The sequence below is a fragment of the Pleuronectes platessa genome, chromosome 7 (genome assembly GCF_947347685.1).
Source record: "Pleuronectes platessa chromosome 7, fPlePla1.1, whole genome shotgun sequence".
Taxonomy (NCBI): domain Eukaryota; kingdom Metazoa; phylum Chordata; class Actinopteri; order Pleuronectiformes; family Pleuronectidae; genus Pleuronectes; species Pleuronectes platessa.
The window spans coordinates 18,224,639-18,508,934 of NC_070632.1; the positions used below are offsets into that span (position 1 = coordinate 18,224,639).

The following is a 284,296-nucleotide window of genomic DNA, read 5'->3' on the forward strand; positions in this document are numbered from 1 at the left end:
CCCAGGGCAGGCAGTGGGCCAATGGCTCACAAGGGTGGGGTCCTAGCAGAGAACTGAACATCTCATCGTTACGGCTATGAATAGATGTCTCCTGTCTTTGTTGCCTTTGTCTCTCTCATGGGAACATTTGTAAAACAAATTGCCCCTCTGGGATAATAAAGATATCCTTCACCTTCACCTTTACATCTGCAGCTGCCTGTTCTTCCACACTTAGTCCCTCTGTAGTCGGATGCTCTTCTTGACTGGTCTCTTGTGTGGCACCTTCGACATCCTCTTTCAGCCATTCTATGGCCTTGGTCAATGTAGCACCAGAGGAGAATGTTTCTTTTTTTGAGGACCTAAGAGACATGCTAACACTACAGTTTTGGTTTCTTCTAGTTTTGAGAAACGTTTGATCAGGCCTTCCCTTATAACTTGCCTGAGCGTTCTGATACCTTGTGTCGAGGAGCCTTCATCACCTTAAAGTAGCATCTTCAGCACAGTCAGAAACAGTCAATGATGCCAGACGCTGATGAATTGTTATGGCTCACCTCTAGGGTCACCAAAGTGGACACAATGTCCCACTGATAAGCAGTAGGACATGTAAATTACCTACTGCTCCTCCTTTCTCACCAGAGTAGATGTTAAGGGCATGCTTTTGCTCAGGAACTCTTTGCGACACATGGAGCTTCGAGTTCCACCCCGTTGGGAAGGCCTGGATTACGAAGTGTTCTGGTAGGCCAAGGTCTTTCGGAATGGCCCCCAAACAATGCTTGGCAAGATTCAAGTGGGGGAAACGGGTTGCACAAGTATCGCAATAATATCTGTGACGGATCTTTGACTTGACAGACCATCATTCCCCACAAGTTGCAATATGTGTGTTCCTCGAGCCTCATCCTCTTCACCATGTTGGCTCCCCTGTCTCGAAGCACAAGTGCTACACAGTCTTTGCTTATTTTTCGATCCTCCAGCCCACTCAGGAATGTCTGTCTGATGTATTCCCCAGTGTTGGATCAATGCATCACCCTTATGTGTAAAACAATCTGCTTTCTGGTCCATTCATTGTCAATGAAGTGACATGTTAGGCTCATAAGCGACTCTGTTGAACCAGACCAGTAGTCTGCAGTAAAGGAGAGTCAGTAGCCAGCATTTTCTGGTTGAATAAGGGCTTTTATTATATTTCTTACAGCTTTTCGTTGCGGTAATATTTCTCACTCGTAAGTGCATATCGTGGTGAGGCGCTAGAAGCCAACATTAGAAAGACTTGTGAATGGTTGGTTGTCAGAGACTATGATCTCTGTTATTACTTTGTCCATTCGATTATATCGGTCATCAGAATTTGGGGGTGAAGTATTTGAGTCCACAAAATAGTTTGGGAGTTTCAGGGTTAAACAGTGTTGCAGCCAAATCCAATACAATTGAAATAAATGGGGTCCACTTCTTCTAACATAAAAAGACAACACAAAAAAAACATAAAATGCCTCCACACTGCTCCTGAGGTGTCATCCAAGTTTCGACTAAAACGGCATAATTTCCACCATGTGTTTTAGCCTAAATGTCCAGTGTTATCCTCCTCATAGTTGCTGCAGCAGTAACTCGCTGATCTCGTCTCACGGTTCAGGCCCTGTTCCCTCACTTCGGCATTTCAGCCACCAAGTCATACGAGCCCTTTATAGGGCTGGTGAGCCTGTATAGCTTGAGAGTGTTCTCCTTAGCGCACGCATTGTTAGTGTGTGCGCTAATACATATTTTTGAAAATAATAATCATAATTAGAATACAATAACAGAATTTAATTAATGGATATTTATTTTACTATTTTTATTAATTTGAGAGAACATTTATTTTGTTATTTAACTTTTGTAAAATTTACATTTTTTTAGGTAAGAGAGACTCAGCACTAGCAAGTTTAATGCTTTCTATTCGTTGTTCCACTGTACAAAAAAAGTACCGAACCATGACCTCAAAACCAAGATATGTACCAAACCGTGATTTGTGTGTACCGTTACACCCCTAGTATGTGTGCATGTCTTTTGAGTTTAATTTGGTCCATGCCCCATTACCTCACACGAAGGAGGCGGGATTTATGACTTATACTACAGTCAGCCACCAGGTGGAGATTGATACACTTTGGCTTCACTTTAAGGGAGTTGCCAGGTCATCCATCTTTATAAATAGAGAATGCTTAAAAACAGGAGAACTCTGTGTATTCTTCACTGAGCCTCATTAACCAAGCGGTCATGTGATCCACTGTTAATATGAAATACTGATTAACGCCGCTGTAAACTGCCTCTTTAAAATTAGAGAAAACATTATTTTTGGGTGGTACAGGGAATCCCCCCTTTCCCTTGATCGACAGAAAGCCAGTGACCTGTGAAGTGAACACATCACAGCTACACAGCCACTTCACTCCCACCATTAACACTGAACTTTAAAGGTCTACAACAGCTCTTTTCCCCTGTAATCCATCTGCACCACCAAGCTTAACTCTCCTGTGTAATATAAACATTTTCAGCATGCCTCAGTATTTCCAAAGCCACGCACACCCGCCATACCCCATCTGAGAGAAAGGGAATCTAGGTATGAACCAGTGCGGCTTTATTTACAACTCTTACAAAACAAACTTTTAAGAGCCAAATCACATTTGCTCATGCAGTGAAGTGGCAATGAAAGCCTGGCCTTATGTTACAGGGTTGCGAGACCGTGGGCAGCACAAAACAAACAGCTCTGCCTTCCTTCCTTTGCTTTACAAGGGGATGCAGATTGGACAAATATGTTGGCTGTTGTGAGCAAATCCGCTTCATGGTTTTAGACTGTTGGAAAACCACAGTCCGACAGAAAACAAGCCGCCTAGCCAGAGCCCATGTTTGAATTACACTCAGTGTTGATTTATCTCCTGCCCAGACTATGTAATCGCATGTCTAATGGACTCACTGTTCATTAGTGAATTAACACTTTTGAACATTTACATCATCAAGGCCAGGCACATGTTTCCAGTTTGTGAAAAATAAAGTTATTTTAGACTTTTTGCTCAGAGGGTGGGGACATTTTTCTCTGTTTGAACCATTCTGAAAAATATAGAGTTACATAAGAACTTTTACCAACCTAAAGGTCAACACAAAAACCACAACAATCTGTCAACTATGACTTACAACTGTTTAAAGGGAACATTACCGATAACTTTACAGGACTAATGTGTAGCTTTTACACTCTGGTCTGTGCCATTCCAAACTAATTACTTAACATTATGAAACACTACTGCATTTTGTCACCTCAATGGGCAGAACATGATGCATGACCATTATGTTGAGTGCATTTATCGTATATGTTTGTGAGCCTGCCTCATAAAACCTCAGTTTGTGCAGTGTTACAATTCAACAAATCTATACAAAGCTATACATTTGCTATGTATGCACTGTTTGTGTGAAAGAGACTGTATTTTTATTTTGAAAACTGTTTTATTTGATGTAGGCCTCATCGACAATACTACACACAAACATACAACAACTAGAACATGTATTTCACACAACCTTTGTTTAAAAAAATATCTCCCTCCAAACAAAAACATAAAAACGATGACAATTGCTCAAACAAGCATGCCAGGCCAGTAGGTGGCGTTAAGTCTACATTAAAGATCCGTCAAATACTAGAGAGTAACGCATTTGTCCAGGTCATTGGACGAGGCAGACGTCTGTGATCATGTGGTGCAGTAATAATAAAGCTAGCCGCAAACTTGTAGTTGGACCAAGCAGGGCTAACCAAATATAGAGAAACCGGTATATAGCCACCATTGTGTATCCATGAATGTCGTCCTCCCTCATGTAGACATTTTTTACTGCTGCTATCATTTATTGTGTCTGAGAGAATAAAATATTTAGATGACCAAGCTCATGGAATTTTAAATGTCTGCCTGTCTGCCTGTCTGTCTGTCTGCCTGCCTGTCTGTCTGTCTGTCTGGGTTTGGGCAAAATCTTCAGTAACAAAAGATGTGAGCCTCAGTAAAACAACATGATGTCACTGCTCACCACAGCTGCCTGTTTTAGCTTTAAAAACCAACTGGAAAGCATTTTCAGCTAAATAACAAATACCATCTTTGAGGATTGCAGATTTAACAGTTGGTTTTATTATGATAGTTTGGCTAAACAAGACCACATACTGAACCCAATCAACTAATAAGAACTCATCAAACATGACATATCACTTCATTATTTAGCACCAGCACAGACTCACAATGAAGTGTCTCCTTTTGAAATTTGCTTTGCTACAGCCATAACATTTTATTTGTGTATCCAATTAGCCACTGTACTGACCCACTTTCATTTCTCATTTTTTCCTATGGGTTGTTCTGGATGATGATTCATCCAAACGGCGCCACAGCAAACTTTCAAATCTTCAATATGGCTGTGTTCAGCAATTATTTTTACTATTGGCCAATTTGTCCAAAACCCCCAAAGATTAATTTTACTGTTAAAGCAAACCAGCCAATCCTCACATCTGAACAAAAAAACATTTTGGCTGACAGATTATTTAAATGTCAGTTAGTTTAACAATTTCAACTCCGATCGTACACGGGGAAACTAAAATATTCAACCATTAATAATTGTAGTTTTTATTTTCAGTCCATCAACACATGTTGTACTTCAGACCACCACAAGTTTGAGCCTTCCTATCCTCTGGTTGGCCTCGATATGCTTTCATGGACGCAGAGGTTTAGAAAGTGTACAGTGCTCTCCAGTTTTCTGGGAGAAGCAGAAAATTGAGAGGTGAAAACTGAGGCCGACGAACGGCGTGCCAGTCACTGTGCCCTGGTGAGCACGAGGCGGGTGGCCTCGCACAGCGCAGGATAAAGCTGTCCAGAGGCTGCCTTCAGCATCCACGTCCGTCTGCCAAGCGCTGCTAGCATGTCCCAGGGCAGGCTGGGAGAACAAGACCGCTCAGCAAGGCCTCTGCAGTGAGTGCACTCCATTTAAAATAACCTATGGATAAATAAATACATGGCCTAAGTTCACTGTACAGTAATTGGTCAGGAAACCAACAGAGACAAGCTAATTTACAGTAAATGGATCAGCTTTGAGTCCGTGAAATGCACTTGGCTCACACCATGCATTATAACGATTTGGAAATTTCAAGTGCAGCTTTTTTTTCAGTGTTTGAAAAGGCACTGAAATGTCTCATAGATATTTTTTCACTGGGAAAACAACAACTAACAAGTATTTGTGTCATGGCACAAGTAAATAGAAAATGACCTTAAATAAAGAAACAAAACAGTGAGTGATTATAGATGATGCAAGACTCTCAAATTGAGACTCAACAAAAACAAGGGAAATGTGACAAATTCTGAAATTACTCTAGTTTCTGTATAATAACTTTTTTTTTACTTTTCTTGGACATGCAGACACACGTCCACACACAGTCTCACTCTCTTACACACACACACACACACACACACACACACACAAACACACACACAGTGGTTAGTCTGGCCAACCGTGTTGACCCACTGGCTTAGCTGTGGTTGCACGCTGGACGCAAAGCACTCATTAATGATTTGAGCCCGCTCTTCACTTGTGCAAACAAACAGACGCGGGCCGTCATTACCGTAACACCATGTGTGTGTGGTCTTCTCAATCAGGCCTTTATTGATTCTTCAATTTTCGCTCGGGCTGAGGCAATGCAAAACAGCACGATTTGTCAAGGGAGTTAAAGACGTGCAGCACGCAGACTTGTGGCATGTTTCAAAACGCTTAACACGCTGCCGGACACATTTTTCATCAGCCTCAAATACTGCACGGTAGTTGCTGTAGCGGGCAGGAGTCTGTTCCACAGGCAATGCCACGGCATCACCACAAGCCACAAAACATAAAACACTACAGAGGGTTTTATGTCGCATGTAAAATGCACATCATTACCAAGAGCGCTTACGCTGTCCACCAGCTCCACTTTCTGCCCTCAGACAGAGCTATCTTTACATGGGGGAGTCTCACTGTGCGCTCTGCCCTGTGTGATGCTTGGCAGCCACGCAGAAGTTTATGGTAATGCTTTGGGTGATAGGTCAGGGGCAGGAGGGTGGCGACTATCGGTGGTGGCTGTGTGGGGTTTCAGACCCTTTCCAGCTGGCTTGGGGTCTGCTTCTTGAGGTCAGGTGGTAGAGAAGGGGGCATCAGACGAGGGGCAGCTTGTGGTTTGGGTTAGGGGGGGGCAAATACAGAGCAAGAAGGGGCCCTAACCCCCCCCCTCCCTTCCACAGAGCCCAGAGCACAGGGCCACTGCAGAAAGGTTGGCCAGAGTCAGACACCCTACCATCAACATCTGCCCACAGAAAAACGCTAATGTGGTGGGCCAAAGACTCACACTTCGGAGTTGTTTTTCTATTTTTTCTTCAATCATCAAACACAGTTGAATCACAAGATGAACAACATTTCAGGTTCTCACTAGAAACAAGCTTGAACACTGAGTTTAGTAACTCACCATTTCAGATGAGAGCAGAGCTGTGCCAGGATGGAATCATTTCATCTTAGAAATACATTTTACAGGCAAAATGTCCAGTGGCAGATATTTCCTGTCTGAGAAATAATGATTTAAAGTACCTGTGCTCTAGACCGAGTCTGGACAACATGCTTTTGTCCTGGTTGGACCTCCCGACTCACTGTCTCCAATAGCTTGACATTTATGGTTAACATAAAAAAAAAGTAGTTGAAAATCAGCCCCAGAGCACAACCTGAGGAGGATTATCATATATCAAGCAGCAGAAACAGACAAATCTTGCAGCTACCTTCAGATCATATAAATGCATGACGAAGGAGGCCATGTTTGGCTAACCTTGAACAGGAATTAGGTAATGTTCAGGATGTACGCCTCTTAAAGTACAGATCAGTGACCCTTCTCTGACATCCTGACTAAACTTCTCATTGTGTATTTTGGCTCAAAACCTAAAAGTCTGAATTAACTGTTGGAAACATCCATTTACAACCTATAGAATTGTACGTAATACAATGGATGCTCCATATAAAATGTATGTTTTAAGTATTAGAAACACATTTTATCAGTTGGATCCATGTTGTGCATCGATGGATCATGACATAACATAAACTACATTTTAGAGGAGCTTATTTTGTTCAAACAATCTGCAGTTCTGATTAATTTATCGCTTGAGAGCAGTGCAGAAGAAATCTGCACAAATCATCATAATTTTGTTAGATCTCCATTTGTAGCACTGTGTAGCCTCAACACAAAAAGTAGTGATTGCAGTGATTTCATATACAGCACAGATAGCTGATTAACATATACAGAGTTATTTATAAATCCCTTTTAAGATAGTCAGACGGAGATTTTACAGTAACTCAACCGCAGTTCTCAGTAAATTGTTCGTGTTTACATTTAAATTTGACAAAGAGCTCTCTGGGTCATTGTGGAGGGCGCAGGTTTTGTAGAAAAGTGACATGATTAAGGCTCCAATAAACCACCGATTGAAAAGAGAACAGAGTGCATCAATTTTAACGTTCACCCGCCTCAGTAGCTGAGCTGTTGGAAATAGCTGACCAAGAAGAGGGTACAGAGGAATAAAGCACATTCCTGGGATGACAGTTATGATTGGTAGGTGTGGATGATTAGCAGGAAACTCTTCCAACTGCCCACAACATGACATTATAAAGCATGCCTCACATGAACTAATTCAAATAGCCCCTACAATAACTCACCGTTAAAAAACCATTAAGAGGGGAAAGTAATTCTGCTAAACCCATTTTTCAAGTGAGGTTTTCCAGGATAACAAACCCAAAGTTCTCACGTGGACAAACTGTGAGCAATCAAAGCCCCGAATGCATCATAAAGAGAATATTATCAAATACACTGTGAAACCTCTGATTCTGTTCTTTACAACTGGATATATACGGTTACATATGACATCTGAATGTCATGTTAAACTGAAACTGCACTGAATTTTTCGAAACATGTACTGGATGTTTTTAGAGCACATGCCTTCACTTTTGTGCCATGTTCAAATTTCACTTAAAGCTGGAACAGTGCTAAGAGTTAAAGGGGAGTGGTGCCGTGACACAGTGATAAAATAATAATGGAGGATACTTACAGCTTAACACCGTCTCACTGGCACAGACAGAATTGTAATGTACTTGCCAAGCACACAGTGACTGTGAGTGTTACTCCACAACAAAAGGAACTGTTGCTGCGACTAGAGAGGGTTTATGACATAATTGGGTGGGCCAATATAGTGAATAGGGTACATCACATCCCAAAATAGATGCTGAATTAAAACGTGGAATGAGGGTGTTTCTCTGGATGCAGAGTGTGTATGAGCTGGCTGCTCAGAAAAGGCGGGTACAAATTCTTTGAAACTGGGGTGGGTGGGTGTATGATGTGTACTGTATGTGTGAACGTGAAGTAGGTGCAGTGTGAAAGGGATGAAAAACGCACAGGAATACTGTTCTGTGTTGAGAGTGCAATTTAGCATGAATCAAAAGCAGCTTTCCTGGCTCCTGTTCCATATGCTGCCGTCTGCCAGGAAATGGGATTTTTTTTTTTCTTCATATTTTTTTGCAGGTAAAGTCTTCACAGAATGGAATCAGATGAGGTATTTTTTTCCTACCGAATGTTAAAGTGTTGGAAGTTTGGGGCAGACACGTTGGAAACAGAAGAAAGCTGAGTTTTTGAGACAGCAGGGGGGTCTGCCATATATTTGTCCCAACCCCAAACCCCCTTCTGGACCCCTTGCAGTATTGAATCATGACTGCTTGTAAAAAACTGAGCCCTCTCTTAAGTAATTTACCACCAACTGCTCTGCAGTCTCGCCTGAAGTGATTCTACTACTCATCACAGCTCACACAAATAATTTATGAGCTTTATTCATGAGGAGAAATGCAAGTAATTCCATCCTGTAAAACAGAGCGAGAAGGTACAGTAACCACAGAAGTGACTCAGGTCTTTGAATGGCCTGTATTCATCTTGATCAGCACACAAGTTTATAATAAATCCCTAAAATAGACAAAGACACAGTGTTTTCATATTACAGTGGAAACGTTTATCTATTTCAATGTTTACCTAAGATGTTCACCATTTTAGGCTTGCTAGCATGTTAACATTTTACAGCACTAAACCCTTGGTACAAAATTTATTAATACAAATAAAAAAAAAAGAAGCCTTTTCCCCCTTAGATACAGGCTGAGACAGTAGATGTCAATCATCTTTCCCACAGTTAAGTTGATTGTACTGAAATAAATTCAGAACGAGATCTCGACTGTCAGTTCTAGTTGGTCTTGTTAGGAGGTTTGTTACAGCGTGCTAATATTTGTATCTAAGAACTGCAACATATGGAATCATTACAAACTAGGCATGCCAGCAAAGCATTTTCTAAAAAACAAATTATGTTTTAAGGGTTAGGGTTAGGGTTAAGTGTGACGTAAGCAGCTTTAAATGAACATTAAACTAATTAGACATAGAGAGGTTTAGTCCTCTTAATCCAATTAACCATAATAAGACCTACCTAAACATATTCAATACCTACTGCAATATGTTTTTTAATAAAATTAAGATATTTAAGACTTTTTGACGTTAAGATCCATGCGGAAAACCTATGCTAGTTTGTTCAGAGACATAATAAATACACAAATGTGCTAACTTCATTAACACATGTTCTTCTATTGTTTTCCAAAAGAGGGGTCATGACTCAGAAATGAATCACAGGAACTTTACACTGGGTTGAGAACAAGCTGCTTCCGAACCTAAACAGACTAAAACCACAGACTCCCGCAAAACCTGAGCACACATACACGACTACCCATTTTCATATTAATTGTTATTTTTCATTCAAGTCCAATTATAATTTAGGCAGAGATCCCTTTGAACCAACTCATTCATCTCACTCTGAGAGCTGTGGAAAGACCTGGCCAACTGTGTGAGTCAAGATCCCAGAGTTCCTCAGGTGGAACAACATGCAGAGTTTATGGGCTTCACTTATAAGTTCAAACGTTGGCATAGACTTAGACATCAGCTTCACAGCATGTTAGTGGTGTTATTGTGTGCACGTTGATGTTAGCACTTTACTCAAAGCACTGCTGTGTCCAGGTTCCGCCTCTTTTGTTAGTCATGAACAAATGTCTGTCACAAATCCACCCCAGCTCAGTTTCTTGTCTCATACAACTGTATACTATACAATATGACAACAAACTAAGTATTTTATTTCTATGTTGATCAAGTTCAACTAAATTAAAATCATATTTCCTATTTTAGCAATACAATAACAATGTAAAGTGCAGGGCGAAGTGCCAGATTAAATTCACAATTAAAATGTAAATAATTTGTTTTCCTTCTATGGGATATATGCAAAACTACTAGTGAGCTAATTCAGCTAATTCTGTAACCATGCTCAACTGTAAAGCTTTACAGGAACAAAAATTCAGCCATCCCTTTGTTGCGTATACCACTACACTTGTATTCTGTCCATCAATGTGATACTAAAAATACATTCACTTGTAGTTCCAGAGCCACCTCTTACATTAGACCACGACCCTAAGCACATGTGCTACATTCAAAGGTGAATTCTTGAAATGCCCCATTCATAGGATTTAGTGGTATCTAGTGGTGAGGTTGCAGATTGCAACCAACCCAATACCCTTCCTCTCGCCCCTTTACTTTCCACGCCTGTAAGACTTTGACTTTGTCCGTTGTGCACTACTGCAGAAACATGGTGGGGCGACATGGTGGATGAGGCCCCTCCTCATATGAAGGGGTCATTCTAAACTACCCAAAACACAACAATACTTAGTTTCAGGTGATTACACAAATTAAAACATAACTTTTAATTCTATTTTATTTCTGCCGATAGATCCCGTTAAATTCTACATAGTGGCCCTTATTGTATATTGGGCTCAGTGCCTGAACATACAGTGAACCCGGGATTGTGTACGGCTGCCTCAATGCAAAGCTCTCCACTTTCCTTATTAGCCGAATATCAGAGATACCTCAGAGCCCACTGTAACCATTCAGTGGTTAGCTGGTTTGCTGAGGCAGAGTGGAGGTGAACTGAAAGGTCCGCAGTGAGAGGCTGTGGGTTAGGTTTCTCTGAGGTTATGGTCATTCTCCCCTGGGAAAGTGGTTGGCCTGGCTGTTTACTTTGGAGTAACCCTGCCCCTCCCCTCATACTGTAAACTCTCTGCTTGGTAACCAATGATTACCTCCATTGGTGCACACCTGTCATTTCTGACCTCCAAATGAGTTATTCATACACTTCAAGTCGACACTGCTGCAATTTGAAATAGATTAAAAATCCCAGAATTTCCAAGCCCATGGTAAATATGCTCTTTGTTATAGGTTGGAATGGATGCTGTGTGGGCGCCACCTTCTTGTCACAGCAGGTGTATGTTGAGGGGTTGTGGGGAGAGAGGCGAGGGTTGGGAGTTCTGGGAGGGTGTTGGGACTGGAGTTAATGGGTACAAGCGAAGGTAGTGCCTGCATCTTCACCCAAAGAGGAGTTTGGCTTTCTCTCAGTGCCTCTCTCACACAGCCTCGCTCACAGTGCTGGACTGAACGAGCCCGTGAGACTACCGCCGAGGACTGAGGGGAGCTGAGAGCAGCTCTGCAGCTCATGTGCTGCTGGTTTCTATCTTTATCCCTCTTATAATTGGGACGCTGAGGAGAAATAAATAGCTCAACACACACTGTTGGGAGGCAAATGAATGGAGCACGCTGACGGGGGGGTTTCCCCAGGCTGTTTTCACACCAATGGATCTGGACACAAGTTTTGAACTGGCCAAATTGCATTTGGCCGAGTATTTTTTTTGAATGGTTGGTAAATTAATTTTTGTAACAAGATCATCTCTAAAGAGCGTGCCGACTGAGCTTCTAGTGGATTTTCACTGTACCAATTTACATCATGTAAGTCCAACTTTCTTCTTAACTGTTTATGCCACCTGGGAGATTTTACCTACTCAGGATCTGTTATTTTTACTCAAGCAACATAAACTAATAAATGACTAAAGAATTTAGTATCAATTCATAAACCAAAGTTTAGATTAATTCAATTTGCTTTATTAAAAAAAAGTGACTAATATAATGTTACTTTTCTTCTTCAGATCTTTGGCTTAAGGATGTGTTCTATAGTCCTGCTTCATCAGTGGAGTCTGGCTGTGTTCTTGCTGTTCTCCCCAGTGACTCTTGATGGGAGACCAGTTGATGCACTTAGTATCAGAACGTGAGTTATTTTTTAACATTGATTTAAAAAAGCATAAACAAATAAATGAATGGTTTGCAATATTGGATTTTAAAAATTAAGAAATATTTAGAAGCTAGTTAAGTATATATAAAAAAATAGTCTTGTTTCCTGATTTACAAATCAAATCAACAGATCTGAATAGATTGAGTTGGATACAGGAGTTTTTTTTGCTGTTTCAGCTCTGGCTTGTTCAAGGGTCTTAAGCTCAGACTCGTGATGGCTCTCAGAAACTTGTTTATGCTGCCACCTACTGTACTGTGAGCTTTAATGGACCCTAACTGCTCCACACATAAACTCAACTCCACAGTCTGGCATGATAGGACAACCATGGAAAAAAATCTAAAATAGTCAAATCGAGAAATTACAAATTTGATTGTATCTCAGATGATCTTAGAGGATTTAGAAATTACAGAACAGAGATCACAGCAGATTTGTAACAAACTACGAAAAAAAAAAATCTATGAATTTTAAGTCATTTATGATGCTCATGATGACTTTCTTTGTTTTAAGGAGGAGATCGGTGAGTCACGCCCAGCTGATGCATGACAAGGGCCGATCCTTGCAGGAGTTCAAGCGTCGCATGTGGCTGCAGGAGCTGCTGGAGGAGGTGCATACGGCCGATGAGCAAGCACCACCTGTGCAAAGTAGAACTCCAATTCAAACCTTCAGTGGGAATGCTCTACACCAAAAGCCCCCAGGGGCCACCAAAAACCTGCCTGACAGATTCAGGCTGGACAAAGAGGGCACAAACTTGCCCCAGGAGACCAACAAGGAACTGGCTTATAAGGACCAGCCACTAAAAGGGGCCACAAAGCGGAAAAAGAAGGTGAGGTTAGGCCGGCGCAGGGAGAATGACAAGAGGCGGAGGCGGGCACGGTCTACCACAATCACAACAAAGGAACCATGAAGGATGCAGTAACTTGGTTCAGAGACTCCTAATAGCCTTTATATGGTACTGCACTAAGATACTGACACTACTCCAGCTGGACTGAGGTCTGACAGACTGGAACCACAGCGGACTCAGTCACAGTCATATAAGAAGCCCGGGGCTGTGCTTGTATGATAATATTTGCTATCTGTGTACCATTTTAAAGCAATCTCATCCCATACATCCTGGAGTTTCATCGTAACATCTTCTTAGGTCCGTATTTATTTGGATAATTTTCACGCCTCTTTAGCCCTGACTAAATTCAAAACAAAGCACACAGTATGTTATAATCTCTCAACAGTGTGCACAGGTAGAGCATAGAAGGAAGTATTTATTGCCTGAATATAATGTTTCTTCAAACATCTGGATGGTGAGTGGTTTACTTTAGTTCGGCTCCGTTGACTATCATGGACTTACAGTTACAAACTGTTCATTTCATACATCTGTTTTAACTGTGCTGACATAATTTATTTCACTTTGAAAGTGTGTATTTATTTGTGAATGTATCATGGTGCTGCTGACGAAATTCCATAATGCACTTTAGTTATATCCTGTAAATGTTCTTTTGTGGTTGCGTTTTATTTAGATGTTTCTGTTTTGATGGACGTGCTTTCCTCTCCCTCCTTAAATCCCTCATGGACTTGTAACTTATTGGATGCTTCATCAGACTCATTCTCATCATTCTGCATCATAGGTTATATTTTTATAGAATAAGCCCCAGTCAGGGACCGTCAGATCCATTTTATGTTCTTCACTTGCACTGAGAACATACTGTACATGTTTCCAGTTATTCAAACATTAAAAATGTAGCCATTAGAAATATTTTTGATTCATGGTGTCTTTGTTCACCAGTCCTTGGCCTATCTGGTAAAGAGGATCAATCATTGATGGGGCAGCTGGTGGTCGATCTCCAGATTATATCCTGAATTGCTCCCAATGAGTGTCGGTAAAAAGCATCTGTCAAATGAATGTGATGCACTTTATCATTTATGACAAGTACAAAACTTATTGTCCCTTGAGCGCATATTTTAAGCACTAGTGGTCTCAGTTGTTACTTGCCCTCCTTCATCGAAAATTTTATGAATCAATTGATAATTGAAGGTTTACTTCGTGCAAAATTACAAACTGCAAAGCAATAAATCAACAATTTGCTTTAGAGCAATAACAGGTTGATGTTATGACCATGGGCCCGACACATTTATCTTTCACTGCGTCTTTAAACAAGTCAACTTCCGTTTGGTTTTTGTGCAACAGTCTAGTATATTTTATCATGAACTTTAACCTTATTTGTATGGGTTGCAAAAATTATGTTTTTGTTGACTTTTCGGCAAAAGCAGAACACAGTGCAGCTGTTAATGTCCCACTTGAGAACATGTGGCATTTTTAACAGCTGCCGACATGATGGCACAGAAACTGGTAATGGAGGGGTTAGCGAATGCATCAGCGTCTCCTATATCCTGTGCTAAGAGCAGCAGTGTACACCATAGGCCATTAGCTGACATAATCATAAATGCTGTGGAAAGCCTGATAAAGCTGCCGCCAGGAGCCTGCGGCTCACACCGAAGAAATCAATCCAACAATGAACAGACACATTAATATCTTCAGAGCAGGGGAGGAACACAGGATGAATCAATGGACGGTATCTTTTTTCTGTGGAGCGTGACCAACTTTTATTTACTTTGACTCATTTGGCAGATGCTTTTATCCAAAGTGACAAACAACTGAGGGACAACACTAAAGCTTCAGTACAGTGGAAACACTGAAGTAAGAACTAATTCTGAATCTGTTCAATAAGGCAAAATGCAGGAGATCAGGTAAAGAAGGAATATTGGGGTGTTAGGAGAGGAGGTGCTCTCAAGAGAGATGAGCTCAAGCAGGTCAGGTTGCCCCTATGATGAATAGCAGGCTGCCAGGCCCAAAAATATTTTTGAATATCAACACAAAACAATAATGCAAATGAAATAATGATGCAATGGTTTAGCAACCATACTTACTGTGTTCATGATGAGCCATTTTTGCAAAGGTCATAGCTTACACAGCTTATTTTTATGCAATTAACTATTTCTGTGATTGTTTTATTAAAAGCAAGGTTTCAGCACCTCCTTTTTTCCGCTGTCTGTTTCTCACGATTCTGTCTTTTTATGTGGTGAGTACCACCGGGCCTGAAAAAAATCCTAGGGGAAGTACTGATTTTTTCCTTCCACAACTGGGGAACCACAAACAAGAACAGTCTGGACTGTGATTTCCTTGTGTGTGTGGATGGTGAAAGGATGTTTCTTAGAGGAACGCAGTGGTTGAGAAGGAGCATTACACCTGTATGACTGAGGTCAAGTACATGGGTGCAGACCCAGAAGCCAGTCTGTATAGGCAAGGATGAGCAACTTGAATTTGATTTGGGTGGCCATGGGTAGCCAGGGAAGTGAAAGTGCATGCAAAGGATTTCCCTGTGCAGGAAAGGAGGCCAATCAGTTGTCAATGTAAGTGAAGGATAGGGATGTTGATTTCAAAAAGTATTTCCACTCCAGGGGAAGGAGAGTTTTACAATGACTCAAGAACTAAACATCCATACACATCCTCAGACAATAATCCCAAAACAGGCAGGTGATGCACGTCACAGTTGTCTCAGCAGCAGGTGAGAAGCCATTTACTCTTTAAACCTAGTCAACCAGAATCAATTGGACGCGAGTGGTGTTTGCCTTTCCTCCCTCTACATTCAGTAATCACACTTTGTAATGAGCCCTGAGAGGCTGCCACCTCTGCCTGCTTCAGTCCAGTTGGACACCAGTAAAGAGGACACTCCTGTTTACATTATGAGGATAGTCCCTTCACAAACATGAGCTAGAGGACGATGCTTTGACGAAAGACAGTGGTGAGTTTCTCAAAATAATAGAAGTGCTGCCATTTTATATTGCTATTAATTTGTTTCTAATGTTAAATCAATATAGCTAAAAAAAAATGAAAGTTGAGCCAGAATAATAATCAAAAGACATTTTGTTCATAAGCATATTGTTATGTAATGTTTGACTTGCACAGAATTGAATGATATTGTGTAATTCTCCTGTTTTACTAGGAGTAATGGTCATTTTCATTATTGACTTATTAAGTGTTTTTCATTTTTGTAAATTTGTAAAACTAAAAAACCTTATGATCCCAAGATGAAGCCCACAACCTAAGGACAAAGCTGCAACCAGTAAACGTGAGGATTTTTGGTTGGAAATATGACAATAGCAAACCAATGATTGTATTTGGTCCATGTTTCGATTAAGATTGATTTCCCAAATTTTTTTTTAGGTTTTATTATGAGGCGCTGTGTTGCATGTTTTAAATATCACCTGGCAATGTAATACAGTGGTGTCCCGAATGTTTTTGCAGTTTCATTCGGGTAACATCTGTTCAGGGACTAGATGAAAAGCCTCTTGGTTAACACAAGTTCAGCTAACAACAAGTGCACTGTCCCTGTTAAATAAATCAACAAACAAATACTGACAATGAAAACTAATACATTTTTCTCCCTCAAAAGGGTGAAGCTGCAGATAAAATGGCTATCCCTAACACCTATGGACTGATCTTTGCCTGTACCTGTGGAGTGATCCTGGGCATTGGGCTCTGTGCCAACCTGCTGGTCTTTTCCCTGTTCGCTAAGTACAACACTCTGCGCAAGAACCGCCTTGACATCCTCCTCCTCAGCATGACTCTGGCCGACTTCCTCACCCTCCTACTCATCCCCTTCACCCTGCACTCTGCTGTCAGCCACTCCTGGCCTATGGGCGACACCTCCTGCAAGGTCTACCAGTTCCTGCTCGCTTTTAGCCTGGCGGCCAGCACCTATTCACTGTGTGCCGTCTCCATGACCCGGGCCATGATCATCACCAACCCATACCAGCCACCCAACATGGACCTGGTCATTCTCATGTTTGTCCTCGTCTGGGCCCTCAGCTTCTTCATCAGCCTGCCACTGCGAATGTTTGCCACCAAAGAGAGCTGGAGCCCAGGCCTGGCAAACTTCTCCTTCTGCCTTCCAACCATTCATGAGCACCATTACCAAGTGGTCCTAAGCCAGTTTGTACTTTTCTACTTTGTTCCGATGCTGGTCATTGCCTTCAACTATGTCCGCCTGGGTCTCTTCCTCCACAAGAGCCCTGTAATGTCAGTGTCCAGTGCCAGGAACACCCGCAGAGCCTCCGTCCTGGTGTTCCTGGCCGCTGCCACCTTCTCAGTGTGCTGGTTGCCTGGTTACGTGCTGGAGCTGTGTGTATACATGGGACTGTATCGTCATGGACAGGCTTGGGAGATGTTCTACTTTATTTGTACTTTGCTCCAATACCTGCACCCCTGTGTCAACCCTGTGCTCTATGTGCTGCTTTCTAAGCGCTACCGCCACAGGAGGGCAGCCTGGCTCTTCAGTTGTAACAAGAACAGAGTGCAGCCGCAGGTCATCAGCATCACCACAGACAGTTTTTAAATTCGGCTCATTTGCTTGTACATCACTAGGAACACCTTTTCCTTTATTGAAGACTAACTTGGTTGTTTTTATAGACCTTTATGAAGACATTGACTATCCTCTGCAAAATTTAGCAGGAATTATCAAATGCTAGAAATATATGTATGTAAGTTCACTGTAATGCAAACCTGGACAAATATTATGACTATTTAATTAATGCTGAGGTTTTCTGTCTTTTGAAAAATAATAATAAAATAAATATCCATTAGGTTTTCAGCATGTAGAAAATGAACTATACTTATACTGTACTGTTACAGTAACAGGGGTTTATAAAGGGCTGGAATGACTTGCTGGCTAACATGTGGGTGAGATGGAACTCTATTTAAACACTGAATAGAGCCGTGTTTCGTCCATCACACCTGCTCATATGACAAATAAACTATCACAGGGCAGTCATACTTCCAAGATGCATCAAATCATTCAGCATGTTTTGTAACTTTGGCAGAGAGTGGCCATTAAATATGAGCAACACAGCATGATGCGCTAGTATGACACCACATAACTAGCAATGAAAAACCGCCGGTTTATGCCGTTTAAGTAAGCCGTCAAAGGGGACGACTCAGTAACTGACACTGAGTGACATTACAAGGGTTTGAGCTCTAACAGTGTGATTATTATTGTTTCTATGAAAATTCAGGGTATTCATGCCAAGTTAATTATTTATTATTCAAATTGCTGAGTATCAATTGAAGAAAAGGTACTGAATGGGTCAGATTTGTTCTGATTATAAGTCTGCCAGGAGTGAATGCCATACAGCAACTAAATGTACATGTAAAGATATTGTGAAGACCAATCAGATGAATTCTGATTACAATGCATATTTAACACTGTGAGAGTCAAAACTGTAATTTACGAAAATATAAGGGTTGTGCTGTGTCGGCTCTCTACAGCTGTTATCGAATTTTATTACATTTTAGTTGTTATTATTTATAGGTGCATTTGGTTCAACACTTTCTCTGTTTTGTATTATTTAGTAATTAATAAATGAATCATGGATAAAATCCAAGAATTTAAAAAAAAAGTTGTTTGTGATACTCAAATCGTGATCGGATAATAACAGCAAATATTCACAATATTGATCCTTTTTGCTAGAAAAAACACATGAAAAAGCATCTAAGTATTAGTAGTCATTGCTGTTCTTTCATTCAGCTAATTAATTTGTCAACTATTTATTCAAACTTTATCCAGTATGACGTAATATCATCCAATAACCTATTGACTACTGGGTTGATCATATGCTCTTTATCGAGTAAAAGGAAAATCTGAGAAATGACAAACAGTGTTTTCGTGACAACTACTCCTTTAAAAATTGGCTTAATCCCCATGAGCTGGTGGCTATCCATTGGGGGGGGGGGAATCATTACAGTAACACAAACACACAACAGCACACACACCAGATAAACCCAGACCTGTAGGTGTAAAGTTGGCAGAGGCGAGGTGTAATTGGGGAGCTGTGTAGCAGGTGTGAAGTCAGAAAGCGGAGGGATACAGAAAGGGAATAACAATGTTGGCTGAGTTCTGGCAGCCACTGCAGTAATAGGAGACCAGCCCCCCCCCCCCCCCCCCCTCCCTCCCTCTGTAGCCCCCTGACTTTTGGCCTTCTCCTTAGCGAACAGCAAGGGCAGCTGGCCGGACTCGTACAGAGCGGTCGCAGCCCATCAGCATGTTGGATATAGTGAAGCAATAAAGCATGCTCTCCTCTGGCTCCTCTATCTCACTGAATGAAAACTTCAGAGTGAGGAGATCAATCTGCGACCTCTGAACAAAGCAAGTGACGCAAACGAAAAAACTAGAAAAAAAATTTTAGTCTCATAAATACTGTGAATTAATTGTTTTCTCAGACACCTCAAATAAGTTGCTCCAATGTTCATTAGGCACCTTTTACCAACAAAATATTGGTAGAATTTTGAAACCTCAACACACTCATTCACTGTATCTATTGGCACATTACAGTGCTTCTACATTACCACTAGGGGCCACTAACCGCTGAAAGAAACTGGTGTTTGTGGGCAGACCAATGCTTGTCGATCACCATGACAATATGTGCTGACAAAACAAGACTCTTGACTTGTTTATTTACCGATATGTGGCAGGTTACAGCCCTTTGATTTTCCACTGTCCAATCACAGCTCTTTTATTTTGAACCTTGCTCTCATGTGCTTCTCTCTTCCTGCTTTTCATAGAAAAGCAATCAAGCAGGGCTCTATTATCTTCTGAGAGTTTGATAACGTACAATTTGTGTTAGCGTAGGAGAAACGGATATTTAAGTAAGTTTCACTTTTAACTCAAGCTATAATCAAATAATACTAAATCAATAATCACATAGTACTTTGTTAGGTGATGTGCAACTCCACCGTCACCTTTATGTTCTTGCTGCTATTACATTTTTGACAAGAATCACTGTCACTGAACTTATGTGTGACTTCTGAGACACTTCTATAACTTCTGTGGAACACACCAGGGAATTTTAAGGTGATGGTTTAGCAGCATTTTCTACTTAATCTATCTTCATCAATGCCAAATACTTTGTGCATGTCACAACAACAAAAGTTTCTTAAGTCAGAATGTTCCTCAAGGGAGTTGTATCAAAATTATCTTTAAGTAAGTGTTTGCCAACGATAATGCTGAGTCAGGAAACCCAGCAGATGACACAGAATAAAAATTACTTGAATGTTGAGAACATATACACCGTAGCTCCTGTCAGAATGTAATTCAATTACCCTGTGGCCTATCTCTATGCAGCCACTACATGAAGCAACCTTTTCACAAGGATCGAAAATAATCAAGATGATTAGGATGGCAGCCATCGTACTTAATTAGATATTATACTTGATCAGCAAAACTGTACAATCTGTTTACGTCCCGATATTGGACTTTCTCAATAAAGAAAGTAAACGTTTGAGCATTATAGATCTATATACATTATAAGTGCAAGTTTTTGCCAGTTCTCCTGACATAGTGACTCAAAACATTGTACTCCACTGATTAATAATTTATGTCATTTTTCGAAATTCGAAATATATTCTCAGATTTCAGCCTCCATTATGTGCTGCTTTTGGGTAATAGACTGTCGATTAAATTAATTTGAAAGAATAAGATATAAATGTAGCCTTTTTAAAAACATTGTTTCGACTAAACAACTGATGATTCATCTGCAGACTATTTCCTTGATCAAAAAATCAGTCTATAGAAAGGTTAAATGTAATCTAGATTAATCATTTGCTGCATCCATATTATTATTAAAAATACATATTAGCAGTGGTGCAACAAAGTAAAAGGCAAGGCAGATCTGTTTGTATGGCACAGGGTAATTCACAGAACAAGCAAACTCAAGCAAGCAGTGGTGACTCCAGTCCGCTAGATAAAACAAAGAGTGAGAAGAAGAAGTATTGCACAAAGATCATACGTCTGATTTATTCATCTGCTCCATGACGTTATGATCTTAATCTTAATCGTGCTCAGATGAAAATGAAATGCACAAACAGGTCAAATCCTGACCTGTATATTGCACTGCTGCCACGTGATTGGTTGAATATGCAATTGCAGGAATAAACAGTTGCATGTGTGTTCCTAATAAAGTGATTGGTACGTGTATGCTCACTTCAAAACACAAATATGACGATTATGGTATTTACAAATACAGCACTGCATACTAAGTTTTTGTTATAAGGTCAATTATTAAAGCTGAATACTTATTAGCATTGGGAGATTGTCTCATCTACCTGTATCTGAAGACCGCTGTCCCAGTCATGATGGAGAGGTGTTCACAAAACATTTCAGCCACAAACAACTGCACTGACATCACCCAGCTCTCTTTCTTTCAATATCTTTCAGTGGTCGGCGCTAAAGGCTAAAGCTAATCATTGCTGTTGGCTTAACACGTTAGCTTAACACGTTAGCTTATCACTGTTAGCTCAACACCGTTAGTAATGTTTAATCAGAGGAAAGCTAGGAAACTCTTACTAATTGGCTGCTACCTTACGTTCAGTAGTTCCATTGACGTGAGACGACGTTAACGTAACCTTCTCAGAATCGAAAGAGATGAGTTTGATGATTTAAAGACACAAATCAACATCACCTGGTCGTAGACGGTGACCTCCAGTGTTGCCTGGTTTGACTCTCGTACTTTTTCTTCAGAGACGCTTGACACTAAATATGTTTTATTGGTTCACCCAATCACAGCAGCAAAATGAAAATGCTGAAACTTTGTCGGGTCCCAAACTACATCATCTGTTAAAATACTAACAAAAAAAATAAACACAAAGATTTTTTATTACATTAAGACCGTAAGGGTTCAAAAAATAGGCTGACCTATCAAAAAAACAGGGGGTAACTTGATTGAATTATTAACAATTTGATTTGTACGGAAATTGTTAACTGTCAATTGTTAACTATTGAAGCTCCATGCGTTGTTAGCATGTAGGTTAGCCAAAACTTTACATCATCATAATTTAACTAATAGCTACAACTCTAGCCTCTTCTAGCATGACACGTGGAGCTCCTCTTTTGGTTCTTAATTATTCCAGTAGACATATGGCTTAAGCCTTCAAGTTCATACAAGCTTGCTACAAGACCAAACACAAAATAGCAAAGGACAAATGGACCCAGAGTTCTTAGAAACAAATGTAGAGATAGAAAAATTAGATGACGAGCCATGTGAATCAAGTGGGATAATAATTTTGGCCTGTATCTGCTGAGTTAGCCATTAGCCATGTCAACAAAAAGCCAATGGCAGAACATGAAAGTGCTATTAAATTGGAGGTTCGTGTACTTGGGTATTTTCATATTGTACCACTTTATACTTCCGCTCAACTGCAATTCAAACCAATTGCAATTACATTGAGGTGTTTTCATTGTAATTAACAAAAATAAAAAAACTTTCATTAAAGAATCTCTATAAGACCAAGATACAGTATAGGCTGACTCAATTTTGTCCACATTCTTGACAAACTCAAGTTAAGCAATGCACATAGCTGACAGAAAATAGTTGTGGCTACACACTGTAAGATCAGAGGTCTCCTACCATGAGCTAATCATTCCATGTGCCATATAGGCAAGTGTTGAAGGAGCGTTGCCTGTTTATTTATAGGAGTCTCTGAGGTTCCACGGCAGAGGGTTGCTCTTGAGCTGGATTAAATTACAGCTATGGTGAAAGCTGAAAATACAGCTTCTATACAGACACAAACATGAGTATAAATTCTTAATACAGATCTATGGACCTACTTTAATGGGCTATATTCACCGCAGTTGAAGCACATGACCTGTCCAAAAGGAATATAGGCTGAAAATGAAATATTAAACACATTAAAGCTTCATCTCAAATATTCCCCAAAACTTTTTATTTGTTTTTTTTTGTCTGATTGCTGAAATGTAGGGGGCATATAGGAGATAACCGTTGCATGGAAATAGGTTGAAGGATGAAGAAATGTATGAAATTCATGATGGCAACAGCATCCTCCATATATAGATCAAGTCAGTATGTGTTGTCGTCATCTTAAAACCAGTTTAGCAGCAAGGTCGATTAGGAATCCACATATCGTCGGTGCTCAAAAACAAACTGTCTTGTTAGAATTTAAGTAGGCTACAGTATAACAGAATTCCCCAGCAGCAGCAGCCGTTGAGAATAAATAAATAGAAAAAACACAGGAAAGAAAATTGGCGTCCGTGGTTTGCATTGGCCTTGTTTGTGAGGACATGGATGTAGACAGAGATGTATTTATAAGTAGGCTCAAGGTAAAAGTATATATCAAGGAGCCCAGGCATCGAGAAACGCTATCAGACATGTGGCAACAATTTGCTGTCCAGATGGTCGGCACCAGCCACGGCCTGACCTAATATCACGGTTCAGCAGTCTGTTTACGTTGTAGAGCTCCCTGCAACATGTGGAGACATGGCAGGTGACAGAAAAAAAAACGTTGGAGTTAACACTGAGTAAACTTAGCTTAAAGAACAAGTGAGGCCTTGTAAAAGCTAGTGTCAATATGACTCTTACTATAAAGAAAATAATCAGAAAGTGGAAAACCTGCACATATTCAAATGATTTTTGAAATTGTTTTTACAGTCAGAATGTTTTTTTGTAATTTGGCTGTAAAGTCTTAAACTTCTTGCCAAGAATAAAAAAACAGTCATGATGAGTGAAGCATAGACCTGCAAGAACTAGTGTCAGCAGATATTGTATCAATTATCGTTTCTAAGATTCTCTGGCTGAACTTGTGTTTGGTAGGTGGGTTGTTGAACAGGGATTTTTTCAGTCCAGCAAAATCCAAATGTTTATATATATATATACATGACATTGAGCTGGTGACCAGATTGTGAGTTGAACTCTTCTTAGACATCAAGGTGCTTATAAATAGTGGGTGGTTACTTTGACATAGCAGCAAAACCTAGCCTAGTAAAGAGACACTCAAATGAGAGGCAAGTAAAATCAAAACTACCTTTCTTTGTTAACACCATTACAGACGTGTAATAGAAATCAATTGACTTGTAACTTTGTTAAAATTGCAAGGGTTTCCATCTCTTACAGTAACTACTGAAATGGGTGCAAATCTCAGTGTGGAGAGTAAACATTAGCCTGATACAGGTCAACAGAAACCCAGTCAGTCTGGTGGCGGCTGTTCAACCAAATGCCAACACAGTCCATGACAGAACAAGCACAGTGCTCAGTATTTGACCAGTTAAAGCAGAAACTAAGCGGGAACGAAACCTGAGTGGAAGAGATACATCTCTTAACACCTGTTGTTATACACAATTTAGTGTTCGGTCCCATAAAAGATTTGATGTTGCCTATTTGCGTTCATCTTTAAATGTAGTGCCCCCTGGTGGCAGCAGCAGACCACTATCTTTGGAAGCTAGGTTGTCTACCAGCCAACTACCAGCTAACATTCCTGCCATTTTTGTGGGCGTGGCTGGGCCTGGTGAAGATGAGAGGGCCGCATTTTTTAGACGTTTTGCACATGTGCATCGTGGACAATCCTGTGATTTGAACTGCTGATTCGCTGTAGCTAGGTATAGACACGTGTGCTTCTCAAACTGCACTTGACTACGAAGATCAGTTGATATTGCACTTGTTTTTACACAGGGGGTTGGTTCTCCGGTTCTGCATGCCAATCTGTAAAAGTCATCCGCACCTCACTGAATCACATGAACAAAGTTATCGACAAAATGAAACTTTGAGACCTTTGAAGTCATCCTTGATTAATAACCCACGTGTGGTTCTTCTGTGAACTGATCCTCCTGCAACTGCCCCCGGCCTGGATGGCGGACGACGCAGTCTATTAAAAAAGGGAAAGGCTTGATCAAGGGGTGAAATGATAATCCGAGGGGGATGTGGGATGGGAGGTAATTCCAAGGAACCCGGCCCTCCGGATCAGAGGTGTCCAGTTTCATCTCTTGCTGCATGCCCTGTTACCTATCAGCAAGAGCATGAACTTCAAGTTGAGGTGACGGCGGGCTAATATTGGTGGCTATCAAAACCCAGGAAGTGTCTGCTTTCAAGAGTGGAAGCCCTGGGTTCAGCCACCTCTGGGTGAGGAGGCCGTGTGCAGAGCGGGCAACGGGGGGGGGGGGGTTGGACGGCTAATCACAGCTTAGAATCCATTAGGACAAAACTTTCACACTATTAATTAGTTGCAGCTGCACACACTCCTCACTGAGACTGCTAGGTAAACTGTGATCCACACAGAGAGGAAGACTTTGTCACTGTTTCACTGACTCAGCATCATCGTCACAGCGAAAGCAAAGATCTTCAGGATTGACCATTTGAGATCTAGGTGATCAGTTAAGCTGTACTCTACCAAAGGTGATACAAGTTAAGCCCATTGCAAACATATTTGTATTATTAAATTGATCAGTTAACTAAAAAAGCTGCACTACAGAAAATACACATATACACAGCCCTGGCAGGTTTACGTTTCAACTCAAAGATGTACGTGTCAAGGTAAAAAGAAATTAAACAAATATAAAGACTCATTAAAAAAAAAATTGTTGATGTAGGCTACACTTTTATCAGACACAGTTGCTATCAGTTGAATCACGAACATAGTTTTAAAACTGTCAAATATGCATATTGTTATCAGTAAATTCAGTATGAGCCATGTTATAGTGTCAAGATTAAAACCAGATAAATGTAGTTTAATGTGAAGGTTTTTCAGATGTCTAGATTACCTAGTACCTGTTATTTATTGTTACTTAATCATAATCATTACCTGCAGCCCTGGTATAGACACTTTACCGAAAATCAGGAGAGAAATTGGTATTCAATAAACTAATCCTGTCTGTTCTTGGCTAATCGATTAAACTGAACTGAATTCCTGACAAATTTAAGCATAAACACATTGATGTACAGACCATGTACTGTCATTAGAATAAAGCTAATACATATTATTATACCAGTCTCAATTATTTATTTTTCCACCTCTGTCCTTTGCTTTTGGTAAAATGTTATTAGAATTTACTGCAAGTGATTCTTCTTCATCTTGAAACGTTATGTGAAGCATCTTGAATCAGAGGCGTGCCGGATTTAGCTTCACCTCAATAGACTCATTCCAGAGTCTGAGACGCTGTCATCACCGCAGTGCACCTCAGACTGGGTCAGTTACCCCCCTATTTCATTTCGAGCAGAGTAGTTGGCACTGGAACGATGTGATCTGAAGGAGCTGTTGACTAGTGTTGCTGACCTTTAAAAGAAACTGTCTCAATGTATAACACACTCTCACACAAACATGATACGCACATGTGGTCATTCACCAATTACACTAATAACAATGCCTGATACAGACTTGCAGTAATACACACACTCACACCAACACACACACACACACACTTTGTAAATACTTGGCCTGGGGATCTGGAGGAGGTGAAAGCCAAAGGGAGTCACCGACACAAGTTGGTGGTGTGGTTACCTCACGTTGTAATGGGTTGGGAAGGAACCTCATCCTGTCTATATTTAGACAAAGATGAGCTCGAGAGGATGAAGTGCACTTAATCGTTAATAGAATTCGGAATTATTAGAATATATTTTTAAAAAAAAATTGTATTAATATTTTGAGTTATTAACCAGTCAACTCATACAATCTAAACAAATAAAGTTATTGTCATCACGGATGTCAAAACATTGGGATAATTGTTTATTATTAGACTATTAGTCAATCTAACTAATTATTCAATTGATATAATGGCAATGAATAATTCAGTCAAATCATAGGGTCAACGCATTCTTCTATAAAAACAATTATAATAAACTTGGCTGGTTCTAAAGATACAAGGTTTATGTGTTTACGTATATCGAGGAACTGTGATAACAGTTTATTATTAGAACAATTGGCATGTTATAAATAATAATTGATAAAAAAATAACATTGATTTCATCATGCTATTGTGACAGAGATCGTCTGACTAAGGGGAGTGTCTATTGTTACAATATCGCAAAAAAATAACAATAATAATGATAATTATAATAATACATTTTAAGTATATAGAGCTATTAACAATACTCAAAGACACTACATACGTAAAAACAGAGTAATCACGTTGACGCAAATATCTCAAAATACAAAAATAACATCATTAATCACACATTAAACAGTTCTGAAGATTAAACCAAGATTAAAGCAGATATTAAATCAATGTCAGTTGACAGGACAGATTTTTTCTCGTTCTGAAGAATGACCAGAAAGCAGATGTTTTCCTCACCGTGAGTGGACGCACAGTGTCTCGTTACCATGGGGGTCTCCTGCATTCATAGGTCGAGCCATTAATAACGATGGGAGGTTCCTCGCTGTCAGCATTCATGCACCCTGCAAGCTTTTATGGCATGTGCCTCCCAGGCTACGTCTCAGTACATGCGGTCACTGTTTAAGTGAGCATGCACTGTACATGTCAAGAGAAATGGATGGACGGTGGAAACGTACCCGTGGCAGCAGGGTATACAAAGTAGTAAATATTGCAATTCTGTTATCAAATGATCAAATGAGATGACGTGAATATTGTGCATAAGTAATGATGCTGTAAATACAAAGATGGGATTGAAATACTGCTGAATTTAAGATAATAATAATATAATGACTAGAGGTGCCAGAGGGAGGCCATTGTAGAGCATGACATCTTATATTCCTCTCTTTCACTTTGACTGATGTATGAGAGTCACATGTCCATTCCTCAGCTTGTTTGTTATTGTTTGTTTCCTTGGATACAGTCGAGGCCTGACACCTTGGCTTGACCCAGACATTCATTTGCTGAACGCTATATGCTAACAAATTAACAGCAGGCGGCACCGTGTCCTGACACAGACATTTGACTCTGGAATCCAACCCTTTGTTCAGTGATTGAAGGACCATATAAAATGTGCTCCTTTGGGAAGCAGTACTTTTTAAACCTGCTTCCAAAAACAATTTCCCTCTGCCTGGAAGTTAGTGACGGCAGCTTGTACTCACCAATGATCACCCTCGTCTGTGTAATAATGCAACCTGTACTGGTTTAAGTCACACTGCTTAGCCCCCTCGTGCTATTATTGTTGTTCTCCTGTGTCTACAACTGACGCGACAGACGTAAGTGACAGCCTACAGCTTTATGAAGGCAATGAAGGTGGAAAACACTGACCTATAAAAAGATCACAATGCTGCGGCGCACATTTAACTTGACCGTGCACACTGGGGCCACATCTTTCACACATCTTAGCATTGAATCATATAGAGAAGAAAAATAATTAAACTCTAACGTGACTAATAGTTGACACTTTCAAATTTGCCTTAGCAGAAGAGTCTGAAAAAGACTAATAAGACTAGATGTACCTGCAGCTGTTTGTTTTTTTACACCTCTCTGACCCCAAGGCCAGGTCACTTGTCTTATGGGGGTCCATGTGTTCCAGGTTGTACAATTGATCCCTTTAAGTGCGATGACCAGTGAATGTTATTTTGGCTGGGGCTTCGTGAAGACACTATCCTCTCTGGCTACTCAATTGTCAGTCAAACCAGCAGTTTCCACTGGCCAGGTCCAGAAGGGACCCTGGTCACAGGCTGCTCTGATCCTCAGAGCACTCAAATCATTTCATCGTATTTATTTAAGATTCATTTAATACTTAGGAAAATAACCAAAATATATGCTTATATAATAAATGTTTATCATGTTCTCTTGTACTGTTTCTAAATCTGTGGGCTGTGACCCAAAGTAGACGCTGTGTCCTGGAGGTTCCCCTTGTGACAGGAATAGCCCCATGATTTCATGAATGAGGGACCTGCGGGGTGAGACTCTTCATTTCGGAGCAGACTCTGGATCTGAAAACCTATTTGAACTCTCGCTGAACAAAACAAGGATTGAGGACTTTTTAAAAGCGAATTATATTTAAAGTATTAATAACTTGCAGTTGGATTTTCAAACAACACACTTGTAAGGCGACATGTTCACTTGGAAAACACTGCAGTGCTTCATCGAAGTGAGTGAGTGTGAGAGGGACAGCAGCAGCAGCAAGTGTCATCTGGTCTTCCAACTTGGGGAGGGCTTTGGAGTTTAAAATGGTGTGAATATGATAGCCATCTCCAGCCATCGGTATTGCTTATGCGAGCGGAGATCTGTCTGCACCACTGAAAGTTGACAGTTCAGAGGCACTAATCTGACTAAAGGACGGTGTAAATCAACAACGGAGCAGCGACTTTGGATTATCGACAGACTCGGTGGAGCGAAAGCGACCTGAATCTGGGGCGGCTGCATGAGAAAGAGAGCCGGGAGGACGCACGGGCTAAAGGGCAAGTGGGAGACACCGAGGAGGTGAGTGACGGGTTTACCCGCGGAGGGGTAAAAAGATGACTGTGGTGTCCCAGGAGAACCACGACGACACTGTGGTTATTACTCCTCTGTTGCAAGATGCTGCCGACTTGGAGCCGGCGGAGCAGGAGTGCAGCGAGAGGGTGGTCATCAACATCTCCGGTCTGCGCTTTGAGACGCAGCTGAAGACCCTCTCCCGCTTCCCGGCCACGCTCCTGGGAGACCCGCGCAAAAGGATGCGCTTCTTCGACCCGCTGAGAAACGAGTACTTCTTTGACAGGAACAGGCCGAGCTTTGACGCCATCCTCTATTATTACCAGTCGGGTGGGCGGCTGCGGAGGCCAGTGAGTGTGCCCGTGGACATTTTCATGGAGGAAATCAAGTTTTATGAACTCGAGGATGAGGCCATGGACTCGTTCCGAGAGGACGAGGGCTTGGCGAGGGAGGAGGACCAGACGCTGCCCAACAACGAGTACCAGCGCCAGTTTTGGCTCCTCTTCGAGTATCCAGAGAGTTCAGGACCTGCACGGATAATTGCCATCGTGTCAGTTATGGTTATTTTGATATCCATTGTTATATTCTGCTTGGAGACACTACCCGAGTTCAGAGACGTCCCTCCGCAGCCGGACAACAGCAACACGGCGAATGGAAGCGCACAAGGTAACGCGCCCAGCCCATTCACAGACCCGTTTTTCGTGATTGAGACACTTTGCATCGTGTGGTTCTCTTTTGAATTCACCATGAGGTTCCTTTCGTGTCCCAGCAAAGCAGCTTTCTTTAAAAACCTCATGAACCTCATCGATGTGGTGGCCATAGCTCCGTACTTCATCACCCTGGGCCTGGATCTCGCAGAGCATCAGGGCAGCAGTCAGCAGGCTGCGTCTCTGGCCATACTAAGGGTCATCCGTCTGGTGCGCGTCTTCAGGATTTTTAAACTCTCCCGGCACTCCAAGGGCCTCCAGATCCTCGGTCAGACGCTCCACGCCAGCCTCAGGGAGCTGGGGCTGCTCATATTCTTCCTTCTCATCGGCGTGGTCTTATTCTCCAGTTCTGTTTATTTCGCAGAAGCAGAAGACCCCGATTCTGAGTTTACAAGTATACCTGATGCGTTCTGGTGGGCTGTGGTGACAATGACCACGGTTGGTTATGGAGACATGTGTCCCTCCACCATTGGGGGGAAATTCGTTGGATCTTTGTGCGCAATCGCTGGAGTACTCACTATAGCTTTACCGGTCCCAGTTATAGTATCCAATTTCAATTATTTCTACCACAGAGAAAACGAGGAGGAGGACAACGTTCAGTTCGTGCACGTGACCTGTGGGCAACAGCAACAGCCCTCATTTGTTGAGTGTGATTCAAACAAAAGTATCCAGTCGCTCTCCAAAACTGAGTCCTTTCAGGAGAGCGACGACCTGGACTCTATGACACATCCAACGATAAACCAACTCGAGACATACACCGGGAAACTGACAGTTGTATAAAGAAGATTTATTTTTTTCCGGTGACCCGCAGTTAATGCTTCTCCACGACGGACGCTCCTGGTGCTTTTACGCATGCTGTCTACAGTGGTCTCCAAACGTGGAGCCTCAGAAATTCGTTTTTACAAATACCTTCATGAGGAATCCACGTTATCTTAATTCATCGTATGAGAAAATCATTCCTCCACTTTTCACATATTTCTCATATTGGAGCGACTAGTGGAAACATGCAGAGGGAAGCAGTGGACTTAAATATTATACTCGGGAAACCTCAAATAAAAACATGTGGGAACCCATAAGGCATGCAATAAAACACATGGATTATCTAAATTGGGCCAAGCAGCAGTCAAATTTAGCCATCACACTCCTCCATACTTGACAGGGCAGGTGTTTTTTTATGTGTTTACCCATAAATAAATGTCAATATGAACTACAATTTATTCGCATATTGTTGAGAAAATAGCGTTACCTATTTTCTAATGATCCCAAAGCATTGAGAAGAGTAGGAGAGGGCAGACCAGGCGTGCGCATAAGTGCCAATGACGCACGAGGCATCCAACCCTCCACACTGCAGCGCATGGCGAACTAAGACACATTTCCATTAACTGTGTGTCGGGGTTAGGCCGTGTGCACTGTGAGTAGGTGGCTGCTGCCATGTGCATGAGCACACTGGCACTTGATCAACTCTCTTGTCCTGCTGAGTTCAAGCCTCCGATGTGTTCGTGCCCAGTGTGTCCTTGTACATAAACACTAGTAGCTTCTTCTGTTACGCAGCATGGTGTCCCAGCATAACTGGAACGATGACAACGAAACACCGCTTCGATTTTACTTCGATTTAGGCTTCTTAAATTAGGTTGTTTACCTCTTTGTCAACTTGCAGATTGTTGCCTTAAACGAGGCTCTAACACTCAGGATACTGCGCTCAGGTTTATGGTCTGTTTTTCGTAATGAAGACACCAATGACCCATAATAAAAATACACATATCTCGTTATCACATGATAGATTTCTTCTAAATATAACAAGTCTCACATGTCTAAAAATACTACGTCATCTGCAGCCCTTTTTTTTTTTCTTGGAGCTTGTAATGTGCTGCCAGTGGTCAGAATGAATGAGCTCTGAGCGCCACTCTGTGGATGAAACACATCCTTGCAGACAGCTCAGGAAGCTCACAATGCAAAATTAAGACATAAACTGGAATACCTTTGCTCTGTTAGAGCTTGCCTGCTCGGGAATTTGGCTTAAGCCTCCCGAGGCCATGCTCTTTGAATAAGTATGTATTCGGATGCCTGTGATGGTGACCTAGGCTCAGATACCTGACTGCTTTCTCTCACCTCCCAATGTCAACATGGTGAGTTTGTTTTCTGCTTACTTCCAGGAGGCAAGAGACGATTAAGTGAAGCTTGCTGTTCGCTTAAAATACAAGTGGGGCATTCTCCTCTCCTCCGAAACACTGGATCATTTTCTCATGGATTATTCTTGCATTGCCGGTGATGTAGCCTACAGAGACCTCACGGTGGAAACCCTTGGGAAAAGTTTAGTCTGCCGCAGTGGACATTTTGTGTATCAGCCATAGAAAAAAACGACATTCTTTTGTGTAGGCTTTATAAATGACCACTCTCTTTTTGTAGCTGTATAAAAGGCCTTGTGTACTTAATGTTGTTTTGTAAAACTTCTGAACTTCCTCTTTTCTTATGCAGCTTACAATGCAAAGTTGGAGCCGCAACCTGCTTCTGTGTTGTTACAATCATTCAGCTTACACTGCAGCTCGCTGTACACAACAAAAGCCTTATAGTGCAATGTCTGCATGATGCACATGCATTGTGAATTTTGAATGTAATAAAATATTTATTTTTCTAATTTAAACATGTATGTGAACTTAACTTAATTATTTTTATAAATAAATTATGGAACAGAGAACACACCCCTCGTTATTTTTTCATGATCCCAATGAAATGGATAAGACTCAGAGATACAGCAAGTCAGTTAAAATGCATGCACAATGATCTGTTCAACACACTGATCTATATCGCTGTTGGTGCTCGGGGGTGGCAGAGGCAAGGTTGTCTTGCCACTAAAACAATTAAGTTAATAAAATGTCATTGTGAGGAACGGAAGAGGCACATTTGAACAAATAAGACAGAGGTCTGATAACCTGATTTTGATCTGGAATGTATTTTTAGAAAGTCAGACAACGTTAGTTCTGAGTTAGTTCAGCTAACTGTCCCAAGGCCATGATAAACCAAACAGTACCGTGATTTTATTTTTACTGTTATAATGTGAGTGTGTTCTCGAGTTTTACTGAATCTTGGTTTCCTGAGGTGACCCGATCATCTGCGCTGTCCGTGGTGCTGAAAGTGATCCGGCCTCTGCAGAGGACAGTCTACTAAATTCCAACTCACAGCATTAAGACAGGTGACAGGTTCTAATGTTGTTGTTTATATCCATGGCCTGTTTTGAGAAAGTACATTCTAAACCACCATTTATGTTATTTAAACTTATTTTCACTCATTTCCTATAGCTTCAGGGCTTGAAGGCAAAAACATACAGATCAGTATTTGTAAAATTCCTTGCAATCGTTCCAAATGTGTCTTCTGGGGCCAAATGTAGCAGGTTAATGGCTGAGAGGATGTGATAACTTAGTCAGCATTATGAAGTGAAAATATCTTAGATATGAGCACAGACCTACACAGACAAGCTGACACAATGTGGAAAATTAAAACAAAAATGCAATGCCTTTATTGTTATTGCATGGTGTACAATTAAGTATCCCAGTAGTACTAATGGTATTACACAAATCACAGACAAGTATAGACACATTCTAGTCCGACAAATAGATACAAAGAAGACAATGAATTCATAGTATGAAATGTATATAACACATATGAGTATGTTTGCTCAGTTATATTGCACATTATATGATTGCACATGATAATATTGCACGGTTAGGATTTTACTGCACTTGGTTAAGTTCTCTAGGCACTTGGGCACGAGCTTGTTACCCCTTGATTTACTGCTCATTAGTACATACAAAATACTGAATGACTGTAGCGCACAGCGGTCCATGACACATCCAACGACCATTCAGGAGCGATATGATGACAAGGTGTTGATTTCTTCCCTTACTGATCGACAATAGACTGGTCTGTGATTGGCAGATGGTCTCAGATGCTGCCCAGTGTATGATTCAGAGCTCCAGTCCCTCTTTGCGGTCCATTGCGCCAGAGCTGGCACTGCGCGGGCGCTCTTGTTTTTGTGGTGTGTGTGTGGAGAAGTTGAGTCGGCGTGCTTTAGTAGAGCCGGTCTGCATTGCGTCGAAACCCTCCAACTCCTCCTCCTCCTCCTCCTGCTGCTGCCCTCCCCTCTCCTCCTCTCCTCTCCTCTGCTCTCCCCTCCTCTATTTTCCCCTCTCCTCCCCTGCACTTGCATGTAAAATGCACATCACAACATGCTTGACATTGTGGAGAAAACATTTGGACCTCGCCGCTGCTGCACTTGACTCGTCTCTCCGCTCTCCGTTTTTTTTTTTTGGGGGGGGGGGGGGATGCGTAAAATTCCTCTCTCCGAGAAACACACTCCAGCCCGTCATCGCGTCCATACTCGCAGGAGGCAGCAGATTTCTGCTGATGCAGTGATGTCTGGAAATGTCAAGGGCTCGCTTGTTGCCCCATAATGTATCTCTCCCCCCCTGAACTGCTGCGCAAGATTTTCTCCTGCGGTACAGCCTCTACTGTAAAGCTGCTCACACCACCGTGCCGCCAAGCGAGCAACTTTACGGACGCTGCTGCAGCTTTGCAACCCTTCTCTTCTCGCTGCATTTCCATCTCAGGCTTTCCTCATTATAGACTTGATTTCGCACAAGGCGTCCAGACCTATGAGGGCACTTTGACGGGACACGGGATGGTGATGATGACCACAGTGGGGCTCTAGGCTTTTCTCCTCGGAAGGTGCAATGTAAAGTTGCCACATGATACCCACTGGTGTCCTGCTGTTGGATGATATTACCCGAGGATGAGACGCATTCAAGACCTTCCAAGAACAACCCACGGTGAGAACTGCTGACTTACACAATGTAGCCATCATGTATTCTTTGAATTGACAGCCGCTGTTAATGTAAAGATGATTTACTACTATTCTAATGTTCTCCCTTTCTCTTAAGGTGAGATGTGAGTATTTTACCCTGCATTAGGCCTAAAGGCTTTGCGCATATAGAAAAATCAGTTGCTATAATGTCAGTATATTATGCGTCAGAGTGGAGAGAGTGGCATAGGATAACTCACTGCTATGCTCCTTTAAAATACAAACACATATGACAAACTTAAGTAAAAATCTATACAGAAATGTCATAGGAATGTAGTAGAGAATGCCAAAGCCATTAAGTAAAGGAATTTAAAGATCATGTGTAAAAAACAATATAGATCAAAACATTCGTGAACTCCCAAATTAAAAGATTGTAAATACCTATAATGTAGAAATATGACAAATTGATCCCCGGAAAAATATATTTTACATACAGTATCGGGGGGGGGGGGGGGGGGGGGGGGGTTGCACTAAATGTGGGCTGATAGAAGTAAACGGATAAATAAATAAACTGCAGAAAATGCTGAGCCAGCAAATATATTGGCAGTTTCATCCCATTATTTCCTCCCTCTCCCTCTGTCTCTCCCTCCCTCTCCCTCCCTCTCTCTCTCTCTCTCTCTCTCTCTCTCTCTCTCTCTCTCTCGCTCTCTCTCTCTCTCTCTCTCTCTCTCTCTCTCTCTCTCTCTCTGGGTGACAGAGGCAGCAGTAACAACAGCAGCAGATGCACTGGAGAGCAGCAACGGTCAAGTCAGCGAGAACCGCAGTGGAGCCGCACTGAGGCAGAGCAGCCAACCAACCCCCTTGTACCTGGGGACGTCTCCAACAATTTAAGGGGTGTGGGAAGCTGAGGAGTGGAAAATTTCCCCCCGAACCTGAATGCCTGCTCAGTCAGACTAACCGAAAACCCAACACAACTGCTCCTCCTCTTCCTCGTCTTCACCTCCTCCTCCTACAAAAATGACCGTTGTAGCAGGAGATAACATGGACGAGACCTCGGCTGTCCCTGGTCACCCTCAGGACACCTATCCCCCAGACCATCATGACCATGAATGCTGCGAGAGGGTGGTGATCAACATAGCGGGTCTCCGGTTTGAGACACAGTTGAAAACTCTCTCCCAGTTTCCAGAATCGTTGCTAGGCAACCCCAAAAAGCGGATGCGGTACTTTGACCCTCTGAGAAATGAGTACTTCTTTGACAGAAACCGCCCCAGCTTTGATGCCATCCTCTACTACTACCAGTCAGGGGGTCGGCTGAGAAGACCAGTGAACGTCCCTTTGGATATGTTCTCAGAGGAAATCAAGTTTTATGAGCTGGGAGTGGACGCGATGGAGAGGTTTCGTGAGGATGAGGGTTTCATCAGGGAGGAAGTGCGGCCTTTGCCTGAGAGGGAGTTCCAGCGTCAGATGTGGCTCCTCTTTGAGCATCCAGAAAGCTCGGGTCCCGCCAGAGGGATCGCCATTGTGTCTGTGATGGTGATCCTGATTTCAATAGTCATATTTTGTTTAGAGACTTTACCACAGCTGAAAGAGGATGTAACAATTCGAATAGTGGGGAACACTACTATTTATATCAAGCCAAATATCCTTACTGACCCCTTCTTTATCATTGAGACACTCTGCATAATCTGGTTCTCCTTTGAGTTGATAGTACGCTTTCTGGCGTGCCCAAGTAAACCGGCCTTCTTCAAGAACATGATGAACATGATCGACATTGTGGCTATCATCCCTTACTTCATCACACTTGGCACTGAGCTGGCCGAGGATCCCGACAACGAGGGGATGGGGGAGCAGGCAACCTCTCTGGCCATACTCAGGGTGATTCGTCTGGTCAGGGTGTTCAGAATCTTCAAGCTGTCACGACACTCCAAAGGACTTCAGATTTTGGGGCAGACCCTCAAGGCCAGCATGCGAGAGCTGGGATTGCTGATCTTCTTTCTGTTCATTGGAGTCATCTTGTTCTCCAGCGCTGTCTTCTTTGCAGAGGCTGATGAGGAAGTAACCCAATTTGGCAGCATCCCAGATGCATTTTGGTGGGCCGTTGTGTCTATGACAACTGTGGGCTATGGGGACATGGTCCCGGTTACTATAGGAGGCAAGATTGTAGGATCTCTTTGCGCCATCGCTGGAGTGTTGACAATCGCACTCCCAGTGCCTGTCATTGTGTCCAACTTCAACTACTTCTACCACAGGGAGACAGAAGGAGAGGAGCAGGCCCAGCTGCTCAATGTCAGCAATCCCAACCTCCCCTCCGAAACCAATTCCAGCCGCCGCAGTTCATCCACTGTCAGCAAGTCGGAGTACATGGAGATTGATGGAGACATAAACAATAGCATCGACAACTTTAGGGAGGCAAATCTCAGAACTGGCAATTGCACTATAGCCAACCAAAACTGTGTAAATAAAAGCAAGCTGCTTACAGATGTTTAGACACTAGTTAGAAACTTTGGGATCTCTATTGGACTGTGGAGTAGACCATCAGTTAGGAATGCTTCATTTACCTCCTCAAAGCGCTCTATGGCATTAGGCCTACAACTATGCTCAGCTAAATAGAAAGTAAACAGAAAAAACAAACTGTTAGAATGTATGACAGGTAGTTAGAATAATTAATTCTTCTGATCCTACAAATATATAGGGTTATCAAAAAGAAACCATTGATTACTGCGCATATAAACGGCTCCCTGGAGGATGCAGAGCACACACTGTCTTATCAGACGACAGCGTGACAATTCAAATCTTATGCATGGAGTACAGATAACATTACAGCAAGTTGCACAATGCACCAGAAACGTCTGCAGAGACATGCAAGCATCTGCAGTCAAGTGGTAAGCGCCAAGAAGTTAGGTGACCCCCCCTTTCCTCTTCACACACGCCCCCTTCCCTCCTCTCTTCCTACACTGGATCTACTATTCAGCAAAGCACCTTATAGGAGGAAGACTGATCTCTTCTTGTTTGGATGTAAACAGATGGTGATCTACTCGCTTCACGGACATCCGCAATGCTGCTGTTTTCCAGCAGTGGCTGTAAATGTGATATCACCAAGTGATTCAATGTCATGCCCTTTAGATGCAACACAGCACAATGATAAAGTGAGCTTCACACAAGCATGATTAGAGACTTTCCATTTTGATATCGGCATGTATGTGACATATCTCACGTAATGGAAAGGATGTTCTTTTGGATACCTGCCTCCATCCACCTCCCCTTCTCATCTGTTTTCATACCGAGTGCACTGGATGAGTTTTTCCTTTGAAATGCTACTCATTTAGAAGTATAGAAACTGAATGTTAAATCTTAAGGGAACGGTACATAAAATGAGATCATAGCATGACAAAATTTACCTGCATTATGGTCTATTGACTAAGGTACTTTTGTATCCTGGTATATTTAATGCATGACATGAGTATACAGCTTGTTGCAATTCAGGCACTCTGCAGTGCCCTATTGTCAGGGAAACTACGGAAATCAAATTCTGGATGTTTCTGAATTGCGATCGAATATATTCGAACCTACCCTGAGGATGCAGAGTTTCTAATTTTAAAAGTAGACAAAGAAACGGAATAAATATTATCAAAAATGCATATAATCATAAATAAGCACCAATTACAGTATTACATCAATAGTGCAGTGCATGGACCTTCTACGAAGAAGAAAATTATTAGTCATGCTTCCATCTCCATTTCAAATTTTAGTGCATTTTTGTTAGGAATCCACTCAAAAAAGATCATCAACACATTCAACTTCATATCATTGAGAATTCTTCTGACATTAGTTGCTAGTGCCTTTATCCCTTTTACCAACAGGACCAGTGAAAGTGCCTCTGTGTACAATGGTATTTGTGAGGTTGAGCGGAGCTGGTTCACCTTGTGTTTAAGTGTGGAAACACTGTTGGTTAGGATGTTAATGATGCCAGAGAAGCAAGGTGGAATTAGATGCTGATTGTGGTCAAAATAGTAACAAATAGATGATCCATGGCTGTCATGCACAACCCAGTTTTCATGCACTTAATTATGCCCTTAAGCAGCAATGTATTGTACTCTGCATGTTTACCAATTCAAGTCAAAAGGGAATATCCATCGGTTTTCAGCATCTTTTATTCATGTCTGTTGTTTTTTTTTTGTTTGTGCATCATGCATCCTTTCAGGGTCTCTACCTCAGCGAGGTCATTGCAAACTTGCTGCAGAGCTGCAAGCTTCAATGCAGGGCTTCCTATACCATAATGCAAAATGGAACCTTAAGTGTAAACAGCAGTCATGCAATATTGAATGTGAGAGTCCCAAAGCATAGCCTTTTTACACAAGCACTTAGGACAAATAGTGTACCCGAATCCTGCTCCTTTTGTTCACTTAAAGCTGCGCACAATCAGAACATTCATCTTTAGAGAGTTAAGCGAGGTTGCCTGTTTTATATGTTGCTTTCTTTGAAACAGTGGCGTATAAAGTCACTGTGTTATGTTTCAACACGTGTGGGAGAGAGAGCAGATGGAAGTTTGATGTAGTTTTTAAATCTGTCATAGTGCAATCCAAAGCGCAGCCCGACTTTTTGCAGTCATTTCGTTCTGTTGCCTAAGTCTTTTTTAATTTGCTAGCTAGATTTATTTTCCTTGTCACCGTGCTTGCTCACACGTACTGCGTTGTTTCTCAGCACATTGTCCCAAACAGGCTGACTTCAGATATAGACGGGGACAAATTGTAACAACTACTTGAAAATCTCCAGCTACTGTACGTCAATCTACACTCAGTATTAAGACAAATTCATTCTAATGACGGTAAGATTTTGTACTGTACGCCCTTTTTGTTTTAGATTTAGCAATCTCCTGATAAGGTCCTGTGAAAAACTAAGCTCTGCTGCAGTGCTACTTGAATGTCATAGTCGTTTCTGTTGGTGCAATGGCTATCTTTTGTGGGGCTACTGCAGGACCACCATCGTTGTCCTGTCACCATCACATATTATCTGAAGCTTTCATTAATTGTTTTCGACAAGACTCTGTGATTCTTGTTCCTGACGGTTTTTGTTATTGGTGGTTGGTTAGTATAGGGAACTGTTTATTATTTGATTTGAAACTGATCTTTGTACTGTACGGCTGAATGGTGTCTGCCTCAGGCGAGGTAACACTTTAAGAGCCTTGCTCAATGTCAGTATCTTTTCACAGGAGCAAAAAAAGACACATCTCTGTCAGGGATCTTCAGCTTGTGTAGAGTTTCTCATACAGAAGGACGCCAATAACACCCAATACCATATATTTGATACTATATATATCTGTGTCTGCATAGATATACATATATATAGGGTGATTCAAGATAATTATAGTCGACTCATAAATGCAGCTATCAGGAAATTGTTGGCCTTGGTCATCTCGGATGACTGATGCTGGAAAGTAGGTGATGTGTGTAACATGTCCTGCATGCCACAGCTCACATGAGGGGAAGAAAATAAATATGACACCCCTCACATTTTCAGCACTGTTGCTTTTCCCGCTGTGAGGGCATGTACGGATGGTGCTATGCATTAAATTACCCCAAAAAAGAAACATGCATTCTTTAACAGCAATAGATTAAGAGAAAAACCAATTTCTTAGACGCTTTTTTGTAAAAAATATAAAATAAATATATATGTAATGAAAAACAAATCTATTTTGAATGTCAGACGAACTGTGATCACTTGACAGATACTCACAACAGGGCTGTTTATGTACCAAGCCTCTTGCTCTCTGTTCTGTGATTTTTGTAAGTTCAACGGGGTTAAGAAGTGGAGAAGGCCGACTTTTTGTTAGAAGAATCACGGGGAAAAAAAAAATCTAAATAAAAGCTTCTATAATAGTGGCAGTCCCCATGAACCCCGCAAGTCACACTCCAGTTGTTGTTATAGGAACAAAGGGCGAACCTTGTAACGCAGTCCCAAAGGAACGGCCCATAATGCACTTAGAGAGGATCTATTATCAGTTCACTGGACTGATCGGCCGCACGAGTGAACGTCAGAGAAGGTGCCTAAATGGTTTTTACATATTCATTTCTTTGAAGTTACTGTCAGATGTTACGCTTCTGCAAAGAAACAAAAGCGAGACGATCCAAGAAAAAATGACATTCATTTAAACTGAGAAAAAACGAGAACAAAATGCAATTTAGCTACAATAAGATAGAGAAAAGTAATCACTATATACTGCAATTATGTATGAAAAACAACTTTAATGTGTGTTTTTATTTTCCTTTTTTTTTTTTGGTGGCACTGTAACATGACTGATTTAGGAAGAACATGCCATACACTGGAATATATCAAAGATAGTTTGTTCCACTGGCAAGCCATGATAATGAAACTACTGTATTATGATCAATTGTTATACAATAAATGATATGGACTATAAGTGTACTAAAAAAAACAAATGGTTTTTCTTTTTGGTTTCTAGATAAAAAAAAGTAGAGGATTCATTCAAACACCATGTTCCCATTGTTTCCAGCCTCTTGATTGAACCTACTGCTTCAAAGTATCTCTACAGGAACCTACTGATCACAAAAAACTGCATGGTCGACGGAAGACTGCATGAGCTTTTCAAACTGTGGATCAACTATAAAACAGTTGCATCATTTCAAAACAAAAAAAAAAGAAAAGAAACCCTTGCTTTCATCTGCACCAAGGCTTTGTGTGAAAGGCCCTGTTCGGGAGTTGTGTGTCGTGAAACGTGTCCTCCGCAGGATTTCTTAAAAAGCACCTTAGCACCGACCTCATCACCAAGACGACGCTGGGCATCCGAGCCGTGCCCAGCGTGTGCCGATGTTCAGGCTGCGCTCGCTTAGGCTCTGAATGTGAGCGAGGACATCAAGGGCTGTAGTTTCTCAAACTCCATCTCTCTTCTACGACTGAAGCGCTCGCTCCAGTGACATTTCGCCCCCCCCCCCCCATTCCTATCTCAGTCTAGACTGTAGTGATACGGTGTTGTGAGAAACATGCCTGTCATGTCCAAACAGGGCCTGTGCCACACACCCTTGTCTGTACCACATCGGTTTTTTGAAGGCATTTCTTGTTTGCTGAAGGTCGTGACGCTGGACTGCCCCTCTGCCTGCTGAGGAGGCACTGGACAGGATCAAGTGTCGGGATTGTTGTTGTTGTTGTGTACCTCTCTCGTCAAAGGTGACTTTCAGTGAGAAGATCTGGTCTGTGTTCAATGTGCGACGGCTGAGTTTGTCTTTTTCTGTCGAGAACGCACATTTAAATCGCTGGTAGGGACGGGTTTTTTTGGAGAAAAACTTGCAAAGGGACTGTTGAACTCTTCTTCTTTTCATGCACACGAAAACCAAACTCTGATTGTGTTACCTGATCCAATCACCATTGTCATGTTGTGTTTACTGAGGATTATGCTACAATGTGTTCAGTTTGTCTGATGATGACAAAGGCATGGTCTGTGATCTATGCAAGGGTTATTTTTTTTTTCTTATATCACTTATGATTTCATCTTACATTAACTTCAATAAATTTTTAAGGATCTGCTGGTGTACGCTCATTTTGGTTGGGGGGGTGGGGGGACTTAAACCATCCACTGTGCACTAAGTCGTCCGAGGGGTTTCTGCGGGCACTAACAGGAGAAATATGCTGCAGTGTGCAGTGTTACAGAACTTGAAGTCTCAATCTAAATGTGTCTACCTCTGTACTACCCTCTCGCTTAAGCCATTAGCAGTGATTCACAGGGCTAAGGTAATGGTTCCACACTAATCCCTAGTCCCAGGAGAGCCCCGCTTACCTCTGTCATTCCCTACGAGTTGTTACACACCTCAGAGGCATGAAGAAAACCCATCACTCCCTTTTGTTCCTTCCTGTATTCTCACGCACACACATTCATGAAACCGTTAGTGTGATTCGGAGATGTTGTGCGCTTGCTGAGTGCCAAGTTATCTTTATAATTTATTTAAAGATTAATGTGTAACCAAAGTAACAAGGTGAAGATATTCAGTTTTACCATCGCAAACGACAAAATTACCAAGAGTAGCAGCGAAACGTCCCATTTGAGATGTAAACAAATTGGGAATGTGTGGTATTTTTTTACTTGAAGAGAGAAAGTCAGAACATCATATAAAAATTATTATTTGTCAACTAATTTTCTGTTGCAAAACTAAAACTGTAAAAGTACATGTCTCTTCATTAGATTACTTAACACGCACACCCACACACACAGACACACAGACACAGAGATTCAAAGATCCAACCATAGCTGTAAAATAACCGTCCGCATGCCAGTGCGAGTGCAGTGGGCTATATCTCGTAAACCAACACCACTTACGATTATAATTTATTTATAAATTAGTGTGCTGACTTTTACTATCAAATATGAATAAGAAAGTATTGTAAATCTTTGTTCATTTAAATATTCAAATCCTTTTTTGAAAAATTATTATTGGGCAAATTCTTTTCTGTTGCTAATATAAAATTATAAAAGTGTCTCTCTGAGATATTCCGGGAAACAGTTACCAGACACCAATTTCTGTGCACAAGCCTACAAATGATGAACCCCCACAAAAACAGGTTTCTGTTCTTCATGCCTTCTCATTGCATCCATTCCCTCCAGCTCCTTCGAAAGACATAAGTCAGATTGTGATATTGAAAAAATTTTGGACACACAAACATGGAAGTAGCATAATTTAAACTGGATATTTATTGTTTGGGTTATTTTCGTTCTATTTTTCAGCATAAAAAAGGAAATACAGGCCTATAGTAATCACCATTTGTGTAAAAAAACATTTGCACAAAGTTAAAATGTTTTATGAAGATAGCGGATGTGGCTGTTGAACATTCGTCCTCTACCCAGAAGATCGGCAGTTTGATCCCGGTCTTCCCCATCTGCATGCCGAAGTGTCAGAGACAAAAGTGCTGCCCATAGATGCTCTGTATGAATCTGTGAATGGCAATAAACTGGACTGTAAAGCGCTTTGAGGGGTCATCAAGACTAGAAAAGCTGCTATGAAAATACAGACCATTCACCATAGAATCCGGACACTTCATGCTTTCAAACAATGCATAATTAGTGACGGTCGAGTGAAGACTGAGTGCAGCAGAGACCCAAACACACCTAAAGTAGAGCAACACTGGCCAAGGTGTTCCACCGGTGGGATGGTGTATTTTAAAAGATTAAGTTTAGTTTTCGTCGGTCATATAATTAAATCACACTCTTCAACAAATGTTTTTTGAGAGTGTGACTCTAAATGCATTTTTTTGTCATATAACAAATTGGTCTTTCAGCACAAAATCTGTCGAGCGCAGTGACAAAAAAATCATCCGACAAACACACACACATCCAATCATAGAACAGTGAAAGGAAAATTCGAGCCGTGAAGCTGAAATGAGGGGGCGTCATTTTTGGGGTGTGAAAATGATTCACTCCCACTTCTGTCCTCTGATAGCGCGTGAAGCCGAACATTTCACAGCAGACGGATCCTGGCGAATGCTGCAGCTCGTCTGTCCCTCTGTGTCTGTGTCCACCACAGACACTCTGTGTGTCTGTGTCTGCAGCTGGGGTCTGTGTTTGCTGGACGGTGACCTTAACACCAACCAGTCCCTTCTTCCTTGTCCTCTGCATTGCCCTCAGGAAATGCAGCACTCCTCACTCTGCATGCAGCAGCAGCAGTAAGGGTGGGGTGAGCTGGCGCAGGTCCCACTCTTCTTGCACACACACTCGCTCTCTCTCTCTCTTTCTCCCTGTGTCTGTGCCTGTCTCTCACCCGCTCCCTCACCTTGAGTGCTGTGAAGCTCCACTGGACTACAGCAGCAGAGCGTCGTACAGCAGAGGGGCTCAGCTGGAGGAGAGACTGTTCCTGCTTTAATCCAATTCCTCTCCCTGTTGTCACAACTTATCTTACACTTATGCCCCCAAACACACACACACACACACACACATGTACACACACACACGCACACAACACACACACACACACACACACACACACACACACACACACACACACACACACACACACACACACACACACACACACACACACACACACACACACAGAGCTGTCAAATTATAAATCTAAATGCCTGTGTTGCACATAAACTATAACCAATACCACATCACCTACCACAGCATTTATTGTGTAGCCAATAGCATACCTGTGAAGCCTCTCCCTTTATGGACTTTAAAATACCCAAAACTTTGGCACATTTAAATTGCAGGTTGTTATGTTTTTGTCTCAACAGAAGAAAGCAGCTCAATCGCCATAAATTACAGCTACAAGCAGCAAAGGGCTGCACAAACACAAGGGTTTTAATAACAAACACAAACAATTATGCAAACAAATTGTAACGCAAGCACCACAACCATAATGAGTTGATAATTGATCTCTCTTAAAAGACGTAATCCATTCTAAGTTCTGCATAAAGATGTCCACGCGTCACGCAGAGCCGAACAAGACAATTGTACAAATGAAGAGAAACACATTTAATTAAATCATCAAAACCTCACGTATCTAACTTGTCAAATCCCACTAAAATCAGTTTGGGTGCCCAAATCTTCGTCAGCCACAAGCGCATTGAGTCCTCCTGAAAACATTCTTCTTTCAAAATTTGTCACAAATATATTATTACTATTTTATAGTCTGTGGTTATCTGTCCAATAGGCTGAACAATCTTCAAAAACAGCTGGACACTGGTTTTGTTTTCATCCAATAGTGAGACTGAGTGAAAACAGGCTACAATATCCATTGGAGGTTTATTAGAGGGTTAACATGGAGTATATTTATAAATTATTTTCTGTTTTGGCAAGTATCATGACCAGACCTGCAACTATTGACAGAGTTGGCTGCATTAGGCGAAGAATACAAATAATAAGCAAAGAATAGAACAGGGATATGTAATCAACAACTAAAGTACAGATTATTACCAGAGTGACCATGAAGAAGGTTGAGTCTTCAATCAATCAATGAATAACATTTTATTTGAATAGCCCATATTCACAAATCACAATATGTCTCATAGGGCTTTAACATGGTGAGACATCTTCTGTCCTTAACCCTCGACAAGAGTAAGGAATAAAACTACTAAAACCCTTTTAACAAGGTAAAAATACGTAGACACCTCAGAGAGAGCCACATGTGAGGGATCCCTCTCCCAGGACGGACAGCAGTGCAATAGATGTCAAGTGTACTATATATATCAAGCAGTCCTGCTGCAATCATAGTCTATGGTCAGCAGCCAGCAGGATCATGATCCACCATCAAGATCGGATGCCACTATAGTCCACAGTCATTGTCCACTGCCGCCAATTAGGATCCATCATCAGCTGCCACCTCGGTCATGGTCCACCACCATTATCTGATGCCAACACGATAAAGGATCCGCCATTATTATAACGATCAGCCAGCCCGATACAGAATACGCCAAACTGGATCCACCATTACTTCACACTGTCAGATGGAGGTTTAAAGGTGGTCTCATGTCCACACTTTCGTTCAGATGTCAGCCTCAACATGCAAATGACAAACATGTAATTGAAACTGTGTTTAAGCCACCGTCCTGGTAATCCCTGATCCGCGTGTTGGACTAATTGAGGTGCTGTCGGTCAGCGGTGTAACGGGCCTTCACCGAGCTTAATACCCTCGTCCTCCTCCTCCCTGCACACTCTACACAACACCTAAAGACAAGTCGGCTTGAATGAAAAGTCGACAATCAGCTGTGAGCCAAAGGTTTTTCTGTCAGGGATGTAAGTGTACTGCGGCTGCACGTGCTATCCGTCACACACAAACACACACACACACACACGCACCAACACAGAGAGAGCGAGGATGGTCGATTTGCCTGAGTCAGGCCTCTGGCTCACTTGATATTCCCAGATCGATGTATTTGAAGACAAACAATCATCCCATATCCCTTATACAGAAATGCCATGCTTTTCCTGTTGACATCATCCAAAAACTTCTCCAGGGCCTTTTCATTGTCGCCCGGTCAGCTTTGCCTGCAGAGTATCATATGATTGGCCTGTATCAAATCGCCAGCTGTCCTCTGCTGTCTCACTGTGTAAAACCAAATCGGTGAGATTCCTGTGCACGGCGTGCTAACAGCTTCATGTAGGTTCTGAATGTTAACAATGTGCAATATAGCTCTCACAGCATTATTGGATCCACCAAGCTAAAGGCAAAGCCCTTGGGCCTAACACCACCCCGCCCCCAGGTCCGAGCCCACCAGTTCATCTCTTAGCCCCCGATCCCAAAGGTCCTCTCTCTGGCCCACTTCCTCTTTGCATTATACCTCCATCAGGCCAGGCTGCTGACACACTTGTTTAATAATTAAGGGCATGTCCATAATTTCCTCGTCCTTGTGGAAGTCCACAAATGGTCTCTGTGAAACTCAGGCCAGTTAAATGTACCTCTTTACCTCGGGCCACTGACAGCCCTACACCACTGTAGTGATACGGCAGAGACGATAGGATCCAGAGAAGGTGGCGATGACCTGATTAGAAGGGATGAGTTCATCATGAATGAACCACTCCTCTTTTTATGTACCGGTTTATTTGATTTCCATTGACGTAGACACAGGCTCATCCTGTGGTGTGGTGTCTAACCATCACAACATGTTCAGGGGAAAATGCATGACTCAGCACATTGCATTAAAACAAACATCAATATACATAACAAAGTCTCTTTGTCCACGATCCCTCCGTAAAAAACAATCAATCTGTAAAGTGATCAGTCCATCTATTCATCCATCCGACTGCTTGGAAACTGCGTGCGAACACATTGACGAGTCTGAATTAACAAATTCACTTTGTTGGCAATATTTCCATATTGGTCTGATTTGCAGTTCATGTCCCAAACTGTGATATCAGGTGATTAGGATCTCAGTTTACGTGCTGAGCTCCAGCCAAGTGTGCAGGGTCAGCAGCGGCTTTGTCTGGGCAAGAAAAATTCAAAACGGAATCGGTGCTGTGACCTTCCCACTTCAATTACATCCCAACACAGCGCTCAAGGAGGCCAGCAAACACAAAACCACAAAAAAGGACATCAGCAAGAAGAGTGAGGGACCTGCTGAGACTCGCACAACCTGAGCATCGACTGTCTGCGCTGACTGAAGACTGAACCAGCACTAGAGTTACCAGGGAATTTTCTTCTTCTATTTATTGATGAATGACCCGATCAATTGATCATTTTAGCTTTAGAGTGACGGAGAGTGTTGACATTACCATGTAAATCAGGATCCATCAACAAATGTCTGCCCCATAGAAGGTTAATGAGACCAGGATCAACGTCTCTCGTCCAACGCACTACTCCTTTGTAGTCAAATATGTGAATCAACCTTATATACCTTATAGCAGCATTTTAATATCCAGGTTAAATATTTATTATATTTAATTAAATATGTGTGATTCATGTGCGGCTGTCAAAAAAGTCAAATTAGAGTCAAGGGTCTTTACCCTAAGTTTGCAGGAGAGGACACAAAGACATTGTTGGACATAAAGCAGCGTCCATGTTGCTCTACATACAGACCCCTCGCAGCAGAGCCATTACACACTGTACGATGAGGAAGGAGCATGTCCGTTTTCCTGACCAGGACACATTAACTGGACTGCTGGTGGAATTTACAGTAAAGGCTTGTGTGGCTCAGTTGAGAGTTATGCACACTGCAAAAAATGCCCACCTCATCATGTTCGTCAACATTTGCTGAGTCTCCTCTGAATATGAATTTTTAAAAGCAAGACAACTGATAAAGCGTCAATGAGGGGACATTACTATATACATTTTATGTGTCAGTTAAATTAGGCGCTATTTTCCTCTAAATTAAAGGCCCGGGTGGAATTATTTACCTCAAATTACAGTTGTAGTTATAATGGCAAATCATTATTTATTTCCTTATCAATTATTTAGCTAATTACCTTTTTGAAAAGCAGTTCGGTCTATGAAACTGGTAAAATTCTCACAGCTTAAAGTGCCTTATTTTGTCTGCGCTATTCGAAAACCCAAAGAGATTCAGTTTATATCAACACAAAATTAAGACACATTTCCTTGTTGAAGCTGGAGCCCCAGAATTGTGCCGTTTCGGCAACAACCAATATAGTTGCTAATTATCTTTCCGTCCAATTAACCTGACAAATAATTGCATCCCTCATTGTAAAAGCTCAACATGGGACTACACTTCAAAATGGTAATTTTTTGCAGTGCAAGCAGCTCTACTGGTGAGAGAGCCTGTCAATGGCTGACAAATGGAGAGAGAGAGTGCTTTCTGCTGAGAGCAGTCCCTGCAGGTTTCCCATGCAGCCAGAGGGCCTGGAAATTATACTTACACATGTACATACTGTACAGATCTAAATACACACATACAAACTAACATACATACCTATATACATATCAAATTACTCAAACGCAAAAATATCACTTCCCTAAATATGTCTGAACCTTTTCATCAGGATTCACATATAATTCTCAGGGAAATCAAGGGAAATGGATCCTGGATCCCACAACTAAACTGGATCTGAACCCAAATGTAATGGGTTCTGACCCCTATGTATCCTGACCATAGACTGTATATGTATTCTGACCCATTTTTCTGTGGTCGTCTGTCCAGTAGTTTTTGTATGATGCTGCTAACTAACAGGCAAACGAACGCTGATGAAAACATAACATCCATCGCGGCGGTCAGTAAAATGATGTTTTGCAGGTTATTCGATGTGAAGATGAGAGGAGTCTGTAGAAAATAAAAACAAATATTTTAATATTTTCTATGCTGCATTATTAAGTACAGTGCAGGGAAGTGTCACAGTGGATCTGCTGTTACACAAGGCTGAAAGCTGCCTCGCTTAATCTCAAGTATGTAACAACTACTGAAGTATAAGTGCAATGACAGAACCTACGAGTCCTGGCTCACCTGCGCAGTGTCACTGAAGACCGCACAAAACCACCACAGACGTCACAGCTGCAGTTTGGGGACGGCATTGTGTATATTTTGGCTCATGATCCATCTGTTACTGTCAGCTAGCTCTATAGCAGCAGCCACTGCAGCTATTCTGTGCCCTCTCCACATGCCCTCTCACTGTAGCTGCAGTCCTCAAGAAAAGCAAGATTTCAGCAGTTTAACAGACTGAACCCCTGCAGAGGGCTGGCTCTGTGGAAGAGTGAAAAATCAGGGCTTTTTCTGCCTCGCCCGATGTTACACCTGACTCCAGTTAAACGCAGTTTGTAGACATTTATTTTGCAAATGCTCAGCATTCATCAGTCAGACATTTAGAGACAGGGGTTTGAAGTCACCTAATTTCCCCCAATTTGGACTCTTTCAAATTAAATAAGAACAAATGTGACAGTAACATCCAGGACTTCTCTACCTCTAACCTCCTTTGCTTCAACATCCAGCTTCACTCCTCCTCTATCCCCTTTATGATAATGAGCATAAATATGCTGTTTCAGCAGTGCAGTAAGATCAATAAACTAATCAGTGGCAGCACTGTCTGTCACAAAACGCTTGAAGATCCAGTCCATGCAGCTTTTAGAGCAAACGTTTCCGGCGGAGCAGAAAGAAGAGACAACAAGCGGAGTTATTTTCTGTAGCTTGCAGAAAGGGAACAGATGCTATTCTTGAACGCGTCGGAGGTGCATCATCACAAACATACCTGCACTGTGTTTTCAGTGCAGCGTCTGCGTGAGTGTGTGCTGGTTGAGGAACACTCTACTCCTGCTCCTCCTCCTCCTCCTCCTCCTCCTCTTAGCAGAGCAGAGCCCCCCTCCTCCCCTCCATCTCTGTGTGTTGCTGCTGACTCATTGTCACAGCCCTTGAATCTGCTGCCCACCTGCATTATTCACACACTCACCTTCCTCTTCTGCTGCCTCCTCAGCACCTGGAGCCTGTAAACAGCGGGGTGGTGGTGGTGGTGGGGTGGTAGTAGTTCAGGGGGGGGGGGGGGTTACTTCAAACATCCCCTGGTCTGAGCAGAGGGGCATCTGTTTCAGGACGAGCGCTGAGAGGATCAACAATCCATTAGTCATCTACTAAGATTTTTTATTTTCTAAGCTTTTTTTGAAAAACACAATGAGCTTGCACAGGGAACAATTCTCCAAATGTATTCGTTGATGTGTGGTTTTAATTGATGATACAGAGGTAACAGTAAATAAAGATTATTGGCCTCTCCGATCTATAAAGAACCTACGTCCACCTCCGGAGAAACCCGATATGAAGCATTCACACACAATCTCATTTAATATCTGTTGGTGATGAAAAACATTATTTTAAATAATATTTAAAAAAAATAATTATTAATAATCTGAGTTTTCATCCAAATTAATCACAAATTTCAAAAGAATCCTCAGAAAATCAGCAGAAGAAAACAGTTATTATGTTTCAATCTGCTCGTCACATGAATATTAGAAGTTAATTCATCGAGATGAGCAGCAGGTGACTGTTAAGGGACAGAATTATAAAAAACACTAATCAAAACTCAGAAAAAGGATCCTCACCGGTCCACATTTATTTATTTTATTTTGGTATCGGGATCTGGACCTATGAGTCAGACATTAGGGAAACACACTAACTATCCAATTTTTTTTTGCCACTCAGGTTTTTTAAGTGTGAATTGAAAATAGACTTTCACTGACCATGGCCCTGAAAGCTAACATCACTTTAGCAGAAACCGTTTTATTTCTTACATATTTAAAGTGTTAAGCTATATGAGTAAATGAGATATAGATGGTTTTGAGTGATAATAACTCAGCATTTGCTCATGTTATAACCAGTGGTGATTTGTCTTCCTGGCAGTTGTAAAGTTTGTTGAAATAAATAAATAAAAAGTTAATATATAAGTTATAAGTCATATAGCTGAATGGGGCAGTTTAAAAGCAACTGATTTTTAAATAAAAAATAAAACAAAATGAATGTGAGCTTTAGGAGAAAAAGAAAAGATCCAAATGAGGATTTTCTGCTTTTTTTGCCATTAGCAGAAACAAACTTATACACATCGAGAACCGAATCTTCAGCCGCAATTTGCGCCAAAATGTGAACTCGTTTCCAGAGTCCTAACTCAGCCAAATCAACACACACAGACAGGATATAGACATTTTTCAATTGTGTGTTACTTACGCCCCCCAATGGCGTCGTTGTTTCCAACCTTGTATCGCAAACACAGCCAGAAATCTATTTTGAAATCACACGAAAAAGAAGCTCCTTATAATCACAGAACTTGATTGAAAAAGTTGACTTTTAACTTTTCTTCTGTATCAAATCAATTTAGTGATCATAATCTTAACCTTCATGGCAACAATGCAAAAATCAAACTGCAAGTGATTAATTCGGTTCCAGTTTAGTGCCAGATAGTAAACATTTTAGCGAAACAAGAAAATCAACTTAATGTATAAAGAACTTCCTGTCTTCATGCTGAAAAAATCCGTATAAACAATTTATTTTGGATTAGTTCCCACCCAGAATATTTTTGCAAAGCCATGTTGGTTTTATGGTTGCAAACTCATGTTAATATGTATAATGAAAACTATTATCACCACATTTAGTTATTCATAATGTTATTGAGTCCATGTTTCCACTGATTCTAATTAAATATCGTTATTTCTTCTATATTTATTAATATATAAGTAAGTTACTGTTTTATTTGCAAATTATGTTTACGGGTGTATATCTTTATTTTTAGATTTTCCAGCAGAACCTAAACTTTTAAACACTATAGAATTTGCCCAAAACAAAAAGCCATTATATCTTTGTCTGGTTGTAAAAAATCTTAATGTGTCTCAAATGAGGGCAAAGGTTGGGAAATTAAACCACAAAAAAAAAAAAATTACTTTCTGTTTACACTCCCCAACGCTCACAAAATGATGGGAACTTTACAATATAAGAGAAAAAAAAAACACACTGGAATCAGGGATTTGTGGGCACTAATAAATCCAGAGACACCTGATTCAGGTACAGTATATTTCTGCTGAGACAGTAAAGTATTTGTATCAGTTGTGCTCCTCCTCTTGTCTGTCACTAGTCCTACAGGACAAATAAAGTGCTGCAGGAACCTGCTGCTGCATAAGCTGAAGGGCTGCAAACTCTTGCTGCTGAGATCTGCACGCTTGCTGCTATAAATAAAACATATGATCAAAGCCTCCTTCGGAACTTTATATATATATAATGTGCTTATTAAATACCGTGAAATTTAACAGTGTTATTTAGCAAAAAAAAGATGATGCATCAGAGAAAAGTGTTGTATCCGAGTGTCATTCAGTGTAACCTTGTGTGCTGACCCAAAGTTTGACTGCAGAGCTTCATCAGTAACAGAGTGATCTGCCCCCTAGTGGAAGACTTTGGGAATAGGAAATAGGTGTGATTTACAAGATCAGTCATGAATAATATGGTGGTGACACTTTCATAGTTAAAATCGTGCACATATGAGTCATGGTGATGAGAACACAACATTAGACAAACACCAGCTCTGAGTTTTCAGTTTTATTTAAGGTTCATTTTTCCAGACCTGCAGAGGACAGTTGACCCCCGTAAGCGCCTCGATTTCTTTTTTTTTTTTAAACCTCGCAACATCATGTTAAAACCCATTGTATGACTCTGTGGTTGGTTTCTCCTGGATGAGTTTGTTCATTTTGTGAATACTGTTAAATACAGAACAGCAGGAGGGGGGTGGGGTGGGGAGGGGGTTGGTAAGAGAGAGAAAGAGAGACAGAGCGAACACGGATGAGAGAATTAAGACTTCAAAAAAGAAAAAAGAAAAACGGCGGTGGTCCGAGAGGCCGGTCGCGAATCCTAATGGGTGAGAGCTCCTTAAAATAACCACTACTTCAGTACTCATAATTGTCTTGCTGCATCTTTCTTTATGACACACGCTCACATACAGTTGCTAAAGTCAAATACAATATTGCATAATTTTCAGCAATCGTTAGAGTCCTCCCTTCACTCACTCCTTTCTCTCATCAGTTCATTTTAAGGCCTCGTTTAAGCCCTTGTGGGTCGAACAAGGGTACCTGTTAACCCTTTCACTATCATCGTGGGTCATTTTCCTCATCCGCCTAATCATTGTCTACTCGGTGGCTGTCCATATGAGGGCTAGCTACTGCAGGTACCACACAGTGGCACTGTGAGTAAGAGTCTAGCCCTATTGCTCAGGATGTGTGCCACGATCTCCCAAAGCCCTGGCTCCCTGCGGTTAGGCAGTGCTCTATCCTCTGATACAGAGGTTCAGCAAAAATGTCCCTCCAGCAGAACGGGGCTACTGAGAGCCCTCCACTGAAGGGAATGTGGGCTAAGTGGCCTCTGAGGCAGACCATTTGTGTCCCTACCTAACAGGGAGCCCATGCATAGCCTGTGCCCTCAACTCCCATGTGTCATCTGCATTCACCCTCTTTTCACCAAATCTCAGCTTCTTTTTTTGGGACATTTCATTGGAAAGAAAAAAAACACTCAAAAAAAGCTAAGTGCCGACCCCTTTTTTCTCTCTCTCTCTCGCCTTGTTTTATCCGCTTCTCAGCTGCAAGGTTTAACCGTTTCAGTCTCCTGTAAAAGTGGGGAGGATGAGGGTCTTTGGGGCAAAGCTTCAAAGAGCAGATTCACAGCTTGTTTCATTCCTCAAAACCTAATTGCAACTTTCAACTTTCAAAAAACACAAATGTTGTTCATGCTTACTGTTACGTAATTTTTTTGTTTTTTTAAAAGACCCCACCTCAGCTGATTTGTTTCTTTGCCAGTTTGTAGAGTTTGTGAACTCTTGTGTCACCACTGGTCGCTTTGATGCTCTACTTTTTTCTTGTGCTCTCCGTAAAACGGCAAGCAACTCAATGATTACCCATGTTAAAGCCCAGAACTAGGTCTAAGGATTGGTGATGGTAGCAGACAAAGGGTCTTGATAACGTGTGTGCCACAAACAGAAACAAAAACAAATAGGCATTCGGAGTAGACAATAAAGGAGGGGGGAAGAGAAAAAAAAGAAAGCATGTTTGTTACTTTGTTAATAATTTCTCATACTCTGCAGATTGGTGTGTATTGCATTGGGGGGGAGGGGCAGAACAGGGTACAGGATGAGTGGGTATTAAGTGGTAGTGAGGGAATGGATGGGGTGACTGCTGTAGTCTGTGTTCAGTGGCGGTCCACGGCGGCACTCTGTAGCAGCTCTGTGGCGGGCTGTCCTGGGGGTCTGAAGGCGGTCTGGAAGCCTGGGGGCGGGGAGTGGTACTGGCTGGCGGGGTTGGCTGTGGGTGTGGGCATGTAGGGAGCCCAGCCGCCGGCGGCTCTGTGGTGGAGTGGGAGGTGGGCGTCGAGGAGGCCGCTGTGGTGGGGCTGGGGCGTGGTCACAACTGAACTGGACGGGCCGTCCATCTCTGTGAGTGCCTGCAGGGATTTGAGCCAGTGTGGTGGGTTGTCGTCCTGGAGACAGTCTAAACTGTTGCCTACCGAGGCCGGGATGCCTGTGGGGGGATGGGGGGGAGGAAATACAAAGAGTGTAAGGCTAATACAATTCCTTGAGCAACAACAAATATTCATCAGAAAGTATTGTGATAACTGATTTATCCTTATTCTCAGCAAAAATGATAAAACAGTTTTGTAAATGTGATGACTAAACCAAATAATGAAATATAAAAATTGGGATTATTAAATCATATAATGACCTGCATTGTAGTTTCTACCTGTGATGATAGCAGGATCCATCCAACTACCTGTACCATCCCAGCTCAGGCTGTGCGAGATACCTACTGGCCCTGTCGGCCCACCGATGTGATTAACACTGTTGGAGGATGAGGAGGATGAAGACGAAGAGGAGTTTGGGAGACCCCCGAAATTGATATTGATATTGGGCAGGAGAGCTCTGAGGCCGTCCTGCCACTCTTTTACATTTAAGCCGTCTATAGAGCCGCTGTTTTCTGCAGGAGAGGAAAAAACATGTGTCAGTTTCTCAGGTGTCGGAATCACAGACTAGTGGTTGATGACAGAACTGCGACTGTTTCCTCCGTAAGGTCAATAAAGGTTAGTCAAAACAATAGTAAACAGTATCTTAACGCTGTGAGGAAATGGACATACACTGTGAAATTCAATGACATCATCATGTAATGCATCTACTCAGGATTCTAACATGAAAAGTGACACAGGTGTCCTGTACCTGAAATGGGGATCCCTCCCAGTCCTGTGTTGTGCTGAGGGGGCAGATTCAGGTCCAGGAAATTACTGTGTGAGGCAGCACTGGCTGAGTGGTTCAAGTGTGTGAGGTTATTTCTTGTGGGGATGCCCATCCAGGGGTGTCTGGCAGCTGGCTGCTGTTGACTGGCCTGGCTGTTCTGACTGCCGGGGAAGCTGAACGAGCTGTAGATGGCTCTGTGGTGGAGCTGGGGAAGGCGTGGCAGGCCACTGGGGAAGTGATGGGAGGCGGCGCTTGCGTTGAGGGGTGGCAGGCCGGGACCGTGATTGCTCCCGTGGGGGAGGAGCCCCGGGGACAAGGGACTCTGATCCTGTACCGACAGCTCCTTCTCTATCAGGTCGGCCAAAGCCTTGCGGGTGACGTCGAAGGGATCGAAGCCCAAGTCGTCATCCTGCTGTTTGCTGGACGAGCCGAAGCCAAAGGCTGCCTGCCAGTCTGTGGAAGAAGACACTGGTATTGTGTCTGCGAGGAGAGAAGACAGATACAAGTTGAAGTGAGAAAATTTTACATGACCGACTGCCATTGTGTGGTGCATTTAGAGCTACATCTGTGACTGCTCAAAACATTTTAGAAGACACCAAAAGTGTTACTACAGGCTACTATTCCCTATAAAAAAATTAGGCTAAAATACTTGGATTTCTACACAGTTTGGGCTTAGGTTCAGTATCTCTTGCTCTTATGCTGACTTTGTAATAATATTTAACTATTCAAAGGAGGCCAGAGTTATGACTGTAATCAAAGGGTTGAAGAACAGTAACAATTTTATCTTCAGCACATTATTTTCAGCCTTGTGCACTAAATTGGCAGTTTGTCTGGTAACAGGCTAAATCCCTCAAACTGTCTCTGCAATGTGTTTCGAAAGACCTTTTGAAATCTTTTTCAAGACTAACATATTTAAGAGCACTACCAGGAAGCCAGAGACATCCTTCAGTGAAGACTATTAAATCATAGGTCATTTCCTATTTAAAAAAAAATGTATCGAGTATATGGTGACTATGTCTCTGACTACAGATTGACTGATCTGTAAAGAGGGGGCAGCCCTCTAAGGCAGTCTGCTCGTTTTATTATCAAGAACAATTTACAAAGCCTGCAACAGCAGACAATGCTAAAGTAATAAGACACCACCATTAGTGTCAATATTATGGTGTACAAAGCTTATGGCCACTGTATTATGAAAAAAAAATAGTCAGAATAAATGTTGCTGTGACTTTGTGTCACGGTTTTAAAAGCACAACCATTTCGTTTAATCTCAATTTTACCTGATGTGAAGAGGCTCTGTGGTTCAGGGGTCATGGGCCAGTCAGAGCTGCCGCGGGGGGAGCTGGGGAAGGGGGGCAGGCCGGCAGGGAGTGGGTTAGGGTGTCTGAAGTTGCTGTTGTCTGAGAAGAGCGACTGGGACTCGGCTGCCGCACCCTCGAAGGGTGAACGGGCTGTGAGGTCTGACATACTGATGGGCACCACCAGGCTGGGCTTGGTTAAACCCGGGGGAGGAGAGGGGGAGTCACTGGTGGGCATCTAGAAAAAAAAAAAAAGAGAACAAAAATGCTTGTGAGGTCGTCTGTCTCAGAGCAGAGTTACCGTTATTTAGATGTAACTGAAATAATAATAGTTTAAGTAGTTTTACCGGTTGTAAAGTCTCTCCATTCACCATACCCATTGATTCTGAAGGTTTGTCACTGGGACTAAGGACAGAAAAGACATTTATTTAGATACAATATTTTACATCTCTAGCGTTTTATCTTAAGTTTTGATATCCAAAAGAAGTATCTCTATACAGTTTGACATATCCTCTGTCATGCTTCTCATACAGGGGCCTTTTTTCTTGGTCTGCTCTGATTGGCTGAATGTTTTCTGAGCGACGTAAAGCCAGCCCACACAGAGATAATGAAGAGTAGCCTAGAATAGCTTGGTAAAACTCCCCAAGCAATACGAGCGCTAAATTCCGAAAACGGACAATCAAATCTGGAGTCAAATTAGTTTTGTGGTATTTCAGAAGAAAACCTCTCCTTGTAAACCGAAGGATGGAAAACAATATATGCTTCCTGACATGCGGTGATTGTGCAGTATTTCCCTATATTTGTACTCTCATAGCTTGTTGGCTCCGAAACATTACATATCATTTAGCTGACACCTCCCCATAACAAGAAATGGTTCGTAACAAAACTGAGAAATGAAAATAGTATCTTCTACAATGTGGACCCTGTGAAGATGATAAATCATTTTTTGGAGTATACAGCAGTACTGACGAGGAGTGGTCCGTGTTACCTGTTACTGTCGCAGTTTGAGGAGAAGGGGGACAGGCTCGTACGCTGACCAGGACCCAGGTCTGTATCTAGCCCATCTGAAGTAATAACGTCTTGGTCTAGATAGTCTAGGAGCGGAGGGGACTTGCGGTCCTCTGAAAGCCCATTGGCCAGTTTGTTATGCCCTGACAGCGTTGGCCACCCATCTTTCCCATTGCTATTGTTGGATCTGTTGCAAAGCAGGAGAAATCAAAACAAAGTTAGCCCAATACTACAAGCTACTGTGGAGGTAATAGGACAAGGAACATAGAAGAAATGACAAAACGACCTCTGTGTGGAGTTGGATTTACTCTTCGACTTCTCTGTACCACATGCTGGAGGTTGTAGAAAGCTAGGGTTAATTTTATAGAGGTCTTGGAGGAGTTTTTGCTCGTACTCTTGATGCTTCCCCGCCTAAAAACAAACGACACAACATGAGATGACTGCTTTTTCAACTATTAACGACTCATACAGGACAGAGCGAAGATGTATTATTAAGACTTTTACCTGCATCTCCTCTTTAGTAAAGCTAGCCGCTTCATCCCCCAGCTCATGTAGATACATACAATCAGGTTTGGGACACTGCATACTTTTAAGGAAGTAACTGCAGTACTTTGTTGTGCCTAAAGAAGCCTGGAATACAAAAACAGATACAAGCAGAGTTAAAATGGTACAAGAAAACATGTGAAAAATTATGTGAAAAATTAAGGACTTTTCTGCCAGATTTTTTGTTTAATCCTTATATACACTGCATATCTTTCAAACTGTTCAAAGCCAATTAAGAGCCATACAAAAGCTGGACTGTCAAAATATAAGTTCAACTGATGAGGATTCTTACCTTTAGTGTTCTGCCATCAACAACCACATTGTTCACACACTGTATTGCTCTTAAAGCGTCTTCAGAGCGGATGTAAGTGACATAAGCGCTAGCACTTGGCCCCTGAAAAAACAGAAAAGTAAACAGTGGCTACTTAATAATCCAATAATATAAAAACGTTTTATTTTAAATTATAAAAATGTATATACAAAAAGTACAAAAAAAAAAGATACCTAAAACAATGCTACAAAAATATTAAGCAACTCAAAGTAACATTTCAGCAAATGAGTAAACAACACAGGTTTTCTGTATTCAAATAAATTATATTGATTAACCTCTGATAAAGTTTATAAACCTATCTACTGCGTGTTCATCCAGTCAGTAGGATTTGACCACTCACCTGTGAACCGGCATAAGATGTGCTATTGTTGATGACCACTTTATGGATTTTCCCAAACCTCCCAAAATACTCTGGTCGTTTTAGGACCTGTAGGCACAAGGTGAAGAAATAACAATTAGCAGAGAGCTTTGATAGACTGTGACTTCTCAAATACACAATGTTGAACACAGGATTTAGGCTTCGATGGGGGCTGCACTGAGACCTTTATATGTCCATGAAAATCTCTTCCTATCAAGATCTTTTCAATCTTCACATTGTGGATGATAGTCAAGCTCAAGATGAAGCTACCTTCACAGCCACTACCTTATTCATATCAGAGTTATAATTTACAACACACCAGCAGCACAGGTCTCACTAGCTGGTGAGCGATCACTCTGTACTCACCTCCGGGTCGGCGAGCCGCTGTGAGAGCCCAACCACAAACACCAGATTTCTCTGGACCACTCTGACACTTGCCAGATGTTTGCGGTTTTCTGTCACCTTCTGCTTCTTCTCGTTCTGTTTCTGCTTCTTTTCATTCTTTATCCTTTGGATCTCCTCCTGTGACAGAGGCTTGTACACAGCCGGGTCCTCTGGGTACGGCTACACAGAGAAAACACAAAGAAGTTGTCAGTGTGGTTTGTTTAACAGGCTTTAATTGCCAAACGTTTAATGGTATAAATTCACTTGATGATGAACTGATATTTAAAAGCTATTGTAAAAGGGGGTTGAATAGTTAATTTCCAGCCTGTGTTCACAAAGCACATCCCCTCTGCTGACACTACAGACAGCTCAGTGTCCAGTTGGGATGAATTTCTCTGATTCCATGATCGTTGCAAAGTTTCCTAACCTTTCTGCACGCAGGGCACAGGCCGTTCTCATCTGTGCGGATGCGATGCCAACAGAAGCGGCAGATCTGGTAGCCACAGGTGCAGGGGAAGAAGTTGACATCATCAATTTCCAGCGGCTCCATGCACAGAGGGCACTCCATGGGGTCATCCTTCATTTCAGGGCTGTGGGACATCCTATGGCAACGGCTAGTGTGAGTGTTGAAGTTGTTCACAGAGCACAGGGCTACGGAAAAAGAGAAAGGATGGTTTATTCTGAGAGTTCCCTCTAATAATGTCAGCCGTTTGAATTCTTTCTACTATTAACCCTCCACCAAAAAGGCTGTGTTTTCATGTGCTTTTTGCTTTTTGTTAGTTAGCAGTATTACACAAAAACTACAAGCCCAGTTTCCATGAAACTTAGTGGAAAGAAGAGGTAAGTGTCAAGGAAGAAACAGTTCCCTTTTGGTTTGGATCAAGGGGTGGATTTCACTGTCTTTGACATTGTGTTTTTGACATTTTAACCAATATAATAAGTTATAATTCATGGATGTTGAAAAGAAATCAGGCATATTTAGGAGTATTTATGACTGTGTACAATTAAGAACAGCTTGTTTGGATTTAAGGAGACTGTGGGGCCTTGACCGATATATTTGCTTTTCTGAGTGCTATCGTACTTGAGCCTGTTAACAAGTAAGCAGGATGGTACTGCTTCAACAGCAGAGGAAAAAAATTGGACTAAACAAACACTGGCATATTACTATATAAATATCATCCATGCAGAGTTTTACCCAGTCAGCTGCAGATGAAACATAACACTCAGTTGACAGGTTATTAGTTACATCTAGCTAAACCTACTGCAGTCTAATGAAATATATTTTTAATATAATGACAAATATAGTGTTCAGTCTATAATTTAACTTTTTAAAGAGGTGTTGATCCAACTTTTGGTGGCTGCATTTTGTGGTTGAGCTGAAGTGCGTTGCATTAGTTATATTCTATCTCCTAATTTACACCATCAAGGGTAGATTCAATATTTGAAAAGACTATTGTTATATTTTGGAGATTAAATAATCCACAGAAAAATGATCTGCAGGTAGGGCTGCATTACGTTCTAAATTACCCAATTAATAATTTAGGCAATGAAGTAACAAAAAATAGTGGAAGTTAAAGGCAGCTTTATCCTATGTCTTACTGTGTTCGAACACAAGTAATTAAAAAACCAACACACAAAAAAAGATTGAGTTTAGGAAGTCATTTGGCAAAGAAAAGGATAAAATTGTCATGCTGAGAAGCTGAAACCTGAAAATATTTGGGATCAGAATCATTTGTGATAGCTTTCTCTCAATGTATGGATTAGTCGACTAATCCTTTCAGCTTTATCTGCAACTGCTTTAATGATCAAGACATTATGAATACTCAGACAGAAGTGTAAATCTGAACAAACTCAAACCTCTGCTAGTAAAGTGGAAAAATGAATGTCCATCCCAACACACAGGCTAATAGCAGCACTACCGATAGCTGCTGCGGATGTTGTGGTATCTTTGGTTGTATCTGGTTGACAGTACCTAACACGACACAGTCATCCTGGGCTTTACAGGGGGAATTTAAAAAGGAATCGGGGTTTGTTTACGATTGAAGTGGTTAAATGCTTTCCTATCAGTGTGTACGTGTGACAACACCGCTGCCGTCACTGTGATATAACCCCAGTGGATGATGACAGGGAAATGCCAACATTTCCCTTTTACTGTAGCTGGCAGCTGGTGAATACTCATGTAAACCGGGAGTCACAGCTTCACCTGCGGACACCAGCTGGAAGCTAAAGTCGTGTGTTCAGCCTATATATCCAGATAGAGAGGCTGGTGACTGTAACAGTTCTGTCTCCTGGATCCCACATAATGACAGATGTTATTTGACTAACGATAGGCTAAGCTAACATTGGGCGCAAATTAGGCGAAAGAAGCCGGTCGGGCTAGCATCGGATATCCAGGGTTATTGGATGTGTAACCAGCCAAAACAAAACACACAGATGTGAATGCCATCTGGTTACTGGTGTTGAACATATGAATAAACGCATGACACCAGGTTACTCTTTATCCTACATACTAACTGACAGCTTGAATCCTGCTAGCCGCTAGCGTGCTACATTATCATGAAGACGTACGGCGCGGCCTACACAGGCTAGCGCTGGACTGGAGGAGGGTTACTGACACAGTAAACAACTGACACTGCTCCCACGACATTAACACAGCACGGACGGTGCCCTCACAGTCTCCGGGAAGCTCTCGCGTCAGCGTGTGAAGTCGTGGGAGACCCAGCTCTCCTGTGATTGATGAGGGGGATTGGGTGCTGGCTAGTCCGGCTAGCAGCCTGGCTAGCGTTAGCGTCACTTACCCTGTCCGTATTTAGCTTAGATTCCACTCCGAGGGAGTCACACCAGATTGGGCGGAGACTGCGGCCCAGTGTATGTGAAATGTCCAAATTTCTACGGACGGTCACTTAAGACAACCGTAGACGAGTTGGTCTGCTGTGATTAAAAGGCTGTAAAGATGTTTCTGCCCCTTTTCTTCTCTTGGTATTGTAGAGACAATTTACGCTCAAACCACCATCTTAGCTAGCATTAATGTTGGGAGGAGGGAATGGGGCAAGTATGCTGTGCCACTGAGTCTGCGCAGGAGGACAGGGGCATTGTGGGAGACGGAGTTTTCCGGGAAAAGTTCTCTGCCAACATGTGGAACGGGACTCATGAGATGACGGCAAATCGGCAAAGTGCATTAAAAGTGCAGTTCTTCACAATTAAAGTTTTTTTATTTGAATACTGACATTTTAATACGCATTTTAATATCACACGTTATATTAGTCTGTTTAATACCAGTTTTATGGTCATGCAGATATAAGTATGAATCATGTGTCATGGAAATATTAACCAAGATTATTAAGTTATGATCATCTATATCAAATTGCTGTCATTATTGTATGTATTTTATGTTCAGGAATTGTTTTGTATTTTATCTGGACCCTGAGTCTGAATAATGAAAGACATATCATAACATACTCATGTCCCAACGACTGCTGCTAATGTTTTTTGTATGTATGTATGTATGTATGTATGTATGTTTGTATGTATGTATGTATGTATGTATGTATCCATCCATCCATCTATCTATCTATCTATCATTACCCTCTGAGCCTATATATATGCAGTATAAAATGAATAGATGGATGGAAGTATTATTAAATTAATAAAAACAGACATTCTTATCTAAGTTCTATATAAACATAACATCCAAGGTTTAGAACAATTCTTCTTTTCAGTCAGTTTTCTCAAGAATCACATTTTGAAAGTAAAATTAGCACTAACAGGCTAGACACAAACGCTTACTTCCTCCATCACTGCTGTTCAATATGTAGTTTTCTGCAGTATAAGAAATCAAAACACTAGAGAACCTTATAATGGTTATTCTTATAATTTATTCACAAGGATTTGTAATCATGAGCTCAAGTTAAGGGGTCATCAAAAGAATCAGTAATATCAAATACAATTTGTGTTACGTGTTATCATACATTACATTTATTTACTCAGTGTTTCATTTTGGTTTCATATGAATCCAAGGCTGCAAATCATAAAACACTGAAACATCTGTTTAAACAATCCAAATTCTTCACATGTTTCTCTGTCAATGTCCCAAACTGAAAGTATGTTCAATCTATATGCACCTGTAGCTCGGTTTTGGCCAGTTCTGAGTCTGGACTTTGTTCAGATCTACTGAGTCAAAAGTGAGCGTTGTGTCGATGGGGTGCGGTGATGCCAGGGACAGCCGTGCAGCCAAGAGCCCCATCCGAACACAGATGTCTGTGTCACGCCGCCGGAGGATCCCTGCCATCAGAGCACCAGCAAGACTGAAGAGAGAGCATAGATGAGTGTCTGCTGTTTGAACTGTTACTGGCAGAGAGAATACAGATCATTGGAAATGAAAAGTTTCTGAAACTGTAGCTGCAGAAGAAAAAATAAGGGAAGAGAAAGAAGGTGGAGAAAGGTTTTAGCACCTGTCTCCTGCTCCTGATACATTCACTGTTTCCTCTGCCGTCACGGTCAGCGCCGGGTAATGTACAGCACAAAGCTTCCTGCTCTGAAAGTGTAGCAAAAACTATCCTCACTTTTACTGTTCTGGTAACCTTCTTCATCATCATCATCATCATCATCATCATCATCATCATCAACATCATCATCATCATCATCATCAACATCCACATCAACATCAACATCAACAACATCAACATCAACATCATCAACATCAACATCAACCCCATCGTCACCATCATCATCATCGTCATCATCACCATCCCCATACATTACACTGTCTGTATGGTCAGTCAGTCCTTACCCTCCTCTGTTGTCTTGGCTGCAGGTTGACTGAGTCTGCGTCCTGCTCTCCACACACCAACACGCCATGAGCCCCCAGAGTCACCACCAGACAGTGAAGATGCTCCAGAAGGGGGCGTGAGAGATCCACAGCAACACCAAGCACCTCCTCCAGAGAACTTGGCAGCACTGCCACCCCACAAGACAAAACCACATCCGCAGCCTGTCACACTGTTCGTATTTTTAACAAGTGACCTAACTCTAACAACGGTGGGTCCAAATGTCTACAGTTGAACCATTCAATACTATTTTTCTGCCTCTCTGTCCACTTCTGTTTACCTTCAGGTGTTTGGATACCCAGTGCTTTGTTCATGGTGCACAGCTCCGCCAGGTTTGGAGACGAATAGGACAGAGACTTCCAGGCGTCAGACAGGAAAGGCTTACAAGCCTTTTCTGAATCAGTTGGCTCGTACCAGACTGTGAGACACATCAGTGGTATACATCAAATAAACCTTGTGTTGACAATCTTTTATTATCATTTAGTCACCGTCTTACCAATGCTTACCGTTGATGTTGTGCTTTTTGGCAACACCACAAACATAGTCAATAGTGGAGACAGGGATATTGCCATCAAGACACACAAGAGTGGCTGATAAAAGCTGCTTCTCAAACTGTGACACCTAGAAAATGTAGATAAAAGATAGAATAATTCTAAAACAAGTGTAGTAATCAAATAAGTGATGTTTAATTCTACATTCCTCTAATAACAGAGCTGCTTCACAGCTACACATAAAATACAACAATAATTTTAGGGATTGGTTCAGAGAGTAAAACATTTAAATATAGATTGAAAACTAATGCAGCTAATTATTTTCATGAAAGGTGTTTTGTTTATCTATAAATGTAAACAAAATAATACAAAGAATATTTATATCAAACACATTAAATATGAACCTGTGCAGGTAGGCTCAGATTCAGGATCTCTTCTTTTTCTTTTTTCACTTTCTTTAACATTGTGAGATGGGGCGTTGTTCAACTCTAACCCGACATATTTAGGTAATTCATATTTATGAGTGTGTGCAATTTGGTGCAGATCTGAATAAAAATCCAGATCTAGTGAATTTAATTGATATATGTGCCAATACAACTTACACACTGCTCTGTGATTTGCTGGTGAATGTCCATGTCGCCCAAGCCGAGGCTCAGCTCTCCACTCTCAGTGATGACAGCACAGTAAGTAGCTGTGCTTTGTCCCTCCAGCCTGGCAACACCACTGGTGTTCTTTCAGAAACAAGAAATTAACATTTACATAATTCAGTAAGAAGAATTTTAATCCTGCTTAGTGACAGTCACCTGTTGATGTGCACATACCATATGTTTACAGTAGTTTAATACGGCATCACCGTTTGAGTCAGCTCCAACAGCTGAGATGAACAGAGGCCTGTGGCCTAATCGACTCAGAGAGTCTGGAAGACAAACACCACAGAAGTGAATGTGACAAAATCAGGTTTTAAAGTGTTGATGAAAACGTGCATGAAAATAAGATAAAGATCTCACCAGCGATGTTCCGTCCTACACCACCAAATGACTGACACACACTTCCTGGGTTGGTCTGTCCAAACTGAAAGAGGTAACAAGTGCTCTCAGACTATATTGTTATAAGACCTTTGGATAAATGTGTTGTAAATTAAACTTACGTGAATTGTTTTTGCTTTTCCTTTGGCAATGAAATCTACATTTATTCCTCCAATCACAACCTGTAAAATAAAAGCACTACAGTCTCTGTATTCTGCCAATATATGACTTCTGTGGAAATACTCCAACATGTGTGTTTGTACTCACGATATCTGATTCTGATTGTGATGTGTGTCTTCCAGAATGATGAGTTTTACTTTTGAACTTTCTCTCATTCATGAGTTCTGACAGTGCGCAGGCGATCTGACTTCCAACTCGAGCATTGTTATGAATGAGAGCGATGTCTTGAAACATCCCCGGTTAAGGACGGTGTATTAGAGCACATAGGTCATCAGCAGTAGACACTAAAGTTGACTGTAGTTTAACTCTGCCAGCCTGAGAGAAATCACATTCATCAATCTACCTTAAACGTTTTTTTCTAAGAATTTGACATGATCATGTTTCCTGTGTTCTTTGGTTGATGGTTTCAGATTTTCTCAAGGATACTGGCCTGAAGGGACTTTCCTTTAGTCAGCTCATTGACCTTCTGAAGAATAAATGGGGTCACATCTCTTCCAGTGATTTGTTTATTGCTGAGGGAACAAACAAAAGGTGAGGATTTCCCCATCAAATTCTCCATTGATGTAGAAAATGAGTGCTGAGAGGGCGACAGATTACAAGAGTATAACAGAATTTCTGTACCTGGCCTCTGTCACAGCAGCCTGGACGGCTTCCTCTATCTGCAGGCCAGCGGCTGCATGCTCCTCTGGGATGGGCACCGCTAACAGGACACCGCTTTGAAGACCCAGGGACAGAGTGCTTGCTGAAAGACAAAGAAAACTGACATCCAGACATGTAACAAAAAATGACACAAAACATGACAAACGGATTGTACAATGGGTTTACCAACTGAAACATATTCTGTTTTTAATATGCCTGGACACAAAATCTCTTTAAACTCTAGGACAATCTCCAGGATATAAACTGTTCATATACCAATGAGTTTTGCAGCCTCAGCAGGGTTTTCAGCCTGGCACGAGGAAGTGAATCCACTTTGAGGAGAGAAGAATGCTGGGAAGTTCTTTGACTTCCCATAAGTGGCTACACAGACGCCATGTGTTTCCTGATTAAAGATACACAGCAGAAGGAATAACCCATTTTAGTTTCATTCACACATCTCAAATAATACAACACAAAATATTGCTGATACATATTTGGCTGTATAAAAAGTGTCCACTCAAATAGTATTTAAAAATGATCTCCATATTCTTACAAGGAATTCAAGGGTGCGACCAATGTCCAGAATAGACTTGACCCCAGCAGAGATCACAGCGATGGGAGTTCTGCTCAGCTCTGTCAGATCTGCACTGATGTCCAGACCTAAAGGAACAATCATTTAGTCAGTGGAGGCTAATGGTAAGACTTTATGTAACTATTATGGCTCCTTAAATAAACAGCTTATTCTTCTTAACGTGCCCCAAAAAAAGGAAAGTCAAAGTCACAATCCTGAGTCTTGGTGTCAATACACAGGAAGGTCTTCCTCAGAGTGAACTATCCCCTCACCAGGTGGGCTCGGCCCTCGGCAGCTGAATCTGTTCATGGTCTTAAGCCTGAAACATGCTTCTGCGACTGCGTCTGCGTCTTTTCACGTCGCTGTGGCGCAAGACTCGTTGTCATTCATGCTTCCCCAACCGTTGCGCGTCTTACAAAGCAATTCCGCGCCAGAACACTAGGCGGAGTAATGGTTTTTGTCGAAGACGACCTGAGAGACGCCTTCTTTCTTCTTCATCGATTGTTTATTTACATAGCTACTGCGGCTCCTTGTAGCCTTTTTCAGGCGGACAAATACGCCAGTCGGTGACGGGTTATACAGGTGGACATACTTTCGGATCTCTTCTGCCAAACGCTCTTCTATTTGGTCCATATTCATTCTTCTAAATCTCCCGTTGTTTCTGCCTGTATTATGGGGCATGAAACCGGAAATGCAGCTCCAGAAGGGATGTAGAGCAGACCAATCACAGCCTTGCGGGCTGAGTGAGCTTGCGGAGCTTTGCCGTAAATTTTAGAAAAGCAGGGCAACGCCCGTCAGCACGTAAGGAGGGATACATAAGCACGTAAGGGACCTGGAAGGGCTCTTGCGCTTACGGGCCCGTGAAAACGCAGAAGCATGTTTCAGGCTTAAGTCACCAAATCGGTTCGGTATATGAGGACGTCATTGTTTATTTTGAGAATGACCTCCATGTAAAAGGAGGCGAAAACCATATAGTCTGTCTATCATTAATATTTGTCAATAGTGTGTGTCATCTTACTGTTCTCTCCATCTCTGTGAACTCCTCCGATACCACCTGTGACAAACACAGGGATGCCAGCCCGATGGGCAGCTATCATCGTGGCTGACACTGTCGTTCCTCCAGTGAGCCCCTGAGAAAACACACAAATACATTCAGGACTGACTGCACCACACCACAACGAAATATAAACTCACTTATTTCAAGCGGATGAAACCCTGCAACCAGGTCAGCCATAATGTATATCAGACCGGTATGAATTCCCAGTGGCAACATTATTACGAAACCAGGGGTTCGGATTTTGAATTGAGGACATTTACATGAAAGGGAGATTTTTTGTGTTTCTACTTTAGGTTAAACAATCTGAAAACTTCTTCCGGCACTGTTCTTATCTGAGCTGAATCGCCTCACTTTGCTGGTGACGTATGGCAGATCACGACGGGACACCTTCACGGAGCTCCTGCAGTGCGCGAGGTGGTCCAGCTCCTCTGACGACAGGCCGACGTGCACTTTGCCCTCGATCACTCCAACCGTGGCTGGAGTGGCCCCTTCAGCTCGGACGATGGCCTCCACCTCCTTTGCTGTGCTGTGCGATTACATCAAGAGGGATCATTGTCAGGGATGAAAACAACTCAACAGTAGCTGCTGGTATCAGAGTGTGTTGACGCCTGAAGGTCTTGCAGGTGTACCTCAGGTTGTGTGGATAGGGCATGCCGTGTGTGATAATAGTGCTCTCTAGGGCAACCACTGGTTTGTTTTCTGCCAGCGCCTGTGATACAGATGGATGAACTCTGTAGAGGCTGTCTGAGGGGAGATATTCACAAATTGTCATCCCTATCAGCATCGTTACACTTTGAGCTGTGTGTGCAATATATATTTTTTCAGATATCACAGATAAATGTACCATTTTTGCACCATGTGCTCTGATACGTTGTGATTCCTCTTCTCAGGACGAGTGCAGGGAAGCTCTTCAGCATTCTCCTCATTCTGCTCAGATTTTGAGGGAAACCCTGAAAACACTTCAGTGGGAAAAAGCAGAGTCAGCTGATCAGTCCACTTGATTTGATCAACTGTCTTTCACTGTTACAGCCTGATAATGTCATTATCCCCTCCAGTATTACTCCTATTTGCATAAATACCAAAACATGAGCAGTCAATTTCTATGAGTAAGATGTTCAGATGATTTTGATTGAGACATTTTCTCTCTCATTGTTTGATTAAAAATAAGATAAAAACTGAGCAGATGATGATCATCACCTCTGCAAGTTTTCTTCAAAGCAACCAAAAAATGCAAACGCTAAGACTCTAAGGAGACAATAAGGTTGATTAGGTCAATTTCTTGTAGACTTTTATATATTGAAAAAAAAGTGTGTCCATTCTGTGAACACACATAAAATCTGTTTAGGTAATATGTTTGTTGAAATCAGAACAAAAACAATATTACCTCAATTTCTTGCAGGAACTATCAAACAGGCTCCCGCAAGCTGTATCACACCCCGCAGTGTGTGTGTGTGTGTGTGTGTGTGTTTGTGTGTTTTCTGGCACTGCAAGGCACAAGTCCAAACCAGCTATTGTGAGGATTTTCTTTGCTCCATTAAGTCGGGACAAACTCCCAACACCATCCCCCTCTTGGGGCCACTCTCAAAAACTTACACCCAAAGTCCACAGCCAGTGTCTGTGTAATTATCACATTTTACTCCTATTTCACTGCATCTACACACAGAAGATGGTGGGATGTAATGTATTACACTGTCAATGTTGTGTTTGATGCATAAAGCAAATAAGGTTCATCGTACATATCAAATTTGTTAACACGGCTCATTTAAAAGCTTTAATTTGTAAACAACACCTCATTAATGACACAGAGAAGATCACAGACATCGATTGATACAAACCAACATTACATTTAAACCATCTGACCATCAAAGTGCTGGAAAGAAGCCATCAACATTAACTGAAAAGCTACCCCAAGTTTCCCCCAGCAGAGTTTAGTGCTTACCTTCTCCAATGCAACTAAAATACTGGAAACTTTGCCCAGAGGGTTGAACTTTGACCTGAACACTGTTTACACAGCCCACAAGCATCAACCACAGATCACTGTGCTCTAAACTCCAGTCTGGAATTGTCTCCTGGTGACACTGACATCAGACATCAATGCAACAAGCAGCAAGGTAAAACACACGGTATATCACATGTTTGTTTATAAAAACATGTACATAGATTTAATAAAGTCTGGAAAGAAATTATAAATGTTCCGGTCTTTTTTTCTACCAACAAATTACAGCAAGATTTCACAAAAACTACTGGAAGGACTACCATGAAACTTAGGATGTGGAATGGGTCAGTAAAGAACTCATTATATTTAGCTATGGATCGAGGGATTTTTCCACTGAATAATTAATGTGTAGATGAGAAAAATCTGGCCTATTTACGGGACCTTCTGTAAATTTAAATGGACTATTGAGCCTTGGTATGCACTATTGTGCCTTTCTAGTTTATTTTATGGATGAGCCCATATCTATTCGTACTTAGAGATCCTTTTCTTGACTCTGAATCAGGCCGTAGTTGTCATTAAACTACATAAGTGAAGTGCTACCCTCAGTATTTTCCTGGTAAGTCAAAGCAGTCAAACCGGCTGCTTTTCCTCAACAGTAAGATCTGAACTCAGCTGAGGAGCACATAAACAGCTGCTCGGGTCCTTTGAGTGCCATTCTGTCAGCAGTGAAATCAGTGTCACAGGTGGTTACATGGCTGATTACTTGGGTGGAGTCAGGTACGGAGTGAGATCTGTCAGGCTGCTTGGTCATGTGGGGCTCATCAGCCTGCAGCTCTGAGCTCTCCAGTGATTCTTCCTCAAACCAGTGTGGATGTTCCAGCTGGTGTGCATGGAAAGCCTCTATGGCATCCTGCAGGGCTCTACCCGAGGGGCACTGGTGGTACACGTCCTCTGAAAGCCCTTCGATGTGGTTCATTCTGCCTGGTTCATGCTTCTCAGTGTCCAGGATCCTGAAAAACAGCTCCTCAAACTGTTTCATCAGCTTGTACCTCACTGCGATGTTGAAAGGTGAAGGAACGTCCTCCTCTGAACAAACATTATCGAAATAAGCCACCAAGTATTTTTCATAGGATGCAGATCGGATGAAATGTGGCACCAGGAGGCAGAGGGCTGGAGTCAGCATGTCGCCTGCAGGTGAGTGGACGTCCTCCCTCAGAATAACCTGTTTGTCTCCACACATGGCTCTCCATTTGGCCTGTACCCCTCTTGAGCACAGGAGTAGTATCTTATTTGAGGAGTTTTCGATTTGCTCTCTGTGCCAGTCCAACCACTGAATCCTTCCCAGTGCTCCCAGTCTGGCAGAGTCCAGCAGATCCAGCACCACTTCTGTGCCGCATTTTGCTGCAAGGAAGCCACAGAGCTTGAGAACGATGTTCTTGTACAAGGGGTGGTCGAGGGAGTAGAGGACCAGGACTCGTTTTCTCTCCTGCATTTGAAAACCCTCTGGTTGGTGTCTGGCAGCAGATGAGGATGTGTTCAGGGAACCTGGGACAAGTATGCAGTTAAATAAAGTTTGAATTCAATGATCGCCTAATTTGATTGAATTCAAGTTAAGTTTAAGTATACGAGGACAAACCTTTATGACATGCTCTCCACAGGAAGTAAAAAAAAAAAAGCTCAATGACAAACAGGCCCACCGATGCCTTTATGATGACAGTCCGTTGTGGATAATCTGACCAAAAAACAAGTTTAACAGATGGAGATTAGAAACATCGTTATGTAAATACAAAAAGTTAGTCAAAACATAATGAAACCAGTGATTCCAGTTCTGAGGTCTGGCGCTCATGCAATGGTTTTAAATCACAGGGGCTGGTGAAAATATTTATAGTAGGTAATTAAAAAGTTTTCATACCTAAATTTGCATCTGTTTTCTTATATTTTATGAGTTACCATTTTTTGGGGTTTGAAATAAATATATTTAAATAATTTCAGAAATGCTGCAACAAAGGGTAACAAGTGAACTGTGCTTCATTTTAATGGGTCACAAGCAAAAGGATTGGAGTCACTGATTCGAGTCATTGAGAATGGGTCAAAAGAGGTACTTACAAGGACACTCTTTGATTGTTGTCTCGTGGCGTTGACAGTTGTTTTTGCATCGTATAAAAAAGGGTTGAATCTATGAAACAGCCGAGTAAAGTCACTGAAATGTTGATGTTCTTCCTCTGAAAGTTAGATTACATTGTTAACTAATGAGGATGGGAGATTAAATCAAAACCGAACTCACCGATAACAACATGTCACACTTTGGGAGCTGCCAAAAACCGAACACAAAGGTCACGTTCAGTGATGTTCGGTTCCCCTGTTTGTTTAATGGAATAAGAAAATAAATTCTGGTTTATGGTCGTATAAATTAGGTCTCACACAGTTATTCTGGTCATCACTGGTGAAATGGGAGACATTTGGTGTATTTACCTTTGAGACATTGTGTGAATAATGGAAAGTCTGGCTCTGGATGGAGACTTGGTATCTCTCTGAATACTCTGCTGCCTCAAAACCCAAAACGACAAACAACTTTTTCTTTTCCTCATCCATATACATGGCTTTGGTCATGTGAGGCTTCCATAGACTACCTGAAATAAAATAGGCAAAAGAGTACAATGGATTTCTTCTTGTTTTGCATTAAAACTGGAGAAGTGTAAAAATGAGAAATTTACCATTTTCGACACACATTTGAGCCGTTTGGATTCTGCTATCACCACATCCTGATGATTGAGAAGAAGCTGATTAGAAGGTTTTAAACTTCCTGTCGTACCCCATTAATAAAAAAAAGCAACAAAATCTGTGAACTGGGGAAATAACATAAAAAATCTAAACTATAAGATAAACAAGTATAAAGTGTCCTGTTGCTTTAACTAATAAACAACATGTTGAAAGTGAAACTGAAAATCAAAGCTGCAATTGTTAATTGAATAGATGGCAATCGATTAACTTTTTCTTTATAACTGTGCGAATATGATTTAAATCATGTGACAAATCCCCAAAAATGTATATCTGACAAAAACTAAGAAAATAAAATGTACTTTTGATGAGCGAGACATGAAGGAAACTCACCTGGGATAAAAATTTTCTTTCTGATAGTGAGGTCGCTACTCTTGGGTTCTGGTAAATTAACAACTGACACTGCGTATGTATGTTCAGGCTCGACAACAACTCCGTCCAAGGAAAATTTCCACTGATAGAGAAATGAGAATCATAAATGCTTTATATCATCTGTGTGTATATGTGTATACTGGTTGGCACTGCTACAGCAGAAGTTAAAGATATATGTTGCTTACCCTCATATGGTTTTGATTATTCTGTTCAGTGATGTTGAAAGAAAACTGCACACACACACTCTGATTACTTTTTTCATCCCAAATATTTATCTCTGACCCAGACATGTCTAATACACCTCCTGTGAATAGAAGAGCATATTGTAGAGTAAAGTACTTTTACACAGAGTTGCAGAGTTTAGCATTACTTACCATCTAACTCTAAACTCCATGTCACATTCATACTGGGGACGCTCCCACGTTCGTCAGTCATGACTCCCACATGCTCAGGATTCCAAATTGGGCCGCTGGGAGCTTGAGATACCTTGTGTTTATCTGAACAGTTATCTGGCATTTAGGGAAAAGTGTAAACATTATCAAGTTTCAGATACATTTCACAGACTAATATGCAATGGTGGAAAATTGCCCACAAATATGCAATACTTTTACTTAATCACGACACAAAGGTAAACATTTCTGAAACCTTCTTATTTACTTGAATGTTCCCGATGAGTTCTGCTTATTTCATTTCACTCCTACTCTTCTTTGCTGCACTGCAAAATATTTCAATCTGACGTGATAGTAACTAACTGCTTTACAAATTCTGATTAATAGAACAACATTTATGTAAAAAAGTTAGTCCCACCCTCACCAGCTCATTATGCATAAATTTTCCACCTTACTAGGAATAATACCAAAAACTGTCATATCCAAAAGTGCTTAGAATTGCACAAAATATTTCCATTTTGTTGTTTTAACTATAGGCTACATAACAATTCAAATACTCACTGATTTTACAATTGGCAAGACCCTGAAAAAAATTCGGAAAAACACACACGTTATGATTGGAAATAACCCACTTCAATATCTGTTAATAATGCTCAAAGATACTTTGAATCCTCACCGGTTGTCTGCAGTCCTGATGTGGGTTCAGAATCCGAAGAAAGGACGACGCTGTGAGTCCAGCAGTCAAACAAAAACAGAAAAAAGGAAGATGGCTCATTGTGTTGCTGGTGTTGCTGCACAATGCAGGAGAAAAAGCTTTAGAAACTAAAGAGTAAATACAAAACACTAAGTGACACTTCTGAGGAGATGGTTCGAGAGTCTGGTTGAACAAACACTAAGAAGAAGATGGCACTCTGAGTTTAACCAATGAGATTCGTTTCAGATTTATCAGGTGCTGTCATCTGAAAACACAGGAAGGACGTCCTTATCAGGTGTGGTTTGTAGTTTCCATTCCTATCGACAGAACAGCATTGGTTACTTATATTGCTCTCTGAATGTTTGCTTTTCTTGTTCTTTCTTCTCAAAGAATATAAAGACTTATGCCAACTGATATGTCAAAGCACCAAACATTCACTGGGTGGCAGCAGTGATCACGTTTATAAATAGTATATGTCCTGTTGAAAGAGTGTACCCTGCATTTTGTTAGTCTTTGTTGGACAGTAAACAGTCGAAAATTGACAGGAAATGAGGAGGAAAAAGGGACATGAGCAACTAAGGTGCCAAGGATTCTATTTTATAGGACAAAAATGTGTCTGTGGCTCTGTTTGGAACCTTGAACTCAACTGTATCAGTTTACATAACTCACAGACAGACATGTGGACAGAGAGAGAGAGACACACAGCCAGAGAGACATACAGAAAGACAAAGAGACATGCAGACAGACAGAGAGGTGGATGGACAGACAGACAGACAGACAGAGAGACACAGGCAGACAGACAGACAGACAGACAGACAGACAGACAGACAGATGGATGGTAAGACAGACAGACAGACAGACAGACAGACAGACAGACAGGTGGATGGTTAGACAGACAGACAGACAGACAGACAGACAGACAGACAGACAGACAGACAGACAGACAGACAGACGGATGGTAAGACAGTCAGACAGACAGACAGACAGACAGACAGATAGACAGACAGGTGGATTGTTAGACAGACAGACAGACAGACAGACAGACAGACAGACAGGTGGATGGTTAGACAGACAGACAGAGAGGTGGATGGACAGACGGTCCTGTGCCTCTGACGTCTTACCAGAATAGAAAGTAGCTGTTGTATTTATCCTCTGTATGAGAGTGGGGTCACAGCAGTGATTCAGGAGCCATGACGACACCATGATCCAAATATAAAAATACACTTATGTCCAGTACAACTGTCCTATAGTCTGTGACATGCTGCGTTCAGGGTTTATGTAAATGTTTTATTCAACCCACCAATTTTGTAGTTGAAAACTTGGATAACTGGTATCTGAACCCAAACTGTTTTCTGTGTCATGTTTTAAAAACTTTTCCTCCTCTAGTCCACACATTCAGTCTATAACCCATTGTTTTCAAGTAAGTTTGTTTTTTATTCAGGAGGTCACTAAACTTGTGATTTGTATATTTGGATTAAAAACTCATCAGCCTCAGATTGACCCCTTGGACTTTTTTACTTAAAAAAAATCGGTTTGGTGGTCAGTCAGTCCCTTTGTTCAAAACCCAAAAGTCTTAAAAACTATTGGAAGAATTGCCATAACACTCTCACTGGACCCAAAGGGACTTTGGTGATGCTCGGATCCCCTTTGCATCTTAGCCTGCTCACAAAGTATTTCCGTGCCCAAAAACAACCTTACATGTGAAGCTGCGGCTGATTCCCCGACATAAATAATAATAATACTACTTTATTAAAGGATTTCCAATTCGTCTTCATAAACTGACATCGATTCACTTTTGAACCCGACCTGAAAAGGCACCTTCATAACAGTTTGTCTTTGTCGCTAGAGCCTAAGCCAGCACGGCGCATGACAGGTGTCTGATATCTGCCGAGAGGATTACTGCTGCCTATCAGATCAGGGGTGTTTGAGGTGTGACCCTGTGCACAACAATAACATGGAATAAATGGGTCACGGGTTAAGGGCGAATCAACAAGGGGATTGTGCATTGTGATGCAGCAATTGTCAGGTGTTTGGGGGGGGGGGGGGGGGGACTTCACATCATCCCAACACAAATCGCTCACTAATAACTATAAAGTCTTTTCCTGACCTCGCTCACCACTGCTGCTGCTGCTTCTGCTCTGATTTCTTCTAATACTCAGGGTAAGTTGGATCCTGTAATGAAACTCTTATGTGTCGTAAACAATTCAGATTCATTCTAGATCTTCTAGTCTCTACAACCAAGTGTTAGTCTGGGTCAAATCGAGTCCAGCTTTACAGTGAGTAGTGAACATTGCATATCAGCATGCCCCTGACAAGGCTATACTGTCGCTGGTATTTATATGAGGGGAATCCCTGCTATGTTACTACTTCTCAAAGCAACCTTGTGGCTTTCAGGCTTTCAGGCTTTGACTTCTACAACACCTCAAGCTTCTTGATAGGCGCTTGATCCTCTAAATGAGGATATGTAACCCGAGGCTTGAACTGGCCACCGAAGTATTGGTGTGGCCGCGTGCTTGACCCACGGCTACGGCTGAAAAGCTGGTGTGATAAGTGATGATGGCTCACTCGTATGGACTGGCGTGGAGGGCAAGGTCTGCAGGCTTTGCTTGTTTACCTTGACTTTCGCTCCCTGTCAAGCCGGCTTACCACAAATTGGATATATTGCTGTGTTGTGTCAGAGGCCCTTACAGGCATTAGTTCTGCTGTGACACCTCCATCTGTTTATTAATATGAAATGTCATGGTTCATTTATTATATGTTGTTGATGCAGGTCAAGTGACAAGAGAGGGGAAATAATGACAAAATATATTACACAACTTATGAAGTCATTTTCATTTTGACCCAAACTGGCACTTTTTAGTGTGGACACCACATTAAAACAATGAATAACCTGATTCAAAACACGGAAACGATAATATAAATCTTGAAGGGCTAGGGCTGCTCTAGTTTTCCCAGTCTAACAGTCCCCACAGATTTTATTTTGTCCCTCACTTGGCTGCTACTGCGCTACAGCTTAACTGTCTCTGGCGTCATCAAGGCCACATGATGCGAGGACACACCAAAGCATGAGCGACATGTGTCCAGATATAGCTGCGCAAACAGACCCCTCATCCCCCCTTTAGAACAATAGTAAAGATTAGCTGGTCCTGGACGAATAGAGAGGTGTAGCTGAGAGCCCCTGTGAAGAATTAGCACTTATAAATCTAATAGTTCACTTGTTGGATCCCCATATTCATCACGTGAATTGTTGACAATACTACTTAGACTTTGCTGGATACAGATAAATAATATGAAGATTTTTATCAAGTGAAGTTTGCTTAAATTGTTTAATAAAACATATGTTAAATATGCACACCTTAAAATGATTCTAAAAATAGTGTTTTTGCTCAAAAGGTACCATAAGTTTCAACCATGTCTGAGGGGTGAGTATTAACTTCTTTAAGTTACTGATTTGTGTTCAAATCTACTTCACTTTGCAGATTCCCTACTTTTACTGTGTATTCTCACTGACCTGTTTTAAAAGGTTTTACACTGTTTGTTCTTGATTCCAAAATAATAATTAAAAAATGTTTTTGTTCACTTTTCATATCAAATGATGAGGAAGACCGGTGAGCAAAAACGTTTTCTTTCCTTAATTGATCATCCGTACATATTCAGAGGTTTTAATAATACATATAAAACCTACATTTATAGCTGTGTGTGAATGTGTAAAGTGTGCGTTTCTTTGTCACAGAGAAAGCCAAAGTATTCAGCAACTCGCCGACTGCATTTGAAGGTTAGTCTTGTAGCCCTTGAGCCAATATGTGAACAGCATGCTGCATGTTCACCTCCAACAAGGACATTGTGTTGTGACCCCTGTCCATTTGTTTGTTAGTTTGTATGTTTATTTGTTTGTTTGTGAACCAGATTGCACAAAAACTACTGAACAGATTAGGATGAAACTTTGTGGATAAAGGAATAACTACTTACATTTTTTGTGAATCTGGATCAGGGGGCTTTTGATTGTGAATTTCAATGTTTTCCCAGGAAATTTTCAGGCACATTCAGGGTACTAATATCTATGAGTGAGTCAGTTTGGTGCAGCTTGACTGAATTTCAGGGGATCGATGGACCTTGGCGGAGGTGTGGGGGAATTGAAAACTGTTTTGGTTTTCATCACTAATTGAGACCTTGTTATCCTCCAGTCCAAACTGCTGAAGAAGGCAGCTTCTATGCTGGTGGCCGAAAGTGAAGAGAAAAAACACGAGAAAGAAAGAGTATTGAACGAGTGTTTCCCTCCACTGAAGCTCTCAGGTCTGTCTGTCCAGGAGCTGCAGGTACTGACGCAACAAGTTCAGCTGATATGATCAGTGTTACTTTATTTTTATATTTTATATCTGTATTTTTCATGGTTCTTTTTCTTTTCAGGATCTTTGTAAAGAACTAAATCGTAAGATTGATGTTACAGATGAAGCACGCTATGATATGGAGGCTAAGGCAGCCAGAAGTGGGACTGAGGTACAGTTGGTCACAAATACAAAATAAATACATTTACTGGCCTATCTGGATGATTTAGTGGGATTGTTGGTTCACCAGTGGGCTTGACTTTTGTTGCACAGATCCAGACACTGATTCTCAAGATCAGTGAGCTGAAGGGGGTGAAGCGGCCCAACTTGAAGAGAGTGAAGAAAACGACGGACGACATGCTGGGTGCATTCACAGAAACCTCCAAACTCATGAAGGCGGATTTCAAGGCCAAACTGAAGACAGTGAAGAAAGAAGATGAGAAGGTAAAGTTGTTGGCTGATCAAATCGTCCACAGGGCATAATACACTACGGATTAAAAATATATTGTGTCATCACTTTCCAGAAGGAAGAGGTGACCGACTGGCGTAAAAACGTGGAGGCCATGTCCGGTATGCAGGGCAGGAAGAAGCTGTTCACTGCTGGACAATAAGAAGCTGCTCATGTTAAACAAGACGATGTTAGCAACACATTGATTCTAAAGAAAATCTTCAGTTTCCAATGTTTAAGTGATTTTTTTAAGATAAAAAATGAATTGATTTTTTTGTCTTAATTTAAGAATTAATGTCGACATAAAAAATATTTTCATTTCAGGATGAAACACAACCGGTTAGTTCATGTCAACACAACAAATATTAAACAAATGCACAAATGCACTTGATGTAATGTAAACCTGTATATAAGACTTTACATCCTTTCAGTGTTGAAATTTTGTCTTTTTACAGAAGTACGTTTGAGTTTGTTTTTTGAAGTGCAGTATTCATATTATACAGCTGATGGCGCTGTCCCCCTATGTGTAATACATGATGCTGATTAAACAACCACAATCCCTTGTCTGTTTAATTTCTCTCATTTGTTCAGGTTTAATTTTAATCTAGAGATCCAGTTAGCTATTTCACTAATACGAGAAATTATAGTGGTGTATTAGATTCACAGTCAAACAGAGTCCAGACTGCTCTGACATCCTATAATCTGGTTGTTGAGCAGTGGGAGTAAATTGGTGGTGAACCTGCTGTTGGGGGGCAGGGGGGGGGGGGGGGGGGGGGGGGTCATGTGGAGGTGCAGTGATTTACAGTTCACTTGCTCTCATGACACAGGAGGCAGCATTTTAGTTTGACAGTCACAGTAGAAAATAGGCGACAATCAAGACTGTGACTTGAGTTTTCTTCTTCTTTACATTCATCTTCATTTAAAGTCACTGAGTGTTCCCCCAACAGGATTTCTGAAGAGATTTAAAAAGGTATGTTGATTGATTTGATGATGACAGTGACAATATTTAAGACAGTTTTACCTGTTGTCTGGAAGGAAAAGGACATGCAGAGACAAGGGAAAATCATAAACATGCAAATTTACTGTAAATATACGATTTATTTCACTTATGAACTCATTGTTTGGGAAATTTTTATAAGTCTTGTGCTTATACATGCTGTGTGTGTTTTCCTGCAATAACTAATTCTGATTTTGTTTCTGATCTTGTTGCCTTGAAAACAGATCATTCAAACAACCTGCAGCACACAGAAGGTGTTTCTAATTCAAAGTCTTAATATTGGTGTTTTTGGATGACTCTCATCGAGCTTATCCAGCAAAACGTGATTAAAAAGTTAGTGTAGTAATATAGATATAAATAGTGGTTCACAAAATGAATCACATAATAATTAAAACATAATAAAATATCAGTTCATTTATTATACAGTTGAAAAATTGTAAAAATATATCTTGCTTGTATATATTGCTTCTATTATGAAATCTTTTCAGACCTGGGTCTAAAAACTTTTATACTTTGTTCAGCAGACAAGAGGCATCCAACCATGTCTGAGGGGTAAGTTATATAAATATCTTTTGATTTTTTGAAAATTAACTAATAATTAATAAAATGTATAAAATTGTTGTTTAGTGGTGTCATTACTCAACCTGTATCCTTCTTTCTTTCATTTCCAAATCTCTTCTTCCACAGGCCCGTAAGTATTCTGATTATCTGGGGACTGTATTATTATTATCTTAAAATGATTTATCTTTTAAACCATGTGGGTCTTTTTATGTAACTGTTTTCATCTTCTGCCTCTTATGTAGAAAAAATCAAAGACCTCTGCCTCCCGCATGCTGGCTCTAAAGGTGCTGTCTCTTAATTTTACAATTTACTGCTAAATCATCAACATCATCACACAATCCACATGTCCACAAAATGGGCCAGTAAAACTGTGTGTGTCGTTTCTAATTCTAGACCAAACTGCTGAAGATGGCGATGGTGATGTTGGAGAAGGAGAAGGAGGCGAAAAAGCTGGAGAGAGAAAGTTCTCTGAGCGAGCGAGTCCCTTCTGTCCAGCTGTCTGGTTTGTCCATGCAGGACCTTCAGGTATGTTCAGGTCACTGCACAAGCCCCCTATCTTACATACCACAATGAAACGACATGAGTTAAATGGTTCACACGTAAGGAGCCCTTTAGATGCCATGCATTCAGCATGTTCACATGCAGGAGGTGCATAGGAGAACAGGGGCCTCGATGTCTGCATTTTATATTTTGGGAATTTGGCTGACACAACTACTCAGTCAAACGTTCAAGGCAATAGCAACTCAATAAAATATTACTTGGCATAATAAATACACAGCAAGTATCCAATAATAATTAAGTTAATAATCTAGAAGTAACCTGACACGTGCAGCAGACAGTAACAAAATACTTTCATTAAATTTGATCCTCTCTCTGTCGATAGGCTGTGTGCAAAGACCTGTACCATAAGATTGATGTGGTGGATGACGACCGCTACGACATTGAAGCCAAGGTGGTGAAAAATAGCATGGAGGTACGTGTTCTTTTTTTAATTAAATTTTGGATTGGTTAAAAGACTTTCTGAATCTGTTATGAATACTGTACATGTTTTTAATTTATTTTAAAGGTTAAGTGTACAAGATTTAGTGACATCTAGTAGTGAAGTTGCATGTTGCAACTGAATACCCTCGACCTCCCCTTTCTAACATGAAAGAGAACCTGTGGGAACCCTCAGTTCTCATACAAACTCAAATGGTGTTTAGTTTGTCCAGTTTGGGCTCATGTGCACCTGTGAAAACATCACTAGGATTGTTATATATTCAATTTCTGCCAATAGCTCCCTTTCACCTAAATCTTACACACTGAAGATGTCCTACTTGTTTACCGCAGATTGAGAATCTGTCTCAGAAGATCTTCCAGCTGAAGGGCAAGATGAACCGGCCCACTCTGAAGAGGGTGAAGATCTCAGCCGACGCCATGCTGGGAGCGCTGCTGGGCTCCAAGGTGAAAGAGTCCGTGGACTTCAAGGCCAACCTCAAGACTGTGAAGAAAGAGGAGGAGAAGGTAAGAGTGGCGAATAGCGCCTAGTCATTTAGTTTTTAAACGCTGGTTTTGAAAGTTTTCAAGATGATATGAGAGGAGGCCAAAGGGACACTTCACTTCTCCCCACTATGCTGATGGAGGGCTGGTTGCAGTGTTTGAGTCCACAAAAAACTTTTGGAGTCCTAGAGGTAAACAGCGTTACAGCCAAATCCAATAAAATTGAAGTAACTGGGGACCACATCTTCAATTGTACAGAAAAACACAAAATGTCATCCAAGTGTCCGTAAGCCTAAATATCCTCTGATATCCTCCTCGTGCGTGGATCACAGCAGGCAGAGTGAGAAGTTAATGAGTGAAATTTCCGTTTTGGGGAACTATCCCTTTAAAGCTTAAACTGGTTCTGAATTATGTGCTCTGGTTCTGCTTGTGTTACATTTGAGAAAAAATACAGTATCACTAATACTCGTTAATAACCTTCCTCCACACAGAAAGAGGAGGTGACTGACTGGCGTAAGAACGTTGAGGCCATGTCGGGTATGGAGGGCAGGAAGAAGCTGTTTAATGCAGGACAGTAGATCTGTATGTTTGGATACTTTAAATATGAATGCTCTTTTACAATGGACAGAAATAAGAATGGACAAATGTGAGTGTGCAATATATTTAGGGTTTAAGATTTAATTCAAGATTCAAAGGTGTGTTTCATGCGCTGTCAATTTGTGGGGAATCCCGGTTTATCTCATGATAATAAATACTTCTGATGAAAACACAAAGTTGATGCTGTTCTTTTGTTTCTAAATATCTACCTTCTCATCACCTTTGCCCGAGACTGGGATCACATGTCAGTTGGTAGTAAAAATTCGAGGACCTGGCAGTTGACAACAATGGCAGCTGAGAACAAAGTTGTTAAATCCTCTCTGAAATCAAAAGCAGAGCTGTGAACGTTCCAAAATAAGAGAGGTCGCAGGTTCAGGGCTGCAATAAACTGCTCAGTTAAAACGTCAAGGAGCACGATTACAATCAGCGCACCTCCTCCTAAATATATTCATTACAGACACAATTAGAGACACACAAGACCTTTTCATAATAAAATAATATTTATACAAATATTTCAAGATTTTGCTCTAGTTTTAGTTTCTAAATATTTTGGGTTTGGTACTGCGGCTCTGACAGAACAAGCGATTTGAAGTGGTCACACAATTTAATTTAATGGGACTGTTGGGTCGTGGTGAGGGGGATGTATTCCACTGAGTATATTTTTGTTATGATCATAAACTCTGCAGTATGTTAAAGAGATGCCATTTCCTAGATGCTTCTTTAGCGAAGCCTCTTTGAATACCGTGGACCTCGTAAAGCTTCAGATTGCTATCCCACTTTGGATGAGCATGTTGACTCACTCCACTGCTGCTCTTTCAGTCCTGGTACAAATGTCGTGCCTCCTTCTCCAACCTCCTATATTCATTCTCAAGGAGTAAATATTCCCCATCAATCGCTGGTTAATGCCTCTGCTGCTATTGCACCTGTTTTTTCAGCCCCAGCATCCACCTGCCGGCTCCAGCAGAAAGGTTTTCAATACTTGCTGTAATCAGTGATGATGGTGGAGCCTCTGCACCAAACTCAAATTATTTATGTTGCTGTAATTAACATTTCAAACACGAGTGGACGTAATAAACTGGACACTAGGTTACCTGTCAGCAGACTCTGAAAATAATCATCATGTTATCATCAGCGTGATGAGTTCACACTCACTGCTTTCTTCTAAAGGTGAGCCTATTTACAAACTACCAAAAGATTGTAGGCATACCTGTATGTCCGTGCAGCACCTGAGCCCTTGCGACTTCAACTTCCATACATTCCCACCTGCTAAGCAACATTACGTTGTGCAAATTGGTAAATGATCAGGTGAGATATATATAATGTCGACATCATTTTTAGAGGTGGTTTAAGAAAAACAAAAAACTACTGGTGGCATTATGGGAGGTAGAAGATCCACTATTTTTGGATGTTGATCAACTATGTATAAGAGACAACATGTCTGGATGTCTCAGCCTCTTCTGCATCAGTACTGTCCAGTCTTTTTTCTCATCTTCTGAGAGTTCCCCAACTTTATGGAAGTGCAATGCTAAGTCCTTGTGGTACCACTTTAAAGCTATAGGTTTAAAGCAAAGTTAAGAGTCGTCTCAAGATAATATTCGTGGGTTCTTCACTATTCTCCGTGAGGACCTGTGTCACTGAGTGGCCGAGCATTTGACTCCTTGTTGCAACAGAGGCTAGCTCAGCTTACGGACCTTCAAGCCTTGATCAGCAGCTGTTCTTGTTCCTCTACTCCCCTTAATACAAACCAGCGTAATCCTTGGCTTTGTTCTTAACTTCAAGATGGTCCTGTAACGTGTGAGCAAACTGCAGGAGTCAGTGATCAGGCAAATGCAATGGAATAGTGATATCAGAAATGATGCAAAGAGAAAAAGCTTATTAAATTCTAGCAACAGGAAGATGTCATTTGTTCCATATATGAAGGTGCAGCACGATGAAATGCAGATACTGTAGTTTGAAACCTTTCTTCAGTTCGACACCTTAAAAACTTGGCTCCATCTGGTCAAGACACTGACCCATCCTGAGTGAGGCCAGCCCTTTAAATGCTCCTTGCCACCTCCAACAGCAGGTGCTGTTGAACCCAGGCCAGATGGCCCAAGGTTTAGGCCCATAAATGCACTTTTATGACCCCCTTTCCTGTCTGAATATTGAAGAGATGCCTCGTACACCAGTAAATGTCAGTGTTGGTGCACACATTGTAGCAGTAGCACAGATAGCAAGCGGTCTATTTCCGTGAGCAATCCGCATTTGGCACGGACACTATAAATCTGATTTTTCTCCAAGGCTGCCCCTTCACACACTTTTCTCAAGGAGATTCACTAAGGTACGGAGGTGCTCTTCTGATACTTATGGATTACAGTAGTTTGAGTGAGTATTGGTGATGCGAAATGGATTCTGTGATTAGGAAGTATTCTTTCAACCTGATAAAACCCACTGGTATCTTAGAATCTGTAAAAGCTCTAACGCAGAGTAATGTCTAACAACGAGCTGAAAATCGTCGTCCAACATGCCTGTGGATTATCTGGCCGTTCATCTTTTTTGTCACCTATGCAGAGAAGCTCGTCTGTCGTGTTTACACCAGACACAGAATTTGGCTCTTAGTATTTTTCATACTTAGATTTATCTTGTAAGAATGCGTAATTCATGTAAAATGACATTGCAACCGCAACAAACATTTTATTGTAATTTACCATTACTTAACAACTTAAATTTGAGGAACAGAAAAATGTAGTTCTGTTGGTATCATCTATTGGTTGCATGTCATGTAAAAAATACACACAATTTTATACGGACACAATGTTATCGTACATCCTACAGGACATACGTAACTTTGAAGATCCTCTAAAAGGCAGACAATTAGGGGAGTTAACTATAAATACCGGTGTGCCCCAGCAGTTTTAATGTGTAAATAACTGTTTGGAGTGCATGAAATACTTTGACCAGAGAACATCATCAATCTTCAGTGTTGATTCTCAGTTCAACAGGGTTCTTACTCTATTTGTAATAAAGTGCTCAAGTGTTAATATTTCCTAAGATTTAGCTTCACATATACTGTATATTTTTTTCTTGATTACAATGTCAATGCAACTGCCTTTGTTTTCTGTATTTCAGTGTGAGAGTTTAAGACGATCATGGCTGATGAGTGAGTATGATCGCTTTGTGATGTTTGCAGTGACAGCTTCAAATTATACTGTAAAACAACATATTGACATGTGTTGACGTGTTTTCATGTATTTTCTCCCTCTCGTCAATGCTCCAACAGATCTGTAAGTATCTGTATTTTAAACCCTGTTTTCAGGCCTATGTTTCTCTATAAAAGTCATCTAAATAATCATATTTATTAATTTGATGTCATTCACAACAAACTGTGTATTGAAGATATGAAATGTTCTTTAAATTCTAGAAAAAATCAAAGATCTCCTCCTCTCGACGCCTGGGGTTGAAGGTAAGCTTTTTATATTTGATATATTTTTATGTCTAACTATATATAATATGAAGGATTTGGGACGTTAGGTTATATATCTTGGTATGCCATAGTCAGCACACAAGAGATATTACTTTTTAAGCTTGTATTCAGATGATAACTTGTTTCAATATGAACTTATGGCTGAATTGTATCATAGATATGGTTGAAAATGTCTACATTTATTTGGGCATTTAGTATATTTGTCTTCCTCCAGTAGGTCTAGAGATCAGTTAAATTGTTTTCCACAGATCAGACTGTTGGCAGTTGCAGCTCAGATGCTGCAGGAGGAGACGGAGCAGAGGATGAGGGAGAGAGAAACTGTTCTGGCAGAAAAACTTCCTCCTCTGAATATGGCTGGTCTGTCTTTGCAAGATCTACAGGTAGGAAACTTCATTTTAAAAACGTTTTTTTGTCTATGTGAGTCGTTTTCTCAGTCCACTGTGTTCTTTTATAGGATCTGTGCAAAGACATGTACCAAAAGATTGATGTTGTGGACGAGGAGCGCTATGACATCGGCCTGAAGGTTTCCCAGAATGGCAAGGAGGTGAGACACGTCAACAATGAATGGGAGGATAAAGATCCTTTTGGAAATGTTTTTAACCTTAGTGCGTACAGCGCCCTCTATGTGAGGACAATGTCACTATAGTAAGGATCTAAAAAAGTAGCAAACACTGCCCTCTAGTGGCAACTCTGAGAACACCAAGACACAACAGAATCTTATTCATTTGGCCTGCCCCTCTTCTTCAAATAGAAAAATAAACTAACGTGTTCGTTTCAGAACATTAACAGTCAGCCTGTGACTTAATATATGCATCAAGAGTCACATTATTAAACTTGCACATACAATTATGGGCAAGAATTACGATACTGACATGAATGAAATACAAACCCCCACATAGTTATATTCTATACCAGAGTTAAACCAATTATACATTGGGAAAGGATTGGCTATTAGCGGTTATTAATCAAACATAGAGTTGTAATACCATTGGGTTCACTGCTTCCTAACCAGACGTGAATACATATCTGTAAAAGTAGCAATCACATTTTTCCTTGAACATTTTATTTATTCTTTATCGGTAAATGCTATAATATGCTAATTCATTTTTTTTAAACATCAGTGTTTCCAGAGCTTTTAACTACATCTTTCTTCATATGGGTAAATTCCATTTAATGAGGAAAAGTGAATCCTGAATATCTTGGGTTTTTCTTTTTCAATGTCAGCTCTCAATTGATTAATCACAAGCAGATACGTTGATTTAAGCCAGTTTTATAAATCTACATATGGATGGAGGATAGGTGAACTTATCTTCATCAATAACAACGAGTTTTATATAAAGTCTTTCTATCTCACGACCCTGCGCCTAGATTGATAACATGAACCTGAAGATCATTGAGATCCAGAGTAAGTTCAAGAAACCGACCCTGAAGAGAGTGAAGATCTCGGCTGAGGCCATGCTGAGCGTCCTGCTGGGCTCCAAACACAAAGAGTCCATCGACTTCAAGGCCAACCTGAAAACGGTCAAGAAGGAGGAGGAAAAGGTGAATCTGGCTTTTGCTTTTGATTCTCAAAAACTCAGAGTTGTTTTATTTTCCATTATCTATGATGTGTTTTCTACAGAAAGAGGAGGTGACTGACTGGCGTAAGAACGTGGAGGCCATGTCGGGTATGGAGGGCAGGAAGAAGCTGTTTAATACATCTGGAAACTAAAGAAAAAACAATTTTCCAGTGTTTTAAAAATAATTTCAATAATTCCCAGCATAACCCACCATCTGATGTATATCATGTAGATGTATGAATTGCTATATGAGATTAACAGCCCCAAAAATTAGCAGTTAGTGAATATATAAAAAAAAGGAGCTGTTTAAGCTTCATGTTGTTTCAACTTATAACAATAGATCAAAATAATAAATGTTTTCTGACACATGTTGTTTTCCTCTTGTTTGGTGATGACTTGACTTTAATATACTTCAGTATTAAATAATGTGCAATAGTGTTGCAGTGGTTGTTTGCTGTAGTTCTCCACTTGAGCCTTCAGATGGCAGTATAATTCTTTCGATGTGTTTATTGTGTCAACTAACTACTTAGGATCAGTGAGGATTGTGTCCCTCATTAATTCACATTATCTGATTTATCTGTTTCAATCAATTGCCATTTAGTTTGTCAGGCGTCCAATTTGACAATTTTATACCAAAATTAAATACTAACTTTGTAGTTTATATTAAAGTTGGAGCAGTGAGAGAATTAATCTTCATATTTTGCTTATGTTGTTGATACAAAGTTGGAACCAGCAATGATCCCTCAATAAAAACACATCAACCCAGTCTTGATCTCCTCCATTGTGTCATCTGATAATCAACACGGATTGTGTAAAGACTTTCATTTGATTTCATACACATTACATTGGATTAAAGCTCTGTCTTCACAAAGTTAACATCACAAGTGAACAGTCCCAACGAGACATTTAACACCTCCTACACATGAGATGTGAAGGACGCGGCACAAGAATGGTGAGGACAGAGGGTCTATTTTAGTGAGCCACTCACATGGGCGCTGGAATCTATATATCCACCTTCGTTCTTTCTTCTCGGCTCAGAAAAAGACGCCTGTGAGAATTTGTCCACTGCTGTGTAAGGTAAGAATTCTTATTACAAGATATTTATTCAAAACAAAACTAAGGCTTTTTATTACAACACACTTGATAGGAGCTTTATCAGTAACTGATGATACTCCAAATTCATCAGCAAGAATAAAAGAGCATTTATATTAAAAACAGTTATAATTTCTAACAACTGCATTTAGTTTTTAAATGAAGTGTATGTTGTTCAAAATATCTTACACGTTATGGGGGGGGGGGGGGGGTTCTTACAGTTTTCTGCTGCGTCCCTCTGAGCTCAAGCAGTAGTTATAAACACCAAATGACATTGTAAAATTGATTTTTGTGTTTTACTTTTTTAAACCAGAGCTGTTTACCATTGCTCATATTGTTTTATTTCAATGTACTAATATGGAATCAATATTGTTTTTTATATTAAACTAATCCTGACTGCTTTGGTCTGTGTCTAAATGTTTGATTTATGACTTGTCAGCTGATTCTAACTATTTTTGGCATTGTTTAAAATAGTATTGTTTAAGTCAATGGTTTGACCTTTATGCAATGTCATAACTTCTTTGTAATCACTACTATAATTTAGAGGTTTTCTAATGTAGAACTAATGAAAACTGATTGTCACTTTTTCCCAATTTCACAAAGTAGATGAATATGTGTATATATAAGGTACATCTTAACTCTATTTACATACTTACAAATGTTCTCCTTACTTTCTTTTTTCCATTGACAGATTTAGGAAAGGTAGACTCACTAAATTGCAACCATGTCTGAAGCGTAAGTAGTCTGAGCCAGGTCTCATTAACACTTTCATCAATGTGCAATGTGAAAAGTTTTAGTCACTCTACTTTCTCTCTCTCTCTCTCTCTCCATGAATTATTAACACCATGGTCCTGAATGGGTAGGCCTGTGGTGAGTTGACTTTTTGATGATTAAACACTGTATTTTATTGGCTGTGACACTCAGGTAGTAAACCTGCTACTCCCATCTACGAAATATGTCCACATTTAAATGAATTCTATCTCTCCCTGACTTAGAAAAGCTAATACCTGCCTTTGTCTTTTCCCACCTGGATTATTGTAACGCCCTGTAAACCTTAGTCAAACCTTGGTAACTGCCGCTCATATTTAGCTAAAACAAACTGTAGGTCTCATATCATGCCAATTCTTGATTTTAGGATTCTTTTAATAACTTTTAAACTCAACATTGGCTTCCCCCCACCCCCCCCCTTACATTTGGCAGCTCTTGACTCCCTACAATCCCAGTCGTAACCTGAGATCGTCCAGCCTGCTCTTGTTATCTGCCCATAAAGTCAAGGCAGGCTACTCAAGGTGACCGTGTTTTCTCTGTCGGGGCCCCGAGGCTCTGGAACACCTGCCTGATGAGATTAGGCTCCCCAATTCACTACCGACCTTTTTTTAACATGAGATTTGTAATGCTGGTACTAATGTGTGGTTTTAACTTACTTTCATTACAACCACATTTGATGTAGTTTCTTAAATATGACAGCTTCTGACTCTGAAGCCTATGAGAGTAGGTATTTAGTTTAGTTTAAAAACAGGCATAGGGGTAATGATGTCTGATCTACTGAGTGGGCCACATGGCTGTCATAGCACTGCCATGCAAGCCAGTAGCCAATGGTCAGATTTACCTTCAGCCTCAGCAATCTCCCTCAGGTTCGGCTTTTAACGTTATTGCTATTAAAAGGCTGAAACACCGGATGACGCCAAGCTACAATTGAAGACTATCATTATTACCCCTCTATCATTGCCTCTGCTGAAGCCAGCATGCTAACCACCCAGCCATGGCTGCTCTCCACTCATTCCATCCCTTTACAATAACAAGTCAATGTAGCTTCCAGTCCACCTTGAAGAAGTATCGCTACTCAGAGGATGTGTGGCATTACACCCTCAACAAGAAACCATGTTTGTAAACTTCCATTTAAAACCATTAACTGGTATCAGAGTTAAATGAGATGAACAGAAATTACTGTCATGGAGTTTCTTTTGTCAAATGCCTGTTAATTCAACACCTTCACACTTTCACACATACTAATGCAAGGAGATTTATTAGGTTATCGATTGTGTTTTAAAAAACTGAACTGTACTTTTTTCTCTTTTACAGAAACCAAAGCCCAAACTCTCCGCCTCTCGGAGACTGTTCCTGAAGGTATCCTCATTGCTTCTGTGTGCTAGTCTTGGATAGTGTTGTGATAGAATTGACATGCTTTGAATACTTGAATCCATACATTGTCTCCTTGGCTGAAGTGTAATTGTACACTCTTATGTGCTGTGCACCAGACCAAACTGCTGAAGAAGGCCATGACTATGCTGGAGAGTGACAAGCAATTCAAAAAAGATGAGCGAGAGAGAATCCTCTCAGAGAGAGTCCCGGTCCTCCAGCTGTCAGGCCTGTCTCAACAGGATCTACAGGTAAGAAGCATTTGAATCCACATATGGACAATTCTTTTGTGTTAACTCAGATTAAATCACCTGATTGTCTTAACAGTTTAAATCTGTCACTTCACACATATCCCCTTTTCCCTCTATTCCAAATGGTATCAAGCCACAAGCAATTAGGCTTGGTTTTATTGGCCGAGGTTTTTGAGATAACCACTGAGCTGTTTGCAGTCTCCAAAATACAACTGAGGTCTGCGTAATTTTGTTTATTGGAACAAATATCAATTAAAAACCCCAAACAAGCCATATCTTTTGCCATGAAAAATTAGCTTGAAAAGTCCATAGACCCCCAAATCAATTTTAATTCTGACCCCGAGGTTATAATCTGTGTATTGTACGAATTATGCAGAAAAACGCTGCATGTCTTACATAGATTTATGTTTATGATATATAATATTTTCTCACGCACATGCCGTAGCGGGACTGTGCAAACTTTAAGTCTAATGCACTTAAGGTTTCTGTCCACAGAATATTTGCAAAGAACTACACCAGAAAATTGACGTGGTTGATGAAGAGCGCTATGACATTAATTCAAAAGTGACGAAAAATGGCACAGAGGTAAGTAATATTTGCAAATAAAAATGTTAACTGTATCCTTCTTCACATAGTCTTCAACCTGCAGTGCAGAAGGTTTATTGTACATCATTTTCATCATTTTCATTTTCAGACCAAACAACAAGTTTATTTTTAAACGGAGCATCACAACCTGTTGTTGGACGCTTCCAAAGTTTTTCTTCCCTGAACATTTTTTCTTGATTACTGTAGCTCCTCTCCATTGCTACGGCTGCTCGACTCTTAAGCATTGGCAAACCAATCATTGGTTAAAATGAAGTGGATCATAAGTAGAGCACTAGTGCGGCAATATCACCAGACACTGGATTTAAAACAATGCTGTAATATTAATTTAGATTAACCTGGTGGTGAAAGGCTTCATCAGCACTGTCTCCTTTGGCAAGGGCTTTAATAGCTTTAATCATCTTTCAAATTTAAGGAATACATACTCTATGTTCAATGATAAATTTGTATTTGAAGGCAATGTTGAAAACGGTTTTGTCCTCCGTGTGGGTAAAAGATTCAGGACCTGTCACAGAAGATCTTTGAGCTGAAGGGCAAGATGAAGAGACCAAACCTGAAGAGGGTCCGCGTGTCTGCTGACGCCATGCTGGGAGCGCTGCTGGGCTGCAAGGTCAAGGAGTCGGTGGACTTCAAGGCCAACCTCAAGACTGTGAAGAAGGAGGAGGAGAAGGTAGGAGTCGCTGGCTGTGACCAGTTTACTGCCAGATTTGAAACTGCAAAACATCACGGGTCTATTGACCTCATCCACTTACTATCAATTCTGCTTTGGGTCATTTATTAACACAAGCAATCTAATTAACAGTTAAAAATATATAAAATAATACAGAATCTCCAAAGATAAGAGGATTTCAATTTTTTTATTAAAACTTTAATAAACTGAATCCTCGCCGCTGGTTTGACTTTATACTTGTGGATAGTACAATGACATAACATTCATACTGACTACTACGCTACTCCTGAAGCTAAAGAGAATTATTTCTTAACATTTACAAAAAAAAAGTTGGTGGAGTTATGGAAATAGATTCAGATTGGACCACAAATGAAAATATTCATATTACCATGCATGTATCCTTAACAAATTATTGTGTTTTAATCAGAATTCAGCGATGCAAATGTTTATTGATACTTTTTGTATACACAGAAAGAGGAGGTGACCGACTGGCGTAAGAACGTGGACGCCATGTCTGGTATGGAGGGCAGGAAGAAGCTGTTTAATGCTGGACAGTAGATTTGAAGTGAATATGTTCTGTAGCAGATAGAAGCAGTGAATCATGTGACTATTGTTCACTTTATAATGAAAGTGAAAGTGAAGACCAGTATAACCAGTAGGTTTCATGTTGGTGTTTCAATTGTTTGTAAACATGACAATAGTGAACATATGCATTTAATTGCACTTCTTGAGATTTACATATTGTTTTTTTAACGTTATGATGTAATGTTAACTCTTACATGAAAAAACATATGTGTTTGATGCATTTGAGCAGTTGTGCTTTTGTAGTTCTTAGCAACTTTGTGAGTTCATGAACACAGCACCACTGTTTGCTGTCCATATCTATTATTCCATAAACAGGCAATAATCAGAGGGGATGCAAATGTGTTGCCTCTCCTGAGTCATGTAAACATAGAACTTGGAGAACAACATTTGCATTTGTTCTTGTGTTTTCCGTAAGGACACTTTGCATGTCTGATTAGGGGACAGATTACAGGGACAGCTAATTTTGGCAGTCAACTGTTCATGGAGTCACATCATATGAGAGTTCCATGAAAATGAATGTGCAGTTAATCCGCTGACATTGTGATGACAAGAAGCAAATAATAAAATCATAATGGTTGACATTGCTCCGAGAAGAATGGTCGTGTCTGCCTTTAGATAGAAAACAGTTCTCTTTACTGTACTGTCAAAGTATACTGGTATAACTCACGAAACTTTCATAAATACATCTACTGTCAGAGATTTGAACATTCCTTTTTAGGTCACAAGCAGACACATCCTACCTTTTAGCTTCTCTCATAGTATATCAATATAATGATGTAGATTAAATTAGACTGTGATACACTCATTTTTGGTCAAGGTGAGGGTTAGATAAAATCTCAAGTAGGGCTGTAAATGATTATTATCAATTAGGCTATTGATTTCTTTTCAGTTAATTGCTATAATATTGGCAATATCATATATCACTAACAAAAAGTTAACACAATAAATATCACATTATTACTTCTTTTAAGTTTAAAGACTGATGGGTGAAGGTTGAGGTTTTAAAATCAGTTTTTATGCACAGAGATTGAGAAACACTTAGATTATGTGCTAAACGTTGTATTATGTCGATACATATTGTACCATTGACACATTGCTATTGATAACTATTATAGTGCAATAATGCCAAGGAGGTTATATTTCCACCCCTGTCCATTTGATTGAAAGCAAAATTACGCAAAAGCTTCTCTACAGATTTTGGGTCAGGGGAGAACACTTTAAATCTGGGGTTGTTTCCGGATCAGGTGGCAGATCCAGGAATTGTCTTTCTCTTTCTTTCAACATTTCAACTTTTTACTGATTTCCACTGAATATTTATATAATTTCATAAGAACCGATGTGCCATTCCAGTTAAACAACCACCCTAAAGCTTCCAAAGCCCAAGATTCATCCAAATATAGTTTGATTAGGAATAGAACAAAACTCCCAAATTAATCAATATAGCTTTCATTAACGGCAGAATGCTTTTTTAACATTCAAAACGATGATGCTGAGACCAGAGAATTTTCTGTCACTCAAGACAACTCGTGGATTATCAAAATATTTATAAGTTGCTGTTGATCGACGATTCATTGCAGCTCTAAAATCCAAGGTTAAGGAATGTTAATTAATAAAGTCTCCTAAAGGGCAACTGGCATCAACACATTAACGCTTTTTATCGTGAACACATTTAAAAACGTTTTCTCCCACTTTACTCTGCTGAACATTACGTTGGATTTCAAGTGACAGTTTATCGAACTTGAAATTAAAATATAATCATTGTTTTGATGCAACTCAAAACACTGACAGTTTCAATCTTCCTCACATTGACACGGTGACACGTCTGTATCCAGTTAAACAAACAAACACACACTGTCTCTTATCTAAGAGCAGCAGTGTTCCTCTTACAAACACCATGAAACCGCTGTGAACTGCACAGTGAACAACTGATCTCTCCTCATCCATGACTGACACGGTTCCCGCCCCCTGCTCTCTAACACTACGACCGTTCCTAATATGGGCATGAGATCTGACAAACGTACCGCCCAAATGCTCGAGCCGCCGCTCCGATTGGACGCTTCGATCGTCGATCACTGGCCTCTGCAGGGTGGCTGTGCATGGCCTGGAACTGTCAACACTCACCGCGGCTCCACAGACATTCAAAGCCGGATTTCACATCATCTGAGGGTAAGACGACGTTTTGAATACGTACTCTGGGGATTCTGGGACGAGGGGACCACGTGGCTGCTTGTTTTTTACACGTAGGATGGTTTATAAATAGAATAATCGCAGGACTAACGGTTGTTTAGCAGCACGCCGATCCATTCATTCAGACGCGGTAAAAAGCGGCTCCAGCGAGAAATGGTTTCTGGGATATTTGCTTATTGTGCTTAGCGATGGTAGTTAAGCTGCTGTTGTGCTGTGTCCAGTATATGTACACTCAAGTCTAAGGTGTCTATAAATACCAGACAGTGTTGTGTTTGTGTTTTCAAAATGTGTCAGGATTATTTGAGAATTAAGAATCTGTGCTGAATTCAAAGGCTATGTTACAGATTTTCTGTGTTTGTGATAAACTCTTACTCTGTTTTATAACCAGAGAAAGTCTGGATCATCCGAAATAATTTGACTAATGTATTAACTGATGGGGCTGTAGCTATCTGCCCTTACACGGTCACCTCTAACCTTTTGCTTGCCTCAAGTCCCTGCTCCTGAACTCGGATCAGATACACACCCTGACACTAACTGGGGCCATTACAGTGTGCGCTGCCAACTTCTGTTTCGGTTTGTTTTCACTTCTGCTATCACTGTCCGCGTGGTCTTTATGTTTCGATACTACTGAATGTTTTGCAGGGTCCCGCTCCGGTTCTTCTGATGTCCAAATACAAACTGTTCCTGCTGAGGCATGGAGAGGGGGCCTGGAACAAAGAGAACCGCTTCTGCAGCTGGGTGGACCAGAAGCTGAGCGAGGATGGGGTGAAGGAGGCCCAGGACTGTGGCAAGCTCCTGAAGGAACAGGGCTACAAGTTCGACTTGGTGTTCACCTCCATACTGAGCCGTTCTATCCAAACCGCCTGGCTGGTGCTGGAGGCTATGGGCCAGGAGTGGGTACCTGTCGTCAAGTCTTGGAGACTGAATGAGCGACACTATGGCTCCCTGATTGGCTTGAACCGCGCAGAGATGGCTTTGCAACACGGAGAGGAAAAAGTGAGGTTGTGGAGAAGGGGCTACGACATCACTCCGCCCTCGATCGAGGAATCCCATCCTTACTTCCAGGTAATCTACAACGACCGCAGGTACACCACTTGTGACGTGCCGAAGGAGAGCCTTCCCCGAGCAGAGAGCCTGAAGGAGGTGTTGGACAGGCTGCTGCCATACTGGGACAGCACTGTGGTGCCAGAGATAAGGAGAGGCAGGACTGTGCTGGTTTCTGCTCATGGAAACAGCTGCAGGGCCCTGCTGAAACATCTGGAAGGTATGCAACTGAACGGATCTCTTATACACATTGTTCTCTCAGCTTTTGTTTTTGAACCCTGAATGCATGAACCCCCATTTTACGAGCTCTTTACAAGCTGCTGTTTCTATTCATCACAGTCACTGAATTGGGTTGGACACATTTCAGTTCCAGAAATGGCAGGCTGAACTTGTACAAAAAGGCCAGTGAGTTTATGTTACATTCGGCTGTGGCTATGAAATCCACGCTGACCTTTCCTCACACTCGTAAGCTGCGGGGGCTACAGGGGTCCCAGGCCACTCAGTAACCTAACACATATTGACTCTTACAAAATGATATGCATCACAGGCTCTGCACAGTCTGCAACTGTGCTATTGTGATTTGGCAATTATCTAACTGTCTGGCAGCTTTCCTAAATGTAATGTCATCACATTGCACACATGCATGAATGAAACTGTCAGCAGGCTTGGCTGTAGTTACATCACTCGGCAGGATTTTAGTGTCACTGCCCTTGTTTCCACAGGTATATCAGACGAGGACATTGCCAGCGTCACTCTGCCCACAGGAATACCTGTGCTGCTGGAGCTGGATGAAAACCTCAGGCCTGTGAAACCACGACAGCTCTTAGGAGACCAGACGAAGATTCAGGCAGCCATTAAAAAGGTGGAGGACCAGGGAAAAGCCAGACCATCAACATGAATGCACTAAACTGGCTGTGAGACTGAATATAGCTCTGTTCATGTTTCTACAGAGTCTCTTTGAAATACTCAAAATGTAGACGATACCAACAGCATCATTTTATTGTGGGTACGATGAACAGAACAGGAGTACGTTTTAAACCCCATTAAGACCTGGTATTAATGTCTCAGGTGATCAGATCACAAGTGGAAGCTTTAAATACAAAGTACTTTAGTACAAAGTATTTTAGTATCAGTGTTTCCCATCACTTGATTTATGTGTGACCATCACCACAATATCTCTCGCTCTTTATCTCTACAGACACACACTCACAAACGCATTGACAATGTTCCGTCTGTGTACTCGGATTACCTAAAAAATCCTAATTCGATTTTTTGGTCAGCAAGAATGACGTATGTAATTATGTGATGCATATGGAACCAGGGCCGGGTCTAGACAGGCATGTATGAGGGGGCAGCCACAAATCTTGAGGGGGCATTGTGCCTAACCCTAACCCTAACCCTATTTAGTTTGAGGGGGCACAACATTTATTTGAGGGGGCCAGGCCCCCTCTTGCCCCTGCCTAGACCCGGCCCTGTATGGAACCAGAAAAGTTTTTATCATTTGTGTTCACTCTTCATGCATGTGGAGACACACTCTAATATCAGGTGTGCACTGTAACTAGAGAAATCCATTTGTGATCAGCTCTCTTGAGACATGTGAAAAGCACCAGGTCTGAACGTGGCCATACTGTGAAGTTACTGTATGTGAAATAGTGTCCTGACCTAAAAAACAGGATGTGGGTGATACAGGTCTGACTGGTTCTTCTGGCGCAGGAGGAAGTCCAGAAATGTACTGTAATGTTTCAGCACTGTGTTATCTGTAAGCACTGAGCAAGTGATTGGTTCAAATGTTAATTTTAAGCTAATTTTCCCTATACATGACTGTATAGGGACCCTAAAGTTGTTATTTATTTACTTATTGACTAATGTACAGATTATTAGTAATGTGGTGAAGATTACAATTTTTGAAACAGATCCTGTTCTGTCAGAAGAAAATTACGCTGCGTTGCTCAATGATGCTTTTCTACACTGATAAACTTATAATAGTATAACTTTGCATTTAAAAAATGTGCCTTCGCTATTAATTCGGTTATTTGTGACCTTGTGATTTTATTTGCTCTTAACGAACTTTACCTCATCAAAACTGAAAGGCAAACTGGAGATTGGGGTAACTGTGAGCCACAGAATGCTGTGTCATATAAAATGTCCTACTTAAAATTGTAAGTATGACAGCTGAAGTGGGGAATATATTAGCTTTATTCTGTATAATACATTAAATCTTGAGTTTAAAACAATGGCTGACAAATGTGGTTGTGTGTCATATTTGGAGGATTTTAAATTCGTCTCCCATTACAAAAAAAGGAAAAACCATGAATTTTAAATACCATTATTTTGGATAAATGTAATGGCAGATAAAAAAAAAAAAGCACTATCATGATTTGAATTTCAAATTCTAAAGTATTATCCTACATGTGCGATTATGTGATGTGGGTGAAAGGGTTGCAAAGTCCTTGTGAGTCTGCACATTATCTCTTACAGCACTATCTTGTCCTATTATGTTGATGCGGTGTGTGTGGTGCAGGCTACTGACTTGAATGTTTCATTGTGTCTATTGTTTGTAACTGCACTGTGTATCATTTGTGTTTTCTGTTTGTGTTTTCTCTGCCACTGTTAATGTGTACACTGGTCTGTTAGGTCAACAGAGGAAGGAGGATAAGTTAAGAACATAACTGTTTGATACTAAAGGGTAGAAAAGACTCATATTTTTTATTTGATGTAGGATCATAATTTAATACCTCCCCTCTTGTCTGCACCTTATGTATCATGAGAGAATCATCATGATTGAATAAAGGGAATAAATATTTCCTAAAATGGTATTTTTCATTTCTCTGTTAAAGTCGAGCTTCACCCTGTCAGATAAATCATCGTTTGGCAACAGCACAGTGTCTCAGATGTAACAGTGATATACGGTTAGCCGTAAATTCAGTGATGGAGCAATAGAAACAAATTAGAAAACAAACAACAGTGTTGTTTTGGAAGCACAGATATGTGTGCAATTTGGTTTGTGGTTTCCTCGAGCCCACTGGAAACAATAAACAGCCAAGACTGTTCAGCTACCACGGATGGATGCAGAGGAGTGGTTCTTAGTTTCTAAACAGTTTCTTGTAATTTGTCCAGACCAGAGGGGCTGAGCCAGGGAGAAAAACCTCTAATTGGATGAAATTGTTCTAAAATAGACGCAGCGATCAGCATGATTTTTGCTCCCATCTATGAGGCGACAACAATACATTTGACTGTATGGAATTGAGAAATCACATTTATTAGCTATGTTGTGTTGTGGATGTGCATCATTCGGCCTCTCAGATGTTTGTGTGACTTAATGTCTCGACATGAATGCATTGACTCCAGAGACGGAGAGAAGACAGAAAATGTTTACAGAAATATCTCTTCTAAAGACCTAATTTATCATAATAGAAACTACATCATATTGAAATTATTATAGGAGCTAGTTAATCTCATATACAATTGTGTGTATAAACTGAATGGACAAATGGCATAAATTCCTGCACACACACACACACACACTGGCCAAGTGTGGACATCACTGAGCTGCAGTCGGAGCAGGCGGGGCTGTTCAGGCTGTGTTTATAAACCTCTGGGGGCACGCGCTGCCCTGACTTCGAGCAGGAACAGTCACTTCAGTCTGCAGGCCTGGTAAGTTTTATGATGCTATCCTCTTACAGCTGAAACGGGATGTTGTTATTGTTATTATTTTAGAGTGATGTGGGTGAATTTCAGCAGAATAATGCTGGCACTGTGACCGATGTAGTTTTAGATGATGTCAAGACATAATTTGATGTCACCACAGGGTTTAAGGGTTAAACTAACCAACTGGATTAGATTGTGAAGAGCTCTATATTCAAAAGACTGTAAATAACATGTTGCAATAATTTGGGTTATATCTGTTATAGATATCTCACTCCTTGGAAAAAAATGCCCTTCTATTTAGGCTGATTACACCTATGTGTTTTGAAAAGTTGATATCATCAATACAACTCATTTGATATTTAATGTGAAAAAAATGTATAAAGCAGAGAAAAGTCTGCACAAAGATATTAAAACAGCAGGAAAGTGAATTAAAAATTCTCACCTCTATGCACGTTTGTGCACAGGCTTGAGAAATAGACAAAATGATATGAAATATGAACCTAAACCTTTGTCCGTTTTCTTTGTTTATACTGACAACTTACAAGCAATAATTTCCTTTCTTCTTTCAATTCTCAGTCAAGAGATGCTAGTAAAGTTGAAAAAACAACAATCATATAGTTCAGTAGATTTTTGCAGAGGGATCAGAAGGCTCTGTATCCACGTTGCATTTGTGACATAATATCGGGAAGGCAGGACCTACTCATTTCTATCAGGGTCTGAAAGATAAACGACAAACTTGTCCTTCCCCATTGACAAAGTAATTGCAAGCAGGAAACACGCATCTGCTCTGTCAAACACAGCATTGAATACTGTTATTTGACTAAAGACTAAAGAGTTGACAACGGGCTGTGGAGAAGCTGTTGCTGCCTGTGGACATGCCAAGTCAGTCTCCTATTCCTTAGATGGTATTGGAGATAAAGGCTACAATCACATGTGAGTTGGAGTTCATGACCACCGGCTCATCTCGTCTCTCCGGGTTTGCTGAGTATCCTCGGGATAGTTTACCATAATCCGAGTGAATGCAGCTGTGCAGAGATCCAGTAAAAATGTTTGGGAATGAAGTGTACGAATTTTATGACATAGATTTGACTTCAAAGCTTCTATAAATCTACACAAAGGAGAGTTCACAGATTTAGTCTAATGACATGACGACTTAAGTTCCTCGTAAAGGGCGGCATCAAATCAGCTTGATCCAAACACCGCCGTCTCTGACAGGAGCGAGCAGGGCACGAGCTGCCCTGTGCACACAAACAAAGGCAGATGACTTTTTAAACAGACTTTTAAAGGCAGTCATTAAAAAGAAGTCAAATTTACCAAATGAGAAACCGATACAGGGCTGAATCACAATGCGGAGGCTTTAGTCTGAGCAACAAATGAGTCCTTGTTTCTGAGAGGTGGCGTGATTCGACAGAGAGGAAGGCCGGCTGCTCTGTCAATGCACAGATGGGACGTTTTAAACAGGAGAGGAAATGGTTTTCCAAATGAGCAAATTGCGGGAGAGGTAAGAGGTGAACGTTACTGGCTCTGACATAAATGAAGGCATTCATCAGTAATCAGTCTGCCATCAAATCTACTTAGTAGATGCAAGGTGGAATAACATTCCTCTGGCTCACACCCGGAACGGTTGAGATTCAGGGTTTATTTGTTTAAACGTTCACCTGCTCCTGCACCATCGCTATGACGACGGTGATGATAGTTGGCCTCCCAGCAGCACAGTATGGACAGTGGACTCATGGCGACTACAATGGAAAGCAGTTATTCTTAGATTTGTATAGCAGCAGGTATTTCCTAGAGTAAACCACGCTCTGTGTCTGTGGCCTTGCACTTGGCCAAGCTGGGACACTACAACTAACACTGGCTGTGTGCTTCCTTAAAAGGAGGCCGAGTACACTGTCTCAGCTGATGGGATGCAAAGCAGGGAGTGCACATAGCTGTATCTATTTCCATTGAGTCCCCCTGGTCGAGGAGGAAACTGTTACTTAGCTCTGGATTTGGATTCATTAAACAAATCCAAAGATACCTCAGTTATGTTTCATTTATCACTAAGAGCAGATTTGTCATAATAAAAGACAGATTTCAGCAAGTGAACAACACATTTCCCTTGTTTAAGGTTCATCTGTCAGCGCGTGATGGATTCCTTGGGTCCTTTGCTTACTAAAGCACTGAGGAGAAACGAGGAGCCCGACTGAGTATCCAAATCTTCACTCGACCACTTGATGGTTATCAGCTGCAGATCGACACGCCCTCCTTTTCATACCAAACAAACATTTTAATGAGCTGCAGTAAAGGTCAGCACTACAGCGTGCACGTCCTGGCTGGTAGACTGAAAGGAATTTGCATCCTGGTCAGGGACTTTTTCTTATGTGACCATGTTTGGTCATGTGGAGTAAGCAGCTACGGCTTCTTGATTCATTGCAAACGCCTCTCTGGCGTTTGTTTATCACTGAGTGTGTTGAAGCACGTCCTTTATCTTTTAGCAAGAACCTCCTCTGATTGGGGGTATAGAATGACCTCTATCTTGTATATAGTTTGTATGTTTATTAGTGCAAATTACAGAGAGAGCAACCATGACATCACTTTTAATTCTTTATAAAACACTGACCAGTATAATAAAGCCAAAAGTCAAATATTTATACCGTGAGATGAAAAAAACATTCACTCTGCTTTCACTGTGCAGTGAGTTGAGAACATTTTCTCACAAAAACCTAATAGGTTCCTTCTGGGGTCACGTCCCCAGATGTGACCCCAGACGATGTCATTGAAATCGGTTGAGTATAATTTGTGTAATCCTGCCAACAAACAAACAAACAAACAGATGCAGACGCAAATATAATGTACTCGGCCGATGTACATCCTAACATTTATTGGGCTTACAATTCAATGGTTCTGATCCCAAATCCGAAAAAAGATGTGAAACCATAGGGAAACCCACTTAAAACCTTGCTGAGCAGACTGTGTGACTGGAGCTGTGTGGCTGGTATTTATTCAGGGATCAGCCATGTCTGTGGAGGAGGATGGATGATCATGGTTAAGCATTCAAGTCTTGAGGGCAGATATTACATTGGTGACCCAAATCCATCAAGGACATTATAATTAAAGACTCAAAATATCAAACCACTGCAATTTATCAATCAACGGCTCAAACTCGTCCCAGATATCAGATCCTGGAACCCAACAACCAGGAGGCTGGTGTTGTTAGTTTGTCTGGAAGAACTCATCCATGTGAAAATACCCAAAGCATCTTTACCTTCATGTTTCAGGACTTAACCTTATTTTGCAAGAGCAGGCTGATAAATGATCAACAAGGCAGATGAGATGCTGTTAGAATTTGTTATTAGATTTAACACAATGTGGAAGCTGCTAAGAGTTTAAATGTATTGAGTTTCCTGTGGTCACACTCTGCTTGTGGCCCAAAGGATTGTGGGCAAGTTTTTGCGAAACATTTTGCCTCCACAGAACGAGTGACTGAGTTTTTGGTTTCTGTATTACACCAAAATTCGAAAGGTTCAGAATTTGAAAATAAATGCCACAATACCACTGTCCTGGATGGAGGACAAGTCAAAATCTCTCAAAGGCAGGGCATCATGAACTTAGTGCAGCAGGCAAACAGACTCCAAATGAAACCCCTTTCATCTGCTCATAATGATTTACCAAAGTCTTGTTTCTTACCTTGATTAAAGCCAAACAAAGAAGTGCAATTACATGAGAGTTGCATCTAAAATGAGATTCATATTCATCCCATTTTACACACTGTCAGCTGCCTGCACACAAGTCCTGTCTGTGCCACACACTGACTATATCCCTCACTGTGTCAGATCTCAAATGTAGCTGATTGGAGGGATTATATAACGATATGATGATTATATATAAGTGTTTTCTCTTATAATTGTAGAATGGATTAACGTGTGATGTACCAGACTCATATGAGAGAGATTAACACATGGAAGTTACTTTAGTTACTTGTATGTCACTTGTATTTGTCTGCATAGATTGCATATTTTAAAAGTTTGATTCGTTCTTGGGCTTGTTTGTCTTATTGAGAATTTGAAGAAAAAAGATCAGTGAATATTCTTTACAAACAAATTAAGTCATTCAAACAGAGTTTTAGCATTCTATAAGTAAACAGAACATTTCACTTTCACTTCAAGGTGCATTATTTCTTAAGATGTAGAAATACCCCCATGTTGCTGAATTGTTCCTGCAGCTTTGAAAACATTTTTAACAGATGATCTATGGAGAATTTTAAGGGTCTGCTTTCCCTTATCTAATATAGGGCCACAGCAATTTGCAGTTTTAATTATCATTGACTTTATCATTTCTTTATGAATTGATTGATTAGTTGCATTTTCTAATAAATTTCTGTTTGACTGACATCGTACTTTAGTTTACTTTAGAGATTTGGTAGATTTTTTATATTTGGTAAAATTGCTTATATCACCTTAGATCAGGGGTGTCCAAACTTTTTGTCCCGAGGGCCACATACAGAAAATAATTTGAAGGTCTGGGCCACTCACGCCGCCACGCCCCCCTGCCCTGGAGCGGACTGTTGACAGTGTGCCTCAATCGCGTAGCTTAGGGCGGGGGGCGTGGCGCCACCTAGTGTCAAAACTGAGTAGTACAACATAGTGGGCCATAGTCCATTACATTACAATTAATTTAGCTGACGCTTTTATCCAAAGCGATTTGCAATCAGTGCATTCAAGGGAAGGGGAGAGTGGGGTAATGTGAGACACCCACTGTATCTAGGCAACGGAACACATTTGTGGTCATGTGATCATTATGTTTTCAAGCCCCTCCCATTCCACCCTTGCCATGAAGGAGAAGTTGGTGCTGATGCTGTGGTTAGAATGTTTTTTCACAAAAAATTTCATTTTGCATGTAAAAGTATATTTTCTTGCATCAACTGTTGTGTCAAAACAAATTGATTCAGGTAGAAAAACTTATATCATACATGTTGGTGAACTTCCAACATATAAAACCATGTGGTTGATGCTAGCTGAAGATTAGCCTGAATTGCTAAGAGATGTTTTTTCTAAAATGTTGGCTGTGGGGTAAAGTGAGACATGTAGCACAAGTTAAGTTTAGTCTTAACCATATTTTAGTGTAATATTACATCACATATGTTTTATTTTTAATGCCTTAAACATTGTAGAAAAGCCATCATGCATAGAAACTACACCAGGAAGACAACCTGGGGCCAAACACCCCTCCCAGAGATGGAGAGTGCAGCCGCTGAGGTCATGCAAGGAAAGAAGTCCTTAAGAAAAGCTGGAAGGGATAGAAATATTGATAAGACAACCCTCAAAAGATTCATAAAGAAAAAAGAGGACGGGGAAGTAAAATCAGTAGCCTGGGGTGCAGTAGCTGAGGCAAAGAGAATATTCACAGATGAGATGGAGGAGGAGCTTGCCAAACACTTAAAACATCTAGCTGACCAGTTCCATAGCCTTGCTCCAGTTAAGTGCTGTGAACTGGCATTTGAATACGCAGAGAAAATCAATATCCCTGTCCCTGCCAATGGGACATAGAAACAATGTTCAGGTAAGCTAGGGTGTTTAAGAGATTACATGAATCATAATAATCATAAATGTGCTTAATTGACCTATTACAACGTGTGTTGTTATGGTAGTTTAAAAGTGGAAAAGGTAAGTGGATCACTTTACCCCCTTGATTTCTCTGGTCTGTCCGTAGCCGGGGTAAAGTGAGACACAAGACCACTTTTTTACAAACAATCATATTTTCACTGCCCTTTGTCCTGAAGACATTCTGATCATTTCCATTGCTAGGAAACATCCTGAATTAATAGGAAATATGTAAATTTGACTGATATGATTTTAGCTCGCCTAGAGGGGAGCAAATGTAAAAAATGCCCAAATTACCCCACTCTCCCCTAATCGAGGGTACAAACCCATGAACAACAAGAATCAAAAAAGTACAATTTTTCAAAAATAGAGCAAAACTACATAGTGCTATAAGTAACTGCCATTTCAGTGCTACTAAATTGTTAGTTTAAAAAAAATAAAAATAAAATAATAATTTTTATAATGTTTTTTTTTTTGAGGCGGGCCAATTTAAAATGGATGGCGGGCCGCAGATGGCCCGCGGGCCGTAGTTTGGACACCCCTGCCTTAGATGATAATTTTCAGTTAGTTTTTAGATCATTGTGTAGTTTGCATTAAAGTGACAAAATTGTTATACAGTAACAGTAACATCAGTGAAAAACAGCCATAATAAAGAATGAAAAATTCACAGACCTGAAAAAAGAATAGTTGTAAGAGTGTGAGCTAAGTGGCTAAAAAATCGACTCGTGGTGGCTGCTACAGTAACAGAATGTGCAACTGAAGATGGCGACTCCGAAGCTGACGCCCGATGTTTATGATCACATTATGTCTCCACACGAAAAGGACAAAGACCTAATTTGTTATTGTCTGGCTTCCTTTCCGTCATACCCACCAGTCGAACTTGATTGATTACAAGACAGAGAGAGTTGTACAGACTGATATCCAGCTGCCTGCATGTTTTCTGAATGAAGATGTGAGGTCTGCTGTAAGCTGCCAGACCAAATGTAAATCAGCCATTAAAAACAATTATTTTTTCCTGCCTTTTCGTCTGATGTGTTATTAATACATTGGCAACCTCTCCAGAAAGACGCCATCATCAGGTCAGTAATTACACAGGCCGACTATATACAAACAGCCCATGGCATGTACACAATGCTGGGATGAAAAGAAACACAAAGGAGGACCATGCAATTGATGTAATTATGGGTTTTTAGTGGGAGTCTCTTAACTTTTATGTTGCATGCCAAGCACTAATGTCCTAGAAGACTTATTGTAACCGTCAGTGGACCACTAGAGGAATTCTCAGGCTAAATCCTCAGCTTCAGAGACAAAAGAGTCAAATGTGGGTTCACTGTGATTTAACTTCTTTTGGTGGCACTGGCTCTGGATGTTTCCAAAAGCAAAACAAGTTTATTAAGAACTGTGCTCGTTAATTACTCTCTTAAGGTCTCCCAATAAAACGTTCTAAGTATATTAAAAGGATGAATCAAAAGTCTCCGAACCTTCTTTGTCTGCACCAGGTTTGAATAATACAGCTCAACATTTTAGGAGAAATAACACTCATGTCTAATGTAAGTGTTAAATATAGAAAAGGAGGCATAAGAAGATTAGACTGTTGGGGGGGGGGGGGGCGTTTAAGTTATATTTTAAATATTATTTAATAATTTTAGGGCAAACTGAGACATAAAATGTCAATATGTTACTCAGTGAAGTTTTACTGCCTAGTTCTGTCCAGCCCTTCAGGCTTTTCAGTTTAGTCTGAACCAAAGTGTGGAGTCTCAGACCAAGGTTCAGACGAATGGACAAAGTTTGATCTGACCAAAACAGTCTGGGTTATTTGCAGTGTGAAAACACTTCTATAGATAGTTTGGACTTTCGGGAGCACTTTGCAGGAAGTCGTGACAGGACCGAAAAGTAGAAGGAAAAATGCAGAGTCCAGAAAAAGAGTAGTAACAAAATTAATAAAAGGAACCTGTTCTTCAACTGTAGAATTGAAAGCACGCCAACGTTAGAACCACACCAGTCAAACCAATCAATGTCCAGTATATGTGCAGCTTCTGTAGGTGATGAAGACAAGCCATACCTTTGTTACAAAGAATGCTTTTGGGCGCTCCTGGCATAGCAATGTGAAACCGATACTAACCAGAAAAATTACAAACAATGAACGTTGGTTTGGACTTTCAGTTGTGAAAACGCCTCTAGAAGTTGCTGGGAGGTTTTGCCAGGCTCACTGTTTCCCCTCCAGACTGTATGTTAAGTTTGGGTAATTGCATCCTGGCTCTTGCTCAGTATGTAATGCATAGAAATGACAGTCTTTCAAATCGATATTCTCTCAGAAATGCTTAAATGCAAATGTTGGAACACATACACGACCAGTGTTCACCAGTCCACATGTCACAGTAAATGCTTCCAGCAGCAAAGCAGAATTGTTTCCTTGTCTGGGCTGTTTTACGTGACTCTTGCAAACATCCACATAAATATTCATGAGAAGCATCTGGTCAGTGTTAGTGATGAGGTAAAGAGGTAAAACAAGATTAACCAGTAACTGATGTATAATTGTTAAACTGTTACAGGCACCATTCTGTGTTTTTTTTTTGGTGGCAAGTTAGAAGAAAAAGATAAAATTGTTAAAAGAGGGGGCACCAGAACATAATGTCAACATATAAACGGTGGATTTTTTGCATTTGAACTACCTTATGCAAGCAACATACTTCTAATTTATACAAATCACCTGTCTGATGACTGATGGGGCCACTGCTAGGGGCAACTCTCTAGTGATTATCTGTAAATGTATGTGTAGAAAGCTAATTCCCTCTTGCTTCCAGAGTGATGATTTGTTAAACTTTACAAATGCGGACCTTTGCCAGCCTGGCAGGACCTGGGCCAATAAAAACAGGGCTGGATCTCAAATCTGACGTGTGTGTGTGTGTACGGTATGTGTGTGTGTGTGTGGGTGATTGAGGTGTTTGCCTGCAGGTCGGTCAGTCTGCAGTATAATAGGGTCCATTAGTCATATAGGAACATTTGCAAGGAGAGTGATTGATATCACTTTGCATTATGTGATTGTAAAAAGGAAATAAGTCAGTGAAGGTGTGAGTGTTTCACTTCCATAGATTAGAACTGGAACATTGAATTTTTCGCAGGAATGCTCTTGTAAGAAATGTATGATAATCTTAGGTTTATGTGAAAATGGTGCTGTTGATGGTCTCTGAAAGCAAAATGATCAGTTGTACTCATCCTGATCACATCTGCCTGTGAACAGCAGGGGCCCTCGACATGGTGCCTTGCTGATGCTGCCTCTGTGTTGCAGATCAGATCAGGAGACCAGAGATCAGTAGGTTTCCTGTAACTGCACATAATCCTGGATGTTTCAGTGCCATGCAGTTCAGCCTGCACATACAGGGAGGTGCTTTAAATAATCAAACTGACTTCTGGTACGTTTGCTGTGGTATGGGGGCGGTGTCGCCTAGGTGGTAGATGGGTGGTTCTTCAACAAGAAGGTTGCTGGTTCAAATCCCACTCTTCCCCATCTGCATGCTGAAGTGTCCTTGGCAAGATACTGAACCCCTAAATGGCCCCTCATAAATGTTGAGTGTAATAATTGTAAGTCGCTTTGGACAAAAGCGTCAGCCAAATGACATGTAATGTATAATCAGTTGAAATGGTCCTTTGTCAGACAGAACAAGGACAAATGCAGACGGGCTGTGCTGAGGATCAAACCTCCAACCTTGTGGTTAGTGGACGAGACTTTGTAAGTCACTCTATAAGGAAAGTGAGGATACATCCTGAGGCTGTGGATCAAGATGTAACATCACTTTATGAGACTTACATTAAAATGAGACCTTTGAGTTCAGTCCCTGACCTCCACAGATCATTATAGTATCTGTGTTAGTAACAACCACCTCTAAAACTGTTTTGTCGAGCAGATATATGACTTGCAATAAATCGCTTTGCTGTTTTGTTTAGAGGCACTGTTTAAACGAGCGCGACCTTTTCTAGGAAACCTCTTGTTGGAGATGTAGAGTGGGTGTTAGAGAAAGGCCTCTGTCGGCATGTTCTGGTTGTAAGCCTTTGTGACTGTATATGGTATCAGCCATAGTGAAAACCAAACTGCCTGTGATCCACTGCTCATTGTTGGTGGGCTCCTCTTCCACCCTTAAGATCCAGATGACAAAATAAAGGGACGACACTGAAGTAGCCCTTTTAATAAGAGAGTTACATAAAACTCACGTAATCTCATGCAGGTAAGAATAGATTATAATGCTGTGCTACACTTAGTTTCAACTGGTGGGGACATAAACAGACAGCAGGTGGGTCATATCAGTGTAAGGGGAGATAATCGGCCAAGTGCACGATATAAACGAAAATAAAGTGTGATGTCAGCTTGACTCTGTGAGCTCATGTCACTCGGACTCCCACTGCTTCGAATCTTGAGATAGAAAGACAGATTGATATAGAAGGAGAAAGACGAGAAGTTGGTTTTCTTACGAGGAAGGCCAGAAAACGTATCCACATCCTTTTGTTTCAGCATGTTCTTAGATGTCAAATGATTCAGAGTGTGTGTGTGTGTGTGTGTGTCTCTGTGTGTGTGTGTGTCAGAATTTGATGGAGGGCTTTTTCCTCCATCATCTAGGTCTATAGTCATTACAGTAGATCATCAGACTACTTGATAAATATTAGACTACAATTAATTTATTTCATTTATTTATTTCTTCAAGCATAAAGCTCATTAGTAATTGCACCAATGTTGCATATTTTTTGTTAACGTGCCTGGGGTGTAAGTATTTGCTCTCAAAATTCAAACGAAAGAAAATGAGTTTATTATGTTTATGTTTATTTTTATGTTTATTTATTTATTCATAATGATTTTCGGAGCGTTTGTTGGCTCCTCTGCACTTTGACATGACAGTGTTCGGCACCTGTTGGCGCAGCTGTCTGAGTTTCTTTTAAACTTGATGGTTGATGGCAGCTGATTATTGTGCCAATGTTCCATGAGATGTTTTTATAAAGCTGGGTGATGGCACATGGTGAAATGCTCTGAAGGCTGAAGGTGAATGAACCTGCATATTGTTTGCAAGTCTATGCACTCGACTTCTTCAACACGATATCTTTGAACACTTGAGATAATGCCTCTTGGTCTTTCGGGCGCAGGGAGTTATGCAGTTGGAGTCTCAGCACATGATCTTATGGTCTTATTATATTACATAAGTGGCTCAACTTAGGGAATTGAACCCTACAAGAGCAGGACAAAACACAGATGTATTTTTATTTTATTAGAGGCTACTCGAGAAGTGCATCCATGTTTAAATGATTACTTTGAAAAGCTGCAGCTGAGAGATAGATGAGAAGACAACGCTGCAAAGTTAGCTTAGCTAAGACTGGGAACAGTGGGCCCAGCTTGGCTCTATTCACAGGTAACAACATCTTCCTTGTAGCACCTCAAAGCTAAATAATCAATTCTTGATAAAAAGTACTTATTTTAGACTAAAATTACGAATTCAAACATTGTTTCTGTATCAGTTAAACAAATGAGAGTAGTGTGAGCTATTTCTGTTTCTGTTTCGAGGCTGAGCAATACAGCTAGGCTACGCTACGACAAGCTAAGCTAAAATAAACTAATATAAGCTACATTGAGCTAACCTCAGATAAGCTGAGTTGAGCTAAGCTTAAATAAGCTAAAATAAACTAAGATAGCATCATGGAGCTACTTTGAAATAAGCTATGATATGATAAACTACGATAAGCTAAGATAAGCTAATATAAACTAAGATGAGCTAAACTGAAATAAGATGAGCTAACAAGTTGCCTGCTCTATAGCATCATATTTACTAGACAAACATTAGAGGTTTATCTAACTTTCAGTAAAAAAAGTGATCGAGCCCATTTGATCATTAATGATGAAAACTTTATTTCTAAAAATATAGAGCAAAGTTTATTAAAATCTTGTTAAACTCTTTTTAGTGATGAGAGGTGCACACGATTATGATGTGATATCATGATTATGAACTATGAACAAGAACAAATGTAAGAGAAGAAAGCAGCAGCAAAACACATTTTTCAAATCAAGATGAATGAGAATAATTTAATTAGTTTTCTCTGGACTGTTACAGCTATGTACTGACGTTTGTTAGAATTAGTGTAACATTAAAAAGGAAACTGGTCAAACTGAGCTCAGAGCATCAAGGTGCTGCAGGTCAGCTTGACAAAAACCATCTTCAGAAAGTCATTAACTCCTTGACAATAAATCTCAACCCTCTCTGAAGATAACACCTAATATAAAATGATACATGGTAATGTTGTACTACTGATTCATGACAGGGTGCTTGAAGGCTTTAGTTTATTGAAGTTTGCTGATATACATATGAAATATCTCTGCATCAGCTTATCAGCAACGAGATGGCCTCGAGAAAACAGGAGGGCATCAGGGGAGCCAGTGGAGTTTCAAATAAATAAATAAAAACAGACTAAACAAGATCTACAGCACGTCAGACAGAGCAAAGAAAGCAGGATAAGATAAACTAAGAGAAATTATTTGAACAAGTCAGCAATCAGGGATCAGGGAGGAGAACGGGAGACAGAGTAGGAGTCAGGATGAGGAGGAGGAGGAGGAGGAGGAGGAGGAGGTGGGAGGCTGTGAGAGAACGAGAGGGGAGCACAGAGGCAGGCTTTGCCTTTTCTGGTAGTTAAACGCTACTGAAAGAACAAGCAGGAATTCTCTTAGCTGCAGAGCCCGGGATATAAACCAGACTGTAGAAGTTGATGTAAGAAGGAGGGGACACACTGCTGTCTATGGACTAACTTTCAGCTACTGTTCAGGTATTGTGAACCAACAGACTCTGGAGTTTTTGTGACTTTTTAGACCATTAAACTGTCTTGGGTGTTGCTCCCAGCACTTTTTTACTTTAATTTGTTTACTGCTTCTTTTTTAAAGTAGCATCTTTCCCTGTCGCAGTGGGATTATTGAATATCCCAACAGTTTGAAATGATGTTGATGTATTGAGAGCCGTCCTAAATGGTTGTAGGAACCTACTGTACTCCAAAGGTACGATGCACGGATGGCTTAACGATTGATTAGTAATTAACTATTTTGAAACATCTTCTTGTCTCTCAGCGAGAAAGTGAGGAGAATCTTTTGGGCACCATGGACGATGACTTTGACCGCCGCATGGAGCTGAGGAGGCAGAGGAGAGAGCAGATGCGTGTCGATTCTGAAAAGTAAGTGAACGATCTTAGAACATGTAAACATGTGCAAATGAAACACATGCATGCAGCTAAAAACACCATCATGGACCTTGACACTTTGTCACACAGAGAAACGGTTTGGGGAAAGTGAGTGAAATTCAGGCCAAAAAAAGATGAATTTGAAAATCAACTATTGAAGGACAGGCAAAATACCAAACTTCATCCTCTTCAATCCAAGCCTCAAAGTTTTCAGCAGGGTGTGACTTCAGTAGACCACATCTGCTGTTGCTTCCAGTTATTAGACAGCCGGAGGAAGTCATCAGTGTCGTGTGGAGTAGTTTAATCAAGACAAGCCACTTTTAGAGTTTACATTAATTTTCCCTGCGCTTATGAACTATGCATAATGTGTGTGAGTGATTTTGTGAGTGCCTGTGTGGCTGCACATGGAGCAGGCAAGACTTGGACGGAGCTCAGATGATGACGGGTTAATGATCTCCAGTGATTTCTTCACTAGTTGCAGAGTCACTCGACTGGGCTGCTGTTTGGAATTGTCCCTCACTCTCTGTCATCTCCTCCCCCTCACTTTCTGTTCTCAGATAAATATTACAGCACTGTTATAAAGTAGACTCTAATGTCTGAACTGTGCACTCACGTAAGTAAAGTTGAATTTGATTTTAATCCTTGGATAATTACATTTAAATTGTAAGGGGTTGGGAATAAATCAACAGAAACTCATTGTCTGACTGGTGAATACATATTTTAAAACAAGTAAAAGCCGTTTAAGATGAAAATGAACCAAACGAATACTCTGCTATGAAACCCCTAAAATTGGACATGAGGAGAAAGTCTTAATGCCCCTTGATTTTCTTAATATGTCAACTGTTGAACTGGACACTCAAGCATTGGAGATCTCGTTGCTTGCTGGTGCCATTATCTCTTGAAGCTCAATGAATCCTGGGATAGGTTGGCCCGATAAGGATCCCCCCCGTTGGAGCCATGGTTTCTTGGGGACGAAAGAAGGCATTTGTCGGTCACATTAGAAAGAGCCTCTGAAATCGGACAGCCTTCGTGTGCCACTGTGACTTCATATCAGTCTTCAAATGTAGCCTCCGAAAGGTTCTAGCTCCTGAATTGAGACATAGCTATAGTTTAGGGAAGTCAGACAGTATTGATAGACAACCTATAACATGTCGGGTATTTTGTTTTTTTAATGGGATCTGTTCAAAATCTAAAATACCATTGGTTTGGTCCACCAAGAGATGATAGTGAAATGTTGCCATATCAACACCTCACGCATCATTTTCTTTAAGTTCAGGAGTCGATTGATGTCCTATTGGAGTCTCAGAGAAGGAAATTGTTTACCTCAGACAGCTCTGCCATACCAGCCCAGTCTGCCATACAGCCTGTCGCCAGCCTCCAGATCCTCCGCTACTCTCTGCCTCCCAAGGAAGTGCTGCAGACACTGGAATGTTTTGCCTTCCATTTTTTGGCACGACACAGCCTTCTGTGAATGCGATAGACCCTGTCTGTTGGGTTTTCAGTGGCTTTTATATCATTTAATTTGGTTCCCCTATTGCACAATAAGCCCTCATCATATTTCCCCCTATTTATCATACTTTTACATCCCTCGGGTTGCTCATCTGGAAATGTCCCAGTAAAACTCTTACAGCAGCCTCACAGCAGGTCTCCAGCTTGAGGTGGAGTAATATCTTATTGAATTACTTCCTCAGTGATTACTTGAGGCGACCCACTCTATTCGGAGGAACCTTTGCCCGGGGATTTGTTGGATTTCCGCCTCATTTGGCTTTTTGTTGCTGTTCTAAAGACAGAGAGGATGCTTGTGGTTCTCATCCAACTCTTCCTCTCCCAACATCTGTAAATCATTGTGCAGAGAATTCAAGATGAGCAGAGGGAATGGCCCATGTTCTATCAATGGGCCATTTGAAGCTCTCTCTCTGCCTCATAAAGCCTGGTAATGCTTGGAAAGACCTAGGCTGGCACGCTTCGAAAGTCTCACTGTGAATGTTCTCACAGTTGAGTGAAAGTCAAGCGAGGGATGTGAGAGGATGGAGGGGAAAACAGGAGGGCAACATTTTTGGCAATTGCCTCTCATCTATAATCGGCACATAATAGCCTATATTGTTAGCTTTCTAGAAAAATGTCTTATTCCCTCATCTTTCTCTTTTTCCTCACTTTCTCAATGTTCTGTTTCTTCAATGTGACATTTGTATCTCAGACACACAGAGAGTGTGTGTTTCTTATTATTTCATAGCCTTTTCTCATTCCGTTGTGGTTCCAGTCTCGATTATGTCTCTTGAAATCGTGTGGCTTGTATTAGCGGTTTGCAACCTGGGGGTCGAGATGTCTCAAAGGGTACAGAGAAAAATTTCAAGGGATGCCGGATACTTCTGTTACACAATATGAAGATATGTCTACATTTTTTCCCTTTTCCTTTGGGGACATTGAATATAAGCGGTTTATTCCACTCTTATTGGCCAATTTGCCCTCATCATCTTCTCTCCATTTATTTTGTTTCACATCCTTTGGGTTGCTCATCTGGAGATGTAACAGTAACATTTATGTAAAACGTTTTTGTAACTCCTGAGGGAGCTGTGCTAACATGAAATCTGACCATTTGTCTCACGTAACATCTAGCAGCATCGACTGAGGCTGAAAATGGGAAACTTGTAAAAAAATAGAATGGAAACTGGTTTATACACATGGATGAGAATAGTGGTATTGGAGTCTTTCCATGCAGGTCAACACAGGGTCAAGTGCTCTGAGAAGAAAGTTAATTCCCACTGTCTTCATGGTCACTTTGGTTTACACATTTTTTATCGGGAAATAACAATATCAAGCATCTATTTTAGGGAAAACATTTCCTCCTGAGTAACTATCATGTTATTAATGATTCAAGTTCAGTAACTGGATAATGACTGTTAAGAAAACACAATTTTTCCTCAGTGTGTGTCTTATTATGGAGTGAAAATGTAGAAAACGTGAATGTCTTTCATCGTTTGACCAACACATTAATGTGTATCTGTGTGCTTGATGGTTCAGGCCGGGTAACACCAACGATGATGACGAGGAGGAAGCACGGGAGCAAAGGAGACGTGCGAGGGAGGACAGGAAGAAGATGAGGGAGCCTGAGGAGTCTGATATTTCTGATGCTATCAACAGTAACAGGTACAATGAGGATGAGGGGACCATAACTCTGAAGAGTACTGTTGTGGGACAAAACAGAGGAACTTGGGCATGATAGTCAAGAGACAGACAAATACAGACCTCCGAGTTTAGCCTCTGAATCAAGCAGAGAAGAAGACTTGAGTCTTTTTTTAGTTTAGAGGTGACCAACAGGCAGAGCAGTTTAGTGAGTTAGCGCACAGAATCTGCCTGAGTGTCAAGTTAATGACTCAAACTGAAGCAGAGGAGAGCAGACTAATATTTTTGAGCAGGAGCAGATTTCCCTGTGAGGATGAGTAGTTTGGGAGAGTGAGCTGAGAGGAATGGAAATCATTGTGCACTATTTGAAGATGTAATGCTTCAACAGCAGTGTTATTTTATCGAATTAGTCGGGTACCAACAAAAAACTGAGCTGATACTTATAAGAATACTATAAGAGAATGGGAGTAAGAATTAGGTATTTTAGAGAAAACAATAAATAAATTAAACTCCAAATACTTCAGCAAGTACTAGGGACCAACATGGTACATTACAGGGTAACAAAAGTTTGAGGAAAATACTAGACCACGAATAACCCTTTCCGTACTGTGATTAATAAGGAAATCTAAATACCAGCAAAACATTATGTTATATATTATATAATATAAGAACCAAACTCTACCTGCATTTAGGTTTGGATAATCACTTTGGGTTTCAATATTTGGAACTGCTTCCAGTGGCTGTGCCCTTCTTTGAATGATTTCCACAGCAGAACGATTCTTGACTTTTAATAGTTTAAGAAATATGATGGTTTTGGGGAATTTAGAGATTCAGCTTTAACTGGACTTGAATTTCAGACTCTGCTTCTTTATGAACGTATCAATCTCACGTTTCTACAGTGTTGAAGAGAACGAATCCTCCTCCACACCCACTGACACCATCGATGCTGGAGGTGCAGATGATGACCAGGCTTTGCTGGAGCGCCTCGCCAAGAGGGAGGAGCGCAGGCAGCAGAGAATGAAGGAGGCGATGGAGAGACAGAAGGAGTTTGACCCCACCATCAGCACCCCTGACGGCACAGACGGCCCACTGGAAGAGGTGTCCTCCATTAGCAACCGCAGCAGTCAGCAGCGGACAGAGGAAGAGGAAGAGGAGGAGAAGGAGAAGGAGAAGGAGAAGGAGGACCAGGTGGCAGAGGCAGATATGAACTCCTGGAAGAAAGAGGAGGAGGAGGAAGTAGAGAAGGTAAGGAGGAGTTTCCAGCTTTTTTTCTTAAGAGAATAATGTTCTTAAAGCAAAAAAAGAAATATATATTTTAAAGGTTATTTTTCTCTTGACAGGAATCATCAGCCACAATAAATTATATATTATCTTTTCTTTTCTTCCTATAACTTTATTTCTACTTATCTATGTCAAGAAAATGATAGAAAATAAATAAATCTAAATTTTCCCATAGGAGGAGATTGACGCTGCAACAAATGAAGAGGTAGATCAAGGAAAAGAAGAGGAAGCTGTTCCTGATCTTGACAATGAGCAAGAAGAAAGGAAGAGGAAAGAAGAGGAGGAAAGACAGCAAAAAGAAATGGAAGAAAAGTTAAGAATAGAAGAGAAGGAGAGGCAACAAAGAGAAATGGAGGAAAAGCTGAAGAGAGAGGAAGAAGAGAGGCAGCAAAAGGAGGAGGAGGAGAGGAAGAAGCGGAAAGAGGAGGAACAACAGAAACAAATGGAGGAGAGGCTGAGAGAGGAGGAAGTAGAAAAACTGAAAAAAGAGATGGAGGAAAAAGAAGAGAAGGACAGACAGAAAAGGGAGATGGATGGGAGACAGAAGAAAGAGGAGGAGGAGAAGCAGCAAAAGGAAATAGAAGAGCGGCTGAAAAAGGAAGAGGAAGAAAAACACCAAAAGGAGATGGAAGAAAAGAAGAAGAAGGAAGAGGAAGAAAAGCGGAGGAAAGAAATGGAGCAGAAGAAGATAAAGGAAGAGGAAGAAAACAAGAAGAAAAAGGAGCTGGACGAAAAGAAAAGGAAGGAGGGGGAGGAAAAGCGGAAAAGGGAGGCAGAGGATAAAAAGGAAAAAGAGGAGGAGGATAAATGCAAAAAGAGAGACATGGAGGAAAGAAAGAAGAAAGAGGAGGTATTGAACTCAACCTTTTCTTATATTGTCCACATTTTTTAATCAACAGAATAGGGACATTTTATTCTAAAGCAAATCCTTAACGTTTAGGATTAAAGGGCAGTAGTAGGCCACTTCTGATTCGTCCAGGTTTTTCAGATATTTGATGTTTCCTAGTTTTGTGCTGTGGTCACAAATCAGATTTTTTGTGTCCAGGATGTTACAGCATAACATTTAGTCTAGATCTGCCTTGAATTCATTTTCTCTCCTTTTTTTTATGGGTTTTTGACAAGATATGTTTCTACTGAGCCTTCTTTCCATTATTGTATTAATCGTGTTCTTCTTTCTTCTGGATTAAGAACGAAAAGCTTAAAAGATTTGGTCTTAAGGAAAAGGTAAAGAAAAAGTGATTAATTTAATAAACATTACAGTTCAGTGCGGTTTTTATATGTCTAAATTATTTCTTTTTTTTTTGTAAGAATGAACCAGCCAAACAGAACGGAGCCTTCATTGAGAACAAGCTCAAGAAAACAGAGAAGACGTCAAGGTAAATCTTCCCAGACACCTTATTCCAATATTACACATTGTTTTTGTCATTTTTTTTATTGCTCATTCATTTCATTTCATAAAATGTATAAGAAAAGTTTTACATTTGATAGAGTATGAGAAAATGGGCTAAAATTGAGAAAACGGATTATGAGAAAATTGACTTAATGTAGCCATTACTTTTATTGTGTTCATTTACAGTTTAAATAATTTTCAAGCCACCGGTCATGTGAGTTTGTATGTGTGTGTCGTCATTAAACAACTGCCTGTGCAGGGACAATGCTCCCTCCACGAAGGCAGACGACGTGGAGCGAAAGGAGGCTGAACATAAGCTGCAGGAGCTGAAGCGCCGGCGAAACGACGCAGAGAGCGAGGAGTTTGAGAAGATGAAGCAGAAGCAACAGAACTCAGAAGCCGAGCTGGAGGAGCTGAAGAAGAAGAGAGAGGAGAGGAGGAAGATCCTGGAGGAGGAGGAGAAGCAGAGGAAACAGGAGCTGGAGGACAAAAAAGCCAAAGAACAGGTCAGGATGGACTCAGGAATTCATATTACCACAAAAATATTCCACATTGTGAAATTTTGTAAGGAACCGAGATGTTGAACAACACTTAACTTTAGTTTGATTTGATTGTTGGGCCGAAGGTGTGACAGTAAATTGTGGCTTTGGTAACAGGAGGAAAGGAAGAGGATGAAGGAGGAGATAGAGAAGAGGAGGGCGGAGGCTGCAGAGAAGAAGAAACAGAAAGAAGAGGACACCTCAAAACCTTCCTTTGCTATCAGTCCCAAAGGCTCCTCCAAGGTGAGTCCTGGACCAGAGGTTCAGACACATTACAGGGTTTCAATCGTCAGTAAAAAAAATATGAATTACCATAATTAGTTGAACTTACCAACATGACAGAGGTGTTAACCTTCTCATCGAACTCACAGCAGGAACGAATTTCATCTCACATTAGGTGTTTCTCTGATCTGTTTCTATTTGTTTTCTACAGTTGAGAGACATGGCAACCAAAGCACAGCTACGTCCCTTTATCTTTGGTTTTGCTCATTTATTTTGAATGTTGCTATTAGATTTATATTAATAGATGACAAGAATATACAAATATGCTGTCTGCCATTTGAGTTGTACTAAAATATGGCAGTAGATGATCTATGATGCCTTTTCTTGCTGGAGTATTTTTGGAGGAATGTTCAGAATTGAGTGTGTACATAGAATTTCTGATTCCCTTCTAAAGTAGTCCTCATCCCACACACCATGCTTGGTGTGTGTGTGTGTGTGTCCTGGCTCTGTTACAGCCAAACTAAATCACTCGGGCCCTGACCAGTACAATGATCAGTAGCAGTACAGACATACATTCCCAGTGACAGACTGGTCTGCCTCTCAGTGAGAATATGTTGGAGACAGGAAGAAGAAACAGAGCAGCTTGACCGAGTCTAACTTACGTGCGCATGTCAGTGACTCCAACTAATTTATAACTTAAAACTTGATGTTTTGTTGTGTGCAGATTGGAGAGAAGGCAGAATTCTTGAGCAAATCAGCCCAGAAAAAGTGAGAAATTAATGGTTATTTTTCAGTGGTTGAATAAACCAGGGGTTAGTGTGTCTTATTTAACTAAATTGTGTTCTTCATCTTTGCAGCACTGCAGCAAGAGTGTCACACACTCCACTTGTGTCCAAGATAGGCAACAGACTGGACCAGTACACTTCTGCACTCCAGGTGAGATGAGACAACATTATTCACTGTCCTCAGAGCCTGAACTTAAGTAAAGGTGCCAATAGACAATGTATAAAATCTTAATTAGAGAATTAAACCTGTATTAAAATTCTGAAGTAACAGCAGAGAAGTATTATCCACAAAATCTATTTATAATATCAAAACTAAGAATGACAATATCAGTCCCAGGGGCAGTGAGAGAATAGGAAAGTAAGAAAGTAAGTAATGTTAAAAAAATTAAAAAATGAAGTTGAATAAAACAAATAAACTTTAGACAATTAGAATTATCTGAGAAGTCTGGTGGGGAAATGTGTCTTTGGTGTATTTCGTGTAAAATATGGCAATGAACCTCAACGATACACAGCTTGGATTGGTAAACTAAAAATGATTGGAACCACTGATTATTTAACAATGCATCTTATTTTTAATCTGCAAAAAAACTATTAACCTTGGCTGTCAAACTAATTTGACAGAAAATGGAAACAGAAATACAATGGAAATAGACAAGGTCACAACAAGCACCTTCGGAACAGTATTGAGTGAATGTACATTCCACCATTGATCCTCGCTCAGCGTCGAGCTGCTTTTTTGTCCTTTCAAAGTATGAAATCATCTTCTGTCTCCACAGGGTAGCAAAGAAGGCAAATCCCCCAAGTCTCCTCTGGCAGATATTCCTACAGGAGGCACACGCAGCATCAAGAGCATGTGGGAGAAAGGCAACGTCGGCGGCTCCTCTGAAAGTCCAGCCCCTGCCAACAAGGTGGAGGATTGAGAAATCAAGGACGGACAGGTTCACTGATGGACCATGAGACTGAGTACATGATATCTTTTTTTCCCCCAGGACTTGGCTGTTATCAGAGGAGGTGTGGCTGGACGTGTCAACAGCTGGATGGCAAAGCCTGCAGAGCCAGAGAAGTCGACACCTGCACCTGCACCTGCAGCAGCAGCAGCTGCACCACCCGCAGCAGCAAAGCCGGCAGTAAGGCCCAATAAACCCTTGTCCTCATCGCACACGGGCTATTGTAAATCAGACACCAGTGTTACTAAAACACAGTAATCCCTTGATATTCAGTACATGCTAATGTTCTCATTTGCACGTCAACATGCCAGCCTTTTGTTGGCTGTGGCCTTTTCCTCTGAGCTGCAGGAAGGGACAGTGTTGGTGTAGGAGTGTAGTGACACCATATGGACAGTTTACGTAACAGCATCTGCAAATGAAGCAACCCTCCAAAAAAAAGAAAACCTAAAGCTAGATGAATGCAGTTTTAAATATAAACATTAGGAAAAAAAACTTTGAATATAGAAAGAATATTGTTCTCATTGCTGCAGACAACTGTTCATCCACAAGGCACGGATTCAGACTTCAGTATATCTACATTCAGAGGTTTTCCTCTCTATACATTAATCAACTTGACCTCTGCAGGTATTTTCAGATTATGTTACAGTCCATGGAACAAACAGCAATTACAAAAAGTTTGCTCAGTCGTTGTGATTCTGTCTCTGCCAAAAAAAGACATGCTGTATTTTTATCTCACTGCGACTCCATTCTCCAAGTCTCCTTCAGGCTAAGGTAGAAGGTCATGTCCCTTCACATTTGTCAGAGACATTATTCACTTGTCTCACAACACAGACAATTTAACCAACATGTTGTGGAATTATTAGTTTAGTTTATTTACTAATGGTATTGTGCCATTAAATGGAGGAGGTCATTTGTTCTTGGTGGACACTGTGTCCTTGACTCAAAGTAGGACACCAGCTGCTAATCCCAGCAGGTCGTCTGGAGACATTACTCTGTGTCCATAAGCAGAACGGTTGCAGAATGAAGTGTGACATTGTTCTAACGTGGACATTTACGAGCAAGATATCTTTAGTGTCAAACGTCTTGGCCAAAGGAGCAGTTGGTTTCAACCTTGCCTCTACTTTTGCGGCCACGCCCCCCCTGAAGGGATGAAACTGGATAGCAGTCTGGTGCATGATCAATTCTTTAAATGGTCTGTGTTCTCTTCTCTGTGTGTTTACTTGTTCATTTCTTATCTGCCTTTCTCTCCACTTTGCTGACGCACCTGTTTCTTACAGTTTTCCTCACTCAAACTTTCCCTGCTCCTCTCTTCAAACTGATAAAGGTATCCCTTTGCATACATATCACTTCAACTGCAACCGATAATCTGACACATAATGAATATTTGTTCATTAGATGAGGTAAGATTAGATGAGATGAGATAAATTAAGATGAGTTCAGATAAGATATGACAAGTTGAGATGAGATATGGTAAATTGAGATGACATAAAATAAGTTGAGATGAGATGAAGTAGGATGAGATAAGATAAGATAAGTTGAGATGAGATAAGATAAGATGAGATTGTCCTTAAGGAAATTTGTCTGACAATAACAGTATTTTCTTAAGAGGACTAGTTTGACTTTTGATATTTCCATTATACTTGTATTGGAGTATGTGTACCTAGTTGTACTTGTACTTCTCTTCTGGTAAAGAATACAGTTACTTCTTCCTCCCCTGTGTGAGACTGAAAGGTGCCATGTTGTTTGTGACAGGAAGTGAAACCAGGTGACGTTGGTAACAAGCGCGGCATGTGGGAAACCAAGAAAAGCTCTGCACCTGCCAAGGTAACACACAGACACACGTCCTGTGTTTAACACCTTCCTGTTCGTGTTTTAAGGGATTTCATAGTGACATGATCCTGTTTGTTTGTTTCATTCAGTCTAAATAATCAATGGTGAAAGAGGTAACACTCAGTGCATGTCCCAACAGGCATGGTGTGACTGATTTGTGATGTTTTACACTGATATTACATCTTCGCCCAACACACATACGATTGGTTGTTTTTCTCAGTTCAGGCAATTCAAAAAGTGATTCAGTCAAAATCTGTCTGATGTTTCTGTGAGGGACTGAACTCACGATATAACTCTACATTCTACCTCCACCTTTGCTCCTTATATTCAAACGTAACCATGGTTTGTATAAGAAGCACACATGTCTCTTGTGGATGTGACACACCCAGTCAATGTCCATATAACTGAACCTCACACATCTGTAAACATCAATTATCTCCTATTAAAAGTCAAATTGGGGATTTCAAGTCTCTGGTTGAGCTGCCTGAACGGAACTGTGAATATTGACGTGATGAAAGAGTAGATTTCTGTATTTATCACTTACACACGTACTGTAATATACACTTTAATATTTGGGTTACTTTGTTCCCTGAGTGGTCTTGAGGACATAAATAGTTTTTCCTTGGCTTTGATTGTGTTGTTTATGTGGAACATGGATTATTTTTAAACATGAATGTGATTGGTATGTTGTGACTGGACGTTTTGGCTGCACTGTGCACAGCTTTTTGTGCCGAGCTACAAGCTGCATTTAAGTGAGGAGGATAATATTGTTTAGTGCATGTGGTTGTTAGTGATATGATTTTCTTTCAGACCAGTGTTTTAATAAAATCTTTAATATGGCATATTATATATTGTATATTGTCTATCTATTATACGAGTCCACAACATTCACCCTCACATATCTCTTTACTTTCAGAACCATCATTTTCATATTGTTTCATTTACAGGGATCCTTTTTCACTCTCAGGAAGAAGAAGTTAACACACCTTAGCTTGAAATTGATCCCAGAATATTTTCTTAAATTTTTTTTAACATTATACAGTTCTAAATTTTACAGACTCTTCTTCTCATATTTTCTTCTCACATTTTCTCCAGGTGGCAGTGGTAGGAAAGGGCAAGTTCGTCACAAATGGTAAGTTTGTAAATTGATTGTAAATAATGTTTGATTCTAACTTAGAAGTAAAAGTACATATATAATATGATATATTACTGTAAAAGGTGTAAATGAAAGGGGTCAAATCTACAATCCTCATTCAACAATAATTTGATGCCTAAATTCCAACAAAAATGTAATTTGAGCATAAACTCAAAGAGGATGAATACAGAGAAATTATTCAACAAGCAAAAACTATGTCATTATTAATTTATCGGCATCTCGGCCATTGTTTTAAGACAGTTACTTGAGTAATGTCTTCAGAGTAGGGCTCTTACTTTTTGAAGTTGCTACCTAACTTAACTACAATGTCACTCTGAGCATGCCATGACTGATTTATATCCCCGATGGACTCCTAACCACTACAGCCCACCAACCTTCCTTCATGTGCCAGAGTAGCTGCTCCCTGTAAATCAAATCGGCTGCAGGAGATTTTAGGGCAGGAGCTTGGCTCTGTGGCACTGTGGTCTATATTTAAAAAGCCTCTCACCCTGACCTTGTTTCCCAGTATAAAGAACCTCCAGCCCCCTGGGATGGCTGTTGCACTGTTCACCCGGTGCCACCTGGGCTGCCCACTACCGGCGAGCTGTCAAGCATACCGCAGTGCAGCTGCTTGATTTTCACATTACAGCCAACTGCTAGGGAGGATTACCAACTATTTAAAAAACAAATCGCAACAATCATAAGGCTTATTCAGTCATTGTTAATGATAAAGACCCTCCACGTAGCCCTACAGCCTGAGAGAGAACTCGCCATTCATATCAATCATGTACTCATGACAAAAACGTTGTTCGTCTCCGTGATCAAAAGTCCCATTTCCTCTGACACCTAGCCCGCCTGAACCAGAATGTGAACAATAGAGGTGGAAAGCGTTTAGTCAAGTGTCAGCTTCAACCCTAAATAGCTATCGTCCCCTTTTCTTCATCAGAAATAGACTGAGCAATGAAGTAAAGGGCAAATGACAAAGTTACAGCTTTCAATCATGTCCTGGCTTTGGCTGCATGGTGTCATCGCCAGGGGGACTGTGTCTGGCAGTCAGACACACACACACATGCAGACGCATTATATACACATAGAGAAGTAGGGGTGTGAAAGCTCTGAGACAAATATCATTAAACACCTTAGAAATGTTGGTAAATCCTACTATTTTGATTGCAACATGGAGGATTGCTTTGACTAATGGATCTTTAATGTGTTTTCTTCTTCTTTCTATTAGCAGGTGTAAGACCCTAACCAGTGACCCCATCATATCAATCAAACCAGACCAAACACAAGGCTACTCTGCTCCTGTGTGTGTTTCCATTCCCCTTCAACACGCCTGTATTTTAAGTTCCGAGTGAGAGAAAGACGAGGGACCGGGACGAGTGACGTTAGGTTTCCAGCTTTCACTAAAAATCTATTAATTTGTATTGATTTGATTGGTTTGATCTTTTGATCTTTTTCATGTAGAAATTTGATGTCATATTAAACCACACCTTAAATGATTGATAACTCATGGGATAGATTTCATCCTCATTTTCCCCAATTCAAAAACAGGACACTGATCCACACTGATCCACACTGATCCACACTGATCCACACTGATCCACACTGACCCACACTGATCCACCCAATTAGAAGCATTTGTGTTATATTGTTCTACACACTCACTGCTTTTTTGGGATGATAGTCACAGTTTTAACTCCATAGAAAGCATGTACATATTACAATTGTTTCAGTAGTTAGCCACTTTCTAATGAAGGACTCTTTAATGAAGAAGGTTTCTAAAGAGAGTAATGCATTGTGTAGTGGCTAAGACGAGGTTCATGGTTCCCAGAGGATGAAGCCTGCAGACCTTGGCGATCCCTGGTGTTGATCATCATTTAGTTAAGAGTGAAATGGAATGACAATCACGGCTGTTCGTCCATCATTTTTGTTAGAGAGATTCTTCTTAAAATTATTCACAACACTTGTGATCCTCTTACTTTCCATCTGGTGTCATTGTAAAGGTCAAAAGGTCAATAAAGTTAATAAGGTAAATAAGGTTACCACAAAGGTTAATTCTCCAAAACTTTCGTTTGTGAGCAAATACCTGCAAAGAAATCAAATTCTCATAATCCTCAGCGGTAACATTATTTTATGTTAAAGAGCTAAAATAAGATGATGAGTGGGTGGAATAATGTTTTATTAAATTTGAAGTCTATCTGTCTTATAACCAATTGAGTTATTAATGGATTCCCTACATTTATAACTAACATATTTATAAATAGAAACAATAAAACCAGTCAACAGGTTATTTTAAAACCTGGACACCTAAAACCTATTCTATTTAACGACCTATAACTGATATATAAAGCATTGGTAAATACACTATTAATAAAGCTATTGGTTTCCTCACACAGGATCCTGAGAGCAGAACATAATATCAGTGACTCATTCTTCCCAGAGGGACAGCCAGAGTATAACAGTTACAACAATTAAAAGCATGACAATCATTCTGTCAACAATTCCTGGTTATTTTGTATTTTTGACTTGTGGCAGTTTAACAATCACATTATTGTGTCGTATAAGCACAAGAGAAAGTCAAGTAAATCATGTGCTAGAGAGAAAACCACTGTAACAACGAATCAGTGATCAGTCAGACCCCATGCTTATCCACAATCAGATTACATGCCACTGTCTTTGCATGACAACTGCATTATGCTTTCAAGTTGGAATATTTGCTTAAGTGAACTTAAATGGTAGCCTGGTGTTTCTATCAGTGCAGCCGAGTTGAAATCTGCCAAAATGTATTGTGAGTCTCATGCAGTATTTTTGGTTTGAATGTGTGAAGTTATTGTTTGTGCTTGCTTCAGCAATAAAGAAACAAAAAAGGAAAAGAGTCTTTGTAACAGTTGTGTTGCCTTGTTTTTTCATATCAGGGGGGAAATGTTGCCCAACGTCTTTGTTTTCCAAAACTTGAACATATGACGCTTTACCAGGTCATGAATGTACCTGGAGTGTGTGTGTGTGTGTGTGTGTGTGTGTGTGTGTGTGCGTGCGTGTTTATGAGTGTGTGTGTCCAGCTGTCTAACAATAGACTGGGTGGCCATAGGGTGCTACAATCACATGAGTGTGAAGGGTGGGACTATGTATCCTTGATGCTCAACCTGCTGGTGAAACTCAAGGAGCCGAAGTTCGTCGCTCGTCTCTGAGCTCCTTACGTCGGGGTCACAGGTAAGGACGCGCTCTTACTTTGAAGTCATTAGATCTTGTGATGCATTTGCATAGAATATGTCCTGCTCCTTAAGTTGCTGTTTACGGAATAAAAGAGTTAAACTAATTTTGTAATTTTTGATAATTACCTGTGTTCAGATACATGGAAAAAAACACGTTCAGGATGAAAAAGAAAATGATTTCACCTTCATGGTTCAGTCTTTTCTTGCTGCAAAACGTTTGTTTGAGCCAAACCAAATGTGACTGAATTATTATTATTTCATAGAGAAAATTCAACTTTTAATGTGATACAAATTCTCTTAAATGACCTATTTACATTACAAAAGCGCTTATAGCACCTGCGAAACATTCAAACACACCATACAGTTTGTAATTTCCTTATTTAGCTGCTGTAGTTGTTGAATGCAATACTTGTAAAGTGAAGGATTCATGGTGCTCATGAACTTGCACCTGTTGCTGCTGCTGTAAAACACAATATAACTTCTTCTTCTACTGCCAGAGTGAGTGCAGCCGTTCAGCTCAGTACTGACACTCGCTGTAAACTGTGAGAACTCTCAGTCGTGACGTGCTCTGCGTTGTTTAATGATCACAAATGTTTTGCCATCTAAAAATAACCAACAGGCCGGATCCATCTTGCTGAGCTCATCCATAACAAGATGTCTGACACAGAAGAAGTCCTGGAGGAGGAAGTGCAGTACGTAAAATAATTTATACCATTTATTAAGTTAACACATCATGATAAAAGCTGATCAACTGTTTATTCTTTCTTTTGCCAACACTACCGTTCTGTTACTGCTGAAGGGAGGAGTATGTCATAACAATTTTTACATTCACAAGCAGTATTTGTCCATTTATGTTCATTTTCTTTATTGGGTAAATGCATCATATTAAATAATCAAAATTGTTTCCTCTTTTGTCAACACTACTGTTCTGTCCCCGCTGAAGGGAGGAGGAAGGTAAGACAATTCAAACTTGCTTGTTTTTATGGCACATTCTTTCCACACCCTTTTCCTAATTATTCATGCTTCTGATCAACAGCACAGGAGGAGGTGACAGGTGAGAAGAACGTCTTCAAAGCTTTTCATTTATTAAGTTTATGAATTACTTCTTCCACTCGTCACTTAATTCATAATGGCTTCTACTTTCTTTTCTTTGTCCCAGATGAGTCGAAGCCGAAGCCTAAGTAAGAATCCCTGATCTGCTTGTGCTAAGAAAGGAGAAACATCCCTTAATGCAGATAAAACAATAATGTCCTGTTCACCATTGCAGGTTTATGACAAATGTATCCGCCCCAAAGATCCCTGATGGGGATAAAGTGGATTTTGATGTGAGTTGATCTTATTGAACTTCTGCTTTTTGACAGAAATGTTATCTTACAAACAACACACACACACACAAACACACACACACACACACACACGCACACACACACACACACACACACACACACACACACACACACACAATGTGACCGTCTCTGATGTGGGTTTGATATCAGGACATCCACAGGAAGCGTCTGGATAAGGATCTGTCTGAGCTGCAGTCTCTCATCGAGGCTCACTTCATCCAGAGGAAGAAAGAGGAGGAGGAGCTCATCGCCCTCGTGAACAGAATCGTGAGTGTGTCACCTGTTTGGTCCAAAAACCACTGTGACTATGTGGACACTGACGGTGTGTGCGTGTGTGTGTGTGTGTGTTTTAGGAGAAGCGTCGTGCAGAGAGAGCAGAGCAGCAGAGGGTCAGGGCAGAGAGAGAGAAGGAGAGGCAGGCCAGACTTCTGGTGAGATCCCAGTGCATATTCATTCATAACCTCCAGCTCCAGATGATCAAACCACACATCACGTTTCCTCTGTGCTGGTTCACAGGAGGAGAAGGAACGTAGGGAGATGGAGGACCAGCGTAAGAAGCTGGGTGATGACGCCAAGAAGAAGAAGGCTCTCTCCAACATGACCCAGCAGTACAGTGCTGGACAAAAGGTCATTCAGCTTTTCATGACCTCTACTTTTCAAATATGAAACCTAATAATCCAACTCAAGAAATGGTGCTGTGGCTAGACTCAATTAATTACTACTGGACAAAGGCTACAAACATGTAAATAGTACAATGGTATGAATAAGTACAAGTCGAATTTGAGTGTTCCCATTTTATGCTCCTGTATACTACGTTTGAGAGGCAAACATTGTACTTTTTACTCCTCCGGATTTTAATAACTTTATTTGTTTGGAAAATGTTAAATTACCCAACAGATATGGAAAATATCTTCTTTGTTTTCAACTAAAACATGTTAATGATGCTCAAATCTTCACAATCCCCTTAAATCCCATCAAGCACTTCATTGCACACACTCATAAATATCAGTTCAATAAATGTGCCTGATTATTTGATAATTGGTAATTCTGCCAACTAACTAACTATTTAAATAACTAAATAACTACCTAACTAGCTGACCGGCTGACAGAATGAAAACATTATCTCCTTGGTGTAGATAATAATACAGTAACAGCTAGGATATATTGTATTGTAATAAACAATCACAGGGGAGATAATTCTAGACTGTTGCAATAGCTGGTAAAATAGTTATTCATTATATCAGACAGAAGACTATCCATTAATATTATTTATTTCACTGTAACCCCCCCCCCCCCCCCCTCCCTCTAGCTCCGCCCCTGACGTGCACCAGTTTTAATTCTGTTTCCACTTTTAACTCATCAATCCCTAGTTGGAAAAAGATGATTGAAAAACAGGATAAATATTATTGTTGCATTCAGATTGACTTGAGTGTTTGACTAAATACAGACTGACACCAGAAAAGGAGGCAAGAAGCAAACTGAGAGGGAGAAGAAGAAGAAGATCCTGGCTGACCGCAGGAAGACTTTCAACATTGATCATCTGAACGAAGATAAACTCAAGTAAGACAGACCTCTGCATAGAGCTGGTTCATGCTAGATGTTGGATAAACCCGAAGCTCGATTGAATACGTTTTACATTTCATCATCAGGGAGAAGGCCAATGAGCTGTGGCAGTGGCTGATGGGTCTGGAAGCTGAGAAGTTTGACCTCAGTGAGAAACTCAAAAGACAGAAATATGATGTGAGTTATTTCTTTTATAATGCAATGATGTCACTTAAGTTAAAACAAGGTATTACGATAGAACTCAAACACAGAACCTGAAAGAGCCTGTCCATTTTAAATGTGTTAAGGGATTATTGAAGGAAATACCTCAGTGTGAGGCCGTCTTATCCTTAGTTAGAGTCAATCATTAATGATTGTTCCATTGTCTTATTTGTGATGTAGTATCTCTGAGGGAAAAAATGGGATCAGAACCCTAAATTAAAGCTGGTCCTCCAAGTTACACCATGCATTTGGTGCATTCTAGTTTCTAGAGTGATGTTAGCAGCCTCTACTGGACATGTCAGGTATCGTAAGTGTGTTTCGTTGTTGCTTAACAAGGTTTGTGTCCTTCCAGATTAACCAGCTTCTTGCTCGAGTCCAGGATCACCAGAGGTAAGAACAGAAACCCCTCAATACAGTGGATTTACATCCCGACTATAGATACTGGACTTGTGTCTGTTTTGATTTTCTTACTTGTCCAAATAAATCTTTTCTTCTGTTTGTAGAGAATAAATATTTAAATAAACATCAATATATAGTTAGACCTTCACACATTTTGTCTGGTTTCAGTCATGAAATCGGTTACAGTTTAAAGTTCTTTATTTCGCAGACTCTCAGCCACAAACCTCTGAGTTTATTCATTGCATACTGTAGTGAATTTATATTGTGTAATCTGGTTCATTTAAGCAGTTTTGTTGATCAGACTGGAACAGGTTGTAAGTGATAAACCTAAGTGAAAAATACATTTAAAAAACTGTCCCAGAGAAACGTTTTAACTTATCTGTGAAATATATTCGTGCCTATGAAGCAGATAAATATATTTTTTTATCTCAAGACAAATGTGCGTGGAAACGTCCTATAAAACAACTTAGTATTTTTATATTTTCTATTTGATCATAACTGGAGAAAACTGAGACGGATTTTGCAAATTTTGTACCATCATAATGTAAAAGCACTTATAGAGACAATATGTTTAAAGCCATTTGTGTCTGTTTTTAACTAAACTATTTTGAGCCAAAACACAACCTATTGATCAGCTCCTTGGTTTCACTGCTGAATGGTTTCCTCTGCTGTTCCATTTCAGTGCCAAAGGTCGTGGCAAGGGTAAGCTGGGCGGCCGGCTGAGGTAAAGCCGCTTCAGGACGAGGCGGACCGAGACACAAGGCGGTCGGCCCATGTGTCTGATGTGTATTCATTGTTCTGTTGTGTTGGATTACGTGTCACTAAACATGATATCATAACAATAAATAACTCATTACATCCACTCTGCTGCAGTTTGTTTGTTTCTGTGAAACTTTGTTGAACATAAAGATTAAGAGCAGAAGATGTTATACAAAAGCTCAATAATGCCAGAATCATTCAGCCACATCTCACTGAAGGCAATGAAACTGGTGTAAACACAACACTACAAGATCAAAGTATCTTCTGTTATATTATTAGTGCCAGTTTTAAAGATGCAGCAGTAACATAACAGTGGATAAACAGCCGTGTGTTACTCATCTTAAGCCACAACACAGAAGTGTTTGAATGAAAATGATGATGAGCCCTTCAAATCATCCAGTATAAAACCTCTGAGTCAAAGTAAAGAGCTTCAGTTCAGAGTTGATCAGTTTGAGTCAGATAGAAGGAAGTCCCTCTCTTCTTTACTGCACTGGAACTCATTTAAATATCAATCTCATCAAGCTAACATCCTGATGCAGGATGTAGATTATATATTATGATATATGTAGATTACAGACTGTGAATGAACCTGTACACAAAGTCTGGTGAATGAAATGGATTTCACAGAAACAACCGTGTTTATTCATTTTTACTCTTTCATTGAAATCACAAAGTATTCCTTAAACAAAACGGAGGACAACGTCCCGATATGAACAGGAACGAAATTAAGTTTATACGATGCCTGTAACCATGGCAACTCTGCAAAACGAAGAATAAGCTCTGTCGCTATGGTAACAGTGGGTTAGAACAACATGGACTGCAGCGACTTGCGGACGGTGGCCATCTCCTGCTGTTGCTGTGGAAACACATCAATAACACAATTAAGGACAAGTTGAAGACGCACAATTTTGTATTATTATTATAACTAAAGAATAAAGGCGTGACGTAAGAAACATCTGATATATTTTATGGGTTTCACCCATTTTAGTTGGTAAGTCTTTTATTGTTACTGCAGTTGTATGTTTAATATTTTTTTGTGTTTAATGTATGTTGTGCTGTAGCTTTATTTCACAATAGTGGAAAAGCTGAACTATTAAAATTTAGTTATTTTCTGTGAGTTTAGACTTTTTGTAAATAATAAAAAGATCCAATATTAAACCAATATCCCAGTTTAAAGCTGATTCAGACAAGCACTGAACTCCAGGGATCCTCCGCATTTTCTCCAGAGGACGTGCATGTGTGAACGCAAGTGTCTGAGTGTGAGCCTCTGGATCTCTGAGGACTTTCTCCCCCTGAACTCCTTTATAAAGTATAAATCCAGGAGAAGTGTGATGAGCTTCTAACATGTGACAGAGACAAACATTAAGAAACTAAAAGAAAACAAATATCTTTGGTGGATAACTGGTGACACGCTCGTAGAAGACACAGATGAAGATGTGAAGAGTCTGTGGTGATAAGAGCTGATGACGGTGTAAAGTGATGTAAACATGATCACGTGATCTACGCAGCAGAGTTCAAACATCACTTCCTGTCTCTGTCTGCTGCACCCGGCTGCTCCACCTCTCACCTGAAGAACGAGGAGGATTTGATGCTGTTGTGAACGAGTGTGTGCAGAGAACCTGCTGCTGTGTTGTTCAGGTGTGAAACACTAACTCTGGAGAAACTCTGGAGATTTTACCTGGAGCTCATGTCTGAAAACAACTTGACTCTGATTCTTTTTACATAAACATATTGAAAGTTAACATTCAACAGCTTAATTGTTATTATCTTTTTATAAAATGTTAGATTCAATTTGAAGTGTTAACATGTGGATGGCAATGTTGCTACTTTAACGCACATCAAACTGCCGTCTGTCAATCAACTCTGACTCACTGTGTCCATGAGGATCTTCTTCTGCAGGGTGGCCATCTCCTTCCTCAGCTCCTGTTGAGCTCCCTGCAGGAAGCTGTCGTGGCTCTTCTCCATGTCCTCCATGTTCTGGAGCAAACAGACGACTTCACTTCAACCATGTTAAAACCAGTGGGAACGCCCCGTACTAGTAGTTCTCATACCTCACATTTACTTTTACTTTACGTTTTTAATCATCACTTCTCTGCAGTATTAACATAACTACTAATAATGTGGTAAATAAATCAGTGAACACGGCCTGGATCTGGATAAGCAGAAGATAAATGCATTAGGCAATTTAAAATGAATAATTTGTCTTGTTTTTTTATTACCACAGCACATGGGACATTATTTCACATCACATCACACACACACACACACACACACACACACACACACACACACACACACACACACACACACACACACACACACACACACACACACACACACACACACACACACACACACACACACACACACACACACACACACGCGCGCTTAAGAAACATGACTACCTACTGCAACCTAGAAAATCATATCATCATATCATTTTCAAGTTGAATTTTAACTTGACATTTAATTCTACTTCTGTCCCTCCGGCCAGATGGTACCAGACTAAAAGCAGGAATCTTTTCTGGAGGCGTTCTGTGGGTGTCAGTGGAGAACAACAACCAACATGAACACATTCAACATCCACGTCAGTTCAAACAGCTTCACCTTCACAAACTGCTCGTACAGCTCTCTGACCGTCTTCAGCTTCTGGTTCTGCACGACCCGGGCCTGCTGCAGGATCTTCTGCTGCTGTCGGAACAGATTCTGCAGAGAGGAGAGTTCATCACGAACATGTTCTGCACTTACAGAACATCTAGACAACAGGTCAGTACTTTAGTCGTGGCATTAAATGTTGTATTAAAAAAAACACACTTGCTGTTAAATTTAACATTATTCCACTACAACAACAGTGTTAAAAAGTCATGATTCATGACTTTTTACTGTGCACATCATGAATACAGACACACACATCATAATTCTAATCCTTGTCTCATGTCATTTTACAAGAACTTACAGGGAGCAGTTTTGCAAGTTGCTAAATGAATAAGTTCTCTTCTGGTTGACTAGCATACGAACAGAGTTTTCTGACAACAAGGCGTTGGACGTTGGGACCCCACTGAATGTATACGTGTATTTGGGATGTGTATACCTAATCTATATAAATATATTTATACGTGAAGCGTTTTCTGAAGTGGTATAAAAATAAATACAAAATAGAACTAGTGGTCACAGAGCATCAAACCTGTGACCTTGTCTAACCAATCAACCAAGAAAGTCGAACTGACGTTGAGCTTCTCCTCCTGCTCCTCAGCTCGCTGGGCTTCAGTCTCCCACTGCTGCAGCGCGGTGGAAACCTGCTGCGAGTACTGCTGGCTCATCTTCTGCCTGCAGACACACAATACATGACGTGAACATCCGTATAAATTTTCCAAAGGGATGAAATGTTATGAAATAACAACGAAAGCACATATGTGTGGAGGACGTCCGACAGAAAGAACTGGCAGCAGAAAGTCCAACCTCTGGCCGTGATAGTTGCTCCACAGTTGCTCCAGTTTGTGTTGACTTCCCTTCATGTAGCTCTTTGTCAGACACTCCAGACGTTTCTTCTTGGCCTGCATCACCTTGCTGATGTCAGCTGGAGGCAGATCAAACTTCACTGCATTAGACTTTCACTTTTTGCAGAACAGATCTGCATGTTTTCACTTCTCAATACAAGAGAACTGCTGCTGACAGAGAAAAGAAAAGCTGCAAACCTCCGAACTTCTCCAGCATCGTCTGGACCTCGTTTCTGTGGAAACAAAGTTACTCTGTTAAGTACTACGCTACTGGGAAAACAGTAGTAATAGTAGAGTAATCGCAGAGTAAAATATGTGAGAATGTTTCATAGTATCTAAATTAAGTATTGATAGTAGAGTGTGTATATATAACATTATCTAAATGAAGTAGTGCTGTTAGATTGTGTATATTTCACAGTATCTAAATGAGGTAGTGTGTATATTTCACAGTATCTATATATAGTAATGGAAGTAGAGTGTTTATAAATGAAGTAGAGTGTGTAGGTCACAGTATTTAAATGTATTAGTAGTAGTAGTAGTAGTAGAGTGTGTACATTTCACAGTATCAAAATGAAGTAGAGTGTGTATGTCACACTGTCTAGTAGTAGAGTGTGTCTATTTCACATTATCTAAATGAAGTAGTAGTGTGTATATTTCACAGTATCTAAATGAAGAAGTGGTATATGTCACAGTATCTAAATGAAGTAGAGTGTTATATGTCACAGTATTTGATGAAGTAGTAGTAGTAGAGTTTGTATATATGTCAGAGTATTTAAATGTAGTACTAGTAGTAGTAGAGTGTGTACATTTCAAAGTATCAAAATGAAGTAGAGTGTGTGTGTGTTTATTTCACAGTATCTAAATGAAGTAGTAGTAGTAGTGTGTATATTTAACAGTATTTGATGTAGTAGTAGTAGAGTGTGTATATATGTCACAGTATTTGATGAAGTAGTAGTAGTAGAGTGTGTATATGTCACAGTATTTGATGAAGTAGTAGTAGAAGAGTGTGTACATAAGTACCCGACAGCACATGAAGCCTCCTCCACATCAGACGCAGCTCGTTTCTTTGGTACTTTGTCCACTGTGGGAGTTTGATCTTAGAAAATGGAAACTGTGGTTTAATGTGGTGTTACTTCAATAAAAAGTTGTATCTCCATCTTCACTCACCTTCTATCACTTCATCTTCTGATCCACTCATCTCTTTCTTCTTTTCCTCAGTGAAGTCGAAAACTTTGTCACATTTCTCCTCCACCTGCTTCCTCCTCACCTGTTTCCTCGCTGACGCCATTTCCAATTTGAACACTGCAAACTGTGGCTAACGGTGTATTAAGCTAACGTTAGCTTAGCCTGCGCTGCTAACAGAGCTAGCTTCACTAAAACACAGCTGGACACAACTGGAGTGTAACTTCAACTCTTCAACTCAAAGACAAGTGTTGTTTAAACCTTTAACCACGGGAAGCTCCAGCAGCAACCAGCTTACACCAGGCTAAGCCAATGTGGCTAACAAATAGAGATCACATGAAACCGTGGAAAGATCTGGAAACTTTTCTAACTAAACCAGTTTCTTTATACATTTTTCCTGCGATTTAAAGTCTTTTATTTATTAGTATTATTAATTATAGAAACTAAAGTACTTTCTTTATAAATGTTTTAAAGTCTCTATAAAACATATTTATTATTCTATTTATAAGTAATATAAATTATTACGTATTAAAACTAAACTAGTTTCTTTATATATATTTCCTGTGATTAAAAGTCTTTAATTTATTAGTAGTTTTTATTACTAAGTATTTAAACTAAACTAGTTTCTTTATAAACATGTACTGTGATTTAGTCTTTTATTTATTAGTATTATCAATTATTAAAACTAAACTAGTTTCTTCATGTTTCTGTAATTTAAAGTCTATAATATATTAGTAGTATCTGCCAAAATATATCGAGTCTCATGCAGTATTGTTGGTTTGAATGTTTGAATTTGTCGTTTGTGCTTGCTTCAGCATAAGAACAAAATAAAGCGAAGTCATTGTTACAGTTCTGTTGCCTCTTTTTCTTCTTCATATCAGGGGGAAAATATTGCTCCACGTCTTTTTACCAAAGCTTGGTTATATGACACTTTAACAGGTCATGAAAGTACCTGCAATGTGTTTGTGTTTGTTTATGAGTGCGTGTCCAGCTGTCTAACAATAGACTGGGTGCTACAATCACAAAAGTGTGGGACTATGTATCCTTGATGCTGAATCATATTGTAAAAGCAACGAATAACATTTCATGGAACTGTTTGAGGAATCGAAAAAAAAACTACAGTTCACTAATGTGATAATCAGTTTAGTAATTTTTCACCAATTACATTTTTTTAAATGACAAAAATAATCACCATATCTACATAAGTGTCCAAATGTGGTTCAAAACTGGACTGTTCTAGGGCTGAATAAAAATAATACCGTTATTACCAGGAAACATGGATGTAGCTAAATGGTATTTGTTGCTAAATGGTCAATGTTGTTTTACAATGAGAATATTTCATTAAGTTAATTTCTTTGGAAAAAATAGCAGTGGGCACATTTTTAATGAAAGAAGTAACATGATAAATAGCGTCTACAGCACGTGTTTTCATTTCTAGCTTTAATTCAAATCTACGTTCAGAGCAGTCATTCCTCAGCGAGGCTCCACATAGTGGTGATGTATAACATTCTCTGTATATTCATCGTTTTAGTTACATAAGAAAAATATAAAACTCTATGACAGGAGCAAGTGATGGTGATAATTGCTGCCGTTCTTTAAATTTCAAGTCCTTACTGTACATTAAAACTATGTTTAGATACACACATATCCACACCAGTGCATTTTCAGGTTGTTCGTTTCTGCAGCCTCAAGTGATGGGAGATTCTAGGGGTTCTGGAGGGTCGAGGGTCTGTGGGAGTTGAAGCGAGGAAGCTGATGAAGAGAGGCCGTCCTCACCACATGTGGGTTTCTCTGATCTCTGCTATGACCTGGCTGGCTTTCTGCAACGCCTGCACACATCCGTGGACAAAAAATGGAAAGGGTGTCAATTAAACAACTCTGTCATTTGTATTCCTGAGGCAAACTTTGTGGGTAAACACTGAGGAAAAGTGTTTCTACTTTAGCTAGAACTTATTCAGGAAATGTTTGATATTCAGGACATATTGCTCCTCCTGATTGGCAGCTCCTCTGACATGTCAGTCACAAGTCAGTCTTAAGCAGTATTCAGGCCCATGTGAACTGTTTTGCTACAGGAAACAACAAACTAAACCTAAACTCTGACAACAGCAACATTTCATAAAAATTTGGATTTTGCAATCACCCAGTCGTCGCGTCTTCTGCTGTTTTTTTATGGATATTTGAATGACTTTGTCTCTTCATGTGCAATGTTCAACCATCAAGCTCTCTCATGACATGACACAAACAAAACCACTTTAAATGAGAACCTGACCATTGTTTTAGGACAGTTGAAAATGGTGAACCTATCCTTTAGAGTTTAAGAATAAATATATGTCTAAGCTTCTCGTTACTTTAATTTGAATTTATTTTAAATTGTAAACTTCTGTTTTAAAAACCTTTTGAAACACACACATTTTAAATAAACAATAGTGACAAGTGCTATTTTTGTGTGTGAGAGTGACTGATTTTGGATATTCTCATAGCTTTCCCCACAACCCCTGACAAATGTGTAACCTTGAGCATGTCGGCAGCCTCGTTGCGTCTCTGTGCCATGTCCTCGGACTCCGTCAGCAGGTCGTCCAGCAGAGCCGCCTTGTATAACTGACCCACCAGTTCACTCTGCAGGGAGTCTTTCACGTGGTTCACCAGGAAATGCATCACGGCCTTCGGTACACTGAGGCCAAAAGACAACAGCAGAGAAGGAGGAGACAGTGGAACACATGAGAAGGGACGAATCATGTCTAAATTTCAAAAACAGCCTCAGGGGGGACAAAAAAAATTAACGAGCAAGGACAGTTAAATGTATACCTGTCCTGGATGTTCTTCCGTACAATGAGAAAATATGACTTGATGAGTCTCTCGATAACCTCACAGTCCCTCTGCTCTCGCGCCGACAACTTCCTTGACACTGGAACAGGCTGAAAATGAAAATCATCCACTTATTAGTGCCCAAGTGGAATGTGATCAGGAACATTTATACATAAACAACAGTAGAGCAAAGAAGTCTTAATTTTTTTAAATATACAGTATTTTTATGAATAAAACCGTATACACCAAGTTAGAATATGTTTTCAAAACTATGATATAAAGTGCACATGATTCCACTTATTCCATTAAGTGTTTTGAAAGTGTCTGATATTGTGAGCGTGTGTGTGAGACTCACCACATCTAGGAGGTTGACAGCATAGCCTTTCTGTTGCATTGCAGGAAGTGGATAAAGTGCTGCTGGTCTGTCTCCAGCTGCAAACTCCTCTCCCTTCTTCAACATGCCCCTCCAGTTCCCCATCCCGCTGTCTGTCTGCTCGCTGACATTCTGACCACTCTGAGAGCCACCGGCCACCACCTATACAGAGAGGAGAGAGACGGTGGGTGAGGATGACTCCTGCTCAGGGACTTATAAAGGACTGGCATTATATCATGTGAGAAGGAAGTTAGTTAAACAAGTTACATCAACAAGAAAACTGTGCAAAGATATGAGAAAATGTGTGTTCATTTAAAAAAAAAAAAACAACAACTTCTGTTTCATGCCATAAGTGGTATGTTATGTTATTCTAATTTAAAGTAAGTATAGTAAATAATAAAATAAAATCATTTATTTTAACCATTGTCTTCAATCATAATTAAAAAATGTTGGTTACATGGACCATGGCAGAAGATTAAGACATTTGAGAAATGTCTTTATATTTAAATAAAACACGACATGCAGAGTGAAAATCGGAGGTCAGATCAGTTAAGGTAGAAGCTGGCCCTTAGACAACACTGTATTGCCGGGACATAACAATAACATCATTAAGGGCCTGGAGGTGGGCAGAGGATAAATGTGGGCAGGCAGTGAGTGAACGGGACACACCTTGGTGACCTGGCCTTCAGGGAAGAGCTCAGTGGGGGAGGGGGACTGCCCATCTGGGCCTCTAAGGGACTAAAGAAAGACATCAGAAAAGAGTGGACAGAGAACTGACAGGAGCTAGTAGTAGAGGGAACTTAACATAATGAGACGAAAACTTGGTTTCTTAAGTTGGAGACCGGACTCCATGCATATGTGCAGAAAATATTTTACAAAAGCCTTTTACAAGAAAACAGTGACTCTCACCGAGACGGACTGTACCTTGTCTCTGGGGACAGCAGAGGGCAGGTCTCTCATTCTGTTGCGTCTCTGCTCCTACAAAAATACCCAGAAAGAAAATCAATTAAGAATGTTGATAGTAAAACATGGGTTTGACAGATAAGATAATTCACAGTTAAAATTACCAACCTGACATTCTATTTGAGAAACATAAAACACTTAATTTATTAAATGCACTGCATGCATGCATGCATATATATATATATATATATATATATATATATATATATATATATATATATGTAATCTGTAGATGCTCAATTCTTACTTCTATGTTATTGTTCATGAGGCCACAGGCATCAGCGAAGTCGGGATGTTTAGTGTTGATATAGGCCAGCTCGATGGCAACAAGGTTATGAACCTGAAAAGACATTTAGAACATTGATTAAAAAAAAACTGATTGTGTGAATGAACTTCCTAGAAAATTGCTCAGTGGTGTTTATGGTGAGCAGGTCCTTACCATTTCATTGGTGACAGGGAGTCTCTTTCTTAGTAATGCAGTGACCACTTCTACAATGGCATCGTGGAGCTTTGGAAACCTCAGCAACTCCTGCAAAGAAGAAACAATCACCAGAGTTTTAATGAGAGGCTGCAGTTTTGTGTATTTAAACCATACCTTTAGGCTACATCCACACTACTTGTGTGGATGTATGTTTCTATGGTTACACTTGCTGGCCACACTGCTCTGGAGTTTTCAAGTGCCTAAAACTGTGAACTTTGGAAACAGCGCCAGCCCTTCTTTATTTTGAAAACTCTCGGGCTGCATTTCAGTCTGGACGTGCAAAAATGGAGACCCCGGTTGCTTCTTTTCAGTCATGACGAGACTACAAGTGGTGAATGTAAAACTAGAACCCTTAATGTCAGTAACAGTTCCAGCTCAATGGTAATCTTTTCACCATTGATGTTCCTTGCTTGTAATATTTCCAATAACTAAGCTACGAACAGCAGAGTAGACAATCTGCTTCCTGTTTCCATCAGCACTCACATGCCCAGTGTACGTAAATGGTCATGTGATATATGTTTTCAGGCATGTTAGTATGGAGAGATATTATAACTGATACAGGCTGTTTTTAAACTAAAATGTATTAGTAAGGATGTAGCCTTAGTTTCCAGTGCTATCTGTGTGTGTACATGTGAGCTCACCTGTGTGCTGTAGTTGCTGCAGTGTTGGATGATCCTCTGCATCTCCTCGTGAACCAGCTCCACGCAGCGAAGACTGGGCTCCTCTAGACGCTTGACCTGTCGCTTCACCAGCAGCTCGAACGAAACCTCAGGCACGAACAAAGCAGGCCTGGGGCCCTGTACAAGCACAATGAAACCTTCAGTCTGAAAAAAAGTCATTTAAAATACAAATTCTGAGCTGGAGAGGAGGCAAAAACCCACCGTTGCATTTCTGATTGCAGTGAGTACGTCAATGGTGGACAGCCCGCCCAGAGGATCTACTGATTCCAACGTGCGACCAAACGTCTCATGAAATATGTAACAGATTCTTGCGCCACCACATCTGCAATAAAGAGTAAAATGCGATAAACATACAAGCAGAATTTGTCAGGAGTGAGCAATTCCTAGTAGTGCTAGGTATCTGCAGTTCAGTACTCACAGTTCAGTTGTCTCAATGTACTTGGCCGTGCCCTCTATGGTGTGACAGTACTCGGCAGCAAACTTGGTGATGAGCTGCAGCAACGTGGAGTTCTTGTCATCAACGGGTTCGCCGTAGCTGTTGAGTAAAGACTGGTACTGAGCTGACAGCACGTTGATCCTGGTCTTCAGCTCAGGAAGACAGTCTCTGATGTGGTGCATCAGTAACCTGTAACATTACAAAAAGGTGACACATTTTTCTTTATTTTCACAGATTATTGGGATCAATATTTGTTGATTTACCATAAAAGCTATTTCATTATAAGGTCAAATTAATACATAAATACTAACTCCTTACCTGTTCAATGTTCGGGCCAGATATTTGGTTCCATTTCTGTTTGTGAGGGAGGGGTACTTCTTTTGTAGGAAGGCATATTCATCACGGATTGCATCTGCCACACACTTCCTTTGATTGATATCTAACTGACTCCTAAAACATACAACAAAAATACTCATTAAAAAGGTGTCAGACTTTCTGTCAAGAACCTTTTGGGCCTTTTTGTCATAGGTGGCTGAATTCAGACTGATATAATGGGGTGAATATGACATGTTACCTGTTGACTACACCAATAATGCCCAGTTTGACTGGAATGACTCTGCCCATCAATATGTCCATAGCATCTGTACCAGCATCCATCAGATCCAGCTTGGTTACCACAGCTAGCGTCCTCCTACCTAACCACACACACACACACAGACACCCCTTACTACAAAAACACTGCTGTGATGAGGCAGAAAAGCTGTACATGACTAAAGGGTATAAAATAACGTGAAAAGAGAAAAAAGCAAGGGACATACCATCAGGGTCAACATCGCGTGCCACTTTAAGAGCCTCTGACGTCGCCAAGTCTGTGTTGGCAGCAGTCACGGCCAGGATGATGGAGTTGGGGTTTGAAATATACTTGATTATCAGTTCTTTTATCTGGAACTCGATGTCTACGGGCTGGTCTCCAACAGGCAACTGTTTAAAATAAAACCAATGACTTTATACTGGGTAACATATAACGCAAAACTAGGACCAACCAGTCATACAATGGTTTATACAGATGTTTATTAGATATTTTTAACAATAATACTTAGTAATACACAATTAATCAATCTTCACAGATACTATGGCTAATAGTTATAATAACAACACAATAAGCCTGGTTCTAAAAAGTTTAACTAGTGATACTGTGGCAGGTAAGAAAAATATTTGAGACCATTATAAAAGTTATTCAAGAGTATTTAATAGCTTCTAAAGTATTTTAGAGAAAACCGAAAACTTTTCAAAATCTGCAGATACACTGCATGACTTAATGTGCAGCATCATGTGTAGTTCATTATTTAAACAGGTTTGGACACTGGGAAGCAAAAGAGATAAATAATATCTCACCTTTGTAATGCCAGGAAGATCCACTAATGTGAGGTTCACTACATGTGGTGAGAAGATTTTCAGGTGAATCGATTCATCACTAACACCCTGAGGACAGAAAGATATCAATTTACGGACTGATATGCTCGAAAACCAAAATCTCAGTTCAAAGCTGACAATTGATTGCATTAATTTTTTCCTTGGATATAATCCCTCATAATATGTTTGAGTATCTTACTTTGTTATTCCCAGAAATTCTATCAGTTTCTGCTTCGATTTCACTCCTGATCTCCTCGAAATCGGTGTAGATCTGAAATAACAATTAAACTGTGAAAAGCAGGGACTCTGACATGTCGGCAACAATATCAATGTAAGCAGTAGTTTATACTATCCTAATAACATAGATATAACACATAGAATAACAAAATAAACAAAGAAACATTTATTGAGGTGCCCTGTTGAACGTCATGAGGCCATCAGCACATCATAATGGTTTCTTTGTTTAAACATGAAGAACTATGTGGAGCTCAAGAGACACAGAATAACCTTGAAGACTTTTACCCAATAGTCATATTTATATTCTAACTGTGAGAAAGCCTGCAGTATTACAGATTATATGTGATAATAGTTTTTGCTGTTGGAAGCATAACTGCAAAATCACTGTAGCTCTCAACAGCAAATCAAAATTAGGGTATTTTGTGATCAGATCCAGGTTATTAAAAATGTAGATGTTGCTATAGTCAGTACAACTGCAATGAAATACTTCATTTAAGATGTATTGCCCTTACCTTGTTTTTGGTGTGTAAGAATTTCCCCCATTCCTCTCCTTCGATGGCTGCAGAAGAGGAGGACAGAATTTTTAGTTAAAGACGACAGATGGAGCATTACAATTACAAATTTTACTAGATGTCTGTTAAATGTCTCATGGGAGGGATTTCTCTGTTGACAAGGAAAGGACGGAAAAACTCTTCTGCCAAAGAGCCACAGCTGAAGAGTTTAGAAAAACAACTGTTGTTCTCACACCACAGTAATGAAAGCAAATTATGGCCAAAAGCAACAAAGGATGTGCATTTTAGGAAGCAGAGACCTGGTGAGTGAAACCACCTTGGTTGGCAGCTATGGAAAAGCTGCATAAATACAAGCCAGGATGGGGAAGAATGGGCAAAATAGAAGGAGGGGGGACGTTCTTATGTAAGATACAAAACACAATAGAAAATAGAACAAGAAAAGGAAACCTCTGTAAAGGCGTCCATTTTTCTTGGACTCTGTGGTTAAAAAGAGACAACAGGAGACAAAAGGGTTAGCCTGGCTATCCGCAGCTCCTGCATGGCTCTCTGTGGCAGTGCAGAGACAAACTGACACTATCTGCTCCTCAGACAGACTTCAAATTCATGCAGAAAATCATGGCCAATTTTACTCCCTGGTTCCTTTCAGTCAGAGGTGGAAGATATCAGTTCTCACTCTGAATTAAAGAGTCTTTCCTTTCATAACAAAATTACAAATGGTAGTTTGTGATTATGCAAATGTTTAGCAGTGGAACTATTATCAAGATATTTGCACTTCACTTAAGTACCTCTATGTTTTGCTGCACTATACTTCTACTCCACAATATTAAAGTGGTAATCACTGTATTTGAATATTACATTACATTTACGTGCCAGCTCTAGTGACTAGTTACTCTGCAGATTTAGATAATGAATACAATATATAACTTACAAATAGGTTAGTATCATGGTTTAAGCAACCAGCCAGTTGATAAAGTAGCTACGAATAAATCATCTTTACTGACTGCAAAGTTAAATTGATGCTTATACAATAATGCATCAATAATTATAATAAATATGAAAGAATGTCTTACTCTGGAGATATTATATATAGTTATTATGATCAAATATATATTGTAAAATTGGGATATTCTCCATAATGAGCATTTTGAATAGGGTACCGATTTACTTGACTAAAAACAAGACTTTTACTTGTAACAGAGGATTTCTGCACTGTGGTAGTGTGTGGTCACAGATTTAGCTTCCATATCAATCTTTAGAACTCAGCATCTGCTAAATTTACAAAGTTACTTGTCTGATTCATATCATAACATTCACATCCACATGCATTCATTTGAATTGATTTATTGTGGAGCATTTAACTCATTTTAATCAGTTAAATGCCACATGTTCGGATGAGTGCTGAAATAAAAACCTCTCTCTAAGGATACTGACTATTTATCAAATTAACACCTAATTCCAGGAAAACCAAACAACACCAAAGAGGCAGAAGAAGAAGAGGCCACGGTGATGATACCATTTTCTTCGCTGGTTTTCCTGCGGTCCTCTGGATCAATGTGCACCAGCTGTAGGATGAGGGGCCGGCGTGTGACGATGCCAGTGCCACGAGGAAGGATGTCCCTACCAACCAGGCTCTCTAAAACAGAACTCTTTCCACTGCTCTGTGGATGATAAAGACAACAACATCATTAGCATAAACAAAGAAGAGACTGAGGTGAGAAATCTGCGCTTAAAATACTGCACAAAGATTTCCAGGAGCTGCCGTTGTCTAGAGTCCAAATTTAGCTCCCTGTGGTATTACTTTTGGATAATATAAGAAGTTGGCTGAAGTTCTGAATGATACACACCTGTCAAATAAACCCAATGGTTGCTTCAACTTACATGTACAGTATCTACCCACAGAACAACTTGGTGCCACAAGGCGGCTATTTCTTGATCATCATGAACAGTAACTTCTAATGAGATCTGGTGAACTGAAATAACTTGCTTGGCTGGCAGAGTCCACTTTAATGAACTGGACCAAAGAAATCCTCGTTAGGGAAGGAGGGCTCCAAACGTAATGTTATAATAACAGACAGTTACAGTTCTAAACTAAAGGTCATTGCAGATCTGGACCTTTGTGGAGTCCTGGCAAGATCAAACATAACAAATTAAGGATTTGAAAAGTTGTTCTGTCTCAGAGTAAAATCCTCAGATGGCTGCCCACAGTCTGAGACAGTCACATCCAATTAGTCGACCAGTGAAAGTAAACATGTTGGACAAAAGCCGCTTCTTTAAACCAATTAGGGTAGTCAGGTGGTCAGAGTAAAACTGTATTTGACAAGGGGAGGCGTTGATTCAAGTTTATAGTGATGAGTGGTTTGCTGAGAGATGTATTCATAGAAAAACGAGTAGATTAAATATCATTTAATAAAACAGCATCAGCAAAACCTGATCATTTTAATCTTCATGGTAAGATTTACAGCAGGGCTGTTCATTTGTTTTATGTAAATGTAGGTTGGCCACTAACAAATGTTTAATTATTGATGCATCTGCTGATTAATTTAAATACTAACTTGTTTATTATGGCCAACGGTCCAAAGTTTAATGATAATGACAACAAAGAGCAGCAAGTTTGAAAAGCTTGAACTGTTTAAAATGTTATACTAACAACTATAGTTGTTCAACTGTCAAAATAGCCGATAATCAATAAACGTATTGATTATTTGTTGCAGCTCTACTTGGAGGTACTTAATAAACTGTCAGCTTAGTGAAAGTTATTTGAATGTGTGCATGAATGGATAAGATCTATAAAATAAACCAAACCAAGGTTACAGACAGATGCTTAGTCATGCTAATAATATGAGGAGAGGGATGTGTTTATTATTCAGGGACCAGATAAACAACACAAAATAGAATAAAATACATGGTTATAGACTAAATCTTGAATTAGTTGAGTCTAGGGTCCTTCTGAGCTTTTGGTCAAATAAAACAAGTTCAAATAACTTGAAGAGATCACATTCTGGACAACAAAAAAAGTCTTGACATCATTATCACGTTTGACCGGCCAACTGATCACCATATGAATTGATAAGGAAATCCCCAGTAGCCTCCCAGTTCTATATTACATAATAAATCTGACTTTCGTTTTATTTCTCAGAGCGTGATCTCTACTAGTGTACGAGAACTGTGACAATCTGTGTGCTCACATGTAGCTGATGCTAACGTTGGAGCTAGCTAACCAGAACATATTGACGAGCATAAACATGTCAAGTGTAACTTAAGTCAGCCTGAGTGTTCATATCTACGGTCCTTGTGAGAAACTGACCCCAAAACAGCGCTCTGAAGATGAAAGGAGCCTGGGCAGCAAGTGACGCAGGCTAACGTGGGTGCTAACCTCTGCGCGGAGTGACGTTACTCACCTGAGTTCCCACAACAACTATCTGCGGCAGTTGAATAATGTCTGCGCCCACCGTGTTGAACACATCCTGCAGTTTGTTGATGACAGGTATTAGAGGCTCCATGAGCTCCGCTGCTGACCGCACAGTCTGCTGTCTTCAACCTGACACACACACGGGGACAAAGTCATTCAATGTCCCTCGGCTAAAAGCTCGCTCCTCTCCGGGGCTTCAGACAACTGCGCACACAGTTGCTCCGAGATGCATTCTGGGAGTTTGAGTCCTGCCAGAGTCAGGGTAAAGTGGTCAGTGTTCTGGGTTCGACATTTTCTGAACTACATTTCCTACAGATGCCGTCATACTGGTGTTGAACCAATGGAAATCCATTTATATATACATATTTCCTCAACGGCAACAGTCGCTATGGTGAGTACCAAAATATTTATAAGTTAATTCCATGAATGAAATGAGGACGCTACATATTTGGGTGTGGCAAAAAACAGTTTGACCTTTCATTATATAGATTGAGATTTACACACACACACATACAAAAGAAAGAATATAAACTCATTACCACCCATAAACCGTACATTGATTTACATTTTAGGCTTAGCTAAGTTAGCTTTATATGATTTGCATTTGTTTTCAATACACAAATACAATATTAAAGACAATCCAAGAACCATATCATCATCAAAAATGTAAAACAACCATAATAGTTAGAAACATAAAATAATGCAATAAGGAAATCTTTTTTACATTTGACATTTAAACGGAGAAGCAATATGGCAGTTAGATGAAGATACTGTATAAGAAACAAGGATCAGGTGCAGCTGTTTCGATAAATGATCAGCGGGACACACAACAAATAGTGAAATATTTTAAGGCAAAACAAATCAATTCATCATAATTAAAAAAATCATTAAGTAAAAACTAAAATGTCTATGTTTGTCAAATAAATCCTAATCTTTTGTAGCGTAGAGTAAGTCCATCGCATTTTTCTTCTTCATGAGTTGCTTTGGTAAGAGAGAGAATATATATATGTTGCGGTCGCTGGAGAGAGCGATAGATGACCAAGCGCACGTCTCCACGTTGCATGCGTTGTGCACACTGCGCCAAGGATAAACGCTTCACTTCCTGATTCCGTCACGCCATGTCGATCCTTGCCTGCTAATTGCTCATTACAGTCCACATTATCAATTGCACATCACACCGAGAAAATGTTATGTTAATCGAATGATAGTTGTAAAACAAAGCTTACTTCCTGTTTCCAGTGGCGCCATCACTATTATTATGCACAGACATATAGCAACATATAGTGCTCTGAAGTAGCGTGAGATATATTTTGTGTCAATTGGAAAATGTTACCACAGCTTAATTTTTACACAGATCAGTAGGTGGCGCTATGACCCTGAACTAATATCAATAAATGGAAATGTTCAGATCAGGATTGTAATCATAGGTCAGTAGTTCAGAGCCGGTTAGATAATGCAGAGTGGATTAACAAAGTACTTCCTATTTTATGGTGAATCAGTAGCTGGCGCTATGACACTGAGGAAATATTGACACATAGAGCTGTTCAGGCTTGGACTCCAATCAGGAGACAGTAGTTTGGTAGTGATAGGACAATAACATCATGTCCTTTGGCGAAAGATGATCTTTCGCCGCACATCAATGTTAACACGGTTTGAGGAAACGTCACAATTCTGACCATGATCCAATGACTTGACTGAGCTCTTTTTAGCTGTATATTGTAAAGCAGCCAGGAGCAGTTCATCAAAGTATAAAACATGTCACTTCCTGTAGCCACCAGGGGGGCACTGTGATTTCAAGTCATGTATTCTGTGTAGATGTTATCAGGTCGGGAATCTTGTCTTACATGTCTAGTTTCGTGCCAAATTTGATGCCACGCCACGGTCACGCTGTGTGACAAAAAAACGATCTTTAAATCAGTTTTTTTCTCCATTTTGTTGTGATCACACTCATCTAAATTTGAAGTTGATCTGATGAAAGCCCTACGACAAGTATGTCAAAGTAAAAATATGGAATATGGCCACATTTTTGTATTTGTCAACATCTACAACTCCTCCTGTGGAGGCCCACAGTTGATGCTGAAGTTTAAATAAATGATGACATTGTAAAACTGAAATTAGGTTTATAGAATTAAATGTATCTTGTTTACCCAGTTAAAGTTTACCATGCCATGATTGGTGTCTCTTTTTCAGCAGAATATTGCTTATATTTCCATTGAATTATACTTTTTTTCATTTTGACAGAGTATATCAACATACTGGAGCCACAATATATTAAATATGTAAAAATCTTTCACTTTAAAAACTTTAAACATGCTGTACGAACATTTCCAAAGTTGAAAATGTAAATGCAGGTTGTAAATGTGAAATTATAGATGTTAAACAGATATACCATCAAGCAATATGTACCTATTTGAAATAAAAGCCGCTGTTATGTCTTGCAGCCTTGGGATTTAATCACACTAGGGATCTTAAAGTCTAGGTTCAACACATGTTTTTATTAGCCCATACTAATTCATAAATATGAATTAGGAGGGTAAAAAACAGCACAATGCAAGTAATGTAAAATATGTTATTTTATGTCAAAATTATTCATGCAATACGATTTCTGATATCTGGATCTTTTTTCACAGCTTTGGCTTGAATCCATTTTTTCCTTTATTTTCAGTCAAGTGATTCATTCGTGTTTTCAGGGAAATTACAATGGAGGGTAATGAACTTAATGTTATAGCATTAGCTGGAGCATGACGAGGGCAAGATCATTGTCTGTAATATCCAGAGAAAAAAGTAAACATATCCATCTATCCATCTATCTAACCCTATCCTCTTTTCCTGTGCCCTGACAGGACAGGCCATCGGACACACCAGGATAAATCCCAATGCACTGCTGCATCAGCGAGCCATTGGACTGTCACGAAATCCAAGATGTTTCCTGCACACGCACACAAGGGTGTTGTGCATGTTGGCTCACTGGCTACTTGAGTGTTGAAGTTGAAAGGCATGCTAATCTGTCCTCCAACCATCAAGGCCTATAGCAGCATAACTAAGAGCAGATCCAGGAGAGACCTGAGCCAGGTCTAACGATAAGCTTTATTGTAAAGGAAAGTTTTAAGCCTACTCTTAAATATACAGAGGGGGTCTGCCTCCCGAACTGACACTGGGAGATGATTCTGCAGGAGAAAAACTTGATAACCGAACGCTCTGGCTCCGATGTTACTTTTAGATACTTTAGTGACAACAAGTAAGACTGAATTCTGACAGCGCAGTCCTCTAGTGGGGTAACATGGTACTTAGTGGGGTTCCGTGTAAAGGCAATTTGTCATTTTCATTTCAAATTGATGCAAAAGTTTCATTTTCACTTCTAAGTTGTTTGTAAGGGTCTTTAGAACTATTTTGGTCCGAGGGTCAGACATGCCAGTCAAAAACTTGCCCTCTAGGGGGCGTTGTTGGCTCCCAACCTACCACCAGCCTTAATAAAATATGGTAGCTGTTATAACTCTTGATCAGATTATCTGATCTGAACATAATAAGTATGTATTGATTCAGGATCAGGAGTAGCAACTGATATATTTATAATATGACCGATATAACCCATATTTTGTCCAGTATCACTTCAAAAACAGACAGAAAATAGTTCTGGTGATGTAAAACAGGTGTTTCTTTTTAATAAAGTTTTCAGTTACACACAGAGTCCTGGAAATAACTTTGTTCCAGCTATTACACACACTTACACTTGCACAGACGTGTACACTTCAGCTTTTCGTTAATGCACTTCACATCTAGATTCAATACATCTTTACATGCTTCTGTATGTGAGTTTATGCGTAGACATTCTTGGTCCAATCCAGGCTTCTGTGTTATAGGAAACTGAAAAAGTGAAATCCCAGTTCCATGGAAGTATGAGGTAGCAGTACGTGATGTGGGATTATGATCCAGGTTATCAAGGGCTGCAACTGTGAATATGCACTGGCGCAAATTTGTAGGACAAACTATATCTGCGCTGTTCCTTGTTCGATCTCCAATAGCCTTTGCAAAGCTCGCTTCGATGCTGAGGACCTTCTTATATGACACGCTCAGATTATATTTGTGTAAGAGTTCGACCAACTTCTTGCTTCTTGTTTGCGATGCAGTTCGAGGGCCAGGAACACTGCAAGTGGAGGCTCACAATTCAAGTTCATTCTTTAGAATGGCCATCTGTGTGAGGATTTGTGTAGTTGTTTGTTGTTGTTTTCGTCTCTCCTCCTCCCCTTCTCTGTTGCCCTTGGCAGTTGCTGTGAGCGCTAGGGGCGTGGCTGGTTCCCTGCAGCGGACGAGGCGCACCTGCACTCAATCCCAATCATCCCCACTATAAAGATCTGGTTCGCTCAACAAGCCGGCGCCAGATTATTCCATAGATCTGGGTAGTTGTCTCGCTGATGCTCTCAACCTTCACGTCTTGTGTTATATCGTGGACTAATTCTTCTCTCTTGCTTGCTCCACGCAGAACCTCCGTGTGCCTCTTCGCTCGGCTGTCATCCTCGCCTCTCCGTTGATCCTCCAGCCAGCCTGCACCCTGCCGCTCCAGCCTGTACCTGCCTACAGTCAAATAAACTGTTACCTTCTTTTCACTACCTGCTCCTCCGTGTCTGCTTTGGGGTCCGAACACCACCACAAACCCTAACAATCTGACTCACAGAGAGTATCTCCCAAGTATTATCCTGTTCGGATGATGATTTGGGTCCTGAAAGGAGATGACGGAAGAAATACTTCATACGTTGTGGAACAGATGATTCTTCGCAGTCTTTGGGAAAACCTGAATGGAGTGTTGTGATTTAAAACGGCTATTCTGAGAATCTATGCTGCCATTAGTAATGTATATGTCTCCTGCTCTGGTGTTTGAGATGCAACTGATATGATCTTCCTAGCAGTCTTTGAACAAAAGATGAAAACTCGGTCACAGGTATCTGGTTCACAGTCTTCTGGATTCCATGTTGTTCCAATTGCTCCGTCATCATATCGGTCAGATCTTGTAATGCAAAGATGTTGCGACCTCCATACATTTTTTCCTCTATGAATTGGAGCAACTCATTTTCGGCTGTGACTGCAAAGTCTTCACTAGCCATGTATCTCGTTTACAAATTGCATTGTAACGACGTTTGAACCCTGTGTAGCAATTACGATGATACTTGGCCTCAATAGCTACAATATTCCTCTGAAAGGAGTGCCACAATACGATCTTCCCCCAGTGCAACTGCCATGTCATGTATCAGATGGGATAGTTCTACCTTCTGGAAAGAATGGTCTGCTGCATTTGTTTCATCGCCACAGAAGACACATATTTTACGATTTACAGGTGCACCAGTTCGGCAGGATCATCTTGCGGCAGGAGGCAATCCTTCAGAATAAAGGTTTTTACGCATTGTAAAGTGTTGTAATAGGGCAGTGTGGCCTAGGGGGTAGAGTGGTCGTTATCCAACAAGAGGTTGCCGGTTCAATCCCCACTCTTACCCATCTGCATGCCGAAATGTCCTTGGCAAGATACTTAACCCCTAAATGGCCCCTCATAGATGTTGAGTGTACTAATTGTAATTCGCTTTGGTCAAAAGCGTCAGCCAAATGACATGTAATGTTGTTGGCTGGTAAAGCTTACGACAGGTTTTGTGCCAGGAAGCCAAATTCTGATGCATGGATTTTTCATCTGGAAGTTCTACATCTGGGTGGGGAGCAGCACCAATTGCTCGGAACTGACGTGCAAGGCTCATAAATTCTGTGTATGCTCCCTCTCTATAACTGACAATTGGATTAGCAAGAGGGCAAACAAGTTTTTCCATTGTTTGGCTTTGGCAAGGAATACATAGCTGCCAATTTGTTGTCCCAGCCATCTCATAATACCTGTTAAATTTTCTCTTTCTCCCTTTTAGGGTTGGTTCAGCAGTAGCAGTAAAAGAAATAATCCTTACTTTCAATGTGCATTGCAACTTATGCAGTCACTTCAAACAGTATCATGATAACTTATTCCGTAAAGAGCCAAGTGGTTCAGTGAATTGTGATTACTGAGGGGCATTACTGATGGAATTACTTTATTCTTCAGGCATTTATTCACTCATCCTACATGGACTGAATTGACTTTCCAATTAAGGAACACAGACGAATGAACTTTAATCCATCTGAGCAATAGAATAGAGAAAATAGTGAAATGAGGAATAAAAGATAAATAACTAAAGGGCATGAATTGTAAGATTGTAAAATATTCTTGACATACCTCAAATTACTGTATATGAAATGGAATAAATAATAAACACCTTCCCTTATTCAAAATACTCACTGGACATTCTCCAAAGTTACTATAGCTATTAAAATTATTTATTTTAAAAAAAGGTATGAAAATTGGTAGCCACCTTATTTTTTTGCCATACCATAATTTTCAAAACTTCCATATTTGAGCAACAGTTCATTCCCAACATAGTACTGACTTGCAATAGCAATACAAAATAATATTTCATAGCAAATGTAAGAAAATTAAGTCCTTTTAAAAAATATATCATTCAGATTTTGGCAATTTTAGAAAATGGGCCCAAAACCAATTTTGTTTTACTCTGGTTTCTTGGCCCTCACACCAAAATTGTTCTATAGCTTATGTTCAATTTAGAAAAGAAAAGAAAACGTTTGCATCAATTTGAAATGACTGAGTGCCTAGGCACCCCACTAACTATGAGCCATATTATTAAGGGCTTTGTAGGTGAGGAGCATTATAAACTCTATTGTAAATTGAACAAGAAGCCAATGTAGTGAAACTAATACAGGTGACATTTTCCCGGTTATTGTCATGACACGTTCTGCAGCATTTTGGACAAGCTGTTGAGTCTTTAAAGACTAAGAGCCCGGTAATAATGTAAAATAATTAAAATAGTCACCATTATTGGTTCCAAAACAAAGGATGTTCTGTTGGTCAATATCACTGTGTTAAATCTAGGTATACGTCAATAATATTAGTGAATTATGTGTGGGCTTATCATGAAAACTAATGGCCCAGAGTTGAATCTAGTCTTGCTTTAAAATTCATTCTCTGTGGTGGTAAAGTCTGGGTAATTCAGGGCCTGTATTTTCACTGTATTTGCTGTATTTATATATTGACTAAGAGGCGGCGCTAGGGTTTAGAGTTTTTCAAGTGGGGAGAAGGTTCTAAAGACAATATGAATAATGCTGTCAGGTTCCCTTCACCAGTTTGCAGTCATTTGTATTCATGATATATAATTAATCATTCGGTTTTGTACAAGCAGCTCACTTAAGGCAGGTTGGGTTAAAAAACTTGCTCAAGGGTACCTCAACTGCGGTTTTACTGTTGATTATACAACTCCAATAGTCATTGATACTCAGCATTGTAAAAGAACAATTGTGTGAAACAGTGTTTCCCACATTGCTTAAACATGCAGGCTAATACATAATGAATACAATTTGATGTATTTATAATGAATGAACAAGTTTCAAAAAATCCCGGAGAGAAATGATAAAGGAGACATGGAGATGATACATTATCAGTGCAATAAACCATCGCTTTGATTCATGTCTGTGGTTCAGCTTTGGTTTGAGGCTAATGTTCAAAGTTTGACTAACATATTTGCGTAAAATCAAAAGAACTAACACACACACTTTGTGTGTAGATGTTAAACTGTAAGACCAGAGGGAAATAAATACACCTCACATTATAGTACATATAACACAATATAAAAGGGTGCATAGCAAATGAACATTTCCTTGTTACATTGCCTGTATTTAATCAACAGAAGGTAGAGAAGAAAACAAAGGAACAGCAGAACAGACAATCTAATTTGGAGTTATTTACAGAAGAAGGTCGTTGAATATATGATGCATGATGTTTTCAAAATTTAACAACCTTTTTTTTCTGAAATACTAACTGTGAACAAAGTAACATAATGTTTTGCTTTTCAAAAATAGAGCAATCCTATTTTCTATTATGACAAAAAAGGCTTTGTGAACCATCTTGGTAAAGGATGTCAGTGACAATGAACCCTAACCTCCAATCGAAAATCACTATTCAAATGACTATTTATCATCAAGTAGATGAAATATGGAAGCTCTGTAAATTCATTGAAAGGAAGAATTAAGCCGTTTTGATTCCCAGAGCGAGCGTCTACGTCAGTCCTGCTCTACTGTATTAACGGGACAAAGCTTTTCAGGGGGCGGGACCTCCTCTGACTCCCATCACAAACAGTAGCTATAAACAAGCTAAAGACAAGACTGAAGCCAGCACAGTGAGACACACCGACCAAGAGGAGGTGGAGTGTGTGTGAGCGGACCCAGTGAGACACTTGGGTGTAACAGTGTGAACGAGAGGCTGAGCCCAGAGTAGAGGAGACAGGAGCACATAGGGAAGAAGGAGGAGGAGGGTGAGAAAGAGTCAAAGAGAGAAAAAGAGGAGAGAAGAAAGCGAGAGGGAGACGTCAGAGCGTGGAACAGGTTCCTTCTGCAGCCGTCTTTAGAAGGATTTGGATATTTTTAAGGGAGAAGTCCCACTGGCAGCAAGCAGCTTCTGCAACTCTTTAGGAAGTGTTGATATCAAACCAGATCATTTTACACATGAATGTTTTTTCTATTTCAGCACAAACTGGACAAGTAGAGTTGAAAAATGAACAGTTTTAGACCAACTATTGACAATCTAGTTATTTGCACATCTCTGCAGCACTCAACGGCCCACACATACGATTTCTGAATGGAGGATTAGAGATCAAATGTAGCTGCTGGGAGGCTACAGTCTCCTACCTGCCATCATGCACTGTGCCATGTCATACTTTAAAGCTGCATATGGTTGATATGCTTCATCGCTCTTATTGTCAACAAAGCCAACAACATGATGCAAAGAAACAAGTGGCTGATCCTCCTCACAGCTATTACCTTTAAGACTGAAATAGTTTGTTCTTGTTGGTGTGTGTGACCTGTACTGTGCCTTAACTTGTGTAGTCACAAAAACACTGTTGTGCTTTAAATACCAAATAATATTAATCAGAAGCTGTAAATAGTCCCCCACGAAACTGCTCCATTATTTTTGGCATTCCAGCCTTTGATAGGAAACGATGGATTAGAAGCAGGCAAGCTGTGAAAGTTAGAAAGTCTTCTTAAAATACTACGATTTAATATCTGTTTGTTTGACGATATCAAAAACTAGATATATAGCTGCTTTGTAAAACAAGCGGCATCTTTTGTAATCGTGTGTCACTGAGAAATCTATAATCTGAAATCTGTGAATTTGGTCAGTTTTGAAACAATGATGGAAAAATAAATAATTCAACACCTCCCACCGTTTCATCTGGCACCTGCTCCTCTGATTTAAGGAGTAATCAGTCAGTGAGTCTGGCACCTCACCCATTCACCAGCACAAGAACCACATCTGCCACAGCAGATTGCTCATTCACTATTACATAAGGGCTCAGTCGATTGAGAGCTGCGACGGGCGACGGACGTGGATCGCGGTGCCGCAGGGCCGCCATTTTCCATCAAAAACCTTCATCAGCATCTGTTGACTTAGTTGACTTCATACTGCAGGATTGTTGTATCCAGAGAGCAGAGGAGCACGCTTGGTGAACAGAGCTGTACAAACCGATCAGACTCACAGTCTGAGAGCAGGCAAATGGGTCTTATGTGTCTTCATTGGGTCAAAGATTATACTCCACATCTCATGTACAGTTCCACTTCTAAACCAAAATGTGGATTTTGTAAGTTGCTTGAGCTAGAAAATGTAAATGCAATGTAAACTAAAACTCCTTATGAGACAACACCAAAAAAATCAAAACTTTAAGCTCAGACAAATTCAACTACATCTATGTATCTACCATATGTTCCTGTACTATAGAGGGAGTGTGTCTATGTACATTCACCATTATGTGTGTGTAAGCCCTATGTTCCCTCAATTAAACCCTCATAGAGTTGATGACTATCAATTCACAAAAGCAATAAAAAGCGGAAAAAACTGAGGCCACATATTAAGTCTATATTTATTTATTAGACAAACCTATAATCTCTTTCTACATTGACTCAAAAAATGATGTCTTCCCATTGAATGTCAACTCGACCTGGATATTGGTCCAGATACTGGTCCAATATCTGGACCAGTCCCAAAACTGGTCCAGAGATTGGGACTGGACCAGTTTTGATCCAGTCCCAATATCTATTGGGACTGGATCATGAGACAACAGCCTTACTTTCACAGACATAGTGCCGGCCGCCGACACAAGTTATGTCATCCCAGTTGAACAACCACCTCTCCGCTCCAAAGTCATCAGGTGGTACAATGCCAACACAGTCTTGTCCATTTTCTTCTTTGTCCCAAGTGGCAATAAAGTTGTTTGGCTCCCCTTTTGACCAGAAAGTGACACTTGATTGGAGTGCTTTGTTGTTGACCCACACAAAACTGTTCTCAGTTTTCTCGTCTGTCAATCCGATCCAAGCAGCATGGAAAACCTGGCCGGACAAATGATTCTGTTTAAATTGATAAGTGAAGTTGGTCAAGAATTTCTGGTCCTCCATATCCTGAACAACTGCAAGGTCACCCCCATGCCTTTGGCAATCCTCACGAGCCTCTTTCCATTTACTTATGCTGTCGGTTATAGAAAAGCAGCGTGAGGCATGCTCCTGCTGGCCTGGATTGCAACGTGGAGGAATTACTATTTCCGGTGTTGTGGGTATTAAGGAAACTGGAAATAGCTGTAGGGTTCTAATGCGTGCTTCGAATTCTGTCATTTTATCACTGTAATCATTCATTAGAAGTCTGTTCTTCTCTTCATTCAATCTGTTCTTCTCTTCATTCAATCGGTTCCTTATCGACAATTCTTTTTTCAGTGAAATGTGACCTGCCTGTAGGAGTCGAAATTCGTATTCCAGTTTTGCAATTTTTGCAGTGACATTTTGGATTGGAGCGCTGATCTTCTCTTCATTTGATCTGTTCCTTCTCGACAATTCTTTTTTCAGTGACATGTGACCTGCCTGTAGGAGTAGAAATTCTTCTTCCAATTTTGCAATTTTTGCAGTGACATTTTGGATTGGAGCGCTGATCTTCTCTTCATTCGATCTGTTCCTTCTCGACAATTCTTTTTTCAGTGAAATGTGACCTGCCTGTAGGAGTAGAAATTCTTCTTCCAATTTTGCAATTTTTGCAGTGACATTTTGGATTGGAGCACTGATCTTCTTTTCATTCGAACTAATCCTTATCGACAATTCTTTTTCCTGTGAAATGTGACCTGCCTGTAGGAGTCTTAATTCTTCCTCCAGTTTTGCAATTTTTGCAGTGACATTTTGGATTGGAGCGCTGATCTTCTCTTCATTTGATCTGTTTCTTATCGACAATTCTTTTTTCACTGACATGTGACCTGCCAGTAGGAGTCGAAATTCTTCTTCCAGTTTTGCTATTTTTGCAGTGACATTTTGGATTGGAGCGCTGATCTTCTCTTCATTCGATCTGTTCCTTATCGACAATTCTTTTTTCAGTGAAATGTGACCTGCCTGTAGGAGTCGAAATTCGTATTCCAGTTTTGCAATTTTTGCAGTGACATTTTGGATTGGAGCGCTGATCTTCTCTTCATTCGATCTGTTCCTTATCGACAATTCTTTTTTCAGTGAAATGTGACCTGCCTGTAGGAGTAGAAATTCTTCTTCCAATTTTGCAATTTTTGCAGTGACATTTTGGATTGGAGCACTGTTCTTCTCTTCATTCAATCGGTTCCTTATCGACAATTCTTTTTTCAGTGAAATGTGACCTGCCTGTAGGAGTCGAAATTCGTATTCCAGTTTTGCAATTTTTGCAGTGACATTTTGGATTGGAGCGCTGATCTTCTCTTCATTCGATCTGTTCCTTATCGACAATTCTTTTTTCACTGACATGTGACCTGCCTGTAGGAGTCGAAATTCGTATTCCAATTTTGCAATTTTTGCAGTGACATTTTGGATTGGAGCGCTGATCTTCTCTTCATCTGATCTGTTCCTTCTCGACAATTCTTTTTTCAGTGAAATGTGACCTGCCTGTAGGAGTAGAAATTCTTCTTCCAATTTTGCAATTTTTGCAGTGACATTTTGGATTGGAGCACTGATCTTCTTTTCATTCGAACTGATCCTTATCGACAATTCTTTTTCCTGTGAAATGTGACCTGCCTGTAGGAGTCTTAATTCTTCCTCCAGTTTTGCAATTTTTGCAGTGACATTTTGGATTGGAGCGCTGATCTTCTCTTCATTTGATCTGTTTCTTATCGACAATTCTTTTTTCACTGACATGTGACTTGCCAGTAGGAGTCGAAATTCTTCTTCCAGTTTTGCTATTTTTGCATTGACATTTTGGATTGGAGCGCTGATCTTCTCTTCATTCGATCTGTTCCTTATCGACAATTCTTTTTTCACTGAAATGTGACCTGCCTGTAGGAGTCGAAGTTCTTTTTCCAGTTTTGCAATTTTTGCAGTGACATTTTGGATTGGAGCGCTGATCTTCTCTTCATTTGATCTGTTCCTTATCGACAATTCTTTTTTCACTGAAATGTGACCTGCCTGTAGGAGTCGAAATTCTTCTTCCAGTTTTGCAATTTTTGCAGTGACATTTTGGATTGGAGCGCTGATCTTCTCTTCATTTGATCTGTTCCTTATCGATAATTCTTTTTTCACTGAAATGTGACCTGCCTGTAGGAGTCGAAATTCTTCTTCCAGTTTTGCAATTTTTGCAGTAACATTTTGGTTTGGAGAGCTGATCTTCTCTTCAATTGATCTGATCCTTATCAACAATTCTTTTTTCAGTGAAATAACATCGGCCTGTCGGAGTCTTGATTCTTTTTCCAGATACAGAAACCCGAATACTGTAAAAGCAAACAACCAAAGCGCGATTTGTAACACATTCCTCAGCTGCATTATGCCGATCTATTTTAAAACCAAATGGTACAGCTTTGTATGAGATTCTGACTTGTTTCCATTAGCTACATAACCCCCCTCTCTATCTTCCTATGATCTTCTTCCTAACAATCAAAGGCAATAAAAGCCGCCTATTATATGCTTAAAAGAAATTTTGCCTGTGTTTTGCCCTTGATCCTCCTCACAGCTATTACCTTTAAGACTGAAATAGTTTGTTCCTGTTGGTGTGTGTGACCTGTACTGCGCCTTAACTTGTATAGTCACAAAAACACTGTTGTGCTTTAAATACCAAATAATATTAATCAGAAGCTGTAAATAGTCCCCCACGAAACTGCTCCATTATTTTTGGCATTCCAGCCTTTGATAGGAAACGATGGATTAGAAGCAGGCAAGCTGTGAAAGTTAGAAAGTCTTCTTAAAATACTACGATTTAATATCTGTTTGTTTGACGATATCAAAAACTAGATATATAGCTGCTTTGTAAAAGAAGCGGCATCTTTTGTAATCGTGTGTCACTGAGAAATCTATAATCTGAAATCTGTGAATTTGGTCAGTTTTGAAACAATGATGGAAAAATAAATATTTCAACACCTCCCACCGTTTCATCTGGCACCTGCTCCTCTGATTTAAGGAGTAATCAGTCAGTGAGTCTGGCACCTCACCCATTCACCAGCACAAGAACCACATCTGCCACAGCAGATTGCTCATTCACTATTACATAAGGGCTCAGTCGATTGAGAGCTGCGACGGGCGACGGACGTGGATCGCGGTGCCGCAGGGCCGCCATTTTCCATCAAAAACCTTCATCAGCATCTGTTGACTTAGTTGACTTCATACTGCAGGATTGTTGTATCCAGAGAGCAGAGGAGCACGCTTGGTGAACAGAGCTGTACAAACCGATCAGACTCACAGTCTGAGAGCAGGCAAATGGGTCTTATGTGTCTTCATTGGGTCAAAGATTATACTCCACATCTCATGTACAGTTCCACTTCTAAACCAAAATGTGGATTTTGTAAGTTGCTTGAGCTAGAAAATGTAAATGCAATGTAAACTAAAACTCCTTATGAGACAACACCAAAAAAATCAAAACTTTAAGCTCAGACAAATTCAACTACATCTATGTATCTACCATATGTTCCTGTACTATAGAGGGAGTGTGTCTATGTACATTCACCATTATGTGTGTGTAAGCCCTATGTTCCCTCAATTAACCCTTGTGTTGTCCCTGCTTCCCCATGCTGTTGGCTGTGAGCGTTTGGGTAGCGATTTGACTAACGCTTGTTTGCGATACCCTGCTTCAAACACACAGACGCACGCGCACACGTGCACACGCACAGCCCACCACACATCAGCACGCGCACGAAGGGCAGTGGAAAAGCGAACAGCCCTTGCAGATGTATTTGTCGCACCCGCTCCAAGTTTCGCGCCGGATCGGGGTCCCTGTGACCCTGAGACTCGCGACGCTGGACTGACACGCTCCATCTGTTTGTGTAATCGAAACCTGCTCCTGCTCGGTGATGAGAAGAAGAAGAAGAAGAAGAAGAAGAAGAAGAAGAAGAAGAAGAAGAAGAAGAAGAAGAAGACTCTTGCTGAGTAATAATAAAAAAGAAATTACTTTTTATTTGTTTATTTCTTATAGTGTGCATCTTGGGAGTGAGTGTGGTGAGTGAGCTGGAGAAAGTTTGCTGCAGGTGGAGGCTCCGGCCTCCACAAGCTTACGCGCCGACACAGCATCAAACTGTGTCCAGCTGTGGACTGCTCGGTGGAGGAGGTCAGTCCGGCTGTGGGTGAAGTGGTTGTGGGGTATGACAGTGTGAAGTCTGCCTCACGTATGAACAGTGCTGCGGTGGTGTTTATAGATAGCGTAGAAAAAGTTAACCAGCTACTTGAGAGGGGAGTGGTGACTCAGGGCTCCTTCACACCTGTGTTGTCCCTGGCTGATCCGGTCAAGAAGGTGCGCATATCTCATATCTGCCCCCGTTTCTGAAAAATGAGGGAACATCCCCTGCCTGCCTTGGGGGATGCTGGGGCCTCTTTGTCTCTCTTTCTCTCTGCTGTGCTGTGCATGGCTGCCCACTGCTCCACCATTGTGTCCTCCTGTGTTCATCAGATGGGACAAAAGCAGAGAACAAATTTTCCACCATTTGCATGTCGTGTGTGTGTGTGTGTGTGTGTGTGTGTGTGCATGTGTGTGGGACCAATAAATGTATCTTCTCTCTCTCTCTGGAACTTCACTGAGAAAATAAAAGTGACTTGAAAAATCAAAATCTCTCTCTCTCTCTCTCTCTCTCTCTCTATATATATATATATATATATATCCCTCTCTCTATCTCTCTCTCTCTCTCTCTCTCTCTCTCTCTCTCTCTCTCTCTCTCTCTCTGTGTGACTGGCCGCTCTGTGATCATCAGCTGACTTTGTTAAAATGTCAGGGTTTTCACTTCACTGTAGGGCCTTTATTTCTTCTGGAGTTATGTGTGTGAAGTTAGATGACGTGGGCGAGGGTGTTCCGGCCCCCACATGGGTGCGTTGCAAAACTCTTTATCACACCATTGTGTCGTAAGGAAGTTCATGCACAAAAAGAAAGGCAATCCCTCCAGCAGTTTATGGTTTAGGTTGAAAAGATGATAAATAAAGTGTGTGTCTTTATCCCTGCTACACTCTCATTGTCAATTTTTTTTACGTTATGTTTCATGAAAATAGGTGTTACGATGATCACTTATCCAACCTTTTGTTATTGCTCACATGTCAGTGTTGTGCCTTCACTGTGGAGTCTTTCTTCTTTCAGGAGTCATTAGACTTCACACACTCACCCCCACTTTCACCACCGGACTTACAGTATTTCACCATCAGACACACTTTTCACGCTGGACGCTGTCAGCTAGGATCATTCGAGCTCAGAGTTATAGATGCTACGATGATCACTTATCCAACCTTTTGTTCTTGCTCAGTGATCGTTGAAAAAACAAAATTACAATACAGTGCAGCAGCACATAAAATGATACAGGGGAAGTATACTGGTCTAGCCATTATCAGTTACGTGCATATGCCGCATAAACCGAACCAGATACTGAAGTGGGTGGTGAGATGTGTCAACTACATGTACAACAAATCTATAAGATGAGTCATTGCTTTTCAATATAATGAAAGTTATATTTTAATTAATATTATGTTCCTTTATATAAGATCATGGCTTAGATTCATAAGTTTTTTTGTCAGATGTCCATTCAGTTTAGGGGTAAAAATCAGGATGAAATACAAGGAAGATGAAATAAAAAAATAATAAAAGCGTGTGTGGATTTTTTTAGCACATTTACAAGTCTACTCTGTGCACATATTTGAATCCAGGTTATGCAGAGTATCACTGTCTATTTTTGAAAAGTTCAGCTTCAGGGAAAACATAGCTGCCTCTCGTGCCATGTCAGTGTTGTGCCTTCACTGTGGAGTCTCTCGTCTTTCAGGAGTCATAAGACTTCACACACTCACCCCCACTTTCACCACCTGACTTACAGTATTTCACCATCAGACACACTTTTCATGCTGGACGCTGTCAGCTAGGATCAATCGAGCTCAGAGTTACAGAGAAGACAGACCAACACGGCCGCTGTCTTTGGCAGAGAGAGTGAAAAGGCAGGATTCATTTCGAAGGAGAGAAGCCATCGTTAGGTGAGTAAAAATCAGCTGTTGTTCAGTGATCGCTGAAAAAATTAAATTACGATACAGTGGCAGAGTGTTTAACTTTTTTTAACTTTTATCTCCGCACGCCACACACTCCAAGTTGCGCCCGCGGTAGGTAATGTCTCCAGTCTGGGTCTCAGCAACCCGAAGACGTGATCCGCGGGGCCCGCACGGCCGCTCGTGTTGAGGGCAGTGTCTCCAATCGGGGGTCTGCGGGACCCCAGGGCACGCGCAGCGAGCCTGCCCGGCTGCCTGTATCTATTGACCGGAATGAACTGAACCTGTTCTTGCGCACGCGCGCACGCACACAAACACATGCTGGGTCAACCAAACCCTGGGACAACACAAGGGTGTTAAGTTTGTTGCTCCTTCGCCGCATCACCGGGTGAGAATTTCTTCTGTTTTTAATCCAAAATAAGATATTTACATGGTGAGTAAGTACAGTTTTATTTGCTGATCGCTGTAATAATGAATCATGCATTTTGCTGTGTGTTGCGAGAAAAGAGTAGGGAATGAATGAATATATGTATGATTTTTCAGTCGCAGACTCCTGACACTGTCATGCTCATTCGACAGGCTGAGGAGGTCCTTTGTCCCCAGGGCCGTTCAGCTACATAACACCACGCAGAAGGGGGGGGGGGGGAACTTCCCTGCATGAGTCTACCTCAGTCTGCCCTCCCTTTCTCTACTCTTCTCTGCTCATCTCATCTCATTATTACTGTATATACCAACCCACTGTCCATCCCTTTACTGGCTATACAAGCCCCATGCAAAGACTTTACCACTACATATTCAAAATATATTTAGATATTTATATATATATTTTTTTTCTGCTGTTTTTATATATATACAGTTTATATTTTATTGTACTATCCACTCAAGCAGCACGAGAACACTTTCCTACTGGACACTGACACAATCACATCATTGCATTCCATTCCTGTATCTGTAAATATGTTCTCCGAATGTGATATATGTATGTATGTCAGTGATGTGTTAAGTGTACAAGCTACTGGATGATCTGAATTTCCCATGGGATTAATAAAGTACCCATCTATCTATCCAAGAAGAAGAAGAAGAAGAAGAAGAAGAAGAAGAAGAAGAAGAAGACAAATGCACAATAAGCAGTAGCTGGCAGTGAAATGCTTGAGTCACAGGCTCTCTTCTAGCAATGCTCACGTAATTACAACCTTAAATATAAAATAGAAATAGTATAAAATAGAATGAAATAGAATATCAAAATTTAAAATAGAAAATAAAGTATATATATATATATATCTAATATATATTTGTTGGGACATGGTTTTTGTCCAAACCACAGGCCTCCTTTCAGTCAAACTTGAAAAAAACATGCCGCATGTGCTGGAGTGGACTCAATCTCCCAAGATGCCACTTTTAGAAAGTCAAGGAACTCAGTCTCCCAGAGGATGTGACAGGATGTCTGGGCCATGTCACACAAAGGTTCAACTCCTATTGGTCACTCTGGTCCAAGACCTGTGAGGTCACCGGTGCCAATATAAGGAGTGGTCTCCCCAAACTCACTCTCTTTCCATCCACCCGATCCACAGAGGTTCAGCTCCCAGCTCACCCCTCTCAAGGAAATCTCCTCGCCCTTCTAGCTCTTCAAAACTCCTCGTAGCGACGCGATGTCCTGCAGGAGAACTTCAACCAGCTTCTGAGCACACGGCTCGACAGAATCGCGAATGCAGAACTCTACAACCACAAAGCCAGGAGACATCACAGAACTGCAAACTGAACAGCAACTTTCTTTTCCTCTTTCCCTCGGACTGGTAACATAATCTGGGCTTAATAATTATACATGCTAAGCAAGACTGTTTACTCAATTCTGTGTGTTTTCAAGTTTGATATATGCTGTGACGTTGAAGGTATAAGTTAAATGAAGGTTAATGCTAGTTAGGCTCGCCACAGGCTTTGTCCCTGACTCTATCCTTATCTGATTAACATCCACACAGACACGCATGGCATCTCACCAAGTTAAACCTTCCCCCTCAGCCATAAAGCAGAGGCCCACAGAAGAGGGGGCAGACACACACCTCCTTGTTAGTTTGATTGTTTAGTAATTTGTGTTTTTATACTTTATTATGTTAATATTAATGTTCGTCTTTCACAAATGTCTGTCATTAATATTGCATAAGTGAATTTTGCCAACCGTAACACTGTTAAGAACTCCATAACCTTCCCTGTTCATTATATAATCTTTAATGGTAAAATATTGAGATTTCTAATTGAACTAGATCTAAATGAGACTGGTGCCCCGCGAGAACTTTAACCAATTAAAGTTATGATTTAATATTAATATTTTAAATATCAATGTTTTATATTTTATTTTGATATCCAAATTTATTGAGTGCATAAAGGCACACCATTCTATGGAAACACTTTTTAAGCACTATTGCACAACATAAATGGTGCAGCCCGTGTGAGGCAGAGTAAAGTTGGCAAAAACTTCATGACTATGCAATATTAATGTGTTTTAAATTTTTGGCAAAAGCCAGAAATAGGTGAATTTGGAATTTTCAGTCAAGCCAGAGGCTTGAATTCAATTCCACTAGTCTGCTACCGGAGTAGACATTCAACCGTATTTACAAACAAGTGCATTGTGGTGAAATTTAATTTACTCATAAATTAAATGTTTATTAATAATTAATTATTAAGAACTACCACTTTAAGTCCCATAGTGTTACCCTAAAAGATTGCTATCACTCTGGTCCAAGACCTGTGAGGTCACCGGTGCCAATATAAGGAGTGGTCTCCCCAAACTCACTCTCTTTCCATCCACCCGATCCACAGAGGTGCAGCTCCCAGTTCACCCCTCTCAAGGAAATCTCCTCGCCCTTCTAGCTCTTCAAAACTCCTCGTAGCGACGCGATGTCCTGCAGGAGAACTTCAACCAGCTTCTGAGCACACGGCTCGACAGAATCGCGAATGCAGAACTCTACAACCACAAAGCCAGGAGACATCACAGAACTGCAAACTGAACAGCAACTTTCTTTTCCTCTTTCCCTCGGACTGGTAACATAATCTGGGCTTAATAATTATACATGCTAAGCAAGACTGTTTACTCAATTCTGTGTGTTTTCAAGTTTGATATATGCTGTGACGTTGAAGGTATAAGTTAAATGAAGGTTAATGCTAGTTAGGCTCGCCACAGGCTTTGTCCCTGACTCTATCCTTATCTGATTAACATCCACACAGACACGCATGGCATCTCACCAAGTTAAACCTTCCCCCTCAGCCATAAACCAACGGCCCACAGAAGAGGGGGCACACACACACCTCCTTGTTAGTTTGATTGTTTAGTAATTTGTGTTTTTATACTTTATTATGTTAATATTAATGTTCGTCTTTCACAAATGTCTGTCATTAATATTGCATAAGTGAATTTTGCCAACCGTAACACTGTTAAGAACTCCATAACCTTCCCTGTTCATTATATAATCTTTAATGGTAAAATATTGAGATTTCTAATTGAAATAGATCTAAATGAGACTGGTGCCCCGCGAGAACTTTAACCAATTAAAGTTATGATTTAATATTAATATTTTAAATATCAATGTTTTATATTTTATTTTGATTTCCAAATTTATTGAGTGCATAAAGGCACACCATTCTATGGAAACACTTTTTAAGCACTATTGCACAACATAAATGGTGCAGCCCGTGTGAGGCAGAGTAAAGTTGGCAAAAACTTCATGACTATGCAATATTAATGTGTTTTAAATTTTTGGCAAAAGCCAGAAATTGGTGAATTTGGAATTTTCAGTCAAGCCAGAGGCTTGAATTCAATTCCACTAGTCTGCTACCGGAGTAGACATTCAACCGTATTTACAAACAAGTGCATTGTGGTGAAATTTAATTTACTCATAAATTAAATGTTTATTAATAATTAATTATTAAGAACTACCACTTTAAGTCCCATATTGTTACCCTAAAAGATTGCTATTGTTGCTAATAATACTAGTTGAACGTTCTTTGTTGAAATTTTAAGAATTTCTTTTAACATTTGAATATCACATATTCAATGTTAACTGGTCAAGCTGCAAAATTGCCTGTAACTGTTAAAGGCTGTTGAATTAAGACATAGCTTACCCTATGTAACAGAGCTTGTACCTGGCTGTTACTGCCTAGCATATCAGCCTAAGTTGGATAAGAGAACATGAGAAAGAGCCACAGCATGCTTACAGCTCTGTGAATTTATAGAACCCCTAACTGTTACTGCCCTGCATATCAGTTAGTGTGATTCAAAGTTTGGTGAATTGTTTTACTCTACATAGTTTTGGTTAGGCTAGTGTGTGATCAAATCCACACTACAAGGTGTCTGCCATCGCAACACCAAAGCCAACCACACTGTTGTTGATTTATAAACTTAAATCTAATCCTTACATTACTGATTCAACAATGGAGAACCCCTTTGTAGAACAGTTTGTTTCTTCCCTAGCAACGAGCCTGACCCCCGGCTATCCTGAATTCATCAACAAGTTGAACTTCAATGAGTGTAATAAAGAAATATATTCTCTACTTAATGACAGGTGTGATGCTCAAACAGCATCAAAGGGTCCATTGTTGAAATGTATGATTCTTAATTTCCACAGGCAAATCAACCTTGCCTGTCAGAGCAAAGCAGCCATGGAACAGGAGGTACAGTGCCTTGCATAAGTATTCACCCCCTTTGGACTTTTCTACATTTTGTCATGGTATAACCACAGATTAAAATTTATTTCATCGTGAGTTTATGTAATGGACCAACACAAAATAGTGCATCATTTGGAAGTGGGGGGAAATATTACATGGATTTCACAATTGTTTATAAATAAAAATCTGAAAAGTGTTGAGTGCATATGTATTCACCCCCTTTACTGTGAAACCCCTAACAAAGATCTGGTCCGACCAATTGCATTCACAAGTCACATTTGCAAGTCACATAATTAGTAAATAGGGTCCACCTGTCTGCAATTTAATCTCAGTATAAATACACCTGTTCTGTGACGGACTCAGAGTTTGTTGGAGATCATTACTGAACAAACAGCATCATGAAGACCAAGGAGCTCACCAAACAGGTCAGGGATAAAGTTGTGGAGAAATATGAATCAGGGTTAGGTTATAAAAAAATATCCAGAGCTTTGAACATCTCTCTGAGCACCATAAAATCCATCATAAGAAAATGGAAAGAATATGGCACAACCGCAAACCTACCAAGAGGAGGCCGTCCACCCAAACTGAAGAGTCGGACAAGGAGAAAATGAATCAGAGAAGCAACCAGGAGGCCCATGGTTACTCTGGAGGAGTTGCAGAGATCCACAGCTGAGGTGGGAGAATCTGTCCACAGGACAACTATTAGTCGTCTACTCCACAAATCTGGCCTTTATGGAAGAGTGGCAAGAAGAAAGCCATTGTTGAAAGGGATCCATAAAAAATCCCGTTTGGAGTTTGCCAGAAGCCATGTGGGAGACACAGCAAACATGTGGAAGAAGGTGCTCTGGTCAGATGAGACCAAAATTGAACTTTTTGGCCTCAATGCAAAACGCTATGTGTGGCGAAAACCCAACACTGCCCATCACCCTGAGCACACCATCTCAACAGTGAAACATGGTGGTGGTTGCATTATGCTGTGGGGATGCTTCTCTTCAGCAGGTACAGGGAAACTGGTCAGAATAGAGGGAAAGATGGATGGAGCCAAATACAGGGAAATCCTTGAAGAAAATCTGATGCAGTCTGCAAAAGACTTGAGACTGGGGCGGAGGTTCATCTTCCAGCAGGACAATGACCCTAAACATACAGCCAGAGCTACAAAGGAATGGTTTGGATTAAAGAATGTTAATGTCTTAAAATGGCCCAGTCAAAGCCCAGACCTCAATCCAATAGAGAATCTATGGCAAGACTTGAAGATTGCGGTTCACAGACGGTCTCCATCCAATCTGACTGAGCTTCATCTTTTTTGCCAAGAAGAATGGACAAACCTTTCCATCTCTAGATGTGCAAAGCTGGTAGAGACATACCCCAAAAGACTTGCAGCTGTAATTGCAGCGAAAGGGGGTTCTACCAAGTATTGACACAGGGGGGTGAATACTTATGCACCCAACAGATGTCAACTTTTTTGTTCTCATTATTATTTGTGTCACAATAAAATGTATTTTGCACCTCCAAAGTACTATGCATGTTTTGTTGATCAAACGGGAAAAAGTTTATTTAAGTCTATTTGAATTCCAGTTAGTAACAGTACATAATGGGAAAAAGTCCAAGGGGGGTGAATACTTATGCAAGGCACTGTAAATGCCCTTAGATCACAAAATGCTTTTCTACTCCAGGAGGTTCAGACAGCAGGCAGCATGGGGACACAGAGCGTATCCGCCATGTTCACCAACTCCCCAGAGATAGGCATTCCCACAGTAGAAGCTGCAGGAAGCCGTACTCTGACATTCTGGCCCAAACAGATCAGAAGATGACGACAGCATCTCTGAGTACAGTTCAAAATATGGTTATGACCGAGCACACAGTGACAGCGCCTCTGAACGCAACTTAGAGCCTGGCCCCGCAGCGCGTTACAGCCCTGAGCCGAGACACAGGCGATCCAAAGCTCGCTCCTCACGGCCATAACCAAAACACAGTTAAATCCTGTAAGGACAGTCAGTATTAAGTTTCATGCAGTTAAAATAGGAAAACTGTTTTTTTTCAGCACAAACTCAAAAACCTAAATTCTGATTAAACTTATATACCACTGCCAACTTTGTAAATATGTTTGGATCGAACACCTTTCATATCATAATAAAAGTCCATACCACACAGGTTAGGACATTAGCATATTATTACAGAAACAAGGATACAGTCATTTGAATTTTGAGATTTTGCAAATTTACAAATGTCAAATTTTTCTTTTTTCTCCTTAAACCTAGTGAACAGCACAGGTTATTCATATTGTACTGTTACTGTAACTCTGAATGATTTGTCTAATTTGAATCTTGCTTAGCTTAACTAGATAGTATATACAAATGCCCAGATGTTACCGTCCAAATGAACTGACAATTGACTTTTCCAGCCTTGCACTAAACATGTTCAGATATGCCCTCAGGAACCCACATCAGGTGCGATCCCTGAAGCCACAGGGGGGATGTTGGGACATGGTTTTGTCCCCAACATATTGTTAACAGCTGAAGAGAAAATAAAACATAAATAGTGGTAATTTTGTGCAATGATGCAAATATGTCACGGTGCTGGTTTGTGGGAGTTATTGCAGTTCAGAGGAGTGTAAAAATCTCATGGCCTGGGGAATGAAACTGTCTCTGAGCCTGGTGGTGCGGGCCCTGATGCTGCGGTACCGTCGGCCAGATGGCAGCAGGCAAAAATGTTTATGGCTGGGGTGAAAGGGGTCTTTAAAAATCCGGCTGCCCTTCATCCTGCACCGCTGGTTGTAGAAGTCCTCTATGGATGGTGGCGCCGTCCTGGTGATGTGCTGGGCGGACTTCACCACCCCCTGTAGAGCCTCACGGTTCAGGGCGGTGCAGCTGCCACACCGGTCGGTGATGCAGCCAGTCAGGATGCTCTCTGCAGTGCACCTGTAGAAGTTGCCTGGAGAATCCTGGAGTCCACGTGGAGCCTCCGCAGCCTGCGGAGGAAGAAGAGTCGCTGCCTGCCCGTCGTCCTCTGGGAGAGATGCAGACACTACATCAGCACTGCTGGTTTTAGCTTTGTAATCTGTGAGCGTGTGTACCTGGATTTTCCTGTATTCCTCCAGATCCCCTGAGATGTAGGCAGCAGTCCGTGCTTTGTCCGTGCCTGGATCTCTGCGACCTGAAGGCTCGCAGAGAGTCTTATTTTCTTCTCCTTCAACTCCTTCTCCTTCTTCTCATCACCGAGCAGGAACAGACTCGAGTACACGACGCGGGGAGCCGGGTCGGTCCAGCGTCGCGAGTCTCAGGGTCACAGGCCCTGACCGACAAGCGACAGGGCCCGCGACACACCGGCCCTACATCTCTGCATGTGTCGTTCAGCTATCAGAGAAATTATAAAAATTAGTTTCTTTTTTATTGTTATTATTACTGCGCACAAGTCCTCATTTTCTCCTTCTTCTCCTTCTTCTTCTTCATCTTCTCATCACCGAGCAAGAACAGGCTCGAGGACACGATCCGGGGAGCCGGACAGGCCCCGCTTCGCGAGTCTCAGGGTCACAGGGACGCCGACGGGAGAGACGGCCCTCAACGTGAGCAGCCGCGCAACCCCCTCGTTGCGAGCCTTCGGGTTTCAGACACCCAGCCCGTAGAGACTCGCCAACGCGGGCATCCCATGGGTCCTAGGTCACACCGGCGCGCATCTTTTTCGCCTTCTCCTCATTCTTCGTCTTCTTCTTCTCATCACTGAGCAAGAACAGGCTCGAGTAAGGGGAGCCGGACAGGCACGGCTTCGCGAGTCTCAGGGTCACAGGGACGCCGATGGGAGAGACGGCCCTCAACTCAAGCGGCCGACTTGGAGCGTGGCGTGCGGAGATTACAAAAATAAGTCAAGCGCTTTGCCACTGCATCATAACTTTCTTTTTTCAACCATCACTGAGCAACAACAGGATCGAGGACACGACGCGGGGAGCCAAACAGGCTCGGCTCCACGAGTCTCAGGGTCACAGGGATGTCTCTCCCATCGGCGTCCCTGTGACCCTGAGACTCGCGAAGCCGTGCCTGTCCGGCTCCCCTCGTCGTGTACTCAGCCCTCAACGCGAGCAACCATCTTCTTTTTCTCCTTCTCCTCATTCTTCATCTTCTTCTTCTCATCACCGAGCAAGAACAGACTCGAGTACAGGGGTCAGGGTCACAGGGACGCCGACGGGAGAGACGGCCCTCAACGTGAGCAGCCGCGCAAGCCCCTCGTTGCGAGCCTTCGGGTTTCAGACACCCAGCCCGTAGAGACTCGCCAACGCGGGCACCCCATGGGTCCTAGGTCACACCGGCGCACATCTTTTTCGCCTTCTCCTCATTCTTCGTCTTCTTCTTCTCATCACCGAGCAAGAACAGGCTTGAGTAAGGGGAGCCGGACAGGCACGGCTTCGCGAGTCTCAGGGTCACAGGGACGCCGATGGGAGAGACGGCCCTCAACTCAAGCGGCCGACTTGGAGCGTGGCGTGCGGAGATTACAAAAATAAGTCAAGCGCTTTGCCACTGCATCATAACTTTCTTTTTTCAACCATCACTGAGCAACAACAGGATCGAGGACACGACGCGGGGAGCCAAACAGGCTCGGCTCCACGAGTCTCAGGGTCACAGGGATGTCTCTCCCATCGGCGTCCCTGTGACCCTGAGACTCGCGAAGCCGTGCCTGTCCGGCTCCCCTCATCGTGTACTCAGCCCTCAACGCGAGCAACCATCTTCTTTTCTCCTTCTCCTCATTCTTCATCTTCTTCTTCTCATCACCGAGCAAGAACAGACTCGAGTTCAGGGGTCAGGGTCACAGGGACGCCGACGGAAGAGACGGCCCTCAACGTGAGCAGCCGTGCAAGCCCCTCGTTGCGAGCCTTCGGGTTTCAGACACCCAACCCCTTGAGACACGCCAACGCGGGCATCCCATGGGTCCTATGTCACACCGATGCGCATCTTTTTCACCTTCTCCTCATTCTTCGTCTTCTTCTTCTCATCACCAAGCAAGAACAGGCTCGAGTAAGGGGAGCCGGACAGGCTCAGGGTCACAGGCCCTGACCGACAAGCGACAGGGCCCGCGACACACCGGCCCTACATCTTTGCATGTGTCGTTCAGCTATCAGAGAAATTATAAAAATCAGTTTCTTTTTTATTGTTATTATTACTGCGCACGAGTCCTCTTTTTCTCCTTCTTCTCATTCTTCTTCTTCATCTTCTCATCACCGAGCAAGAACAGGCTCGAGGACACGACGCGGGGAGCCAAAAAGGATCGGCTCCACGAGTCTCAGGGTCAGAGGGACGCCGATGGGAGACACGGCCCTCAACGCGTGCAGCCGCGCAAGCCCCTCGTTGCGAGCCTTCGGGGTTCAGAGACCCAGGACCCGAAGAGACTCCCCAACGCGGGCATCCCATGGGTCCTAGGTCACACCGGCACGCAACTTGGAGCCTGGGGTGCTGAGATTACACCGACCATACAAACAGGCTCGGCTCCACGAGTCTCAGGGTCACAGCGATGTCTCTCCCATCGGCGTCCCTGTGACCCTGAGACTTGAGAAGCCGTGCCTGTCCGGCTCCCCGCGTCGTGTACTCAGCCCTCAACAGGAGCAACAACGCAAGCCTCTACGTCTTTGCATGTGTCGTTCAGCTGTAAGAGAAATGATAAAAATGTGTTTCTTTGTTATTATTATTACTGCACAAGAGTCTTCTTTTCTTCTCCTTCTCCTCCTTTTCCATCTTCTTCTTCTCATCACCGAGCAAGAACAGGCTCGAGTACACGACAAGGGGAGCCGCACAGGCACGGCTTTGCGAGTCTCAGGGTCACAGGGACGCCGATGGGAGAGACGGCCCTCAACGCAAGCGAAAACAAAAACAAGTCAAGTGCTTTGCCACTACATCATCATTTTCTTTTTTCAACGATCTCTGAGCAACATCATGCTCGAGGACACGACGCAGGGAGCCAAAAAGGCTCGGCTCCGCGAGTCTCAGGGTCACAGTGATGTCTCTCCCATCGGCGTCCCTGCGACCCTGAGACCCGCGAAGGCGTGTCTGTCCGGCTCCCCTCGTCGTGTACTCAGCCCTCAACGCGAGCAGCCACGCAATTCTCTCGGCGCGAGCCTGCGGGTTTCAGAGAACCAGGCCGAAGAGAATCCCCAACGCAGGCATCCCAGGGGTCCTACATCACACCGGCACGCAACTTGGAGCATGGCGTGCTGAGATTACACCGACCCTACGTCTTTGCATGTGTCGTTCAGCTGTAAGAGAAATAGAACAAATGAGTTTCTCCTTCTCCTCATTCTTCATCTTCTTCTTCTCATCATCGAGCAAGAACAGGCTAGAGTACACGACGCGAGGAACCAAACAGGCTAGGCTCCACGAGTCTCAGGGTTACAGGGACGCCGATGGGAGACACAGCCCTCAACGCGAGCAGCCATGCAAGACTCTCGGTGTGAGCCTTCGGGTTTCAGAGAACCAGGCCAAAGAGACTCCCCAACGCAGGCATCCCAGGGGTCCTACATCACACCGGCGCGCAACTTGGAGCGTGGCGTGCTGAGATTACACCGACCCTACATCTTTGCATGTGTCGTTCAGCTGTAAGAGAAATAGAACAAATGAGTTTCTCCTTCTCCTCATTCTTCATCTTCTTCTTCTCATCATCGAGCAAGAACAGGCTAGAGTACACGACACGAGGAACCAAACAGGCTAGGCTCCACGAGTCTCAGGGTTACAGGGACGCCGATGGGAGACACAGCGCTCAACGCGAGCAGCCACGCAAGCCTCTCGGCGCGAGCCTTCGGGTTTCAGAGACCCAGGACCCGAAGAGACTCCCCAACGCAGGCATCCCAGGGGTCCTACGTCACACCGGTGCGCAACTTGGAGCGTGGCGTTCAGAGATTACAAAAAACAATGTCAAACGCTTTGCCACAGCATCTTAATTTTCTTTTTTCAACAATCACTGAGCAGCATCAGGGCTGAGGACACGACGCGGGGAGCCAAAGCGGCACGGCTTCGCGAGTCTCAGGGTCAGAGGGACGCCGATGGGAGACACAGCCCTCAACGCGTTCTGTCCGGCTCCCCGCGTCTTGTTCTCGAGCCTGTTCTTGCTCGGTGATGAGAAGAAGAAGGAGGAGAAGGAGGAGAAGGAGAAGAAAAGAAGACTCTTGTGCAGTAATAATAATAAAAAAGAAACACAATTGTATCCTTTCTCTTATAGCCGAACGACACATTCCAAGACATTGGGCCGGTGTAATCTCAGCACGCCACGCTCCAAGTTGCACGCCGGTGTGACATAGGACCCCCGGGATGCCCGCGTTGGGGAGTCTCTTCGGGTCCTGGGTCTCTGACACACGAAGGCTCACAACGAGGGGCTTGCGTTGAGGGCCATCTCTCCCATCGGCGTCCCTCTGTTCTTGCTCGGTGATGAGAAGAAGAAGAAGAAGAAGGAGAAGAAGGAGAAAAGAAGACTCGTGCGCAGTAATAATAATAAAAAAGAAACACATTTTTATTATTTCTCTTATAGCTGCAAGACACAAGCAAAGACCTAGGGCCGGTGTGACATGAGGCCGGTCGCTTGTCGGTCGGAGTCCATGTGACCATTATACTCGCGACGCCGGACCGATCCGGCTGCCAGCGTTGTCTACTCGAGTCTGTTCTTGCTCGGTGATGAGAAGAAGAAGACGGAGAAGGAGGAAAAGGTGAAGAAAATAAGAGTCTTGTGCAGTAATAATAATAAAAAAGAAACTAAGTTTTATCATTTCTCTTATAGCTGAACGACACGTGCAAAGACGTAGGGCCGGTGTAATCCCAGCACGCCACGCTCCAAGTTGCGCGCCGGTGTGACCTAGGACCCCCGGGATACCTGCGTTGGGGAGTCTCTTCGGGTCCTGGGTCTCTGACACACGAAGGCTCGCAACGAGAGGCTTGCACGGCTGCTCGCGTTGAGGGCCATCTCTCCCATAGGCGTCCCTCTGACCCTGAGACTCGCGATGCTGGACCGACCCGGCTGTCAGTGTCGTGTACTCGAGCCTGTTCTTGCTCGGTGATGAGAAGGAGGAGAAGGAGAAGAAAAGAAGACTCTTGTGCAGTAATAATAATAAAAAAGAAACTAAGTTTTATCATTTCTCTTATAGGTGAACGACACGTGCAAAGACGAAGGGCCGGTGTAATCTCAGCACGCCACGCTCCAAGTTGCGCAGCGGTGTGACCTAGGACCCCCGGGATGGCCACGTTGGGGAGTCTCTTCGGGTCCTGGGTCTCTGAAACCCGAAAGCTCGCAACGAGGAGCTTGCGCGGCTACTTGCGTTGAGGGCCGTCTCTCCCATCGGCGTCCCTCTGACCCTGAGACTCGCGACGCTGGACCAATTTGTCGGAGGCGCGTCTCTCACGTCTCGTCTCGCGGTCGTCGAATCGCAGCAGTCGGGAGTACGTGTGAAAGACCTTCAGGGGCATCGTGGCGCGGAATATCGCGCGGTCGCTCTCGGCGTCCCACAGGCTGGCGGCGGCCTCGCCCCGGGACCTGTACACGCCCGCCAAGATCAGCAGCCCCACGTAGGCGCGCAGGTCGGTCGCGTCCATCCCTTTCCAGCCGTCGCCGTATTTCCTACGACCCTCCAGATTATTCATCTCCAAGACGATGTTCTCTACCGTCGGCGTGACGAACAGGCCGAACGTCGAGACCGCGTCGCTGACGCCGGAAGTCGCGTGCGTCGTGGGACCCGGGTAAGGGACCCCGACGGGCGTAGCGGAGGACGTAGATGAGGAGGCGGAGGCGGAGCGGTCTTCTCGGTGGTACGCCGTCGAGGACCATGATATTTCTCCGTTTTTGGACAGGAAGGTCTCTCTTTCCACGTGTCCTCCTTCTTCTCCTTCTCCTTCTCCTCCTTCTCCCTCTTCTCCTTCTTCTTCTACTTCTACTTCTTCTCCTTCTTCTTCTTCTTCTTCTTCGTTGGTGGAGGTGTAGTTGTGAAGACAGAGGAGGTGAAGGAAAGTGCGTTCAAACTTATTCAGATTTCTGTATGTTTATTGTATGTTCATTGTTGTGTAGTGTTTGTGTACGTTTAGTGTAGTTTGTCTGTGTGTTTGCCGTGTCTGTGGGGGGGATGGCGTCCGCAGGGACGCCGCCGATGTCCCTGAGACATGGCGTCAGGCTGGTGCCTCAGCTCAGCTCCACGGTGGAGCAGGTGGGACATGAGAACATCTCTTACGCTTCCAGGATGAACAAGGCGCTGGTGATCTTTTTAAAGATCCAGACTCGGTCACTAAGCTAATTGAGAGCGGTTTAACTTTAGAGGAGGAGTTCATTCAAGTGTCCCCGCTAGCGGTAGCTTCCACCCGGATCACCGTGTCCGGTGTCCCCCCGTTCATCCCCAATGAAGCTCTGGAGAGAGAGCTGAGGAGGTTCGGGAAGTTCACGAGTGGGTTCCGCGCGGTGGCTCTGGGGTGCAGAGACACGAAGCTGAAGCACGTCCAGTCTCTGAGGAGACAAGCCTTCATGTTTCTGGAGAATGAGTCTCAGACACTAGACGTGTCTTTCCGGGTTCGCTACGAGGAACAGTTCTACATGGTTTATGCGAGCTCGGGGAGCATGAAGTGTTTTCAGTGTGGAGAAGTGGGACACAAGAAAGTGACGTGCCCGAACGGGAGACGGGCGGGGGGGGCCGCTGGAGCGGAAGGAGGGGGGGGCAGCGCTGGGGTGACTCGGCCTGCGTGGGGCCGGTCGGCCGGTGCTGCTGCGTCCTCTGCGGCTACTGGTTCTGCTGCTGCGGCTCCCGGTGCCGCGGATGCGGTTCCGGGGGCGGCGGCTCCCGGTGCCGCGGATGCGGTTCCGGTGGCTGCGGCTCCCGGTGCCGCGGATGCGGTTACGGGGGCTGAGGCTCCCGGTGCCGCGGATGCGGTTCCGGGGGCGGCGGCTCCCGGTGCCGCGGATGCGGTTCCGGTGGCTGCGGCTCCCGGGTCGGCTCCGGTGGTACCGGTAGTGCCGGTGGCTGCGGTGAGGTCGAAGAAGAGATGTGAGAAACAGGTTGAAATAGAAAAGGTGGTTGTTGCCGAGCAACAACAGGAGATGCAGTGTGGTCCTGCACAGCAGGCAGAACCACAGGCTGAAGTAAACAACAGTCAGGTTAGTGAGATGGATGTGGAGGAAGATTATGAATCTGATAATGTGTCTCTAGCTGACAGCATCTCACTAAGCGCAGATTTATATTCATTAAAAGAGGTCAATGAGTTTCTGGATGAATCATTTGGCAAAGCAGTGGAAGTAGGGGAGTACTTCCCAGACGTAGAAAAGTTCATTCAGACAGTCAGTACACTGCAGAAGGTGGTGGGGACGGATGTCCTGGATGAGAAAAGAAGGTATAGGCTCAGGAAGCATGTCACTGCGGCTAAAAAAGGTCTACCATGTAATATACGGTCCAAGAGAAGAAAAAGTTGTAAATAAAATTGACCATGACCATTCATCACTGGGTGTTTTCTTTCTGCTGTGTGTACCTGTTTGTCTTTTTAAGCTGCATTTTTTATCCTCTCATGGCATTACGGGTAGCCTCATTAAACATTAACGGGGGTAGAAGTGCTCAGAAAAAGTTTTTAGTATCAGAACTTTTTAAAGTAAAAAAGCTGGATGTCCTTTTTTTACAGGAGACACACAGTGATTGCCTGAATGAGACAGACTGGGGAGTATGGTGGGGGGGGCAGCACATACTCAGCCATGGCTCTAACCTGAGCGCAGGAGTCGCTGTGTTATTTTCTCCCTCTTTAAACATGACAATTCTATCCAGCACAGAGAGCATGGCCGGCAGGTTTCTGACTATAAGAGTAGAAGTACACAGTATTATTTTTAATTTAATCAACGTGTATGCACACAACCAAGGTCCTGAACGGGTTACTCTTTTTAAATTATTAAAAAACATGTTGGGTAGTGTTGGTCAAGGGGAATGTATTGTAATGGGGGGGGATTGGAACTGCTGCACGGATGTCAATCTGGACCGAACAGGACAGGAGCTCCATCCTCAGTCCTCCTCTTTCCTGGGCCAGACAGTCAAGGAGGCAGATCTAGTGGACCCGTGGAGGAGGCAACATCCTTCGGCCAGGCAGTACACCTGGATAAAGATAACAGACGGCAGGATCCATGGTGCCCGGCTGGACAGATTTTACATATCCGCTCCTTTTATTACCCGTGTGACAAACTGTCAAATTCACCCGGTTGGCTTCACAGACCATCATTTAGTTCTAGTAGATCTACTTTTATCTCCTGCTAGAAAGCCTGGATCCTTCTGGCATTTTAATGTTAAGCTTTTAAAGGATTTAAATTTCTGTGGGAATTTTAAGCTGTTCTGGGCCAACTGGGAATCAAAGAAAGAGTTGTTTCCCTCCCTGTGTCAGTGGTGGGAGGTTGGCAAGGGTCAAATTAAGGTGTTCTGCCAGCAATACACTGCGTACTCTTCAGGGAACATTAAAAGAGCAATGGAGCAGCTAGAGGCCGACATAAAGGAGCTGGAAAGTGTACCTACCAACACGGAGACATTAAAAACTAAAAAACAACAACTAAACTCCTTTCTCCAGGAGAAGGCCAAAGGAGCTCTGGTTCGAGCTCGGTTCCAGACATTAAAAGACATAGACGCACCCACTTCTTTCTTTTTTAGTCTGGAGAGATCCGTGGCCCAGGGGAAGCAGATGGTGGGTCTCTGGCTGCCGGATGGGAATATAACAGCAGAACCAGCCGAGATGAGGAGACACGCAGTGGAGTTTTATTCCGACCTGTTTGGGGCAGAGGAGTGTGACGCTGAAGCTGTGGCCGAGTTGCTGCAGGACCTCCCACAGCTGAGTCCAGGTGAGAGGGACATCCTGAGCTCGGACATCACTCTGGAGGAGCTGACCACTGCAGTTTCGCAGATGGCTGCAGGCAAGTCACCAGGTTTGGATGGATTACCGGCAGATTTTTTAAAACATTTCTGGAACATTATGGGACAGGATCTGCTGGATGTCTTGAAGGAGTAGTTTGGGAAGGGGCTTCTTCCAGCCTCCTGCAGACGAGCTGTAATATCACTCCTGCCGAAGAAAGGGGATCTGACCCTGCTGAAAAACTGGAGACCCGTCTCTCTTTTATGTAGTGACTATAAAGTTTTATCTAAGGTTTTAGCAAATAGATTCAAGGTTTTTATGGAAGTGTTTATTGGTGCTGACCAATCCTATTGTGTACCAGGTAGGTCAATGCAAGACAATTTGTTTTTAATGAGAGACATTTTTGATCTGTGTACAACGTGTAATATTAATATTGGCATTATTTCCATTGACCAGGAAAAAGCATTTGATCGTGTCGATCGTTCATTCCTGTTTTCCACACTGCAGGCTTTCGGTGTTGGGGAGCATTTTCTGTCCTGGGTGAAACTATTATATAATGATACGTGTTGTGTTTTGAAGGTGGGGGGAGGGCTGAGCAGACCTGTACCAGTTGAAAGAGGGATAAGGCAGGGATGCCCCATCTCAGGCCAACTTTACAGTGTGGCAATCGAACCGCTCCTGTGTCGGCTCAGGACTCGGCTGAAAGGCCTGCGTCTGCCTGAGCTGGCTCACAGCCCCCCAATAGTAATATCAGCTTATGCGGATGATGTGAACATCTTTGTCAAGGATCAGGCAGACATACAAGAATTAGAGGGCAGTCTGTCATTGTATGCGAAGGCTTCATCGGCAAAAGTTAACTGGGGTAAGAGTGAAGCCTGTGTGATTGGTCAGTGGGACGCAGGGAGAGTACCCCGTCTCCCTGGGAACCTGACATGGGGAATTAAAGGGTTAAAAGTCCTCGGCTTGCATATCGGCAGTGAAGAGATAGAGAGGCAGAACTGGGAGGGAGTGCTGGGAAAGGTGCAGGTCAAGTTGTCTAAATGGAAATGGTTGCTACCCCAGTTGTCCTACAGGGGAAGAAGTCTGATAGTCAATAACCTGGTTGCAGCATCCCTGTGGCACAGACTCTATGTGCTCACTCCTCCACCGGGACTCATGGAGCAACTACAGAGGCTCCTGGTCGACTTCTTCTGGTCGGGTCACCACTGGGTGCGGGCGTCCGTGCTGTACCTCCCTGTGGCAGAGGGGGGCCATGGACTAACCGACATCATCGCCAGGACTGCTGCCTTCAGACTGCAGGCAGCCCAGAGGCTCCTGTACGGCCCCACACTGTGCTGGTCGGCTGTGGCACGCCTGCTGCTCTGGAGAGCCGGGGGCCTTGGTTATGACAAACAGCTGTTCCTGTTGAACTCTCCGCAGCACAAACTAACTGGACTCACGCAGTTTTACACCTCTGTGATAGATGCCTGGAGGACACTCAACTTCACGAGACCTCCTGACCCCGCGCCTGGGATGTGGCTATTTGAGGAGCCACTGTTTGATAATGGTTTCCTGGTCACTTCAGTCCTGACATCCACACCCACTTCAACAACGGTAAAAAACAAGTTCAGGGAGGCAGGAATAGTGAAGCTGGGCCACCTGACCCGGACGTCACTTGAGAGGCTGGCAGAGGTGACGGGAATTCGATCCACCAGAATGCTGCGGAGCCTCGTGGATGAGGTGTGGCAGGCACTGCCCCAGGCTCTGCAGACCTTCGCCCAGAACAAAAGTCAGGCGGACCAGTGGACCAAAACACAGGAATACGTGTTCCCTATCCTGAAGGTGAGTCCTGCAGTGGGGGAGTGGACAGAAGAGAGCGGCCAACTGCTAGCCCTCAGGACTCCAGCACTGGGCACCTTCAACAACTCTGGAGGGAAACAGCTCTACCATAGCTGCGTGAAGGTCCTGAACTGTCGCTCTCTTGAAGGAGTCAGGGAGTCGAAATGGATTGAGGTTTTTGGCTCAGACTATTCCCCTAGTGGCAGCTGGCGGGTCCTGTATAAACCTCCGGTGGAGAGACGGATGGCAGACATCCAGTGGAGAATTATACATGGAGCTCTAGCTACAAACAGATACAGAGCTCACCTGGACCCAAGCACTGAGGGGGGGTGTCCATTCTGTTCACTGCCTGAAACCCTGGAGCACTTAGTGGTGTCCTGTCCCAGGTTAGCTGAAATGTTTAAACAGCTGCAGGAGTGGGTGGGGGGGTTAGGAGAGGTTTTCTCGTTGCCACTTTTTGTGTTTGGACCCAAGTACACAGCAAGAAAAAAACATACTATGGTTTTAATGAATTTTCTTTTTTCTAATGCAAAGATGGCAACCTGGATTAGTAGAAAAAACAAAATGGCTGGGGGAGGATGGACAGATCCACTGCGCTGTTTGAGGGGGTTTGTGGCAGCTCGGCTGAGCATTGAACATGCGTATTTTACACTTACTAGCAATTTGGAGGGTTTCAGGGCTGTGTGGGGGGTGGGACAGGTCCTATGCTCACTGGGGGAGAACCAGTCTCTGGTTTTAACTTTTTAGGGTTGGTTTATGATGTGTGCGTGTATATAATGTTTTCATCCCTTGTCTTTTTCCAAAAAAAAAAAAAAAAAAAAAATTTTTGAGTAATTAAGAGCTATTTTGATAATGTCTCTTAAATAAAGTTATTTAAAAGTCAAAGTCTTCTTCTTCTTCTTCTTCTTCTGCCGAGGATGTGCACGATGAGGACTCTGCAGCAGCGGTGTCCCGCACCGGGTCGTAGTCCTCGTCGACGCAGTCGTCGGTGTCTTCTTCGTCTTCTGCCTCGTCTTCTTCTTCGTCTTCTTCGTCTTGGTCCTCTGCCTGTTCAGAGGATTGTCCCAAGGAGAAAAGCTGTTCGATAACCTGTTTTCTGGTGAAACGCTCTTGACGTGACATCGCGTGACATCGCGTGACCTCGTCAGGGACAACGGCACGGTGTTGTACCGACTTGTACCACGGATGCATTGTTAGTAACAGCCTTCTCTCCGAGCTGGTCCCCGTGACCCGAGGGCACGCACAGCGAGCTTCCCCGGCTGCCAGCGTTGCGTACTCTAGCCTGTTCTTGTTCGGTGAGCGTTGCAAAAAAAAAGAAAATTACGATGCGGTGGTAAAGCGTCTGATTCTTTTTTTGGTACTCTCCGCACGCCACGCTCCAAGTTGCGCGCCGGTGTGACGCGGGACCCCTGGGATGCCCGGGTCGGGGAATCTCTTCGCCCTGGGTCTCTGTGACCCGAAGGCTCGCGACGAGGGGCTTGCGCGGCTGCTCGCGTTGAGGGCCATCTCTCCCATCGGCGTCCCTCTGTTCTTGCTCGGTGATGAGAAGAAGGAGAAGAAGGAGAAGAAGGAGAAGAAGGAGAAAAGGAAACTAATTTTTATTATTTCTCTTATAGCTGAATGACACATGCAAAGACGTAGGGCCGGTGAATCGTGGGACCCCTGGGATGCCCGGGTCGGGGAATCTCTTCGCCCTGGGTCTCTGTGACCCGAAGGCTCGCGACGAGGGGCTTGCACGGTTGCTCGCGTTGAGGGCCATCTCTCCCATCGGCGTCCCTCTGTTCTTGCTCGGTGATGAGAAGAAGGAGAAGAAGGAGAAGAAAGAGAAGAAGGAGAAAAGGAAACTAATTTTTATTATTTCTCTTATAGCTGAATTTCACACGCAAAGACGTAGGGCCGGTGAATCGTGGGACCCCTGGGATGCCCGGGTCGGGGAATCTCTTCGCCCTGGGTCTCTGTGACCCGAAGGCTCGCGACGAGGGGCTTGCGCGGCTGCTCGCCTTGAGGGCCATCTCTCCCATCGGCGTCCCTCTGTTCTTGCTCGGTGATGAGAAGAAGGAGAAGAAGGAGAAGAAGGAGAAGAAGGAGAAGAAGGAGAAGAAGGAGAAGAAGGAGAAGAAGGAGAAAAGGAAACTAATTTTTATTATTTCTCTTATAGCTGAATGACACACGCAAAGACGTAGGGCCGGTGAATCGTGGGACCCCTGGGATGCCCGGGTCGGGGAATCTCTTCGCCCTGGGTCTCTGTGACCCGAAGGCTCGCGACGAGGGGCTTGCGCGGCTGCTCGCGTTGAGGGCCATCTCTCCCATCGGCGTCCCTCTGTTCTTGCTCGGTGATGAGAAGAAGAAGAAGGAGAAGAAGGAGAAGAAGGAGAAGAAGGAGAAGAAGGAGAAGAAGGAGAAGAAGAGGAAAAGGAAACTATTTTTTATTATTTCTCTTATAGCTGAATGACACACGCAAAGACGTAGGGCCGGTGAATCGTGGGACCCCTGGGATGCCCGGGTCGGGGAATCTCTTCGCCCTGGGTCTCTGTGACCCGAAGGCTCGCGACGAGGGGCTTGCGCGGCTGCTCGCCATCTCTCCCATCGGCGTCCCTCTGTTCTTGCTCGGTGATGAGAAGGAGAAGAAGGAGAAGAAGGAGAAGAAAAAGACTCTTGCTCATTGATGATGATAATAATAATAATAATAATAATAATAATAATAATAATAATAAAGGAAATTCATTTTTATTCTTTTTAGACGTAGGGCCTGTAACACGTCGGCCGGGGTCCCGGTGACCCGAGGGCACGCGCCGCGAGCGTCCCCGGTTGCCAGCGTGGCATACCCGAGCCCCTGCTGTTGCTTGGTGATAATAAAAATTATAATTATAAGAAGAAGAAGAAGAGGTAGTAGAAGAAAATGAGGTGGCACACGTTTTTTTCTAAAAATAATTTGTATTGCTGCACGCCACGCACAAAGACGGGAGACTGTCACACACACACAAACACATGCTGGGTCAACCAGACCCTGGGACAACACAAGGGTTATACCCTCATAAAGTTGATGACTATCAATTCACAAAAGCAATAAAAAGCGGAAAAAACTGAGGCCACATATTAAGTCTATATTTATTTATTAGACAAACCTATAATCTCTTTCTACATTGACTCAAAAAATGATGTCTTCCCATTGAATGTCAACTCGACCTGGATATTGGTCCAGATACTGGTCCAATATCTGGACCAGTCCCAAAACTGGTCCAGAGATTGGGACTGGACCAGTTTTGATCCAGTCCCAATATCTATTGGGACTGGATCATGAGACAACAGCCTTACTTTCACAGACATAGTGCCGGCCGCCGACACAAGTTATGTCATCCCAGTTGAACAACCACCTCTCCGCTCCAAAGTCATCGGGTGGTACAATGCCAACACAGTCTTGTCCATTTTCTTCTTTGTCCCAAGTGGCAATAAAGTTGTTTGGCTCCCCTTTTGACCAGAAAGTGACACTTGATTGGAGTGCTTTGTTGTTGACCCACACAAAACTGTTCTCAGTTTTCTCGTCTGTCAATCCGATCCAAGCAGCATGGAAAACCTGGCCGGACAAATGATTCTGTTTAAATTGATAAGTGAAGTTGGTCAAGAATTTCTGGTCCTCCATATCCTGAACAACTGCAAGGTCACCCCCATGCCTTTGGCAATCCTCACGAGCCTCTTTCCATTTACTTATGCTGTCGGTTATAGAAAAGCAGCGTGAGGCATGCTCCTGCTGGCCTGGATTGCAACGTGGAGGAATTACTATTTCCGGTGTTGTGGGTATTAAGGAAACTGGAAATAGCTGTAGGGTTCTAATGCGTGCTTCGAATTCTGTCATTTTATCACTGTAATCATTCATTAGAAGTCTGTTCTTCTCTTCATTCAATCTGTTCTTCTCTTCATTCAATCGGTTCCTTATCGACAATTCTTCTTTCAGTGAAATGTGACCTGCCTGTAGGAGTCGAAATTCGTATTCCAGTTTTGCAATTTTTGCAGTGACATTTTGGATTGGAGCGCTGATCTTCTCTTCATTTGATCTGTTCCTTCTCGACAATTCTTTTTTCAGTGAAATGTGACCTGCCTGTAGGAGTAGAAATTCTTCTTCCAATTTTGCAATTTTTGCAGTGACATTTTGGATTGGAGCGCTGATCTTCTCTTCATTCGATCTGTTCCTTCTCGACAATTCTTTTTTCAGTGAAATGTGACCTGCCTGTAGGAGTAGAAATTCTTCTTCCAATTTTGCAATTTTTGCAGTGACATTTTGGATTGGAGCACTGATCTTCTTTTCATTCGAACTGATCCTTATCGACAATTCTTTTTCCTGTGAAATGTGACCTGCCTGTAGGAGTCTTAATTCTTCCTCCAGTTTTGCAATTTTTGCAGTGACATTTTGGATTGGAGCGCTGATCTTCTCTTCATTTGATCTGTTTCTTATCGACAATTCTTTTTTCACTGACATGTGACCTGCCAGTAGGAGTCGAAATTCTTCTTCCAGTTTTAATATTTTTGCAGTGACATTTTGGATTGGAGCGCTGATCTTCTCTTCATTCGATCTGTTCCTTATCGACAATTCTTTTTTCAGTGAAATGTGACCTGCCTGTAGGAGTCGAAATTCGTATTCCAGTTTTGCAATTTTTGCAGTGACATTTTGGATTGGAGCGCTGATCTTCTCTTCATTCGATCTGTTCCTTATCGACAATTCTTTTTTCAGTGAAATGTGACCTGCCTGTAGGAGTAGAAATTCTTCTTCCAATTTTGCAATTTTTGCAGTGACATTTTGGATTGGAGCACTGTTCTTCTCTTCATTCAATCGGTTCCTTATCGACAATTCTTTTTTCAGTGAAATGTGACCTGCCTGTAGGAGTCGAAATTCGTATTCCAGTTTTGCAATTTTTGCAGTGACATTTTGGATTGGAGCGCTGATCTTCTCTTCATTCGATCTGTTCCTTATCGACAATTCTTTTTTCACTGACATGTGACCTGCCTGTAGGAGTCGAAATTCGTATTCCAGTTTTGCAATTTTTGCAGTGACATTTTGGATTGGAGCGCTGATCTTCTCTTCATCTGATCTGTTCCTTCTCGACAATTCTTTTTTCAGTGAAATGTGACCTGCCTGTAGGAGTAGAAATTCTTCTTCCAATTTTGCAATTTTTGCAGTGACATTTTGGATTGGAGCACTGATCTTCTTTTCATTCGAACTGATCCTTATCGACAATTCTTTTTCCTGTGAAATGTGACCTGCCTGTAGGAGTCTTAATTCTTCCTCCAGTTTTGCAATTTTTGCAGTGACATTTTGGATTGGAGCACTGATCTTCTCTTCATTTGATCTGTTTCTTATCGACAATTCTTTTTTCACTGACATGTGACTTGCCAGTAGGAGTCGAAATTCTTCTTCCAGTTTTGCTATTTTTGCATTGACATTTTGGATTGGAGCGCTGATCTTCTCTTCATTCGATCTGTTCCTTATCGACAATTCTTTTTTCACTGAAATGTGACCTGCCTGTAGGAGTCGAAGTTCTTTTTCCAGTTTTGCAATTTTTGAAGTGACATTTTGGATTGGAGCGCTGATCTTCTCTTCATTTGATCTGTTCCTTATCGACAATTCTTTTTTCACTGAAATGTGACCTGCCTGTAGGAGTCGAAATTCTTCTTCCAGTTTTGCAATTTTTGCAGTGACATTTTGGATTGGAGCGCTGATCTTCTCTTCATTTGATCTGTTCCTTATCGATAATTCTTTTTTCACTGAAATGTGACCTGCCTGTAGGAGTCGAAATTCTTCTTCCAGTTTTGCAATTTTTGCAGTAACATTTTGGTTTGGAGAGCTGATCTTCTCTTCAATTGATCTGATCCTTATCAACAGTTCTTTTTTCAGTGAAATAACATCGGCCTGTCGGAGTCTTGATTCTTTTTCCAGATACAGAAACCCGAATACTGTAAAAGCAAACAACCAAAGCGCGATTTGTAACACATTCCTCAGCTGCATTATGCCGATCTATTTTAAAACCAAATGGTACAGCTTTGTATGAGATTCTGACTTGTTTCCATTAGCTACATAACCCCCCTCTCTATCTTCCTATGATCTTCTTCCTAACAATCAAAGGCAATAAAAGCCGCCTATTATATGCTTAAAAGAAATTTTGCCTGTGTTTTGCCCTTGATCCTCCTCACAGCTATTACCTTTAAGACTGAAATAGTTTGTTCCTGTTGGTGTGTGTGACCTGTACTGCGCCTTAACTTGTATAGTCACAAAAACACTGTTGTGCTTTAAATACCAAATAATATTAATCAGAAGCTGTAAATAGTCCCCCACGAAACTGCTCCATTATTTTTGGCATTCCAGCCTTTGATAGGAAACGATGGATTAGAAGCAGGCAAGCTGTGAAAGTTAGAAAGTCTTCTTAAAATACTACGATTTAATATCTGTTTGTTTGACGATATCAAAAACTAGATATATAGCTGCTTTGTAAAAGAAGCGGCATCTTTTGTAATCGTGTGTCACTGAGAAATCTATAATCTGAAATCTGTGAATTTGGTCAGTTTTGAAACAATGATGGAAAAATAAATAATTCAACACCTCCCACCGTTTCATCTGGCACCTGCTCCTCTGATTTAAGGAGTAATCAGTCAGTGAGTCTGGCACCTCACCCATTCACCAGCACAAGAACCACATCTGCCACAGCAGATTGCTCATTCACTATTACATAAGGGCTCAGTCGATTGAGAGCTGCGACGGGCGACGGACGTGGATCGCGGTGCCGCAGGGCCGCCATTTTCCATCAAAAACCTTCATCAGCATCTGTTGACTTAGTTGACTTCATACTGCAGGATTGTTGTATCCAGAGAGCAGAGGAGCACGCTTGGTGAACAGAGCTGTACAAACCGATCAGACTCACAGTCTGAGAGCAGGCAAATGGGTCTTATGTGTCTTCATTGGGTCAAAGATTATACTCCACATCTCATGTACAGTTCCACTTCTAAACCAAAATGTGGATTTTGTAAGTTGCTTGAGCTAGAAAATGTAAATGCAATGTAAACTAAAACTCCTTATGAGACAACACCAAAAAAATCAAAACTTTAAGCTCAGACAAATTCAACTACATCTATGTATCTACCATATGTTCCTGTACTATAGAGGGAGTGTGTCTATGTACATTCACCATTATGTGTGTGTAAGCCCTATGTTCCCTCAATTAACCCTTGTGTTGTCCCTGCTTCCCCATGCTGTTGGCTGTGAGCGTTTGGGTAGCGATTTGACTAACGCTTGTTTGCGATACCCTGCTTCAAACACACAGACGCACGCGCACACGTGCACACGCACAGCCCACCACACATCAGCACGCGCACGAAGGGCAGTGGAAAAGCGAACAGCCCTTGCAGATGTATTTGTCGCACCCGCTCCAAGTTTCGCGCCGGATCGGGGTCCCTGTGACCCTGAGACTCGCGACGCTGGACTGACACGCTCCATCCGTTTGTGTAATCGAAACCTGCTCCTGCTCGGTGATGAGAAGAAGAAGAAGAAGAAGAAGAAGAAGAAGAAGAAGAAGAAGAAGAAGAAGAAGAAGACTCTTGCTGAGTAATAATAAAAAAGAAATTACTTTTTATTTGTTTATTTCTTATAGTGTGCATCTTGGGAGTGAGTGTGGTGAGTGAGCTGGAGAAAGTTTGCTGCAGGTGGAGGCTCCGGCCTCCACAAGCTTACGCGCCGACACAGCATCAAACTGTGTCCAGCTGTGGACTGCTCGGTGGAGGAGGTCAGTCCGGCTGTGGGTGAAGTGGTTGTGGGGTATGACAGTGTGAAGTCTGCCTCACGTATGAACAGTGCTGCGGTGGTGTTTATAGATAGCGTAGAAAAAGTTAACCAGCTACTTGAGAGGGGAGTGGTGACTCAGGGCTCCTTCACACCTGTGTTGTCCCTGGCTGATCCGGTCAAGAAGGTGCGCATATCTCATATCTGCCCCCGTTTCTGAAAAATGAGGGAACATCCCCTGCCTGCCTTGGGGGATGCTGGGGCCTCTTTGTCTCTCTTTCTCTCTGCTGTGCTGTGCATGGCTGCCCACTGCTCCACCATTGTGTCCTCCTGTGTTCATCAGATGGGACAAAAGCAGAGAACAAATTTTCCACCATTTGCATGTCGTGTGTGTGTGTGTGTGTGTGTGTGTGTGCATGTGTGTGGGACCAATAAATGTATCTTCTCTCTCTCTCTGGAACTTCACTGAGAAAATAAAAGTGACTTGAAAAATCGAAATCTCTCTCTCTCTCTCTCTCTCTCTCTCTCTCTCTCTATATATATATATATCCCTCTCTCTATCTCTCTCTCTCTCTCTCTCTCTCTCTCTCTCTCTCTCTCTCTCTCTCTCTCTGTGTGACTGGCCGCTCTGTGATCATCAGCTGACTTTGTTAAAATGTCAGGGTTTTCGCTTCACTGTAGGGCCTTTATTTCTTCTGGAGTTATGTGTGTGAAGTTAGATGACGTGGGCGAGGGTGTTCCGGCCCCCACATGGGTGCGTTGCAAAACTCTTTATCACACCATTGTGTCGTAAGGAAGTTCATGCACAAAAAGAAAGGCAATCCCTCCAGCAGTTTATGGTTTAGGTTGAAAAGATGATAAATAAAGTGTGTGTCTTTATCCCTGCTACACTCTCATTGTCAAATTTTTTTACGTTATGTTTCATGAAAATAGGTGTTACGATGATCACTTATCCAACCTTTTGTTATTGCTCACATGTCAGTGTTGTGCATCCATCAGACACACTTTTCACGTTGGACGCTGTCAGCTAGGATCATTCGAGCTCAGAGTTATAGATGCTACGATGATCACTTATCCAACCTTTTGTTCTTGCTCAGTGATCGTTGAAAAAACAAAATTACAATACAGTGCAGCAGCACATAAAATGATACAGGGGAAGTATACTGGTCTAGCCATTATCAGTTACGTGCATATGCCGCATAAACCGAACCAGATACTGAAGTGGGTGGTGAGATGTGTCAACTACATGTACAACAAATCTATAAGATGAGTCATTGCTTTTCAATATAATGAAAGTTATATTTTAATTAATATTATGTTCCTTTATATAAGATCATGGCTTAGATTCATAAGTTTTTTTGTCAGATGTCCATTCAGTTTAGGGGTAAAAATCAGGATGAAATACAAGGAAGATGAAATAAAAAAATAATAAAAGCGTGTGTGGATTTTTTTAGCACATTTACAAGTCTACTCTGTGCACATATTTGAATCCAGGTTATGCAGAGTATCACTGTCTATTTTTGAAAAGTTCAGCTTCAGGGAAAACATAGCTGCCTCTCGTGCCATGTCAGTGTTGTGCCTTCACTGTGGAGTCTCTCGTCTTTCAGGAGTCATAAGACTTCACAAACTCACCCCCACTTTCACCACCTGACTTACAGTATTTCACCATCAGACACACTTTTCATGCTGGACGCTGTCAGCTAGGATCAATCGAGCTCAGAGTTACAGAGAAGACAGACCAACACGGCCGCTGTCTTTGGCAGAGAGAGTGAAAAGGCAGGATTCATTTCGAAGGAGAGAAGCCATCGTTAGGTGAGTAAAAATCAGCTGTTGTTCAGTGATCGCTGAAAAAATTAAATTACGATACAGTGGCAGAGTGTTTAACTTTTTTTAACTTTTATCTCCGCACGCCACACACTCCAAGTTGCGCCCGCGGTAGGTAATGTCTCCAGTCTGGGTCTCAGCAACCCGAAGACGTGATCCGCGGGGCCCGCACGGCCGCTCGTGTTGAGGGCAGTGTCTCCAATCGGGGGTCTGCGGGACCCGAGGGCACGCGCAGCGAGCCTGCCCGGCTGCCTGTATCTATTGACCGGAATGAACTGAACCTGTTCTTGCGCACGCGCGCACGCACACAAACACATGCTGGGTCAACCAAACCCTGGGACAACACAAGGGTGTTAAGTTTGTTGCTCCTTCGCCGCATCACCGGGTGAGAATTTCTTCTGTTTTTAATCCAAAATAAGATATTTACATGGTGAGTAAGTACAGTTTTATTTGCTGATCGCTGTAATAATGAATCATGCATTTTGCTGTGTGTTGCGAGAAAAGAGTAGGGAATGAATGAATATATGTATGATTTTTCAGTCGCAGACTCCTGACACTGTCATGCTCATTCGACAGGCTGAGGAGGTCCTTTGTCCCCAGGGCCGTTCAGCTACATAACACCACGCAGAAGGGGGGGGGGGGGGAACTTCCCTGCATGAGTCTACCTCAGTCTGCCCTCCCTTTCTCTACTCTTCTCTGCTCATCTCATCTCATTATTACTGTATATACCAACCCACTGTCCATCCCTTTACTGGCTATACAAGCCCCATGCAAAGACTTTACCACTACATATTCAAAATATATTTAGATATTTATATATATATTTTTTTTCTGCTGTTTTTATATATATACAGTTTATATTTTATTGTACTATCCACTCAAGCAGCACGAGAACACTTTCCTACTGGACACTGACACAATCACATCATTGCATTCCATTCCTGTATCTGTAAATATGTTCTCCGAATGTGATATATGTATGTATGTCAGTGATGTGTTAAGTGTACAAGCTACTGGATGATCTGAATTTCCCATGGGATTAATAAAGTACCCATCTATCTATCCAAGAAGAAGAAGAAGAAGAAGAAGAAGAAGAAGAAGAAGAAGAAGACAAATGCACAATAAGCAGTAGCTGGCAGTGAAATGCTTGAGTCACAGGCTCTCTTCTAGCAATGCTCACGTAATTACAACCTTAAATATAAAATAGAAATAGTATAAAATAGAATGAAATAGAATATCAAAATTTAAAATAGAAAATAAAGTATATATATATATATATCTAATATATATTTGTTGGGACATGGTTTTTGTCCAAACCACAGGCCTCCTTTCAGTCAAACTTGAAAAAAACATGCCGCATGTGCTGGAGTGGACTCAATCTCCCAAGATGCCACTTTTAGAAAGTCAAGGAACTCAGTCTCCCAGAGGATGTGACAGGATGTCTGGGCCATGTCACACAAAGGTTCAACTCCTATTGGTCACTCTGGTCCAAGACCTGTGAGGTCACCGGTGCCAATATAAGGAGTGGTCTCCCCAAACTCACTCTCTTTCCATCCACCCGATCCACAGAGGTTCAGCTCCCAGCTCACCCCTCTCAAGGAAATCTCCTCGCCCTTCTAGCTCTTCAAAACTCCTCGTAGCGACGCGATGTCCTGCAGGAGAACTTCAACCAGCTTCTGAGCACACGGCTCGACAGAATCGCGAATGCAGAACTCTACAACCACAAAGCCAGGAGACATCACAGAACTGCAAACTGAACAGCAACTTTCTTTTCCTCTTTCCCTCGGACTGGTAACATAATCTGGGCTTAATAATTATACATGCTAAGCAAGACTGTTTACTCAATTCTGTGTGTTTTCAAGTTTGATATATGCTGTGACGTTGAAGGTATAAGTTAAATGAAGGTTAATGCTAGTTAGGCTCGCCACAGGCTTTGTCCCTGACTCTATCCTTATCTGATTAACATCCACACAGACACGCATGGCATCTCACCAAGTTAAACCTTCCCCCTCAGCCATAAAGCAGAGGCCCACAGAAGAGGGGGCAGACACACACCTCCTTGTTAGTTTGATTGTTTAGTAATTTGTGTTTTTATACTTTATTATGTTAATATTAATGTTCGTCTTTCACAAATGTCTGTCATTAATATTGCATAAGTGAATTTTGCCAACCGTAACACTGTTAAGAACTCCATAACCTTCCCTGTTCATTATATAATCTTTAATGGTAAAATATTGAGATTTCTAATTGAACTAGATCTAAATGAGACTGGTGCCCCGCGAGAACTTTAACCAATTAAAGTTATGATTTAATATTAATATTTTAAATATCAATGTTTTATATTTTATTTTGATATCCAAATTTATTGAGTGCATAAAGGCACACCATTCTATGGAAACACTTTTTAAGCACTATTGCACAACATAAATGGTGCAGCCCGTGTGAGGCAGAGTAAAGTTGGCAAAAACTTCATGACTATGCAATATTAATGTGTTTTAAATTTTTGGCAAAAGCCAGAAATAGGTGAATTTGGAATTTTCAGTCAAGCCAGAGGCTTGAATTCAATTCCACTAGTCTGCTACCGGAGTAGACATTCAACCGTATTTACAAACAAGTGCATTGTGGTGAAATTTAATTTACTCATAAATTAAATGTTTATTAATAATTAATTATTAAGAACTACCACTTTAAGTCCCATAGTGTTACCCTAAAAGATTGCTATCACTCTGGTCCAAGACCTGTGAGGTCACCGGTGCCAATATAAGGAGTGGTCTCCCCAAACTCACTCTCTTTCCATCCACCCGATCCACAGAGGTGCAGCTCCCAGTTCACCCCTCTCAAGGAAATCTCCTCGCCCTTCTAGCTCTTCAAAACTCCTCGTAGCGACGCGATGTCCTGCAGGAGAACTTCAACCAGCTTCTGAGCACACGGCTCGACAGAATCGCGAATGCAGAACTCTACAACCACAAAGCCAGGAGACATCACAGAACTGCAAACTGAACAGCAACTTTCTTTTCCTCTTTCCCTCGGACTGGTAACATAATCTGGGCTTAATAATTATACATGCTAAGCAAGACTGTTTACTCAATTCTGTGTGTTTTCAAGTTTGATATATGCTGTGACGTTGAAGGTATAAGTTAAATGAAGGTTAATGCTAGTTAGGCTCGCCACAGGCTTTGTCCCTGACTCTATCCTTATCTGATTAACATCCACACAGACACGCATGGCATCTCACCAAGTTAAACCTTCCCCCTCAGCCATAAACCAACGGCCCACAGAAGAGGGGGCACACACACACCTCCTTGTTAGTTTGATTGTTTAGTAATTTGTGTTTTTATACTTTATTATGTTAATATTAATGTTCGTCTTTCACAAATGTCTGTCATTAATATTGCATAAGTGAATTTTGCCAACCGTAACACTGTTAAGAACTCCATAACCTTCCCTGTTCATTATATAATCTTTAATGGTAAAATATTGAGATTTCTAATTGAAATAGATCTAAATGAGACTGGTGCCCCGCGAGAACTTTAACCAATTAAAGTTATGATTTAATATTAATATTTTAAATATCAATGTTTTATATTTTATTTTGATTTCCAAATTTATTGAGTGCATAAAGGCACACCATTCTATGGAAACACTTTTTAAGCACTATTGCACAACATAAATGGTGCAGCCCGTGTGAGGCAGAGTAAAGTTGGCAAAAACTTCATGACTATGCAATATTAATGTGTTTTAAATTTTTGGCAAAAGCCAGAAATTGGTGAATTTGGAATTTTCAGTCAAGCCAGAGGCTTGAATTCAATTCCACTAGTCTGCTACCGGAGTAGACATTCAACCGTATTTACAAACAAGTGCATTGTGGTGAAATTTAATTTACTCATAAATTAAATGTTTATTAATAATTAATTATTAAGAACTACCACTTTAAGTCCCATATTGTTACCCTAAAAGATTGCTATTGTTGCTAATAATACTAGTTGAACGTTCTTTGTTGAAATTTTAAGAATTTCTTTTAACATTTGAATATCACATATTCAATGTTAACTGGTCAAGCTGCAAAATTGCCTGTAACTGTTAAAGGCTGTTGAATTAAGACATAGCTTACCCTATGTAACAGAGCTTGTACCTGGCTGTTACTGCCTAGCATATCAGCCTAAGTTGGATAAGAGAACATGAGAAAGAGCCACAGCATGCTTACAGCTCTGTGAATTTATAGAACCCCTAACTGTTACTGCCCTGCATATCAGTTAGTGTGATTCAAAGTTTGGTGAATTGTTTTACTCTACATAGTTTTGGTTAGGCTAGTGTGTGATCAAATCCACACTACAAGGTGTCTGCCATCGCAACACCAAAGCCAACCACACTGTTGTTGATTTATAAACTTAAATCTAATCCTTACATTACTGATTCAACAATGGAGAACCCCTTTGTAGAACAGTTTGTTTCTTCCCTAGCAACGAGCCTGACCCCCGGCTATCCTGAATTCATCAACAAGTTGAACTTCAATGAGTGTAATAAAGAAATATATTCTCTACTTAATGACAGGTGTGATGCTCAAACAGCATCAAAGGGTCCATTGTTGAAATGTATGATTCTTAATTTCCACAGGCAAATCAACCTTGCCTGTCAGAGCAAAGCAGCCATGGAACAGGAGGTACAGTGCCTTGCATAAGTATTCACCCCCTTTGGACTTTTCTACATTTTGTCATGGTATAACCACAGATTAAAATTTATTTCATCGTGAGTTTATGTAATGGACCAACACAAAATAGTGCATCATTTGGAAGTGGGGGGAAATATTACATGGATTTCACAATTGTTTATAAATAAAAATCTGAAAAGTGTTGAGTGCATATGTATTCACCCCCTTTACTGTGAAACCCCTAACAAAGATCTGGTCCGACCAATTGCATTCACAAGTCACATTTGCAAGTCACATAATTAGTAAATAGGGTCCACCTGTCTGCAATTTAATCTCAGTATAAATACACCTGTTCTGTGACGGACTCAGAGTTTGTTGGAGATCATTACTGAACAAACAGCATCATGAAGACCAAGGAGCTCACCAAACAGGTCAGGGATAAAGTTGTGGAGAAATATGAATCAGGGTTAGGTTATAAAAAAATATCCAGAGCTTTGAACATCTCTCTGAGCACCATAAAATCCATCATAAGAAAATGGAAAGAATATGGCACAACCGCAAACCTACCAAGAGGAGGCCGTCCACCCAAACTGAAGAGTCGGACAAGGAGAAAATGAATCAGAGAAGCAACCAGGAGGCCCATGGTTACTCTGGAGGAGTTGCAGAGATCCACAGCTGAGGTGGGAGAATCTGTCCACAGGACAACTATTAGTCGTCTACTCCACAAATCTGGCCTTTATGGAAGAGTGGCAAGAAGAAAGCCATTGTTGAAAGGGATCCATAAAAAATCCCGTTTGGAGTTTGCCAGAAGCCATGTGGGAGACACAGCAAACATGTGGAAGAAGGTGCTCTGGTCAGATGAGACCAAAATTGAACTTTTTGGCCTCAATGCAAAACGCTATGTGTGGCGAAAACCCAACACTGCCCATCACCCTGAGCACACCATCTCAACAGTGAAACATGGTGGTGGTAGCATCATGCTGTGGGGATGCTTCTCTTCAGCAGGTACAGGGAAACTGGTCAGAATAGAGGGAAAGATGGATGGAGCCAAATACAGGGAAATCCTTGAAGAAAATCTGATGCAGTCTGCAAAAGACTTGAGACTGGGGCGGAGGTTCATCTTCCAGCAGGACAATGACCCTAAACATACAGCCAGAGCTACAAAGGAATGGTTTGGATTAAAGAATGTTAATGTCTTAAAATGGCCCAGTCAAAGCCCAGACCTCAATCCAATAGAGAATCTATGGCAAGACTTGAAGATTGCGGTTCACAGACGGTCTCCATCCAATCTGACTGAGCTTCATCTTTTTTGCCAAGAAGAATGGACAAACCTTTCCATCTCTAGATGTGCAAAGCTGGTAGAGACATACCCCAAAAGACTTGCAGCTGTAATTGCAGCGAAAGGGGGTTCTACCAAGTATTGACACAGGGGGGTGAATACTTATGCACCCAACAGATGTCAACTTTTTTGTTCTCATTATTATTTGTGTCACAATAAAATGTATTTTGCACCTCCAAAGTACTATGCATGTTTTGTTGATCAAACGGGAAAAAGTTTATTTAAGTCTATTTGAATTCCAGTTAGTAACAGTACATAATGGGAAAAAGTCCAAGGGGGGTGAATACTTATGCAAGGCACTGTAAATGCCCTTAGATCACAAAATGCTTTTCTACTCCAGGAGGTTCAGACAGCAGGCAGCATGGGGACACAGAGCGTATCCGCCATGTTCACCAACTCCCCAGAGATAGGCATTCCCACAGTAGAAGCTGCAGGAAGCCGTACTCTGACATTCTGGCCCAAACAGATCAGAAGATGACGACAGCATCTCTGAGTACAGTTCAAAATATGGTTATGACCGAGCACACAGTGACAGCGCCTCTGAACGCAACTTAGAGCCTGGCCCCGCAGCGCGTTACAGCCCTGAGCCGAGACACAGGCGATCCAAAGCTCGCTCCTCACGGCCATAACCAAAACACAGTTAAATCCTGTAAGGACAGTCAGTATTAAGTTTCATGCAGTTAAAATAGGAAAACTGTTTTTTTTCAGCACAAACTCAAAAACCTAAATTCTGATTAAACTTATATACCACTGCCAACTTTGTAAATATGTTTGGATCGAACACCTTTCATATCATAATAAAAGTCCATACCACACAGGTTAGGACATTAGCATATTATTACAGAAACAAGGATACAGTCATTTGAATTTTGAGATTTTGCAAATTTACAAATGTCAAATTTTTCTTTTTTCTCCTTAAACCTAGTGAACAGCACAGGTTATTCATATTGTACTGTTACTGTAACTCTGAATGATTTGTCTAATTTGAATCTTGCTTAGCTTAACTAGATAGTATATACAAATGCCCAGATGTTACCGTCCAAATGAACTGACAATTGACTTTTCCAGCCTTGCACTAAACATGTTCAGATATGCCCTCAGGAACCCACATCAGGTGCGATCCCTGAAGCCACAGGGGGGATGTTGGGACATGGTTTTGTCCCCAACATATTGTTAACAGCTGAAGAGAAAATAAAACATAAATAGTGGTAATTTTGTGCAATGATGCAAATATGTCACGGTGCTGGTTTGTGGGAGTTATTGCAGTTCAGAGGAGTGTAAAAATCTCATGGCCTGGGGAATGAAACTGTCTCTGAGCCTGGTGGTGCGGGCCCTGATGCTGCGGTACCGTCGGCCAGATGGCAGCAGGCAAAAATGTTTATGGCTGGGGTGAAAGGGGTCTTTAAAAATCCGGCTGCCCTTCATCCTGCACCGCTGGTTGTAGAAGTCCTCTATGGATGGTGGCGCCGTCCTGGTGATGTGCTGGGCGGACTTCACCACCCCCTGTAGAGCCTCACGGTTCAGGGCGGTGCAGCTGCCACACCGGTCGGTGATGCAGCCAGTCAGGATGCTCTCTGCAGTGCACCTGTAGAAGTTGCCTGGAGAATCCTGGAGTCCACGTGGAGCCTCCGCAGCCTGCGGAGGAAGAAGAGTCGCTGCCTGCCCGTCGTCCTCTGGGAGAGATGCAGACACTACATCAGCACTGCTGGTTTTAGCTTTGTAATCTGTGAGCGTGTGTACCTGGATTTTCCTGTATTCCTCCAGATCCCCTGAGATGTAGGCAGCAGTCCGTGCTTTGTCCGTGCCTGGATCTCTGCGACCTGAAGGCTCGCAGAGAGTCTTATTTTCTTCTCCTTCAACTCCTTCTCCTTCTTCTCATCACCGAGCAGGAACAGACTCGAGTACACGACGCGGGGAGCCGGGTCGGTCCAGCGTCGCGAGTCTCAGGGTCACAGGCCCTGACCGACAAGCGACAGGGCCCGCGACACACCGGCCCTACATCTCTGCATGTGTCGTTCAGCTATCAGAGAAATTATAAAAATTAGTTTCTTTTTTATTGTTATTATTACTGCGCACAAGTCCTCATTTTCTCCTTCTTCTCATTCTTCTTCTTCATCTTCTCATCACCGAGCAAGAACAGGCTCGAGGACACGATCCGGGGAGCCGGACAGGCCCCGCTTCGCGAGTCTCAGGGTCACAGGGACGCCGACGGGAGAGACGGCCCTCAACGTGAGCAGCCGCGCAACCCCCTCGTTGCGAGCCTTCGGGTTTCAGACACCCAGCCCGTAGAGACTCGCCAACGCGGGCATCCCATGGGTCCTAGGTCACACCGGCGCGCATCTTTTTCGCCTTCTCCTCATTCTTCGTCTTCTTCTTCTCATCACTGAGCAAGAACAGGCTCGAGTAAGGGGAGCCGGACAGGCACGGCTTCGCGAGTCTCAGGGTCACAGGGACGCCGATGGGAGAGACGGCCCTCAACTCAAGCGGCCGACTTGGAGCGTGGCGTGCGGAGATTACAAAAATAAGTCAAGCGCTTTGCCACTGCATCATAACTTTCTTTTTTCAACCATCACTGAGCAACAACAGGATCGAGGACACGACGCGGGGAGCCAAACAGGCTCGGCTCCACGAGTCTCAGGGTCACAGGGATGTCTCTCCCATCGGCGTCCCTGTGACCCTGAGACTCGCGAAGCCGTGCCTGTCCGGCTCCCCTCGTCGTGTACTCAGCCCTCAACGCGAGCAACCATCTTCTTTTTCTCCTTCTCCTCATTCTTCATCTTCTTCTTCTCATCACCGAGCAAGAACAGACTCGAGTACAGGGGTCAGGGTCACAGGGACGCCGACGGGAGAGACGGCCCTCAACGTGAGCAGCCGCGCAAGCCCCTCGTTGCGAGCCTTCGGGTTTCAGACACCCAGCCCGTAGAGACTCGCCAACGCGGGCACCCCATGGGTCCTAGGTCACACCGGCGCACATCTTTTTCGCCTTCTCCTCATTCTTCGTCTTCTTCTTCTCATCACCGAGCAAGAACAGGCTTGAGTAAGGGGAGCCGGACAGGCACGGCTTCGCGAGTCTCAGGGTCACAGGGACGCCGATGGGAGAGACGGCCCTCAACTCAAGCGGCCGACTTGGAGCGTGGCGTGCGGAGATTACAAAAATAAGTCAAGCGCTTTGCCACTGCATCATAACTTTCTTTTTTCAACCATCACTGAGCAACAACAGGATCGAGGACACGACGCGGGGAGCCAAACAGGCTCGGCTCCACGAGTCTCAGGGTCACAGGGATGTCTCTCCCATCGGCGTCCCTGTGACCCTGAGACTCGCGAAGCCGTGCCTGTCCGGCTCCCCTCATCGTGTACTCAGCCCTCAACGCGAGCAACCATCTTCTTTTCTCCTTCTCCTCATTCTTCATCTTCTTCTTCTCATCACCGAGCAAGAACAGACTCGAGTTCAGGGGTCAGGGTCACAGGGACGCCGACGGAAGAGACGGCCCTCAACGTGAGCAGCCGTGCAAGCCCCTCGTTGCGAGCCTTCGGGTTTCAGACACCCAACCCCTTGAGACACGCCAACGCGGGCATCCCATGGGTCCTATGTCACACCGATGCGCATCTTTTTCACCTTCTCCTCATTCTTCGTCTTCTTCTTCTCATCACCAAGCAAGAACAGGCTCGAGTAAGGGGAGCCGGACAGGCTCAGGGTCACAGGCCCTGACCGACAAGCGACAGGGCCCGCGACACACCGGCCCTACATCTTTGCATGTGTCGTTCAGCTATCAGAGAAATTATAAAAATCAGTTTCTTTTTTATTGTTATTATTACTGCGCACGAGTCCTCTTTTTCTCCTTCTTCTCATTCTTCTTCTTCATCTTCTCATCACCGAGCAAGAACAGGCTCGAGGACACGACGCGGGGAGCCAAAAAGGATCGGCTCCACGAGTCTCAGGGTCAGAGGGACGCCGATGGGAGACACGGCCCTCAACGCGTGCAGCCGCGCAAGCCCCTCGTTGCGAGCCTTCGGGGTTCAGAGACCCAGGACCCGAAGAGACTCCCCAACGCGGGCATCCCATGGGTCCTAGGTCACACCGGCACGCAACTTGGAGCCTGGGGTGCTGAGATTACACCGACCATACAAACAGGCTCGGCTCCACGAGTCTCAGGGTCACAGCGATGTCTCTCCCATCGGCGTCCCTGTGACCCTGAGACTTGAGAAGCCGTGCCTGTCCGGCTCCCCGCGTCGTGTACTCAGCCCTCAACAGGAGCAACAACGCAAGCCTCTACGTCTTTGCATGTGTCGTTCAGCTGTAAGAGAAATGATAAAAATGTGTTTCTTTGTTATTATTATTACTGCACAAGAGTCTTCTTTTCTTCTCCTTCTCCTCCTTTTCCATCTTCTTCTTCTCATCACCGAGCAAGAACAGGCTCGAGTACACGACAAGGGGAGCCGCACAGGCACGGCTTTGCGAGTCTCAGGGTCACAGGGACGCCGATGGGAGAGACGGCCCTCAACGCAAGCGAAAACAAAAACAAGTCAAGTGCTTTGCCACTACATCATCATTTTCTTTTTTCAACGATCTCTGAGCAACATCATGCTCGAGGACACGACGCAGGGAGCCAAAAAGGCTCGGCTCCGCGAGTCTCAGGGTCACAGTGATGTCTCTCCCATCGGCGTCCCTGCGACCCTGAGACCCGCGAAGGCGTGTCTGTCCGGCTCCCCTCGTCGTGTACTCAGCCCTCAACGCGAGCAGCCACGCAATTCTCTCGGCGCGAGCCTGCGGGTTTCAGAGAACCAGGCCGAAGAGAATCCCCAACGCAGGCATCCCAGGGGTCCTACATCACACCGGCACGCAACTTGGAGCATGGCGTGCTGAGATTACACCGACCCTACGTCTTTGCATGTGTCGTTCAGCTGTAAGAGAAATAGAACAAATGAGTTTCTCCTTCTCCTCATTCTTCATCTTCTTCTTCTCATCATCGAGCAAGAACAGGCTAGAGTACACGACGCGAGGAACCAAACAGGCTAGGCTCCACGAGTCTCAGGGTTACAGGGACGCCGATGGGAGACACAGCCCTCAACGCGAGCAGCCATGCAAGACTCTCGGTGTGAGCCTTCGGGTTTCAGAGAACCAGGCCGAAGAGACTCCCCAACGCAGGCATCCCAGGGGTCCTACATCACACCGGCGCGCAACTTGGAGCGTGGCGTGCTGAGATTACACCGACCCTACATCTTTGCATGTGTCGTTCAGCTGTAAGAGAAATAGAACAAATGAGTTTCTCCTTCTCCTCATTCTTCATCTTCTTCTTCTCATCATCGAGCAAGAACAGGCTAGAGTACACGACACGAGGAACCAAACAGGCTAGGCTCCACGAGTCTCAGGGTTACAGGGACGCCGATGGGAGACACAGCGCTCAACGCGAGCAGCCACGCAAGCCTCTCGGCGCGAGCCTTCGGGTTTCAGAGACCCAGGACCCGAAGAGACTCCCCAACGCAGGCATCCCAGGGGTCCTACGTCACACCGGTGCGCAACTTGGAGCGTGGCGTTCAGAGATTACAAAAAAAAATGTCAAACGCTTTGCCACAGCATCTTAATTTTCTTTTTTCAACAATCACTGAGCAGCATCAGGGCTGAGGACACGACGCGGGGAGCCAAAGCGGCACGGCTTCGCGAGTCTCAGGGTCAGAGGGACGCCGATGGGAGACACAGCCCTCAACGCGTTCTGTCCGGCTCCCCGCGTCTTGTTCTCGAGCCTGTTCTTGCTCGGTGATGAGAAGAAGAAGGAGGAGAAGGAGGAGAAGGAGAAGAAAAGAAGACTCTTGTGCAGTAATAATAATAAAAAAGAAACACAATTGTATCCTTTCTCTTATAGCCGAACGACACATTCCAAGACATTGGGCCGGTGTAATCTCAGCACGCCACGCTCCAAGTTGCACGCCGGTGTGACATAGGACCCCCGGGATGCCCGCGTTGGGGAGTCTCTTCGGGTCCTGGGTCTCTGACACACGAAGGCTCACAACGAGGGGCTTGCGTTGAGGGCCATCTCTCCCATCGGCGTCCCTCTGTTCTTGCTCGGTGATGAGAAGAAGAAGAAGAAGAAGGAGAAGAAGGAGAAAAGAAGACTCGTGCGCAGTAATAATAATAAAAAAGAAACACATTTTTATTATTTCTCTTATAGCTGCAAGACACAAGCAAAGACCTAGGGCCGGTGTGAAATGAGGCCGGTCGCTTGTCGGTCGGAGTCCATGTGACCATTATACTCGCGACGCCGGACCGATCCGGCTGCCAGCGTTGTCTACTCGAGTCTGTTCTTGCTCGGTGATGAGAAGAAGAAGACGGAGAAGGAGGAAAAGGTGAAGAAAATAAGAGTCTTGTGCAGTAATAATAATAAAAAAGAAACTAAGTTTTATCATTTCTCTTATAGCTGAACGACACGTGCAAAGACGTAGGGCCGGTGTAATCCCAGCACGCCACGCTCCAAGTTGCGCGCCGGTGTGACCTAGGACCCCCGGGATACCTGCGTTGGGGAGTCTCTTCGGGTCCTGGGTCTCTGACACACGAAGGCTCGCAACGAGAGGCTTGCACGGCTGCTCGCGTTGAGGGCCATCTCTCCCATAGGCGTCCCTCTGACCCTGAGACTCGCGATGCTGGACCGACCCGGCTGTCAGTGTCGTGTACTCGAGCCTGTTCTTGCTCGGTGATGAGAAGGAGGAGAAGGAGAAGAAAAGAAGACTCTTGTGCAGTAATAATAATAAAAAAGAAACTAAGTTTTATCATTTCTCTTATAGGTGAACGACACGTGCAAAGACGAAGGGCCGGTGTAATCTCAGCACGCCACGCTCCAAGTTGCGCAGCGGTGTGACCTAGGACCCCCGGGATGGCCACGTTGGGGAGTCTCTTCGGGTCCTGGGTCTCTGAAACCCGAAAGCTCGCAACGAGGAGCTTGCGCGGCTACTTGCGTTGAGGGCCGTCTCTCCCATCGGCGTCCCTCTGACCCTGAGACTCGCGACGCTGGACCAATTTGTCGGAGGCGCGTCTCTCACGTCTCGTCTCGCGGTCGTCGAATCGCAGCAGTCGGGAGTACGTGTGAAAGACCTTCAGGGGCATCGTGGCGCGGAATATCGCGCGGTCGCTCTCGGCGTCCCACAGGCTGGCGGCGGCCTCGCCCCGGGACCTGTACACGCCCGCCAAGATCAGCAGCCCCACGTAGGCGCGCAGGTCGGTCGCGTCCATCCCTTTCCAGCCGTCGCCGTATTTCCTACGACCCTCCAGATTATTCATCTCCAAGACGATGTTCTCTACCGTCGGCGTGACGAACAGGCCGAACGTCGAGACCGCGTCGCTGACGCCGGAAGTCGCGTGCGTCGTGGGACCCGGGTAAGGGACCCCGACGGGCGTAGCGGAGGACGTAGATGAGGAGGCGGAGGCGGAGCGGTCTTCTCGGTGGTACGCCGTCGAGGACCATGATATTTCTCCGTTTTTGGACAGGAAGGTCTCTCTTTCCACGTGTCCTCCTTCTTCTCCTTCTCCTTCTCCTCCTTCTCCCTCTTCTCCTTCTTCTTCTACTTCTACTTCTTCTCCTTCTTCTTCTTCTTCTTCTTCGTTGGTGGAGGTGTAGTTGTGAAGACAGAGGAGGTGAAGGAAAGTGCGTTCAAACTTATTCAGATTTCTGTATGTTTATTGTATGTTCATTGTTGTGTAGTGTTTGTGTACGTTTAGTGTAGTTTGTCTGTGTGTTTGCCGTGTCTGTGGGGGGGATGGCGTCCGCAGGGACGCCGCCGATGTCCCTGAGACATGGCGTCAGGCTGGTGCCTCAGCTCAGCTCCACGGTGGAGCAGGTGGGACATGAGAACATCTCTTACGCTTCCAGGATGAACAAGGCGCTGGTGATCTTTTTAAAGATCCAGACTCGGTCACTAAGCTAATTGAGAGCGGTTTAACTTTAGAGGAGGAGTTCATTCAAGTGTCCCCGCTAGCGGTAGCTTCCACCCGGATCACCGTGTCCGGTGTCCCCCCGTTCATCCCCAATGAAGCTCTGGAGAGAGAGCTGAGGAGGTTCGGGAAGTTCGCGAGTGGGTTCCGCGCGGTGGCTCTGGGGTGCAGAGACACGAAGCTGAAGCACGTCCAGTCTCTGAGGAGACAAGCCTTCATGTTTCTGGAGAATGAGTCTCAGACACTAGACGTGTCTTTCCGGGTTCGCTACGAGGAACAGTTCTACATGGTTTATGCGAGCTCGGGGAGCATGAAGTGTTTTCAGTGTGGAGAAGTGGGACACAAGAAAGTGACGTGCCCGAACGGGAGACGGGCGGGGGGGGCCGCTGGAGCGGAAGGAGGGGGGGGCAGCGCTGGGGTGACTCGGCCTGCGTGGGGCCGGTCGGCCGGTGCTGCTGCGTCCTCTGCGGCTACTGGTTCTGCTGCTGCGGCTCCCGGTGCCGCGGATGCGGTTCCGGGGGCGGCGGCTCCCGGTGCCGCGGATGCGGTTCCGGTGGCTGCGGCTCCCGGTGCCGCGGATGCGGTTACGGGGGCTGAGGCTCCCGGTGCCGCGGATGCGGTTCCGGGGGCGGCGGCTCCCGGTGCCGCGGATGCGGTTCCGGTGGCTGCGGCTCCCGGGTCGGCTCCGGTGGTACCGGTAGTGCCGGTGGCTGCGGTGAGGTCGAAGAAGAGATGTGAGAAACAGGTTGAAATAGAAAAGGTGGTTGTTGCCGAGCAACAACAGGAGATGCAGTGTGGTCCTGCACAGCAGGCAGAACCACAGGCTGAAGTAAACAGCAGTCAGGTTAGTGAGATGGATGTGGAGGAAGATTATGAATCTGATAATGTGTCTCTAGCTGACAGCATCTCACTAAGCGCAGATTTATATTCATTAAAAGAGGTCAATGAGTTTCTGGATGAATCATTTGGCAAAGCAGTGGAAGTAGGGGAGTACTTCCCAGACGTAGAAAAGTTCATTCAGACAGTCAGTACACTGCAGAAGGTGGTGGGGACGGATGTCCTGGATGAGAAAAGAAGGTATAGGCTCAGGAAGCATGTCACTGCGGCTAAAAAAGGTCTACCATGTAATATACGGTCCAAGAGAAGAAAAAGTTGTAAATAAAATTGACCATGACCATTCATCACTGGGTGTTTTCTTTCTGCTGTGTGTACCTGTTTGTCTTTTTAAGCTGCATTTTTTATCCTCTCATGGCATTACGGGTAGCCTCATTAAACATTAACGGGGGTAGAAGTGCTCAGAAAAAGTTTTTAGTATCAGAACTTTTTAAAGTAAAAAAGCTGGATGTCCTTTTTTTACAGGAGACACACAGTGATTGCCTGAATGAGACAGACTGGGGAGTATGGTGGGGGGGGCAGCACATACTCAGCCATGGCTCTAACCTGAGCGCAGGAGTCGCTGTGTTATTTTCTCCCTCTTTAAACATGACAATTCTATCCAGCACAGAGAGCATGGCCGGCAGGTTTCTGACTATAAGAGTAGAAGTACACAGTATTATTTTTAATTTAATCAACGTGTATGCACACAACCAAGGTCCTGAACGGGTTACTCTTTTTAAATTATTAAAAAACATGTTGGGTAGTGTTGGTCAAGGGGAATGTATTGTAATGGGGGGGGATTGGAACTGCTGCACGGATGTCAATCTGGACCGAACAGGACAGGAGCTCCATCCTCAGTCCTCCTCTTTCCTGGGCCAGACAGTCAAGGAGGCAGATCTAGTGGACCCGTGGAGGAGGCAACATCCTTCGGCCAGGCAGTACACCTGGATAAAGATAACAGACGGCAGGATCCATGGTGCCCGGCTGGACAGATTTTACATATCCGCTCCTTTTATTACCCGTGTGACAAACTGTCAAATTCACCCGGTTGGCTTCACAGACCATCATTTAGTTCTAGTAGATCTACTTTTATCTCCTGCTAGAAAGCCTGGATCCTTCTGGCATTTTAATGTTAAGCTTTTAAAGGATTTAAATTTCTGTGGGAATTTTAAGCTGTTCTGGGCCAACTGGGAATCAAAGAAAGAGTTGTTTCCCTCCCTGTGTCAGTGGTGGGAGGTTGGCAAGGGTCAAATTAAGGTGTTCTGCCAGCAATACACTGCGTACTCTTCAGGGAACATTAAAAGAGCAATGGAGCAGCTAGAGGCCGACATAAAGGAGCTGGAAAGTGTACCTACCAACACGGAGACATTAAAAACTAAAAAACAACAACTAAACTCCTTTCTCCAGGAGAAGGCCAAAGGAGCTCTGGTTCGAGCTCGGTTCCAGACATTAAAAGACATAGACGCACCCACTTCTTTCTTTTTTAGTCTGGAGAGATCCGTGGCCCAGGGGAAGCAGATGGTGGGTCTCTGGCTGCCGGATGGGAATATAACAGCAGAACCAGCCGAGATGAGGAGACACGCAGTGGAGTTTTATTCCGACCTGTTTGGGGCAGAGGAGTGTGACGCTGAAGCTGTGGCCGAGTTGCTGCAGGACCTCCCACAGCTGAGTCCAGGTGAGAGGGACATCCTGAGCTCGGACATCACTCTGGAGGAGCTGACCACTGCAGTTTCGCAGATGGCTGCAGGCAAGTCACCAGGTTTGGATGGATTACCGGCAGATTTTTTAAAACATTTCTGGAACATTATGGGACAGGATCTGCTGGATGTCTTGAAGGAGTAGTTTGGGAAGGGGCTTCTTCCAGCCTCCTGCAGACGAGCTGTAATATCACTCCTGCCGAAGAAAGGGGATCTGACCCTGCTGAAAAACTGGAGACCCGTCTCTCTTTTATGTAGTGACTATAAAGTTTTATCTAAGGTTTTAGCAAATAGATTCAAGGTTTTTATGGAAGTGTTTATTGGTGCTGACCAATCCTATTGTGTACCAGGTAGGTCAATGCAAGACAATTTGTTTTTAATGAGAGACATTTTTGATCTGTGTACAACGTGTAATATTAATATTGGCATTATTTCCATTGACCAGGAAAAAGCATTTGATCGTGTCGATCGTTCATTCCTGTTTTCCACACTGCAGGCTTTCGGTGTTGGGGAGCATTTTCTGTCCTGGGTGAAACTATTATATAATGATACGTGTTGTGTTTTGAAGGTGGGGGGAGGGCTGAGCAGACCTGTACCAGTTGAAAGAGGGATAAGGCAGGGATGCCCCATCTCAGGCCAACTTTACAGTGTGGCAATCGAACCGCTCCTGTGTCGGCTCAGGACTCGGCTGAAAGGCCTGCGTCTGCCTGAGCTGGCTCACAGCCCCCCAATAGTAATATCAGCTTATGCGGATGATGTGAACATCTTTGTCAAGGATCAGGCAGACATACAAGAATTAGAGGGCAGTCTGTCATTGTATGCGAAGGCTTCATCGGCAAAAGTTAACTGGGGTAAGAGTGAAGCCTGTGTGATTGGTCAGTGGGACGCAGGGAGAGTACCCCGTCTCCCTGGGAACCTGACATGGGGAATTAAAGGGTTAAAAGTCCTCGGCTTGCATATCGGCAGTGAAGAGATAGAGAGGCAGAACTGGGAGGGAGTGCTGGGAAAGGTGCAGGTCAAGTTGTCTAAATGGAAATGGTTGCTACCCCAGTTGTCCTACAGGGGAAGAAGTCTGATAGTCAATAACCTGGTTGCAGCATCCCTGTGGCACAGACTCTATGTGCTCACTCCTCCACCGGGACTCATGGAGCAACTACAGAGGCTCCTGGTCGACTTCTTCTGGTCGGGTCACCACTGGGTGCGGGCGTCCGTGCTGTACCTCCCTGTGGCAGAGGGGGGCCATGGACTAACCGACATCATCGCCAGGACTGCTGCCTTCAGACTGCAGGCAGCCCAGAGGCTCCTGTACGGCCCCACACTGTGCTGGTCGGCTGTGGCACGCCTGCTGCTCTGGAGAGCCGGGGGCCTTGGTTATGACAAACAGCTGTTCCTGTTGAACTCTCCGCAGCACAAACTAACTGGACTCACGCAGTTTTACACCTCTGTGATAGATGCCTGGAGGACACTCAACTTCACGAGACCTCCTGACCCCGCGCCTGGGATGTGGCTATTTGAGGAGCCACTGTTTGATAATGGTTTCCTGGTCACTTCAGTCCTGACATCCACACCCACTTCAACAACGGTAAAAAACAAGTTCAGGGAGGCAGGAATAGTGAAGCTGGGCCACCTGACCCGGACGTCACTTGAGAGGCTGGCAGAGGTGACGGGAATTCGATCCACCAGAATGCTGCGGAGCCTCGTGGATGAGGTGTGGCAGGCACTGCCCCAGGCTCTGCAGACCTTCGCCCAGAACAAAAGTCAGGCGGACCAGTGGACCAAAACACAGGAATACGTGTTCCCTATCCTGAAGGTGAGTCCTGCAGTGGGGGAGTGGACAGAAGAGAGCGGCCAACTGCTAGCCCTCAGGACTCCAGCACTGGGCACCTTCAACAACTCTGGAGGGAAACAGCTCTACCATAGCTGCGTGAAGGTCCTGAACTGTCGCTCTCTTGAAGGAGTCAGGGAGTCGAAATGGATTGAGGTTTTTGGCTCAGACTATTCCCCTAGTGGCAGCTGGCGGGTCCTGTATAAACCTCCGGTGGAGAGACGGATGGCAGACATCCAGTGGAGAATTATACATGGAGCTCTAGCTACAAACAGATACAGAGCTCACCTGGACCCAAGCACTGAGGGGGGGTGTCCATTCTGTTCACTGCCTGAAACCCTGGAGCACTTAGTGGTGTCCTGTCCCAGGTTAGCTGAAATGTTTAAACAGCTGCAGGAGTGGGTGGGGGGGTTAGGAGAGGTTTTCTCGTTGCCACTTTTTGTGTTTGGACCCAAGTACACAGCAAGAAAAAAACATACTATGGTTTTAATGAATTTTCTTTTTTCTAATGCAAAGATGGCAACCTGGATTAGTAGAAAAAACAAAATGGCTGGGGGAGGATGGACAGATCCACTGCGCTGTTTGAGGGGGTTTGTGGCAGCTCGGCTGAGCATTGAACATGCGTATTTTACACTTACTAGCAATTTGGAGGGTTTCAGGGCTGTGTGGGGGGTGGGACAGGTCCTATGCTCACTGGGGGAGAACCAGTCTCTGGTTTTAACTTTTTAGGGTTGGTTTATGATGTGTGCGTGTATATAATGTTTTCATCCCTTGTCTTTTTCCAAAAAAAAAAAAAAAAAAAAAAATTTTGAGTAATTAAGAGCTATTTTGATAATGTCTCTTAAATAAAGTTATTTAAAAGTCAAAGTCTTCTTCTTCTTCTTCTTCTTCTGCCGAGGATGTGCACGATGAGGACTCTGCAGCAGCGGTGTCCCGCACCGGGTCGTAGTCCTCGTCGACGCAGTCGTCGGTGTCTTCTTCGTCTTCTGCCTCGTCTTCTTCTTCGTCTTCTTCGTCTTGGTCCTCTGCCTGTTCAGAGGATTGTCCCAAGGAGAAAAGCTGTTCGATAACCTGTTTTCTGGTGAAACGCTCTTGACGTGACATCGCGTGACCTCGTCAGGGACAACGGCACGGTGTTGTACCGACTTGTACCACGGATGCATTGTTAGTAACAGCCTTCTCTCCGAGCTGGTCCCCGTGACCCGAGGGCACGCACAGCGAGCTTCCCCGGCTGCCAGCGTTGCGTACTCTAGCCTGTTCTTGTTCGGTGAGCGTTGCAAAAAAAAAGAAAATTACGATGCGGTGGTAAAGCGTCTGATTCTTTTTTTGGTACTCTCCGCACGCCACGCTCCAAGTTGCGCGCCGGTGTGACGCGGGACCCCTGGGATGCCCGGGTCGGGGAATCTCTTCGCCCTGGGTCTCTGTGACCCGAAGGCTCGCGACGAGGGGCTTGCGCGGCTGCTCGCGTTGAGGGCCATCTCTCCCATCGGCGTCCCTCTGTTCTTGCTCGGTGATGAGAAGAAGGAGAAGAAGGAGAAGAAGGAGAAGAAGGAGAAAAGGAAACTAATTTTTATTATTTCTCTTATAGCTGAATGACACATGCAAAGACGTAGGGCCGGTGAATCGTGGGACCCCTGGGATGCCCGGGTCGGGGAATCTCTTCGCCCTGGGTCTCTGTGACCCGAAGGCTCGCGACGAGGGGCTTGCACGGTTGCTCGCGTTGAGGGCCATCTCTCCCATCGGCGTCCCTCTGTTCTTGCTCGGTGATGAGAAGAAGGAGAAGAAGGAGAAGAAAGAGAAGAAGGAGAAAAGGAAACTAATTTTTATTATTTCTCTTATAGCTGAATTTCACACGCAAAGACGTAGGGCCGGTGAATCGTGGGACCCCTGGGATGCCCGGGTCGGGGAATCTCTTCGCCCTGGGTCTCTGTGACCCGAAGGCTCGCGACGAGGGGCTTGCGCGGCTGCTCGCGTTGAGGGCCATCTCTCCCATCGGCGTCCCTCTGTTCTTGCTCGGTGATGAGAAGAAGGAGAAGAAGGAGAAGAAGGAGAAGAAGGAGAAGAAGGAGAAGAAGGAGAAGAAGGAGAAGAAGGAGAAAAGGAAACTAATTTTTATTATTTCTCTTATAGCTGAATGACACACGCAAAGACGTAGGGCCGGTGAATCGTGGGACCCCTGGGATGCCCGGGTCGGGGAATCTCTTCGCCCTGGGTCTCTGTGACCCGAAGGCTCGCGACGAGGGGCTTGCGCGGCTGCTCGCGTTGAGGGCCATCTCTCCCATCGGCGTCCCTCTGTTCTTGCTCGGTGATGAGAAGAAGAAGAAGGAGAAGAAGGAGAAGAAGGAGAAGAAGGAGAAGAAGGAGAAGAAGGAGAAGAAGAGGAAAAGGAAACTATTTTTTATTATTTCTCTTATAGCTGAATGACACACGCAAAGACGTAGGGCCGGTGAATCGTGGGACCCCTGGGATGCCCGGGTCGGGGAATCTCTTCGCCCTGGGTCTCTGTGACCCGAAGGCTCGCGACGAGGGGCTTGCGCGGCTGCTCGCCATCTCTCCCATCGGCGTCCCTCTGTTCTTGCTCGGTGATGAGAAGGAGAAGAAGGAGAAGAAGGAGAAGAAAAAGACTCTTGCTCATTGATGATGATAATAATAATAATAATAATAATAATAATAATAATAATAATAAAGGAAATTCATTTTTATTCTTTTTAGACGAAGGGCCTGTAACACGTCGGCCGGGGTCCCGGTGACCCGAGGGCACGCGCCGCGAGCGTCCCCGGTTGCCAGCGTGGCATACCCGAGCCCCTGCTGTTGCTTGGTGATAATAAAAATTATAATTATAAGAAGAAGAAGAAGAGGTAGTAGAAGAAAATGAGGTGGCACACGTTTTTTTCTAAAAATAATTTGTATTGCTGCACGCCACGCACAAAGACGGGAGACTGTCACACACACACAAACACATGCTGGGTCAACCAGACCCTGGGACAACACAAGGGTTATACCCTCATAAAGTTGATGACTATCAATTCACAAAAGCAATAAAAAGCGGAAAAAACTGAGGCCACATATTAAGTCTATATTTATTTATTAGACAAACCTATAATCTCTTTCTACATTGACTCAAAAAATGATGTCTTCCCATTGAATGTCAACTCGACCTGGATATTGGTCCAGATACTGGTCCAATATCTGGACCAGTCCCAAAACTGGTCCAGAGATTGGGACTGGACCAGTTTTGATCCAGTCCCAATATCTATTGGGACTGGATCATGAGACAACAGCCTTACTTTCACAGACATAGTGCCGGCCGCCGACACAAGTTATGTCATCCCAGTTGAACAACCACCTCTCCGCTCCAAAGTCATCGGGTGGTACAATGCCAACACAGTCTTGTCCATTTTCTTCTTTGTCCCAAGTGGCAATAAAGTTGTTTGGCTCCCCTTTTGACCAGAAAGTGACACTTGATTGGAGTGCTTTGTTGTTGACCCACACAAAACTGTTCTCAGTTTTCTCGTCTGTCAATCCGATCCAAGCAGCATGGAAAACCTGGCCGGACAAATGATTCTGTTTAAATTGATAAGTGAAGTTGGTCAAGAATTTCTGGTCCTCCATATCCTGAACAACTGCAAGGTCACCCCCATGCCTTTGGCAATCCTCACGAGCCTCTTTCCATTTACTTATGCTGTCGGTTATAGAAAAGCAGCGTGAGGCATGCTCCTGCTGGCCTGGATTGCAACGTGGAGGAATTACTATTTCCGGTGTTGTGGGTATTAAGGAAACTGGAAATAGCTGTAGGGTTCTAATGCGTGCTTCGAATTCTGTCATTTTATCACTGTAATCATTCATTAGAAGTCTGTTCTTCTCTTCATTCAATCTGTTCTTCTCTTCATTCAATCGGTTCCTTATCGACAATTCTTCTTTCAGTGAAATGTGACCTGCCTGTAGGAGTCGAAATTCGTATTCCAGTTTTGCAATTTTTGCAGTGACATTTTGGATTGGAGCGCTGATCTTCTCTTCATTTGATCTGTTCCTTCTCGACAATTCTTTTTTCAGTGAAATGTGACCTGCCTGTAGGAGTAGAAATTCTTCTTCCAATTTTGCAATTTTTGCAGTGACATTTTGGATTGGAGCGCTGATCTTCTCTTCATTCGATCTGTTCCTTCTCGACAATTCTTTTTTCAGTGAAATGTGACCTGCCTGTAGGAGTAGAAATTCTTCTTCCAATTTTGCAATTTTTGCAGTGACATTTTGGATTGGAGCACTGATCTTCTTTTCATTCGAACTGATCCTTATCGACAATTCTTTTTCCTGTGAAATGTGACCTGCCTGTAGGAGTCTTAATTCTTCCTCCAGTTTTGCAATTTTTGCAGTGACATTTTGGATTGGAGCGCTGATCTTCTCTTCATTTGATCTGTTTCTTATCGACAATTCTTTTTTCACTGACATGTGACCTGCCAGTAGGAGTCGAAATTCTTCTTCCAGTTTTGCTATTTTTGCAGTGACATTTTGGATTGGAGCGCTGATCTTCTCTTCATTCGATCTGTTCCTTATCGACAATTCTTTTTTCAGTGAAATGTGACCTGCCTGTAGGAGTCGAAATTCGTATTCCAGTTTTGCAATTTTTGCAGTGACATTTTGGATTGGAGCGCTGATCTTCTCTTCATTCGATCTGTTCCTTATCGACAATTCTTTTTTCAGTGAAATGTGACCTGCCTGTAGGAGTAGAAATTCTTCTTCCAATTTTGCAATTTTTGCAGTGACATTTTGGATTGGAGCACTGTTCTTCTCTTCATTCAATCGGTTCCTTATCGACAATTCTTTTTTCAGTGAAATGTGACCTGCCTGTAGGAGTCGAAATTCGTATTCCAGTTTTGCAATTTTTGCAGTGACATTTTGGATTGGAGCGCTGATCTTCTCTTCATTCGATCTGTTCCTTATCGACAATTCTTTTTTCACTGACATGTGACCTGCCTGTAGGAGTCGAAATTCGTATTCCAGTTTTGCAATTTTTGCAGTGACATTTTGGATTGGAGCGCTGATCTTCTCTTCATCTGATCTGTTCCTTCTCGACAATTCTTTTTTCAGTGAAATGTGACCTGCCTGTAGGAGTAGAAATTCTTCTTCCAATTTTGCAATTTTTGCAGTGACATTTTGGATTGGAGCACTGATCTTCTTTTCATTCGAACTGATCCTTATCGACAATTCTTTTTCCTGTGAAATGTGACCTGCCTGTAGGAGTCTTAATTCTTCCTCCAGTTTTGCAATTTTTGCAGTGACATTTTGGATTGGAGCACTGATCTTCTCTTCATTTGATCTGTTTCTTATCGACAATTCTTTTTTCACTGACATGTGACTTGCCAGTAGGAGTCGAAATTCTTCTTCCAGTTTTGCTATTTTTGCATTGACATTTTGGATTGGAGCGCTGATCTTCTCTTCATTCGATCTGTTCCTTATCGACAATTCTTTTTTCACTGAAATGTGACCTGCCTGTAGGAGTCGAAGTTCTTTTTCCAGTTTTGCAATTTTTGAAGTGACATTTTGGATTGGAGCGCTGATCTTCTCTTCATTTGATCTGTTCCTTATCGACAATTCTTTTTTCACTGAAATGTGACCTGCCTGTAGGAGTCGAAATTCTTCTTCCAGTTTTGCAATTTTTGCAGTGACATTTTGGATTGGAGCGCTGATCTTCTCTTCATTTGATCTGTTCCTTATCGATAATTCTTTTTTCACTGAAATGTGACCTGCCTGTAGGAGTCGAAATTCTTCTTCCAGTTTTGCAATTTTTGCAGTAACATTTTGGTTTGGAGAGCTGATCTTCTCTTCAATTGATCTGATCCTTATCAACAATTCTTTTTTCAGTGAAATAACATCGGCCTGTCGGAGTCTTGATTCTTTTTCCAGATACAGAAACCCGAATACTGTAAAAGCAAACAACCAAAGCGCGATTTGTAACACATTCCTCAGCTGCATTATGCCGATCTATTTTAAAACCAAATGGTACAGCTTTGTATGAGATTCTGACTTGTTACCATTAGCTACATAACCCCCCTCTCTATCTTCCTATGATCTTCTTCCTAACAATCAAAGGCAATAAAAGCCGCCTATTATATGCTTAAAAGAAATTTTGCCTGTGACCATATTTTGCTTGTGAATGGGCATGCAATGATACACTTCAAAGCAAAGCAGCTTACGGCTTATTACAGTACAGTAAGAACAGTACAAATGACATCAACAGTCATTAAATCACTAAAATCAATCACTATAGAACATGGTCCATTAAATGGTCACTTTAAAAATAGAATAAGTCACCAGAAGAAAATAAGAGCCACCTATTTGCACAAGCACTTGCTGCTGTATGAGTAGGTGCACGTGCATGTTAGGTGCATGTCACACAATAACACGTTAATTCACATATCAAGTTGTCAATACACACATTTCCCTGGAAACATTCTATAGTTCTAATAGTGTAACCATAAAAGATTTTTGATTCAGTGCTTAACATAAATGTGCAATATTCAACTGAATAAAACAACAGCCTACAACAGGTACTGTACCATTGAGTTGTGAAAATCGCAGTCTGAAAAAGATAGTGAATTTATTATAGTCACATAGAAAACACAAAGTAGGAACATATATACAAAGGAATATAATTATTAACAATTAAATAGAAAAAATAACGCAGCATGGTTTTACTTGAATGTAGAATGGGTCTTTGTTTGAGTGATGCAATTAACATAGTATGAATATGTCTACCTGCCATCCTGTATGTGTGCATCCTTGTTGTTCTTTGGTGGCATGAATGCAGGTAAAAAATTATAAAAATAGGGAGGCAGCAATGGATCAAACATTAGTATTATTTGAATCCATCACAATAATCTCTCTTTCTAAAATATCCTCTCACAGCCAGTGTATGCACTTGGGCAGAAAGTAATACTAAATAATTTTTTAGATAAGAAAGGGTAATTAAATATGCAACTGTTGAATTACTTTGTTAAAGGATACAGTCATTGCAGCGTATTTTGACTATTTTGGTTTTGGTGACTCACAGCTACACAGTCCTTGCTTATGACTAGTCTATGACTGTTTTAAAATTGTACTTCTTGTGCTTATGACTTCATTAATCCCACAATCTTGCACCCACAACAATTCTTGCACATGATACAAAAAAACATACATACAAACAATACATTACATAGAAATATACAAGGAAAGAAGGGCTAAAAAAGGCACTCATGCCAATGGTCCCAGATCTTAGATGTGTACTTGACAGAGCTGCGGCCAGGGTCTGTCATCAGATCTAACCAACATATTTAGTTTGGGCATAAAGATATAGAGTCCCCTCTTTCTGCACATGTCAGCATCATCCTCAACCGTGTCTGTAATAATGTGCCCTAAGTATTTGGTACTATTGGACACAGTTTCCCCAGAAAGATGAAAGGCAGGGAACTTAATATCCATGTCATCCTTAGTCCTACAGACCATTACCACGCTCTTCTTGGCATTATATTTAATATAAAAATCAACCCCATAATTAGTGCAGATGTTAAGCAGCTGTTGAAACCCACTGCTACTAGGGGTTGACCAGGGAATCACCTATCATACAACCTGTTCTGCATCCTGGCAGCTGCCTGGAAAGGTCGTCCATATAGAGATTGAAAAGGGCTGGGGATAATACACCCTCCTGCCGGACCCCGTTACCAACTTTAAAAGGGGTAGATAAGATAAGGCACTGAGAACATAATTGGGGTGAAAACAAATACTTTCCTCATCTATTTTGCCAACATGATAAGGCTCATATTTAATACTATTGAACAGCTCTGCATAATGCTGCCTCCATAGGTCAGCTATTGCCACTACATCAGTTACCCCCTCTATACTGCAAGGAAGAGCTGCTTTTCGTGCCGTGCAGCTGAACTAGAGCCTGTTTTACCCGAGGTGCTGATGGAAGTAGCTGAGGAGTGAGCCATCAGCTTCCTTCCTATCTCTGAAAGTCGTGCATATGCAAAAGCGACAAAACATGGACCAATGGCGAGGTCCGTTGCAACAGCATCGCGTACCAGGCAGTGTTAAATTTTGGCAGCTATTTTAGATTTAGTCTTAGTGTTAGTCTTTTGACGAAAATGCATATTAGTTTTAGTCACATTTAGTCATTTTTATCCTTCTTAGTTTTAGTCTAGTTTTAGTCGACGAAAACTAATTACATTTTAGTCTAGTTTTAGTCACATTTAGTAGCCACATTAACTCCTCTTCTTCCCTTCTCAAGCCTAGGGACCCTGTGTTGTGTCTAAAACTGCATAATAGTCTAGCTTGCAGTACTTAGGTTGTCCATTAGATATCCCTAACAGCATAGGTCTATAGCAGGGGTCGGCAACCTTTACTTACTTATTTTGCCCCCTCTTCCCCCAAATAAAATGTGTCTGGAGCCGTAAAACATATTTGATAACAAAGCTAATAAAGTTTAATATGAAGTTATACTATACTAAACTATAGTTTGTTGCATTTACGAAATTATAGAACAACAATAAAGAAAACTCTTGACATTTTATTGCTATTTGTACCTGTTACAATAAAGGAAAACACCGAACACTTATGAAGAGAAGAAAATACACAGGCAAGTGTGACCTACTTTGAATTAAATTAAACACAGAACTGGTTATTTGAGTCCTCCCAATATTTGTGGGAAATGTATGAAATAAAAAGTACTCTATTTTGAAATAAATAAAAACATATAGCTGCAGCCTAATAGCTTAAAATTATATGTTTAGTTTTAAATGTGAAAACAAAAAGTGCGAGCAGGTCAGACTGGAGGCGAACACAGAAACTGAAGCTCGGTACAAACTAACTGCAGCTTCTGCTCTGATCAAGAAGCTGCTGCGCTGATCTCTGAGCAGCTGAGACCAGAGAAACTCTGTGTTTTCACTGTTTCCACTGTTAAGAAGCAGCCGGTTCACGTGAACGAGCTCTGGTCTTGTGTCTCTGAGCGAGTGAGGGGGGCGGGGGGCGGAGCCTCGGGACCGGTGCGCTATATGGGGCGCACACACACACACACAGACACACACACTCACTCGCCCGCTCCTGATACTTCATGACGGCCTGATACTATGTTTAAAAAAATTATTACGACTTAGTCAACCACCAACATTTTCGTCTCGTCTCGTCTCGTCAACGAAAGTTAAAATAGATTTAGTCATAGTTTTTATTTTCAAAGATCCGTTTTCGTTACGTCTTCGTCTCGTCTTCGTCATGGAAAAAAGATCGTTAACGAATATTTTTCGTCATCGTTTTCGTCAACAAAATTAACACCAGGAAGTCAATAGTTCGGCAGAATTTCACCCTTAACATTTAAAAACCCTTAAAAAACTATGTGCAATATCTGTAGGTCAGACCAGGGGTCTCATTTATAAAACAGTGCGTAGGATTCATACTAAAAGTGTACATACATACAAAAGCCGGAATTAGCGTACACAAAAGAAAGCTCAGATTTATAAAACCGTTCGCACGCATACCTGAACGCAATGTTCGCTTTATAAACAGAGCCGGATTAAATAAATGGACTACACTAGGCAGACTGTATTTTTTGGGCCCCCCTCCATTGATGTTATTTATGAATTGAAATCTGAAACTTACCCAAGTTACTAATAAGAAGTTAATTCACATTTTACATAGCGTAGTCTTTGGATGTGTCGTACATTAAACAGACTATTTTTTTATTTTTATGATTTATACGTTATTACATGGCTCTATTAAATGCTATTAAATTATCCTTGTCCTATCCATTGCGAGTGTCATTGTTAAGGCAGTAGTACCAGTAAATCACCAATAGGTGTCAGCATTGCTATGTAAACAGAGCAAATCAGATAAATGTTGTAAGCTATTGCATTTTGCAGAAAATCTTAATTAAATGTGTTGATTAAATTGAATAGTTAAATAAGTAGTCAAATATACAAAGACCAATAAAATTTGCAGTAAGAGAAAGTGTGCTGTAGTGAGAAAGATGTTTATTTTCATGGACAACCATCACCTCTCTTCCATTTTCTGGTATTCAACACTCAGCAGCTCAGCTCCTGGTCTGGACTGTTCAGCAGTTTTCTCCACTGGTCTGGATGTTTCTCTGGACGGTGTGCTTTACTAGACTGCACTCTAAAAGCAGATTTAATCACAGAAACATCGTAGAAAAATAAGCAATCATTAAATAACTTGATCCATACCTTATGTTTATATTTTTTTGTATATTTTTTCTTTACTAACCTGCTCAGACAGCCAAGGAAAACGAGCCTGAATTGGGTGAACAAAAATTCTTGTCCCTTCTCCTGGAGCCCATATTCACACCTGTGATTAAGCACAGGAACAAGAAGACAAACATGAACGCTTCACATTTATCAAGACCATTTAGAAACTGTCCAACAATAAATAAAAATAAATAAAACCAGCAGCACTTACTGAGGAAACCATTTAGCATGCTCCACTCAGGGATAATCTTCAGCCTTCCAGCATCGCAGGCCTCCATCGCAGCAGAAACACGTCTTGACAGCATGTATACGTCTTGACAGCATGTATACATAAGATGAAAGACAGCTGTTTGAGATTTGAATATACTTGGTTTGTTATTTCATTTCATTATAGTAGAAAGTATAGCCCTATATTATACATTTAATATATATGCATTTTACATTTGATTTTAAAATGGGAAACTTACCTTTACAGATGCTTTCTCCTAAGTTTTGATGAGGCGAAGTCCTCGATAATGTCTTCAAAATCCAGGGAGGTTGTAAATCCATTCTCAATTGCCAACAGGGCAAAGGCATTCAGTTTTTTTTCTGTTACTGTTGCTCTCCGGTATGTTTTCACTCGTTTCAACAAAGAAAATGATCTTTCTCCTGAACAGTTCACAATCGGTAATGTCAGATACATGCGAAGGCAAATGTCCACATTAGGGAAAGCATCCCTCAAGCCTAGCTCTAGGAGCTTCTTGTACATGGCCATGACTGATTCTTCATCTTTTACCATTGAGATGAACTGGCAAAACTCTGCTGTAAAGTCCTCCTCAAGATCCTGAGGGTATATTTTCTTCAGCTTTTCTGTGGCTGCATGGATTTGTTCAATGTCCATTGATTTCGTTTTAGTAAGGAAACCAAATTTCTCCTCCACATTTTTGTATGCGTCTTTGCGTCGTTTCAATTCTTGTGACAAGCAGTCACAGATGACATAATGTGAGTCAATCAGGAATGCTTCACGGCCTGAGCGCTGCACCTCTGGACCTGCAGACTCACCGAACAAAACTTTCTTCACTCGTCTTCTTTGGCTATCTGCTTTGTATCCCTCTGTTGCTGTGAAGGTTTTGGCCTCTGCTTCATAGACATCAAAATCATTTCTGGCTTGTCCTATGAACTCTATGAGTGAACTGTACAGAATAGGAACAGTACATACATCAATTTGTACCTGCTGCAATGCTTTGCTGGTTAAATTGATTCTTCTCAGCAGGTCATCCCACACTACTGTCATAACTGCAGTTTCAAGGGTGTCCATCACTGTTATTAATTGACACGCCTCATATTGAGCAGCTCTGGGGGTTCCATGGTCAACTTTGATTTCATTCAAAGCATCTTGAATAGCTTTGTAGCCAAATCTCAGAGCTTTTGTTGCATCAGCTCTCGCAGACCACCTTGTGCCGGAAAGGCTCTTCAGTGTCAGACCTCGCTTGCATTTTGTGAGGTGGGCTGTTAAAATCTCCCACCGCCGAGTTGAAGCTGAGAAAAAGTTGTAGAGATTTTGAATGAAGCCAAAAAATGAAACTGCTTCTAGGCAACATTCTGCTGCACATGCACCAACTAAATTAAGAGAATGTGCAGAACATGGTATGAAGTCAGCATTAGGATTTTTATTTTTTATTCTTGCCTGCAGTCCAGAATATTTCCCTGCCATATTACTTGCATTGTCATAGCTCTGCCCACGACAGTCCATCAAATCAATGTCCAGTTCTTTTAACTCAGATTTGAGTGTTTCCTCCATGTGTTCTGCAGTATGACCATGTAGTGGTATGAACTCCAAAAATCTCTCGACAGGCTCCCCACTTTTCTTCAGGACATAGCGAATGATCAAAGAGAGCTGATCAACATGTGTGATGTCAGGTGTTGAGTCCACAATGATGGAGAAATACTTGCCATCTTTAACTTCTTTTACAATAGCATGCAGAACCTTCTCAGCCATCAGCTGAATAAACTCATCACAAACTGTAGAGGACAGGTAACTGGTATTTCCCCTGCCCTTGTTTCCGTATCTGGCTAGATGTTCTGACAGTAGTGGATCAAAGCGACTAATTAACTCCAAGCAGCCCAAAAAGTTCCCATTGTGGGGTGATCCTACTACCTCATCGTCCCCACGGAAGGGCAGTCCTCGCGAAGAAAGAAACTGAATAGTTGCCACTATACGTTTCAGAATGTTGAGCCAGTATGCTCTCTCAGACTCCTGTTGCTGTACTATGTTTGAATCTATGCGTGCATTTTTATTTCCAAGTGATGATAGACTCAGCACAGCAGTGTGATGATCCATACCATTCTCATGTTCATGCAAGCGATTAGCACAGTTTTTCCAGTCATTAAATCCAGTGACAAATTGATTGTCTCTTATACTGAACAACTTGCAGCAGTAACAGAATACAGTGCCAGTAGACGGTGAGTACACTAACCATCTTCTTGACAGGGTTTCTCCATTTAGCTTTTTTCTAAAGAAATGTTCCTTAGTTAAGCTTCGGTTAATGTCTCCATATTTTCTCTGTGATGCAGAGAAATCTCCAATATTTTGACAGGGATGGTTTAGTGCAAAGTACTCACGCATCCGCATCCTGTCGTCAATTTGGTCCCACTTTGCAGGATCAGATGGATACCTTGTCAATACCCTTTCCGGGTCTAGAGGCTCCGTCAAAACTATATTGGGCTCACTTTTTCTGGCCGGCTGCTGTTCTTCCATCATTTTGTCATTCTCCTGTGATGGCGCTGATGTTGAAGGCGCCGAAGCGTCTTCCGCTGCGTCTTCGGGCCGCGTCTCCGGGCCGCGTCTCCGGGCCTTGCTCGGCCTCTGGCTCTGCTAACACTAGCAGGTTTACAGCTGTCGGGCGGCTGCCCGACAGAAACTTCTGTATAGCCCCCCGCTGTCTCTTCTTTTGTTCCTCTTCATTTTTCTTCTTTTTACGTTTTGCTGCACCTGAAAGCATCTTGAATGTTAGCCTACTCAAAAAACGACCTGGCTGCCTGCCTGCTAGCTTAATTGTCCCGCTTAGTCCTGACCGGCGGACCTCCGCACTGGACTTAACTGACTGGCGTTAATGTGACGTCACGTAACGTAACGTTAAGAGATAAACAACGTCACTATTTTTAGTTAATTAATAAATATTGATATATTAAAACTGAAATAAATTGTAGATAGGATATTTGTATATTTTTATTTTATTTTATTTTATTTTATTTTTTTTGGTCCCTCTGTCTGGGCCCCTCCCTGCCAATCAGGCCCTAGGCACGTGCCTAGTTTGCCTTTGCGTTAATCCGGCTCTGTTTATAAATCAGTCTACCTGGAAACGTTCGTACGTGGATCTGCCTCCAAATCCGCCCTCCACACGCCCACTTTCAACCATAAATGGTCAATGCAAAGCACATCATGGATATTAAATTATGAAGTCCTGAGGAAGTCACGGCATCAAGCGATGTGAAGAGGAAGTGAAACTTTCTGACACTGACATTGAGGTGTTTGTTAGTGAGGTGGAGGTGAAGAGCGACTTTATGGGACGGAAGTGATGTCACTAATAAAGAAAATACATTGACCGCTGCTGCTGTGGATAACACAATGTGTGAGATCAGAAATCGCTGAACCCTAGCTTCCTCCTCGTCCTTCCATTCGCATGCACACATCGAGCAGATCCCCGCACCACTGTCACGGCAGTATTTATTTATTGAGAGCATCGGACCGATTCCCTCACATCAGTGGATCCTTATCTCCACTGGGATATTATTTGGAAAGTTTCTTCATTTCTAGTAGGTGATCTCCTGTCACGTTCACTGCAGCGATTTGATGATACGCAGAGTGTTAGAAGATATCATTAAAAACTATAATGACTCGGCTCCGTAACTCGGCTGTTAAATGAAATCTGAAATTAATTTACTTGAAGTTGTTTTATATATTTTTTAATTAAAAGGCTTGTGTGGAGCCTCCCGGCTCCTCACACACACTGAACGATGGCAACTAACAGACAAAGGCTGTTGATGACGCGTCAGTTTTTGCTGAAATAAAGTGACACCCAGCGGGTCAAAATGCTGATGTTATCGTTTCTTAGCGCAGCGGTTCCCCGGTCTTTCCAAACTGCATTGCTAAATCAACAGCTTGAAGCTACACGGAGGCAGCTAGCTTCCACACACAGTAAGCAGGGATACCCAATACTAACTACTACCAAGTGTTTGCTTTTAACCTGACGGTATTTGAGAAATAGTGTCATGATAGCCGTGGAATTAAAGTTGTGACAGCGGGTTTTTGCCCTGTTACCACCGCAGTTAGCATGGTGGCTAGCCCGCTAGCGCCGCTATGACAGGGCGTTATAACCGTATGTGACCGTACACACATGCCGTTAGTGCTCTAACCAGCCACCGTCAGACGGACAACTCCGCTGGCTTAACACACTTGTCACATTAATCCTAGAGTCGTAGTCGTGTTTTGGGTTTATTGTGATATAGGGAATGAAACAGGAAGTTTGAGGTCCGGAAATGTCGTTAGCGGACGTTAGCGGACTAATCACAGCCAAGGGCTACCCGTAGGCTCTCCGCTATGCTGACAATTAGTTAGAAAAATCAGAGCTGCACGAAAAGCTCTCCGTGGAGCCCGGTGAAGGCATTCCACGTCAAAGAAGGCGGACACTGGACACTGTCCGTGTCCGTCAAAACGGAGAAGCATACATTGGCCTTAGACCCATGTGTACGAACGTTTTGGAGACGGGAAAACGGCGACACAGATGTGAGGTGGTGAACTGCAGCCAGATTATTGATCCACTTCTTCATTACCATTAAAATAAAGAAGTTATTTGTGATGGAGCAACATAAGCACCCTTTAATCGTAAAATATATAGAAAGTGTATAGTTTCCTGGCAGATGACGTTGTAAACCTATAAATACTGCAGGTACCGTCGTGCGTGATGATGGAAGATGGATGCACTGGCTCTATTGGAAGACTGCTAACAGGCGAATTAGGATGGATCGTGTGTTTCGGGACCCACAGACCTCCTGGCCAATGATGATGACTGGCTAATCAGCCGATTTAGATTCCCGAGAGCTGTGCTCTTGGATCTATGTGCCGAGCTGGGTCCAGTATTAGAGAGACCGACCCAACGTAACCGTGCCATCCCGTTGCCAACGCAATTACTCGGGGGTTTCTGGCAACCAGCTTTTATCAGCGGGAATTAGATGACAGGTTTGTGTTTGATACGATCGAAATATATTACATTTTCCTTTCAACCAAAGTCCCTTTTTAGAATATTATTTTTATAGATGATATATCTGTAAAAATCCCTGAGTTTTGTGATGTCTACAGATTTGGATGGCATTATTAACTGCTCAATACATCCAGTTCCCTTACACTGTGGAAGAACAGGCCAACGATGGCCTGGCACTACACATGATTCGTTCATCCTGGCACACAGCAGTGTGGGGAGAAGATTGCAGGCAGGTGCAGTGCGTGATGGCTGGCTTCTTGGTAAGTTAACAACATATTGTATTAAATGTTAAAAGGTAACATTTAATACAATACATTGTCTGGAGCCTTGTGCTCCTGGTAGGGTCTCTCATGGCAGAGTGGTCTCAGGTGAGGGGCCAGACTAAGAATGGTTCAAAAATCCTCAATGAATATCGACAAAAGAGGAGATGTGACCCGGCCCGGAGGAAGCCCTGGGCCCCCGTCTGGAGCTAGGCCCAGACGGAGGGCTCGATGGCGAGCGCCTGGTGGCCGGGTTTGCCACGGAGCCCGGTCGGGCACAGCCCGAACAAACTACGTGGCACCCCCCCTCTCTTCATCTCATGGGCTCACCACCTGTGGGAAGACCCGTTGGGGTCGGGTGCGCAGCCACATGGGTGGCAGCGAAGGTCAGGGGTCTCGACGGACCAGACCCGGGCGGCAGAAGCTGGCTCTGGGGACGTGGAACGTCACCTCGCTGTGGGGAAAGGAACCGGAGCTTGTGAGGGAGGTGGAGCGCTATCAGTTAGATCTGGTGGGGCTTACCTCCACGCACAGTCTCAGCTCTGGTACCGTACTCCTGGATAAGGGTTGGACTCTATTCTTCTCCGGAGTTGCCAAGGGGCGTGAGGCGCCGGGCGGGTGTGGGGATACTCATAAATCCCCGGCTGAGCGCCGCGGTGTTGGAGTTTACCCCGATAGACGAGAGGGTCGCCTCCCTGTGCCTAAGGGTTGTAGGGGGGAAAACTCTGACTGTTGTTTGTGCGTATGCACCAAACAGCAGCTCAGAGTACTCGGCCTTCTTGGAGACCCTGAATGGAGTCCTGTATGGGGCTCCAGTAGGGGACTCCGTAGTTCTGCTGGGTGACTTCAACGCCCACGTGGGCAACGATGGAGATACCTGGAGAAGCGTGGTGGGGAGGAACGGCCTCCCTGATCTGAACCCGAGCGGTCCTTTGTTATTGGACTTCTGTGCTAGTCATGGATTATCCATAACAAACACCATGTTCGAACATAAGGGTGCTCATAAGTGTACCTGGTACCAGAGTACCCTAGGCCGAAGATCAATGATCGATTTTGTGATCGTGTCATCTGATCTGAGGCCGCATGTTTTGGACACTCGGGTAAAGAGAGGGGCGGAACTGTCAACCGACCACCATCTGGTTGTGAGTTGGATCAGGGAATGGGGGAAATTTCCGGATAGACCTGGTAAGCCCAAACGAGTAGTGCGGGTGAACTGGGAAGGTCTGGAGGAGGCCCCTGTCCTAGGTATCTTCAACTCACACCTCCGGCGGAGTTTTTCTGGCATTCCTGTGGAGGTTGGGGGCATTGAGCCGGAGTGGGCGGTGTTCAAAGCCTCCATTGCTGAAGCTGCTGCGGCTAGCTGTGGCCTCAGGGTCTTAGGCTCCTCAAGGGGCGGTAACCCTCGGACACCGTGGTGGACACCGGTGGTCAGGGAAGCCGTCCGATTGAAGAAGGAGGCCTTCCGGGATATGATATCCTGGAGGACTCCTGACTCGGTTGCAGGGTACCGACAGGCCCGAAGGGCTGCAGCTGCTGCCGTGTCGGAGGCTAAGCAGCGGGTGTGGGAGAAGTTCGGAGAGGCCATGGAGAAGGACTTTCGGTCGGCACCAAAGTGTTTCTGGAAGACTATCCGGCACCTCAGGAGGGGGAAACGGGGAACCATCCAAGCTGTGTACAGTAAGGATGGGACTCTGTTGACCTCAACTGAGGAGGTCGTCGGACGTTGGAAGGAACATTTTGAGGAACTCCTGAATCCGAATAACACTATGTTGGAGGCAGAGCTCGAGGTTGATGGTGTTTCGTCGTCAATTTCCCTGGTGGAGGTCACTGAGGTAGTCAAACATCTCCGCAGTGGCAAAGCCCCAGGGATTGATGAGATCCAGCCAGAAATGAGAAAGGCTCTGGGTGTTGAGGGGCTGTCATGGTTGACACGGCTATTCAACATCGCGTGGGAGTCGGGTACAGTGCCAAAGGAGTGGCAAACCGGGGTGGTGGTTCCCCTGTTCAAAAAGGGGGACCAGAGAGTGTGTGCCAATTACAGGGGTATCACACTTCTCAGCCTCCCTGGTAAAGTCTACTCCAAGGTGCTGGAAAGGAGGGTTCGGCCGATCGTCGAACCTCAGATTGAAGAGGAACAATGCGGTTTTCGCCCCGGACGTGGAACTACGGACCAGCTCTTCACTCTCGCAAGGATCCTGGAGGGGGCCTGGGAGTATGCCCATCCGGTCTACATGTGTTTTGTGGATCTGGAGAAGGTGTATGACCGGGTCCCCCGGGAGAAACTGTGGGAGGTGCTGCGGGAGTATGGGGTAAGGGGGTCTATCCTCAGGGCCATCCAATCCCTGTACTCCCAAAGCGAGAGCTGTGTTCGCGTCCTCGGCAGCCAGTCAGTTTCGTTCTCAGTGGGAGCTGGTCTCCGCCAGGGCTGCGCCTTGTCACCATCCTGTTTGTGATATACATGGACAGGATATCGAGGCGTAGTCGTGGTGGGGAGGGGTTGCAGTTCGGTGGTCTGAGGATCTCGTCACTGCTTTTTGCAGATGACGTGGTCCTCATTGGATCCTCGGCCTGTGACCTTCAGCACTCACTGGATCGGCTGGCGGCCGAGTGTGAAGCGGCTGGGATGAGGATCAGCACCGCTAAATCTGAGGCCATGACTCTTAGCAGGAAACCGATGGATTGCTTACTCCGGGTAGGAAATGAGTCCTTAGCCCAAGTGAAGGAGTTCAAGTACCTCGGGGTCTTGTTCGCGAGTGAGGGTACTATGGAGCGTGAGATTGGCCGGAGAATCGGAGCAGCGGGGGCGGTATTGCGTTCGCTTTACCGCACCGTTGTAACGAAAAGAGAGCTGAGCCGCAAGGCAAAGCTCTCGATCTACCGGTCGATCTTCGTTCCTATCCTCACCTATGGTCATGAGGGCTGGGTGATGACCGAAAGGACGAGATCGCGGGTACAAGCGGCCGAGATGAGTTTTCTCAGAAGGGTGGCTGGCGTCTCCCTTAGGGATAGGGTTAGAAGCTCAGCCATCCGTGAGGAACTCGGATTAGAGCCGCTGCTCCTTTACTTAGAAAGGAGTCCGCTGAGGTGGTTCGGGCATCTGGTAAGGATGCCCACTGGGCGCCTTCCTTGGGAGGTGTTTCAGGCACGTCCAGTGGGGAGGAGACCTCGGGGAAGACCCAGGACTAGGTGGAGAGATTATATCTCAACACTGGCCTGGGAACGCCTCGGGATCCCCCCGTCAGAGTTGGTCAATGTGGCCCGGGAAAGGGAAGTCTGGGGCCCCCTGCTTGAGCTGCTCCCCCCGCGACCCGACCCCGGATAAGCGGACGAAAATGAGATGAGATGAGATGTTACCTTTTAACCCTGTTGTATAATGATTCTCCACTATTACCTGCAGGTGAGAGTGGCTATCCCCTCAGGCGCTCACTCCATTTCCAAATCCTCAGAGCGCAGAAGCGCACTACAGTTAGGCACACACGCGTACGTGTTCAGTTGCGGAGCGTGCAATCGGACTCCTGAAGTGCCAATGGTGGTGCCTTGATGCCTCAGGTGGCAAGCTTCTGTACCCCCCCCCCCCCAAAGTGTGCAAAATAATCAACGCATGTGCAGTTCTGCACAACATTTCCCAAAGAGTTGGTCCTCCCCTTAATCCTGACCTCCACTTTAAATCTGATCACTTTTTTTGAATTTCTGCCACCGTCCTCTCCGTGGAACTTGCTTCATTAACAGCAGAAGTTACACTGTGCCATTCTGTGCATTTTCGCTTATTAATGACCCCGGTGATGTGGCTTCCAAACAAAATGTTCTTCCGCATCTCCACCTCACTCACAAGCACCTCTATTTCCGTGTCAGTGTTTCTTGGTTTCTTATGTTATACTGCCTCCATGATACTCTGTCACAGTACCCTAATATGTAGCAAAGTTTATTAAAAGACATTTTGAATGAACTATCGATCTTTATTGTCATCACATGCCTCGAACAACCTCAAGCAAAATTTAAGAGCTGTTGGCTAAATAAGAGCATTTGAGAATTTGTGTCATTCATAATCCGATTGAGCGTTTCAATAATCGATGACTAATCGACTATCAGAATAGTCGGTCGTTGCAGCCCTACCAAGGAGCGCGATGCGCCAGCACCAGGGCCCGACAGACCCCCACCCGCCGCAGGGCAAGAAATCCCCCCCGCAGCTCTCCCAGGTAGAATCGCCCCACTTGTTGCTCCTCTTGGACGGCGAGGCTCGAAGTATTGTCTGACGACTGACCCAGCTGGCCAGAACTGGGGGTCGTACATCTCGTTCCAGTCGTTCCATTCAGCTGTAACGCAGAAGTAGCTGAATCTGCTATGTGGCGTCTCGATTTTCCTGCACTTCACCTCGCGGTTCATCTTCCCTTGTAGGAAGAGACGGAGAGTATCGGCATCAAGGTACATCTTACATTTCGTGGCGAACACACTGACCATCTTCGTTTTTACAGTAGACAGCTCCTCGTTGTTAATCACCACAGTTCCAGTAATACTTGTCTTTTTCCGTGCATGTCTGGCTTGGGGTTTCTCAGCACGAGACTTTGCAGTAAACCGGGGAGCTGAGTTCTCTGGCACTGCCTTCCGTTTGCGGCTGTCCCTCACCATAGTACTCCAGCTAGGGTGCTCAGTCTCAGTGGATTTCGTCTTTCTTTTCTCCCCTGTGAGAGGACCAGTGTTTGCTATCAGGAAACAGCTCTGCCATTACAGCTTTGGAGGCTTCATTCCTTTAAAAACTGATTCTGGACTTAACTATCTTCATGATGTTGTCTTGATCGACTGTTCTCCACTTAATCAGAAGGGAATTCAGCAGTTCATCTTCAACTATTATTTCTCCATCCGTAGTGTGATAAATCAGGTTTAATGCGAGCAAACATTCCCACATCACACTAGGGCTGGGTATTGCCTACAACCTCACGATACGATACGTATCACGATACACGTTGCTGGCGAAGTCTTAGGGATCGCACCACTCAAAATACTTAAAATTCTGGCCATTAAAAGATCTTAAAATCTTAAAAGTAAAATAAGATAATTATCATTCTAATCCCAATAAAAAAAAAAAGGCAATGCCATGGATCTGTCGCTCACGCATCTCCTCCCAAGATCCCAGGATACGGTGTTTTTAATTTCCCTCGTAAGTGCCGAGTCTGTTGCTTGAACATGAGCGCAGTTGCACATCTGGGCATTCAGCGGTGCTATAATGTTCTTCGGACATTACGAGTGTTGCAGCTTTTACCGGCTTCAGGGCTTTAGCCTCATCTTCAGCACAGGCCTGGTCCTGTTCAGTTAAGGTCCACAGCTCCTTGGCATTCTTCCACACCTCAATGGAGAATAAGTAAGAAACAGTGGGCGTCTCAAGCGCACGTTGAGCGGCCAAATTCAGCCTTTGAGCAAAGCATTTCACGTGCAATAACTCCGCCAGTTTTTCCGGTGTTTCTTCCTTGCTTGTTTTGAGTTGAGACGTGTGCTGTTTTTGCCTATGCTGCCCCCTTTGGCATAATTGTGCACTTCACCATAGGTGAAGTTTAGTTTTCAAGACGGCCGTCAAAGCATTTGATGCCGTATCGATACAGTAGCATCTGCATCGATGCGTGCATCGGCATGACGACGTCACGATATATCGCCATATCGATTTTTTGAGCACAGCCCTACATCACACCAGCATTGGTGACCGTCGGATATCATGGTGGAATATTACCTTAGCTCAGCCACAGCCACTATAAGCTTATTTCTGATTTAAATAGCTGCTCCTACACAATTGTATATGGAGAACATTATTATTATTATTATTATTATTATTATTATTACATTATCAGAGCATCTCTTAGATTGAGCACAGCCATTCTACCTGTAAATCGTTAACTCACAAGTATAATGAGATCCCTGAGTGAGAATCCTTGACTCTGAGGTACTTCCTGGACATATATATATACATCTGATATACAACTAGCATTCCTGTCCTCTTGGTATCTTGGGTTTTTTAAGCTCAAGAAATAGAGTGAGATACAAATGGATACTATTTGATTGACTCTATTGGCTACATTTATGCTATTAGCCTATGATACCATAATATAGCATTACTTAATATCACAGTGCTTATCAAATTTAACTCCTGGACGTGACACCTTATCTTACTTGAACACACTCTGGGGTCATGTTAATATTACTTCATGTGTTAGCTTAGTGTGTGCAGTTAACTTTAGCAGTCAAAACTGACGAAGGTTTGTCTTCAGACCACCATCACAGAGATAAAACATTTTTTAAATAATCCAATTCATGCAGACTGTCCCATTTATCAACAATTTTCAAAGAACTGAGTTTTGCATTAAGTAGTACTTAAAAATAAACGATTTACTTACTCAATAATGAGTGACCTCTAAGCATTGATGCATTCTCATTGGTTTGCATTCTCAGTCGGTATATTGACCCCACAAAACATCTACATCTGTTCTATTGTTTCAAATTATAAGTAGATGAGAATCATTGCTAATTTGCAGATTCAAAATATACACTTAGTTTGGTCTTACAGTGTCTCCTTTTAGTGAAGCCCCATTGTGCCTTATACTGGCTATCCCCTCTCTTCTTCTGGGACAGTCGGACCATCCATTTAGTAGGGTCAGGAACCTGAATTCCGTGACCATTCTCTGGCAAATATGTTTTGACGACTGATTTGACTTCTTTATACCTTTTATAAAAAAATTTGCCCCCAAGTCCCTCGCAAAAATGTCGGCATTTTTCGCTAGAGGGCCAAATCCAAAATGGCAGCCGCACTATCTTGTAAAAGTAACTTTTTTACCAGAGCACCTAGAATAATGTATGAATACACTTTTTGTGGTAAATTGACCATAAGGATTGTGATTCTGACATCATTTTGCCATTTAGACATCATCTTGACCCTGAAATCCAAGATTGCCACCATCTGGTAGAGCGAAAACTACATTTTTGATACACAAATTAACTTTTTAACCAGAGCACCTAGAATAATGTATGAGGACACTTTTTGTGGTAAATTGACTATAGAGATTGTGATTCTGACATCATTTTGACATTAAGACATCCTGTTGACCCCAAAATCCAAGATGGCCACCATCCGGGAGAGCAAAAATGTTACACAAATCAGCCCCCAGGTCTCCAGGAGATGGGTGATGTATGGCCTTTATACATTACTTATTATCGAAGGACAAAAACAAAGAATATCAGAAATAAGTTTTATTAAATAACTAACATAAGAAAGGAACGAAAAACACTTGAAACATGCAAATAAGATATCATTGTACCCAATCATTTTACCTTTTGGTCATTAAAAAAAGTCAAAATCGTGAATAACAGGATGCTTTCATGTTGTTAAATGCTACACATTATTCTAACAATGTAAGTGGTGAATAATAAGGACATTGATATATAAGATTAGTCCAAATCAGAGCATTCTGCCTCACTAGAATCTAAATCACCACTATCCGATGAATCCCATCCCCTACTATGCACATCATCATTTTTCTTTTCATCGCAATCATACTCGCTCTCATCTTCCTCACTGTCTTCAACTGGCCTTGATGCAGGTAGATGAGTTGGAAGAGCAGGTCGTGTGTAGCGGACAGGGCGACAATGACCATCCAGCAACTCCCATCCATGTCCGATTGGCAAGGGGTGGTTCTTCAGGGAGGGATGGCGTACTAGATATGCCAAGTAGTTGGCACGGAGGCAGTGTTGGCGTAAGCTATCTTCATCTGGGGGTAGACGGATGAATGATTTATTTTTCATGCTCTTCCACTTCACTGCACGGGCCTCAGCCATGGTGGTACTCTTGTGGTCACCATAGATGACATGTCTGGTGAACTTGAATAGCTCCTGTAACACCTCCTCCTCAAGGTCAAGGCTATCTCCGCACTGTGAGAGCTGTTGTCGTGCCACAGGTCTCTTCGCCACCGAGTCATACACTGACTTCTTACCCTTGCTATAGAATCCAGAGTTAGCCTCACATCCTGTCATACAGTGCAGCTGCACAATGCAGTCTGCCATCTCGTCAGTTACCAGATCACTGCAGACTACCGTCTCCTGCTTTCTCTTGATGCAGAGCATACCAGGCATTTGCTTTGAGATAAACGCTGCTGCGACATAGGCATCAGTATCAGCAGAATCAATGACAACAGGTCCACTATAGCCTGACTCTCGCAGCACGGCGTAAGTGGAGAAGAGGATAGTGTCTGCCTCAGACTGGTCAAAGCAGTAGTTCTGCATCGGTTGCTGGGTTGACAAGTTAGTACAGTGGGAGCCAACAGAGTAAACAATCTCTGCATCAACACGTTGTGCAATGTCGGTCAGGTAGCTGCATATCAATTTTTGTAGACGCCCCTTGTTACTAACGCTACAAAGCAGCGTGTTGAATGCTCTGGCAGAGGGAAATGGATCATCCAATTTCATAAAGGTGTTGGGGATATGTGCCTTACCCTGTGCCCGCAGGTCTCTCTCATCATCTTTAGTTGAGTTTGCTGTATCATATGGGTCGTTCACACAGATGATATGATCAGCAAAACGATGGCGGGCAAAGATGATACATACTAGCTTGTGGACATAGTCTGACCATGTGTATGGTGTGCCATCTGGCTTCTGTCGGTCTTCTGTTGATGGTGTAGCCATTCTCCAGACCATTCCCATGTCGATGAGAGCAGTGTATGGTTCCTGTAGATTTACAGATTGCAGACAGAGCTTCTGGAGGAGTTGGCTCTTCTGTGTCTTCCTGTATGTGCTGTTTTAGTTAAATAAGGCCACGCACTCCTTGACAACACGATGTTCAAACAACTCAGGGAGGTCCACAAGTTTACTTACCTCAACCAGGTTGATAACTGCATTTAAAGCGCTTCGCTCCATCTCAGCAGCTCTAACTTTGAGGTCCTCTCCAGGTTTCTCCTTGCCTGGCTCCTTGCCAAATGTGAGTCTTTTGCTCAGAGGGACAGGTGCATAGAGGGATTTATTCTTACTGAACACCCGCTCTTGCAAGAAGCATGTCAACTTCTCTTCTCCTGTAGCATGGGCTGTGTTGAAGTCTGCATCGAGAGCATCAGAAGCAGGCGTGGCTGACTGCAGGGTGCGGAGTGTAGGTGAGGCTGGGTTGAACGGGAAGGATTCAAACTCATTCATACATGCAACCAGGTTCTGTACGCACTGCTCATCTTGTTGCATTCGTTTAGGGCTGCATTCTGTGTGCTTCCTCTTGGCTTTTTTTCGGTTGGCCAGAGTGTTGAGAGCCTCCGGATCTGTGCCACATTGTTCACATTTCTAGAGTGCACCAGCAGCTGCTTCTCATTCTGGAGAATTGAGAGCCAGCCAGACTTCATTTTGCTTCCCTTGTTCATGGTGCACTCAATCCACATGTCCCAGGCTATGTTGGAGTAAGGGTTGCCTGTGATAGACTGAGTGAAGTCAGTACGAAGGAAGGCAACCTGATCGTCAGGGAGAGCTGTCAGCTTCGCCCAGAAGTCGGGCAACCACCTCCCATACCTATTGTTGTCATACGCTACCATCCATGGTAGCATGGCACGCAGAGAAATGACATACTCATCCCAGTTGCAAATATGGACTGCATGCACATTCTGCATGAGTGCATCAGTCATGGAAAAAAAGTCTCTCCAGTAGTCTGCCATGTCACTGGTCTCCACCTGGTTGAATAAGTTGGTGATTTGTCTATCAAGGTCAGCATCATCCTGCATTGTCGCATGAGCGGCTGCTCTGGATTCATGGGATCCACTTACATCTCTCAGAATCTCCAGGTTCTCCCTCGTCTCATCACTCAGGACAGGAATGAGTCTCTCCTTCACCAGCTGACTCACGAGCGCCTCATACATGAGCCGCAAGCATCGCAGCCCCCTCTTGTAATGCTTGCCTTTCAGCGCTTGATCAACAGAGCCCTCTGCAATAACTCCAGCTGCCACAAGCACTTCTTCAAGCTCACTTCCCTTGTAGCGCTTGTAGATAGCACCCATCATCACACACTGTGTATGGAAGGGACCAAGAAAGGGCACAATATCTCTGTACGTGTTTGGGTTTTCAGCCTTGAGCTGGATGATGATGACATACACTGGATGATCTCCCACTAAGAAGGCAAAGGGCATGTGCTTAGTGGAAATGATAACAGACAGCTTATCCATTACATCTTTCACAACTGACTTGTTAGGCGGTTGATTTTAAGATGTGTGAAAATATGCCTTGCTTTTCCCCTGCTCCTTATTCAAGCCAGCGTGAAATCCATTGTAGGAAGGGATGGTCTGGTTGGTTGGGTCAGGTCGGTCACCATTCATGTCTGCACGAGCAAGGGTATGAATAATGCTCCGCTTGTGCTGAGGCTCAGTACTCGATGAGTAAGAGGTTGGCTTAGGACGGACGGGAGGCTCACCACGGTTGGTGGTTTTATAAGGTGTAACTGTTTGAATCTCAGATGCTTTCTCAGTCATTGCCTGTGACAGAGTCTTGGCATTGTTAATCTGTCTATGCTCATCCTCGCTGGAAGCCTGGGACTCCACAAGATGTTCTTTGCGCTGCAGGAACATCCAGTTACAGCGGTGTGAAGTACCCCCTCCTGTCAAGGTGTCATTTCGAAAGTCATCATTGTCAATTATACTGATGCTTGGTTTTCCCTCAGCGATCTGCTCAGGACAGACCGAACATCGCTCAAGGTCATGCATGGTCCAAACATCACGCAGGAGAAGCACATTTTCGTAACTGATCCCCATACCCAGCTTGTAGTAGGAGTCGACAAGCTCCTTGCTGCGAGTAATCCCATGAAGGGTGACAGTGGCATTCATGGCAGTAGTGGTAGGTCGCTTTACAATGTACTGTGTGATAAGAGATGCAAGGGAGAGTGTGCTTGGAGACAGATCTACTACCCCCTTCTTCCCCTGCAAAGAAGATAGTAGTTGAACAATGAGTGGTGAGAACTCTTCCTCCTCCTCTAGTTGCTCGACTCTCGGAGGCCATGGGACAAGTTTGATGGACTTGACATCATCTCTGAGCCGCTCAGCTACATTGTGCACAAGTTGCTCACTGCTGACACCAATGGATGAGAGCGCTGCTTCGACATATGTACCTCCCCCACATGTATCATAGACTAGGTCACTCTGGTTCCTCTGAGGGCGTGAGTTGAAGCCGATCTTACCCCCAAACTCCCGGGTCAGGATGTCTTTGATGTAAGATGACTTTACCCCGGATCTTGGGAAGCCGTACCCAGATATGATGGATGTGTAGTCATGGAGGAGGCTCTGTATTGATCTTAGTTCATGTTCCACAAAGATAACTGTTTTGACGTGGTCAAAGAACATTGTCTGAGCCTCACGGAGAGTGACATTGTGCATCAATGGAAGCTTGTCATCTTCACTCATTTTCTGGTATCTATGCACATGTTTCAACCAGCATTTTAGGTGATATCTGATCTCAAGTGCGTAGGGTTGATCAGCCGCCGAATCTATGAGACAGTTAATTCTGTCGCGCATTACTTGATCTTCCAGGGCCACTGTGTGGCTCTTGAATGCTGTCCATGCTTGATCATATGAAATCAAGTGCAGCTTTGATTCTGGGTGCTTCTTCGACTCTGGAGCACAGCACCAGACACATTTAGTTTTGTCATGGATCGGCCCTAGGCTTGATCGCAGCCGTTTGGAAGCTGAAGCCATATGTGGGGAACAAACATCAGACACAGACGAAGACTGACATTGGCTTTCTTTAAACTCTTCTTTTCTCTGTCTTTTGTTGGCTTGTTCTAGTTTTTTGGCGTTGGAAAAGGTCAGTATACATGTGTTATGAACACATTGTCCAATCGGACCTTTATCCCAATCAACAGTTCTGTAAACATCTCCAAATTTGTCTAGACCCTTCCATAACAGGGCCTTTTTTTTTAGATTTTTCCACCTGTCCATTGAGGTAATTGAATCAGTGTCTTTATCGCAAAGCCTGCCACACTGAAGGACACATGGACTGCCTGGCATGTTTGCAATTGTCAATTGTCAATTCACTTTGCTGTTTCGCATACACTGGAAAGACTGGAAATAAGTGTTTGTTAATAATGTGTGAGTTATTATATATGGAGCCAGAACAGTCTCAAAAGGATTAAATGCACACAGAAATGAATACATGCGCAAAAAAGATCCACAAATACATTTTCAATGCACACACAAATATGTTTCATTCCATATATAAGTAAAAAAAATTCACATGTAAAATATAAGATTCATAAACATATTTCCGATGCACACACAAATAGAAAAAAAATTCACAAATATATGCATGTAAAAGTATTTGCAATCTTCATCAAATACATATTTGGAGCTTGTTACATTCATATATAAACTGTTGGACCTGCATTTACAAAGTGCTTTTAATTTGTAAACCTCGCTGCATTTGTGTGTGACTTTTGAGACTTTTGAGACTCCCCTGACGCGACTCTGTTTCACGAATGCATTTTTTCTAAGAGGGGATCGTCTGTAGCCAATCAGATGTCTCACTCCTGTACAGCCAATCACGTGAGTGCCATTACACGACGTCATTAAAACGCCCGCAGGCAGCCTGGAGGTTTTTAGCCCGCCAGCCAATAGACATAGAATTAGTAGACGCTGATCCCCGGCTCCTCACACACAGTGAACGATGACAACAGAAAAGGGCTGTTGATGACGCGACAGTTTTGCTGAAATAAAGTGACACCCAGCGGGTCAAAATGCTTATGTTATCGTGTCTTAACGCAGCGGTTCCCCGGTCTTGTTTCCAAACTGCGTTGCTAATTCAACAGCTGCAACAGCTTGAAGCTACACGGAGGCAGCTAGCTTCCCCCCCAGCTCCCACACACAATCAGCACGGACACCCGATACTAACTACTAGAGATGAGCCGGATACTCGGCTGAAATGAGTATCCGGTACGGATAAAGCACTTTTGCCGAGCACGAGTATTATACGAGTAATAAGAGTCATTATCTGTGCTCGGACTGAATGAAAATCCTCACACAGCGTCACAGCGCTCCTCCCCTTCATACACCGCTCTGCTCACTCACGCACAGAACAGCTCTCTGTCTCTCAGTCACTCAGGTTCGCGGGTCTTTTCCGTTAACGTTTAGGGTTTCTTCAGCTTGAAGTTTGTTTTTATTTCAGTTTGTACTTACTTATTAACCAGTAGAGTTCTGTTAAACGTGTGTTCGTTCAGACGTGGTGCTGGTAGAAAGCGACTCGCGTTGCGTCTCTGCCTGTCGGAGAATTTTTTTTTTTTACTTCACGCATTGAGTGTCTGGCTTCTCTCTCTGGCTTCTCTCTCTAGTGTCTCTCTCTCTCTCTCTCTCTCTCTCTCTCTCGCGTCTCTCTCTCGCGTCTCTCTCGCGTCTCTCGCGTCTCTCTCTCTCTCTCTCGCGTCTCTCGCGTCTCTCTCTCTCTCGTTGGATTTTTTTTTTTTTTAAACCGTCAGTAGGCTCTAACCAGTTTTATTATACTTCACGCACTGAGTGTCTGACACGTTGTAGGTAGTAGTGGTATAACAAATATTACAAATTAAGCTACACACACACACACACACACACTCCCCCTCTCTCTCTCTCTCTCTCTCTCTCACGATCAGTGATACAGAATAATGAGTGATACAGAGAGTATTTCAGCTGACACTGAACCGCCAGTCAGAGTTTGCTTAACCTTGCAGGACAGTGAGGGTGGCAGTAGCACCCACCTTTCCCCCACTGAGACCAATATTGCATCTGGTGATGGAGGTCCTCCTCCACCAAAGACCAAGAGGACTTCTGCAGTATGGGACTCTTTCACTGTGTCTGAAAATGATCCCTCCAAAGCCATTTGCAAGCTTTGCAAGTCCAAGCTAAGCAGAGGTAGAGATGTAAAACATTACAACACAACATCTCTACATAGCCATCTGCTATATGCCCATCACATTAGAAAGCCCTCTGTATCAGCCACCTCCTTCTCCTCTCCTCTTCCTTCTCGGGTCACTGGTGTTCAGCTGGGTGCTACTAAGGGCTCACATTCATCTTCCTCTTCACCAATACTCACTGCATTTGCAGCAAAGCAGCCATTCTCAGCAAACCATCCCCGGTCAAAATAAATTACAGAGATGATTGGTAAAATGATCTGCACTGATCTTGAACCTTTCTCTGTGGTGGAGAGGAGAGGCTTCAAGACACTTGTTGGCTTTTTAGAGCCCATGTATAAGATCCCATCGAGGCACTATTTCAGTCGAACTGTAGTGCCTGAGCTGTATGGGGCAATGAGAGGGGAGTTGGTCCAGTCAATTAAGGCAGCTGAAGGAGGTGTCATCAACCTCACTACAGATCTCTGGACCAGCAATCACAACGCACATGCATATCTCTGTCTAACTGGGCACTGGTGTGAACGTGTAGGGGAAGCTTCAGTACAAAGGAAAGCAGGGCTGCTAAATGTTGGTGTGTTGGACATTGAGCACACATCAAACAACATTCTGTGCTGCCTTAAGGAAAAGATGAGAGAGTGGGAAGAGTCTGTTGGTCAATCTGTCACAATACGGTTTGTTGTTTCAGATAATGCAGCCAACATGGTGAAAGCTTTGACTGAATATGGGCACATCCGTTGCATGTCCCATACGCTTCACTTGGTGGTGATCAAAGCACTGGAGAAGGACAGGGTTGTGACATCCCTTCTCTCCAAAGCCAGGATCATATCTGGCCATGTTCATCGCTCAAGCAAAGCCAGCAACAGACTACATGAGCTGCAAACACAGTTGAATCTCCCCCAGCACACGCTCATAACAGATATAAAAACAAGGTGGAACTATACGTTCTACATGCTCCAGCGGCTGCTGGAACAGCGCAGGGCTGTGCAGATTATGACACAGGAGTCTAACATGGGTAGAGCTCCAACAATCATCTATCCAAATGAGTGGAGGTTAGCATCAGACATGCTCACTGTTCTTTGTCCTTTTGAGGAGGTCACAAGGGCACTCTCAAAACACAGCGCCTCCATCTCTGAGGTCACCCCCCTCCTGCATGGCCTCTGCTCCATCATCAGGTCACTGCATGTGGGAGGTCTTGCAGCTGGTGAGGAATTTGAGGATGAATCTGATCAGTTCATGGCTGGTGATGATAATCAGGATGCCACAGTGGGGCTGGGCCAAGATGTTGCGGCTGAGTCCAGGGAAAAGTTAGGCACAGCAGCAAGGAGACTGGCAGCCAATCTGAGCAAAGAACTAGAATGGCGTTTCCAACCAATTTTTGCAAACTCCACATTTCTGCTCGCCACTCTCCTTGACCCCAGATATAAAGCCAGCTGTTTTCCAGACAATATTGATGTGGAGGCACTGAAGAGGACATTACTCCACAGGATGGAGCTCTGTAACCCTGTGGCTACACCTGCAAGAAACACAGAAGAGACACCTGACACCAGCAGCACTTCAGTATTGTCTTTCCTGCAGAAAAAGAAATCGGCTATTCCAATGAGGACACATTTACCATCAGGTGATGTGGAGGCCTACCTGGCAGATGGGGACATCAGCCTTACCGATGACCCAGTGAAATACTGGTCAGGCAAGCTTCAATGCTGGCCCAATCTTACACGCTTTGCACTGCAGCATCTCAGTTGTCCACCTACAAGTGTCCAGTCTGAGCGTGTTTTTAGCACAGCTGGAAATGTGGTCAGTCCACAGCGTGCAAACTTAGACCCTAGCCATGTGGAACAACTGGTCTTCATTAAAGTCAATGCAGATCTGAAAAACAGCATCGGACTATTTGATCCGTAGAACACAGTCTCCCCGCCCCCCTCTCTCTCTCTCTGTCTCTCTCTTACTCACTCATACACACACATAAACATACACACACACACACACACACACACACACACACACACACACACACACACCTGGTGTGGAAATAAATTTAAAAAAAAATAAAAATACAAAAATCATAAAAAAATGTCAAAGTTAAAAAAGAAGGTTATGTTGATTATGAAAATACTTGTTATTACATTTCACTTCATAATTGCAACAGCATGTGTTGTATTCATTGTTGCAAAACTTGTTCTGTAAATAGTTCTCTAATCAGCAATAAATATAAAAATTTTTGATCAACCCATATCAATTGCATGCTTAAAATAACATACTGGTTAAAGCCCCGCCCGTTTCAAGACAACCCGGCCTACTTCCGGGTTAAATCCCGCCCACTTCCTGGTTAAATCACACCCACTTCCGGGTTAGGCCCCGCCCACACCGAGTACGGATACGGATACAGATAATTCATATGGTTAACAGATACAGATACAGATACAGATAATGCTGTACTCGCTCATCCCTACTACCAAGTGTTTGCTTCTAACCTGACGGTGTTTGAGAAACAGTGTCATGAGAGCCTTGGGATTAAGTCAGCGGGTTTTGGCGCTGTTCCCACCGCAGTTAGCATGGTGGCTAGCCCGCTATCCCCGTTATCAAAGTTCGTTATAACCGTATGTGACCGTACACACATGAAGTGCTCTAACCAGCCACAGTCAGCCGGACAACGCCGCTGATTAGTGTGACAAGTGTGTTGAGCCAGCGACGTTGTCCGGCTGATTGTGTGTGGAAGCTGGGGGGGAAGCTAGCTGCCTCCGTGTAGCTTCAACCTGTTGCAGCTGTTGAAATAGCAACGCATCAACTCACGTGATTGGCTGTACAGGAGTGAGACATCTGATTGGCTACAGACGATCCCCTCTTAGAAAAAATGCATTCGTGAAACAGAGTCGCGTCAGGGGAGTCTCAAAAGTCTCAAAAGTCTCACACACAAATGCAGCGAGGTTTACAAATTAAAAGCACTTTGTAAATGCAGGTCCAACAGTTTATATATGAATGTAACAAGCTCCAAATATGTATTTGATGAAGATTGCAAATACTTTTACATGCATATATTTGTGAATTTTTTTTCTATTTGTGTGTGCATCGGAAATATGTTTATGAATCTTATATTTTACATGTGAATTTTTTTTACTTATATATGGAATGAAACACATTTGTGTGTGCATTGAAAATGTATTTGTGGATCTTTTTTGCGCATGTATTCATTTCTGTGTGCATTTAATCCTTTTGAGACTGTTCTGGCTCCATACTTATATGATTGAAGGTTTTGGGTGTAAAAGAACCTTCGCGAAGCTAACCAAACCCTATCTGTGACCACCCGCAATGAAATTACATTAAAAGAGGATCTCGTGTAATCTGTGTATAAATCTTGGATTTCCGGGTCAAAATGATGTCAGAATCACAATCCTTATGGTCAATTTACCACAAAAAGGGTCTTCATGCATTATTCTAGGTGCTATGGTTAAAAAGTTAATTTGTGTATCAAAAATTTCGTAATCGCTCTACCAGATGGTGGCTATCTTGGATTTCGGGGTCAAGATGATGTTTAAATGGCAAAATGATGTCAGAATCACAATCTTTATGGTCAATGTACCACAAAAAGTGTCCTCATACATTATTCTATGTGCTCTGGTTAAAAAGTTAATTCGTGTATCAAAAATTTCGTTGTCGCTCTACCAGATGGTGGCAATCTTGGATTTCGGGGTCAAGATGATGTCTAAATGGCAAAATTATGTCAGAATCACAATCCTTATGGTCAATGTACCACAAAAAGTGTATTCATACATTATTCTAGGTGCTCTGGTAAAACAGTTACTTTTACAAGATAGTGCGGCTGCCATTTTGGATTTGGCCCTCTAGCGAAAAATGCCGACATTTTTGCGAGGGACATGGGGGCAATTTTTTTTATAAATGGTGTATAGATGTCAAATCAGTCGTCAAAACATATTTGCCAGAGAATGGTCACGGAATTGAGGTTCCTGACCCTACTAATTGTAGTGTTTTGTTCAGCCATTCAGCGTCCTGACTGGGTAGCCAGAAGAAAACCTTTAAAACTCAGGGAGGTTAATAATATCAGAAGTCCCAGTTTGTCTGTGGCTGTTCCGGGTTCCTTATCTAGATACCTATATAACATTAAAATGTTTTCAACTTTCACTACTTAATTTCCCAAATTTCAAGAAGAATCACAATAACATTTAGCATTACATATCTTTTCAGTGCTAACATGTAGGGTGGGCAGGTTTCAAGAAGGATGGAGATCTCACCACTAGCAGAGCTAGCATGAGCTAAGAGCATAAAGTAACATGTAGAGTTATTTAGCTTGTTTTGCTTATGTACCCTTTTAAAATGTTTAAGGGAAACATGTTTCATACAGTAACAGACTAATCAATTAAAGTGAACCTCTGATGAAAACGATTGTAATCAGTAATAATACCTTTTTTATAGTTAAATGTTTAATATTTTTTAAAACAATGTTTAATCAATTCTTTCTTTCTTAAAAGTAACAGTTTAAGTTTAACATTTGTGACTGTGTTGAAACTATTATGCCTGTTGAAGAGTAGTGGGTTTGTGTTTCACCATGAAGTGCTCAGCACTGCAGTACTGCAGTATGTGAAGCTAGATGGAGGAACTGAACCGAGCTGTGTAGGACTCGAGCTGACGCAACCATAGAGCAATGTAGCATCCTGTTTGCAACGTGACAGGACACTGAATATGTATGATAGAAACAGCAGTTGCCTGATTTTAACCATGTAAGTTCATGGTCCAAGACTAACTATTTCTGTTGGTAGTGTGTCATTGAATTCTGATGAGTTAGCAAGCTTTGGAGTTCGAGAGAATATAAATAAGATGTGAGAAGGGTGTTGGTCGGTTCTTCAACGGCTCCTTTCTACAAGACAGTACGAAGACACCTCCTCAGCCTACAAGCAAAAGAATGGAGAAAACTGACCACTCTCGACATAGAGAAAAAGTATCTACCAAAGAAATCTTAAACTTGGAAAACATGCACAGAGAAGAAGAAACCTTTAAAATCGAGAAATAGTTAACTGGTTGCAAATTGCAATTGGACTCTGAAGAAACACTTCTTCCGACCTACCATCGGGGGAGACTTTGAGGCACAAGACTTGGTCATGAGAGTTGACCTGGGAAAGCAATTGAAGTTCCCAGAAGCTGTTGCCACAACAGCGTTAAAACCAGTCATGGGGCTGATCTCGGAAGCCTCCAAGAAGGTGATCCTCTTTGAACTCAGTGTTCCCTGGGAGGGCCGTATCGAGGAGGCGAACGAGAGGAAGAGGAAAAGTATGGTGAGGTAGTCAAAGAATGCTGAAGCAACAGGTGGAGCTGGGTGTGAGCCCATTGGGGTGGGATGCAGAGGGTTTGCAGGCCTCTGCAGGGCCTACAACATGCTGGGCATCACAAGAGCCAGTAGGCAAAGGACAATCAAGGTGGCCACCGAGGCAGCGGAAGTTGCATCAAGGTGGCCGTGGATCAGGAGAGGATAGCCAAGGATGTGGTAGCACTACCCCGACACAAGCCTGGGCTTGATCAACCCTGGTTGTGTCGCCTGGGTGAGGATGTCTGAGTGTTGAAAGACCTGAAACACCTAATGAACCAAGGTAACATCCCTGATGATGTGTCCAGGTGCATCACAGGCTGATGTATTTCCCAAGTCACTATCATCCTATTAAAAAATCCTTTCTTTTAGGTTTTCATAGTGTTTGTAAATCTGGGCTTAAAGTGAAGGTTCCAGTGAAAAGGGTCTAAGGCAGGATATATACAAGATGTAGTGGTCCACTCAACATTGTTATGTACAAAACAGACATAACTTGGCAGTCTATAGTAGAAAAGCAACAAGACCAATCCCTAAAGGCCTTATACAGCATTCTAAGGACCACGTCATCAATCAATCAATCAATCATTCAATAACATTTTATTTGTATAGCCTATATTCACAAATGACAATTTGTGTTATATGGCAAGGAGTGGCATCCTCTGTCCTTAACCCTCAACAATAGTAAGGAAAAACAAAAAAAAATGTTGGTCTCTTTGATTGGTGCTCTCACACCAACATTGTTTTTACAAACCTGAATTTGGCAACACACTCATTATTGACACACACCCATCTACAAACCAATCCAAATATTAGTTAACGTAGCCCGTATAAGTGATGAGGACACGAGTAAACATTGAGCTACAGAGAAGTGATCAATCAATAGGACATTGAAGGGACCAGAAACATAATTTTCCTTTTTTATACTATTAAAGAAAACCCTGATTTCTGACAGGATGTTCAATGGACACATAGCCAATGAAACTTACAGGTAATTTTAGATTATATGACAGCGCCTTTGGGTATACCAATATATAATTTAGAAATAAATTCAGGTCCTCTCACAGCAGTAAGAATACAGTCTCCGAAGATCCATTAAACATCAATAAAGCAGCAAGTTATTTTCCCTGTAATAAAAAGGAAATCAACAAAAGCAAAAATTTAAAATATGTAATGTGTACGTTCCCATTATCCTGTGTTCAGAGTTGAGGTGTTAATGTCCTTGTATGTCACAGATGGAGCAGACCTGAGGCAATTCATCACTATGTCATATCAATACAGAGCAGCGTCACCATGATTGAAGATGACTCACTACTGTTTACAGGGGTCGAGGATCTTTATGTAAAAGTACTCAGGACACAATAGATGGCAGTTGGGTAAAATACTCCATTTTATTATCTCTATTATTAGAATATTAATAGTTTCTTAACTTGGAATGCGGCCACTTTATTTCTCGGATATACAGCAGGAGCAACACTCTCATCACTTCTAGGTGGTCGTTCATTTCTTGTTATACACACACTTTTAGCGCTTTTTCCCCACAATACCCAGGTGCACTACGTCACACACTACAAACTTTCCTTAAAGGGGCAGGCCATACCTTTAACACAAGACAACAGCTCTCGGTTTCATATAAAAATGGCAATTGAAAGCAGAGACGCAGACTCAGCGACTACATCCGATGCAACTTATTATTATCTGAGGGACTTTAAAACACTGTCTGAAAAATATACCGTCAGTAAAGGCAAGGGGTAGTGATAGATAAGGTTTTCTTTATAAAACAGGTAAAGTCTTTCATTCTCACTTTCCACCTTAAAACTATGAAATGAACTGAACTATGAACTAGTTCAGAATTTAAATGGTGAACTATGAACGTGAACTATTCATGTTTACTTGTATGAACTGAACTTTGAACTAGCTCATGAGAGGTGTGAACTTGCACAACACTGCCAGCGGGCCAGCTCTAATAGTATACAGATGTTATCATGCGGGCCAAAGATAATTAATTCACGGGCCGGATGTGGCCCGCTGGCCAGGAGTTTGACACTTGTGCTTTAGAGGCATGACAAGCAGAGGATGACATTTTAATTGAATTGCACATTTGATTTTGCACCGTAATGTGGAGAAAAGTGCTGCAACACGGCGGCTAACGGCGGCTAGCTGCTAACTCTGCAACCGCTTCACAGCAAAGTGAAGTCGTTTGAGCATAATATGAAAATGTAACACCATGTAAACAGAAAAACCATCCATCGCTGGACACTGGTCTCCCTTCTAGAGTGTGAAGTTGGTTTATTCCGTAGACATTTAATTTGCAGTTTAAAGGAACAAAAGAAAAGTAAAAATGTGGAATATGGCCAAAATGGCCACTAAATGCAAAATAGTTTTTCAAATTGTACCTAGACTTTTTTGTTTCACTGGTCATGATACACCTGTGTATCGATTTTTGTGTAGATCGGTTAATGTGAACACGTTCCGGGGGTCTCGGGGGGCCCCGTTGAGCCCATTGAAAATTCCTCCAGAATACGTAAATTTTCACCAATTTCAAATTTTCTACAAATTTTGGTAAGAATTTGAGCATGTTAAAGCCTTCAAAAAGCCAATTAATTTGCCTGAATTATAATCCTTACAATTTCAATAGGGCCTCACTGCCCGTCAGTGCCTGTCAGTTCTCAGGCCCTATATACATTAGATCTCGGTTTTGTTATAATGTATGTGAATTTGTAAACAATGACATTTTCCCAGGATCAGAATGATATTAACCAGATGGTCATCTTTGCAATTTTCCATGACAAGTCCATAAATAGGGGACAAGGTTTCATGCTGGAACAGCTTGGTGGGCAATAAAATACAAAATAAAATAAGATTATAAGTAATCAAGCTTTAACAATATGGCAAATATAAAAATAAACAAATGACAGATGGAGATGGTGCCACTAACTTGATTATATTATAATATATATTTAAAGATATATGTCCAGCTGTTTGTGTCTGTTGTTATGACAACTCAGAACATATTTGGTGAAATTTGAGGAAGAATTGCACCCTAGTGTTTCTATACTGTTTCACATTGATCAAAAGCAGAACTCTGTCTCTACAGTTCCTTCATTAGCTTGACAGAGAGGCCTGTCCTCTGTGTGCAGCAAGCTCTGCTTATATCTGCTCTGTGGTCATTCTTTGTACAATGTCAGTGTCTTTCTCAGGTTGGTATCAATGACGGATTCCCTTGCTCCATAATATGAACAAGCACAACATTCTCATTCTTTGGTTACAAAAGACAGGAAGGAATCTCAATTTGTTCTCCACATTTTATTTCTAGAAACACATTCTTTGAAAAACAAACATAAAACTGGAAATGTAAAGTGCTATTGGACATTTTACAACAACGATATGAATATAAGAAATAAATATTTCACAGCACAATGTCAAAGGAGCATGTTCCGTGACTGAGGTAACACAAGTGATGGGAAATGTGAATGTATTGAGTGTTTCATCATGTGCAGAGCATCAATTCATTTTGGCACATATACTGTTTATAAGTATTTCTTCAGCTTTGCACTGCAGCGTTCTTAACACTTGATCTTAATCTAAACATACATATTTTACACTGCAAAATACCAAATGCAATTAAAATGGACAGCTGTATTCAACACTGCACAGTCTTAAACTTTTTTTGAAAATACAAAATCTGCTGATTAATGAGTCCCAAAACCCCAGGTGCATACTCTGCTTTACAGTTTAAGTGGCTCAATACCTACATTTTAAGAGTTGTGGTTCAGTTTCATGACATTTTTAAAGTAAAGAGCAGGTTAAGTTAAATGTAGAAATTAAACCTGTGACTTTACTGTACTAAAAAGGTGGCCTTGGTAAAGATATCCCTCGACACTCAGCCGTACACAAAATAAAGTATCAAGCCGACTTGTAGCGGTTAATTTGGCAAGCAGCATTTTGATGTCCAACATGTATGAATAGTTATAAGACAACAGAGCTCAGCAGGGGCCACATTATATGTTGTTGTTCTATCAAACAACAACTAAACCCTCATAATGTGACAGAGAAGTACTTTGAAAAAATAATGACAACATATGGAGACGGAGGATTTATAGTGGCAAATAAATCAATAAAACAGGAGCTTGAGGTGTGGACATTTTCCACACCTCAAGACGTCTGTTTTACAAACGTTTTGTGATGTTTTGTTCCTCCATCACCCATCAAAAGGTTTTTTGTTTTTACAAGATGTGCATAATATTTCCGTTATTCAACAGATGGAATTTAGCAATTAATGCAGGTTAACAAGAATTAGTATCCATGCAGAATTTGAATGAAATTTGCTAATTTTCTCAGATTAGTGTTATTCTCTCTGATTATATTTGAATTTACAGCTTTTGTGGTTCTTTACTATCAGCTTGGGTTATATTGAAAATTATAGACAACACTTCTCTAGAATAATCCAACACATTGGTCTGAAACATTACATTCAAGTTGATTTTAAAACTCGCTAAAAAAAATTCGCCAAAATACAACATTTGAAGCTTCACACTTTGAATTGAATTGCAGGTCTGTCTGGGCCATATCCACTGAATTCTCCGACATTTCTGTATACACGTAACTTCTCTTCCCTAATTATATCTTACGATTTGGGGATATTTATAATTCTTTATAATTATACAATAATACATGGTGTTCAAAAGTTAGACTGGCCCTCTTGAGTAATGTGTTCCAACAAGATGTAGACCAAATCCTAAAACACAGACTGAACACAGCAACATGTGCAGGGTCCCAGGTTGTTGTTGACATTGCTCCCCATTTCACAACCATAAGCAAAACTCTGCTAGAAGCTATTGTCTCTGCCATCAGCTGTGATTTGAGACTAACAATAGCAGAACCCACACAAAAGAAACCAAAAACTCTACAAAAACTGATTGGTGGGTGAGCTACGTGAGAACAACACACATGTTTGTGCACCTGGACTGTTTTATGTATTAAAACAGTAAAATAAACAATGTTTTGAAGTTCAACTATCAAAAGAAGATACTTGAAGTAGAGGTTACTTCAACAAGAACTGAAAAAGTACCACAATCATTTCAAAGTTCAGGGGCACACAGGAAATAGCCTAACGCCAAAGGAAGCTTATTTAAATTTGGACCAAAGCGTGTTAAACTGGTTAGTCAGTGCTTTTCATTCATTCTGTGCCGGATCGTCAGCTCAAACGTCACAGTACCTGAACCAAGTGGCTTTCAGTGACCTAATCAATGCAACAGTATTGCATTCCTGTAAGGCAATTTTAGGTCATGTATCACTTTACTTTGTTGCTCAAGGTGCAGTGCAGTCTGTGTACGTGGTCACCATGTTTCCTCTGCGTTGCGTCACTGTTCTGCAGTGTTGTTTTGATGCACCATGAAACCGGTTTTCAGACTGCTTGTTGTGTCTGTCAAAAGTAAACATTCTCTCTATGTCTTCAAACATGTCATCAAAGATACCTCCTGCTCCAAAGCCTCCTTGAGAGTGTCTCTTGTGTCTGCTGTGGGACTCCTTGTGGGACCTGGAGTGCTCATCAAAGTGTCGTCGGTGACGGGCGTGTCTGTTCTGGCTGTATATGTCAGAGTCTTTGAATATGTCATCAAAGCTGAAAGGCTGGTGGGCTCCTTCTCTGTGTCTGCGTCGAGTCTCCCCGGTGAAGTAGGCAGAGGTGTCGCCAAATGGGTTATAGTCTCTTCTTCTGGTTTCATCTGATAAAGTTTCATAAGCTGCACGTGAGAAAGGAAGAAAATATTTAGTCAAGGAAAGACACATTTAGCACTGTATCTGAAGGTTTGCCTACAATGACAACTGGGTTGAAGGAAGCCCAAACGTAAACATACAAATCTGAATATAAAATGAAACAGATAAATCAATATTTGAATCTGCATGGTGGAAAATATATGTTAGAACCAGTTGACTTGTGTACAAACTCTCATAATGTGTACTTGCTGCTGCTGTTGGTCATTAGTGTTTCCAATGTGCTGCATATACTCTTTCTTTATAATCTGTTGTTCTGTACAATCCGGACCATTCATCACTATAGTTTAAGTACTTTTGTACCATTTTAAATAATTTGTTCATTTTGACTGTTCTTGTTGTTATCCTCTCACAGTTGTCTATTTCTATGAAAGTACACTGAGTACAATGCAAAACTCGAATACATTTTTTTTTTGTACATGTACATATACTTGGCCAACAAAGCAGATATTCTGATACTGATAAGGGTAAACCATTAATCTTTACATGCCCCCCCCCAAAAAAAAGAACAAACCAACTGTACCTTCAGCAATCTCCCTAAATGTAACTTCCGCGTCCGGGCGCTTGTTCTTATCGGGGTGATATTTCATTGCAAGCCTGTGGAAGGCCTTTTTTATCTGTCTCTCAGTGGCGTCTTTGGGGACTCCCAGTATATCATAGTAGTCCTTCTTGGCAAGTATGATCTCTGTTATCATGAGGATGCACACGGCCAATGTTATAGCAGACTGTGAAGCTGCCATGGGTCTGATGTCACCTGGAAAATGAGAACGAGAGAAAAGTTTTAATCTGTCAGAGAGTACATTTTAAATGCATGCAACAAAGCTTATGAGTGTTAATTAGCTGGAGAGCAACAATGCACCTTAGTCTTTGGCTGCCTTAGCGATACAATACTGTAGATGTTTAATTCAGCTTTTGAATTGGCAGTTTAACATGTTTTGATACTCTGAATACAGTCTTGGACATCTTACCTATACATAGACACCAAGGTCATGCAAATGGAGCTAACAGATGTGGAGCTTTTCTTGATTTATTTTGAGTCCAACCGCCCTCCCAGACCTAACAATCTATCCAATAAACTTTCATAAACCAATACATAATTATATACATTTAATAATAAAACACTTTTTGTTTATAATAACGAACAAACAGTGTGGCATCTAAGGCAGCTGCCTCCAAACAATAACAAAGGCATTTTGAGGAATTTGAGCTTGCCGTTACTGGGTTCCCCAGATCTCCTGTAAGTCGATGCTAACGTTATGCTCTGTCATGACATCATCTCTGACGGTGGCTAACAGCTGGAGCTCAAACATGCTCCTTCCTTCTACCACCTACCTGTGTCAGGTTTGACAGGAGAGCTGGTTGTGTTGCACTCACAATGTCTATGAGCGGTTCAACCGGAGTTAAACATGACGCTGTGAACTTCTGCTGCTCATCGTGAGATGCTAGTTAGCAGCAGCAGCATCGTTTTCCATGTCTTCTTCTTCGATCTCCTCCTTGTATCAGGGCAAGCAATGTATGTTGATGTATTTCTGCCCTCTGTCGGTCAACACAGGTAATACTTATCGTCCTCCGAGTGTTACAGTTCTATAACTGCAAAAAAATAAATACGATCTAATACTACAGTCAACAAAATGAAGGTTGTAGCTGTTTCTTCGTGAGCGTTGCCCTGAGGATTGTGATTGATTAAATTGGATGTCTCCATTTTCTCAGAGGTTTAGATAAGATGCCAGTCTCTCATTCAAATACAGATATTTCTTTTAACACGTTTTTGAATATAAGTTATCAAAAAAAGACCCAACTCTCTTAATAGCTGGAGGTTTCAAGCAGGTCATCAAAACTACCTTAGTTCTGTAAAAACAAGAGACGTTATAAATAATATATGTTTTACGTAATAAGCCCTCGTCCTCTGTGAAACGGATGATACTTATTTTTGTTTCACTCTGGTTTTGTTTGTCTTTAAATAAAGTATATGGTTTGTTGTTATATAACCATGTAGCTCTGCTTTACATTAATAAGTAGTTTTTTATAATTATTCTATTAATATTCAAACAGGTGGATAAAGGTTTAAGAGGCATAATAATAATTCTAAAATGTTCATAGTAATTATGTGATTAGAACAGTTTGTTTTGTATGTGTCGCATCATGCATAGGCTGTTTAGGTCGCATGTCAAAGTGCACATGTAAAGCCGCATGTCAAAGTGCACATGTAGCGCCTCATTTGTTCTTTTCTGAGTCCCGTCGCATGTGTAGAGGGGTGGGCACCCATTCTTACTTTTGGATTTAGACACCGCCTGTCTGGATGAACATCGGTGTACGCCGGATATAAATAAAATCTCCCATGCCACAGACAACCGTCAGCTATCCTCAACCAATCAACAGTCACAATTTAAGGGGCCGAATGCTGTCTAGCCAATAACAGAGCACATAGGACGTCATGTGACCATTGTTTTTCTCTTGACCGACGTTGTGATGTCACGCTTGAACATAAGAGTCAGGTCGGAAGACACAGAGTATTGCTTCACGTTATTTTACTCCGTGTTGATGATACGTTAACATGGCGACTAAATTTGAGCGTTAATTGATTTCCGGCTTTCATGAGACGACGACATACAACACAGGTATCATTTATTTCTCTCCGTGTGGCCTGTGTGAATGCTAACTCAACTAGCTGCTCCACTGTGTGTGAACGAAGCTACCAGTTAGCTGCTGATGTGTTGCCCCTGAGTTTGTTAGCTGGTGGTTCACCTCTCAGTTTGGTGCAGCTACCGTAGAGGTTCAAAAGCAACGGTTATTAATGCCTATATTAATCATAATAGATTTTTTATAAATAGCTTTATTTTGTAAGTTTTATCCTTGCACTGTTTTTACCTTTTTAAACATAAACAAAACAAACACTTGCACCTACCATTATTTGACAGGCTATGTTAGTCTAATGCACAACTTTATATAGCTTGAGTTGTATATCTTTAATTCTGTATTTATATTTGGCTCCAATACTCCACCGTTAATTGTGTCATTCAATCACCTAATACTTTTGAGGTTTGTATTATATTATAATATGTCCATTAGCACAAACCTATTTACAGTGACAGCTTTGTAATAGTTCCTTGGCTAGACTTCAATCTAACTGCAGTGTACTTATTCTAGAACTATTTTCACTGTTTATTATTGTCCTGCTCTTGTGTTTGTCTGTTTTGTGTGCTACGGGATGCCTAAATTTCCCTCTGGATCAATGAAGTATCTATCTATCTATCTATCTATCTGAAAACCTAGAGACAAGAGTTAGGAGCAGCCTTAGAGCCACCTCATTTCATCATATATATATATATATATTTTTTTGTCATCTAAATGTCACTTTTTTTGTTGTTCATCACCAGGTTAATGAGGAGGGGGAGCATAGACCTTATATTTGTCTGGATGTCATAAACTCGTATGACCTGACAGAATGATTCATAGATGTGCTCCAAACACCTGGCGGAAAGTAAGCGGATATCTGTTGTGGCAAAGACATGCAGCATCACTTCCATTGTCTGATACCTCTCACTGTAGGATTCATGCACAGCAACCTGGTTGCTACAAGGCCGGTCGTCTCATCTGGAAGCGCTCACACCACCAGAGGAGCAGGGCTCGTAAAGGGTTGCTCTGTAAAGCCAACCAGGTTAGACAAAGTCTGGGACTCCACACCAGCAGCCCGTCTCTGAACACTTCTGCCTCACGTTGGACGGCTGGTCTAAGCCAACACATGTCTCGGGTCAGGAACACGCTGGACACAGTTTCTAAAGCTGTGAGTGGGACACACTCACAACTTCTCTCCAAATTAACCAGACTAAAACCAAACTCTTCAAAGGCTTTGAAAAAGGCTGAGGTCAGTGTTGAGTCAACGCCAAAAGCTGAGGAGGGTTTAATCACAGCTTCTCCTGCTCCCAATAATGCTGCTCCTCCTTCTACAACCACTATACCCAAACCTGTTATTAACTCATCCTCTGCAAGTCCCTCTGTTCCTTCAACTGCTGCTGCATGTGATGCAAGTGCTGCTACCTCCACTCATTCTCACAATTCCACATCAGCGACCATCGCTGCCACAGTTGTGACTGGGCGAGAAATTAAGGAGAGAAAAATAAAGCGTATGGTTCCTCCTGTCAAAGCCAGTTCTTCCATTGTTAAGAACGAAGAGCCTAAAGCTTCATCGAGAGGCTTGGAGAACAAGAGCACGACTCCCAAACAACCCGTAGCACTATTCCATCCCAGCCCCTTTTCAGTCAACCTGGATGAGACGTACAACTACCTGTCCCATCACATCAACGCATACTTTGGCAGCAGTACAAAGACTCAGGAAAAGAAAGTGGACAATGTTGACTGTCCCACTGCTTCCTCTCAGGGACAACAAACCTTTGACCTCACTCCAGTGTCTGATAAAAGAGGCGCTGCTCCTCCAGTTACTCCTCCTTCCTCTAAGAAGGGTCTAGGACACTACCTGTCCTACTCGGCGCCCACTGTGCAAGCCTTCGTTGGCAGCTACATTGCTCCCCTGGTCCCCAAATTCAGGTCAGCAGAGTCCAAGACTGCTGCAGTGGCAGAGAGGAAGACCGAGGAGGCAGCAGTGAAACAGGTTGAGGCCACTGTTAGTAAGGAGCAGAAGGCCGCAGAGGAGAAAGCCAAGAAGCTTCTACATCAAAGGGAAAAGGTGCGTCTATTACATAGTAACATTTCATTTCTAAATCATTCTCTTTTGTATGAATATGAATGTGATAGTTAGCATACACTTTTAGTAACCGGTCCTGTCAGTATCTTAAAGGTGTGCCATAGAATAATATGTAAACATTCTGTCTTTGTTTTGCAGACACAGACTCTAACGATGTAAAATATGCTCTCTGTCTATGTTTGAGGAAAATGTATGCACTCATCTCCCTGAGTGTATACATTTTCCCTCAAACATAATTTTTCCAAAATAAGACACTTCGTAGGCAGAGATTTGGACAAGCTTTTATTTGTCACACTGAAATCTAACTGGCTACATATTCTCCAGATTATTGCCAGGGTGAGTGTGGACAATCGGACTCGGGGTCTGGTCCAGGCTCTGCACAGGGCATCAGATGTTAGGGTCTACATCAACAGAGTGGAAGACCTCAGCTACCATCTCCTAGAGTTTCCAGAGACTCGTGTTGTTGCTGTCAAGGTGAGAAATCTGAGCTGCCCTGCTCCCCCTTTTCCTAGAATGCAAGTATCCTCTCTTACATTTGGCACAAGCTCACACTGTAAAGACAGTGTTTACCGCAGCACATTTTTTACACCTACGTACATAAGCGTGCTATATTTGGATTGAATTACTAAACAGCTGTAGAATGTGAATAATGCAGATACTGGCCTTTTGCTTGTGTTTGGGAATTTTCCCATACCAGGCAAAATGTCAGTTTGTCAGCTGGGGCAACAGCTTATGTTATGCTCTGTTTATTGTCAGAGCCACACAACTACATGCAGACTGCATACTGTTGCATTTATTTATGTCTCCGCCTTATCTTTGATGGCGTCAGGAACTCATGCGGTATTCACCTATTTATACAAATAAGAACAAGTTGACATTTACTCGTGTGTGAGGAAGGTTAATCCTCCGTGAAAAATCAAGAATAGTGTTGTGCTCAAAGTATTACTGAAAAAATAATTTGCATAGCTTTGCAAATGACAACAGAAATAAAGGACATCATTGTGGTGACTGACTGACCCGAGTTCCATTCATAGCACAGTAATGATGTGAGAAGAAAAATGTACTCTGACACATTAACTCCTGTCACCTTATTCAGTCCATGCGAACACTTTGAGTCAAGGTCACAATAATATTCACCATCTAGATTATTTGTAATGACTGTATCATGTGCTTTCTCTTGTCCAGTCAGTTTGAGAAAGGCAGCGATATCCTGAGTGTTCTCTAGGATGGAGTTTAAGCAGTGAAAGTGATGCATGTGCTTTAAGCCAGCTGTCATTGATTTATCCAAATAATAATTTTTAATGATTTGCACCACACTTGTATCATGGAATTTAACTGTAATGATTTTTTTATTTATAAAATAACTTTAATAATATACATGACATTGGGAGTTCCACCTGAATAACATGTGATGTAACGTCTCTGTGAAGGAATCTGTCAATTGTCACATGAATTCACGTGTTTATCAAATCTTAGATGTGAATCTCAGATGATGCCAAGGGACTTGATATTATCAACATTACTGATCGCGTCGCTCTTTATTTTTACCATATATGTTTCATTTCCGTGTGGCTATCAGTGGCAAGACTGTTTTCCCTTTGGTAAATGATAATCCTGAATGTGTGATCAGAATTGCTTGCTTCATGTTTTACATCTACCCAGTGCTTATTTATATGCTTGACTCAAAGGTGCTTAAACTGAATATAAAATGTCTATAGCTCCAAAAAATATCCAGTTTCTGAAGTGACAAGATAAAGTCCTCTCCTCTCCTCTCCTCTCCTCTCCTCTCCTCTCCTCTCCTCTCCTCTCCTCTCGTCGTAGGTTCATGTAGCTAAAGGGAAAGTTTTGTCAGGGAGAGTTTATCAAACTCAAAACAAAACTGGCAGAATATATGGAATGCTCTATGACTGTCTGTGAAATACAAAGGAAGATAGTGCAGACAGCAGCATATAAAATCAATTCATACATTTTAACTGAGGAAGCAACAATATTAAATAATCAACTAACCGATCTAGCCTGGCCATCTAAAACTTAAGTCCATGCTCTCATTATTTCCTCTCCCAGCTCCACTTTCCCTCAGTGTGCACATAATCACGATGGGTTGATTGACTGTTTTTCCTTTGCCATGGTGTGTGTGTGTGTGTGTGTGTTCCTCAGGAGAGGCTCATCCCTTGCCTCCTGCGTCTGAAGCAGGCCAGTGACCCAGGCTTGAGGGCAGCAGTCAGAGAAGCCCTTGCTCTGGTGGGCTATCAGATGCCTGTTAAAGGTCGTGGTGTTCGGATCCTTTCCATTGACGGAGGAGGTTTGAGGTACAAATTCTGCTCTTTTTCTTTCTTTTCTTTAGTGTAAGATATAATTCAATGATGTCCTTTTCAAAGTGGAACTAAATGGCATTTTACTCCAGCTGAGGTCCTGTCAGAATATTCGGAAAAGAATTTCACGGCCTCTGTTGGCAGTTTCAGTTAGTGAAGTAGAGCTGTTGAGAAATATTAACTGTAAAAAGATAAGGATTTATGTTTATTGAGAATCAGATTTCACTCTTTGAACCCAGTTCTGTTGCTCTGGTTATCATCTTATTATTAAGTGGCTCTGCGTGTATGTGTATGTCTTTGTACTTTCAGGGGACTTCTCGCTCTTCAGACTTTACAGAAGCTGGAAACCATGACCGGCAAACCCATTTACAAACAGTTCGATTATATCTGTGGTGTCAGCACAGGTATGTTGTCCTCCTTCCCTAATTCTGTACGTGTGGGGATTATCAGAGTCACAGCACTGATCGCACACTGACCCATTTGGTGCTCTGTGCTTCTTTTGACCTCAATCTCACCAACATATCCACTCTAATGTCAACCCTGCTGCTGAGCAGTCAATGTAGGCCACGCAGGGTAACGCTGGTTCAAATTGTTAAGCTGCTTAGATGATGAATACAATTACAATATTGATATTTTTTATCAAAATTTTTCATGATTAATATTTTATTACCTCCACCAAGGCGGTTATGTTTTCATCTGCATTTGTGTTTTAGTTAGCAGCACTCAGAAATCTTTGTGCGGATCTCATATCAGTGGGTGGATTCAGGAATTTTGAAAGTAACTTTTTTAACACTTATCTATGAGTGTATTACATTTGGTGCAGCTTGATAGAATTGGGGACTGATGGACCTTGGACGTATTTAGAAATAAAGAGTGTATTGTTTTGACTTGTTTGGACACAGATGAATGAATCAAATTGACATTAAGTTGTTGAAATAATGTAGTCACAACCAGAGAGTAGAAAATAAAATTAGCCAAAACTGAGGGACAACAACTAATATATATATATATATATATAAATGCCCAAAATATCTTAAATAGAAACCAACAGTGATACAAAAGAGTTCATCTACTGATTTAAGTTTATCTCAGTTATTTAGTCTTATTTAATAGTTTAAAGTTTTTTTGGGGGGGTTCGAGCTAGAAACCTTTTTTTTTTTGTCAGTAGTTCAATGTATGCTTTTCATTTGAATGCAAATTTACCACAAGGGGGTGCTGTGGATTAGTGTCCCATCATCTGTTACTTTTCTGTTCAGCAAATTGAGAAATGTTGATTTGTTTTCAGAGAACATTGCTCATTAATCATCACCAGAAGTTTCTGTTTGTCCTCGGTTCAGTTCTCTCAGTCTTAATCGTCAACAGTTGGAGGTACTTCATTCCTAAGATTTACTGAATGTTGTCAAAGCCCGATGTAATTACCCTGCTAGATCAAATCCTGTCCACACATTTAAAACCCATCTGGGCCACATCTGGTCATTTTGATCACCCACATCATTCAGGTATAGAGCCCAGTTCTGCCCACACAGTTCTGTGTCACCTTGTTTATCTAATCAAAGATCCTCAATCAGGGAGACAAAGGAAATGAGAAGCATTTGCCAACACTGTTATAATCATGTTCACTCATTCTGTACTCATCTGTTACTCATCAAAGGTTGATGTTACTCTCAACTGTTATTAATTTAAGGAATTAACCTTTCATCAACTCCACACCTTAATAATAACAGAACAATTAGCTATATTTACATATTTGTTATAAAGATTACCACGTACATCGATGTACATACTGACGCTTTTAGACTTCATGTTTCCAAAAATGTAATTTTGTATATTGTTTTATTTATTAGTCGCTGTCCCTCTTTGAATGTTTTTCCTCAGGTGCTATCCTAGGGTTCATGTTAGGTGTGTTCCAAATCCCACTCAACGAGTGTGACGACCTGTACCGGAAGTTGGGCTCAGACGTTTTTAAGCAGAACGTCATTGTCGGCACGGTGAAGATGGGCTGGAGCCATGCATTCTATGATAGTGCAGTTTGGGAGAACATCCTCAAGTCAGTTCCACTGTTGTTGTGATTTAAGCTTAAGTTTCTGTCTGAATCAAGAGTCATTTTACGATGTCAATATAGTAATGTGGAAACTCATGATGCCTGATTGATTGTACGTAACCGAAACATACAGTAATATGAAACAGTATTGTAGAAATAGATGGACCTTTGACTTAAACCTCATATCTGCTCTTTGTTTAAAATAATTTATTGCTAAGTCTGTGTGGCCTTGTATTTGTCAGTTATGTGTCATAGCCTTAGCCCATGAAATCAGATGATCGACATTCAAGAAAATTGTAACTTTCACGTGTGAAAAGTTCATTATTATTATAATGTATGAAAATCCCTGTAGACTATATGCTTGTAGGGAAATTTGGATTTGTGTATTTAAGAATGAAAACCATCACTATATGTTTAAATATGGTGAAAAGTCTTAAAAAGGTTGATAATTCTGGTAAATCCACATGTAAGTGGTCCGTTAAACTAATTATGCTGATCATAGAATTATTTTAGTTCCATTAACTCATATGCAGGATGATTTTTTTTAAGCTTGCAGAAAGATTTCTGTAACAAGTAATCGTACTAACCAAAACTCATAAAGCCAGAAAATAGCATCATCCTCTCTTCTATTCCACAGAGAGAAGATGGGTTCTCAACTCTTGGTGGAGACTTCAAGAAACGCAGAATGCCCCAAGGTGAGCTGTGTAAGATGACCTGACTCTTTCTTTCCACTGTTCTGGTGCTGACGGGTGGGACTTCGTCTCATATTGTTTGCAGGGATACTACACAGAAAGCTCCTTTCTTGATCTAAGTTTTGTATTTTTTTTTTCGGGAAAATATACTTAAAAACTCTGTAGGCTGCATGGCTAGAGAAGTGTATGTGGGTTAATTCTCTGCAGACTCCCCTGAGATGTTATTAAATTGATCCTTCAGCGTGTTGGTGTAGAAATTGTTCCTGCATCTTACATCCCAACTTAAGTAAAATACTGCTTCAATCACATTATACTGTATGTATGGTCTTTGCCTGTAGGTGGCAGCAGTGAGCACCATTGTGAACCGGGGCACGCCACTGAAAGCTTACGTGTTCAGAAACTACAACCTCTTACCTGGGGTGCGTTCACACTACCTTGGCGGCTCCCAGCACCAACTCTGGCAGGCGATCCGAGCCTCGTCAGCAGCTCCTGGGTATTTTGAAGAGTTCACCTTGGGCAATGATCTCCACCAGGTCAGTACCGTTCTCCACAATAACTAATTTCAGCCGGGCCCCACCCCTTCATCTGATCTTAATTAAATCTGGAAAATTTCACAGAAAGTTGATACTCCATACCTTGACACAGAAATGTATGAGATGTCACACAGATTCAGGGTGTGAGTTGTTTTACCTGGTAATGATCAATATACCCAAGTAAATGGTCATGACCCTTAAGTATGTGTGTTTATATAGTCCCTAGTTATCATTGGAGACCCTCAAACCAGCGGTGAGGTAACTTTTTGACCTGTATCTCTGGAACCACATCACCTATCATCAGACATTCTGGACCTGAGTTCCTCAGCCCAAAATCCAATTAACAGTTTTGTCAGTTTCAGAAAATGTATTTTCAGTTCTGTTCAAAACACAAATTTTCTTCTGCAATGCTGTGCGAGTCCTCAGCCTATGAATATTTAATTCAGTTACAGTGTAATGTAACTGTTCAGGCTTATTTTTTCCCTTTCACATTCTCGTTTTCACACCCTCCCTCACATTCACATGGTTCTGCAGTCCTCTTTCTGAGAAATACTGGGCTTATTGTTGGTCTGCCTGATGCACATGTTGTTCAGTCTGTTGATGTGGACTTAGAAGGATTTCGAGAAGCCTAGTGAGAAAAATCCTTGGCACAGCCAGAAGGAGGGGAGGATCTCTGTTTCCGTCTGTCAGTGTTTGTTTCCAGTCAATTACGGTTTGACAGGAGAGTGAGGGGCAGAGTCGCAGTGATACACACTCAGATCTATCTCCAGTAAACAGGTATACATTAGCCTTCAGCAACATAACAAACTGCCGGTCTACTCTACCGTTTTACTGATCAATACGTATGGCTATTTACCTTTTAAGCAAGGGCTTAGCAGATTGCAGGAGAAGGAGTATGACATGACATCAGAAACATATTAGAAAACAAGCAACTGGGTGATATTTACCTCTAAACAGAAGATGCACAGTCCTTTGATAGGGAAATTGAAAACACACAGATAATATACTGGAAATGCATGAACAATAAGTCATAATAGATCATGGGTCACACTTATGGGAATTTATCAGTAGCTAACCTTAGCCTCCTCTTCCCCTTCTGTACGAGTGAGGACAAGAATAAAAACAAACAAAAAACATTTGCCTCCTGTGGCCTGGTTAATTGCACCATGGCTTTGCATGTATGTCAACATTCGTGAACGTTAGCCTACGATATTTGCCTGGCATGAATGTTTGTGTGACCATTCCCTTAGATGTCTTCTGGAACATTCATGTGAGGGGTGCTGCCTGGGTAGAGAAAGCAGGAGGCAGGACATGGTATAAATTCTGCAGAGGAAAGGACATTGGTCAAATGCTGTCAAATCTTGATTTACAACTTGACATCTTTGTCAACGTCTTCTACGTGTTTGGCTTCTCTTTTTCATTTCTTCTGTCATGGATTAGAAACGTCACATTGAACTTACTCACTCTGAATTTTCTGGAGCATGTTCCTCCTGTATTCTCATATGGGCTCTCTCAGAATTATCTGGACATTTTATCTGAAAAATCTAAAAAATGTTCAGAACAACTTAATCGAACATTTGCATTCTCACATATAGCCCTTGCAGAAAATGTAAAAAAACGACCTCAGTGCTTTTCTGAAAGCAGCTCATGTTCCACTTCTGTTAAAGTATTCTGTTGGTGTAGCTTGGGTTTGACTTGTTGCTTCCAGATCTCAACATCTCCTTGAATTTGACATTCAGAACTTAGATTTGGCACCCAGACCGACAAACACAGTGCATAGCTCGTGTGGCACAAACACATGTGAATGAGCATGTGTTTGCTTCAAAGTCAATATCCCATGTAGACGAGCTCCCAAGCTCTTAATTGGAAGCTGTGTCGGTTGTGTTGGTCAAAGGGGAAGTGCAGGAGCAGAGAATGAAAGAGACTGGTTGATGAAGAAACCTACCTGTGGTGGGAGATTCCCCCGCCTGCCATCTTGCAGAGCTCACTCTGCTCTGAGATGCATTAATTATCCCAAAAGCGGCACTTCCCTCATCACACACATGTGTTTGACTGCTGCATCTGCTTTAGAAGGAAAAGACAATCTAATTATGCGATGCTATTCCAACCGCTGTTAGTCAGCCGCCAGCAGGAAACCTCATACTGCGAGAAGCCGAGACGCCATCAGTAGTTTAATATATTTAACACACTTGACGTGAAGTTAGTCTCTGGTGTTTTATTAAAATGTATTTCAAAAGAAGCTTTCACAATGGAAAACATATTGAAAATACAAAAAAGATCAGTAAGCCCTGACTGTTGTATTCTAGCCGTGACTCAGGATTCCTGTGTGATTTGAGCTCATTTTTTCCACTTTCACTCTTCACTCTGCCTGAAGATATTCTGCTATCGCTCATTTAGTTCTGCTTCTACAAATAATATAGACTTTTAACACAGTCTAAACATGTTCAAATAAAAGTTCTTGCATGGATTCAGAATAAAATGATATCTACATGGAGTCGGGGGGGCGGTAATGAATGAGACAACATTTCATCAACTGCACAAGTGTCTCCAACTCCTGCTTCTGTCAAGTCATAGCTCAAAGAAATTAAATATCTTGAATTCTGGATTTAAGATATTTAGAGATAAAAAACCACATCAAAGCCACTGAAACTTAAAATTAAAAAGGCAATGCAGGAATTGACAAAAACCTGTTTCATTAAATTAAACAAAAGCGTCTGTTGTTGCAGTTAGTTTGCGAGAAATTAGATTTTCGAGTAGATTCCGATATCAAAATAGGAAATGTTACATTTCAGTGATAAAGCAAATACTAATTCATCAAGTATTCACAAATGACATTTTTATCAGTTTTTAAACTTGAATATGAATGAACAGTGTAAAGCCAAAGAACATTATATACAATACAATGAACTCCTTTAATAAACCACTTCATGCAGCATTCTGCCACTTTCTTTCCTCTCCTTGTGAACCTCTGGCCAGATGCAGAATGCCTCCCAGCCTGATGACTCAATCTACTGGCTATTTGAAACCAGTCGTGAGCATAGCATGCTGTCTGTGTGATGTCAGGATTCCCTGAAGTGAGAGTCATCTCGCTCTTCTCCACAAACGCCCACAGAGTTTTCCACTTAATTTAAGCTCCAAACAATCACTCTTTTGTGCTGGGAAAGCGCAGGAGAATTTTCATGCCATGTGCTGAGCGAATGCCCGAGTTCTCAAGCGGCGTTTCAAGAAAGTTCTGATTGTTCTGTGATTCTGCTGGAAGAGAAATCTGTCTGACGATGATCCAGAACCTTAGATTCACACTGGGTACACTGGGGAAATTGTAACTCGGAGCAAGACCTTTTGAAGCAGAGCAGCCACGTTTTATCAAAGTCTCACACTTGCAACCGCAGCCATGGAGGGGGATACCGAAGCGAGGAAGGGAACAAGAGAGAAAGAGTGGAAACATAGAGGAGATGAAGGGAGGGAGGAGGCACATGTTCCACATTAAGGCTTTCTCTGTTATCTCTACTCTAACGAACACAGAAGTAGAGGACTTGAGGCGTTTTGACAATGGATGTCGGGGCATGCGTGGAATAGTGAGGGGGGCCCAACTTTTTTTTTCAAGCCTGGTTGCTATGGCTTCTCCTGAGGCACTGTGGAGGAATGGGCGCATGTTTCGTGCCCACTTCTGCCAACATTTGATGGGAGCGTCGGATCAGTGGGCAGTCACCCTCAGCGCAGCTCTTGAGAGCCACAACAAGGCCTCACACTCAGCAGAAACACTTCACACAGCAAGAAATAAACCAACATTTATTATATCGATAGTGAATGAGTCATTAATCAGTCTAGGAAATCAATATATGGCTCAAAAATAGTTTGATTGTGTGTGAAAATACGTCATAATAAGTTATGGTTCATATATTACACAGGTGGTGGATTCAGAGAAGTGACAGACAAGATAAAGCTGAGTTTTGAGCCACATCCTCATTCCTGCCCTCTCTCCTCCTGAGTTAAGCCCTGAGAGCTCGGCCCTGGAGGCTGTTGGAGAACGGCGCTCTAACTTGTGAGCCCTGCTGCAGACATACTTGGGCTCTCGGTCCCCTGAGTATAAAGTCATACACACGGATTCTGTCATTGTCACATTAACTCGGTTTCCTCGAATGAGCAGTCTTTTGGTTATTTTGCCCAGAAATGTTTTCTCAGATACACTAACACTTGCTTGGGGATTTGGTCAGTCCACTGATTATTTTTGACTGGTTGCTGTACATCTTCCTGTCCTGCTCACAGTGCACCACACAGGCCTCTCTCTCAGTGGGAGATCTAGGATTTTTATAAATCAAGGGCCAAAAGGGTCCAGCCAGAATTTACACATGTCCAGCATCCGTCCACAATTCCTTATTCAGTTAAATGCGCATTTAAGTCATTTCATATTGACCGTTAGCTCTGTAGCTTCAAGCAAAGCCACACATTATGGAATATATTTTGAAAATCAGGGGCTAGTCAGATTACAGATGGGGCCAGTAGCCCCCTGGCCCTGCCCCAGGATCTGCCCCTGCTCTCCCTGCCATGGCTCCAGATGAGGTTTCTTGTATTAAATCGCTGTTTTAAACCTTGAAATGCGATGTATTGTTATGCAGGTGGATGTTAAATTGCCTTTGGTAAACGGCACAGCAGAGAAATTAATGTCCAGAAGAGGAATTATTATGATCGACAGAAAAAAATATGCTTTCTAATATGAAGTTGTCAAATATGCAGATAATGACTCAAGGGAATTTAAACTGAGTAAACATAAGTGAAGGGGGTTTGCATTAATTGCTGCAGTTTAACCTGAATGGCTTCAGCCGTCAGAGATGACTCATTGTTTCAATAATGGCTGTACATGTGTGGTCATGAATTCTAAAAATGTGTGGGAAAAAAGATAGCTGTGTGCAGTAGAACTCAATTGCTTTGCCGGCCTGGGGGCAAAGCTGGCACTTGCACACATGGGTCCCTCGTCTATTGACAGCATGGGAAGACGGCTTGAACCACAACGTGACCTTTGGGGCCTATAAAGGAGAAAAAGGCAAAGAGGAGAAGTGGTCGACGTAATTGCATAATATGGCATGAAGATCTTTAACTTGACCCGGCCGCCACTTGAGAGCGACACTCAACACACTGACACCTTTGTCAGTCTCATCTTCACTGGTGACAGTTGTGGTCTTTCATGTGGATTTCACGCTATTTATTGCTAATTCATCTTACTCAATGAGAAGATTTATTTTTTTGATCACATCGATTGCAACCGAGAAAGCTTGTTTTTTTGGCAAATATCTTTTTTAATTCATAAGAGTGCATACATGGTGCCTGATTATCTACTTCAACGATAGAATGCTGTCTCTGGAAAACACAGTGGCTATTGTGACAGACATAATTATATGTCTGTGATATATGTGATGCTTCGCTAATTACTCATTTGAGAGAAGGGACTGTCATTGGCAGCGTCTTTTAATAAATCATGACAGAGCTCAGTGCCCCTCAGTCATGCTCTGCCAAAGTAGCCAAAGAAGAAATTGTAAAGACTACAGCTGCTCATTGGGGCTCTGATGTAAAAGCTACACCAGATGCATGTTAAGGGCTCGCCTCTTTTAGATTTAAGCGAGCGCTCCTTTTTTCCCCTCTGTGTCGTGGCCACTCATAACGACCTCCCCGACGAGGCGCCGCTCCAGCTTACCCACGGGTCAGAGAGGGAGAGAGATGCGGAGGCAGTCTAAATGAAGAGGATGAAGTTTGTTGTCCCAGCTAATGGGAGCTGACACACACTGGGGCGTGAAATGACTTTTACTGATCACGACGATAGCACCTCGTTCCTATTCAAATCAGCACTCCTGCTTTAAGACAGCTTAAACTGGCACAATGAAGATAAGCTCCCATGAGTTAATAACAACCGCAGCGCGAGGGACATATAAATCATGCCCGTCTTCATTTTGTTTATGTTTATGACGGCTCATATAAAGGAGTCGTTTTTACTTCAGAATACGCTGTTTGAAGTTGTTCCTTTTAAAAATTATGGTTCAGTTTAATTGGCCATCTGACAGTGTGAAATATGTTCCCAAAGGTGCATGAGACCTGATTATGTAAAAACTTGCTTTGTTTGCGAATAGTAAAATGTGAGCAGCTCATTTGTGAATCCGCCATTAGACCCTGAAGGAAGAGAGCGAGGTCAAATGAGCTCTGATCCTCCAGAGTATCAACAAACAAGCTTGACTGGAATCAAGATCCCTATTTGAGGAAACCATTAAACCTTTCAGGAAGCCTGAATTCAAACGTGGCATTTCAGAAGTGTGCTTCCTCTCCGAGTCTAGGGTTAAACATCAGTCAGGAGTGGACCCTGCCTATGTTGCCACATTGTATTATGCCACAGCGCCAGTGATGGCCAGTGGCCGGAGGCATTATGTTTTCGGGTTGTCTGTCAATCCTTCCGTCACTTTCTTGGGAAGATGATATCTAAAGAATGCCTCTAGGGAATTTCTTCAAATTTGGAACAAATGTTGTCGTAAAAATGACGACTGAACTGTTGAGAATTTGGTGGTAACAGGTCAAAGGTTAAGGTCACTGTGACCTTACAAAACACATACAGTATATGGTCTTGTGAATAGAACACCTCAAGGGACTTTCTTCAAATTCTGTCCAAGCATTCACTTGGACTCCAAGATGAAGTGAATAGAAGGTCAAGGTGATGGTGGTGTATTGTTCTTGTGAACATGATATGAAGAACACCCATAGGTAGTTTGATTAATCTTGCACGCCGTTTGCTTGTACCCAAGGATGACCTGATTAGAATTGTGACCTCACAGACATTTTTTTTGCCTTGTGAACATGTTATCAAATCTCGAAAGAATCCTTTTCAAATTTGAGACAAAGATTCACTTAGACTTTGATTAACTGATTAGACCTGGAACTAATTTTATGGAGACCGAAACTGAACTGGTTGTTCGGCAGTATTTCTAGTTTGCACTGTGCGATTGAGGCATTGTAAAATACAGGCGGCAATACAGCTATTAATCCTTATAAATGGAAGTGACCTTTGCTTTGCGTCATGCTGAGTATTTGACAGGCCCCTTAAGTTTGTCCGTGTAGTTCGCAAAGCTCACTTGCAGTTTGTCCTTAGTGGATCAATGTTTTTAACCTCCTCATCCAAACATACAATGACCTCAAGAAACCCTTGAGTGAGAACGTGGCAGTGGACCAAGTGCAGATATATCACGGAAAACTTGTCTTTAAAGAGCCCAGGCTCTGCCACGGCAGCTTCAGCATCTGCCCAACTGTTCTCAGTCTCACTGTATTTTTGAGTTCGGTACCATCTCTGACAAGGAATCTTGTTTGGTCTTGACAGCGATGGAAGGAGATGACGGATGAAACTTGCAGAATCTCCTAAATAATTGATTCCTCGGAAAAGTTCTGAGCGGCACACAAAGAAATCCCACCAGTCTTCCGGTGGCCCCACAAATCTTCCTCGCTGCCACACACCAGGCTTTCCTCCGAGGGCACGACTATAATCACCGGCTCTGAATTGCTCGTGCAGGTGCACTGAAATAGAGACAAGTTATAGTATTCAGCTCCCCAGCTCACAGGAGCATTGTGCAGTTGGCTTCTAATGTTACACGGCTGGGCTCTGTGCGTAAGGCCGGTCACTGTGCCTGTGAAACTTGCCCCCAGCTATCAGCACAAAGGAGCCATAACTGGGCCCAGACTGCTGCCGTAATTTCTTCTAAGTTCAGAAAATGAAGCCCCTCACAGAGCTCCGAGAGATCACATCTTTCCAGCTGGGTTCATCTGATGCTCTTTGTGCTACAAGTCCATCTGAGGCTCTTTTAGGAGCAACTGCAATCCAGGCATTTTCCTCTTGGACTGTTCAGACACGCTTCTGGTGCTGAATGATGAGCCACTCCTTTGTGGCAGAGTGAAATCATATTTTTTCCATCTTAGCAGGTGAGATGGGTGCTCTCATAGGAGATTTGCCATAAAGTTAATGTAGGATTTTTAGATTATCATTTCAATACATCATCAAAAAAAGATAATTTATTCACATATTAAAGAAAGTTCCTCTATCAGACAATTTGATTTATAGGGACTGGAGACATTAAATATTTCAGTGACTGTCCATCCAGGTTTGTCTTTTACCCAGAGAATACATTCTCTGGGTAAAAATACGATTCTCTTAAGCAACGTTTTGACCACAGAAAGGAACTGAGACTCCTTGCGGGGGAACAGGGTCTGAATAAAGTTCTGGGTAAATCTTTCTACTCCGCAAAAGGTCCCAAGTCAGGGAGTAGTTATTTATGAAAGTCCTGGGAACCTTTGGAGTCAGACTTGCAGCGCTAACCATCCTGATTGGTTGAGTTGTCCAGCTTTGTTATCAGCCACCAATTAGAAAAACCTGGAGCTGCATAAACAAGTTTTAAAATGTATACTGTTCTCTTGCAGCCACATTATGGAGCCACAGATGAAAGCCCAGATCCAGGTCCCACTTTCCATCCCATATTCCGTACAGTTTGGTACAGACAACAATTTACCCCTCAGGATGAATTCTAATGACTTTTAATGAATCATGACCAAATGTGTCCAAGATAGGCCTGCAACGAACAATTATTTATATTATTGATTAATTTCCCCCGAGTCATTTGTTTGTAAAATGTCAGAAAATGGGGAAAATGCGCTCATAATTTTCCGAAGACAGAGGTACATGTCCCCAAAAGTTTAGAAATGTCTGTCTAATCATCTAGAACCCAAACATATTCAGTTTATTGGCACAGAAGTGTAAATAAACAACCAAAAGGACGCAAAAAATATATCAGTTAAATTAGATGCAAATTAATTTCCATTTAATCACGTGTAATTCTTTCAACTCTAATCTAATATTTTAGTGTTGACCAAATTCCTGAAAATCTTACATTTCCATCAGCTGTAAATATACTGTGTCGATGAAAAATGGATAAACAGCAAACATTATACCTGATAAACATGAGCATGTTAGCATTCTTATTATGACTGTATTATCAAGTTGTGAGCATGTTTACAATAGCATCTTTCCTTAGCATGTTATTATGGCTGCCTCTAAGGTATTCTTGGGTCATTTCATTTCACCCTTAGAAGCCTGAAACAATATTTGAATGTGCCATAGTTTTCATATCGAACTGCAATATCAAAAGTGACAAGTCATTCAAAAAGCATCTGCGATTATCTGAGCTATTACTTGATGCAGTGCCTCCAGTCTAACCACAATACCCAATCTCTTTTGCAATTTATTTTCCTGGTCTTTGGGTTGATGATACAATTTTGCAGTCCATCTCCCCAGATGATTAGCAGACCTTTGCCTCTATAGGCAGCCCTTTATATTTTCCATCACGCTGTGTGCTCTCATATATTTCTATAGAATGGTCGTTTGGCTGCAACACTGCTGAAGCGCACTGTAAACATGGGATGTTCCCTCCCCCTCCTGCCCCAAGCCTCAGCGTGTATGAATCCATGTGACATGCGCTGCCAGAAACACAAACCCACATTATTGTATGCATTGACTCTAAGCAGGCATTCGCTTTCGATCAACCATGCAGACTCGCACTCAAATAAACAAGCACTCGAGTCGTCCCCCTGGAGTGTCCCGAGACCCTTGGGGCCCCGCAGCTCCCACACCCCCAGCCTGGCCTCTTTAATGAGGACTGGCCCCTGTGTGTTTGATCCTGCTGCCAGCTCGCAGCCCTGCGGCCCCTCAGCCTCATGCCTATTCAACACTCCCCCATCGCCTTGGGTACACTATGGATCCAAAGCAAAAGCACTCCTGGGTGGTTGTTTGATATCAAAGCCTGTCTTACTGAAAATGTGAGGGGATGAAAAAAACAACAATTTAGCTCTGTGCTTTGTAGACTTACAAGCTGCTCTGGAACCGCACATTGAGCTGTTTTGTCAGACGCTCTTTAAAAATGTCATCCGTCGAATGTTCAAATCCAAGAAAGGTTTTAGGCTTCATATGCCAATTAATTTGTTTCACCAGGACTGTGGTCTTGGCATAAAGCACCATTCAAAGCCTTTTAATGTACTCTCTAACATGGCACTTCTTCTGTTTTGTGCACAGGATGGAGGTCTGCTGATTAACAACCCCACAGCACTGGCAGTCCATGAGTGCAAGTGTTTGTGGCCTAACACGCCCTTGGAGTGTGTGGTCTCGCTCGGCACAGGTCGCTTTGAAAACCCTGGCAAGAACAACACCACTTACACCAGTCTGAAAACCAAACTCACCAATGTCATCAGCAGCGCCACCGACACTGAGGGTAAGTGACTGCAGGGTCTCAAAGATGCATTAAGTAATCTAGAGTTTCACAAATCCATATCAGACTGACCTAACTTTATCTTGGTTGAGTCTTTATTGTCTGCCTTCTAAAAGTACACAATGTACAGTGCCTTGCATAAGTATTCACCCCCCTTGGACTTTTTCCCATTATGTACTGTTACTAGGGATGTCCCGATACAACTTTTTCACTTCCGATACGATACCGATATTGTAGCCTTGAGTATTGGCCGATACCGATATCAATACGATACGATATAGGCACAAATCATACATATATTTATTCCTTATTTTGTTGTGTGGAATGTTAGAAAAGGCTTGATAAAGTGATGTTACTGTTACTGATGTTGTAGTGATATAACAGAAAACAATAGTCAGCAACAGTAGGTATAGGAAAAACTGACCCATGTATTATTAACCAATTGGTTACATAAATTTTAACCTTCAACATAAGAGTATTACCTCAACAAATCCAATGAAAACAAAATGTTATATTTAAAGTGCAAAATAACCACTGGTTACCAACATCATTATACAATTGAATAGAATAAATTAAATTTTAAAGTGCAAACAATTCAAGTTCACTTCAGTTATTTTTCTACTGTCAGCATATGTTGGAAACAACTGTGGGCAGGGACAAAAACAACAAAAACTATAGGAATAATGTAGCGAGGTTCGAGGTGCTCCATTAAGCGTTTAAACCCGACATTACTCACCACCGACAGGGGCTGGTCATCAAGCACAATAAACTGGGCTATCTTTTCTGTTATGGCCATTGCCTTTTTGCTGTCCCGTGGTAGTTTGTCATAGCCTGGATGCCAGACGAATTTAGCCCCGCCCACAACAGATTTGGTCGGGCGGTCTGGGGTCGCTCCATTGGGAAAAAATTATGGCCGGACTGGGCCAATCAGATTGTCAGGGCGGGCTTTATACGATGATTGACAGATGATCAACGGTGACGTAATCAACCACGTCACCAAAGTGCCCTCGGGTTGAATTCGTTTTCAACAAACATGCCTGCCGCTGGCGAGCTGAGATGTGTAGATGCTGCCATTGAGTCTGTTTTAGAAGACATCGACAGCGCATTCATTTTGAAAGAGGAACACAGAACGTGGAGGCGACGCCAGAGCACCGCGCTAATCCCTATCGCCCCGGCGCTTGGCTGTTCACAAGGGACACTGAAGCGACGCTGAACCACCGGGCAGCGCTAATAATATCACCCGTTGATCCAGTAGATCGCTGCACGGCTTTGTGCCGGTCACACCGGAGGCTGAAGCACCGCGCTGCGCCAAGGCTGCCTCGCGGTGCTTCAGCCTCCGGTGTGACCGGCACAAAGTTTTAACATGGGAGTGGATGGGAGCCAGCTGTTATTTAAGGCTTGGCGCTGCGCTGAAGCGTCCGGTGTGAACCCGGGTTAGTAAATAACTCACAATGCGTTGCTTAGCATACGTCACATACTACGTTGCTCTGATTGGTTGTAGGTCTATCCAATTGAGCGAAATACTTCCACACAGCCGACATCACTACACCTTGCTGCAGGCACACACGTTGTCGTTGTTGTGATCACGTGGGCTGTGCATGCTGGATCAGAGACGCTCTTCTTCCGCGGCCGGCACCAACGTTAATTAAGGGGCATTACCACCTACTGTGTTGGAGTGTGATCAAACCAGAGTCACCTATTATAGAAGTCCTGTAGCGGTAAATGGACAGCTTATATCGGAGCGCTTATATCGGAGTTTTTAGATTCAGTCCGATAAAATCCGATATTCACTTTTTTGGCTGATATCGGACTGATTTCCGATATCAATATCGGATCGGGACATCCCTAACTGTTACTAACTGGAATTCAAATAGACTTAAATAAACTTTTTCCCGTTTGATCAACAAAACATGCATAGTACTTTGGAGGTGCAAAATAAATTTTATTGTGACACAAACAATAATGCGAACAAAAAAGTTGACATCTGTTGGGTGCATAAGTATTCACCCCCCTGTGTCAATACTTGGTAGAACCCCCTTTCACTGCAATTACAGCTGCAAGTCTTTTGGGGTATGTCTCTACCAGCTTTGCACATCTAGAGATGGAAAGGTTTGTCCATTCTTCTTGGCAAAAAAGATGAAGCTCAGTCAGATTGGATGGAGACCGTCTGTGAACCGCAATCTTCAAGTCTTGCCATAGATTCTCTATTGGATTGAGGTTTGGGCTTTGACTGGGCCATTTTAAGACATTAACATTCTTTAATCCAAACCATTCCTTTGTAGCTCTGGCTGTATGTTTAGGGTCATTGTCCTGCTGGAAGATGAACCTCCGCCCCAGTCTCAAGTCTTTTGCAGACTGCATCAGATTTTCTTCAAGGATTTCCCTGTATTTGGCTCCATCCATCTTTCCCTCTATTCTGACCAGTTTCCCTGTACCTGCTGAAGAGAAGCATCCCCACAGCATGATGCTACCACCACCATGTTTCACTGTTGGGATGGTGTGCTCAGGGTAATGGGCAGTGTTGGGTTTTCGCCACACATAGTATTTTGCATTGAGGCCAAAAGGTTCAATTTTGGTCTCATCTGACCAGAGCACCTTCTTCCACATGTTTGCTGTGTCTCCCACATGGCTTCTGGCAAACTCCAAATGGGATTTTTTATGGATCCCTTTCAACAATGACTTTCTTCTTGCCACTCTTCCATAAAGGCCAGATTTGTGGAGTAGACGACTAATAGTTGTCCTGTGGACAGATTCTCCCACCTCAGCTGTGGATCTCTGCAACTCCTCCAGAGTAACCATGGGCCTCCTGGTTGCTTCTCTGATTAATTTTCTCCTTGTCCGACTCTTCAGTTTGGGTGGACAGCCTCCTCTTGGTAGGTTTGCGGTTGTGCCATATTCTTTCCATTTTCTTATGATGGATTTTATGGTGCTCAGAGAGATGTTCAAAGCTCTGGATATTTTTTTATAACCTAACCCTGCTTCATATTTCTCCACAACTTTATCCCTGACCTGTTTGGTGAGCTCCTTGGTCTTCATGATGCTGTTTGTTCAGTAATGATCTCCAACAAACTCTGAGTCCGTCACAGAACAGGTGTATTTATACTGAGATTAAATTGCAGACAGGTGGACCCTATTTACTAATTATGTGACTTGCAAATGTGACTTGTGAATGCAATTGGTCGCACCAGATCTTTGTTAGGGGTTTCACAGTAAAGGGGTTGAATACATATGCACTCAACACTTTTCAGATTTTTATTTGTAAATAATTGTGAAATCCATGTAATATTTCCCCCCACTTCCAAATGATGCACTATTTTGTTTTGGTCCATTACATAAACTCACGATGAAATAAATTTTAATCTGTGGTTATACCATGACAAAATGTAGAAAAGTCCAAAGGGGGTGAATACTTATGCAAGGCACTGTATATATATTGGATAAAAACTAGTCAATGTAGTTTTTCTTTTTGTTGAAAAAATTGGGTAAACACCTTCGAAAATATACTTAAAGGGCACACTACTGGTTTTACATTTAGCTAGAATGGCACCAAGAAGCCACATACCGTACCTCCACCAAGGAAACAGTCCCAATATGAAAACTCATATAAATTCACCATTCCAGATTTATGTGTGAATCTAAACCAATTTAGACACACATATAAAAATCAGTCCCTTAAACATGCCAGATTTTTTTTTCAACTGGATTCATAAATTATTCTCTGAGAAATCAAGGAAGATGTTGAATATATCTCACAACATTAAAGAAAAAATTGAATTCCTGGAAACGCCCCCTGATGTGGATCCACACCAAAAGGTTCCCTGACCCATATTGCATTCGACTAAATTCCATGGTAATCTTTCCAGTCGTTTTTGATCCTGACAGACAGAACAGACAGAACAGACAGATGAAAACATAACCCCCTAAAGATCAGTGTACCTGTCATGAGGAGAAGTTACTAAAACAAACTGAAAATAAGGACAAACAAGTCCTCAGGGTTTTCTTGGTTTGGGCTTGAACACTGTAAACTCTTAGTGGAAAGCCTGTTCTAACTGGAGTTTTGCAGTTGGAGGATGTGGGTGTTTAACAAGAAGAGAGGGTCTTACAAAACATTCTTTTGGCTGCATTATAGGAATTTTAGGATCCATTTGTGTCTTGAGCTTCACTCATACAAGGGACTATAATTCAGGATGTGTCATGTGATGCTACTTGTCGACTATTGATCATTCTATAAGCTGTGTCTTGTAAATCCTTAATAGATCGGCAAAAATAGCTCCTATGTGGTTGATTTAATCTGATTAACTGTACAGTAGCTCTGCAACATTATAGGTAAGCGTTCAATGCATCATATTGTTATTGTTTCCTCGTTAAAGTAGTCAAAAATAGGGAAACTCTATGTATTTTGTTGAGGGAAACAGTCTGATCACATATCATGTGAGATGAAACTCCAACAGGAACGAGCTCCACAGAACATTGATGAATGGATGTCTGTAAATAGATGGTATGCAACCTAATGTCACCCTCTGGAATTTTTATGCCAGCACGCTGGTGACAGCCAGTGGCTGAAGTCTTTATGTTTATAGGTTGTTTGTGCGTTACTCCCTTTTTTTATTGTTATCTTAAGAACGCCTTTAGGGAATTTCTCTAAATCTTGTACAAAGATCAACTTGGACTCAAGGATGACCTGATTTGAATGTGGAGGTCAAAGGTCAAGGTCGCCTTACAAATCATATTGTTGGCCTGTTGAACATTTCTCAAGTCTGCTTTAAAGAATTTCTTCAAATTTTGAGCAGTTGTTACTTAGACTTAAAAATGAGTATGTCAGTGGTCAAAGGTCCCAATGGTCTCATATGAGTCTGGGGAAAAACACGTATATTGATAGAATCTGCACTGGACGATGGCGGGCCTACAACTGCAGGAGTGTAATTTTAGTTATTCAATGTGGATTCTGGTTTATATATTTTTTTCTGCTACTGAAGATTAAATCATTGCACATTATGACCGGATAAATTATGTTATTGCATGAGAGTATGAATGAGGTTTTGATGTCATTAGTGCAGGAAGAAAGTAAAGGAGCAAATTCGAAAAGAGAAAATTATCAAGGGTCATTTTAAGAGCCAACACTGAAAGTTGATCCACATTAGTGCAGACAATTCTGTTCTGGATACGTCCCATTGTGGCCCTTTGCAGTGGCAACAGCCTCTTCCGTCCCCTTATCACCTCTGGACACGGACACCTCTGCTGTGCCTAAATTCGGCTCGGTCTCCTCCCTGCTGTTGCTGCTGTGGTACAGTGTGTGACCTAGATGCTTCTCTGTGCCTGCTACTCCTGTATTTGGGATTAAACTCTCCCTTGCCTTTTTCAAAGCACTTTGTTATTTAGAAACAGCAGATTAGCGAGAATGTTTCCAAAGCTCCCGCCCCCGTCCCAGCCTCCGTCTTTGTCTTAGGTGTTTTAGTGGAGCTTTCTTTGGAAGTTTTTTCTGTCTCTTGTTGAGGGTTTGGGAGAGAGGATGCCACACCTTGATAAGCCCTATGAGACAAATTGGGATCTGTGAATATGGGCTATACATAAACAGTTTGACTGATGATTGATTATAAAATAGTAAAAGTTGATATAATACCTTCAGATGAATAACTGCCTGAGTTTCCAGCCAGTTTTAACAGAATTCCTCTGAGCTGCTGTGGGAACATACAGGACTCGCAGTCAACTCGCAGCTGTTTGTTTGCATTTGTATGTTGATGACATTAAACCTCTCAGATGAAAACAGCCATGACAGGCAGGCCAGACATTTCCACTTGTATAACCTCACACATTTCCGCCCTGATTGCTTGCCCTGGAACATGTAATGCTGTCAAGGCACTGACAGATAAGCTTTGACTTTACATGCCCTGTTCACTGTTAACACAGTGTTTGAATGTTTGTGTGTATTATAAAGTTAATCGTCTGTTCCTAATTTAGTTTTTGTGGCCTGACTTTCACCTCTCTTGCTTCCCCCAGAGGTCCACACCATGCTCGACGCCTTTCTCCCTCCTGACACATATTTCCGCTTCAATCCCTGCTTGAGCGAGGAAATTTCCATGGATGAAAGCCGAGAGGAGAAGCTCAGCCTGCTGCTGGACGAGGGCGTCCACTACCTGGAGAGGAACGAGGAGAAGCTGAAGAAGGTTACCCGCATCCTCGCTAGAGAGAAGAGCTCCATCCAGAGGATGACGGAGTGGGCGAGGCTCAGAGCCGACATGTATAACGGTCCCTCCTTTCACTCCTCTAAGGTGTAGATCCAACGTAAGCCAATTTTACTTCACATGGAAACATGTCCTTTTATTCTAAATTGCCTAGAAGAAGTCTTGTCACCATGATTAGTGTGCCAGACTTATCGACTCCTTGTAGCTTTGAAGAAAATTGTGTAAACACACGAGTAGCTAATGTATCCAACATGCCAACACTACCATCATCACTCAGGCAACACTACCTTCATCACACATGCAAACTCAAACTCTCTTTCAACAGTTAGTGAGTTTCAGTTTTTTGGCCGAAAAAAAGCATCTGTTTGCTAGTGTGGTTTGGCAGCTTTCAATTTACCGTTGCTTTCAAAGACGATGTGTCAAAGGATGTTTAAATTTGGGAAATCTGTGAGAAGGATTCACTAACAGCCTCACAAGCAAATGCATGTTGTATGATTAAAGGAAGAGTTTAACGTTTTTGGGCATTGTGCGTATTGACTTCCTTGCCAAGAGTTTGGATGACGAGATCAATACCACATTCATGTCTGTACAGTGAGTATGTAGCAGTCCTAAGACTAGCAGACTGGGGACTAGCTTGATAGGAGATTCTTAATTGACCGTAGGTGTGACTGTGAAAGTGAATGGTTGTTTATCTCTGCACGTTGGCCCTGTGATGGACTGGCGACCTGTTCAGTGCCAGCTGGGATTGGCTCCAGTTCCTCCGCCACCCTCAAAGGTTAAGCAGTATAGATAATGGATGGATGATTGTATGCGAGTATGAATCCTCTAGCTTAGCTTAGCACATAACGAACTGTCATCCAGTCTGACTCAGCTATCCCCTGTGTACAGAAACGAGACTTGTATCGAACCTCACGCCTAACTTTCAACAAAAAAGCGATACAATTTTTTTATTCCTTAAAGGAAATAAAAAGATTGTTTAGGTATGTCACCTAAAATGTAGATCTATCCCTTGATATAGCATAAACTACTGTAAAATGCTATGGTAGCATCAAGGATTTCTTTCAGACTGTTTTATCCCAAAAGAGCACTTTTGAACAATTTTATTTCCTTTAGAAGATTTGTTATGAAAACCAAATACAAAAACCTGTGTGTGTACAGAATCAATATGTAGATGGGATATATGTGTTATTTAAAAGGTGAATTTGTTCGGCTCTGCCAACATATCAAAACAAGAATGTAAAGAAAGAAGAAGAGAGGAACAATATATTTGTAAATGGTCAAATCACGGTCAATGATTTCACAGTCAATTTGCACATTTAATAATACGTCAACTGGTCGCCTATGTGATTGCATATTGATCAGTTTAACAGCTGTACCACTTCAACCTTTACTGTATTACACATGTTATATTTAGATTTCACGCACAGAGGCAAGTCAGTTTGGGTGTACGTTGCAAATATATTGCCTGTAATTAATGATAATAATGATTATGTATAAATAGCATATATATATATATATATAAAGTATTAAGACCTATTATAATGGAGCCAACCTGTCATCAGGATTTACTTTTATGTGTTATTTTAACCCTCAAAAGTATTTTAGTTCAGTTGTTTCAGAAGCTTTTACCATTGTATGCTTGATTATATGGTTTTATGGATTCCCCACAGGCTATGCACATTTTCTGCTCCTTCTTCAGAGTTCACTCTCTCTTTGATGAGTCTTCTCAAAAGCCTCTTTCACCCTCTCTACCTTGAAGTGCTGTGTTTCAGTCCCCACTCTGCTGTACTATGGCGCTTATTCAAATCATACAAGTTTTGGCTGGAAGACTGACTCAAGAGAGATTTGTGCGTATTGATTTGTCATGGCTGAAAATGATCCTGTTGAATAAACCTGACAAAAGCTCTGCCTATGTTCGTCCTCACGTTTAACCTGTTCAGGTACTGTTCAACTCAGATATTGTCCAGATTAATGTAATTCCACTGTTCTCATGCTTGACGTTGTATGTAATTAAAACCCGTCACTGAACCTCGCTGCCTCTCGCCTCTAATTATGTGAAGATTAGCTGATTGTGATCTGAGGGAAGCTGCTGCGGATCCTCACAGGAAGGAGGCATGTGCGGATATCAAGTCGGCAACTTGTTCTCACAACTGCATAATTACTCAAACAGAGATCTGCTCTGATACGCATCCTTACCTCAATTTCCAACGTGCTTTGCTTGATTACCAACAAATTGTGATGTATGAAAATCCTGACTGCGGGCAGATGTGGAACTGCCTGTGTCTGTCGTCCTTCTGAGTGTTGTTTTGTGTGTGGGAGGTAATGTGTGCATTTTTTCAGGGGAAGGTAATTTGAAGTACCGTCCCTGAGCTGTCCATCATAAAAGAAAGGACGGTGAGATGAGATGTGTCTGCAAGGCTGTGCTCAGGCACCTGGGTAACGGCCCTGGCCGGTGATAGATCACATTTCCCTCCAGCATAAACACTTTACACCGGCAGAGCTCTCCGACAACTGCTTACACGCATGAAATCACAGCGATGGCCGCAGAAGGTAGAGGACACAAAAAACAGCATCAACGGTGTGTTCTGCAGAGGAAAGAATACATAGTGTAGGTCGTTTATGTATGTGGTTTTTTATTAGGAATTTAACAGCAATACAAAGCAAACAGTAGAAGTAGACAGTCACTGAATATATAATGAAAGAGTATCCTACATATTTTTCAGTCTAAACACAAAAAAGTTAAGGTTTAGTTGTAACTAATGAAACCTGTTAATTATCAGTTTAATTATTCCACAAAATTCTGATCTTTTCACAGATGTTTGATAACCTCCAGTAACTGAGAATAACCATCACCTCTTGATAAAGAGCCGTATTCTCTTGTCATCTACTGATCTATTAAGGATACATTTAGAAAATTATTATGTGCTCTTCAGTCTGTTCTGTTTTAAATCTACAGAAGCAAAGAGGTGTTACATTTCTGAGAACAAAAGGAAGTTGTTTTGTTATTTGTTGACAACTTTTCTGACCCCAAAGCACCAGAATGATCAACATAGAGCAATTTAGAAGTTATTTGCTCCTCTGTAACTAATGACCTAGCGACTTTAAAAGAAGATATCACATTATTTGATATCTTTTAACAGAAAAATAACCGATCAACCCCTCACCACTATGGTAAGTAAGATAAGGTAATCTAGTTCAAGAACTGAGCTGCAAAAAAGAAATTACCAGTCAAATTTGTTCCATACATACATAACATGTTCCTGTGTACACCTGTCTACCAAGTCATTTCAGTTTATTCATTGAGTACATTTAAAAAGGACAAATGTTAGCCAAGGTGCTTCACAGAGAGATGAGAATCCCAATCAAATGAAAAAAACACATACATACTGTAGTTACGAAGATCAAGTGAAAGAGCAGATTACATTCAGTGGCACCTAACTTCTGAGTGTAGTATTCCTGGCTGCAGGGATTTCTGTGAGATGTGGTGCTCACCTCTTCAGCTGCTGCACCTCGAGACAAGATCAGAACAATTGCTCTGTCCACTGTGCTGTGAACACCAGCCGTCTGCACACGTTTGAAATTCTTTGTTTGATCCCGAGGAGTCTTGTCTCTGATCACATGTTGAATCTCCAGACTGATCCACGGTAAGTTCAGTGAGTGAGGAGAGTGGATTCACTGACAGTGATGAGGAGGCAACTCATTGTTTTAATGAATTTATTTCAATTAAGGACATAGTGTCAGAGATGTGAAAACCTGTTTCAGTTTTTGAGAGAATGTGGATCAACTTTCAGTTTTGGCTCTTAAAATTACCCTTGACCATTTTCTCTTTTTTAATTTGCTCCTGTACTTTCTTCCTATGACTCATAACTGTGACACAGAAGTGAGGAAAGATTAAACCCTTAGATTTTGTAATTAAAAACCAGGGAAATGATTAATTTAACATATCAATTCTTTATTTAACCTTGAGGTTAAATGAGAAGATTGTGGTCATTTTTACCTCGACTATATTTACACCTGTGTCTCTGTGTTGGTTAGCAGGATAACCCAAAACATTTTGGTACAGATTTGGAAAAGGGGCGAATCTAGATTTTGTTTTCATCTTTGTCTGTTTGTCAGCACCATTACACAACAACTACTGAACAGAATAACACAAAACAACATGGGGAAGGATGTGTTGTGGGTCAGGAAAGAACCCTTTTTATTCTGGGTTAGGGGGAAACGAGAAATTCACATTTTAACTTAAATATCTTTAATGGCAAATTAATCATTTAGGTTATAAGATCACCTGCTTGTTTTACCTTAAAAGTGTTAGTGTTCAGCATAATTTACAATGTTGGTGGGGGGGGGGGGGGGGGGATGAGATGGAATAAAATGCTTTGGTTTTTGATACAATCACAAACATGGCAGAAGAAAATCAACAAAAAAAATGTTTTGATCTACAACTGTTCGCTGTATTTGTAACTGAAAAAGAAAATCCACAAATCATGAACCAAGGACTCACATAAGCAATGGCTCCTGTTTCTCCAGTATACCCACAGGTGCTCCATGTAGTTTAGTGTAACTATATCAGTAGACTCGTGTCATGCAACCCCTGTGTGTTAACATGATTAGGCAGCCGGTAAAGGCCGCTCCTACTCAATATGAGGAAGTTCTAATGTAATTAAACAGCAGACTGAGAGAGGAAATGCATTCTCCACTGATGTAAACAGAGCTGACTCATGAACTCGTCCCCCGGCAGTGATCACATCAGTAATTTGATTTCTTTTGCACCTTTGGCCAGAACTCCACACTCTGAATACGGATCCGTCTCTACAGTCCATGTCATGCGGATCTCAAGGGGGTTTCAACAAGTACCTTGTTTTCCCATCTTTGTAGTTATGTAACTTCAGTTTATCCTCAGGGCGGCTGCTCCTCAATTACACTTCAGTTTCAGCTGCAGCAAATAAACCCAGCTCATTAGCACTCAATTCGTTTTTTGAGCAAGTAGCTGATGATGACAGTTGATATCAGGGGTTTAATTTCAAAATATGATTGGTACTTTTTTAACATAAAGTGTCAGATATACAAGTGCTAGAAAACAAAACCTCAGAGACCGTCAGCTATAACGGCCCAACAGTTCCCTTAATTAATTAAATTCACTAGATCCAGATTGTTATTTTGCCCAGCACCAAAATTGCACATCTCATAAAAATCAGTCCCCTAAATGCGTGGGATTTAAAAAAAGTCAAGATCCCTGAATTATTCTCTGAGAATAAATAAAAGAAACTCTATCTTACAACATAAACGAAAGTGAAAGCTCCCTGATCATGGCCCGCACCAAAATCCTGGGGGGCTATGGCTGTGGGGGGAAGAGCGGTCATCCATGACATCAGGGTCATCAACCCTGCTCGAAGAGAAAGTGCTGCACAATGATGCACCGTGCGTGAATGTGTGTGAATGGTTAAATCTGTACTGTAAAGCTCTATGAGTGGTGATCAAGAATAGAAAAGTTCTATACACAGAGGATCTACTTGAAGAAACCATGATGGCCGTTTTCTGACCATTTATTCACGCAGACTCGTTTAGGAGTCGCTGCCTCTTGAGCAATGATCTACAATCTGTCGTGTGTGAAGCACCATCATTTTTTTTTTGCTATTATAGTGTGGGAGTGTTTAAGATTACAGAGAAGAATATCTGAGAAGATGAAGGGGGGGTCTTGGTCAGTTTGATCTAAGCCCCCCCCCCCAGGCCCCAAAGTCTCTTGAAACGCCTCTGCATATATACAACAGATAATAAAAGAGTTCTTATTTATTATAATCAACCCAAGGCATGCTGAATACTGTGACCCATTAAGAGCTGTTATATGATACTGTGAACATATTGTGGCTCTAATGTTGCCTCAGACTGTGATTTGATATAAACTCTGACTGTGAGCCTGGTGATCTGTGTTGATTCTGAGTTACTTAATCACCACCTCTGATGGGAACGAGGCCATTTCATGGTTGGCTTGCCGGGGCTGCATCTGTTATCTTCTTTGCTCTGAAACGAATATAAACAAGTCAGGGAATAAAATCAGGCCAAGTGATGACTGTGTCCCTGCCGCACAATAGCCACACAACGTTTTTTGGCA

At 42.2% G+C, this 284,296-nt stretch overlaps 19 protein-coding genes and 2 long non-coding RNA genes across 35 annotated transcripts; 14 read left to right on the plus strand and 7 right to left on the minus strand.

The window, feature by feature from the left end:
- The first annotated feature begins 11,477 nt into the window (after positions 1 to 11,477).
- Positions 11,478 to 13,883, plus strand: LOC128444863 (parathyroid hormone-related protein). The gene is made up of 3 exons (XM_053427532.1): positions 11,478 to 11,863; positions 12,061 to 12,179; positions 12,711 to 13,883. The coding sequence occupies exons 1-3, from the start codon at positions 11,771 to 11,773 to the stop codon at positions 13,105 to 13,107; spliced, it is 609 nt and encodes a 202-aa protein (XP_053283507.1). The 5' UTR covers positions 11,478 to 11,770; the 3' UTR covers positions 13,108 to 13,883.
- Positions 13,884 to 16,666: 2,783 nt separating this feature from the next.
- On the plus strand, positions 16,667 to 17,590 carry LOC128445133 (galanin receptor 2b). The gene has a single exon (XM_053427934.1). The coding sequence runs from the start codon at positions 16,667 to 16,669 to the stop codon at positions 17,588 to 17,590; it is 924 nt and encodes a 307-aa protein (XP_053283909.1).
- Positions 17,591 to 29,424: 11,834 nt separating this feature from the next.
- LOC128444609 (shaker-related potassium channel tsha2-like) lies at positions 29,425 to 30,867 on the plus strand. The gene has a single exon (XM_053427162.1). The coding sequence runs from the start codon at positions 29,425 to 29,427 to the stop codon at positions 30,865 to 30,867; it is 1,443 nt and encodes a 480-aa protein (XP_053283137.1).
- Positions 30,868 to 35,899: 5,032 nt separating this feature from the next.
- LOC128444593 (potassium voltage-gated channel subfamily A member 1-like) lies at positions 35,900 to 37,369 on the plus strand. The gene has a single exon (XM_053427145.1). The coding sequence runs from the start codon at positions 35,900 to 35,902 to the stop codon at positions 37,367 to 37,369; it is 1,470 nt and encodes a 489-aa protein (XP_053283120.1).
- Positions 37,370 to 53,322: 15,953 nt separating this feature from the next.
- cnot4a (CCR4-NOT transcription complex, subunit 4a) lies at positions 53,323 to 62,989 on the minus strand. Of its 2 annotated transcripts, none has more exons than XM_053427524.1 (13): positions 62,724 to 62,989; positions 60,353 to 60,576; positions 59,908 to 60,105; positions 59,524 to 59,610; positions 59,145 to 59,246; positions 58,814 to 58,939; positions 58,596 to 58,720; positions 58,290 to 58,496; positions 57,649 to 57,706; positions 57,284 to 57,539; positions 55,989 to 56,486; positions 55,519 to 55,752; positions 53,323 to 55,299 (listed from the first exon to the last, which is right to left on the minus strand). In XM_053427524.1, exons 2-13 carry the CDS (start codon positions 60,524 to 60,526, stop codon positions 54,971 to 54,973), a joined length of 2,394 nt encoding a protein of 797 aa, XP_053283499.1. In that variant the 5' UTR covers positions 60,527 to 60,576; positions 62,724 to 62,989; the 3' UTR covers positions 53,323 to 54,970. The 2 variants fall into 2 exon arrangements, with proteins under 2 accessions (XP_053283499.1, XP_053283498.1); XM_053427523.1 differs by having other exon boundaries at positions 55,501 to 55,752.
- Positions 62,990 to 63,777: 788 nt separating this feature from the next.
- zgc:136858 (uncharacterized protein LOC678543 homolog) lies at positions 63,778 to 70,682 on the minus strand. 3 transcript variants are annotated; one of them, XM_053427492.1, is made up of 19 exons: positions 70,654 to 70,682; positions 69,559 to 69,673; positions 69,344 to 69,458; positions 69,066 to 69,240; positions 68,676 to 68,787; positions 67,640 to 67,746; positions 67,363 to 67,489; positions 67,069 to 67,189; positions 66,874 to 66,959; positions 66,535 to 66,671; positions 66,390 to 66,449; positions 66,250 to 66,313; positions 66,064 to 66,158; positions 65,845 to 65,973; positions 65,258 to 65,372; positions 65,032 to 65,169; positions 64,715 to 64,881; positions 64,377 to 64,459; positions 63,778 to 64,229 (listed from the first exon to the last, which is right to left on the minus strand). In XM_053427492.1, the coding sequence occupies exons 2-19, from the start codon at positions 69,638 to 69,640 to the stop codon at positions 64,037 to 64,039; spliced, it is 2,106 nt and encodes a 701-aa protein (XP_053283467.1). In that variant the 5' UTR covers positions 69,641 to 69,673; positions 70,654 to 70,682; the 3' UTR covers positions 63,778 to 64,036. The 3 variants fall into 3 exon arrangements, with proteins under 3 accessions (XP_053283467.1, XP_053283465.1, XP_053283466.1); XM_053427490.1 differs by lacking the exon at positions 70,654 to 70,682 and adding an exon at positions 70,575 to 70,648; XM_053427491.1 differs by lacking the exon at positions 70,654 to 70,682 and adding an exon at positions 70,559 to 70,646.
- Positions 70,459 to 75,087, minus strand: LOC128444832 (interleukin-17 receptor A). Its single transcript, XM_053427493.1, has 11 exons — positions 74,866 to 75,087; positions 74,751 to 74,772; positions 74,175 to 74,309; positions 73,986 to 74,104; positions 73,762 to 73,882; positions 73,365 to 73,412; positions 73,123 to 73,280; positions 72,935 to 73,009; positions 72,757 to 72,826; positions 72,287 to 72,382; positions 70,459 to 72,195 (listed from the first exon to the last, which is right to left on the minus strand). The coding sequence occupies exons 1-11, from the start codon at positions 74,962 to 74,964 to the stop codon at positions 71,300 to 71,302; spliced, it is 1,839 nt and encodes a 612-aa protein (XP_053283468.1). The 5' UTR covers positions 74,965 to 75,087; the 3' UTR covers positions 70,459 to 71,299.
- Positions 75,088 to 78,478: 3,391 nt separating this feature from the next.
- LOC128444144 (troponin I, slow skeletal muscle) lies at positions 78,479 to 80,064 on the plus strand. The gene is made up of 6 exons (XM_053426450.1): positions 78,479 to 78,491; positions 78,597 to 78,658; positions 79,068 to 79,199; positions 79,291 to 79,380; positions 79,482 to 79,652; positions 79,733 to 80,064. The coding sequence occupies exons 1-6, from the start codon at positions 78,479 to 78,481 to the stop codon at positions 79,817 to 79,819; spliced, it is 555 nt and encodes a 184-aa protein (XP_053282425.1). The 3' UTR covers positions 79,820 to 80,064.
- A 1,130-nt stretch (positions 80,065 to 81,194) lies between these two features.
- Positions 81,195 to 83,271, plus strand: LOC128444834 (troponin I, slow skeletal muscle-like). Its single transcript, XM_053427495.1, is given in 6 exon segments — positions 81,195 to 81,209; positions 81,457 to 81,498; positions 81,608 to 81,739; positions 82,098 to 82,187; positions 82,544 to 82,717; positions 83,185 to 83,271. Coding segments are annotated over 6 exon segments (540 nt in total).
- A 3,147-nt stretch (positions 83,272 to 86,418) lies between these two features.
- LOC128444833 (troponin I, slow skeletal muscle-like) lies at positions 86,419 to 88,464 on the plus strand. Its single transcript, XM_053427494.1, is given in 6 exon segments — positions 86,419 to 86,433; positions 86,691 to 86,732; positions 87,002 to 87,133; positions 87,208 to 87,297; positions 88,122 to 88,295; positions 88,375 to 88,464. Coding segments are annotated over 6 exon segments (543 nt in total).
- Positions 88,465 to 90,962: 2,498 nt separating this feature from the next.
- On the plus strand, positions 90,963 to 94,236 carry LOC128444145 (troponin I, slow skeletal muscle). Its single transcript, XM_053426451.1, has 6 exons — positions 90,963 to 91,002; positions 91,473 to 91,531; positions 91,663 to 91,794; positions 92,290 to 92,379; positions 92,894 to 93,067; positions 93,539 to 94,236. Exons 1-6 carry the CDS (start codon positions 90,963 to 90,965, stop codon positions 93,623 to 93,625), a joined length of 582 nt encoding a protein of 193 aa, XP_053282426.1. The 3' UTR covers positions 93,626 to 94,236.
- Positions 94,237 to 95,709: 1,473 nt separating this feature from the next.
- bpgm (2,3-bisphosphoglycerate mutase) lies at positions 95,710 to 99,694 on the plus strand. The gene is made up of 3 exons (XM_053427624.1): positions 95,710 to 95,818; positions 96,482 to 97,103; positions 97,606 to 99,694. Exons 2-3 carry the CDS (start codon positions 96,503 to 96,505, stop codon positions 97,779 to 97,781), a joined length of 777 nt encoding a protein of 258 aa, XP_053283599.1. The 5' UTR covers positions 95,710 to 95,818; positions 96,482 to 96,502; the 3' UTR covers positions 97,782 to 99,694.
- Positions 99,695 to 100,467: 773 nt separating this feature from the next.
- Positions 100,468 to 127,443, plus strand: cald1b (caldesmon 1b). 4 transcript variants are annotated; one of them, XM_053427916.1, is made up of 17 exons: positions 100,468 to 100,537; positions 102,642 to 102,819; positions 113,204 to 113,307; positions 116,335 to 116,460; positions 117,336 to 117,681; positions 117,893 to 118,567; positions 118,906 to 118,941; positions 119,026 to 119,093; positions 119,367 to 119,613; positions 119,764 to 119,889; positions 120,593 to 120,636; positions 120,726 to 120,804; positions 121,430 to 121,561; positions 121,643 to 121,780; positions 123,353 to 123,424; positions 124,526 to 124,562; positions 125,800 to 127,443. In XM_053427916.1, the coding sequence occupies exons 3-17, from the start codon at positions 113,234 to 113,236 to the stop codon at positions 125,814 to 125,816; spliced, it is 2,217 nt and encodes a 738-aa protein (XP_053283891.1). In that variant the 5' UTR covers positions 100,468 to 100,537; positions 102,642 to 102,819; positions 113,204 to 113,233; the 3' UTR covers positions 125,817 to 127,443. The 4 variants fall into 4 exon arrangements, with proteins under 4 accessions (XP_053283891.1, XP_053283887.1, XP_053283892.1 ...); XM_053427912.1 differs by lacking the exon at positions 102,642 to 102,819 and having other exon boundaries at positions 100,483 to 100,537; XM_053427917.1 differs by lacking the exon at positions 102,642 to 102,819 and having other exon boundaries at positions 100,483 to 100,537; positions 125,803 to 127,443.
- A 1,377-nt stretch (positions 127,444 to 128,820) lies between these two features.
- On the plus strand, positions 128,821 to 131,953 carry tnnt2d (troponin T2d, cardiac). Of its 2 annotated transcripts, XM_053427928.1 has the most exons (9): positions 128,821 to 128,834; positions 128,940 to 128,961; positions 129,048 to 129,105; positions 129,277 to 129,393; positions 129,480 to 129,557; positions 129,643 to 129,753; positions 130,574 to 130,686; positions 130,776 to 130,866; positions 131,243 to 131,953. In XM_053427928.1, exons 3-9 carry the CDS (start codon positions 129,052 to 129,054, stop codon positions 131,282 to 131,284), a joined length of 606 nt encoding a protein of 201 aa, XP_053283903.1. In that variant the 5' UTR covers positions 128,821 to 128,834; positions 128,940 to 128,961; positions 129,048 to 129,051; the 3' UTR covers positions 131,285 to 131,953. The 2 variants fall into 2 exon arrangements, with proteins under 2 accessions (XP_053283903.1, XP_053283902.1); XM_053427927.1 differs by lacking the exon at positions 131,243 to 131,953 and having other exon boundaries at positions 130,776 to 131,229.
- Positions 131,954 to 132,745: 792 nt separating this feature from the next.
- On the minus strand, positions 132,746 to 137,163 carry sycp3 (synaptonemal complex protein 3). Its single transcript, XM_053427926.1, has 8 exons — positions 136,713 to 137,163; positions 136,566 to 136,641; positions 135,744 to 135,778; positions 135,508 to 135,625; positions 135,276 to 135,375; positions 134,656 to 134,754; positions 133,921 to 134,025; positions 132,746 to 132,904 (listed from the first exon to the last, which is right to left on the minus strand). The coding sequence occupies exons 1-8, from the start codon at positions 136,831 to 136,833 to the stop codon at positions 132,851 to 132,853; spliced, it is 708 nt and encodes a 235-aa protein (XP_053283901.1). The 5' UTR covers positions 136,834 to 137,163; the 3' UTR covers positions 132,746 to 132,850.
- Positions 137,164 to 137,854: 691 nt separating this feature from the next.
- On the minus strand, positions 137,855 to 148,263 carry LOC128445126 (dynamin-1-like protein). Of its 7 annotated transcripts, none has more exons than XM_053427919.1 (20): positions 148,026 to 148,263; positions 146,141 to 146,285; positions 145,075 to 145,104; positions 144,628 to 144,674; positions 144,078 to 144,149; positions 143,861 to 143,947; positions 143,284 to 143,446; positions 143,040 to 143,160; positions 142,784 to 142,915; positions 142,448 to 142,654; positions 142,231 to 142,351; positions 141,991 to 142,146; positions 141,308 to 141,397; positions 141,116 to 141,208; positions 140,830 to 140,883; positions 140,575 to 140,643; positions 139,888 to 140,067; positions 139,533 to 139,642; positions 139,239 to 139,398; positions 137,855 to 138,556 (listed from the first exon to the last, which is right to left on the minus strand). In XM_053427919.1, the coding sequence occupies exons 1-20, from the start codon at positions 148,125 to 148,127 to the stop codon at positions 138,500 to 138,502; spliced, it is 2,196 nt and encodes a 731-aa protein (XP_053283894.1). In that variant the 5' UTR covers positions 148,128 to 148,263; the 3' UTR covers positions 137,855 to 138,499. The 7 variants fall into 7 exon arrangements, with proteins under 7 accessions (XP_053283894.1, XP_053283893.1, XP_053283896.1 ...); XM_053427918.1 differs by having other exon boundaries at positions 140,815 to 140,883; XM_053427921.1 differs by lacking the exon at positions 145,075 to 145,104.
- Positions 148,264 to 158,209: 9,946 nt separating this feature from the next.
- On the minus strand, positions 158,210 to 158,767 carry LOC128444146 (C-type lectin domain family 4 member E-like). The gene has a single exon (XM_053426453.1). It carries the CDS (start codon positions 158,765 to 158,767, stop codon positions 158,210 to 158,212), a length of 558 nt encoding a protein of 185 aa, XP_053282428.1.
- A 7,381-nt stretch (positions 158,768 to 166,148) lies between these two features.
- On the plus strand, positions 166,149 to 169,436 carry LOC128445130 (uncharacterized). Its single transcript, XR_008339256.1, has 2 exons — positions 166,149 to 166,377; positions 167,399 to 169,436. It is a non-coding gene; the product is annotated as an uncharacterized LOC128445130 (long non-coding RNA).
- Positions 169,437 to 194,022: 24,586 nt separating this feature from the next.
- Positions 194,023 to 197,310, plus strand: LOC128445129 (uncharacterized). The gene is made up of 2 exons (XR_008339255.1): positions 194,023 to 194,251; positions 195,273 to 197,310. It is a non-coding gene; the product is annotated as an uncharacterized LOC128445129 (long non-coding RNA).
- A 51,645-nt stretch (positions 197,311 to 248,955) lies between these two features.
- dnajb9a (DnaJ heat shock protein family (Hsp40) member B9a) lies at positions 248,956 to 252,943 on the minus strand. Its single transcript, XM_053426568.1, has 3 exons — positions 252,778 to 252,943; positions 251,969 to 252,199; positions 248,956 to 251,414 (listed from the first exon to the last, which is right to left on the minus strand). The coding sequence occupies exons 2-3, from the start codon at positions 252,183 to 252,185 to the stop codon at positions 250,981 to 250,983; spliced, it is 651 nt and encodes a 216-aa protein (XP_053282543.1). The 5' UTR covers positions 252,186 to 252,199; positions 252,778 to 252,943; the 3' UTR covers positions 248,956 to 250,980.
- Positions 252,944 to 253,902: 959 nt separating this feature from the next.
- Positions 253,903 to 280,215, plus strand: LOC128444387 (calcium-independent phospholipase A2-gamma). 2 transcript variants are annotated; one of them, XM_053426861.1, is made up of 10 exons: positions 253,903 to 254,063; positions 254,823 to 256,129; positions 256,472 to 256,621; positions 258,305 to 258,456; positions 258,769 to 258,863; positions 260,335 to 260,506; positions 261,138 to 261,195; positions 261,531 to 261,725; positions 271,813 to 272,008; positions 278,003 to 280,215. In XM_053426861.1, the coding sequence occupies exons 2-10, from the start codon at positions 254,891 to 254,893 to the stop codon at positions 278,278 to 278,280; spliced, it is 2,535 nt and encodes an 844-aa protein (XP_053282836.1). In that variant the 5' UTR covers positions 253,903 to 254,063; positions 254,823 to 254,890; the 3' UTR covers positions 278,281 to 280,215. The 2 variants fall into 2 exon arrangements, with proteins under 2 accessions (XP_053282836.1, XP_053282837.1); XM_053426862.1 differs by having other exon boundaries at positions 254,995 to 256,129.
- Positions 280,216 to 284,296: the final 4,081 nt, after the last annotated feature.

Coding starts and splice junctions, on each gene's coding strand:
- LOC128444863 (XM_053427532.1), top strand. CDS start 11,771: ATGGTTGGTAAATTAATTTTTGTAACAAGATCATCTCTAAAGAGCGTG. Junction 11,864..12,060: donor ACTGTACCAATTTACATCAT/GTAAGTCCAACT, acceptor TTTCTTCTTCAG/ATCTTTGGCTTAAGGATGTG. Junction 12,180..12,710: donor GATGCACTTAGTATCAGAAC/GTGAGTTATTTT, acceptor CTTTGTTTTAAG/GAGGAGATCGGTGAGTCACG.
- LOC128444609 (XM_053427162.1), top strand. CDS start 29,425: ATGACTGTGGTGTCCCAGGAGAACCACGACGACACTGTGGTTATTACT.
- bpgm (XM_053427624.1), top strand. CDS start 96,503: ATGTCCAAATACAAACTGTTCCTGCTGAGGCATGGAGAGGGGGCCTGG. Junction 97,104..97,605: donor CCTGCTGAAACATCTGGAAG/GTATGCAACTGA, acceptor TTGTTTCCACAG/GTATATCAGACGAGGACATT.
- cald1b (XM_053427916.1), top strand. CDS start 113,234: ATGGACGATGACTTTGACCGCCGCATGGAGCTGAGGAGGCAGAGGAGA. Junction 117,682..117,892: donor AGGAGGAGGAAGTAGAGAAG/GTAAGGAGGAGT, acceptor ATTTTCCCATAG/GAGGAGATTGACGCTGCAAC. Junction 120,637..120,725: donor AGCAAATCAGCCCAGAAAAA/GTGAGAAATTAA, acceptor TCATCTTTGCAG/CACTGCAGCAAGAGTGTCAC.
- LOC128445133 (XM_053427934.1), top strand. CDS start 16,667: ATGGCTATCCCTAACACCTATGGACTGATCTTTGCCTGTACCTGTGGA.
- LOC128444832 (XM_053427493.1), bottom strand. CDS start 74,964: ATGAGCCATCTTCCTTTTTTCTGTTTTTGTTTGACTGCTGGACTCACA. Junction 74,773..74,865: donor ATCAGGACTGCAGACAACCG/GTGAGGATTCAA, acceptor AATTTTTTTCAG/GGTCTTGCCAATTGTAAAAT. Junction 72,827..72,934: donor AGTGTGACATGTTGTTATCG/GTGAGTTCGGTT, acceptor GCTGTTTCATAG/ATTCAACCCTTTTTTATACG.
- dnajb9a (XM_053426568.1), bottom strand. CDS start 252,185: ATGGCAGCTTCACAGTCTGCTATAACATTGGCCGTGTGCATCCTCATG. Junction 251,415..251,968: donor ATTTAGGGAGATTGCTGAAG/GTACAGTTGGTT, acceptor TCTCACGTGCAG/CTTATGAAACTTTATCAGAT.
- sycp3 (XM_053427926.1), bottom strand. CDS start 136,833: ATGGCGTCAGCGAGGAAACAGGTGAGGAGGAAGCAGGTGGAGGAGAAA. Junction 135,779..136,565: donor GAGGCTTCATGTGCTGTCGG/GTACTTATGTAC, acceptor TTGTTTCCACAG/AAACGAGGTCCAGACGATGC. Junction 135,626..135,743: donor GATGCTGGAGAAGTTCGGAG/GTTTGCAGCTTT, acceptor ATCTGCCTCCAG/CTGACATCAGCAAGGTGATG.
- LOC128444387 (XM_053426861.1), top strand. CDS start 254,891: ATGATTCATAGATGTGCTCCAAACACCTGGCGGAAAGTAAGCGGATAT. Junction 258,864..260,334: donor TATCTGTGGTGTCAGCACAG/GTATGTTGTCCT, acceptor GTTTTTCCTCAG/GTGCTATCCTAGGGTTCATG. Junction 261,196..261,530: donor GAAACGCAGAATGCCCCAAG/GTGAGCTGTGTA, acceptor CTTTGCCTGTAG/GTGGCAGCAGTGAGCACCAT.
- zgc:136858 (XM_053427490.1), bottom strand. Junction 68,788..69,065: donor TGCCATACGTCACCAGCAAA/GTGAGGCGATTC, acceptor GTGTTTTCTCAG/GGGCTCACTGGAGGAACGAC. Junction 65,170..65,257: donor CAAAAAGCACAACATCAACG/GTAAGCATTGGT, acceptor TGTGTCTCACAG/TCTGGTACGAGCCAACTGAT.
- tnnt2d (XM_053427927.1), top strand. CDS start 129,052: ATGACAAATGTATCCGCCCCAAAGATCCCTGATGGGGATAAAGTGGAT. Junction 129,394..129,479: donor TCGCCCTCGTGAACAGAATC/GTGAGTGTGTCA, acceptor TGTGTGTTTTAG/GAGAAGCGTCGTGCAGAGAG. Junction 130,687..130,775: donor CTGAACGAAGATAAACTCAA/GTAAGACAGACC, acceptor TTTCATCATCAG/GGAGAAGGCCAATGAGCTGT.
- LOC128445126 (XM_053427918.1), bottom strand. CDS start 148,127: ATGGAGCCTCTAATACCTGTCATCAACAAACTGCAGGATGTGTTCAAC. Junction 143,161..143,283: donor ACGCGATGTTGACCCTGATG/GTATGTCCCTTG, acceptor GTGTGTGGTTAG/GTAGGAGGACGCTAGCTGTG. Junction 141,209..141,307: donor TCCCTGTCACCAATGAAATG/GTAAGGACCTGC, acceptor ATGTCTTTTCAG/GTTCATAACCTTGTTGCCAT.
- LOC128444593 (XM_053427145.1), top strand. CDS start 35,900: ATGACCGTTGTAGCAGGAGATAACATGGACGAGACCTCGGCTGTCCCT.
- cnot4a (XM_053427523.1), bottom strand. CDS start 60,526: ATGTCCCACAGCCCTGAAATGAAGGATGACCCCATGGAGTGCCCTCTG. Junction 58,940..59,144: donor TTGATGGCAGAACACTAAAG/GTAAGAATCCTC, acceptor TTTGTATTCCAG/GCTTCTTTAGGCACAACAAA. Junction 58,497..58,595: donor AAATCCAACTCCACACAGAG/GTCGTTTTGTCA, acceptor GCTTTGCAACAG/ATCCAACAATAGCAATGGGA.
- LOC128444146 (XM_053426453.1), bottom strand. CDS start 158,767: ATGACAGAATTCGAAGCACGCATTAGAACCCTACAGCTATTTCCAGTT.
- LOC128444145 (XM_053426451.1), top strand. CDS start 90,963: ATGGCTGTCATAGCACTGCCATGCAAGCCAGTAGCCAATG. Junction 91,532..91,662: donor CTCGGAGACTGTTCCTGAAG/GTATCCTCATTG, acceptor GCTGTGCACCAG/ACCAAACTGCTGAAGAAGGC. Junction 91,795..92,289: donor TGTCTCAACAGGATCTACAG/GTAAGAAGCATT, acceptor TTCTGTCCACAG/AATATTTGCAAAGAACTACA.
- LOC128444144 (XM_053426450.1), top strand. Junction 79,200..79,290: donor TGTCTGTCCAGGAGCTGCAG/GTACTGACGCAA, acceptor TTTTCTTTTCAG/GATCTTTGTAAAGAACTAAA. Junction 79,381..79,481: donor CAGCCAGAAGTGGGACTGAG/GTACAGTTGGTC, acceptor TTTGTTGCACAG/ATCCAGACACTGATTCTCAA.